This window comes from Cotesia typhae, unplaced genomic scaffold, assembly GCF_013202065.1.
Source record: "Cotesia typhae breed Kobodo isofemale line unplaced genomic scaffold, CoteBio_Ctyphae contig_22, whole genome shotgun sequence".
Classification (NCBI taxonomy): Eukaryota; Metazoa; Arthropoda; class Insecta; order Hymenoptera; family Braconidae; genus Cotesia; species Cotesia typhae.
This window is the reverse complement of record NW_027423728.1, coordinates 3,308,242-3,542,330: the sequence shown is the minus strand read 5'-3', so window position 1 is coordinate 3,542,330 and position 234,089 is coordinate 3,308,242. Positions and strand designations below refer to the sequence as shown.

General features: G+C 27.7%; 29 protein-coding genes, 1 long non-coding RNA gene and 2 other non-coding genes across 49 annotated transcripts; 15 read left to right on the top strand and 17 right to left on the bottom strand.

Annotated features, from left to right (window-relative positions):
- Window positions 1-372: 372 nt before the first annotated feature.
- LOC141524243 (muscle-specific protein 20) lies at window positions 373-27,964 on the top strand. Its single transcript, XM_074237986.1, has 5 exons — window positions 373-519; window positions 6,977-7,058; window positions 13,741-13,870; window positions 23,660-23,780; window positions 24,257-27,964. The coding sequence occupies exons 1-5, from the start codon at window positions 496-498 to the stop codon at window positions 24,446-24,448; spliced, it is 549 nt and encodes a 182-aa protein (XP_074094087.1). The 5' UTR covers window positions 373-495; the 3' UTR covers window positions 24,449-27,964.
- Window positions 2,043-4,711, bottom strand: LOC141524244 (myophilin). The gene is made up of 4 exons (XM_074237987.1): window positions 4,553-4,711; window positions 2,791-2,990; window positions 2,600-2,720; window positions 2,043-2,400 (listed from the first exon to the last, which is right to left on the bottom strand). The coding sequence occupies exons 1-4, from the start codon at window positions 4,556-4,558 to the stop codon at window positions 2,218-2,220; spliced, it is 510 nt and encodes a 169-aa protein (XP_074094088.1). The 5' UTR covers window positions 4,559-4,711; the 3' UTR covers window positions 2,043-2,217.
- Window positions 5,912-6,052, top strand: LOC141524639 (U4 spliceosomal RNA). Its single transcript, XR_012478740.1, has one exon. It is a non-coding gene; the product is annotated as a U4 spliceosomal RNA (small nuclear RNA).
- LOC141524034 (uncharacterized) lies at window positions 15,628-22,740 on the bottom strand. Its single transcript, XM_074237679.1, has 5 exons — window positions 22,629-22,740; window positions 18,743-18,809; window positions 16,727-17,028; window positions 16,514-16,647; window positions 15,628-16,450 (listed from the first exon to the last, which is right to left on the bottom strand). Exons 1-5 carry the CDS (start codon window positions 22,738-22,740, stop codon window positions 15,758-15,760), a joined length of 1,308 nt encoding a protein of 435 aa, XP_074093780.1. The 3' UTR covers window positions 15,628-15,757.
- A 2,780-nt stretch (window positions 27,965-30,744) lies between the features above and the next one.
- LOC141524240 (golgin-45) lies at window positions 30,745-34,194 on the top strand. The gene is made up of 2 exons (XM_074237980.1): window positions 30,745-31,042; window positions 32,075-34,194. The coding sequence occupies exons 1-2, from the start codon at window positions 30,955-30,957 to the stop codon at window positions 33,352-33,354; spliced, it is 1,368 nt and encodes a 455-aa protein (XP_074094081.1). The 5' UTR covers window positions 30,745-30,954; the 3' UTR covers window positions 33,355-34,194.
- A 120-nt stretch (window positions 34,195-34,314) lies between these two features.
- Window positions 34,315-44,227, bottom strand: LOC141524238 (ATP-binding cassette sub-family C member 11-like). The gene is given in 17 exon segments (XM_074237977.1): window positions 34,315-34,454; window positions 34,513-34,656; window positions 34,743-35,122; window positions 35,737-35,878; window positions 35,961-36,523; window positions 36,582-36,711; window positions 36,998-37,096; window positions 37,178-37,564; window positions 38,922-39,480; window positions 40,546-40,781; window positions 40,879-41,015; window positions 41,018-41,348; window positions 41,914-42,246; window positions 42,311-42,458; window positions 43,164-43,325; window positions 43,394-43,528; window positions 43,618-44,227. Coding segments are annotated over 17 exon segments (3,981 nt in total). The 5' UTR covers window positions 43,662-44,227; the 3' UTR covers window positions 34,315-34,403.
- Window positions 44,228-44,919: 692 nt separating this feature from the next.
- On the bottom strand, window positions 44,920-48,396 carry Stck (LIM zinc finger domain containing stck). 4 transcript variants are annotated; one of them, XM_074237983.1, is made up of 8 exons: window positions 48,255-48,357; window positions 47,746-47,791; window positions 46,838-46,951; window positions 46,337-46,449; window positions 46,070-46,262; window positions 45,831-45,972; window positions 45,509-45,767; window positions 44,920-45,418 (listed from the first exon to the last, which is right to left on the bottom strand). In XM_074237983.1, the coding sequence occupies exons 2-8, from the start codon at window positions 47,751-47,753 to the stop codon at window positions 45,216-45,218; spliced, it is 1,032 nt and encodes a 343-aa protein (XP_074094084.1). In that variant the 5' UTR covers window positions 47,754-47,791; window positions 48,255-48,357; the 3' UTR covers window positions 44,920-45,215. The 4 variants fall into 4 exon arrangements, with proteins under 4 accessions (XP_074094084.1, XP_074094085.1, XP_074094086.1 ...); XM_074237984.1 differs by lacking the exon at window positions 48,255-48,357 and adding an exon at window positions 47,997-48,138; XM_074237985.1 differs by lacking the exon at window positions 47,746-47,791 and having other exon boundaries at window positions 48,255-48,396.
- Window positions 47,802-54,063, bottom strand: LOC141524239 (uncharacterized). The gene is made up of 6 exons (XM_074237978.1): window positions 53,570-54,063; window positions 52,393-52,603; window positions 52,043-52,317; window positions 51,628-51,966; window positions 50,427-50,577; window positions 47,802-50,333 (listed from the first exon to the last, which is right to left on the bottom strand). Exons 1-6 carry the CDS (start codon window positions 53,921-53,923, stop codon window positions 49,762-49,764), a joined length of 1,902 nt encoding a protein of 633 aa, XP_074094079.1. The 5' UTR covers window positions 53,924-54,063; the 3' UTR covers window positions 47,802-49,761.
- Window positions 50,255-54,926, top strand: LOC141524246 (uncharacterized). Its single transcript, XR_012478681.1, has 2 exons — window positions 50,255-50,389; window positions 54,739-54,926. It is a non-coding gene; the product is annotated as an uncharacterized LOC141524246 (long non-coding RNA).
- Atp6ap2 (ATPase H(+)-transporting accessory protein 2) lies at window positions 54,201-58,169 on the bottom strand. Its single transcript, XM_074237981.1, is given in 9 exon segments — window positions 54,201-54,666; window positions 54,777-54,863; window positions 54,866-54,884; window positions 55,597-55,794; window positions 56,027-56,095; window positions 56,175-56,579; window positions 56,649-56,879; window positions 57,722-57,849; window positions 58,011-58,169. Coding segments are annotated over 9 exon segments (1,257 nt in total). The 5' UTR covers window positions 58,051-58,169; the 3' UTR covers window positions 54,201-54,586.
- Window positions 58,170-58,339: 170 nt separating this feature from the next.
- LOC141523912 (uncharacterized) lies at window positions 58,340-60,165 on the top strand. The gene is made up of 2 exons (XM_074237484.1): window positions 58,340-58,618; window positions 59,753-60,165. The coding sequence occupies exons 1-2, from the start codon at window positions 58,600-58,602 to the stop codon at window positions 60,163-60,165; spliced, it is 432 nt and encodes a 143-aa protein (XP_074093585.1). The 5' UTR covers window positions 58,340-58,599.
- A 55-nt stretch (window positions 60,166-60,220) lies between these two features.
- Window positions 60,221-62,266, top strand: LOC141523910 (putative methyltransferase-like protein 25). The gene is made up of 3 exons (XM_074237482.1): window positions 60,221-60,820; window positions 60,899-61,253; window positions 61,902-62,266. Exons 1-3 carry the CDS (start codon window positions 60,221-60,223, stop codon window positions 62,231-62,233), a joined length of 1,287 nt encoding a protein of 428 aa, XP_074093583.1. The 3' UTR covers window positions 62,234-62,266.
- Window positions 62,267-62,289: 23 nt separating this feature from the next.
- On the top strand, window positions 62,290-66,477 carry LOC141523909 (ornithine aminotransferase, mitochondrial-like). Its single transcript, XM_074237481.1, has 3 exons — window positions 62,290-63,258; window positions 64,092-64,422; window positions 64,591-66,477. Exons 1-3 carry the CDS (start codon window positions 62,891-62,893, stop codon window positions 65,176-65,178), a joined length of 1,287 nt encoding a protein of 428 aa, XP_074093582.1. The 5' UTR covers window positions 62,290-62,890; the 3' UTR covers window positions 65,179-66,477.
- A 147-nt stretch (window positions 66,478-66,624) lies between these two features.
- LOC141523911 (ornithine aminotransferase, mitochondrial) lies at window positions 66,625-69,150 on the top strand. Its single transcript, XM_074237483.1, has 4 exons — window positions 66,625-67,254; window positions 67,332-67,636; window positions 67,712-67,912; window positions 68,653-69,150. Exons 1-4 carry the CDS (start codon window positions 66,873-66,875, stop codon window positions 69,040-69,042), a joined length of 1,278 nt encoding a protein of 425 aa, XP_074093584.1. The 5' UTR covers window positions 66,625-66,872; the 3' UTR covers window positions 69,043-69,150.
- LOC141523908 (uncharacterized) lies at window positions 69,024-72,536 on the bottom strand. Its single transcript, XM_074237480.1, has 3 exons — window positions 71,449-72,536; window positions 71,256-71,381; window positions 69,024-70,761 (listed from the first exon to the last, which is right to left on the bottom strand). Exons 1-3 carry the CDS (start codon window positions 71,599-71,601, stop codon window positions 69,163-69,165), a joined length of 1,878 nt encoding a protein of 625 aa, XP_074093581.1. The 5' UTR covers window positions 71,602-72,536; the 3' UTR covers window positions 69,024-69,162.
- Window positions 72,537-74,359: 1,823 nt separating this feature from the next.
- Window positions 74,360-79,103, bottom strand: LOC141524410 (uncharacterized). The gene is made up of 8 exons (XM_074238278.1): window positions 78,139-79,103; window positions 77,661-77,783; window positions 77,381-77,569; window positions 76,558-76,758; window positions 76,306-76,484; window positions 75,906-76,213; window positions 75,603-75,838; window positions 74,360-74,685 (listed from the first exon to the last, which is right to left on the bottom strand). The coding sequence occupies exons 1-8, from the start codon at window positions 78,147-78,149 to the stop codon at window positions 74,511-74,513; spliced, it is 1,422 nt and encodes a 473-aa protein (XP_074094379.1). The 5' UTR covers window positions 78,150-79,103; the 3' UTR covers window positions 74,360-74,510.
- Window positions 79,104-79,800: 697 nt separating this feature from the next.
- Window positions 79,801-85,619, top strand: LOC141524411 (uncharacterized). Its single transcript, XM_074238279.1, has 4 exons — window positions 79,801-80,386; window positions 81,888-82,019; window positions 83,788-83,891; window positions 85,182-85,619. Exons 1-4 carry the CDS (start codon window positions 80,092-80,094, stop codon window positions 85,476-85,478), a joined length of 828 nt encoding a protein of 275 aa, XP_074094380.1. The 5' UTR covers window positions 79,801-80,091; the 3' UTR covers window positions 85,479-85,619.
- On the bottom strand, window positions 85,611-92,923 carry LOC141524408 (synaptic vesicle glycoprotein 2A-like). Of its 2 annotated transcripts, XM_074238274.1 has the most exons (10): window positions 92,604-92,923; window positions 92,268-92,427; window positions 91,587-91,643; window positions 91,365-91,526; window positions 91,009-91,293; window positions 89,492-89,736; window positions 87,272-87,725; window positions 86,015-86,174; window positions 85,818-85,945; window positions 85,611-85,749 (listed from the first exon to the last, which is right to left on the bottom strand). In XM_074238274.1, exons 3-10 carry the CDS (start codon window positions 91,639-91,641, stop codon window positions 85,667-85,669), a joined length of 1,572 nt encoding a protein of 523 aa, XP_074094375.1. In that variant the 5' UTR covers window positions 91,642-91,643; window positions 92,268-92,427; window positions 92,604-92,923; the 3' UTR covers window positions 85,611-85,666. The 2 variants fall into 2 exon arrangements, with proteins under 2 accessions (XP_074094375.1, XP_074094377.1); XM_074238276.1 differs by lacking the exons at window positions 92,268-92,427; window positions 92,604-92,923 and adding an exon at window positions 91,719-91,904.
- Window positions 89,672-126,186, top strand: Lovit (loss of visual transmission). 4 transcript variants are annotated; one of them, XM_074238271.1, is made up of 9 exons: window positions 89,672-89,743; window positions 118,362-118,533; window positions 118,614-118,876; window positions 119,954-120,214; window positions 121,025-121,275; window positions 121,361-121,453; window positions 123,429-123,838; window positions 123,960-124,095; window positions 125,520-126,186. In XM_074238271.1, the coding sequence occupies exons 1-9, from the start codon at window positions 89,713-89,715 to the stop codon at window positions 125,748-125,750; spliced, it is 1,848 nt and encodes a 615-aa protein (XP_074094372.1). In that variant the 5' UTR covers window positions 89,672-89,712; the 3' UTR covers window positions 125,751-126,186. The 4 variants fall into 4 exon arrangements, with proteins under 4 accessions (XP_074094372.1, XP_074094370.1, XP_074094373.1 ...); XM_074238269.1 differs by having other exon boundaries at window positions 123,921-124,095; window positions 125,520-126,185; XM_074238272.1 differs by lacking the exon at window positions 89,672-89,743 and adding an exon at window positions 111,475-111,804 and having other exon boundaries at window positions 123,921-124,095; window positions 125,520-126,185.
- LOC141524409 (synaptic vesicle glycoprotein 2B) lies at window positions 93,297-99,807 on the bottom strand. The gene is made up of 10 exons (XM_074238277.1): window positions 99,696-99,807; window positions 99,332-99,388; window positions 98,142-98,303; window positions 97,698-97,860; window positions 96,017-96,377; window positions 95,720-95,946; window positions 94,293-94,513; window positions 94,058-94,217; window positions 93,856-93,983; window positions 93,297-93,776 (listed from the first exon to the last, which is right to left on the bottom strand). The coding sequence occupies exons 1-10, from the start codon at window positions 99,697-99,699 to the stop codon at window positions 93,721-93,723; spliced, it is 1,539 nt and encodes a 512-aa protein (XP_074094378.1). The 5' UTR covers window positions 99,700-99,807; the 3' UTR covers window positions 93,297-93,720.
- Window positions 104,639-111,335, bottom strand: LOC141524407 (synaptic vesicle glycoprotein 2B-like). Its single transcript, XM_074238273.1, has 11 exons — window positions 111,151-111,335; window positions 111,014-111,070; window positions 110,184-110,345; window positions 109,781-109,943; window positions 109,596-109,717; window positions 108,355-108,593; window positions 107,969-108,286; window positions 107,619-107,763; window positions 106,568-106,727; window positions 106,354-106,481; window positions 104,639-106,249 (listed from the first exon to the last, which is right to left on the bottom strand). Exons 1-11 carry the CDS (start codon window positions 111,233-111,235, stop codon window positions 106,161-106,163), a joined length of 1,668 nt encoding a protein of 555 aa, XP_074094374.1. The 5' UTR covers window positions 111,236-111,335; the 3' UTR covers window positions 104,639-106,160.
- Window positions 126,187-127,338: 1,152 nt separating the features above from the next.
- Window positions 127,339-132,028, bottom strand: LOC141538532 (tetratricopeptide repeat protein 21B). Its single transcript, XM_074260068.1, has 3 exons — window positions 129,044-132,028; window positions 128,176-128,483; window positions 127,339-128,080 (listed from the first exon to the last, which is right to left on the bottom strand). The coding sequence occupies exons 1-3, from the start codon at window positions 132,003-132,005 to the stop codon at window positions 127,445-127,447; spliced, it is 3,906 nt and encodes a 1,301-aa protein (XP_074116169.1). The 5' UTR covers window positions 132,006-132,028; the 3' UTR covers window positions 127,339-127,444.
- LOC141538533 (protein NATD1) lies at window positions 131,966-133,340 on the bottom strand. Its single transcript, XM_074260069.1, has 3 exons — window positions 133,136-133,340; window positions 132,926-133,032; window positions 131,966-132,236 (listed from the first exon to the last, which is right to left on the bottom strand). The coding sequence occupies exons 1-3, from the start codon at window positions 133,254-133,256 to the stop codon at window positions 132,096-132,098; spliced, it is 369 nt and encodes a 122-aa protein (XP_074116170.1). The 5' UTR covers window positions 133,257-133,340; the 3' UTR covers window positions 131,966-132,095.
- A 1,598-nt stretch (window positions 133,341-134,938) lies between these two features.
- Efa6 (Exchange factor for Arf 6) lies at window positions 134,939-173,449 on the bottom strand. 5 transcript variants are annotated; one of them, XM_074238519.1, is made up of 15 exons: window positions 172,880-173,448; window positions 172,076-172,798; window positions 154,387-154,453; window positions 150,505-150,558; window positions 147,436-147,808; window positions 145,404-146,781; window positions 144,395-144,627; window positions 143,441-143,634; window positions 143,136-143,328; window positions 142,827-142,996; window positions 142,361-142,577; window positions 141,223-141,367; window positions 140,600-140,743; window positions 139,529-139,707; window positions 134,939-135,392 (listed from the first exon to the last, which is right to left on the bottom strand). In XM_074238519.1, the coding sequence occupies exons 2-15, from the start codon at window positions 172,208-172,210 to the stop codon at window positions 135,374-135,376; spliced, it is 3,501 nt and encodes a 1,166-aa protein (XP_074094620.1). In that variant the 5' UTR covers window positions 172,211-172,798; window positions 172,880-173,448; the 3' UTR covers window positions 134,939-135,373. The 5 variants fall into 5 exon arrangements, with proteins under 5 accessions (XP_074094620.1, XP_074094617.1, XP_074094616.1 ...); XM_074238516.1 differs by lacking the exon at window positions 134,939-135,392 and having other exon boundaries at window positions 138,813-139,707; window positions 172,076-172,300; window positions 172,431-172,798; window positions 172,880-173,449; XM_074238515.1 differs by lacking the exon at window positions 134,939-135,392 and having other exon boundaries at window positions 138,813-139,707; window positions 172,880-173,449.
- A 426-nt stretch (window positions 173,450-173,875) lies between these two features.
- On the top strand, window positions 173,876-176,227 carry Cisd2 (CDGSH iron sulfur domain 2). The gene is made up of 4 exons (XM_074238522.1): window positions 173,876-174,012; window positions 174,216-174,307; window positions 174,462-174,581; window positions 175,976-176,227. Exons 1-4 carry the CDS (start codon window positions 173,916-173,918, stop codon window positions 176,060-176,062), a joined length of 396 nt encoding a protein of 131 aa, XP_074094623.1. The 5' UTR covers window positions 173,876-173,915; the 3' UTR covers window positions 176,063-176,227.
- A 165-nt stretch (window positions 176,228-176,392) lies between these two features.
- LOC141524548 (uncharacterized) lies at window positions 176,393-179,094 on the bottom strand. Its single transcript, XM_074238520.1, has 5 exons — window positions 178,861-179,094; window positions 178,141-178,236; window positions 177,141-177,617; window positions 176,828-177,083; window positions 176,393-176,724 (listed from the first exon to the last, which is right to left on the bottom strand). Exons 2-5 carry the CDS (start codon window positions 178,178-178,180, stop codon window positions 176,652-176,654), a joined length of 846 nt encoding a protein of 281 aa, XP_074094621.1. The 5' UTR covers window positions 178,181-178,236; window positions 178,861-179,094; the 3' UTR covers window positions 176,393-176,651.
- An 806-nt stretch (window positions 179,095-179,900) lies between these two features.
- On the bottom strand, window positions 179,901-191,015 carry Ask1 (apoptotic signal-regulating kinase 1). Of its 6 annotated transcripts, none has more exons than XM_074238513.1 (15): window positions 190,691-191,015; window positions 190,536-190,625; window positions 190,313-190,417; window positions 188,416-189,400; window positions 186,599-187,701; window positions 186,364-186,501; window positions 185,596-185,762; window positions 185,419-185,514; window positions 185,164-185,303; window positions 184,834-185,001; window positions 184,341-184,436; window positions 183,304-183,848; window positions 181,439-181,769; window positions 181,149-181,305; window positions 179,901-180,395 (listed from the first exon to the last, which is right to left on the bottom strand). In XM_074238513.1, the coding sequence occupies exons 3-15, from the start codon at window positions 190,347-190,349 to the stop codon at window positions 180,261-180,263; spliced, it is 4,098 nt and encodes a 1,365-aa protein (XP_074094614.1). In that variant the 5' UTR covers window positions 190,350-190,417; window positions 190,536-190,625; window positions 190,691-191,015; the 3' UTR covers window positions 179,901-180,260. The 6 variants fall into 6 exon arrangements, with proteins under 6 accessions (XP_074094614.1, XP_074094609.1, XP_074094612.1 ...); XM_074238508.1 differs by having other exon boundaries at window positions 184,341-184,448; window positions 190,691-191,013; XM_074238511.1 differs by having other exon boundaries at window positions 184,341-184,448; window positions 188,416-189,397; window positions 190,691-191,013.
- Window positions 191,016-191,495: 480 nt separating this feature from the next.
- On the top strand, window positions 191,496-196,516 carry Wda (will decrease acetylation). Its single transcript, XM_074238539.1, has 9 exons — window positions 191,496-191,652; window positions 191,822-191,979; window positions 192,679-193,018; window positions 193,097-193,326; window positions 194,256-194,438; window positions 194,508-194,660; window positions 194,734-195,050; window positions 195,116-195,299; window positions 195,824-196,516. The coding sequence occupies exons 1-9, from the start codon at window positions 191,578-191,580 to the stop codon at window positions 195,951-195,953; spliced, it is 1,770 nt and encodes a 589-aa protein (XP_074094640.1). The 5' UTR covers window positions 191,496-191,577; the 3' UTR covers window positions 195,954-196,516.
- Window positions 196,517-197,173: 657 nt separating this feature from the next.
- Eloa (transcription elongation factor elongin A) lies at window positions 197,174-206,379 on the bottom strand. Of its 2 annotated transcripts, XM_074238538.1 has the most exons (9): window positions 206,076-206,379; window positions 205,847-205,913; window positions 205,201-205,484; window positions 203,953-204,905; window positions 203,200-203,366; window positions 202,912-203,120; window positions 201,985-202,282; window positions 198,187-198,466; window positions 197,174-197,715 (listed from the first exon to the last, which is right to left on the bottom strand). In XM_074238538.1, the coding sequence occupies exons 3-9, from the start codon at window positions 205,332-205,334 to the stop codon at window positions 197,636-197,638; spliced, it is 2,121 nt and encodes a 706-aa protein (XP_074094639.1). In that variant the 5' UTR covers window positions 205,335-205,484; window positions 205,847-205,913; window positions 206,076-206,379; the 3' UTR covers window positions 197,174-197,635. The 2 variants fall into 2 exon arrangements, with proteins under 2 accessions (XP_074094639.1, XP_074094638.1); XM_074238537.1 differs by lacking the exon at window positions 206,076-206,379 and having other exon boundaries at window positions 205,847-205,924.
- Window positions 206,380-208,024: 1,645 nt separating this feature from the next.
- On the top strand, window positions 208,025-214,796 carry Gdh (glutamate dehydrogenase, mitochondrial). Its single transcript, XM_074238540.1, has 7 exons — window positions 208,025-208,228; window positions 208,354-208,805; window positions 211,667-211,867; window positions 211,948-212,495; window positions 212,637-212,847; window positions 212,929-213,083; window positions 213,706-214,796. The coding sequence occupies exons 2-7, from the start codon at window positions 208,358-208,360 to the stop codon at window positions 213,820-213,822; spliced, it is 1,680 nt and encodes a 559-aa protein (XP_074094641.1). The 5' UTR covers window positions 208,025-208,228; window positions 208,354-208,357; the 3' UTR covers window positions 213,823-214,796.
- Window positions 214,797-215,031: 235 nt separating this feature from the next.
- Window positions 215,032-221,430, top strand: LOC141523944 (uncharacterized). The gene is made up of 9 exons (XM_074237530.1): window positions 215,032-215,274; window positions 216,643-216,716; window positions 216,779-218,036; window positions 218,095-218,280; window positions 219,590-219,806; window positions 219,882-220,096; window positions 220,168-220,362; window positions 220,625-220,754; window positions 221,160-221,430. The coding sequence occupies exons 1-9, from the start codon at window positions 215,080-215,082 to the stop codon at window positions 221,288-221,290; spliced, it is 2,601 nt and encodes an 866-aa protein (XP_074093631.1). The 5' UTR covers window positions 215,032-215,079; the 3' UTR covers window positions 221,291-221,430.
- A 5,083-nt stretch (window positions 221,431-226,513) lies between these two features.
- Trnap-cgg (transfer RNA proline (anticodon CGG)) lies at window positions 226,514-226,585 on the top strand. The gene has a single exon. It is a non-coding gene; the product is annotated as a tRNA-Pro (tRNA).
- Window positions 226,586-234,089: the final 7,504 nt, after the last annotated feature.

Genomic DNA, 234,089 nt, shown 5'->3' with positions numbered 1-234,089 from the left:
TAAAATTTACTCAAACCAAGAAAAATTTATTAGTTTAAGAATTTTTCTACTCAAATCAAGAAAATTATTTATTTGATTTAAGTAATTTTTTTTTTGTGTATAGAAAAATTTTTAAATAAATTTTCCAAAGTTTCATTATTTCACAATCACAATATCTAATTTCTAACATAAACAATAAATTTTCCTTGGTTATAAATCTGTAAGAAAATATTCCATATGGAATGTTCAAAATTTGTAGATATATACAATGTTTGTTTATTATAAAACGGATGAGTAAGTGATCCATGTATAGAAACGCGCCTACGCAAATTAACACAAATACCCGAGTAATCCATGAAATGGATATATATCTCGCAACGAACCACAGCAGCATCACACTTTTTCTTTGCTTGCGCTCTCAGTATAATCTCAACCTTTAAAAAATAAATTTATCAGAATAATCGAATTTTTGCACCTTTATTTTTCGTGTAAAAAGTTTAATTTTTTATTTTAAAAATGCCTGGACGTCCCTTGTGGCAAGTAAGTATTTTTTAAATTTAAATAACAAAAATTAATCACGCGTTTTTATTTTGACGTAATTTTAAACTCGCAGTTCAATCTCCGATCAGCCGCGTTTGACAATAAACATTACAGTGCGTGCGCATCTTACTATTTTATAAATATTTATAAATGAAAAATAATTGCAAAAAATTAATTGTAATAATTTTTAATTTTTAAAATTAATTTTACTAATTAATTGTAATGTTAAAAATAAATTTCATTTTTTAATTTAAAATAAAAAAATGCGCTCTTATAAATTTTGCTTGTTAATTACACGGAAAAAAGTAAACTGTAATATTCACTCGGATTCCGGTTAGTTTTTATAGTTTCAAATAGTAAAGCGGACATCGGGGTGGCAAAAATGTAAATATTACAGAACTTAATGTAGAAAGTATAAAAGCCACAATTTATAATTTAATATCCAAAATAAGTAATTAGTAGTTGTCACTATAGTTAATAACAACTCTTTTATCTTTAAAAATTACAGTTTCAAACAGTAAAAATTGCCATTTCAATATATAGTCCATATTATGAAGAGAAGGGGAACTCAGATGAAAGAGAAGGGGGTCTCACTCTGGGAGAATTTAATATTTCAAACAGTAAAAATTATACTTTTAATATATACATTTTACCAGTCTAAGCAAGTCAATAATTACAGTTTGTTTTTTAGCGTTGCGTTTAAAATTTACCATTTTACTTTGTAAATATTGACGTTGCTTGTATTAGAAATTTACTAACTTTATTCTATACTTTTTACATATCATAACATCATTTTTTAGGTACGAAATGATAAATATTAAAGTCTGAATTCTTAATTATTATACTTTAACATTTTAGACATTTACATGGCGAATATTAATGTTTGAAATAGTATTTTCTTCCATGTAAAGAGTAAATTGTAAGGTTTAAATTGTAAATATTACAATGTGAATAGTAGAATCATGATTTTACTGTTTGAAGTGGTAATTTTTAGCAGTTGATCATTACTTATTATAAATCGACTGTTATTTATTACAGTTTACTTTTTTCCGTGTAATTAATAGAAATAATTATTGTAAAAAATGATAATTAATAAATAATAAAATTGAGGTTATATAAATTTAGTATGGCCTTGATATTTTTGTTGAAATTATAACGAAGCCATGACCTGATCCAGAGCAATCGCACCGTCGACGAAAAACTGTCACGAATAAATCCAGAAATAGTTTTCTTCGTTATTAACCAATGCCAAAGCATCAACATCATCAAGGCCCTAGAGAATAAAATTACGATAAATTTTTATTTTCATTTCTATTTTTAAAGTCAATTAAAAAAAAAAAAAATAATAAAATAATTAATTTAAAATAAATATTTAGTCTCTTAAAAAAAAAAAATATTTTTCTGTAACTTGCCGAGTGACAAACGAGGATTTATTGCAGTAATTGTAAACTCTCGCCGAAAGACAAGCGTATCTAATGATATTCTATTTTTATAAATTTAAAAATAACAAAACTCATTAAAAATAGTTGTTTTTACTCTGTCGTCCAACTTTTTATTAATTATCCAAGTATTAAAAAAATAGTATACATATTTATTAGGATTTGAAGGGTTTAGTTTATTGTGTAATAGAATGCAGTGTTGACATGTGTTGTACTGAACAAAATAAAAATGTTTAAGGACATTTGGCGCGGATGTTAATTACATGTGTCTTGTATTTCCGAATCCTCCGTGACCGGATTGACTTGCACCTTTGTTGAATCCCATCTGAAGGTTCAGTTGACCTTCGCTGGCTCTCAGTTGATCTTCTGTGAATGTTCTCTCATTTTTCTCCGCCATTTTTGGTCCCAATCTTGGTCCATTGTACTCAGGGTGTTTTTGTGTCTAAAAAAAAAAAAATTTTTAATAAAAAAAAATTATTTAGTAAAAAAAAAATATTAAAAAAAAAATTTTAATAAAAAAAAATATATTTTAATAAAAAAAAAAAATATTTTAATAAAAAAATTATTTAAAAAAAAAAACTTATTTAAAAAAAATTTATTTTATTCATAAATTAACTAATAATTAAAAATAAAATAATTACCATTCTTCCAAGAGAGTAAAGACACAAAGTTACTTGAGGGATGTTACGTCTCTCAAATAAATCTGCAGTCTGGAAAATTTCTTCTTGTGGTACTCCATAATTTTTAATCGCTGCTTGAAACCTTTAAAAAATTACCAAATTAATTAAATATTGCTAAATTTAAACGCAGAATAATCATTTTTAATAAGTACCTTTGGACATTTTCCATCAATTGGAAATTAGTACCCTTAGTTTGGATTTTCTTAACAGAACCAGGTGCAAGTTTGTTTATCAATTGGCAAAGAATAACGCCGTCCTTCAAAATGTCCTCGTAGTCTCCCTTGGGTAATTTTTCGCCAAGAACAGCTTCGATCCACTCCAAAACTTCAGCTTCTTGTTCTTTATTACGTGCCTATAAATAAAAGCCGGTAATAATAGTACACATATTTATTTTTTTCTTCATCTTCAAAGTACTTAAAAAATACATAAATATCTGCGCTTAAAAATAAAGCCCGCAGCTGCTATCAAGCGTTAGAAATTTTTTCATTAATATTAAAAAAAAAAAAAAAATATAAATTATTTATTTATACTAAAACAATAAAATTTATTCGCCAATTAATCTTTTTATTGAATTATTGGATTTGATACTATTTTTTGTTCGGTTATAAATTACCGATAAAATATCCTCACGTAAGCTTATAGAAATGACGCAAACCCGTTAAGCTTGCGCGATAAATAATTATTTATAAACTGGATATATGTAATCATACACGTTATAAATATATATTTTTATAATGTACGTAATATTATGTATTAACGTTTTGTTTTGTAATTTAATATTTTTTTGTCATTTAGCAAACATTATTTTGGCATCAGAATTATTTTCGAGATAAAACGTATGAATTATCAACGTTTGCCAATAAATATTTATATTGACCATGGCCAATAATTTTACGCTTTATTATATTCAATTTATTTATTTTTGTAATAAAAAAAAAAAAAAAAAAGATTTTTAATTATTAGAATAATTTTATTTCAAATTAAAGCAATGATAATAAAGGATAAAAAAAGGAAAAAAATTACCTCCAGACTGGAATTTTAAAAGACATGTTATTTTGAGCGAAAGTACTAAAAAACGTGTTAGATGAAGTACAGATGGCTGAGCTTATTTAATATATTTTATCTATCTTTATCTCTTTATATATTTATCGTTATTCTTCCGGAAGTCTAATTTCAGCAGAAGAGTGAACTCATTTATGCAAAAATTAATTAAAATCATAAATTTATTTTTAAATCATAATTTTATCGAAATTTGTTCTTTAAAAAAATTATTATTATTTTTCTAAATTTTTAATAAAATTATTTTCAATGAAAAAAAAAAATTGTTCTTAATAAAAAAAAAAAAAAAAATTACAACTCATTAATGCAAAAACTAATTAAAATCATAAATTTATTTTTAAATCATAATTTTTTAATTAAAAAAAAATGAAATTATTTTTCTAAATTTTTAATAAAATTCTTTTCAATGAAAAAAAAAAAAAAATTACAACTCATTTATGCAAAAATTAATTGAAATCATAAATTAATTTTTAAATCAAAATTTTATAAAAATTTTTTAATTAAAAAAATGTCATTATTAATCTAAATTTTTAATAAAATTATTTTAAATGAAAAAAAAAAATTGTTCCTATTAAAAAAAAAAAAAAATTACAATTCATTTATGCAAAAATTAATTAAAATCATAAATTTATTTTTAAATCATAATTTTATCAAAATTTTTTAATTTACAAAGATTGTCATTATTTTTCTAAATTTTTAATAAAATTATTTTCAATGAAAAAAAATTTTTCTTAATAAAAAAAAAATTGCAACAAACTCTAGCGGTGATTTATCGATTAAAAATATATAAATTTAAAGGACTCTTTATAAAAATTTTAATTACTAAATTTAATGAAAAAATAAATACAAACTTACCGGCATTTTTAATTAAATGTATCAGATAAATCAGAATAAAGAAAAAAAAATAAATACGATTGGTTGACTTTTGAACTGTGGTAGTTGTCTTGAGTAGGAACTAACTCAGACGCCGGACGTCGCGACGCTATATGCCAGCATCCCCTCTACTCCAGAGCTTTCAAACTAACGAATCTTTAGCGAACCGAGTGGTGTGATGTAGTGAGCACACTTTGGCATCATTCCCACTAGGTATTCCTCCTATTCCTATTCCCACACCCTCACTCTCTCAACACACCAGCCACAAGACAAGATATACAAGCCAATCATCCTTGTTTACTCTTTTATTCTGGATAGATTACATCATTTTTATTTTTTATATCTTATAGATACATCGTCGACTAATCCAACTCAACTTATCGCTTTTAAAAATACCCACAGCTACTTTTTTTGTTTACTAAATTTTATATAGCTCACAAGTCAATGACACTGCAAGGGAATTATTAAAACCCATCAAAAATTACTGATTTATTTGTTTAAAATTCAAAATCAATTAGTAAATGATACAACAATTATTTTGTAATTCAATTTTGGGTTAATGCCATTTGATGTCATACTGACAGCATATTTATATTTAGAGAAAAAATTATTTCATACTCTAAAAATGAATTAAAAGCACTAATGACTCAAAAATAAATAAATAAAAAAATATTAAAACTGTGACGTATTTTTTTTTTTTTTCATATAAAATTTATTAAACACAATTTTTATTTTTTTCTTACATTAATTGTGTTAAATTAACACAAAAAAGTGTTAAAAATTTAACATAAAAATTTTTAACACAAAATTTTTTGTTATAATTTTTTTTTTTTTGCAGTTTTAAAAAGTATTAAATTCAGTAATAAAAAAATAAAAATCATTTAATGATCAAACAATTTTTTAAATTTATAAATTTATTATTTTTTAGTTTTGTTTTTTATTTTCCCGACGTTGAATTTAAAAAAAAAAATTAAATTTTTTAATAACAATAATTTATTTTTTTCTTTTAAATTATTTCCATAAAATAAATTTTCATTAAAATATTTTATCTTTGAAAAGTTAATAAATAAAATTCGGATTTAATTCATAATTTTTATTAAAAAACATAAAATATTTACCGTAAATATAAAAAATTTATATATTTAAAAAACTCTGACTAGAATTTTGAATAAAACTTAATCTCAAGTGAAAAAAAAAACCATAAATAGCTTTTGAAATTAAATAGAAAATAAAAGATTAGTTTACCGACTTGCCGCTAGATGTCTAGAAGTATTTAAAAACGTTCCTTTGCCAAGACTTGTGTATAAGTTGTTAAAGCCTATTATTGAAGATTATTTCGTTAGCTTTGCGCAGTGGCGATATCGTAACCAATGAGGTTCTACCGAGGTGCGATTATTGCTAGTTGAAAACTTTTACCAATACCCCGCCAAGACGATGTGAAATACCATCGGCTACGGCAATTTTTGAAAGTTTCTGCGGAAACTGATCATTAAACTAAAATTAAAATTTTAGGATATAATTTTTCAACTAAATTGAATAAACTTGTAATCCTACAAAATAAGAACTTGAAAAATTTCCACTGTGGTAAAAAGCACTCATTAATTGACACGTGTAATTTGATTATAATTAAAGAAAATAAAATGTACACAAAAGACCAATTATCCTAAAGTTTATACTTAAAAAATTTTATTTATTAATTTATTTTAAATATGTATGAATATAAGAATACATTTGATTATCACAAAATTTACTTAAAATTATATAAAATACAAAATATAGATCAGAGACTACATTAATATATTCAGTCGAATAATTAATTGTGATATTTGGGTATAAATTTTGGTTAATAATTATGAATTTTTAAACATAGATATTTTTGAAATATTTTGTATAATAAATCTTAGATTTATTAATATAATTTAGATAATAGAATTAGTTAACAAATTGTAAACATTGAGATTTAAACAACGCCAATTATAATAAGAATACGCTTTAAAGCCCTTTAGTTAGAATGATTTAAAGTAAACTGTATCGTAAATTTATAAATTAAGATTTAAAATTTCATAGATTCAATTTAACTGCATATAATGCACAGGTAAGGTAGAGACATCAAATTAACAATTATGTTAGAAATCATTAGATAATAAGTACTCAAACATATTCTTTTTAAACATCTCTAAGGAACTCGCATCTAATACTTCTAGTGGTATTAATTTATTAGAATTAATTTTTTTTTTCATTAAAATAAAATTGCACGTGTCAAGCTTATTTAAAAATTTCAATAGTTGACTGATGACACTCAATGATTAAAAATAAAAACAACTCTTCCGAAGGTTCGCAAAACATTATCCGACCTCGACTTGTTATATTTTTATATTTTTTAAATTAATATTTTTTATTTTAAAGGTAGCTGGAAAGCGCGAACCGGAACAGGAAGCCGAGGCGCAGAGGTGGATTGAGCAAGTAATCGGTGAGAGGTTTCCACCCGGTAAGTGATAACGCATAGACGTAATTATTTGAAAATTGTCTAAACATCAATTGATTGAGAAACCAGGAACTCATAAGTGAGCTGCGAGTAAAATAAGTCTGCACATTCTTTATATATCTATATCTATATATAAAGATATAGGGAGCGAAGCATAGCAGCTGCGATCAAACAATATAAACGTGACCCGATCAATATCCCATTTCAACCCCTAGCTGACAGTAGATCCACCTAGTACATGTTACCCTGATATTTAGGGGTGAAAAAATCGCTGCAAGCCCTTCAGAATCATTTAGGAGTCATCGACGCGTTGATATCCCGTGGAATACCACCAGGATAACAATTATTTAAACCCCCAGCAAACTTGCCGCGCTTCAACCCTCGTGACATATGATTTCCTGTTCAACAGAGGTGGCAAGGGTCTGCAAGTCTTTGACATCTACTTGCAATTAACCCCAAGTACAATATTTTTTTTTTTTACGCCACTCGAATCCTTTCTTCCCTACATATGTATCCCGGATCGGAATTTTGGGGTGCGTGACGTCGCAAAGGTTAAATTAGTTAGGTGGGTCAGTATTTTGACAGCGATCGATTCGCGACGAGTCAATGGACTCTCTCTGTCTATGTATAGGGGAAATAACGTAAGCACTTTCCTTAATTCTCACTTGCTGGGGGCGGAATTCCAGGGTGGCTTTTGCTTTCTGATTCTCGTGCTACCCTGGGAAAACGCGCGCTCTGTTACGTCACGACGAGGGCGTAACGTCTCTAGGCTAGACTTATAGAAACAGTGGAGATTTTAGAGGGTAGCATTCTAGAGAATAGTCGATATAATACCTACATACAATCCTAATTTTGTAAATACGCGGCGCGTCGACGCAAATAAGTGTTTTATTTAAATTTATCTTGATAAAATTTTTAATCAGTTTTATTAATATTAGATGATTTAATAAATTTTTTTTGATCGTATTTTTGTTATAAAATTTTGCGACATGATTTTTTATAAATATATTAACTAAAAAAAAATTTATTAAATGTAAATAAATGGATTTTTCTTTAAGAAAATTATTTATTAAATTTCAAAAAATCATAAACTTCTTACTTAATAAAATAATAAATTTTTTTTCAACACAAAATAAATTTATTAATTTTTAATAGATATTTTTTAGACCCTTGACCAAGAAATGGGTACAAAAATTGTATATATTTCCACTTTTTATAATTCCATAATTTAAATAAAGAATTCTATTCGATCAAATACATAAATTTATAATTTTCTATAGGAAAATTGCATAATTAATAAAATAATGTTTGCAATAAATTAAAAATTTTTTTTTTGCGGTGAAAATTATATCCTATTTTTATAAAACAAAAAATATCTACTCTAAAAAAATTGATAATCTGTTAATAAATATCCTTTTCTATCAAAAAATTTAAATTTAAATTAATTAAATTGAAACTTATCCTCAACTACTCTTTGATAAAAAAAAAAAAATTCAAAATTACCCTCTCGACGTATAAAACTAACAATAATTCAAACCTCCCAGCCTTGAATCTCCCAATTTACTCGACAATTCATCTTAACTCAACCAATAAAACTAACAATTTATTAAAAAGCGTACATTTATAATTTTGGCACCCACCCATCTATCATCGCAGTTTTAATAAAATCAAGCCTCCACCTGCGACTGTCATCCTGGTGTAAGAGAGGACGCCGTGGAGGTGGCCAAACGGGCAAACCACCCCCACTTACCCACGCGATCCCCTCTCACACTTAAAGATCTGGACCGCAGTACCATCACTATACTATCACTATCAACATCGACGAGAGCCAAGCATCTCCTGGTGGGGACTTGCAAGCTTTCACCGCCGAGTATTCGCCTGGTTCCTAGCACCGGCAGTTCCACCTGCCGAGCTTAAAAATACCGGGCCTTTTACTCCACTCCAATTCAAGATCACTGACCATCAGTAACGTCTGCCATTATACATAATATCAGTCTCCGAATCCAGCCGAACAAATAAAGACACTTGGCAGCTATTAAGGTGTCTGTTGTACTGTTGGAGAGGAGATATCGATTTGCCGTCAGTCGTTCATCAAAATGAACGTTGTAGGGACGCTAGCGTATCAGGGATATATAGTTAAAGCACAGTAAATTTATCTGCTATTTTTTTTTTTTTTACTACAGTACTTGTCTTTCCTTTTCCATTTCCATTCATCCTGCGGATGATAATAATAATAATAATAATAATAATTAGTATTATTATTATTTTTATGACCAAGACCTTTAAGCTCTAGAAAAAGCAAGTAGGCTTCGACAATAAGACACTGTCAAGACAATTAAGCTCGAAGAAAGCCAAGCAAGCTGTCATTTATCCATCGAGATGTCAGTCATCCGTCCGTCACGACGGCGCAAGGCGTCCTGCCGCACCAGGGTACTATCCGACGTTTGAGAGATTTATAGGGTTTGCTATTCCATCCGCAAATCCACCCTCTGCTCACTGACGTCGAAAACGCGCCCCTGATCGGATGGGATAACTTTTACCACGCTCGCAGCTGGTATTTCATCATTTAGTGATTTACAATGGTGGTGGTGAATACTCAGAAAGCCTTCGATCGTTGTTGGTCACCTGGCACCGGTCAAGATATTATTCCGATCAATAGTTAACGGTATTGAAGATGTAACAATACTTGAAGACACGAAATTCTCGTCACAAATTCGTCAATGACGTCACTTTGAGACAAGCCTATCAGGATTACAGCCTCGGGGACCAATTTACGAGCTTGCGCATCGTAAAACATGTCAGTCCACCAACCGGCTGCGTTTACTTCCTTACTGACGGAATATTAGGCTTGCTTTTGTATAACGCACCCACGCTCAAGATATCGTATAATATATATAGATGGATGTTTAGAGGATAGAACCTGTTGCTTCGGAAAAGTCGTAAATTCAACTCCAGGATGCTGTCCTGATGGAAATCGTGCCTTTGACGGCTTTATGACGCGAGCTTGACGTTTAATCAATACTGAGACCACGCAGGCGCAATATTTCGGTTAAATTATTTTTGATTATTTTTTTTTTACTTTGTTATTTTTTATTTGATATTCCAGGCTTGCCTCTTTTTTTGAGGAAAAAAATTATCGAGCAATTTTTTAATTATTATTTTTATACAAAAAAATTTTTTTTGACAATGAATAATTAAAAAAAAACTAAAATTATCTTGGTTAAATTAAAATAAAAATTTCTTGTAGCTTTTAAATAAATTAAGTGTTATAGACACTACAATAAAAAATTTTTTTTAAGTTTAAATATTTTTTTTCTGTGCAGGATATAGATTTTCTGTCACCTCTTTCCTTTTACGGCATTTCATAGCTCTTTGTCATTACCAGGATCACATCAATTGTTTATAATTCATCTCTAGTTGCTTTTAGCTTGTAAAATTACCAAGATACTGCTTTATTTTTAATGAATTTATTTAAATTTTTGCCGTAAAAATTATTCACTAATTTTTATTTAAAAAAAAAAATTTTATAATTATAAAATTTTTGAAAAATAATATTCAATAATTTTTTTACGCAAAATAAAACATAAAATATTTATTTTTGTTAGTTTAAATTTTATAAATTAATTTTTTTGATTTTTTTTTTAATTTATAACTTAATAAAAAAATTATTAAAATTACTATTTAATTATTTTATTTATTCAATAATTTTAAATAAATTTTTTTACGCAAAATAAAAGATAAAAAATTTATTTTTGTTCGTTTAAATTTTATAAATTAATTTTTTTAATTTTATAACTTTATAAAAAAATTATTAAAAATTACTATTTAATTATTTTATTTATTTAATAATTAAAATATAAATAAATTCAGAAATTGTTAGAGCATTTGCTGAGTAAATTTGAAGATTACAAAAAGCTTCAAGATTGCTATAAGATCCTAATAGAAAAAAAATAAATGATGAGCCTTCTGAGGTTAAATATTCATAACTACCCTAATATATAAACAATCGTCAGCACACTCATACATAAATAAAGTCCTGATACCTGAGCGTGCAACCCGGAAATAGACTTCCTGCAAGCAAATGAGTTCCTGATGTCGTATGAGCGTCATTTGGTTGCAACCCCCAACATCTTGGTAAACAAACATGAGTAGCAAAATCCGTACAAACAAACCTCACATCACCGAAATTTTCTCTTCTAAGAAATATTTTTTTGTAGTATTCGATTACATTAGATCGGCTGTCAATAACTCGTCAATTGGGAACGCCGAACTACGACCAGCTTTGTATTAGGCAAGCAGATTCGTCCGAAGGATAACGTTATTTGAGTTGAGCTTTCTCTCTTGCGCTTCTCTCTACACTCCTGCGTTGTGTGCCTACTCCCAAATTTATTTATTAAATATTCAACATCTCCTGTAATTCGGAACCACGTGCTGAAGCGTCCTTGCAGGATCAGGCTAGTAGTTTTGCGAACAGATGGCAGATTACTATCCTTCCTAGTCATACAAATTTAAATAAATATTCTTATACATATATTTAATAATGTAAAATAAATTTATCTAATTTTTTTATTGACTAAAAATTTTTTAATAAATTACTTTAATTTTTAATGGAAAAAATTCTGTAAAAATTTTGTAAATTTATAGTTTTATAGTTTTAGTCAAATTTAAATTTGATAAATATTTACGAGTGGGGTCAACGATTTTAATTTTAATTTTATTGATATTTTTTTTTTTTTTTTGAAAAATACATAAAAAAATGAACAATTTAAAAAAAAAGTTGATTGTCACAATTTTAACAAATTTCCAAGAAAAAATATATCAAAAAAAAAATAAAATAGAAATTTTATCCAAAAACATGACAAAATTTTTTCAACTTTCAAAAATGATTTTTTTTATTAAAATATTAATTTTTTGATATTTTCAATATCACCACCATAAATCCCCCGTAAAAACAAAAAAGTTAAAAAAATTATGATGATCCATCAATTTATCTATTTTTTATGGCCAAAAATAGGTTTGATTATCTTATATTATTATAAATGTAAATTTTACGATAAGAAAAATGTAAATTTAGTACTTAAAAAATATTTTTAATTTTTTATATTGAGAAAATATAAAAATGTAAATTTTTCATACTGAAAAAATATTTGAATTTGCTTGGAAAAAATTTCCAAGTAAAAAAAGTTTAATTTAGAAGGAAAAAATATTAAATTTAAAAAAAGAAAATTTTTTAATTTTACATTAAAAAAAATTATAAATAGTCAAAACTCATACATAATTTTATCTAACCATATAATGGTATATTTTCTGACTATTTGATTTTTGCAAATAAAGTCTTAAAAATTTACTTTTTTTTTTTTTTTTGTAAGTATAAAATTTAACAATTTAATATTTACCTGTACATTGTAAGTATAATATAAAGTGACCGTAAAATTTTTCCATAAAAATTGAATTAATTTTCTTCTTTGCGGGACATAATTGATTTTATTTTACATATAAAATGAAATATCCACCCAGTGTCATGCATGCTCCCTTAATATACGATGAACTTTTATATTTATAGCATCCGCATATTTTTCAGGTCAATTTTACATCATAAAACATATAGATATAGATATATCTCATCCGCATCAATCATAGCTGAACGATTATATGAGCGTATAATCGCCTGGTTCATCAGAATAGAACATTCACCGGGCAGCGTTATTTATTTTAAAAAAGCAAAGATTGAATCGAATCGGAACTTCAGATAGACAAAGACGGTAATGAAAAAGAGGGTGAAAAAAAATGTAGAAGAACCTCCAGTGGATAACTGTACTCCTGGGTGTTGGAGATGCGGTGCGTCTTTCGAATGGCGTCGAGTGACAACTAAATCCATCTCAGTGACTTTAAAAAACCTCACCGGGATTTTATATCTTCATCACTGCAGACGAATTGCCGCTTAGCTTCTGCCCGTAATTTACCCAAAAAAAAGGTCTCGCTTTCTGAGAAGCAGTAAAAGATGCGACTGGTATGATTTCTTTAAATTACGGTGATGAAAAAAATTCCATGCTCCCTTGGACTCCCTCTTGGGATAATGGGACTGCATAAACGCGTGTTGGTACTCGAGTTCCTTCGATATTATTTCGTCCTTTTTTAATGACATTCCCAACCACCCCAAGGGACTTTTACCTTCTGCGTGGATTCTCCCCCAGGATACCCGGGTTAGAAATACCAAGTCGAATCATTTAACGGAGTTTAAATACCAGCCGAGGAGCTGATGGACTATATTGACTCTCCTGCTATATATTTATGGAAAAAATAAAATAGTGAAAAAAAATTACCGTTTATACACTAGGACATATATAATAATAGAGGCGGAGTTCGATAATCGACGCCGGCGCTCTTGTATTTTATTTATCCTATCTTTGTCAGACTCGATAAATCTATACCTATCAGTCTCTTGCTCTCTTCTGCGTTAAGTATTTTATGATTTAAAAAAAAAAAAAAAAAAAAAAAAAAACTAATAAAAATTATTAACCGCGATTTATGAGTTCCTGGTTCGTTCGTGTATCGGGACATTCTTTTCAGTCGTCGAACCGCAAGTCAATTTTTTTTATCATGCTTTTTATTCCTATTCTTTTTTATCATTATTTATTTATTAAAAATAATATTAATAATAATATGTATGACGATAATTATACAGGTGTTCCTTACGAAGAAGCTTTAAGGGATGGAATAATATTCTGCAAGCTAATGAACCGCTTAAGACCCGGAATAATAACCAAAATCAACACATCCGGTGGCGATTACAAAATGATGGACAATCTTAATCAGTAAGTTGTATAAAAATTAAAATAATAATTAATAAAAATATAAAATACTGCTTAACATTTATTATCTCCCTGTAAAAAAGTTTTATTTTTTTTTTCTTCCCAATAAAAGTACATTAATAAGCGCGAACCGCCCCGCAAAATTGTATAATCATTACTGTAACTATTATCATTATCATTTGAATCCAGAGTACCAGCCGGAGTATATGCTCCCCTGATCCATATTCGACTTTACGCAATCGACAGTGTTTTGCCGGGCTAACAAACCACGTATTTCTCAATTTGATAGTAGCGATCAATCGAGCAGTCAAGTCGCTTTGCTTATAATAAATAAAACATTCGGCCTTTAAAATTCTTGTATAAAAATTTAATTTCAAATCAATCGATTTAATCGCTGGCCTAAAATGAAACTATTTTTAATTTAATAATTGTAACATAAAGTTGTAATTTTTACCGAGTTGTAATATAAATTGTAAGTAGAACAGCTCACTGAATAGAAGAATTATCGACGAGGAAGAGCTTCGAGTTCTTGATGGTTGATGAAATCCTGGTAGGGAAGCACCGACAAAGTCCGAGGTCGGGACCATCGCTTATTTATAGCGCGTTTTCACTTTCGTTCAGGTTATTGACGTTTTTTAGGCGAGTGTGTTGAGTATATCTTCATGTGTGCTACTCCTACACAAAAAGAAAGGGAAAAAAAAATAAAAAGGCTTATATTACAACTACAATTGTAGTTGCGTCTATTTGTGAGGCGGTCGTGTAAGAGGGAGCTGAAATTAAAGCTCGATAGAAGGGTTAATTGGTTACGGAATATTAATGAGATTTTCTAATGGGAAATCGCTTTTAGCGCTATGCTACCATCCTGATTAACTATCAGCGATTGAGGAGGTGGCTTAAAAGTCTTAATATCTGTTAAAATTTGTCGCTGGTATTTTGTTGTGCATCATAACGCTTCATCATTCGGTAGCTTTCTAATATTTGATGTTTTCTTGTTTATCCAAGTGTTTTTTAACGCTTTATACAAGGTTCACTTTCAGCATTTCGACATTTTATATTCAATATCGGTTTATGAAATTTTTAATTATGTTTATTATTAAAATATATGTCATTTTTAATGCTATTAATATAAGTTTTATTTAATTAGTAAGGAGATTTTTTAACAGATGTACGTCGAGACGTTTTACAGAAAAAATTTTTATGATTAAAATCATTATCGTTATTAATGTTAATTATTTTGACAAGTGTTTTAAGAATAATTCATTGAAGTCAAGTTATAAAAAAAAATTTTTCAAAGTAATTTCAGCAAAATATTATTTAATTAAAAATCAAATGTTTATTTATTTTATTTTATTTTATTTGTCGACTTAATTTCAACGAATTTTTTTATATTTTTCTTGGAAAATAAAAATTAATTATTTTTATCATTATATTTTTCAAAATATAATTTTATTCTTAATTAAGTCACTTATAAAATTTGATTTTATTATAAAGTAATGTCAAACTTTTATTTTTTAATGTATAAAATTTATTTTTGGGTAAAAAATAAATACAAATATTTTTATCAAAATTTTTTTTTGTTTTTTTTATAAATAATTGAAATTTCTGTCATACATAATTGAATTAAATTACAAATAACGCTTATTTTGTGCTGAGTAGATAAAAAAAAAAATGTATAATCACATAAAATCAAATTTTGAAAATTATAACACTTAAAAAAATTACGGCAAAGTTCCAATTAATTTAAATTCATTGCTGAAAAAAAAAAAAAAAAATAATAATAATAATAATAATAATAATGACTTTATTGATTTGAAAATTTCTTGGAGTTTTAGAAAAGTTGTAAAAATGAATTTACAGAAAACAAAAAATATTATTAATTATAATAGAAATTTAACCAGTTTCGGTAGTAGTAGTTTCAACTTTAGAAACAGTGGTCTTATCAATATGAGTTGAGTTATCAGGAGACTTGTGTTTAGAAACATGAGTAGATTTTTTAATATTATTTTGTTTAGAAATATGAGTAGAATTTTTATTATTATTTTGTTTAGGAATATGAGTAGAATTTTTAACATTATTTTGTTTAGAAATTTCAACGTTAGAAACGATGGTCTTATCAACATGAGTTGAGTTATCAGGAGACTTCTGTTTAGAAATACGAGTAGAATTTTTATTATGATTTTGTTTAGAAATTTGAGTAGAATTTTTACGATGATTTTGGTTAGAATAATGAGTAGAATTTTGAATATCTATTTGTTTAGAAATATGGGTAGAATTTTGAATATTATTGTCATTAGGAATGTGAGTAGAATTTTGAATACAATTTTGTTTAGAAATATGAGTAGAATTTTGAATAGGAGAAGGGTTACCTATCATCTGAGTAGAATTTTGAACAGGAAAAGGATCCAAATACTTATTCAATATTTGATAAATCCTTTTATGAGCAAAAGTAGTCCCCATAAAAACTTCCCGTCGTTGTTGCTTAAACGGTTTTTTAGTGTCTACAAACAAATTCAAAAATCCAACTTGTTCATATTTATTCGTTTTATTATTGTGGCACACCACTGGACTTGCTCGGTAGTTATACTAAAAATTGTAAAAAAAATAAATAATAAATTTTTATTAATATTTTTTAACATAAAAAATTACCTTGAACACAATTTCGCTTTTTTCCACCCTCAAATAAGTATCTTCAACAACTTGCGTATAATTAACACCATCACACTTGAACGGATAGGCAGAACCATTCACCATTATCGCTCTATACGGAGATACGGGTGCAACTGTAAATTTTCATCATATCATTCTCAAAATCATACAAATTAATTTTTAAAAATAAATTTGATTAGTTTTTTTCGTTACCATTTTTTTCCCGGCGATTATTTTTGTTAATTAACGATAGTGTGGTTATACCGTAGAAATAACAGCGGTCATAATTAATTGGCTTGCTCGGTAGAGTAATGACACTTATTTTGCTGCCTAAATCAAACGGAGTTTTTAGAATAATAATTGCAAAAGTATTGCAGGGCTTTGCATGTTTATTTGCATTTAGGTGTCCACTGAATATTCGCCCAAAATCACGAATTTGACAGTTTTGTAAGCTCATTAGCGGGGAACGTTGAAGATCCCAGCAACCGCCGAGGCACTTGTAGTTTCTGAATGGTCTAAAAATTTTATTAGAAATTTTTTTAAATATTTTATTTAAATAAAAATTTTACTGTATAATTAATTTTCGAATATTGAGAAAATTTTATAAAATTAAAAAAATCAGGAAAATTGAAAATAAATCTTATTAATTATTTACTAGTAACCTACAGTCACTATGCGACTGCCGAGATTTACGATTTATAAATAAGAAAACTATGGCTTAATGATTTTTTTACATTTATAATCACACTAATAGTTTGGGTAGTTTTTAAATAAATTTAAAAAATAATAATGCTGTCACAGAATCAATTACAAATAATTTAACGGACAAATGTGATCGTACATATTTCGCGTTACTAAAACCATAAGGGCGTATAAAAAATTTTTTTTTACTTCAATCAATGTAAAAATTTTGGAAACATTATTATCTATGGAAAAAACACAAAAAAAAATTTTTTTTTGTTATACGCCCTTATTTTAAGAAAAATTTTTTCTAAAACCATAAGGGTGTATCCTGTTTTTTCGATTTATTATCAATTATAGGCAAGATTAAGAAAAAAAATTGCCCAGGGTAATAAAAATTATCACTCCACAGTTTAATTAATATGAACAAATATTTATTTAAGTCAAAGACGAACAAAAAAATGAAGAAAAAATAAATCCATCAGGGTATTAGTCCTATACCATCTCCATCGTCAGGATCATCTGTACCTAAAATTATAAAAAATTTTCAGAGTTTAATATTCAGCGATGGTAACAGTTTATACATTTTTTTTATTATTGTCATGTTGTGTTAAAAAAAAAACTTAAAATTTTTTAGAATCTTAGGTACAGATGATCCTGATGATGGAGATGGCATAGGACTAATACCCTGATGGATTTATTTTTTCTTCATTTTTTTGTTCGTCTTTGACTTAAATAAATATTTGTTTATATAAATTAAACTGTGGAGTGATAATTTTTATTACCCTGGGCAATTTTTTTTCTTAATCTTGCCTATAATTGATAATAAATCGAAAAAACAGGATACGCCCTTGTGGTTTTAGAAAAATTTTTTCTTAAAACCATAAGGGCGTATAACAAAAAAAAATTTTGTTTTCGTTTTTTCCATATAGATAGTAATGTTTCCTACATTTTTACATTGATTGGAGCAATAAAAATTTTTTTAAACGCCCTTATGGTTTTAGTCACGCGATTTATAGAATGAAAAAACTATTAAAAACTACTCCAAAATCTTGACATAAAAAATTGACGACTAAAAAATTCTTATCAAGACTTTTCTGATGATACCAAATTAAAATATAAAAATTTCTTTAAAAATAATAATATGCTCGTCACAAAATTTTCCTCTCTCTCTCTCTCTCAATTATTTAAATCATAAATAACTATCGCTTAAAAACATCAAACCCAATTTATGTTAAAAATATACCTGTTAATAAATTTTTCTTAGTCTCTTAATTGTACAATTAAATTTTTGACGTAAAATCACATTCACGTGTACAAAAAAAATAAATAAATAAACAAATTTTGTTTATCGCTAAATTCGAATCTATTCATAATTACTTCAAAAACTTATCATAATAAATAAACTATTTTAGAAAAGCATGTAAAACATTGATCTTTCCAACGATACCAAATTTAATCATAAAAACCCATTTTCTCATATAAATATTCTAGCCACAAAATTTCGCTTACTCTCTCAATAATATAGATTAAAAGTAAATAAATTACTTGTAAAGTGCTGTTGAATTCAATGTAAGAACAGCCTGAGGATGAATAAGCGTCCCGTAATCGACGACTAAAAAACAACAATTATACATTTAGGGTATAATTTGATTGATTATTATTATTATTATTATTATAAAGAGTAAGCTTACATTTTTCATCCAAAGTTTTGAACGCAAAAGAATTTCTATTTATCACCACAGTCCAAGAAGATAGACGAACTTTAGTATGTCGTTTTTCTATTCTATTTGAATATAAAACTGCACAAGCTTGACACACAGAGACAATCAACGAAGCAATAAATATTTTTATTAAAATATTCATTTTTAATGTGTATAGCTGTGATGCTTAATTATCGAATACTTTTAAGCCTTTCAAACTAATAAAATAGCTTATATAGTTTATTAACTGACGGGAATATTTAATTATTATTTGTCTACGATAATCTAATAATTTCACAATATCACACGATTGATAATTTAGCACATGTTCACTAAATTAAATTATTTTATGTGTGATAATTAATCAGTAAAAATTTTTTGGTAATACTTCTTTTTCTTCTTTGGCGTGACTAACACTGTTTTAATTTTAGCTTCATTTTAAAAAGAATAAACTGCGTGTTTTTATAAACTTTTTTTTATGTGTATTTTATTGAAATTTTATATTAAGAAATACGCTCAATGGTCATAAATTAATGTATACTTTTTGATAACTTTATTTACATAATTTGTTTAATTAACTTTTTCGATGAATGCAAAATTTTTATAAAAAAAAGAATTAAATAAAAATTAATTGCTTATCACCAAAATTACAATGAATAATTTTAAAAAATAAATAAAATTTTTATTTTTATTTAAAATTTTAATTAGACTGAAAAAATATCTTAAGTATAATTATAAATTATAAATTTTTGAATTTTTTTCAAAGAAATTTTCATCGAAAATTGCGAAATTTTTATTTCGTTTAAAAATAAGAAAAAAAAAATGCTTTTTATTAACTAAAAATTTTTATTTACTATAAAAATTGAGGACTAATTTTAAAAAAAAAAAAAAAGTCAATTTTTTTATTAAAAATACTTTCTTGTGAACAATTTTTTTTTTAAATAAAATTTATTTTATTGATTTATATTAATTTATTGATTTTAAAATATATTCAATAAATTTACGGTTAAAAAATAGTCTGAAACAGGATTTATTGATCTTGATAATTATTAAGTGATTCAACAATTTCAGAAAGTTGAAAATGATCAATCAATATTCGATAAATCGATCTCCAGGCATTTGTAATATTGCGATAATAAATCGAGGGACTTTTAGATTCTCTCCAAAAATTTAAATCGATAAATCCAAGCTGTTCGTAAACATGATTATTTTTATTCTGACAAATAACTGGACTTGCTCGATAATTCTATTCAACACATAAAAATAATTATTTTTAAATAAAATAAGAGTTTAATTTAGTTTTAAAAAATTACCCCAGTAAGAATTGTACTATTCTTAATATTGACATTCTTCGCAATCACATGCGTCAAAGTGTTGTTATTTTGATAGATTCGAAAAACTCCATTAATTATTTAAGCTTTGAACGGAGCTACTAAAGAGACTGAAACAATAATTTGTATTTTATTGATTTATTTATTTTAAATGTTGGTTAAATTAAAGTGAAAATTAAGTTAGCTGACATTTAGAAAATTTTAGATTTTTTTTTTTAATTGAAAAATTATTACAAAAAAGTCAAAATTTTTTTTTTCTTGTAAAAATCTTGAAGACTTATGAGTGCAATTAAAAAAAAATTTTTTTTTTCTAATTTAATAAAAAAAAAAAATTTTTTTTCAAAACTTCTACATGTGAAATTTTATTTTTTAATTTTTTTGTAATAATTTTTTCATTAAAAAAATTGTAAAAATTTTCAAATGTCAGCTAATTTATTTTTCATCGTCTAAATTTTGAAAATTAAGTTAACCGACATCCAAACTTTTGTAAAATTTTTTTTATTAATAAAATTATTACAAAAAAATTAAAAGAAAAAATTCCACGAGTAAAAAATTTGAAAAACTATACGTGCAATTTTTAAAAAATATTTTTTTATTATTAATTCAATTAATAAAAAGAAAATAAAAATTTTTCGCTGTCGGCTAATTTTAGTTTCATTCTAACTTAAGTATTATTAAATGAAAATTCACATTTTGATGGACGTCCAATAGGATCATCGTCCATTAAATTGAGTGTCATAGCGTAGAAATAACATGGTGTATAAATTCCATTATTATAGTCCGTTAACTTTATTACACTCGTAAAATTATTTAAGACAAACGGATTTGTAAGAATAAAAATAGAATATTCTTCTTTGTTGTAAATTGTTAAAATATCTCTTCTTTGACATAAATCTTTGGGTATTATTTGTGAACCTAATAGTGGTAGACAACCCCCTAAGCAATAGTTTACATTCAATCTGAAATCAGAAGGGTACTTTTTTTTTTAATTTATAAATATTGCTTTCATGATAAATTGGGATAAAATTCTGTACTCAAGTGATTGAAATTCACTTGTTGTTAAAACAACCCTCGGATGGATTAGTGAGCCATAAATATCGTCTAAATCAAACAATTAAGTGTAGAAAAAAAAAAAAAAATAATTATATATTTTTTATATAAATAATTATATATTCTTCTTTTGTAACAAATATTTTTTACTTACACCGATCATTATCTCTTCCACCTACATAAGGCAGTATTTTCACAACCCATGAAGATAATTTGTCGTTATCTGTTCTTTCTAAATCATTTATAAGATTTGATGAACATCCTTCACTTGAAGAAATAATTAACAGTATAATCGATGTTTTAATTAAAAAATTCATTCTTAGTTTTATTTTTTTTCAAAAGTTTAAATTTTTTAGAACTATTTTTTTCAAGTGTCACAAGAATTGATGAAATATGGCTATTTAAGGCTCCAATTTAGTAGCCTTGATGACAAAATTATCTTCTTTATTGGTCAACTATAGAGTTCAAAGTAAGAAAAAAATAATAATAAATGAATAACAGAGCTATTAATAATTTTATCTATTAAATGGGTAAATTCATTTTTTTTTTTTTTTTTAAATTAATTAATTAATTAATTAAGGTCATTTCAACCATTTGGTCATTAGTGACCGCCTTATTTTTTATTGTACCGTTAGTTTTTTTAAAAAAAAAAAATTATTTGAAATTTTTTTTTTTATAACAATTTAATTTTTTAATTGAAAAAATCATTCTTTAATTTTAAATTAGTGATTTAATAAATTTCTAATTGATTATGTACAAACAAAAAATATATATTTCTTCTTAAAAAAATGTTCTTGCTTTAAAATCTTTTAAATCTACCAACTTTTAGTAAAAAAAAAAAAATCTGTTTTCTTCCCAATAATTTATTTATTCAAATAAATCACATAAAAAATAAATTTCTGACTGTAAAAAATTTTGTTAGCTTAAAAAAATTTTCTAAAAAATTCACAAAAAAAAATAATTTTCTTTCTTCTAAAAATTTTTCAGCTTAAAAAAATTTCTTCTTTCTCCAGTTTTTTTAATAACCATAACTTCGATTTGATAAATTCCACCCAAACAATTTTTAACTCAATAAATATTTTCCATAAAATATTATCGAATAAAAATACCAAAAAAAGGAGTATCATTAATCTCTTAGAAGATAAAGAAGATAAAGAGAGGGGCCGAGGATGCGCAACGCGGCCACTCCGCATGGCTCCCTTTTGACACGAGTATCATAACAGAAGAACAAGTAGGTCCCGTGTCTTAGCTGGACACCCATCGGACAACAAACGCGAACTAAAAAGTAAAAAAAGTAAAAAACTCCGCAGTACTGTAGAGCGTGAAAGAAGAAATAAAAAAAAACCAAACCGTCTGAGAAAATAACGTCCGCTTGACGTTTATGTTCCTCTGTTCCCACGGGGCTTTCTAAGTACCGTCTTTCCTCATTTACTGATCGCCCAATTCTATCATCATCATCCATGCAATGCTAGAATAAAGATAATAATAAATAAACACCGGCGTAGATAATTTAATATATTCTTCTTTATTATATTTTATATTTTATATTTCTTCCTTCATCAGAGTCTTATATTTCTGCTCGACTCTGGAAAAGTAAAGGGGGAAGAAATACTCAAGACTCACGTGTGTACAATTTAATTGCAGCAATGCTCGTCAAGTCACACTACGATACTCCTTAAGCGAGTGCTCATATGCGGTAGACGCGCTGACAACCAGGATGCCAGCTACCCGAGGAACTTCTAACAATTCGAGGAATCCCAGAAATTCAAACTAAAAGCCCCGGGTTTACTTCGAAAGCAACCACTTTCTCACATCCCCATCTCTTTCTTCTTTATAACTTCCTGTTACATTGGGATACGCGACACGTCATTTTTGTGACAGAAATCTCTTCTCACTGACCTAACTACTAATATTCCCTTTCTCGTGTATGTTGACGGCTAATATTCTATATCTAGTACTAGTACCTAGTGTCCCAATGCATTAATTAGTGTCTTCCAATTAATGTGAGACAATAGAAGCGCGTCACTAACCTAAGAATTGGCTCAGGCAAGCAGGTTCAACTAAGAGCTTACTCTCTTTGGCTTTTCTTTTCACACTTTTTTCCGCCTGCTCTTATCGCTTTTCTTAACATTTTTTTTTTTTTAAATATTTAATACAACGATACAGAAGAATTTTTTAATTATCAATAATTCTTTTTTTAATTATTTATCAACTGTTGAGATAAATTTATTTTATTAAATCTTGACAAATTATCTATTAATAATATTTTATTTAAATTTTAAAATTTTTCATTTTATATTTTATACCAACGAAATTTATATTTACTGGTGAAATTAATTATAAATACGTAATATTAAGTAAATTTTTTTTATTATCAACAGGTTTCAAAAAGCTTGCATCAAATATGGAGTTCCGGATGTTGATTTGTTCCAAGCTGTTGATTTGATGGAGCGAAAAAATATCGCACTTGTTACTAATACTATCTTCGCTATCGGGCGCACTGTAAGTTGTCAATTGATTGATTATTGTTGATTTATTTATGAAAAAAATTTTATAAAGTCAATGATACTGTGGTAATTAAGTACTTGATAAAAATTGGACATTAAAAATATTTTTAAATGTTTTTTTTTATAAAACTTAAAAAAAACAGCTTTTTTTTTTTTTTTTTTGAAAAAATTCTAAAATTTCATTTTTAGTGTTCATTAAAAATATTTAATAGTAAATTTATAAATAATTATAAAAATAGTTTTTAATAAAAATATCCAAAGTGGAGGATTAGCTAGCTTTTCAATCAGTAAAAATAAGTTTGATAGAAAAAATAATTAAGAAATGATTATTGAAAAAAATTATTTAAAGAAGATTGACGTGTAAAAAATTTTGAAAATTTTAAATGTAATTTAGAAAAAATATTTTATTTTTATTTAATCAAAAATTGTTAAATGTCTGGTAATTTTAGTGTATCATAATTTTTTTTTAAGACCTACAAACATCCAGAATGGCGCGGACCTTGGTTAGGACCAAAACCATCAGAAGAAAATAAAAGATACTTTACAGAAGATCAACTCCGAGCTGGAGAAGCTGTAATTGGCCTCCAAGCTGGTTCCAACAAAGGAGCCACTCAATCAGGCCAGAATTTCGGTGCCAGCCGAAAAATCCTTCTGGGAAAATAAATAGCCCAGGTTATTTGACATATCTCGTGTGTTTTTTACTAACAATTAACTTAAAAAGTGAATACAATTAATAAAAATATGTAAAAAAAATTATTCAAGATATTTTATAAAAAATATAAATGTTTTTTTTAAACATTTTTTTTTTTGTAAACTTTTTAGATTTTTATCAAAAATAATATAAAAAAGATCACTCGGCAGCCGAAATGGAAGTAGATTTTTCAAATAAAGAAAATTTATTTTTAATAAAACAATATCAATACTAATAATGTATAAATTAATTCATTGATGAAAAACAGATTTCAATAATAAATTTAAAACTATTCAGAACTTATTTTATTCAAAAAATTATCTTGTAAAGAAATAGTTTTTCAAATATTTGTCAAACGATTTTGAAGATTATGAGATTTGAATAATCAATGTCCAAATTTTAAATAACTGCTTAAAAACAACAATTTCCAAGTTACCCAGAATTTTGAAACCGGATAAAATTTTAGTTGAAGAAATCAATATTTAGAAATGATTTGTGACATATTTACTGATGACTTACCCGAACACATTAGACAAAAGACTGATCAATATCGGGATTATTAAATCTAAATCATGTTTATGCTATGATAGCCAATAATTCGAAAACGGCTGCAACAGTAAAACTGATTCATTAAACAAACTCTAAAAGGAGTAATATTGAGGCTATTACCACTGCTGAGTAGTGAAAATTGAAGCTTAATAAAAGAGTTTTACGATGCAATTTACCAAATTTGAATATCTTGTTTAGTTCAGTAATTACACCAAGTTGAAGTGGTAAAAACATCAATTTTTAGAATTTTTAAAATTTCAAAATCCTGTAATTTCCAAACTTCTCGCTTGATTAAGCTCATCTTCGAACTTAACCTTGGTCTTAATCGATAGATAAAGCGTGTTGAGTTTGAGAAGAATCGGTTATAAATTGAAAACGCTATCGTGCTGACAAGCCGCGTTATATCGTATATATATCCGTCCGCTTCGCTGAGCCTCAGTCAAAATGACTAAAATTTTTGCTATAATTTTTTATTTTATTATAATGATCAATTTATTCTTAAGTTCGAACAATAAGTTCAATACAATCATAATTAATCTAGAGCAATAACTAAAATTAATAAAATCATAAGTAATAAATTTTGGATTATTCATCGTCAAATAAAAGATTCCTACCAAATTTCAAATCTGTAGTAGAAGTTACAGTGTGGAAATGGAAATTTAATATTCTAACACCCATCCCCACAATCCTTATTGGGGGTGGATAGTTGTAAAATCCGCTCTTAGATCATTTCCGCATCACATATAGAAGACTCCTCTCAAATTTGCCGTCTGTAGGATCTACAATTTGAAAGTTAAAAATTTTCATTGTTAATATCCAACCCCGCAACCCCCCTGTGGAGCGAGCTATCGTAAAATTCGTTCATAGATTATTTATATATCTCTTACGGAAGATTTCTACCAAATTTGGGAGCTATAGGAGCTATAGTTTACAAACGGGAATTATTCATTGTTAACGCCCCCGCCAATCCCCTTTGAGGGAGGATTTTTTAAAAATTTTTTTACACACAAACCTTCTCCTAAAAATTCTGAAAACAACAAAAAAAAATTTAGCTCAATCAGTCCAGCCGTTCTCAAGTGATGCGTGGACATACATGCGGCATTTTACTTTTATTTATATATATATATATATATATATATATATATATATATATATATATATATATATATATATATATATTGTAACAGGGTAAAATTACCCTTAATCGATAAGTCACCGAATATCGATAATTATTCGACATAGCACTGGCGCGTCTCGATCTTCGGGCCTAAAGGGAGAATAGGAGGGGGTGAGTTTGGGTTAAAATAGGTGAGCCGTGCAGTAGAACAGGGAGAAGTAGTGTGACCGCCAGACTGAGTGCCACGGAAATCAAAAAGGACCGTTCCCGAGAGTAGTGACGAGACGAAGGAAGCCAACTACAACTAGGACTTCATCCTCAACGAGTGAGTTAGATCATCGTTTTGTTCGTCAAGGTGTCAATTATTGCTCTGTGGGAAGGAAGTGGACCGCGGTTTATCCAATACCCAGTTACTTCTCCTAATTATTTATCAATTGGATCGTTAATCGACGAAAATTTAATTCAATAAATAAATCGTAGAACATTTGCTAGTTTTTGGATTGAGTGATTTTCATGGGGGTTTATACCCGGAGATCACTCGATCGACCTTGCGGGGGAAAGTTTTAATATCTAAAAGTTTTCAATCAATTAACTAACATCTAAGAAAATTCATTAAATTAATTTTTCAATAATTAACTGAGTAAAATTGATTGATCTTTGTCATTGAGAAAAATAGACAAATTTTTATTCGTGGAATTTTCGTCAAGCGTCAGTTGTGTGTCGCATAAATTCCAATACCCAAGGTCAAGCAAAGACTTGACTAGCGAATGTTCTAGCAATTGAAATTGACTATTTCGACTCGTGTCGAATTTTTATAATTGATAAAACGATCAGAAAATTGTTGACAATATTTTATATTAAGAATTAATTACTAAGATTGTTATATTTAGAATTTATTATTGAAAATAAGATAGATCGGAAAATTATTAAGTATTAATTGATAAGAATATTATAGTAAGAATTTATTATTGAAAAACAATACCGATCGAAAAATATATTAAGAAAATTATTAATTGAGAATGTTATAGAGTAGAAAATTATTAAGAAAATTTTGTTAGGAGTTTTTATTGAAATTATTGTATTATAAATTATTTTAACAACTATAATTTAAGTAAATTTTGGGGATTAAGTCCGTAAAGTAATTAAATTAAAATAAATGACACTTGATAATTGTCAGCGTGGATATTAAGTCCAAGTAATCAATGATATTGAGTCAAGGTCAACACGAAAAAAAAGTTTAGTAAGAAATTGGTCATTATATAGGAATTTTCGTTTCACCGATAGCCAATGATTGAGTAAAATAAAAATAAATTTATAAAATTAAAAAATTAATTAAGCGAAGTGTGGGTTATGTGTGTGAAGAATTGAACGGGTTATTCGTGATAGAGAGTGTTAATAGTGTTAAGTGCGGTAGTCCTGTGGACTTAGTTTTAAGTTGTAAAGTGTGGAGTTAGTTTTGGTCGTCCGGTGGACGTTAAATTTTAAGTTTAGTTTTAGGTCAGGTGTGGGAGACCGTTCGTTAGAAAAAGCCCAGTAGTTTTAAGCAGGTGTGGGAGACCGTTCGTTCAAAAAAGCCCATTAGTTTTACGCAGGTGTGGGAGACCGTTCGTTAAGAAAAGCCCATCTAGTTTTAAGCAGGTGTGGGAGACCGTTCGTTCAAAAAAGCCCGTCTAGTCATCGTATCGTCGTTGGAAGGTTCGTTGTAAATATCGTTTATTTCGCAGTTGTTCTCCGCTTCGTTAGATTATAAGTGTGTGAGTGAGTGCTTAAATTTGTTAAGTTTGTTAAATTTTTATTGTTAATAAATATCGATATATTGTTAGTTAAGATTTTATTATTCAACAGCACCTTCCTCCACTCTCTCTACCCTAAGATAAGTTTTCTCAGCTCTGGACCGGTTCCAGGAACCGTGATTAATAATCCTGGTGGCGCCCTGATAATTTTTATTGTTGTTAGTTTTGTTTAGTTAATTATAAAATTGATTAGGGGCCAACCTGAGCAGGTAATACTGTTACAATATATATATATATATATATATATATATATATATATATATATATATATATATATATATATATATATATATAGATTAGGGTGTGCCAAAATGTAACTTTCTTGATGGACCTTTTAAAATTGGAATTTTCAGTTCCGCTTTTGAAATCAGCTGTGTTTAGGCCTTTCCTAAGATATTTTGGGGTAAGACGATAGATTTTATTTTCATAGAATTTTTTCGTAGGAGGTTTAATTGGGCACTTCCGGCGAAAATTTGAATTTTCAGCGGAAGTGCCCTAACTAAGCTCCAGTTAATTTACCATTTTATTTTTAATCATTAAAATCAGTATAATCATTTAACAATATCAACATTAACATTTATGTTATATTTATCTGTTTTATGATATAATGGAGTTCATCCTTCATGATCATTTCAATACATATTAGCTATTTCAGTTATTAATCCCAGTTAGCACAAGCGAAACGAAGTTCACGTTAACCTACGGCCGGAATTTGACGTAAAGTTTACGCTAACAGTAGAGCAACACTTATACTTATAACTGTTGACGTGAAGTTAACGTTAACTTTCTGCAACTTTGCGTTAACTTTGAGCAAGCCTTAATGAAAATTCCGGCAATAGATTTACACTAACTTGATGCGTAAGTTAAAGTCAATTTATGAGAAACTGTTGCAAATGCAGAGATTGACGCGAAGTTAACGTAAAGTTGACGTAAACCATTGAACATCAACTTAGTTGATGGTCAACCTGTGCTAACTGGGATGATTTAGCTATTCTTTCTTAAAAAAAAATATGATTATGAATTCCTACTGTCCCAACAATCAATCGATGAAAATCCATGTATTTGCCTAACATTGTGTAGAATAATACTGTTGAATAATAATTGTATAGAATATTAATATTTAGTAACTTTCTACTTTTATTCTAATCATTCCTCTGAATTTAGTTTACAACCGAATTTATTATTACAATTTATTCATTTTAACAGTTGTTTTAGCAACGGTAACCATTGCAACTGTGACCATGGCAACGGTAACCATAGCAATGGTAACCATGGCAACGGTATCCATGGCAATGGTAACCATGGCAATGGTAACCATGGCAACGGTATCCATGGCAACGGTATCCATGGCAATGGTAACCATGGCAATGGTAACCATGGCAACGGTAACCATAGCAATGGTAACCATGGCAACGGTATCCATGGCAATGGTAACCATGGCAATGGTAACCATGGCAACGGTATCCATGGCAACGGTAACCATGGCAACGGTTGATTAGCGTGGGTAGTTGTGGGGGAGGGTAAGATGGGGTTGAGTTCTATAAGTGATAGGTGCCACTGATGGTTTCTTAGATTGGAGAATCAAAATGATATCCCCCCACCCCAAAAAAAAAGAGAGAGAGATAAGGAAGCGGGAAGAAGGCACGGGTGGGGAGGGGAAGAATGAGAGGGAGGGGAGGGAGTAGCATACGTGATGGTAGACGAAAAATTCATTATAGCTAGGAATTGCGTAAAATCCGTTCTTAGTGAGCGTCTACATCACGAATGGAGTAAGTATGCTAAATTTCAAGTCAATCGGGCGAATAGTTTCGGAGATCTCGTGATGAGTGAGTGAATGGTATTTCGCTTATATATATATATATATATATATATATATATATATATATATATATATATATATATATATATATATATATATATATATAGACAGATAAACTTTTGAACGAAATGAGTCAGAAAATGGCTAAATTTTTTAAAAGTTGCGCCATGAGGACGGCTGCAATAGTTAGATTTTTATGAAATCTACTAAAAATATAATAATCAAAAATAGGATAAATTAGAGTAGTGACCAATTTTTTTCTAATAGGCAATGAAAAAACATCTCCATTATTTTTTAACTGTGTTAACAAGTACTCTCATGGTACTTTTGCAAACCTCAGTAATTAAATTTGTAAGGACCAAGTTAGAGTGTCTTGAATAATTATATAATTATATATAAAATTTTTTACCCAGATATTTACCTCTGCGACAGTAGAATAAGATGAGGTGGGTGCAACGACGTAGACAAGATCGTGGGGCAGGCCAGTTCTTGGGGACCCCCTGAAACAGGAGAGCAGCTTGAGATAAAAGTGTCTATCTCGTCGAATTACGTGATTCGATTGCATGGGTGTAGGTGAATCGCGTGTACCGCGGCATATCACTCCTTGGCTGTTCTGAGAGCCTCGTGAAAGGGGAGCGCTCCGGAGTGGCCGCACCGCGCATCATTGCGCCCCACTTTCAATCTTTAATCAAGCTAATTTTGCACTCTTCTCAGACCATAACTGGTTTAAATATATCTTATGTGTTTCTTTGTCTTCTTGTTTGAATATTAAAACTTAAAACACTAAAAATTTACACTGACAACAAACACAATCAAAATATTCAAAGAATTATCATAGCTGATTTCATCTGTCAAAATTTTCACAATTTTTTATTTTTATTTAAAAAAATAATTAAATATTTTTAATTATCACTGTATTTAATTATTTTTAATTGATTATACTCATTGAATTAATTATTATTACCGAAACAAGTAGTCTCGTTAAATTTGAATCTAATACTAAATAAAATTTGAAGCGCGCGCCTTACTTGGAACTCTCGCGCGTCCGCGCAGTTAATTTAAAAATGGCGTAGAGTTAGGAGGTAAACAACAAAACTCTTACAAAAATAAATAAATAAGCAATGTTGATAGTGATAAATATTAAATAATATATGTAAATAATTTAGTTATCAGTTTTAATACGTAATTAGTGAAATAATAATGGCGACAAATAAAGAATTCAAGTATAACGCTGATAATATTGGAATATTTTCTAGCCCTAGTTCACGTAAGAACAGCCAATCAACAGGTAAATTCCACGTCATATGTTTATAAAAAATATAAATAAGTATTTATGATATTAAAGTTAGCTGTCACTAATATAATTTTTTTATTTTTTTTAATAAATAAATTGGCTCCGAAAAATTGCATTTATTTTTAAAATTTTTCAAATGTCAATTTTTTGTTTTGCTATAATTTATTTGTTAAAAAAATTTTTTTAATTAATTATTATTTGCTAAATTGATTCTCATTAAAGTTAGCTATCGCTATACAATTTTTTAATTTTATTTAACAAAAAAATTATTTTTAAAAAATTGCATTTTTATTTTTTAAATGTCTACACGTCAATTTTTTTTATTGCCATAGTTTATTTGTTATAAAATTTTTAAAATTATCAAATGTGTGCTATATTAATTTTCATTAAGTATTTTAAAAATAAATATAACTGTAATGCTGAAGTTAGCCGTCAGCTGTCAATTTTAATAACAAATCAGTTACAAAAAAAAATTTTTCACTTGTAATTTTAATTAATTTTCACATGTGGAATTTTTTAATAAAATTTTTTTTATAATAATTGCAATGAGATTGAAGTTAGCAGACACTTGACAATTTTTTGATTTTTCTTAAAAAATAAACTAGGCATATGAAATTATTTATAAAAATCTCACTTATAATTTTTCAGATGAGGGTGAATTCAGCAGACAGCAGATTTTTGAGAATTTTTAGATTAATTTTAACTTGATGGTTGTAAAAAAAATCTAAATAATTGAATAGAAAAAATTTGTGAAAATTTCCATATGCATTTTTTTATATTATTTTTTCTGTAACAAATTAATTTTTTATAAATTATTAAAAAATTATGAGATGTCTGCTAAATTCACACTTATTTTTTAGAGCTTCTAAAGATGAAATTTTTAATTAAAATTTTTTTGTTAAAAAAATTCTTAAAATTATCAGATGTCTCTCAATTTCAGTACAATTAATTGCATTATTGTAAAATTAAAATATAATTTTTAATGTCTGCCATAATTTTTAGTGTCATATATAACTACTATTGCAGCTCCGCAAACGATACCCTGTCCTGGACGAACGCAGGGTGATGGAATGGAAAATGTGTCAAATGTTCCGTCAGACAACGACGAAAAAGTTAAAAAAAAAATAAATTTACGGGATAAATTGATCTATCACCCGTCAAATCTCAAGCAGCAGTCATCATGTCCACCCGTGACTCCAACTGGTACCATCGTGAAATTGATACCCAAAAATGTGACTCAGATAAAAAAGGAAACATTATTGAGCTCGTTAAAAAAATCAAAGGAGCCTAAATTTGTCCCTTACGAGCCCTACAAGGCTGCTGTAAATCCAATTGTTCCTACTGACCGTAAATTTATCCGCGGGTCACGGAATAATCTTGATATAAACGAGATGGTTGCTCAGATGTCACTGCACAAGTCGATAGAAATCCAGAAGAACGACCAGAGACTCGCACAGACGGTCAGTAAGGAGGACAGAGAACTTAAACAGTGGGAGGTTGATAAAAAAGCTTACGAACTGGAGCTACAAAAGCTAAGAGAAGAAAACAGCCAGCTGGAGAACCAACTGAAGTTCCAGGCGCAAGTAAATGGCGAGTTAAAAAATTTGCTTGTTGCGGCTGTCGGGGAAGATCTTGAAACCAAGGTTCATATCTTGACTGAAGACAAGCTCCAGCTGTCTCAGGCGTTGCTGAACTCTGCGAGACACCTGAACACCCATCAGGAACAAACCGAGTGGCTTGCAGGACAATGCGAAGTTTGGAGGAGCAAGTTCTTGGCCAGCAGTCTCATGGTCGAGGAATTAGCTCGCTGGAAAGCTGCGCTATGTCAAAGAACTACTGACCTTCAGGAAGGTATCAAGAGGATGCTGGAAGAGCACACCAAGGTACGTGACACTTTGACCAAAACTTACAGGACGCTCAGTGTCATCAGGGAGAACTTTGATCCAGCTGGTACGCTGACTTACAGAAAACACGAGCTCCCTAGTAGCAATATTGTTGATCTAGCTGACGGGTGCTGCCAGGTTGCTGAGATTTTAAATGTTAAACTCCTCAGTAGCATGGATCCAGTGAGGAAGCTCAAGCAAGTTGATACCACGGGTCTTGAGATGAAGACTGTCGCGGAGAAACATGTTGAGCAGCTGCTGATGAATTCTAATTTAATGATGTCTGGCAGGCAAGACGCTGCTTGCAGCGCTGTTATGGGAGCTGCCTTTGCGCTTTCGGGGAAAATTTGTCTTCCTTCTATCATGAGTGACAACAATATGGCTTGTTGTCCTCATTGTAGTGGGGAAATTCAACAGGTTTAATTAAACGCTAGATGTCAATTGCATTTAATTAGAGGTATTTAACTGCCGGTATTCGAAAAAAATAGGCACGGAAAAAATTTTTAATTTATGAAAAATCTACATTAAGAGAATTTTGTAGCCGGTGTATTTATATGATAAAATGGGTTAAATTTTGTATCGTTGGAAAAGTCTTGACCTGGAGTTAAGCCTTTTCAAGGTTTCATATCATTCTCACCAATAGTCAATTTATGATGATAACTATTTAAGGATGAGCTTATATCTTTAAAAATATCAATAATTAAGAAACGACCTTGTATCTTGTGAACTATTGTCATTTTTAAAAATATAAGCTCATCCCGATGTTACACTCATCAAGACCTTTCATTTGAGTACCCACATCAATTTTTCATATATTTATATATATTATATATATGTATATATGAAAAATATATTAAAAATGCATGTGGGTACTCAAATGAAAGCTCTTGATGAGTGTAATACCGGGATGAGCTTATATCTTTAAAAACGTCAATAATTAAGAAATAACCTTGCATCTTGTGAACTATTGTCATTTTTAAAGATATAAGCTCATCCCGATATTACACTCATCGAGACCTTTCATTTGAGTACCCACATCAATTTTTCATATATTTTATATATTTATATCTATTATATATATGTATAAAATTATTATAAAATAAAAATTATAATAATCACTCCATTGTATCACACCCACAATTTTCCTGAAAAACGAGCATCTCCAGAAAAATTGCTCCATTTTTTGTTACAAAAAAAAATAGTATTATTATAATTTTTATTTTATAATAATTTTAATGAAATAATATGAATTTTTCATAACTTTAAAATTTTTTTCGGGTCTATTTTTTCGGGATTCTTAACTGCCAGCTATTATATTATTATTTTTGTAAATGTATACAGTAAATAGGAATCGAAGGGATTTGTATAAAAAATGTATACGAATTTAAATGAAAAAATATTATATTTTATTTAATATTAATATTAATTCTAATTAGTTCAGGTAGTTGTTGATAGAATATGTAAATTTCAATTTATTTTTTTGTACAAGCCAATAAATTGTTAGACTTTAACGCTCCTGTTTCCTTTAAAAAAATATTTTCTTTTAGTTTTAGTAAATAAATTAAAAATGTAAATATTTACCTTGGAATGTTTTAACTTAATAATACGCTGAGCATTCCAATTGGGTGAACTCGATAACACAATCACTGTAAAATCTTTAAACACGTCTTGTAAAATTTTATTTATCAATTCAGCGTCTGGCTCCAAATCTTCAATAATTATTATCTGTAGTGATAATGATAAATATAAATATTATATATAATTTAATTATTTTTTTTTTGTTAAACAAATCTAAATAATTAAAAATTTACACTTCGATTGAAGACTGTGGAGTTTAAATAAATACGCGCAAGTGATAGTAATTTTTTTTCAGTCACACTGAATAAATTACTTGCATTGCTGTCCAACTTGTTGTCCAATTTAGATATTTTTTCCCAAAGAAATACTTTTTGGAGCGCATCTATTATTTCTTTGTCAGTGCGACGATTATGGGACTCTAAATTGTACTTTATGGTACCATTAAAAAGAATAGGTACTCTGGGTATGTAATCTACGTATTGTCTCAGTACGTCGATGTTTATATCAACGATATTTAAATTTCCTATTAAAATATTTCCTGAAAAAACTTCGTCAAATTGCAGCAACACTTTTACTAAGTGGCTTTTTATTTCTGTACTGCTTTCATGAATTGCTGGAAAAATAATTGATTATTCAATTTAATTAAATTAATTGATTATTATTATCTACATTATTAAGAGAATAAGAAAAATTTTGTCTGTCTGGTACAAAATATGTTAATGTCTGTAATTGAATTATTTATTTAGATTAATTTTTCTAAATTATGATACTGAAGTTAACTGACAATTATCTATTTTTTTTTTTTACAAAAAAAAAAAATTATAGTAATAAAAGACCTTTAAAAATTTTTTTTATTGATTAATGAATTTTGTTAAATTGTGCTGTACTTTCTTAATTGTGGACATTTTTAAAGATATAAACTCATCCCGACATTACACTCATCAAGAGCGTTCATTTGAGTACCCACATGTATTTTCATATATACATATATATAATATATATAAATATATGAAAAATTGATGTGGGTACTCAAATGAAAGGTCTCGATGAGTATAACATCGAGATGAGCTTATATCTTTAAAAATGTCAATATTCAAGAAAGTACAGTGCAATTTATTAAAAGTCATTATTTAATAAAGCAAAATTATATTTATTTATTTATCAAAAATTTTGATCCTTTAGATAATAATAATAAGGGCAAAAAAAAAAATTTTTTAAAATACTTACCAACTTTCTCTCCAGCATAAATTGAAAAATTCAATGGCTCATGATCTGTTGAATGAATTAATAGTACATTTTGAAAATGTATACTTGGTATCAGCGGCCACTCACGCCTATCAATATTATCTTTTATCTCCTGTGGAATATTCTAATTAAAAAAATAAAAAACATTTAGTTAAAAATTCGGAAGAAATAATTAAATGAATAATTACTAATTAATAATTTAATACCTGGATAAAATTATCAATGTAACCAACAGTCATAAGACTGCCATAGGCATCAATAATCGTCGCAGTAAGATGGACAATACTCTGCGTCAATTGAATGGTACAAATAAAAGCCAATCCTAATACTTGATAGCGATCTTTAACGCCGTTAACAACCGCGCAAATAATAATTACCACAGCCAGAGTAATTGCTGAAATAAATTTAATCCTAAACTCTATCCATAACTTAGTTGCCTTGAGCATGAAATCATAAGTAGCATTTGCGTCGCAGAATTTATTAAATTTCTTAACAAATTCTCTTTCTTTCCTGTACGCCTGAATCGTCGCTCTTTCATTAACGGTGTTGACAACGTGATTGTAAATCGGTGTGATTGAGTCGATTTTTGATTCATTTAGCGCGAGGATCAATCGACGTAAATATAGTTGATACATTATAATTACAGAAACAAATACTGCCATCGGTAATAATAACCAAGGACAAATTATCCCAAGAATTGTTATGGTGAATAAAATAATTCCGAAGTGCATCAGCATTGTTATTTTTAACTTTGGTAATGTATCGTCCACTGAAAAAATTTTTATTTAAATAAATAAATAATTATTATTGAGCGAATCATTTTTTACCTTCTTGTAAATCATGACTGCATATGTTTATCAATGCTGAAGGGAACACTGATGAAAATATTGATATGTGGGCACGGTTTATTTTTTTTAACCATCTATCATGCATTTTTTTAGCTGCATTGAATATATCCTGAAAATTTTAATAAATTTTTAATAACAATTTTTAATAAATTTTTAATAAAAATTTTTAATAATTTTTAATAAATTTTTAATAAATTGACTATCAGCGAGAATAAAAAAAAAACTTGAAAAGGAAAAAATTCAAATCAAAACCTTTGCAATTCTACTAAATTTCTCTAAACAAACCAATTTTATCACATGACTATCCAGGACACAAGATTTTTCTTATTCTCTTAATAATATAGATTATTATGCTCAATTTACTTATTTTTATTAAAATTTTAAAAAATACCTACTCTGTTGTAAATAATTGTTAAAATAATTCCTAATAAAATAATAAATCCCACAATTGATGCCAATATAATAGAAATAAGTGTGGTATCAACCAGAGTTTCCTGGAAAAAAAAAAAAAAAAAAAAAAAAAAAAAAAACTCCATAAATACCTGATTTAAAATTCTAATTAAAGTATTTCATACCTGAGATATATAAAAAAAAATTAAAGGACTAGCAGCGATTGGAATAGAATAAAGCAAAGCCATTGCACAAACAAATTCACTGAGATATTTTCCACCGACTCGATAATCGATAGCCCGCACTCCATAAACTCCTTTTGTAATGTCAAAGTCGGTTTCTTCTCTATTGGATATTAAATTAATGTTGCCTGAAGAAACGGCCGTCGAAGTGAGCCGCTTACTTTTGATTGTAGAATCAACTAGTAATTGCGAATTACCGCGAAACTTTTTGTCAAATGATTTCATCAGTTCATCGTATTCTTTGTTCCACTGACAAAGATCCTCGTGCTTGCCATGTTCGACTATTTTTCCATTTTTCATCATGTAGATCACATCGCACCTCTCTAAAAACTTTAAAAAATTGTAAAATATATATATATATATATATATAGGAAACTTTCTATAGATATAGTCAATATTTTCATCACGATATCTCTGGAATTATAAGACCTAGAAACTTTAAATTTGGCAGGAATATTCTTTTCGCCGAGTAGAAGTCAGCTAAGAAAAGATTTTACGAAATTCCACCCACAAGGGGGGTTCGCGGGAGCGTTAACAATGAAAAATTCCCGTTTTTAAACTATAGCTCCTATCGACTTCAAATTTGGTAGGAATCTTCTGTAAGAGATGTAGAAATAATCTATAAACGAATTTTACGATATCTCACCTCACAGAGGGTTGCGGGGGTGGGTATTAACAATCAAAATTTTTAATTTTCAAGCTATAACTCCTACAGACTCCAAATTTTGTAGGAATTTTTTGTAAGTGATGAAAAAATAATTTATGAACGAATTTTACGATATTCTACTCCAAAGAGGATTGCGGGGGCGTTAATAATGAAAAATTCCCGTTTTTAAACTATAGCTCCTATCGACTCCAAATTTGGTAGGGATCTTCTGTAAAAAATGTAGAAAAAGTCTATGGGCAAATTTTACGATAGCTCATCTCACAGGGGTTTGCGAAGGTGGGTGTTAACATTAAAAATTTTTAATTTCCAAGTTATAGCTCCTATAGACTCCAAATTCTCATTTCAAATTTTTTTCTCCGTGTCAATTATTATTCATTTTTGAAAAAAAGCCACGCAAACATTATAATGATTGCACATTGAAAGTTACAATGAATGTTAGCTGGAATAATTACATGGATAAAAGGTATATGCTAATTCGATGAAATTTGGAATTTGTGAAAGTCAAAACAATACTCTAATTAAATTTCAAGTTTGGATCTAAAAATACAATTCTATAAAATGCCCAGCGAAGCGGGCGGGTAATAGCTAGTAAATATATAAATTACTTGAATAAATCCAGCAATCGATGAACAAATCAAAGAATGATAGGCTCTTTTGGTATTAGAAATGTGATGTATCAAAGCTTATAACTTATTAGTGTGAGTAAAGGTATAAATACTATATGTTGAAGCAAGTTTTATTACAGTGCGAATAGCACGAGACCGGAAATATAAATATTTTAATATCAAATGTCGGCCGTATATCCTGCGAAATAAGAAAAATTTTTTTTTTTATTATTGTAAGGAATTAAATTCTATTACTATCACCTTAAATATCAAAACAGACTTTCGAATTATTCTATTCACCTGTGAGTTTAGTACTTTTCTACAAATAAACAAGATAAACTAGCAGACACATGTTAACATGCCATGAGGCGTAAACCGAATAAACAGCTAGTTAATTAATAAAATATAAACTTACTTGGACTTTATCAGTAATTATCACAACGCTCTTAAGCGTAAGAACTTGAACGACAGCTTTGTGAAAAATTTCCAGACTCTCTATTACATCCAAATCTTTCAGTGGATTGTCCAGCAGATTAATGTCGCAATTGATATAAACAGCGCGAGCCAACGCTATTTTCTGCTTCTGAACCATCGAGAGGTCTACTGTGTAAACGTCTGTATCGTCCGATCCTGGGAGCAAACTGATATCTGTAGTCAAATTGCAAGCTTGCACAGTTTTGTAGTACCATGAAGAATCAAACGGTTCATTCATTACTATGTTTTCCTTCAAAGTTCCCTCAAATAAGTGGAAATCTTCTGGGACATATGACATACTTCCGTCAATAGTCACTTGACTATTGTTGCGATTCAACTGGCCCATTATTGCGAGAAGCAAAGATGACTTTCCGCTTCCAGAGTTGCCACATACTCCTATTAATTTTCCTTTTGGAACATAGAAATTTATGTCTATCAGCTCTGGTGACAATGACGCTTTCAGTGCTGGGCCTACTTCGATATTGTCATTTTCTACGGAACTGTAAATTTAAATAGAGATGTAATAAATTTAAATAAAACTCATCCTGGTGTTACGCTCATCGAGACCTTTCATTTGAATACCCATACGAATTTTTACAGATATTTTTTATATATGTGATATTCCTCATATTTGTCAAATATACAAAATATATCAAAAATTCATGTGGGTATTCAAATGAAAGGTTTTGATGAGTGTAATGTCGGGATGAGCTTATATCTTTGAAAATGTCAATAGTTCACAAGATACGAGGTCATTTCTTAATTATTGACATTTTTAAAGATATAAGCTCATCTCGATGTTACACTTATCAAGAGCTTTTATTTGAGTACCCACACGCATTTTCATATATTTTTCATATATACAAATATATAATATATATAAATATATGAAAAATTGATGTGGGTACTCAAATGAAAGGTCTCGATGAGTGTAACATCGGGGTGAATTTATTCTCTCAAAAATATAGATTAATAACCGAGTCACTCTCTTATGAGCTTTCCAAGGAAAAATTACAATGAAATTTTGATTTATTTCATATTCGGTTTTTAGTATTTTAAGTCTTATTTTATTTTGTAATTAGTAACTAAAATTGTTTTATTTCAGAAAATTAGTTGATTCTGTGTATTTGTTAACCATTTTTACATATCTTCAAAAATGTCAATAATTAAGAAATGACGTTGTATTTTGTCCACTGATGATATTTTAACTAAAATTTTTCATAATATTGATTAATTAAATTGTCGATAATAAACATGTTGGCAAAAACATGTTTTTTTTTTTTTTATTATTATTTTTTGTTTTTATATTTTTTTTTTTTAATTTCTGCAGGCATCGCTAAATGAACCGTTATATGTATAATTTTCTAGCTACAACTCTCAGATTCAATAATTTATAATTTTATATCTCATAATTTAAAGTATGTACTAATTATTGTATAATGCCAATTGGCGTCAAATAAATAAATAAATAAATAAAAATAAATTAAAATTATTTATTTTAAAAATTCATGAACCACCTAAAAAAACTTTTTTTTCTTATTAATTAACAATAAATAATTACTTACTAAAACGTCTGACGTTTATCATTATTATAATCCCAGGAAAAGTGTCCAGAATTAATAGTAATTGCGTAATTTTTATCAATAGGCTTGTCGGTATAACGATCAGTGTCTTTTAATATCAAAACAGTTTTTAATTTATTCAATGAAGCCAATCCATGTGAAATACTGCTCATTGCTAACCAACTGCTTCTTACGCAGTGTTTCAAATTAATCAGGATCAAAATCAGACATGGAATGTACTGGAAAAAAAAAAAAAAAAAAAAAATTATTGTATTATTTTAGTAAGCTATAATTTTTAAAAAATTTTAAATAATTAAAAAAATTTTTTTTAAATACATTGGTGGAGACAATTTGCTGATGAGTAAGCAAGTAGGCCATTGTCATAGCGCTAACAGTGACAATTGGAATTATATGGACCATGCAGAGACTACAGCCCTCGCTTAGAGCTCCCATTTTTAATTCTCCCAGTTCTTTTTACGCACTCCATAGATCCGCGAGACAAAGCACCGGTCCCACTGGGTGATTTTCGATAAATAAATTTTGTTTATAAATTCTTCAAGTAATAACAACCTGCGCAGTGAATAATTCATTGCGCGTGTTGCAAAAATGTTTGTCAAATAAGCGTTGAATATCAAGCTGAGGTACAAAATAATCAGAACCGCAATTCCTATCAACGCCCAGTGGCCCATTGAGTACCAGATGTACAGAGATGATATCAATAATATCACAGGACCGGAAAATATCAGCGGTCCACTTGTTATCAATTCGTACAGAGTTTTACTGTCTGGTACAAAATATGTTAATGTCTGTAATTAAATTATTTATTTTAATTAATGTTTCTTAATTATGTTAAATTGCACTGTACTTTCTTGAATAATGACGTTTTTAAAGATATAAACTCATTTTGATGTTACACTCATCAAGAGCTTTCATTTGAGTACCCACATGGCATTTTCATATATTTTTCATATATAAATATATATAATATATATAAATATATGAAAAATTGATATGGGTACTCAAATGAAAGGTTTTGATGAGTGTAATGTCGGGATGAGCTTATATCTTTGAAAATGTCAATAGTTCACAAGATACGAGGTCATTTCTTAATTATTGATATTTTTAAAGATGTAAGCTCATTTTGATGTTACACTCATCAAGAGCTTTCATTTGAGTACCCACATGGCATTTTCATATATTTTTCATATATAAATATATATAATATATATAAATATATGAAATATATGAAAAATTGATGTGGGTACTCAAATGAAAGGTCTTGATGCGTGTAATGACGGGATGAGCTTATATCTTTAAAAATGTCAATAATTCACAAGATACAAGTTAATTTCTCATATCAATAATAATTACCTGATGAACTGGAGCATTGAATCGAATCGACGATTTTATAAGTTTTTTGTATGCTAAAGTCAAACAAGCAGATCTTAGCCGTGTTGCTGTTCTAAGATTCAATGAAGCACTCCATGCAATTAAAAAGTAAGAAATAATTTCAGCTGATATTAAAATACCAATATGACTGAAAATTATAACTTGGTCTATAATTATTTCATGTTTTAAATTTTCAGAAATGTTTCTGAAAGTATTGTTGGCGCTTGTGGAGTTTATGGTTGTATTTTTGTCTAGTGTACTAGTCATGTTCACTCGATCTTCGGTTGCAGTTATTATTTTTTGCAATACAATTATCTAAAAAAAGAGAAGTTAAAAAAAAAATTTAATTTGAACTTTAATATTCATTAAAAATACTTACCGGACTGGTGAGCGCTATTAACATTCCCAAGAAGTATATGAATGAACTGACAAGTACTCGAGTTTTTACAAAATGCCATGCAATTCTTGGTACTGATGCGCCTGCTTGTCCTCGCTCTACTACATGGTTATGCCATAATGTATCCATCCTGAAGTCATTTTAAAAAATTATTATTGCAAATTTTAAAAAATAGTTTTTTTTTATAATAATAATAATATTTTTTTTTTATTACAATTAAATTTTAATTTTAGTTTCATAAAATTTTAAACAATTATTAGTGCAACTTTTTTTATAATTCTAGATTTTTACAAGAATAAAATTCCATGTAAAGAAATTTTATAAAATTTATAAATGTGATTTTTTTTTTATATTTTTTTTTTTTGTAATAATTGACTTTTTATATTTTTATATCAAACAATTAATTTATAATTAATAAAATTCAGCAAAAAAATGAAGAAAAAAAAAAATTTTTGTTATTATTTATAATAATTTCAAGAATTATCATATTTCTGCTAATTTCAGTTATATAAAAATACTTAGCTTGTTAGTTATTGATTAAATATCAATCTAACTAAAAAAAAAAAAAAAAAAAAAAAAAAAAAATTATATGACATTAAAGTTAGCTGTCACTTGACCTTTTTTTAATTTTATTTAACAAAAAAATTTGTTCCGAAAAATTATTTAAAAAAATTGCATTTTTAATTTATTAAAATTTCATTTTAAAAAAATTTTTTTTTTGCAGTAATTTATTTATTATAAAAATTATTGAAATTATTAAATATCTGCTAAATTAATTTAAATAAAATTTATTAGTCATATAAACCGGTTGTGAATAAATTGAATTAAACAATACCTGGATCCATTAACTTGGCATGATTCTTGTGTTGATATACTAGGCAATGGTTTATTACGTAACCCATTTTTATAGCCAACCTTAATATATTCATTAATCCAACTGAAAGAAACACTTGACAGCAATCCAATTTTATCCAAAGGTATTTCTGATCCTGGAATTCTTAAAAAATAAATAAATAAATATTTAAATATTTAAATTAATTTAAATTTAAATGACAATAAACTTACTTTTTAAACCTCACAGGTACACAGTTAGCAAGTGCGGTGGTATATCTTGATAAGCGATTGTGTTGTACGTATGTTGAACTGTACTTATCATTTTTTTTTCTCGGCAAAAGTTTGCCTTGTCCGTTGTTATCAAAGCTGAGGAATAATTAAATTATCAGTGATTTAATTTAAAAATAATTAATGTCTCAATAAATAAATCTAATAAAAAATAAAAGATATTTCACCTGGTGCAGGCATCGTTGATAATACCCAAAGAAGAAGAAGACATCCCTCAATTAATCAATTCAGATTTATTATTTTAAACATTGGAATATGATTTATATTATTTAAGCAACTAAAAGTTTGGTATAGGGACACTCGATTGCTTATCATATCAAGCCACTCCTGACTATCTACCTATGTTTATCAGATAAAAAAATTTAATGTCGAAATGTACATACTGTCACTCTAAACTATCACATCCTTAGTCACTAACTATATTTTCAATTTTAATAATAATAAATTAGAAGAAATGTAAATCAGAGCTTTCAAGGCAAACTGAGTAATAACTAATGACTACTCTTACTCTCTACGTGTCTTTTGATAGATTAAAATGAAGATATGACGATTTAAAAGACTGTTATCGCGTAAAATGATCCGCATTTCTTACATATCTTTATCGACAATGCTAATAAATTAAAATTTATTAGAGTAAAGCTTATTAATTTAAAATTAAATACAAATATATTTTTGTAGTTACACAAGAAACTACCTTCTATCTTGTGAAATATTGACATTTTTAAAGATATAAGCTCATCCCGATGTTACACTCGCCAAGACCTTTCATTTGAGTACCCACATCAATTTTTCATATATTTTATATATTTATATATATGCATATATGAAAAATATATCAAAAATGTATGTGGGTACTTAAATAAAAGCTGTTGATGAGTGTAACATCGGAGTGAGCTTATATCTTTAAAAACGTCAATAGTTAAGAAAGTACAGCGCACTTCAACAAAATTTATTATTTAATAAAGCAAAATTTTATTCACATGATGACTGCAAGGTTGCTAATAAGCAATTATTTAAATCAAAATTAGATTTTCTGCCGATTACATTAAAGAGATGCGATTTCAGGCATGACTATTTGCGTTTACCAAGAAGTAATTCTGCTAATTATGAAAAATCTTTCTTGATTCATGACATAAAAATTTGGAATTAATTACCGGCTGATATTACAGTAATTGACAACTTCGAACATTTTAAACAAGCTTGTTATAACTTTCTCTTACAATTAATGTAATTACCATTAATAATCAACATAAATCTTTTTAATTATATTGTGAACACTGTATCTAATATGTACTTTTAAATTATTAATTATTAACTCTACGTATTGTTAATGGTCCTGAACGAGTTTAGAACTCCAGGATAAAATAACATTTTTTATCTATCTACAAATAATTACAAAAATTATAGTAATACAATATTTATTTATTATAAAATATGGATTAATAAAAATTAAAGGCAAAAAGGCACTTTATACGGTTAATGTGACATAATAAAATATTTTTATCAAAGAGATTCAATATTAATAATTAATAATAAAATATACTTTGGTTAATTAATTAAAGTGGCTATTTAAAAATCCTTATTAAACAAAATGATTTGATGTGATTAAAAATAATTAATTTTCTAATTATTTTCAATCATGTAAATCATATCTTTCATGGGCATTTAACATTGTGAAATAATTTTTAATAATTTTGTTTAATAAGGGAAGGCAAGATCTATTCAGTGAAATTTTAAAAACTGTTCAACTGATTGATCGATTATTTTATGAGGCAGGTATTCTTTTAGGATTAAGATCATACATGCGCCGCATTCGTTTCTTTAATTCTTGAGGAAATTTGTCGTAGCATTTTTTGCAGGCTGGACGTAGGTCAAATTCAAAGAATTTCGTCTTCTGATTCATCTTCTGGTCGCAGAATGCGCAAGCAAAGTGATGAACGCACCAGGCTTTGTTCAAAGCAGTAAACACTGTAAAAAAAAATTTTTTTTTTTAATTTCATTAATTAATTAGGTTTGTTTGTTGTTTACTGCAACAAGAAGTTGAAAATAACTTCTTACCATCACCGGCGATTACTTGATTGCAGACAAAACAGAGATTGCCGAATAATTGATGGTAGTGAGTCTCGCAATACGCTAGACCTTTCTTTTCATAATGACGATGACCTAAGAACGGTTTTTCGCATTTAGCACAAACAAAATGCTCCACGTGCCAATGTTTACCCAAAGCAGTAACTACGCGCTCTTCGATTGGTCGTCGACAAGCTCCACAAATGGGGATTCCCATTTTGTCATGGCATCTTAAGCAGTATAATTCATTCTAAAATTATTAAATTAAATTAATAAATTAAAAAAATATATTATTATAAAAAATTATAATTACCATTTCATTGGCAGCATAACCAGGTCTTGATCTTACTTCTCGAGCATCAGAATTCAATTCTACTCCACAAGCTGTACAACTGAAGTGATACGGATGATAAACTTCTCCACGGAATTTCAAGGGCTTGTCGTCAATTACTCCACTATAATTTAATTAATAGTAAATTATTTAATTAATTTAAAGGAAGTTTGATTTTTTTTTTTTTTTTTTTTTTTTTTTTTTTTGAGAAAATAACTTACTGGCATTGGTGGCAAATATGCTTTCCAAGCGCGCCAGCTTTAACTCGCGCATTGCAAGCGTGGCACAAAGCTCTTCCTTGACACTTTATGAACCCAGCATCAGCTAGTTCCCCGTTACACTCTTCGCAACGGAAGCATCCTGGATGCCAGTTGGCATTCATCGCTTTTATTACCCGACCAATTACAAATTCACCTAAACAATTATCTATTAGTAATCGGTAATTTATGGAACAATTTATTATTGATTTTTGTTGAAAATTTAAATACCGCATTTTCCGCAACATGGAGCGAACAACACATGAAAATCATGCTCGCAATATTTTCTACCTTCGAATTCATAGAAAATTCCTTCTGGAAATGGTCTGAAGCATTGAGCGCATCTGAAAAAATTTTAAAATAATATCAATAATTATAGTGAATTATATTAAATAGTCAAAATAAAAATTTTATTTAAATCAGCAGAAAACTGACAATTTTTTTTTATTTTTATTGTAAATTCATTATATATATATAAAAAAAAAAAAAAAAAAAAAAAAAAACTAATTTTTTAAAAATTACTCTCATAGTTTTTTAAATCTTCTACATGTGGAATTTTTATTTTTTCAATAAGAAAAATCCTAAAATTATCCTTTTTTAAGTATTTTTATACTTGTGATTTAATTAATTAAAATAAATCAAAAATTGTTGAACGTCGGCTAATTTTGATATCTTATTTAATTTTCATATTAATTATTCGGTATCAAAAATAAAAGAAAAAAAAATACTTACACAAAACACTGTGTGTGCCATAATTCACCGTGCGAATTGACTATTTTTTCATGAGGTTCAAATCCTTCCCGACACCGGGAACAAAACATATTATCCAAAGACATCCCTGTTACTCTGTAAATTAAATAAATAAAAATAATTAAAAAAAAATGAATCATCTATTTGCATGAAAATTAAGTTAGCCGACATTTAAAAATTTTAATAATTTATTTTATTGAAAAATTTCACATGCAATTTTTTAAAAATATTTCTTCTTCTAATTTAATAATTAAAATAAAATCAAAAAATTAAAAACGTCAGCTAACTTTAGTTTTATTCATCTATTTGCACCAAAAATAAGAAAAATAAAATAGTAATTTAAAAAAAATACCCAGAATGTTTTGGAGCAAGATAAAAATTTTTTTCACCGGAATAAGTATTACTATAATTATTTTTAGGCATCAATAAACTATCTTTTGAGTTCATTCGACGGTGATACAAATCACTACCGTCCAATGGGCCTAAAGGCAAAGATTTTGGTGACAGATCAGCCATATCAAAACAATTAATAAATAATTAGTCAAACAATTACACAATTAATTTAAAATAGCTCACAAGTTTTCAGAAAAAAAATTGATACGTTATCTTTATTATTTTTTCTCTAAATCACGATAAGATAAAAAAAACAACCAGACGCGCGAAATAATATTTAATAACTAAATCTCTTGATAAATTACAATTTTTATTATCACAAAATTAATCAAATATAATTAAAATTAATTTTAAGAATGAAAATTTTTTAAATTCTAAATTCCACTTTATCATCACATGTTTAAAAAATAATATTCAATTATTTACAATTGAATAATAAATCAATTGATTAGATGATATCACTTCTATAAATAGAATAAAAAATATTTCTTGCTTACCCTGGCATTATTTAGAGGTTAAATGTGTATTTATTAAAAAGCACCTCTGTAGATAATTGTGAAAAATAATATAAAAATTTATTTAGCAAATATTTAATTATTTTTAACAAATAAATTACAAAAAACAAATTCACGTGTAAAAATTTTAAATACAATTTTTAAAAAATAATTTATTTGTTAGATAAAATAAAAAATTATCAAGTGACAGCTTAAGTGTCATAAAATAATTAAATATGTAAAAATGAGTTTACTTTTATTTATTATTCTTTAAATAAATAAAAAACACTAAAGTGACGTGTTGCTTGTAAGATTAACAAGAAAATGGAACATCTATTTTAAAATTATATGTCAGTCCCACTACACCCTTTTTACTGCCCACGAAAACGATTTTATTTATGGTTATATTATGAATTTTTTTATCTCTTAAAAATTTATCAACTAAAAAAATTTTTTTTAAATTAATTTTAAAGATAAATATTTAATTATAAACACTGTAACGTCACTTTTACCTCAATTGTTAACTAAATGACAAAATAATTAATAATTAATCCATTGACATCATCAGAATCCAAGAATCCAGGGATTTACAGCAACGCAACGACAACCACACCCACAGACACAAAACCAAGACCTTTACTAACACACATTTAGAATTGACCAATCAGTTTCGTCTATTTTATTCAGTCCTTATAAAGACATCAAAATAAAAATAATTATTTTAATAAATTATAAAGTTAATTTTATTTAACAATCTAAAATACTGATTTTCTTAAAATATTTTAAGTCTAAATAGTTAATAAATAATCAATGAAAATTAAGTTTCAAGATGACACTGGATATCATCCCAGATTATAGTCAGTAATATCTGAGGTGAAAAAAAAAAATTAGATATTATTCAAAACAATATTTGACTATTCTAATTTCTGAAATACATAGAGATATCACTGGGTATAATTCAAGATTGTACGGAGTATAATCTGAATTATACATGGAAAAAAGTAAACAACATTAAAGTTAGCTGTCACTTGACAATTTTTTGATTTTTTTTAACAAATAAATTTGTTCCAAAAAATTATTTTTAAAAAATTGCATTTGGAGTTTTTTAAAATTTCTAAATGTCAATTTTTTTTTATAAATTTTTTTTTTCTCATAATTTATTTGTTACAAAAATTTATGACATTAAAGTTAGCTGTCACTTGACAATTTTTTAATTTTCCTTAACAAAAAAATTTTTTCTAAAAAAGAATTTTTTTAAAAATTGCTTTTTTAATTCATTAAAATTTCTACAAGTCCATTTTTTTAATGATTTTTTTTTTGCTATAATTTATTTGTTGAAAAAAATTAAAACAATTGTGAAGTGACAGCTAAATTTAATGTCATCAAAAATTTTTAAAATTATCAACTATCTGCTAAGTTAATTTTCATAAAAAGTAAACTAATAAATAATAAGTAATGATCAACTGAAAAAAATTACCATTTGAAACAGTAAAATCTATATATTGAAGCGGCAATTTTTACTGTTTAAAACTGTAATTTTTTAAAATGAGAGAGTCGTTATTTACTATAATGACAGCTATCAATCCCTTATTTTCGATATTAAATTATAAATTATGGAATTTACACTTTCTACGTTAAGTTTTATAATATTTACATTTTTGCCACCCCAAAGTCCGCTGTACTGTTTAAAATTATAAGAATTTTACAATTTACTTTTTTCAGAGTACTAGCTACTATCTTAAATTTTTTTTCACCAAAAATATCACTGAGTATAATCTGGGTTAATATCCAGTGTCATCTTGTTCTTTCCGTGTAGCCGACATTTGAAAATTTAAAGAATTTTTTTTCATTGAAAAAATTATTACAAAAAAAATTTTTTTTAAATATTTTTGTGTTATAATTCAATTATTGAAAAAAAAAATCAAAAAACTAAAAATGTCGGCTAACTCTAGTATTAAAAATAATTATTGCATTGGTAAAAACTTATAAATATTAATAATTAAAAATTTTTTTTTTTTTTTAATGATGATAATTGCCGCATCTAGGAAAATTTATCGGAGTCTTAGTCATCTGTGAATGTTCTCCGACTTTGAGAATGAAGCCCATTCCCATTTCCATGTGGTTCGCCAGGTGACAGTGCAAGAACCAGTATCCAGGATTAGAAGCTACAAACCGTATCACAGTAAATCCCTTAGCAGGGACACTGATGTTGTCCTTAACCGGAGCGCGACTGAATTTTTTTTCAACAAGTCCCAGCTCATTGAGCCTCTTTATTTCTTCAAAGGAAACATTTTTTCCCATAGACACCATTGCGACCACGTGGAAATCATGTCCATGCAAATGAACCGGATGATCTTGATCCCGGTCATCAGTAATGTCCGCAAAGACCATCTCAACTAGACTGTCTTTGTTTACGCTGTAAATAAGCGGACATTTACAAAATCCCTCGAAACATTCTTTATTTTTATAATTTTCTTCATTGCAAATTGACGAAGATGATAAATCTTCATACTGCGTTAACAATGGAACTGATGGGAATTCAAAGCTCATGTCATTTATCTGCGGATATGGCCCAGGGGCATAATGTGTCACTGTAAAATAAAATGTTAAAATATTACAGTGATAAACTACTTAAAGATTAAACAAAGTAAGTTTTTTAATTAGTAATTAATAAAAGTACTTACTGTAAGTATTAAATGAAAATTTATAATAAAATACATAATCTGGAGTCCTTGAAATGTCTTTGGACTTATCTTTAGTATTGTTTAAATCAATAACTCTAATTAATGAATTGTTTGAGTAATCTTCAGCTAGGATGGCCATGGGATTTAATAACTGCAATTTAAAATAAATAATTAATGAATTAATTAATTAACTAATTGATTAACTGGTTAGTTATGTAAATAGTTATTTAATTAGTCATATTGTGATGCATGCAAATTGTACAATGATTATGATGGAAAGTCTAGACACTAAAAGATAAAACTATGTAAAATCAATAAAACTAAATATTGTAAAAGTTCATATTACGTTGCTATAAAAAATTTTAATCTTTTGCTAACTGAATATAAAGAATTGGCGGAAATTCTTTTAAGACGAACAAGGTTAAAATGTTTTAACTAATTTTCTAAAATAAAACAATTTTAGTTACTAAATACAAAATAAAATAAGACTTAAAATACTAAAAACCAAATATGAAATAAATCAAAATTTCATTGTAATTTTTCCTTGAAAAGCTCATGAGAGAGTGACTCGGTTATTAATCTATATTTTTAAGAGAATAAATTCACTCCGATGTGACACTCATCGAGACCTTTCATTTGAGTACCCACATCAATTTTTCATATATTTTATATATTTATATATATGTATATATGAAAAATATATCAAAAATGCATGTGGGTACTCAAATGAAAGCTTGTGATAAGTGTAATATTAGGATGAGCTTATATCTTTAAAAATGCCAATAATTAAGAAAGTACAGTGCAATTTAACATAATTAAGAAACGACCTTGTAACTTGTGAAACATTGACATTTTTAAAGATATAAGCTCATCCTAATGTTACATTCATCAAGACCTTTCATTTGAGTACCCACATCAATTTTTCATATATTTTATATATTTATATATATGTATATATGAAAAATATATCAAAAATGCATGTGGGTACTCAAATGAAAGCTCGTGGTGAGTGTAACATCGAGATGAGCTTATATCTTTAAAAATGTCAATAATTAAGAAAATAGAGTGGAATTTAACAAAATTCATCATTTAATAAAGCAAAATTTTATTTATTTCTAGTTGACAAGTCACGGCAGTCACATAGTGAGTCACATTGAGAAATAAATAAATAAATAAATAAAATTAAATGAACTATACATACCACACCCGGACGATTACCATCCTCGTAATTGTTAGAACCTTTGGGTTCTTCTTCTTGAGATTGGTTGTACCTTAGAATAGCAACTTCTGATATCCGGACACCATTTTTATCACAATCTCCTCTTCCACGGTACCTGATCCAGTAATTATCTGGCCTTTGATTAGCATAAAGTACAAAGTCATAACGCTCGCCGGCATTTATAAAGAAAGAGTCAACTAATACAGGATCAAATGCACCACTCTCAGAAGCAATCACTAATAACTGGTGATTGTCCACGGATACTTGAACTGGACAATATATGGGACTATTAAACATTACGCGGAATCTGTATTTTTTTCCCTGGAGGAAAAAAAAATCTTAGTTTGCGTAGCTGACACGTGACAGTAATTTTCTTGAAAATAATTAAATAATTTACCTCGTTTACGTGAAATATTTCTTTAGGCGTTTCGTAAGACGTGTTTTGCGAAATATACTTTGCTTTGGAGGACAAACCATTGATTAAAAAACTATAGCCGTAGACTTTTGAGTATCTATGAAGCACAGTCGCTAATTTATACACTGTGGACATTTCATACCAATGCCAAATTGTCATAACGTGTTCAGCTAAGTCATTGTCGTAGTATTTTTTTAATGGATCGTTGGGTTTTCTCACAATTAAACTACCGTAAAGTCCGTCAGCTTCTTCGAATCCTTGAGGATAAATTTTTAATTATTTTATTTTAATTTTAAATTAGATGTTAATATTTTATTTTAATTATTATTTACCGATGTGTGAGTGCCAAATGTGGGTACCAGCAGGTGATGCATTAAATTTATAAACAAAGTTATTATGAGGTAATATTGGACATTGTGTAATAAATGGTACACCATCCATGAATGGTGTGTCTACTTGATGGATACCATGCCAATGTATTGTCGCCGAATCACTTGCAAAATTATTTATTACATTTACTATTACTGTGTCTCCTTCACATATCTATTGAAAAAAAAATTATTAGTTTGGTTTATTAAAAAATAATTATTTTTATTAAATTACCAGACAACTTTTAGAATTTTTTTTTATTAAAAAAATTATTTTAAATAAAATAAAAAGCTATTTTTAAAAAATTGTTTTTTTTTTTTTTTTTTTTTTTATAATTAATTTCATTAATTTAAAAAAAATTGTCTAATAATTGAAAGATTGTTAAAAAAATATTCAAATTAAATTACCAGACATCTGACAATTTAAAAAATTTTTTTTTATTAAGAAATTATTTAAAAAAAAATAAAAAATTATTTTTTTGGGTTTTATTTAATTTATAAAAAAAAAAATTAAAAAAAATTTCTAATGTTTGCTAATTCCACGATTATAAATTAAATATTTAAATTTTTGGGATTTTTTTTTATTAAAAAAATTATTTAAAAAAAAAATAAAGCTATTTTTGAAAAAATATTTTTTTTTGGTTTTATTTAATTAATAAAAATAATTTTAAAAGTCTGCTAATTTCAGGATTATAAATTAAATAGTAAATTAAATTATCAGACATCTGATAATTTTTTTTTTTATTGAAACAATTATTTAAAAAAAAATAAAAGATATTTTTTTGGGTTTTATTAAATTAATAAAAAAACATCAAAAAAATTTTAAATGTCTGTGAATTTCAGGATTATAAATAAATGACAATTTTTATGTTCCTAAAATTTAGAGACATTTGATAATTAAAAAGAATTTTTTAATCAATAAATTATAGCAAGAAAAATTCCATTTTTAGAAGCTCTAAAAATTTTTTTTAAATAATTTTCTAAACCTAATTTATTTTTCAAAAAAAATTATCTCGTGTCTGCTAATTTAAGTGTAATCAATTTTAGGATTAAAAAAATTAAAATTACACATTCAAAATATTTAAAAAGCAAAAAAAAAAATTTAATAAATTAATAATAAATCAAAAGAAGAAATACATACTTGAATACTTGGTCCGGGTAACATGTGATTAGCAACAGTAACAGGCCGAACATGTCCACCAGCAGTAATGCACCCATTTAAAAAGCAATCCTCCTTATTAAAAGGACAATCATGACACGCGTAACTCATTGAAGTGTACTGCTTGAGTACAAAAGTATATTTACAGGTGCGCTTAATTTTATCATCACAATTTCTGTAACACGGATGCCACTGCCCGCCAATAATTTCTTTTTTGGTCGGAATAGAATGATTACTAATATTTTTAACTGTCTCAAACCTTGTGGATCTGAATGAACTCGAAGATATTCCGTAAAGATATAAAAATAATATAATTTTTAATATAAGTTGCGTCATTGTTTGTTCTAGGTGGTAGGTAGTAACAAAGACTTGTTGTCATTAACAAGTTTGACGAACAACTGACTTAAATATCATCTTCGCGTTAATCTATATTATCAGCACGTGTTGCATATTTTTTTTTCCTCGTTTTTGTTATTCAACTTCAAGTGAAAGTTTAGTTAATGGTAGGGACAAACTTGTTTTAATTGATTGATTACTTGAGAATTTAAAAATGAGTTAATACACACGTATATATATTTTCGGTAATTTATGTAAAAAATAATGGACCCTGACATAAATTTTAAAATTATATATATTTAATTTTAATTCTTGGATTTCTATTACAGTTAAATCTATTTTCAATTGATAATATATTATTAAGATTATGAATACATAATCACATAATTAATATTTTATTTTTACAACTTACAACATTAAACTTTTTTTTTTTTTTTACAACTGTATGTATTTCTTGATAAATACTGGATTAGATAGAATGCTAGATCATAATCATATTATACAAGATGCTCTATTCTAGCACGCACAAGTCACTCAACATACATTGGAATAATAATTAAAAATAAGTTCAACTAATTCTTTAACACTTTAAAACGTATTTCAAATGATAACAGTTTATATTTCATTATCTTTACTTAATAGCTTTAAATATTAAACCTACATTTAGTTATCCTTCTTCATTCTGTTTGAAGTCATTCTGTAAATTATTGAATCGCGTCCCGGATCCATATCCGCGATCGCAACTTTTATGTAGAAAAAAAAAAAAAAAAAAAAAAATTATTAGATGAATAAATTTTGTTTGTGTACTTTTACAGCTAATAAATCAGTCATTGTGTAGGAAACTAATACTTACTGCAAATTGCGATGAGAGAGAAGACAAAGATGATACTGAACCACAAGAAGATATTGAAGATAACCGGATAGTTGGCTGAGTATTTTTAGCCAGATTAACGTCTTTCAACTAAAAAAAAAAAAAAAAAAAAAAAAAAAAAAAAAAATACAATATACACAGTTTTTTTTTTTATTTTTAAACAAATCAATTTTTTTTATCGAGTATTAAAAACTGCCATGTACTAATTTATAATTAATAAATATAAATATTATTTGTCAAAAAAAAATTTTTTTCATTTTGTTTAAATTATGATATTGAAATTGACAATTTAAAAAATTTTTTTAACTAATAAATTATCCACGGAAATAACAAAATTACACTGAATATTCTCCCATGTTTAACTCAGTGTTATCTGTGATGAAAAAAAAATTTCAGGTGATATCAAATATAATTCAAATTATCCGAGTTATTTTTTCGGATTATATCCTGTGTAATCTTACGCGGTATAACCAGAAAAATTACTTTGTCACAACGGAGATTACACTGAGTATAATACAAAAATAATTTAGTATAATCTGGATTATATTTGATTTTTTTTTTCACCACAGATAACACTGAGTATAACGTGGAAGGATATGCAGTGTAATTTTGTTTTTTCCGTGTACAAATTAAAAATAATTTTTAAAAATAAACTCAGGGATAAATTACGTAAATACATTCCTCATGCATGAAAAATAAAGTAAAAGTGCAGAAAGTTGACTAGTAACGCCAAGATATGTAAACAAATATTTTTTTGGTAATAAAAAAAAACGTAATGTAAGGACATTTATGACGTCAGTACCTCAACTGGTTTATCAACTTGACCAGTCATTGATTGAACCTCGTGTTGATAGTTCAATTCATCCGACGAATCATTACTGTGTTCGTTAGTGTTAGTATTTAATTCGGTTGTACTTATGGGTTGGTTAGTATTTTCACTTACACCTTTATTACTTTCAGTTTCTTCGGCATTCAATTTATCTTCCATCGTTTCCTCATTCTATAAAATGTGTTACGTGAAAGGAGTTACAAGTGTTAGTACTTAAGCTTTAGGGGTTTATAAATACGTCTATATATCTATGTTTGATGAAGCGTTACTAGATTTGTGCTCACTCATGCCGTTATTTATAACATTTAAAATGGCTATTTGTTTTATCATCATTTTTTTTACTTAATTTTTAATTTTACTTTATGCTAATTGACTTATTTAATAACTATTCAAAAATAAATACCGATGTGGTCGTAAGTGGAGCAGAAGTTGAATCTTTAGGTTTTTCTGAGCTCGCTGAGCTTTCGGAGGACTGGAAAATTTTTTTCAATCGATAAATTAAGTGATAATCGAAAAAAAATAGACGGAAAAAATTTTTTTAAAATAATTACCACAGGCTCTGCCCGACGAAGTCGTAAAGACTCAATAGATCTGGTATTTCTCACTTTGTTGGCGTCATTTGTGAAAGCAGCAATGACAACGTCACCGTTGTACACCTCAATAAAAGCGTTCGAAATATCATCGAGCACGCGGTTAAGTAAATTGAAAGCTTCTTGAACAGTTTGAGAATTTTTTCCATGCAATTCAATCAGAGGCTGCAACCCAGACACCACCAACCAGTAAATGTCAGGCTTGGAATTAGCAGTAACTGTTGAAGGAACATGTTGAGCTATTGCTCGGAGCAGTTGAATTTCTTCGATGAATTTTCGGTCTTCTTCGATCTTTGGATCTAAAAATTTAACTGATGACTCGTCAATGGCGATCGGCTTTAACTCTCCCAACGCTGACTGACCCAACTATCATTATATTAAAAGAATTAATAATTTTGCTCAATTAATATTTTAATAAAAAATAGACCAACTTACAGCATTGATACCGTCTCCTACACAAATTCTTACTAAAGTATTATTATTATCCCGTCCACCCAGCCGACGACTTACTGCTTGCCAGGTTGTTTCTTCTACTTCGTCGACGATCAGAGGGAAGCGCTGACCACGTGGAGAATCCAATGAGTCAACACCTTCAACCGCTATACTGACCACTGCTTCGGGTGGATTAAATGGGTCTGTTATATCTACTCCTTGCCACTGATGACGCTGCAATGAAAATTAAAATAATAATTTATATTATGAAGAAAATAAGGAAAATTTTATTTTCAGGATAGTCAGATGATAAAATCGGTTTTTTTAGTGTCATTGCAAAGGTCATGACTTAAATTTGTGCCTTTTCAAGGTTTCATATCATTTTCACCGATATTCAATTTAGTATGGTAGATATTTAGGCTGCATTCGAAAATTCTCTATCTCTAGACACATAATTAAGAAATAACCTTGTATCTTGTCAATTATTGACATTTTTTAAGATATAAGCTCATCCCGATGTTATACTCATCAAAACCTTTCATTTGAGTACCCACATCATTTTTTTATATATTTATATATATTATATATATGTATATATGAAAAATATATCAAAATGCATGTGGGTACTCAAATGAAAGCTCTTGAGGAGTGTAATATCGGGATGAGCTTATATCTTTAAAATCGTCAATATTCAAGAAAGTACAATGCAATTTAACATAATTAAGAAATGACCTTGTATCTTGTCAATTATTGACATTTTTAAAGATCTAAGCTCATCCTAACGTTACACTCATCAGGAGCTTTCATTTAAGTACCCACATGAATTTTTGATATATTTCATATATTTGTAATATATTATATATATGTATATATGAAAAATATATAAAACATGCATGTGGGTAATCAAATGAAAGCTCTTGATGAGTGTAACATCGGGATGAGCTTATATTTTCAAAAATATCAATAGTTAAGAAAGTACAGTGCAATTTAACAAAAGTCATTATTTAATGAAGCAAAATTTTATTTGCTAGTAATTAATAAAATGATTATTTACTTAATTAATTAATTATTAATACCTTTCTGACAGTGTATCCTAAGATACCTGTAAAGACTTCCTTCAACAGGGTCTGATTAACTGGATCGGTACCCTTGAACTTCACAGTTTCTGGACTGTGTAATATTACAAAATCTCCATCACAGTAAACTACAAATAAATAATATTTTTTGGATAATTTATGACAAGTAGTAGTGAAAATAAATAAATAAATGCCACACCCAATCAATAATCAACGTCAACTTGTGATTGTTACTCGATATAATTATCAAGTAAATAACAAATAAATTACTTAATTAATATGTACATACCAGATGCAAGTGTGCAGAGAGTTAATACTATTTTTAACATTTTACTTATTTTATAATTAATTTAATAATACGAAATTGTTAAGTTGGATAAATTTTTTATTAATTTTGGTCCTAACCCAATAATCTCGTGAAAATCCGATCATATGACAGTGTTTAGTTGAGTTTTTTTAAGTAGATGCGCTGCTGTTGCAAATACTGTCAAAATATCCGACAGATGTCACTTAATGATAATTTGAATAAATTTTAGTTTTGAAATTTTTATTTATTGTTATGACAATGTCAAAATTAACAAAATGAATTTTAAAAAATATTTTACTACTTGAATTTAAATGATATTTCATTAATTTTTTTGTAAACAAACAAAAAGTTTTATAAAAATTCAAAGAATAATTAATTTTTTTTATTTAAAATACAAAATAAATAAAAAATAAAGGACGTGGTTAAAGGTACCGCAACTGGGAGATACGGGTCCGTTGACATAACCTTTAAAAAAAAAAATACATGTTGATTTTTGTGAATCTAAATAAATAATTGTTAATTGAAAAAATAATAATTAATAATTATTGAGATCCAATTGAAAATTACATCAATGCGTTATCTTAAACAAGGTAAGAAAATTTAAAAATAACTAAAAACAAATTCTTATGTATATGACACTGAAGTTGACAAACATTAGAAATTTTTTTAGAACTTTTATGAAAATTAACTCAGCTGATAGTTGATAATTTTAAGAATTTTTGTTACAAATAAATTATGGCAAAAAAATGACATTTAGAAATTTCAAAAAACTACATATGGAATTTTTTTAAAATAATTTTTTGGAGCAAATTTATTTGTTAAAAAAAAAATTAAAAAATTGTCAAGTGACTGCTAACTTTAATGTCATGGAATCTTTTAGCAATGAAATTATTAATGACACTGAAGTTGACAATAATAATAAAGTTAGCTTAATTTTCATTTAATTTTTTTGTAATAATTTTTTAATAGAAAAAATTACAAAAATTTTTAGATGTCGGCTAACTTTATTTTCATAAATTGAGATACATTAAAAATTTTTTTAGAATTTTATGACGATTAAATTATTACGAAAAATATTTAATTAAAAAATTCTATATGTGAAAATTAATAAAAATTACAACTGAAAATTTTTAGAAGCATTTTGTTATTATGATTGATTTGTTGTAAAAATGTTTAAAATTGACATCTGACAGCTAACTTTAGTATCATAATAATTATGAAAAAAATTTAATTAAAAATTCCACGTGTGAAAATTAAATGAAAATTAATTTAGCAGATATTTAATAATTTTTAGAATTTTTTAATAGATAAATTATGGTCAAAAAAAAAGCAAAGAAAAAATTGACATGTAGAAATTAAAAAAAAAAATTAAAAAATGCAATTTTTAAAAAATAATAATTGAAAAATGACATTAAAGTTAGCAGTCACTTGATTATTTTTTATTTTTTTTAACAAATAAATTATTTTTGAAATATTGTATTTTTAATTTTTTTAAATTTCTATAAGTCAATTTTTTTTTGCCACGATTTATTTGTTAAAAAAATTCTTATAATTATCAAACATATGCTAAATTAATTTTCATAACTGAAAAAAATTGGTGAAAATTTTTAGAAGCATTTCTTTATTATTATTGATTTGTTATAAGTTCAAAAAAATGACAGTTGTCAGCTAACGTCAGTATAATTTATTTATACAAAATATTAAAAATTATTTATTTATTCTAGATGAGACAATCATGTCTGACAATGACAATGTCGATGTAAATGAGGTTTTTGAAAATTTACTACTAGCTGAGGACATTGCCGAAAAATCTGGTTTTTATGAAGGAGTTGAAGCGGGTAAAAATCAATTATTAAAAGGCTATCATCTGGGATATCACAGAGCTAGTGTTTTAGCAGCTCAATTAGGATACTACAGTGGAGTAATTGAATATTGTCTGCATGAAAAAAATTTTTCTGCCAAAGTTTTGGGACAAGCCAAGAAATTGAAAGATGAGATCAGGAAGTTTCCTAAAGACAATGATGAAACTTTTGATATTGAACAAGGCTTAGAAAATATTAAAGTTAAATTTACGAAACTTTGTTCGCTAGCGAAAATTAATTCAGCTTACCCAGAAGCTGAAAAACTCGATTTTTAATTTCAAAAAATTGTATTATATATATTTTTATAATCTTCTATCAAAACATTTTAAAATGGATTGCTACGATGAATTGTTTGTCGAAATATTATCTTTTATTGATAAGTACGAAGATTTAATCAATTGTCATTTGGTTGATTTCATTACTGACAATCTTTGGGAAAAATGTTTACCCGTCGCTTTGAAAAACGAGCTAGAAGAACTGGAAAAAATAAATTATAATTTGACTGACTACAGTCTTATAAATGAAAATTGTGAATTAAAAAATTTTATTGAGAAAATTAATTATTTAAACTTAAAAAATAATCCTCATGTTTTAAAACTTGAAGATTTATATATTTTATCTGATAATAAATTCAGCTGGAATGAATTTTGTAACAAAAATAATGACAATAATAGTAAAATAAAACAAAACTTTATGAAGGATAAAAAAAATTATGAAATTGAAGTTCTGACAAAAGTTATTGGATATTTGTCAAAAATAAATTCGAGTTTAGTAATTGACGTTGGAGCTGGTAAGGGTTACCTAGGTACAAGTTTGTATGAAAATTACAAAATCCCAGTTGTTGCTATTGATTCATGTGAATCAAGACACAAAAGTGCAATCAGTAGACAAAAATTACTATTAAAAAAAACACACAAGTCTTATCCTCTGGTAGTATTATTTTTATAAAGTCATAAGTATCAGTTATAAATAAATGCCCAATTTTTTAAACTAATTTTTCTATTTCAGGTCCAGCATTCAATCAATTACATAGATGAATCAACAGACTACTCAGAATTAATAAAGTCGTCACTTCCAGACTATAATGGTCAGGATAATTATCTTCTTGCTGGACTACATACTTGTGGATCATTGGCTGGAGCAATGATAAAAGGATTTTTAAATTCTCCGAGTCTTAATACTCTTTGCGTTGTTTCATGCTGTTATCATTTAACCGAGGAATGTTTAACTAAAAATTGTAAATTCACGAAAAATGCACGCATGCTTGCTCAACAATCAGTCGAAAGAGTGTCTAAAAAATCTGAACCGTATTCTCCTTCTTTATTTTACCGGTCATTACTTCAAGTACTTTTTCAATCTTTAGGTAAAAATGTAATATTTACTACAATCATTTATATTATTAAGAGAATAAGCAAAATTTTGTGGCCAATGTATTTATATGATAAAATCGGTTTTTATGGTTAAATTTGATATCGTTGGAAAAGTCTTGACTTGGAGTTGTGCCTTTTCAAGGTTTCATTTTATTCTCACCGATAGTCAATTTATTGTGATAAGTTTTTAGTCTGTATTCGAAAATGCTCTACCTCTAAATACATGATTAAGAAATGACCTTGTATCTTGTGAAGTATTGACATTTTTAAAGATATAAGCTCATCTCGATGTTACACTCATCAAGACCTTTCATTTGAATACCCACATCATTTTTTCATATATTTATATATATATTATATATATGTATATATGAAAAATATATCAAAATGCATGTGGGTACTCAAATGAAAGCTCTTGATGAGTGTAATATCGGAATGAGCTTATATCTTTAAAAGCGTCAATATTTAAGAAAGTACAGTGCAATTTAACAAAAGTCATTATTTAATAAAGCAAAATTTTACTTACTTATAGTTGACAAGTCACGGCAGTCACATAGTGACTGCCAGGGTATTAGTATTTATTATAATCATATTAATATTACTATAATAAATAATATTTATATTTATTATTCTTTCTCCAGGGATTCCCAACTCTAGAGTAGGCAGAGGTGCTCCTACAGAAGACTTTCCCACTTACGCAACTTGGGCTTTGAAGAAAATTGGACTTGAACAAAATCAAATTCCTTCTACTAAAGATTTAGATAAATTACATCGAGCTTATGCCGATCGAGAATGGAAAATGAATGCTTTTCAATACTTGAGAGTTTATTTAGCTTCTTTAATTGAGTCGGCTTTAGTTTTAGACCGGGTAATTTATTTACAAAAGAGTGGTAAATGCTCTAAAGCATCTGTTGTACGTCTTTTTGATCCGGTATTATCACCACGTTGCTATGCAATTATTGCTTTAAAGTAATTAAAAAAAAAATATATATATATATATATATATATATATATATATATATATATATATATATATATATATATATATATATATATATAATTACCAATCATTGAACAAAATTTTAGTCTTTAAATTTAGCGCGCCAATTTAATTTAATAGAAATTATTTTTATAAATGCGCGACGAGACTTTTAATTTTTTTGCAAAGTGAAAGGACGAAAATAGAACCGGTCCTGTGACTATTACTAGTTTAAAAATAATTTTTTGCACATTCGCTACAACTATAGAAGTTTTTCTTTAAGTTTAAATACATAATACACAAGTATGACGCAACCTTTTTCATTTTTACATTTCCTTTTTCCAGTAAATAGATAAATAGTTGCGATACGATATCTTAACGGTGAAAATACCGGCCTTTTTCAGCTGGGAATACACAAAAGAGAAATAATCAATAACCAAACAATACCACCGGGGATGCATCAGTTCTCTCGTAACCGTTGTAATAAATCTGTACTAAATTTACTCTTCAATTCACTACTTATCGTTATCCAAACTTGTTAAATAAATAAGTTAAATTTATAACTGTAAGTGAGTCATAAATTTATAAAATTATAATATGTTGAGCTGTTAATTAAACGGGATTTGCAAATTTAACGTATAAATTTTTAAAATGAAACCTATCGTAGCTGCTTTTAAATCTGGCTTACGGTACGGAAATAATTTAAAAATAGTTCAATTAAATTTAAAACGAAGTATTACATCGCAACAAGTGTTTGACCGCGAAGACAAATATGGTGCTCACAATTATCATCCGCTACCTGTTGCGCTGTGCCGAGGAGAAGGTGTTTTTATGTGGGATATGGAGGGTAAGCGCTATTATGATTTTTTGAGCGCTTATTCGGCAGTTAATCAAGGACATTGTCACCCAAGAATTTACAAAGCCATGCTAGAGCAAGGTAAAAAGTTAACTTTGACTTCACGGGCTTTTTACTCGGATGTTCTTGGCGAGTTTGAGGAATTTATAACAAAATTGTTTGGGTAAGTTTTTTTTTTTTTTTCCAAATTTTTCTACAATCAATTTAATGAAACTGAAGTTAGCAGACGTCTAAAAATTTCTTTAATTAAATTACAACTAAAAAGAAATTTATAAAAAATTGCACTTATATTTTTTCAAGTTTTTTACATGTGACAATTTTTTTTTTTTAATTTTTTAAGTGAAATTAAAAAAAAAAAAATTTCTAAAAATTTTGAAATGTCGGCTAACTTTATTTTCATTTAATTTAAAGTAAAAGTCCCAGTTTTTGATACTGGCCTAGTTTTTTGACACTTGCAATTTTATTCTAACTAAAAAAACAAAATGTTCTCAAAAAACCAATTATCTTAAAATTTATAATTCAAAAATTATATTTACTAATTTATCAGAGTTGATTTGTTTTTTTTTTTTTTTTTAATTATCATACCTGTTCCAAAATAAATCAATTAGTAATAAGATAAAAGACCCAGTTATTGACACTTGCAATTTTGTTTGAATTAAAAAAAAAAAAAAAAAAAAAAAAAAAAAAAAACAAATCAACTCTGATAAATTAGTAAATATAATTTTTGAGTTATAAATTTTTAGATAATTGGTTTTTTGAGAACATTTTTATTTATTTATTTAAAAATTTATCGAGAAAAGTCGATTTAAATAGAAAATTTCAATTTGTTATTAACAATTAAAAAAACTCAAAGCTGCTAGCGACATCAATTAGCCCTGAGAAAACTTTGATAAAGAAGGTTCAGTCGGCTTTTTATTTTTTTAATTAGAATAAAATTGGAAGTGTCAATGACTGGGTTTTTTTTACCTAATTACTAATTGATTTATTTTGTAACAGGTATGATAAATGGCTACCGATGAATACTGGAGTCGAAGGAGGTGAAACAGCTTGTAAATTAGCTCGTAAGTGGGCTTACAAAGTCAAAAAAATTCCAGACAATAGTGCTAAGATAATATTCGCTGAGAATAATTTCTGGGGAAGAACTTTGAGTGCAGTATCTTCTAGCACTGATCCGACTTGTTACTCCGGGTTTGGTCCATTTATGTCTGGATTTGAGATAGTTTCTTACAATGATTTAATTTCACTTGAGAAAAAACTCAAGGATCCTCACGTGTGTGCTTTTATGGTTGAACCAATTCAAGGTGAAGCTGGTGTCGTTGTTCCTAAAGTAAGAAATTAAATAATTATATTTTATGCAATTTAAAAATTATTTTATCTCAAAATTGATAATAATTGCACGGAATTTTAATATTCTTATCAAAAATTTCATATCTTATTAAATATTTATCTAGTAATTTATCATTTGCTTGGAATTTAATTTTTTTATTAATTGCAGGACGGTTATCTAAAAAGTGTAAGAGAGTTGTGTACAAAGTACAATGTATTGTGGATTGCTGATGAAGTACAAACAGGGCTAGGAAGAACTGGAAAACGTCTAGCTGTTGATCATGAAAATGTCAAGCCAGATATTTTAATTCTAGGAAAAGCTTTGAGCGGTGGCGTTTACCCGGTCTCCGGAGTGCTGGCCAACGACCCAGTGATGCTGAGTATTCAACCTGGAGAACACGGCTCCACTTACGGTGGAAATCCTCTGGGGTGTCGGATCGCCCTGGAAGCGGTAAAAGTACTGGAAGAAGAAAAATTAGCCGAGAATGCCCAAAAACTTGGCGTGATTCTGCGAGAGGAGTTGAATAAATTACCTAAAGATATTGTGACTTTGGTGAGGGGCAAAGGTCTCCTCAACGCAATTGTAATTGATAAAAAATTTGACGCTATGGATATTTGCCTGAAATTTAAAGAACACGGGTTACTTGCCAAGCCGACTCATGGTCATATAATTCGACTTGCACCGCCTCTTGTTATTACTGAGAGACAAATTCATGAATGCTGTGAAATTATGTCGAAAGTTATTCTTAGTCTTTAATCATTCATGCATTTACCAGTTCAGTATATTGCTCTTTATAAATTTATATTTTTTTAAAGAGAATATCTTATTAAGTATTTTCATAACAAGTTGTTAGTTGACTAGGGTACTACTATCATCTTTAAAGTATTGTTGTTTATAATTCAAGAACTGTTAAGAGTGGTCATTTATTACTATTATTTTTTTTTTTACCAGGATGATAAAATGAAGGGGGATAGCCACTGTGAAATTTAAAAAAAAAAAAAAATTTATTAAATCAAGGTTTTATACATTCAAAAATATGTATCTATATTATAATCAGTATTATCTGTGGTGAGAAAAAATTTCAGATAATATCAAATATAATCCAGATTATACTAAATTATTTTTGGATTATACTCAGTGTAATCTCCGATTTGACCAAGTAATTTTTCTAGTTATACTGCGTAAGATTACACGATATAGTCCGAAAAAAAAATCCCGTGTAATTTGAATTATACTCAGTAGAATCTTGGATTATATAATTTTTTCGAAAATTGTGATAATCAATTTTGTTTTTTAATTGTTCATTTTTTTTTTTTTTTAATATATCGAAAAAAATTAAATAGGAATTTCATTCAAAAAATTAAAATTAAAATTGTGACTAGTTGAAAATATTTACCAAAAATTTTTCAACTCCAAATTATCGCAAAAATTGTGCTTAAAATGATCCTTAATTATTTTCTATCAATGCATTGTATTGTATTTTCGAAAAATACATTAAAAAATGAACAATTTTAAAAAAATTAATTATCACAATTTTAACAAATTTTCAAAAAAATTTATAAATTAAAAAAAAAAAAAAAGTTGAGTATCATAATTTTCGAAAAAATTATAATAAATTATATAATTCAAGATTCTACTAAGAACAATTGAAAAAAAAAATATATCAAAAACATCAAAAAAAGATAAAATAAAAATTTTATGCTAAAACATGATAGCCAAAATTTATTCCAACTTTTGAAGGCAAAAAAGCTATCAAGATCTTTATTTTTTTCTTTCACGAAATTTTTTATGGTAAATGCTCCGTAAAAAATGCTTATAACTTTGTAACAATATGATATTTTTTAATCAAAATTTAAAAGAATGATCTTCAATGTATACTTTATAAAACAAAAAAAAAACCGATCCCCAAATTCCTTTATTATCTCAGTCAAAAAAATTCCCGAAAATCATTTATTTTTTCGATCCTCACAATGGCTATTCCCTTTAATGCCACAATCAAATCTATGAAATACGACGCTCAAATATATACATAAATAAATAAATATTTTTAAATGATGTAAGACTTATTTATTATTTATCCAGCAACCTAATTGTTGATAGATTGTAAAAAATCAAGCAAAAGATAAAATCTTAAATTTTCGATAAAATATATTGATCAAAGATAATTACTGTTGACAATCAGGCGCCTGGTGAAGAAATTTTTTAATCAATCGGGGTATCTTAAATATCTTAAATATCAATAATTTCGATGCGTTTAATGTGTAATCTTAATCTGTACTTTTATTATCTACGAAAATATAATTTCATATAAACAATTGAGATATACTTGGGAAATGCTATAAATAAAAGCCTTTATCAATAAGAAGCTCAGATACTCATTGAACTCGGGCCACACAATTTATTCGAATTTAAATATAATAAAATATATAATTACTAGTTTAAATAAAACAATGCAGTCTTTGAAGCGTTGCATAATTTCGGGATCTCGAGATGCAAAACAAGTAAACCGATTTATCAGCACAGCGCAACAAGAGATAATTAAACGGGATGAACAGTTTGCCGGTCCGCACTTTAAACCTTTACCGGTGGTTTTAGCTAAAGGTGAGGGTGCATTTTTGTGGGACATTGACAATAAAAGATACTATGACTTTCTCGCGGGGTTTTCGACCTGCAATCAAGGTCACTGCCATCCACGATTAGTTAAAGTAATGAGAGATCAATGTGGTAAATTACATCACGTTTCAAGAGCATTTTTTACGGAGCTGCATGGTGAGCTGGGAGAATATTTGACACGACTATTCGGATTTGATAAATTTATCCCGATGAATACTGGTAAAAAATCCAATTTTTTTTTTTTTATTAAAATTTAAAAATAAAATATTATTTCTATAAATAAATTTTATTTGCAGGAGTTGAAGCCGGAGATTTATCAATAAAATTAGCGAGGCGCTGGGGTTATCGCATTAAGAAAATACCGAAAGATAAAGCAACAGTATTGTTTGCTAAAAATAATTTTTGGGGTAGATCAATAGCAGCAGCTTCAGCCTCCACTGAGCCTTTATGTTTCACGGACTTTGGACCTTTTGTACCTAACTTTGAAAAAATTCCCTACGATGATTTGACGGCGCTGGAAGAAGCCTTGAAAAATAATCCCAATGTTTGCGCTTTTATGATGGAGCCTATTCAAGGCGAGGCTGGAGTTAAAATTCCTAAAGTAATTTTTTATAAATAATATATATCAATATTTGATATATTTATTTATTTACTTATTTTTTTGTCTTTTGAGTAGGATGGTTACTTGAAAGGTGTAAGAGATTTATGTACCAAGTACAATGTTCTCTGGATTGCTGATGAAGTCCAAACAGGACTCGGTAGAACTGGGCACCGACTAGCTGTCGATTATGAGAACCAAAAACCTGATATTTTAGTTCTGGGTAAAGCTCTTTCCGGCGGAATATACCCAGTATCTGGAGCTCTTGCATCTAATGAGGTAAATAAGTTTAGTATTATTAATTGTTAAATTAAACTAGCAAACTTGCAGTCACTATATGAAAGCTGTGACTTGGGGACTATAAATAAACAAAAATTTTGCTTTATTAAATAATGACTTTTGTTAAATTGCACTGTACTTTTTTAACTATCGACGTTTTTAAAGATACAAACTCATATCGATGTAACACTCATCAAGAGCTTTCATTTGAGTACCCACATACATTTTTCATATTTACATATATATATAATATATATAAATATATAAAAAAATGATGTGGGTATTCAAATGAAAGGTCTTCATGAGTGTAACATCGGGATGAGCTTATATCTTTAAAAATATCAATAGTTCACAAGATACAAGGTCATTTCTTAATTATGTATCTTATATCTTGTTAAATTGCGCTTTACTTTCTTAAATATTGACATTTTTAAAGATATAACCTCATCCCAATGTAACACTCGGTAAGAGCTTTCATTTGAGTACCCACATCAATTTTTCATATATTTTATATATTTATATATATATGTATATATGAAAAAATGATGTGGGTATTCAAATGAAAGGTCTCAATGAGTGTAACATCGGGATGAGCTTATGTCTTTAAAAATGTCAATATTTCACGAGAAATACTTATCATAATAAATTGACTATCAGTGAGAATGAAATGAAACCTTGAAATTCTCAATAATATAGAACATGTAATTTAATATTAAGATTTTACTTACTTTAAATAATAGATAACTTCTCACCTGGACGCTGGTTCCCATGGAAGTACATTTGGAGGAGGTCCTTTGGCTTGTGCCGTAGCTCTAGAGGCGGTTAAAATCCTTGAAGAAGAAAAACTCGCGGAAAATGCTGCAAGACTCGGAAAAATAGTTAAAGAAGAGTTGGAGAAGATTCCAAAAGACATTGCTAGTGAATTCAGAGGACGGGGATTACTTTGTGGAATCCAAATTAATAAAGAGTTTGCAAATGGGTGGGATGTTTGCTTAAGACTGAGAGACAATGGTGTACTGTCGCGACCCGCTCATGGACAATTTTTAAGAATTTCTCCGCCTTTGGTTATCAAAGAGGATCAACTTAGAGAAGGACTTGAAATTATTAAAAATACTTTGCTTAATTATTAAATACTGAAAAAAAAATTTTTCTTTGATTAGAAAAATATTTTTTTCTTCTTATAAAAATTTATATTCTGCTTAAAAATGTAGTTAAAAAATTTTTAACAATTGTATGCAATAAAAAAAAAATTAAGTAACATCATTATGCTTTTTTAAATGTCTTTTAAGACTGAAGGCCTGAGTAAACATTTGATCACACTGCATACATTTGAAGTTTTTAACTGAAGTATGTAAATTAACGTGTCTTTTCAAATGTGATGACAGTTTAAACCATTTACCGCACAATCGACACTGATAAGGTCGTTGATTGTCATGAGAAGCTTCATGATTTTTTAAGTGACTAGATTGTGAAAAAGCTTTATTGCATAATTTACACACAAATGGCTTAACTTTTGTGTGTATTCTCAAGTGTTCTTTGTAATTACCCTTTTCACTGAAAGACTTGCTGCAATACTCGCACTTGTGGATTTTTATTCGCTTGTGAATTCTCATATGAACTTTAAGATTATATTTTTGACTAAATACTTTATCACAAATTTCACAGTTAAATAAATCTTTTCCACTGTGTAGTTTCAAATGCAGCCGTAAATTTTTTTTTATACGAAATTTTTTACCACAAATTGAACACTCAAATTTTTCTGAATTCAAATCAGCATTTCCATTATTTTTAATCTCATTTTTATTATTAACATTTGAATTATTAATACTATGAGTTTTTAAATGTTCTACCAAATAAGAAGGATAAGAAAAAGTTTTTTGACAAACATCACACCGATGAACGTTAGATCCCGTGTGTAATCTCACATGAGCGTTTAATTTACTCTTTGAAGTGTAAGCTTTGTCACAATTGACACATCGAAATGGTTTCTCGCCAGTATGGGACAATTCGTGAGTTTTTAATTTCGACTTTTGCGCAAAAGTTTTATTGCATGTCAAGCATTTGTGTTTTTTATCAACCTCGTGTTCAGAATTTATTTGTACAGGCAAATTCCCATTACTTGCTAAATTTTCCTCATTGTTCAGAGCTTGATCGTTAAGTTGATCAGAAAATCTCGGGAAGGAAATTATGTGATCTGATAAATTAGAGGAAGAATTTTGTATCTCCAAATTTGTACTGACTAAATTGTTAGTTGTTGGATCAGCTGACGCAAGGTTTAAATTTTCGGAATAGTTGAAGTCAATTGATGGATTATGTCGCGGATAAGCAAGATCAATCGCTTGGAAACTCAAATTTTCCGCAATCGGATTAGAATCATCTCCAATTTCTATGCTGTCGCAAGAAGTGTCTTCGTTATTAGCACAGTGAGATAAATTGTGACTGATCAACTGATTTCTGTCAGGAAATGTGTGGTTACAGAGAGAGCAATGAAGAGCGCATGCTGGTCTGTCATTTTTTCTTGATAATTCTGCTGCTGGCAATGGGCTGGGTCTACTTAAATTTATAATTGATTCATGATTATTGTCAATTACCGACGAAGAAATTGAAGTATCTGAATTAAAGTACGGATTTTGTGCTTCAACGATATGCATGTGCGAAAGAGAACCCGCCTCTTGACCAAAAGGATTGTGTAAGCGACTGTGAGTTTGTAATTCCTGATAGTTCATAAACACAGCACCACAGTCGCTGCATTTTAGTGTTTTCTGAGAGCTTTCAATTGGAGTTAATCCGTGATTCTGCTGATACAACTTGCAACCTGATACAGTAGTATAATTTGCGAGTCCTGAAACCTGTTGATAATAATCAAAGTTAATAAACATATGTATAATATTAAAATTAAGTTAGCCGACATTTCAAAATTTTTAGAAATTTTTTATTGAAAAAATTATGAAATTTAAGTTTGCAGTCTTGGCCAATTTTTAATTTTTTTTTTAACAAAAAAATTTGTTTTGAAAAATTACTTTTAAAAAAATTGCATTTTTAATTTCTTAAAATTTTTACATGTCAATTTATTTTTTCTAATTTTCTTTTGCAATAATTTATTTGTTAAAAAAATTCTTAAAATGATTAAATGTCTGCTAAATTAATTTTCATAAAAAATTTAAATTAAATAATTAAAGAAAAAATTTCATCGGTAAAAAACTTGAAAAACTATAAGTGTAATTTTTTAGAAATATCTTTTTAGTTGTAATTTAATTAATAAAAAAATTAAAAAATTTTTAGACGTATACTAACTTCAGTGTCATTGTATAATTATTTTTTTAGAATAGATTAATAAAATTACCCGTGCTGCTGCTTGTCGCAATGCTCTGTCAGCCGCTCGACACTGCTCTCGAAATAAAAGAGCTGACTCTGCTCTTGTCACACAGCGGTCGCATAATTTTTCCGGCAATCCATCTCCCTGCCACACCTGAATCAATGTTAATAATTTATTAGCAATTTTATTAATTGCTTTTGTTATTAAAAAATTATATTACCTCTAAACAAGACAAAGATCGTAATTTCGCAGCGAGTGACGTCTCAGCTGGACCAACAAACAGACAAATCATTTTTTTTCCATCTTCTCTTAAACAAGTTCGACATAGTTTACTGATATTTTCACTATCTATTTGTTTTGTAACAATAAACATTGTTGAAATTTTACATACAATTTTTGGTTAAGATATTTTACGGAGTGAAAATTTTTTTATTAAAATTGCTGAATGGAATGTGACATTGAAGTTCACAGACATTAAAAATTTTTTTAGAATTTTATGGCAATTAATTTATTATGAAAAAAACTTAATTAAAAAATTACACATGTGAAAATTAATAAAAATTACAAGTGAAAATTTTTAGAAGCATTTTTTTATTATAATTGATTTGTTGTAAAAATTTTTTAAATTGACAGCTGACAGCTAACTTCAGTATCATTATTAAATACTGAAAACATTATCAAATACTTGTCAATATTTATTTTGTGTTTCATGTAAATTAATGTAAACAATTAAATTCGGAGTGTCACCATTGGGAAATCAGCCGGGGGCGTGGCTTCTCCTTGCGGCAGAAGCAGTTACTACTTTAAGACGCTTTTTTAAATCAGCTGCCGTGTTTTTATATTGAATCATGTATTTACAAGTTTTATTAGAATCGAGTTTTTAATAGAAATTAAATAATTAATAAAAATCTCAATTAAAGAAATTTGTGAATTTGCATGATACTGAAATCAGCAGATAACGTGTCAAATTTTTATTTTATTAAAGAATTAAATTAAGACAAAAAATATATTTTAGAAATGTTTCACTTTCAGTTCTTTAAAACTTCTATATGTTAATTTTTTTTTATTTTTTGTTTTTCTTGTAAGAATCTGTTTATTAAAAAAACCTAAAAATTGACAGATGTCTGTCCCTTTCAGCATCATGAATTTGCAAGTACTAAGCCCAGTCATAAAAATTCTTAATTATTTAAAAATTATTCATGTAACTTATTTTTATTACTGTAGTTATAACATTGCAACTATAATTACGATTCTTAATTTTACAAAAATATTTATTAAGTTATTTAAGCAATGTAAGCCTATCGTATTACATTGTATTTTAAAATTCACAGCTTATAATTACTGTTTTTGTGATTACAACAATATTTATGTTAATTGGTATAAAGTCATTTTTGATGAAATGTAATGGACACTCTCTTGGGCTGTGTAACTTCATTTCAGATTTTTAATGCATTTTCCAAGCTAATCGACGGTTTATAACTTCATCTTCACCAAATTTATTTTTATCACCACAGAACTAGAATTTGCCGGAGGAAAAGTATAAAATCAAACTGTATTGTTCTTACTAGACTTGCTAATGACATTAAAATTAGTCGACATTCAACAATTTTAGATTTTTTTATCAATTAAATTAGAATAAAAAAATATTTTTACAAAATTGCACGTATAGTTTATAAAACTTTCTACATGTGAAATTTTTTCAATTAATTTTTTAATGAAAGAAATTCTAAAAACTTTTAGATATCGGCTAACTTTATTGTCATGACTTGCTATTACACCCATATACGCAGCAGAAAGTTTTATTTTTATTTTCTCGTAGAGGAAACTCAATGATTACAAATTTTTGGTCAAGTGTTAAAGTTGATCTTATTTTCAATAGTAACTAAGCTTATAGACAATAATTAATTACTTAACATTTTAAAAAGAATTTCAACAATTTTTAATTACAGCTTCGGCATATTATATGACATTAGCTGTTTATACTCGACCTGCATAGAGTAGTTCATATTTGATTCGCCAGGTGGCGTATTCAAGTGGAGGATTTCCCAATACTCCACAATGGTAACGACAATAAAAAAAATATAGCTGACAAGTTTAATTTTACGTCGCTAGATGGCGCTGCAATATAGTTTATCATATCCAGTCTTTAGTTAAAATTTACAATACTGAAGTTAGCCGTCAGCTGTCAATTTTAGAAATTTTTGTAACAAATCAATTATAATAAAAAAATGCTTCTAAAAATTTTCACTTGTAATTTTCATTAATTTTTACATGTGAAATTTTTTTTATAATAATTTTATAACTTTTAAAATAATTTTTTGGGACAAATCTTTTATGACACTGAAGTTAGCAGACGTCTGAATATTTTTAATTAATTAAATTACAACTAAAAAGATATTTCTAAAAAATTACAATTGTAGTTTTTCAAGTTTTTTACAGGTAAAAATTTTTTTTAATTATTTAATTGAAATTTTTTCAACAAAAAATTTCTAAAAATTTTGAAATGTCGGCTAACTTTATTTTCATAATCTTTTTGTTAAATAAAATTTAAAAATTGTCAAGTGACAGATGTCATAAAAATTTAAAAAAAATTCTTTTATTTGTTAAAAACTTCGAAAACTGTAAGTGCAATTTTTTAAAAATATAGTTATAATATGATAAACTGAATGAAATATAAAAATCATAAATGTCGGCTAATTTTATTATTATTGTCAACTTCAGTGTCATTAAAATGTATTCTTCTGAGCTTACGAAAACAACTTCATGTAAAAATTATAATACTAAAGTAAGCCGACGTTTTTAATTTTTTGATTTTCTTTTAATTATTAAATTAAAACTAAAAAATATTTTTAAAAAATTTCATGCATTGTTTTTCAAGTTTTTTTGCAATTGAAAATTTTTTTTTTATTTTTTTGTAATAATTTTTTCAGTAAAAAAAAATTCGAAAAATTTTTAAATGTCGGCTAACTTAATTTACATTAAAAATTAATGTACTGAAGATATGTGACGTATGATGATTTCTAAGATTTTTTTCCAAAAAGTAAATTATTATAAAAAAAAAACCACAAGCGATAATTAAAAAAAAATTATCAGTGGAAATTTTTAAAAGCATTTTTTTTTATTGTAATTGATTTGTCATCAGAAGTCAAAAGATTTTGACAGTTGTCAGCTGATTTCAGTGTCACAAAATGACAGATGTCGGCTAACTTTAGTTGCATGAAAATTAAATTTATATAACAAGAAAATTTTTTTAATTGTTTGCAGTTATGATAAAAAAAAAACTTATTTCCTTCTTCGCCGACGACGCTTGGTTCTTTCACCGAGCAAATCACACTCCGGATAAAGTGCAGAACAGTCAGATCCACCCAGTCCAAGAATTGACGCTTTAATCGAGTCAAACATTGCAATCCATGTTTTTTGTTTCAAAATTTGACCTGATATCCAACTTGTTCCCAAACTGTAATAAAATAATTATATAATTATTAGTGTAAAAAAAATTTTGAAAAATTGATATCAAATTTAAGTTAGCCGACATCTAAAAATTTTTCGATTTTTTTTTAGTGAAAAAATCATTAAAAAAAAATAAAAAAAAGTTTCATTTGTAAAAAAGTTGAAAAACCATATGTGCAGTTTTTAAAAAATATTTTCTTGTTCTAATTTAATAGATGAAAAATTATCAAAAAATTAAAAACGTCAGCTAACTTTAGTATTGTAAAATTAATTATATCGCATTCCAGATGCCAGAAGGGCGTATAAAAAATTTTTTTTCGGGAATCGGCGTATTTTTAACCGAAATGTGCAGAAATGCAAAAGAAAATTTTCTACGCCTTTATGGCTTCTGGGAACCACCTTAGATGCCATAAGGGCGTATAATAAAAATTTTATTTTTTTTTTTAAGTCCAAAAAAATTTTTAGTTTGAAGAAAATTTTTTTTTTGCATTTCTGCACATTTCATGAAAAAATACGTCGATTTCCAAAAAAAATTTTTTTATCCGCCCTTATGGCTCCCGGGACCCACCTCTGATGCCATAAGGGCGTATAAAAAATTATTTTTTCGGGAATCAACGTATTTTTGTATGAAACGTAAAGAAATGCAAAAAAAAAATTTCTTCAAACTAAAAAATTTTTATGGACTTAGAAAAAAAAATAGGATTTTTATTATACACCCTTATGGTTCTCGGGTGCCATAAGGGCGTATGATTTTTATACGCCCTCATTAAAAAAAAAAAAATTAGAAAGAATTCAAAATGATTTGATTCAAAATGCCTTCAAAAATTTCTACTAGTTTTTTTTTTTTATAATAATTTAATTGCTATAAAATTAAAAAAAAATTTCTTATGCCTGTCAATTTCAGAAATATATTATATTTTATACCTCCAAATTGGTAGCCATAATCGTTGACTACTTGCTGTTTGTACAGAGTGTCTGTTATCTCTGCATAGAGTCCACTGAAGACAACGACCCGAGTCACTGTTAGCAACCATAATTGCTTCAATAGACTGAAGAACTCTATGAGAAAGCTCGTTCAATTCTGCATTGCTGTGATACGGTGAAGCGTTTCGTCGAAACCTTATTGGATCTTCAGTTACAACTGTTGTGGTTCCGGAATTCTTAACAAAAAATTTTACATTTTAGGTCAAATAATTAAGACAATACCTGTTAGGTATCAATAGTTACTGTAATTGCCATCAGAAGTTGGATGATGAATAATCCAAAGGCCAAAAATGCCAAGGCAGTCAGCGCTATTTCGAAAAAATCTTTTATTGATAAATCTCCCTTGGATTTGTGGTGTGGAGCTTTAGGCCAGTATTCTTCTTCATCAAAGTGGCTGGCAGCGTGATAATGATGTTCTTCGTGAATCACCGGGACAACATCCTCATGGTGAGAATGATGCGGTGGTGGAGGAGGGTGATTAGAGGAAGAATGATGCTGCGGAGGGCCATTGTGACTGTAATAATGCCCAGTTGGAGAAGAGATAACGTCATCTGGTGAATAATTAGTGAATAGTGAATAATTCACTATTAATAGAGTATATTAAATAAATAAATAAATAAATATATATTCTTCTTTTAGATACCATAATCAGAAGAATCGTAGTGTGGACCAATCTTATCAGGAAAAACTGACGCAGGCATTGCGTAGCCCGTTACTTCACCGTCAAATTCTTCGATTCCGTGGACGTAATTTTTTCCGAATTTCTTGGATATTTTATTTTTCGGAGCATAATGGCGGTAGACGTCATTCAGAGTAGTAGTTCTTTGGATTTAACATAAAAGGTTTTAAAAATCAAATATCATATTACTGATAATATAAATATAAAGTAACTTACCTTTGAAGCCATTCTTTGTATTTACTGCTACCCTCGTCAGATAACATCTTGTCATGTACCGTCACATTGTCATCGCCTAAAAAATCAGGCATTGAATTTGAAGAGGTTGAATCTTGACGTCGTTTAATGCGTATCGATCTCATGTCTTGGAATATCCCTTCAGCCATAAAACCGTGACACAAATATTCATTCATCCTTTTCCTGTTAAATTTATGAATAATTAACAGCCCTAAAAATTCGCAATTATTATCAACTAGCAACCTTGCAGTCACTATGTGACTGCCGTGACTGGTTAACTATAAATAAATAAAATTTTGCTTTATTAAGTAATAATTTTTTTTAATTTACACTGTACTTTTTTAACTATTGACATTTTTAAAGATATAAGCTCATTTCAATGTAACATTCATCAAGAGCTTTCATTTGAGTACCCACATGCATTTTCATATATTTTTCATATATACATACATATAATATATATAAATATATGAAAAATTTATGTGGGTACTCAAATGAAAGGTCTCAATGAGTGTAACATCGGGATGAGCTTATATCTTTAAAAATGTCAATAGTTCACAAGATACAAGGTCATTTCTTAATTATGTATCTAAAGATAGACCATTTTTGAATGCAGCCTAAATACTTATTATCGTAAATTTACTATTGGTGAGAATGATATGAAGCCTTGAAAAGGCACAACTCTAGGTCAAGACGATACCAAATTTAACCATAAAAACCCATTTTATCATAGAAATACATTGGCCACGAAAATTTTGCTTATGCTCTTAATAATATAGATTAAGATCATGACAGTTGATAATACCTGTGATAATTCATCTGGTTGAACGCCGCTTCATATGTCCCATTGATTGTTTCTTGAACTCCACTTTTAACATTTTTATTTCCGTTTAAACTTGACAGTAAAAAAGTTCCCGGGAGAAGATCTGCTGACAGGATGTCTTCCTGACTAACACAAAAATCGTCACCGTCGTAATAACACTCGTCCTCCAGACTGTTGGTAGTAAAAATAAACATAAAAATAAACAAAATAAGCATTTTTTAATGGAAAAAATAATTTATTATTTCAGTGCGAATTGAAGGACCTTTCTTCAGAAGAGTACTGGTAACAGTGACTACTGTTACTCCCGTTAAAGAGACATCGCTGACACGCTGGTGATTGTAATAATTGTTTTGTCCTCTGGATAATCACTGTCACCGTAACTGCACTTTGTATAAATACAAACAGTAAGATACTTTTAAAATGCCATTTTAAGTACATTAAAAATTATTTTTCGACGTTAGTTTTTTTTTTTTTTTTTTTTTTAGAATCAATAATGATGAATAATCTGAATAAGCACAGGGACAAAAAATTAATTCATAATCCCCTTACACTCTTTTCAGATCCGAGACCAATCAATTTACATTTGGGAACCCGATATCAATGATTAAATAAGAGTTTATTAAAAACCACTCAGATAGCTCTTATAAATATTTTAGACGGTGGTAAATCGTAATAGTATATATAAAAGCAAGCGCTGTGGGGGATGATAGGACCTTTTGTTCCCTTGGAAACGTGCTCACCTGTCTAACATCTCTTCTTTTCGTATATTCGTGCTGTTTGATAGCCTCGCACTTGAAAGCTTACAACATTAATCGCCCTGTTTCCACAGAGGTGTTTTATCCCATCTTTTTTCATAAATTCACTAAAAATAAATAATAGTCCGTGTTTAATGGACCTATTTAGGGGGCATTCAAACTCTAAATACAATTTTTTTTTATTGATTCATTTTTGTATTCGACAATATTATCAAAAAAATGTGATAGATTTATAATTTTCCTCAACTTCGTGTTTAGAAATATTTTCATGTTTGATTAATCACTTCTATATAATTGGAATGTCATCATTTTGATGAGTATATATATAGTTTATTTTTATTGACAAGTTTTTGTTAGTAGTTAGTATTACATCTTAGCACCCTGCAGGCTGGAAGAAAAAATTTATTTACGAGAGTGCTAAAAGTTCGAATTCTGTTTAAAGCCATTAGCTCACCTGTATAATAAATTTGTTTTGGGATTTTTCATATCTGCAAACTACCAGTTACGTTTATGGGCGTTTACATCCAAGAAAGCATGCGCAGAAATTCACCAATCCTAAAATTTTATAAAATTAGGCAAGTCTTTTTTTTATTTTTATTTTTTTTTATTTATAACATTATTATTATTATTATTAAGTTATTGAAAAAATTAAAAAAAATTTTTATACTTTGAGTTGATAATTATATTTTAAAAATATAGGAATTAAACGAAGAAAAGGAAGAATACCCAGCAAATCAGAAAAATTAATCAAGAAATACAAACAAAGATGAAGTTAAAAAGAAGAAATAAATTATAACTAGTAACCTTTATGGCGGCCGTGACTTGTGAACTATAGAAAATAAAATTTTGTTTTAATAAATAATGACTTTTGTTAAATTGCACTGTACTTTCTTGAATCTTCGCGTTTTTAGAGATATAAGTTCATTTTGAAGTTACACTCATCAAGAGCTTTCATTTGAGTACCCATATGCATTTTGATATATTTTTCATATATACATATATATAATATATATATATATAAATATATATATATATATAAAAATATATATATGAAAAATTGATGTGGGTACTCAAATAAAAAGTCTTGATGAGTTTAACATCGGGACGAGCTTATATCTTTAAAAATGTCAATAGTTCACAAGATACAAGGTCACTTTTTTAATGATGTATCTAGAAATAGAGTATTTTTGAGAGCAGCCTAAATACTTATCATAATAAATTGACTATTGGTGAGAATGATATGAAACCTTGAAAAGGCACTAATTCAAGTCAAGACCTTTGCGATGACACTGAATTTCACTAAAAAAAATCGATTTTGTCATATGACTATCCTGAACACAAAATTTTTTTTATTCTCTTAATAATCTATATTTATTACAAGAATATTTTAAAGAAAATTTACAATTTTCTTTTTTTTTAGAATCAATTAGTTGATGTAGATTACAGTTTAAATAAAAAAGTATACTTTGAATATATAAAGTAAATATAAAATCCTGGTATATTATCAAATGACAGAATACACAGAGTACACAGAGTACACAGAGTAGAGCATAAAAATTTAGAGAAGAGAATAAAAAAAGCGATGATACAGGATATGAGTGGAAGAAAAATGGTGAGACATGTAAGTGGGAGTAGAGTAGTCGGTCGCTGGGATTTCGAGGGTGAAGATTCGACCAGCCTCCTTCATCATAAAGCGGACTAAGTGGGGAAAGAACAACATAGGGTAGTTTGTTAGCTGGACTACGAACACGTGCCGCCTGTCATACCTTCGGTAAGATCTTCTCTCTGGTACCCGACAGAGAATTAGTAATAGATTAGCTGGTGACGCGATACCACTAACCAGATCAACAAATTGAGTTTTATAAATATGAGTTGTGATAAATACTAGAATTTAAGTATTTACAGTTGACATTAAATAGCTTCTTGCATAGAGAAAAAATGAAAGAAGATATTGACATGTCCAGCCAGTCCTCGGAATGTCCGGGGTACTGTGATTCCAGTGATGAAAGTGTAATTACTGACCAGAGAAGTGATCCACGCGCTGTTTCTTCGCCGATGTCCAGTGCTTTTTCTATAGACAGCATACTTGGGAAGAAAGATCACCGGATAAGTGAATCTGAAGTTAAATTTAATGATAAAAGTCATAAAAGTTACCAGGAATTTAAGGAACAAGCTCATGTTATACGACCGCTCGCAATATCTTCCAATCCTGCGAATTATTTTTATGAACATGGTAAAATATTAATGTTTTTATTTAAAAGTCGGGTCGATTCCATTTGGGCCTATTTCTAGGAAAAAAATTAAAATTTTTCAATTTTTTTTTTTGATTCTGCTTGTTTTTACGGCGCATTTATGATAGAAGGATTTTTTAACATTTAAGAAGATTTTTTTGTATTTAAGAAATCATTTCTTACACTGAAAAAAAAATTTAACTTGAATCAAGATGAAAATTCTTGAACCACGAAAATAATTTTGAAGAGTTTCACTGTCTTGAATCAAGACGAAAAATTCTTGAATCAAGTTAAATTTACTTAAGCCAAGAAAAATTTCTTAGTTTAAGAATTTTTCTATTTAAATCAAGAAGATAAAGTTCTTCAAAAATATTTACTTGATTTAAGCAAATTTTTTTTTTCTGTGTATTAGGGTAGATGTACCGTTTTTGGCCACCTTAGCACCGTTTTTGGACAGTTAAAATTTGAATTAATTTATAAAAAATTATAATATTATAACCATATTTTTATTGAGTTTTAAAAAATTTACATTAAAATAAATCGAGTTTATAATGGTTTATTAATATAAATTCATTTCTATTGTTAATTTGTGTTGATTATTTATAGGAATAATGTTATAAATAAACGTGTAAATAATTGGCAAATAGTCTCAAATACAATTTATTAATAAGAAGAAAATATTATACGTAGTAACAACTTAATGGTTCAAGAAAGACTGACTACTAACAAGTAGGCAGTAATACAATAATCCCTATTAGTATTTATGAGTAACATATAAAATCGGATAATTATAGAAATATATATAAGTATGCATGTTTGTTATAATGACTAAACTTTCAACAATTTGAACAATAAATGGCCATAAATGGTACTTCTACCCTATTTAAAAAATATTTCTTATAATGAGAAATATTTTTTAAATAATCAGAAATGACGTTTATAAAATGATGTCTTAAATATAAAGAAATCTTCTTAAATACTAAAAAATTCTTCTATCAGTGCATTTATCATAAAAAATACCATGAAAGGAAAAACTAAAGATTTTGATATTTTTTTTGCCTTTAAAAGTTGGAAAAAAAATTGGCTTTTATGTTTTTGGATAAAATTTCTATATAATTTTTTTTTTTGAAAACGAACAATTAAAAAAAAAATTGATCAATTTACGAGCCAGTCCCTATGATTGCAGCTTTTTATTTTTCTTCTAAACAAAGAAGATTTTTAAAAAAACCGCTTTGTTACGAAAAAGATTTTTTAATTATTTATTTTATATCAGAGCGTTTTTTTTTTTCTAAATTCTCATTTGTTTAAAAGAAAAACATAAAACTGCAATTAGCTTTATTATCACGAGTGCAACAGGGATAATACCATTTCTCGCTGTTAATAATAAAAAAAAAAAAATTTAACATGGCCCAGCATGAATTGACCGCCCTTGTAAATAATTAGCGAATTTAATTTTTTTTCTTGACATCATTTAAGTTTTAATTATAAATTTTTCCTTACTAGGTGCAAATGAAAGTTACCCCGCCTTTGAAGGATTAGGAGATCCTGGATATTCAGCTTCATTAGCCTCAACTTCTTTTATCTATACAAATTGGTTTAGTCAAAATAAAACAAACCCATTATTTGGGCTTCAAGGTAATTTTTCGATCTTGTTTATTTTATTTTATTTATTTTTTTTTTTTCATATACTTGACTATAGAAATAAATAAATAATTTATTATATTTGTATAAGAGATATAACTTATTGTTGACGAGGTTCACCTTTCATGAACAATAGAAAAATGAGTTAAGGGTGAAATTGAAAGGGAATTAGATCCTACAAGAACCTATTTACGCTTTTATACTCACCTCGCACGTAAAGGGATCATTAATATCTGTAAAGAATTATTTTTCTACCTTTCAGTCGCGTGTTTATTGCAACACCCAACTGAACTGCCGGATCTTCAGAGTTTATTTCTCACAAAAATTAATTTAATAGTTTTGTTACTGGCAAATGCTTAAAACTTACAATCGAAATTATCAACAGAAATATTAAATTTTTATTTATTTTTAAACCATAAAATCGCGTTACTAATGCCATAAGGGCGTATAATAAAAATCCTATTTTTTTTTCTAAGTCCAAAAAAATTTTTTAGTTTGAAGAAATTTTTTTTTTTTTCATTTCTTTATGTTTCATACAAAAATACGTTGATTCCCGAAAAAAAAATTTTTTTAGCCGAGGTGGTTCCCGGAAGTCATAAGGACGTATAAAAAATTTTTTTTTGAAAACCGACGTATTTTTTCATGAAATGTGCAGAAATCCAAAAAAAAATTTTTCTTCAAACTACAAATTTTTTGAACTTAGAAAAAAAAATACAATTTTTATTATACGCCCTTACGGCTTTTCACTGGGTGGGACCTTTTGCCGGTATACGTCCTTATGATATCTGGAACGTGAAATGTTATCGTGATTTTTTTGGATATTGTATTGGGTATTTTTACGTTTTCACTCTCCCTGCGGGATCCATCATGTTAGAATCTCATTTATCAGCGTCGTTTCTCTAACCATCTTCCATAGAAGTGCTAAATGTTTTAGCACACTCGTAAATCTTTTCTTACCTCTCGTCTTTCATAGAAACATTGATAGAATCCATCAGTTTTAGAAAAATTGTGTGACCAAGTCATACAGATTGATTTTCAGCGTCAATAAATTCAATTATTATTTGAAAAAAAAAAAAAAAAAAAATGATCATCTTTGATTTGATTCTAACGATAATAAAATACTTAATTGTCTTTTTTTTTTGAATGTTTTCTTAAAATAGAAGATAAAAAAAATTGTTGAGATGTTGGCTAAACACGCGACATCCGATTGTTTACTGATTGTTTGAACACCTTTAAGTTAATTATCGGAGAAAACTACACACACGACACAGCAATTTACGTATCTTGAGTGGCCTTTTTATGTTAATAATATAATAACGTTAAAAGAGACGCTGAAAATCCTAAATAAATATTTAATAACGATTGTTTATTTTTTTATTACATTGAAAATATCTTCAAATATAAATTTATGTACATATATCACGCTATTTTAAAGTATATTAATAATTTCTTTGTGTGACATCTTTTATTCTGATATTTATTACTATAAGTAACTAATACGGAAATAATATATTTTCACACTTTAATGATAATCATCAAGCATATAGATTTACAGATGTATTCTTCTTTCTCATAAAATGTCACACAACATCCATTAAAAGTTCTCTTCTTCAAACATTAGATTTTTATTTAAAACTTTGCGTTATATGAAATCTTATTAACATGATAATTGGTCGCTCATCAACTCTACGGTTCAATATTTACCTTGAATACAATATAAGATGTCGTAAAAATTTTTTTTTAATTTATTTTATAATTTAAGTTCCAAAACCAAGTGGAAGAAGATCGAGAAAACCTGGAATAGACCGAAAACCAAGACAAGCTTATAGTGCCAAACAATTGGAACGGCTTGAAGCAGAGTTTAAGGTATGACACTCAAATTTACAGACATTAGAAATTTTTTTATCATTTTATAGCAATGAAATTATTGGAAAACAATTTAATTGAAAAATTTCATGTGTTAAAATTGAAAAAAAAAAAATTTTTATTTTTATTAATTTTTTATAAAAAAATTCACAGCTGTCAGCAAACTTTAGTATCATGCTTAAGGGGCATAACCAGTGTGACAGCCTAAAAAAGTCGAATTTTGGGAATTAAAATAAAAAAACTCCTAAATGAATTGTTTTAAAATTTGAAGGGTATATTAATACATATTTTGAGACTATACAGTAAAATTTTTGAAGAAAAAAATTAAATATTTTTCTAGTTACACGCGATCTCCGACGGCGCTAAAAAAAAGGTCCTCCACTGGTGATTCCGGCCTTATCTATGGATGAAACCGAAAAAAAAATTCTCTTTAAACTAGAAGATATTGTCCGCACGATGATTTACGGTCGAGAAAAAAAATATCAAAAATTGACAAATTGGCGGCGTTTTAAAAAAAAAAAGTTGAATTTTACCTAAAATTTTGGTCGTCTTTAGCCTGCCAAAATTCGATTTTTGATCAGATCAAAAAACTGGAGGGTCATTGTGTGAAGAACTATTTACAGAACACGCAGAAAAAAATTTAGTATTGATCGGATCATTTGTCTTCGAGTAATCACTCTAGCAAATTCGAAAAACGCTGTTTCGAGAAAAACGCGTTTAAAGATAAAATGATCCTATTCTACCTTCCGAGCGGCTACTCTTTAAATGGCTGTAACTCAAAAACTATTTGAGATATCGATTTGAAATTTTAATATGTTATTTTTAAAAGTACAACCAATCGATATATGAAAGAAATCGATTTTTTGAAAATTTCACACTAGTTATACCGCTTAAGTATCAATTTTTTTCTCATTTTTTTTGCCATATTATTTTAAAATTGATTTTATTCTAATTTACAAGCAAGTATGGATAACATTCACATTCCATCCTTGTAAAGGTAGACCATATTAGGAACTTCGTCATCCATCTTACGGCATTAAATAAATATTTTTATTTCTAGATAGAATTTTTTTTTTTTAATTAATTGATTTGTTAAAATAATTCTAAAAAATTATCAAATATCTTTTAAATTAATTTTAATTGAGATATTGATTTGAAATTTTAATATGTTATTTTTAAAAGTACAACCTATCGATGTATAAAAAAAATCGATTTTTTGAAAATTTTCACACTGGTTGTGTCTCTTAAGGTTGAGAAAAATTTTAATTAATTGTTAAAAATTTGTTGTAGGTTGATAAGTATTTGAGCGTGAGCAAGCGAATGGAATTATCAAAAACATTGAGCCTAACAGAAGTACAAATAAAAACATGGTTTCAAAATAGGCGAACAAAGTGGAAAAAGCAGCTGACTTCTCGATTAAAAATAGCGCAAAGACAAGGTATTTTTCCACCTGCATATCTTACACCTACGCAATATCCTCTGCTACCTTACTACGCGTCACCTTTGATATTCAATTCTTCTTCATCTGACGAGATGATGTCTTCCTCAATTGTAGTCAATCAGTCAATCTCCGAGGAAAGGCTCTAATTAATATTAATTTATTTTTATGCAATAAATGGTACCGCTAGAATGAAGTAATCACATATTTATCATTATTTCTTAAAAAAATATAACAATTATATTATAAGAAAATATTTATTTATAAAATGTTCTAAAACAAGATGACATACCTTTCAATGTATTATAAATATTTACAAAAAAAATTAATTACTGAATTAAATAACTCCTGATAGTTTTTTTCCATTAGCTGGATCGCTATTTATTATATTTGGAATAAAAATACTGAGAAAGCCGGCAGCTGAAATATTTAAATAAAATAAATAATTCTATAAAATTAAAATAATATTTTTTAATTTTTTAATTTACCTAGTAGATGTCCAGCGATAATTAATATCAGCGAGTAACAATAATGATTGATTAATTGGCCTACTAAGAAGCTTCCAACCAGCGCTCCTAATCTCCCACATAAATTTATCAGGAACGTTGCGCTGATCCTTTGGCATTAAATATTTTTTTTTAATTAAAAGAATATTAAATAAATTTAACGGATTATTTTTTTATACCTCAAATTAGTTGGATACTTTTCTATAGTAACAGAAATTATAAGTATGATGCTTATTGAAGCTAGGAGTTCCGAAAAGGAAAAGACGATGAAATTCTCGGTTGAATTGTTTACCAGCAAAAAACTAGCTCCGAAAATTCCTGCGGCTATACAATAAGTAACTGCAAAGTCAACAGGATGTTATTAAAGTGTGCAAAAAAAATTCGGAAAATCCAAAAGCGCACGCCTCATAATCTCTTGTTTTGTAATAATATTGATTAAAATAAAATACAAATATCTCTAAATCTTTCGCGATATTGTTCACCTGCACAGAAAAAAAAATTAACTCGATTTAAGAGAAAAATTTTTTAATCAAAAATATAATTTTGAAAATTTCTTCAAATCAAGAAAAATTTCATTAAATCAAGAATTTTTCTACTCAAATCAAGAATATGAAGCTCTTTAAAATTATATACTTAATTCAAGAACATTTTTTTTTTCTGTGTAGAAAAGAAGAGGTACACAGAAAAAAAGGTTCACTTGAGTCAAGAAAATATTTTTCTTCCTAATTATTTTTTTGACACAAAAAATTTCACTTACTCCAACAAAATTAATTATCTTGCTTTAAGAAATACCTACCTATCTTAATCCAAGAAAATTTATTTTAGTCAATAAAATCTTCTTGTTTTCAGAAAATTTAGCCTCTTGCTCCAAAAAATTTTGTTCTTGGCAGAAGTAAATTTTCTTTCCTTGAGAAAATTTCTCTCTTGCTCCAAAAAATTAAATATCTCGATAGTAAATTTTCATTAATATTTTTATTGACTAACATGTCAAATTGGAAGATCAAATAATATTGAATCATTTTTTTTCATTCGATATGTAAAATTGCACGCTAAAATAGTATAAAATGCGTATCAAATTTTTAAGAGAAAAATTTTCTCAAGGTGAGAATTTTAGTTCAAGAAATCGCTTGATTTTTGTAAGGCGAGTGTAAAGCAAAACCTCATCCATTTCGCTTATGAGACGTGCAATAAATGTTTAAAATTTAATAAAAATAAAATATTATACTGAAGTTAGCCGACATTTTTAACTTTTTGATTTTCTTTTAATTATTAAATTAAAACTAAAAAATATTTTAAAAAAAATTCATGCATTGTTTTTCAAGTTTTTTAAAATTAAAATTTTATTTTTATTTTTTTGTAATAATTTTTTCAGTGGAAAAAAATTCTAAAAATTTTTAGATGTCGGCTAATTTAATTTTTATTAATAAAAAACATACCGAGACACCATCTTAATCCGAATTTATGAACAGAAAAAGTGGCTAGCAGTGTCAGAGGAATCAGTCCTGATGCTAGAATTATATTATGTATGTACGAAGCTGAGTGTAAATCAGACTCACAATCAGCTTTCGACTCATTGTTTAACAGCGATAGTACTTGTCTGGAAATAGTACAAATAGATGCGGTTGTATTCGGAAATTGTTCCTCGAAGGTAGCAAACCGCTCAAAAACTTCTCCGTGCCAGATTAACATCGCGTAGTACGAAAACATAACACTATAAGCTATAATAACTCCAATCAATGTCATTTTTAAAAATTGGGGCTTCAATAAACTTGCTACTTGACTCCAATACTGTTTAATCATTTTACTGAAGATAATATGTTTTGCTGTTTTATCTTCTGACCTGGTAAGTAGTTCATTAATTGTTTTGTTTTCCAGCTGCTTGAGTTTTGCCTGTAAAAAATTAGTTTTTAATTATATAAATATTTTTTCCGTCAAGTGAAAATTATGAATACTACACAGAAAAAAAAATTTCTTGAACCAAGAAAATTTTAAGGAAGACTGAAGTTATTTTGGAGCAAGAAGAAATTTTCTTGGCTTAAAAAAATTTAACTTCGTTCAAGAAATTTTCAATCTTCTTTAAGATTTTCTTGATTTAAGAAAATTTACGCTTGACTCAAGACTTTCTTTCTGTGTGGGGTGCGCCAAAATTTAACTTCCGTAACGGACTTCTTAAAATTGAAGTTTTGAATTTTTCTTATAACAGGAATTGTATTTGGGTATTTCCTGACATATTTTAAGGGATTTATTTGATTTTCAAAGAATTTTTTAACAGGAGCTTTGTTTGGGCATTTCCGCTGAAATTTCAAAATTTATGACATTAAATTTAGCTGTCATTTCACAATTTTTTTAATTTTCTTTAACAAATAAATTATAGTAAAAAAATTATTGAAAAAATGGACTTGTAGGAATTTTAATAAATTAAAAATGCAATTTTTAAAAATAATTTTTAGAACAAATTTTTTTGTTAAAGAAAATAAAAAAATTGTCAAATGACAGCTTACTTTAATGTCGTTCAAAATTTGGCCGGGAGTATTCAAACAAGGCTTCTGTATGTGGATTAATTTAATGACATTAAAGTTAGCTGTCACTTGACTGTTTTTAATTTTTTTAACAAATTAATTTTTTCCAAAAATTATTTTTAAACAATTGCATTTGTAGTTTTTTTTTTTTTTTAATTTCTAAATGTCAATTTTTTTGATAAATTTTTTTTTGCCATAATTTATTTGTTACAAACAAAATTTTCATAATTAATCTAGCAGATATTTATTACTTTTTAGAATTTTTTAACAAATATATTAAGGCAAAAATAAATAATAAAGAAAAATTGACATCTAGAAATTTCAAAAAATTATAAATGCAATTTTTATAAATATTTTTTCAGAAAAAATTTATTTGTTAAATAAAATTAAAAAATTATCAAGTGGCTGCTAACTTTAATATCATAGCTCCGGTAAAAAATTCTATAAAAATCAAATAAATCCCTTACGTTCAAAATATGTCAGAGAATTCCCAAAAATAACTTTTGTTAAAAGCATGCAAATTAATTTAGCATATATTTAATTATTTAAAAAATTTAATAACAAATAAATTGTGGCAAAAAAAATTAGAAAAAAAAATTGACATGTGGAAATTTATGACAATCAAGTTAGCCGACATCTAAAAATTTTTAGAATTTTTTTTTATTGAAAAATTATTTTAAAACAAATAAAAGAAAAAATTACACATGCAATTTTTTAAAAATATTTTTTTTTATAATTTAATTATTAAAAAAAAATTAAAAACGTCGGCTAACTTTATTATTATGGAAATTTAAATACTATATAAGATAAAATATATATAATTATGTTATAGATAAGTACTGAATGTAAAACTATGCCCTAGCCATGAAGTAAATAAGTAAAGTAATTTATGTAGAATGGTTAAAAACTGTACAACTTGAACTAATAAATATCAAAATAATTATAGAAATTTAAAAAAAATTAAAATTGCAATTTTTTTTAAATAATTTTTTTAAACAAATTTTTTTGACAAATAAAATTAAAAAATTGTTAAGTGACTGCTAACTTTAATGTCATGTTAAAAGCGGAACACAAAATTCCAATTTTAAGAGGCCCATTTCGGAAGTTAAATTTTGGTACACCCTAATAAATACATACTGTGAAATTTTGATCTAAATTTCCCGTGTTTTTGTGGTACATTTGAGTCAGTAGCGCCATCAGCCGTTTATTTTGACCAGTTTCGGCTAGATACTTTGGCGTTTCCGGAAAAAATATAAGCCACACGGCAATTATCGGTGAAAAAAGTGAACATATTAAAAGGTAAAGATTCCAGGAGTTGAAAATAAAGTATTTTGAGTCACCACTCAAGTCAATCTCTAATGGAATTACTGCCCATCCGATACCTTAAATGTAAGTAATTATTAAAATCTTTTCTTAACCTTTAGTTTTTAATGAAACTGAAGTTAGCTTACAACTGTCAATTTTTATAATTTTTATAATTGATGAAAATAAATTTAACAGATATGTAATAATTTTTATAATTTTTTTTAACAAATAAATTATGACAAAAAAAATTAGGAAAAAAAAATTGACATTTAAAAATTAAAAAAAATTAAAAATTCAATTTTTTAAAAATCATTTTTTGGAACTATTTTTTTGTTAAATAAAATTTAAAAATTCTCTAGTGACTGCTAACTTTAATGTCATTTATAATTGTAATAAATCAATTACAACAAATGCTTTGAAAAATTTTAACTGATAATTTTTTTTTTTATTTTCAGATGTGAAATTTCTTTTATTACATTTTTTTTCATTATTTATGACATTAAACTTAGCTGTCACTTGACAATTTTTTTAATTTCTTTAAAAAAAAGTTTTGTTCTAAAAAATTGCATTTTTAATTTATTATAATTTCTACAAGTCCATTTTTTTAATAATTTTTTTTTTGCCATAATTTAGTTATTAAAGAAAATTTAAAAAATTTAAAAGTGAAGTGACAGCTAAATTTAATGTCATTCATTATTTAATTGCGTTAAAATTCTAAAAAAATTTTTAATGTCAGTTATGACACTGAAGTTGACGGTCATTATCAATTTTTTTATAATTTTATAATAATTAAATTATTATAAAAAAAAATTTTTAATTAAAAAATTCCAGATGTGAAAATTAATAAAAATTACAAGTGAAAATTTTTAGAAGCATTTTTATAGTACTGAAGTTAGCAGTCAGCTGTTAACTTTAAAAATTTTTTTAACAAATCAATTACAATTAAAAAAATGCTTCTAAAAATTTTCACTTGTAATTTTTATTAATTTTCATGAGAATTAATTTAGCAAATATTTGTTAATTTTTAGAATTTTTTGACAAATAAATTATGGCAAAAATAAATGAGAAAAAAAATTTGACATGTAGAAATTTTAAAAAATTATAAATGCAATTTTTTAAAAATATTTTTTCAGAAGGGATTTATTTGTTAAATAAAATAAAAAAATTATTAATTAACTGCTAACTTTAATGTCATTAATTTTCACATGTGAAACTTTTTAATTAAATTTTTTTGATATCTGTCAACTTCAGTGGCATTTTTTTTTTTTTGTAATTGATTGATTAAAAACAGTTTTAAAATTGACAGCTGGCAGCTAACTTCAGTATCTTTAAATTGTTAGCATTATTACCTGCAGCGACAATTAAACCGACAGCCCAGGGGAGTTCCAAAGAAGTAAGAAGTTTATTTCTGTGTTTCAATGGCTGAAATTCACTGAAATATGTATACACTAAAGTTAATTGTCCACTTGACGCAATTCCCGTGAAAAATTTGCAACATAAAAATCCATAGTAATTAGATATAAGTGAAGCGGTTAAGTCTGCGAAACCTTGGAGAAAAATACTAGTTGCCAGAGGTATTTTTCTACCCTTTATTTCGGCGAATATGAACCAGAAGCACTGACCAATCAACAATCCTAAGAACAAACAGATAATTGATAAACTACACAAGAAAAATAAATTTATTTTTTTTCTACTCTTCACTTACCTAACAACTGCACAGCTGCCATGTAACTCTGGGTAACTGCTGATAATTCAAAATCACAAACTGCTGATGGAAGGATTAATCCATTGGTTCCTAATCCAATCGCAGTGTTCATTAATACTGAAGCGGTTATTATATATATCTTCCAGTTAAACCAACCGAATCCTAAAATTTTTAATTACATTCAGGATTTTATTTATTTTACCGCATTTAATAATTTAATACCTGTTTCTGTCAAAAGATTTTCCACGATTACTTCATTGATTCGTAAAATTTCCATCACTAAAAAAGTAACAAAAAAATATTTAATACAAAATTATTTTTTGTGATTAAAATTTTTTTTTAAATTATCTTTACCGTAACTTTTAAAAGTTTTTAAAATATGATTTAATTTATTAAAAAAAAAAAAAAAAATCAATATATTTATAATTTATTACAGATCTTTGATAAAAATTATTTGTCTAATTTCTTCTTCAATTATTTTTATTACTCGATAGTATTTTTTGATAATTGTATTCTGAGTTATTGTCACTTAATTACTAATCGAACGATAGGACAAATTTTGAAGAAATAAACGAGCTAGTGTAATACTATACACTCATAAAGTAACAAGTCTTTTATCATCTTCAATATAAAAGACTACTAAATAAAGTCAATAAAATATATAAAATTAGACAATTTTATAACACGTAATATTTTTTTTTTTTTTTTTTTTTATATAAAAAATTCTTAGATTTATTGTATTTGTTTTTACGTTTTATAAACAAATAGCTACTTTATCTGTTTTAAATTAATTTGATGATGGGAAGAAACAATATTTGGTTTCTCATATTTAAAAAAATACTTACATAGATAAATCACAATGTCAGATAAATATTTTTAATAAATAGTAAATAAAAAACATACCGTAAAGATTAGTATACTCCCAAATTAATGTACCAATGTCTTCGTCTGCTGGGATCTGACTTAATAAGAAGTTTGATAAAAGACAAACTGCTCTAATTGTTTTGATTGCTCAATAATTTGACTAATCGTCTTTTTATAAAACTCAACAAAGAGAATTAAACTAAATTAATATTTTATGGTAGTAGTAAAAATATTTCGTAATATTCATTTTATCGCCGCAAGCTTATATATATATATATATATATATATATATATATATATATATATATATATATATATATATATATATATATATATATATGAGTAGTGAATAGCACATAAAATAATTAATACTACTGATCGATCAGGTTCGGGAACTTTCGTCCATAGTCGTCATGAAGAATTTTTGAACGCATTCAAATGAAAGAGTCAAGATAATTAACTGCAACTAACTGATAGCGTTAAAGGCTAATACATGCGTTTTCAAGTATATACTTGTTAATTACGCCGAAAATTACATGCTATAAATAATATTTAGGTTTTATTTTGAAACAAATTTAATAGTGATTTATTTTCTATTCATTCATCAAATGTAGAAGGTTTTTTTTTAACATCTGATGTCATACAAATAATTGAAACATTCATTAAAAGATAATAAGATCTAATAAAACTTCCATTAATAATATATTTTACAGTAAAATTTATACATATATATTATACTACTAAATACAATAAAATTAAAAAAAATTTTAATTACAATTATTTAAAGTTACTTTTAAAAGCACTCGTGATATATAAATAATGCTCAATAATATTATCAAGTGTAACATAATAATTTAACTAAATATATTATAGTTGACGTAAAATACAATGAAAAACAATATACATTATTTATATTATGTACATAGAAGAGATCAAAGTTTTTTTTTTAATAATATTAATACAATTTCTATTTAATCTAATTTGACGATCAATCGAAGTAAAAACACATTGGAATGTATTATTTATACAATACATCAATAAAAAAATAAATTTTATAAATTATCAAAATAAATATTTAATATATGGACAAAATCCGATCTCCTCTATAAGTTAATTAGTATACCATAAATTAAATTTAAACATAAAATTATTAAAAGACAATTTTTACTAAATAATAATTAATTTTGTAACTATAAAGTATAACAAATAAATAATTGATTATATTTTTAATAATCATCACTCTCGCAAATTCCGTGATATTGCACATATTATTAGCTAATTACTTTCGGCTACTTATACTAATATTAACATCTATGTTTATAAAGTATATAAAACAATAATTATATATGTCGTTCGACGAACGAAAAAGATCTAGAAAAGAAAAATATACAAGTTCCCTTTGGTTAATTGAGCTTCTTCTAAATTATTGAACATTTTTCTTCAGCAGCTCTTTGCCATAATCATAATTAATCACTAATGTCGCGTAATTAAATCAATCCAACGTTTCTTTTCCAGTACGCGGTAATAAAATTGAAAGAAAACCACAAACTGAAAAAAAAAAATAAACAATTATAATATTATATCAATTAATATTTATTTAAAAATAAATTTATAATTGTTAACTTACTGAATAAAAATGCCGCGAAGAGTGCGACTGGTACAATGCACGCAAGATCAATAAGATATCCGAATACTAAATTACCAACGAGCGCTCCCAATCTTCCCATGGTAAGAGACAATGCCGCTGCCATTACCCTGATAAGAAAAAGTGAAAAATTAAATAACTTGTTATTAATTTATTTTTTCTTTGATATCTGTTAACTATGTACCTTAAATTTGTTGGAAACATGTCTACAATAACACAGTAGACAAGAGAAATTCCCAGAGAGGTAAGGGCTTCAAATAAACATGATAAAACAAGATTTTGGTCGGAATTAACTACGTAGTAAAATCCGATTGTTACAGCGCCAGAAATTATCAATGAAACGACTGAAATAATTAACATTAATCATATTAATACTGCTAAAAGTTAACTTGTTTAAGTTTATTAAATTAATTACTTACTGATGAAAAGCTTGGCACCAACTTTATGAATAAAAATTGGAAGAATAATAGATCCTGGTATGCAAGCAAGCCCGATATAGACGGTGTGAAGATATACATCAGACGTAATTACCGTTCCACAGCCATAAGCATCAAATGAAACGGTAGTATTTTGTGGAATCGATGAAACAATACAAACTGATGTTGTTTCTCCAGGATGTTCAGCTTCAAATTCTTCAAACCTTTTAAAAATAAATTAATATATTAATACACTGAGAGAAAAAGTTTCTTTTAAAAAATATGGATAAAATATTGTGACAAAAATCAATTTTTTGAAAATTCTCAACAATTTTATTTCTTAGCTGAAGAAATTAAAATTTTTCTCACAATAACTTTCTTGTCGGAAAATGTTTGCTAAATTTGAAAAAAAAAAAAAATAATAATAATAATAATAAATAAATTGTATTCGATAAGAACAAGATGACACTGGATATCATCCCAGATTATGCTGAGTGAAAAAAATTTTCAGATAGTAGCTAGTATAATCCAGATTATAATGAGTATAATCCAGATTACAATGAGTATAATCCAGATATCACCCAGTATAATCTGGATTATACTAGCTACTATCTTAAAATTGTTTTCACTATCGATACCACTGATTATAATCTGGGGTGATATCCAGTGTCATTTTGTTCTTTCCGTGTAGATAGACAACTTGAGAATTTTCGTCCAAAATGTTTTTCCCGAATCTAAAAAACTTTTTTTTGGTAAATATTTACAAGTGGAGTCAACGATTTTAATTTTCATTTTCTTGAACCAAATTTATATTTGATTTTATTGATTTTTTTTTTTTAATGCATAAAAAATGAACAATTAAAAAAAAAAGTTGATTATCACAATTTTAACAAATTTTCAAAAAAAATTAATTAATTTTTTAGAAAATTGTGATATTCAACTTTTTTTTTTTTTTTTTTAATCATTCGTTTTTTTAAATACTTTTCAAAAAAAATAAATATATCAACAAGATCAAAAAAAAAAATAAAATAAAATAAAATAGAAATTTGATCCAAAAACATGAGAGGCAAATTTTTTTCCAACTTTTGAAGGCAAAAAAGCTATTGAAGTCTTTATTTTTTTCTTTCACGACATTTTTTATTATAAATGCACCATAAAAACTAGCAGAATAAAAAAAATTAAAAAATAATAATTTTTCATCTAGATATGGCCAAAAATATGGTAAATAATTACCCTTTTTTTCACTAAGAAAATTACCAGGAGAACAATTTTGATTTTTTTAGCTAAGAAATGAAATTGTTGAAATTTTCCAGACAACTAATTTCTTTTGGCACAAAAATATTCATTTTCTTTAAAAGAAATTTTTTCTTTTCGTTTATTATTAAAAAAATATTCTTTAAATAAAATGTAAAAACAATTTGATTCATTACCTCGTAAATAACTCTGGAAACCACACCATAAGTGTATAATAACTGCTCGTAAGTCCGAATTGTATCGCACAAGCCAGAAGAGTATTACGCAAATAAGGAGGCTTGCACAGAGCTTTTGTCAACCCCCAAACCTCTGAACAAAGAACTTTTAGTTCCTTATGTTTGTGTAATCTTAAAGTTCTTGTGCTTACATCTTTAGAAGTTGCTTTTTCTTGCAATGATTTTACCTAAAAAGAGTTTGAATTAGTAAAAAAAATTTTTGAAAATAATTAGTGAACTTTTAAGTGAAAAACTTACAGGATACGACTCCATATCTTGTCCAGTATTTTGGGAATAGATCCATTTAAATACTTCTAATGCTTTGTCAGTCTCGCCGCATTCCAGAAGAAATTTGGGGCTTTCAGGAAAGGCAAACAACCAGAGCGAGAGTGTCAACGAGGGAAATGCACACAAAGCAACAAAGAGATTCCACGATTTAAAGTAAAACGAATCAGAGGTGTAATTAAAGTCTAATGGGACTATCAACCAAGCAATCAATGGTAGTACGATGACACCGATTGTCCAAAACATTTCCATCCAGCATAAAATTTTCTCTCGGTACTTTGTAGGCTGGAATTCTCCCAGATAAGGAAAGCATATTCCCATTGCTCCAGTTATACTAAAATAATTAAATTAAAATGGTGTAATTAATTGTAATTTATATTATTAAGAGAATAAGGAAAATTTTGTGTCCGAAATAGTCATATGATTAAATCAGTTTTTTTATTAGTGAAACTTAGTGCCATTGAAAAGGTCGTGACTTGAATTTGTGCCTTTTTAAAGTTTCATATCATTTTCACCGATAGTCAATTTATGATGATAAGTATTTAGGATGCAGTCGAAAATGCTCTATCTCTAGATACATAATTAAGAAATGATCTTGTATCTTGTGAACTATTGACATTTTTAAAGATATAAGCTTATCTCGATGGTACACTCATCGAGACCTTTCATTTGAGTACCCACATCAATTTTTCATATATTTTATATATTTATATATATAAATATATGAAAAATATATCAAAATGCATGTGGGTACTCAAATGAAAAGTCTCGATGAGTGTATCATCAGGGTGAGCTTAGATCTTTAAAAACATCAGTATTAAAGAAAGTACAGTGCAATTTAACAAAAGTCATTTTTTAATAAAGTAAAATTAAAATTTTTTTTTTTTATATTATTAAGAGAATGAACGAAATTTTCTAGCCAGTGTATTTATATGATAAAAATGATTTTTATGGTTAAATTTGGTATCGTTAGAAAGGTATCTACCTGAAGTTGTGCCTTTTCAATGTTTCATATTATTGTATTAGATAGTTTATTTATTATAAGTTTTTGAAGTAGTTATAAATAGATTCGAATTTAGCGATAGCCAAAATTTATTTATTTAATTTGTTTTGTACACGTGAATCTGATTATAAGTCAAAAATTAGTTTATTCAATTAAGAGATTAAAAAAAATTTAGTATCGAGTATGTATTTATCTTAAATTGGGTTTGATATTTTTTAGCGATAGTTATTTATAATTTAAATAATTGAGATAGAAAGGAAAATTTTGTGACGGACATATTATTATTTTTAAAGAAATTTTTCTAGTTTAATTTGGTATTTTTAGAAAAGTCGAGACAAAAATTAGTGTCTTTTTACAGTTTTATATATTTTTCATTGATAGTTAAATTGTTATGTTAAGTTTTTAGTAGTTTTTTGGTTCTGTAAATGTGTTCGGTCACATATGTTCATTAAATTATTTGCAATTGATCCTGTGATAGCACTATTATTGTTAAAATTTATTTAAAAAATACCCAAACTATTATTGTGATTACAAATATAAAAAAATCATTTAGCTAAAGTTTTCTTATTTATAATTCGTAAATCTCGACAGTCACATAGTGACAGCAAATTGCTAGTTTTATTTATTTTAATTTAAAGCGGTAAAACTTACGCAAATCCGTTGAAAAATCTAAAGATCAAAAAAGCCCAAAAGTGTTGAACAAAAGAAGAAACTATTCCGACAATTCCATCCATCATTAACGTTGCAATCAGCACTATTTTGCGACCTTTTGTATCAGCCAGGCATCCCCAGAAGTATGATCCTATCACCATTCCTGAATAAGAATTATAAATCATTAATCATTGAGTAATTATACTCATAACACTACATTATAAATCGAAGAAGCCTTTGAAATTATTAGTTTAGTGTGGCTTCTACAATCAATAATTCATTTTCTGGGTCGAGTTTACAGACAAAGTATATAACACGAATTATTGAAAGACATTGAATAAACAATAAGCCTATTATTTAAATATAAGAGATATTTAAATATTTAGTGGCAAGTGTTTATATTTAATGATATTAATTTTTATTAATTATAGGCTAAAATATTACCGAACATGGGGGAGGCCGTGAGCCATCCCTTGGATGTTGAGTCCATTTGAAGGTCGCATTGCGCTGCTGGTAGAACGAATGATATTATTGTTACTCCTATTGCTGTGTCCATATAAATCAAACCGCAAATTGTCAACAGCATGTAGTGGAATTTGCCAAAACCTGTTGGTTATTTAAATATTTAAATTTTATTAAATCTAATAAATAAAACATTATTGCTCAAGATAAATTTAGCTGTCAGACAAAACGTATTTACATTATTTAGTTTGTTGATAGAGAGTCAATAATTAAAGCAATAATACTAAAAATAATTATTTAAATTCCTATTCACTGTAGAAAAAACAGCTCATTGTTTGCGACTGATAAAATATTTTAAAACAGCTATTCTATCAGTCATTAATTCCTTGATAAATTAAGTAATATTTTTCTCAAATGATATATATTCCCGTGTTTTTAATAAATAATAATGAAAAACCAAGGCTTAGTTTTGCTTATCAAACAAAACAAATATTTTTAATTCATTTGACTAGTCAAAAATATTTATCAAGGTTTTTTAAGTTTCTGATGAGTAATTTATTTATTTGTAAATAAATATCTTTTTGCAGCAATTGGAAAAAATAGACCCAGAAAAAATTTTATTTTAAGTTATAAAAAATTCATATTATTTCATTAAAATTATTATTATTATTATTATTATTATTATTATTATTATTTATTTATTTTTTTTATTTTTATTTTTTAATAATTTTAATGAAATAATATGAATTTTTTAGAACTTGAAATAAAATTAAAATTATTTAAATTTAAAAGTGTGTCCGGTCTATTTTTTCCGGGATTCTCTTCGCCACTGAATTACGTTGACAATTAAAATGATATGCAATTTAAAATCATGTAAGTAAATAAAGTGTCAGAGATTTTTTAATTACGACGCCGATAAGAGACTATTTTTTAGAACTTTTGTTTGATTAGCGGCAACGCCTGACACACGTGATGACAATAAAATATAATCACTTACTAATTGCACATTCAAGGCATTTTAGCTAAAAAAAATTTTTATTTGCACTGTATTTTTTTTAAATTGCAATATCGCTATTTTTTTTTATACAAAAATTGATAAAATAATTTTTAAGAATTCTATTATCAATTTTCGGATAACAATCAGTGTTTGATTAAAATAATAAAAAATTTACCTGTGACGGTGATGGCATGTTCGAAGTCTGCACCTCCGTCGGCCAGGAAGTCGAGCCCTAAATTAAAAAATTTATTATTATTATTTTAAATAATTATCAATTTAAAAAAATTATAGAATTAAATTTCAGTAAAAATATTTCTAATTAAAAGTCTAAAAAATAAATCACTATTAATAACACTAAACATCACATATTATCGTAAAATAATTCTTTAAATATTTTTCACTTTATATTTAATTAAAATCAATTATTTCACTAGCACAAAAAAAAATTCACTTGATAAATAATTAAATAATTGTAATAATTAAAAATAATTAAATGGAAAAAATATTATAGTATAAAATAACAAAATAATTAGACTAACCCATGGCTGAATCCTGCGATTCCGTAGTGCTCCGTGATAAATAATTCGTTTGAAATTGGGGTGCGAGGTGAGAGTAATAGGCACCTTCTGATGGATGTAAAACAATATCTGATTCTGGATCGAGTTCCACAGTTTTGTCTTTGCCAACCACAACTCCCCTCACTCATTGGTGAGCAACTGATATCTGATTGTGGATTTTATCTCCGACGAAATTACTCTCTCCACAATTAAATTATATTAACCAACGGAACAATAACTCTCCGCATAGGTATGTGTAAAATGTAACAAGAGGATTTTATTAGCTAACAGCTAAGGACAGTCAACGTCTTGCTATATCTTCACACCGTATCACTGGGAACTTTCAATTTTCAACTGAAATAATAATATTTTCAAATTTATAACTTTTCTTTCTACTTCCAGGTATTAAGGGCCGGTATGTTTGCACTCACTAATCTTTGTAATAGTTATATCTATGATAACACTATTTTATTTGGGTTCTTCAATAATTACGGAAAATTACTCTATAAGAAATTTCAACAAAATACGCGCTGGATTTGAACTTTGTTTAATAATAAAAAAATAGTGATAACTCAACAAAAGACGCTGATTAATTTTTGTTACAAAATTTTATTGTTAATAATTTATTTTTTAAGAAAAAAAAAATAATTTATTACATAAAAAAAAAGAATAAAAATTAAATTAGCTGATATCTGAAAATTTTTATTGAAAAAAATTAAAATAATAAATTTATTCTGACAATTTTTTTCAATATTTTTTTTGATTAAAAAAATCTAAAATTTTTTTTTTATTTTTGATCATTTTTGATTTATATAAAAATCAAAATTAAATTAGCCGATATCTGAGAATTTTTATTGCAAAAAATTAAAATAATAAATTTATTCTGACAATTTTTTTAAATATTTTTTTTTGATTGAAAAAATCTAAAATTTTTTTTAATTTCTGATAATTTTAGTCTAAAATAAAAATAAAAATTAAATTAGCTGATATTTGAAAATTTTTAGAATATTTTTATTAAAAAAAAAATTAAAATAATAAATTTAATCTAATGATTTTTTAAAAATATTTTTTATTGATTAAAAAAATTAAAAATTCTTTCAATTTCTGATAATTTTAGTTTAAAATAAAAATCAAAATTAAATTAGCTGATATTTAAAAATTTTTATAAAAAAAATTAAAATAATAAATTTAATATGACAATTTTTTAAAAATATTTTTTAATTATAATTTTAATAAATCAATTATAAATAAAAATGTACGCAGTACTTACGTATTAATAAAACTCAAACGCCTGAGTTGAATAAAAAAATACAAATAGTATTTACTATTGATAGCCGTCACTAATTTAGAGCAATAAAATGGATTTTAATCTAGAGTATTTTAAGTGAAGAAAGGAAATAGTAATAATATCTCACTAATTGACTAAAATTTCTTGAAGCTAGAAATTTTCGCCTGAGAATAAAAAAAACTAAATTGATAAAATGACCTTAATAATTAATTTCACTGGGCTTACTTGTTAATAACTATAATTATGTGTATAAAATAGACTTGAAATCGCAAACATCAGAGTGTTAATCATGAGATGTATGACGAAACAATGTGCAAACAGTGTGTTACTGCAAATCTTGGTGATACCACGAGAACAATGATACTGATTGTTTAAATACAAATACTAATTATTATTTATATTTTCATTTATTCAAAAATTTATTATTTAATTACTATACCGAGAAATCCTATGACTGACAAAAAAACTCGGATATTTTTTTAATCAACATTATCAGGCTGCCGATGATCATTATCGGTACTTAGTTCTATAAATTTCATAAATGATCTATCTCGATGATAATCGCCGGCTGAAAATAATCAATTGATAATTTAAAAAGTTCTATACAGATAGAGGTTAATGATCGATGATTTATTGTCGAGTATTAATTTTTTTAATCCATTTCTGAAATCATTAAATTGATTTCTTCTTGATCCACTGAATAGAAGAAAAGCGATCTTTGAACTTGAATGATTTAATTACGATTAATTTTATACAATTATTAATTTTTTTATTTTTAACAAATAAATTAGCTCTAAAAAATTATTTAAAAAAAATTGCATTTATAATTTGTTGTAAAATTTTTTTAATAATTTTTTTTTTTATTTTTAACTTCATTTTCATTTTTTATTTTGCAATAAATAAATTAATTAATTGTAAAATTTTTTTTATTTTTAACTTTATTTTCATTATTTATGTTGCAATAAATAAATAAATAAATTAATTAATTAATTAAAAAAAAATCCTAAAATATATCAAATTTCCGTCAAATTTTGTGATTAATTTTTGCATAAGAAATTTGACATATATTTTATGTACTGATTAAAAACTGAAGATAAATACGGTTTCTCTAAATTGATAATAATCAAATAAAAAAAAAAAATTATTATTGAAAAACAAGTATATCTGAAAGATAATAATTTTTTTACAGCAAAAAATATTTAACACGCTAGAACAGTAAATGTTAATATCGAAAATCTTAATAGATAAATCCAATTCACAATTTTCTTATTACACGTGACGTACTTGAACTTGGAATATTTTTAAAGTAGTTAAGCTCCCACTGTAAATCCACTTTCAAAATGTCTTAATTTAAATACAAGAGCAAATAAATAAATTCCTTTAAGTAATTATGTGAATCACTTAATTAGTCACTCGGATCATCTTTGTAAATGATGTTTATTAAAATTTAACAAAACAAACACAATTTCAACATATGTCAATCTCTATATCTTGTTATTATCCTCAATATGCAATATTTACTCAGTAAATAATTAATCATTTATTTGTTTATTAGTAAATTTATTGAAAATTTAATCCCCGATTCTGAGAAGTTATAATTGTTAACACAATTGACACTACTAATTATTAGAGCAAATTTATTAATTCTAGCAATAATGGTAAATAATTAATTGACATTTTATTGCATAATATTTATTTTAAACTAAACTCTTGGTGGTTGTTACATAATTATTTTATAAAAACTATAATTATTAAAATAAAAAAATTTTACTATAAATTATATAAAAAATTACCTTTAAAATCAATTTTTATAATGATTTTTTTATAATTATTGTAAATAAATAATTTTTTAAATAAAGGGGAAGTAAATGGTGGCTTTAGAACCCACGGAGACTTTAATTAGAACTAAACCAAGGGTAAGAACAACTATAATTGTCAATTGCCAAGAGAGAAAGAGTAAACCTGATGTTTTAAGTACGTCAGCAAGTGTCGGGACGAGTTATTCTAATTTTGGCCACTTTGTCCGAATTTATATCACATCTCACCAATCAGCAGCACAAGTGTCTGCACCCAGGCATTATTATTGTTTTTATTACTGGTTACTTTATACAATATCTGCAACAACAAACTAAATCAGTTAGAGTCTTCTTAATATAATAATATTTACTTACTCGTGGTCTAGTCTAGAAGACATAAAGCCGCTACGCATTTTACATCCAATCTGTCTTTCGAAAGAAACATGTGACTATTTATTGATGCGTATTACAAATAAATCTGCAATTAGCAATAACTAAAATCAAAATAATATTAAAGTATAAATAAAATTATAAAAGAATTATTATGCTGACATTGAAATAATTTAAAGAGAGATGAAATATTAATTATCAGTGCAATTAAAAATTCGTAAACAATTTTTGACCTATTAAGAGGTTTTTTCATGTCATGGATAATAAATCTTTTACACTGAGAAGAAATTTATACTATAATTATAACGAACCTTGCATTGTGTTTTTTCAGGATCAACTGTGCATACTTTTGTGTTTTTTTTTTTTTTTTTATTTATTATTTAAATATATATATAAATATTTTTTTTTAAGCAATTTTATAAAAATTGCATGAAAAACAAATTTTAATTTTTTTTTTAAGTACATTTTCATGCAAAAAAATTTTTATTTAAATATTCTAGAAAAATAGTCTTATTGCGTTATTTGGCTTCCAAGGTTGAAGAGACAATATTTTTATCAGGCTTTATCTTGTACCAAACAGATTCTCTGAGCCTGAGTTTACTCGCGACAGAAAAAAACTGTGTGAACGTATTTATTAACACTTTAATGTAAATAAATATCACTCTTAATTAATACATTAAAAAAAGTATTAGGTTATAATTATAAATAACTGTCATTATATATGTTTGATTGATTGATGACCTATATAAGTATTTCAGTTATTTTTAACTGTCATTGTTTTACTTGGACGTTAAAAAATATTATTTGAAATAATTCCGGATTGAACTGAAAGTTTCTAGCTTTATTGCATCATCCTTAAAAAAAAAAATTTTTTGTATTTGTCTTCTACTTTTATGACTCAAATAAAATTTTGTTTTTTTTTAAAATACAGAATTTTTAATTATGAAATACTAATTCAATAGTCGCTTTATTTATAGTTTTTTACTAAACCTGCGTTTGATTTCACATCAGACAGCATATGACATCTCTGGTTAAAAATACTGATTGAAAAAAATTGAGAAGCGGTCACTTTATGCAAACTGTATGTCTAAATAATTTAAATTATTAAGATGAATTCGAATTTCATAATTTTTAATTCTTTTCAATTAATATTTTTAAACAAGAATTTTTTTTAAACAGAATCCGCGTGTTTTTTTACACTCAAGTTTTAATTGTCTTTGTATTAAAAATTTACTTTATAAAAATTTAATATTATATATTTAAATAATTATTGTAAATATAATTTTTTTGTTCGCAAAAAATAAAGATAATATAAGAAGCAAAAATAACTTTTTATCTTAAATAAAATCATAAATGCTAAAAATAATTGTCAAACTTCCGTATAGATAAGATTATTAATCAATACTTTATAAAGTATACTGTAAGCTTGTCAATTGACGTATCAATAAAGCTATAAATTATAAATTTATAATTTATTTGAAATTATTGGTGAAAATAAATACTTGTAATTTTTAACAAAATTTCCTTTCTTCTTTTAATTTTCAGGAAAACCTGCTAGTGATAATAAATCTTTACAATCCTTTCTTAAAAAGTTGATGTGACATTTTCATTTTTGTAGCTTTTCGTTGCTATGGTGACCACTATGGCAACAATTACCATAACAACGTTTACCGTAGCAACGGTTACTATGGAAAAGATTACCATAGCAACGGTTACTATGGAAACGGTTACCGTAGCAACAACTGCCGTAGCAACAATTACCATAGCAATGGTTACTATGACAACGGTTACCGTAGCAACGGTTACTGTGGAAAAATTACCATAGCAACGGTTACTATGGAAACGGTTACCACAGCAACAATTACCGTAGCAATGGTTACTATGGAAAAGTTACCATAGCAACGGTTACTATGGAAACGGTTACCATAACAACGATGGTGCCGCAACTAGATAACCGCGAACAAAATAACCGAACGACATTATAACCATATAAAAAAATAACCGAACGACAAAATATTATAATCAAAATATTTTCGCATCAACACACACACAATCCATGAAAAAAGGACACATATAAATAATAAGCTTCGTTTTCTGGCCTATTTTCAAATAAAAACACATAAAAACCATGTTAACAGGGCCCAACACGATTATCCGCGTTTGTGTTGGTCTTATATCGAATAAACACATACAAAAACATAAATTATCAATTTAATGTACTTCGTATCATTTATTATAAAATCTGCAATTGTATTATTATTTTTTTACTTATAAATTTAAAAATTATGTTTAGAGATTAATTGAGGAATTAAGTTTCAAAGGGGTATCTTTTTATTTTTGATTAATCGAGACAAAAAACTGGTTATCTCTAATTGTAAATATTTTTATTGAACTTTTTTAATTTAACTATAAAGTACTATAGGTTATGAAGCTACAATTTGATTCTCATTTAGAAATCTTTATAATTTTCAAAGTAATTAATATATAAAAGTTAAAAAAAACAGCTCTTTTAAAATATCAAAAGATACCCTCTTGAAAATCAGCTCCTTTATTATAAAATCTTATGTTCTGGATATTTTGTCGTAAGGATATTTTGTCCATGGTTATTTTATCCACGGTTATTTTGTCTAAGGTTTTTTTGTTACGGCGTCAGCAACGATTACGATAGCAACGGTTACTATGGAAAAAGTTACCATAGCAACGGGCACCATAGTAACGGTGAAATATTAATGAGTAAAATTGTAAAAAATATTGATTAGTTAAATTGTTGATAATAAACATTCTGACAGAAGCGCGCAAAGCGCGTTCGATTTTCTAGTATTCCTTTAAATAAAAGCATATAACTCAAAATTAATAAAAAAAAAACAAATAATATAATTTTTAATAGTCAAGTATCTTCATAGTTATAAATGTCAAGAAAATAAAATCACAAACTTGTCAACACTCTTCAAGCAACAAAGCAACACGCCCGTATTACGCTTGAGAGTTAACCTCGGAAATTTTTTTTTTCGTCGTGTGTTGTTTTTTTTGATTCGGTAGAAACAATGACATTATACCGCCAACTGGAAAATTAATTAAACATAACATTTGATTTTTTTTTTTATAAAATTATAATAATAATTATTATTAATTAAAATGTATTGTCTATTCGTTAAAATAAACTAACCTATCAGTTGACCAGTCAAACAAGAAATTAGTATTACACAGTAGTGGTCGATAAGATAGCTGAATGCTGTGTTACCAATCAGAGCACCGCTTCTCGCAGACAGAGAACCAAGTGCCGCTGCCGTTGCTCTGTAAGCAGTAATTATTATCTCTTCTTAGTAAAATAATCTTTTTAGCAATTGCTTTTGTTGCAAAATAAGGCAAAAAATTTTTACCTTAATTTAGTTGGAAATATTTCAACGACAACACAGCAAATAACTGTGGAACACACTGAAATAAGAGCTTCGAACAAGGAAGACAATACCAGATTTTCTAAAGAAGAACGTACAAAAAATAATCCAACCGTCGAAGCAGCACAAATTACCATACCAATGGCTGAAATAAAAAAATTATTTTACAATAATCAATATTATTAAGAGAATAAGAAAAATTTTGTGTTCAGGATAGTCATATGATAAAATCGATTTTTTTTTTTTTTTGTGAAATTTAGTTTTATTGCAAAGGTGTTGATTGGAATTTTTGCCTTTTCAAAGTTTCATATTATTTTTACCGATATAAAATTTGTTATGATAAGTATTTAGGCTGCATTCGAAAATGCTCTATCTCTAGATACATAGTTAAGAAATTACTCTGTATCTTGTGAATTATTGATATTTTTAAATATATAAGCTCATCCCGATGTTACACTCATCAAGACCTTTCATTTGAGTACCCACATTAATTTTTCATATATTTATATATATTATATATATGTATATATGAAAAATATATCAAAAATGCATGTGGGTACTCAAATAAAAGCTCTCGATTAGTGTAATCATCAGGATGAGCTTATATCTTTAAAAATGTCAATAGTTAAGAAAGTACATTGCAATTTAGTATAATTAAGAAATGACCTTGTATCTCGAGAAATATTTGCATTTTTAAAGATATAAGCTCACTTCGATATTATACTCACCAAGACCTTTCATTTGAGTACCTACATGCATTTTGATATATTTTTCATGTATACATATACATAATATATATAAATATATGAAAAATTGATGTGGGTACTCAAATGAAAGCTCTTGATGAGTATAATATCGCGATGAGCTTATATCTTTAAAAACGTCAATATTTAAAAAAGTACAGTGCAATTTAACAAAAGTAATTTTTTAATAAAGTAAAATTTTATTTATTTATAGTTCACAAGTCACGGCCGTAACATAGTGACTGCAAGGTTTCTAGTAGTTTATAAAAATAGATATTGTTGTAATAACTTACCCAGTGAAATTTTAAATCCAATCCGATTGACAAACATTGGAAACAACACTGCGATTGGAACTGAAGCTACGCCCAAGATTAACGTATGGACATAAACTTGGGTATTTATTTCTTTATGACAGTCTTGGGGATTCAAGCTTTTGATCTTAAATCAAAAAAATTATGACATTTGAATATTTATTTCAGATTATTATTAATGATAGTAAAATTGATCAAAACATCTGATTATTTTTGGATTTTTTTTTTTAATAAATATATTATACCAAGAAAAATTAATTAGCAAAACTAATTTAATAAAAATGAAAAAATTTTCAAGTGTCTAGTAATTTAGTAGACAATAGAAAACTCACTGCGGTCGAATTTGTTATTTTAAATTCAGAAACACGACAAACAGAAGCATGTTCATTCGGAAAAGCTGTTTCAAATGCTGCGAATCTGTCAAATAACTCCGGGAACCACATCATTAATGTGTACATCGATGAAAAAATGCTGAACATAATCGTACAGACGACCAATGTACGTCCCAAAAATGGTGGCTTCAAAAGAATTCCAGTTTGTTGAAAAAGCATGTTGGTCAACTGAGTAAGCTTGCTTTTATTCAACTTCTCTTCTGCTTCCATATTCAATAATTGAGAGACTGATGATATTCCGCACTTGTTGAGCTCAATCTACAATAGAACAATTATCAATTATATCCAATGAATTTTAAATGTTAATTTAATTATTGAAATTGTACAAGATACTCGTCTGGAGATTTCCCGGTGTTCTCAAAGTAAATTTTTGATAACACTCGGAATAATTCCTCTCCCATTCCGAATTCCGACAAGTACTTTGGTGTTTCGGGTAAAAAGTACAAACACACTCCGATGATCCAAGTTGGAATTGAACAAACAATCACAAATAGGTTCCACGAATGAAAAAAAAATCCACCGAAGTCAACGTCGATAGTAATTGGGATTATTATCCAACCAAAAACTGTTCTAAAAGGAAACAATGTTTTAAATATTGCACAAAAAGAAAAATTTTTTTGAGTGGAAAATAAAATTCTTGGCTCAAGAAAATTTTTGGGTGCTTGAAGGAAGATCGAAGTTGTGTTGGATAAAGTAAAAATTTTTCTTGAAATTCTATTCTTGGTGGAAGTAATTTTTACTTAATTCAAATTATCATAAATACTTCATACAATAAATTTTTGGTTCTATGATAATTAATCCCTGGACAAAATATCCCCGACAATTGATATCAAACAGACAGAATTTATTAATAAAACCATATTGTAATCGTGTTGCGCCCTTTTAACATGGTTTTTGTGTGTGTTTATTCGATATTAGACAAACACATATGCTTTTAACCATGCTGTGCCCTTGAATTTTTTTTTTTTTAACTTTCGAAAATTATGACGAATCCGAAGGATAACTTGTCGGGGATATTTTTTTTTGGGGATATTTTGTCCAGGGATATCAAATCCTGATACCAAAATTTTATATTCGATCAAGATCATTTACTTCAACTGAGAAAAAAATTTTCTCACCTTGAGAAAATTTTTCTCTTGAATATTTGATACCCATTTTAGATTATTTTAGCGCCCAATTATACATATTGAATGAAAAAAAAAAAAAAATGATTCCATATTATTTGATCTTTCCATTTGATATGTTAATCAATAAAAATATTAATGAAAATTTACTCTCAAGATATTTAATTTTTTGGAGTAAGAGAGAAATTTTCTCAAGGCAAGAAAATTTACTTCTGTCAAGGACTAAATTTTTTGGAGCAAGGACTAAATTTTCTCAAAACAAAAAAATTTTCTTGGATCAAAATACGTATTTCTTAAAGCAAGAAAATTAATTTGTTGGAATATAATTATAAGAAAATAATTTAGAAGAAAAATATTTTCTCGGCTCAAGTGAACCTTTTTTTCTGTGTGCAAGGAAATATTTAAAAATAATAATAATAATTCATTAATTAATATAAAATTACGCGAAGCGATAATTATTCCTAGAACAACAGGTATCTCCATTGTAGACAATATTTTTTTTCTGTAAATCGCTGGTTGGAATTCACCGACGTAAGTATAAAGAGTCGCCATTTGTCCGCCTAATCTGTAATATTAATAATATTAAATAATAAACCTTAATTTTTAAGATTTTATTGTAAAAACTCACGCAAATCCAACGATTGTTTTACAGACAAATACACCCCAGTAATTGGGTATCAGCGAAGCAAGACAATCAAAGCCTGCTTGAAGAAATAAGCATCTTAATAAAGTATGTCGCCGACCCATTGTATCAGCAAGACAACCCCAAATGTAAGCACCGCATAGCATACCTTAAAAATTATTTGTTTTTTTATTAATTTAATCATTATATTCATTATTATAATTACAATTACTTATATATAATATAATGAGTATTCTTAAAATTTAATTATTGCCACATCCGGGTAAACATTTATATAAATAGTTGCGTAAGATTTATTTTACTCATCAAACGTCATTGAATAGGAAAAAAAAAAAAAAAAAATAAATAAAAAGTAATTGTAATTAAAATAAATTTTATAAATAATTACCAAATATAAAACCCGTGTTCAGTCGACCTTTATCGACAGTTGACATATCGAAATCGCATGCCGCTGATGGCAGAATTAGTCCTAATATATTTATTCCAATTCCAGCGTTCATACACGTCAAACCACTCACAACAGTAACTTTGTAGTTGAATTTTCCGAAGCCTGCCAAAAATAACAATAATAATATTTTTTTGATTAAATTTTTTAGTCTGATATTTTTTAATTTTTTTTTTCTGACAATTTTTTAATTTTTTTTTCTCACAATTTTTTAATTTTTCTTAAAAAATCTACTTTTAGGAAATTATTTTTTAGATTTTCTAAAATAGATAATAAATTTAATTCATTTTTAATTTTTAATTTTAATTTTAAAATTTAAAATTTTAATTTTAATAAATTTTGTGAGACATAGATAGATAGATTTATTTATCACTGTACAACAGTAAAAACTGCTTTTTACAATTTTTCAACACAGTGTTATATATTATATTAATTTGAATCGTATTAAATAATTAAAGCTCTGGTTCTAGCACCACTTGTCACTTAATTACTTACTGTATTATTAATATCACTCTTTACAATATACAAAATTAAAAATTTTAGATTTTTAAAATATTTTAAATCAAATTAAATGACATTAAATTAAAAATTTAGGAAATTGACTTTTAAAGCACTTGTTGATAAAAATTAAAAGAATTTAATTTAGCCTCTATTAGAGATTTAAAAATAAAAAAATTGATTGCACAATTTTCTGAGATATAAATTTTTCTTGTTAAAAAATATTTTTAAATTATCAGAATTTTAAAAATTTTAGTATCATGCATGATATTTACCCGTAGCATTGACCGCCAGTTGTGTGTTTATTTCCGCCTGCGATTGATCCGAGTCTTCTAATTATTTTATCAATATTAAAATGAATATTAATATTAACATTTGTTTAAAAAAAAAAAAGCGTGTGATAACAATTTACCTTCTGCATTGATTAAATCCTGAGCAATTTTGGCAATACTGATTTCAGACGGACGAGAATTAACTTTAACATTTTCAGTTCCCATATTCAAATACGTCTCGTTAGTTTTGTTGACTCTAAGACAACTGATCTTGCATCGTATCCCGAGTGAGAGGCATCTTGATCATGAGTCGCGATAATCGTCGACTGGTCCATTAATTATCTTGTTACTTATGTCTTGTATGTACAATAAACATGTATTGTAACCAATTCATTATTCTATTATCAACGTTTTGCATCATGTCGCAATTTATAGAATTAATCAATTTTATCAATACTTTGTTTATCATTTATATTATTCATACATCTGATATTCTCAGATAGCCAATAGTTTTCATCTAAAGTAGTGATATATATATTTTACTGTATATATTATGCAAATAATTAAATAAGATAGAAAGCGTTAATTTTGTTTAGCATCTAGACTTGAAATGCGAAAGTCAGTTGGCAGATGCAAGCCAATCCGTTGGCATTGCACCGGAAAAACTATTTTCAGCTTTCAGAATATGTCAAGTGCAAATCACCAGTCACTGATCAAGTGTCTTAAATTTCTAGCGTTTTACAAGAATCAATTACAAAATTTTTTCTTGGCATAAATTTTCAATAAAATTCTTGGTAATTTTATATTTTTAAAATTATTTAAATTTTATTAATGTTAAAGACGGAATTTATTTTTATTTTATTGGATATTGAATCTTGTTTCCGAGATAGAGTAGTAAAACGACAATAGAACTGTAAACTCTATTGGTTTTGTTCCTTCCTACTGAAAATAAAGTAAATAGGAGACCATTTCCTTGCTTTCTTTACTTCTCTCATCGCCGGATAGTCATTTATTATTTTCAATTCATTTTCTTTAAGCTAAATAAATACATTTAGCTGGTGGATTAATCGAACAATTGATTTAAAGTTCATGAATAGATACGAGTGTCAACACGGTAAATTATCCTCGATAATGACTGTCGGAATTATTTTCCAGAGGGTGTAAATTGAGAGTAAGTTCACTCGATATCTTCCAATAAGAATTAACCTTGAGCCTATATTGCGCTACGATTTATAGCTTTGAGTTAAGGTTTCATCTAAGGTACTGGCGGGTAATAAGCTCTAGCTCTATAGATCTAGCTGAGGAAAATTTTAAGAAAAATCAAAAGTATTGCATTTAAGGGGATATTTTAGTCTAGAAGCATGAATTTCAGGTAATTTTTTAAAATGCCGTAAAAAAAAGGTAATTAAAATTTTTACCATCCTTTTTTTTTTTTTAAGTTATTTATTAACATTACAAGAATACAGAAAAAAATTAAAAAAGTTGAAAATTCAAAAAATTAGCAACTGATCAAGTGGGAGGGGGTTTCAAAAAATTGACACGTGACCATGCGCACGATTCCAACTCTCCTAGCAATCTGAAACAAAAAAATAAAAAAGATTATTAATCTAGAGTAATTTCGCTATGGCATGAACTAGGGAAAAGTTGAAAAAAAATTTTTCACAAAATGACGACTACCTGAAAAAAAAAAAAAATATTTTTTTTTTACTACCTTTTAGCAGATTTCATAGAAATCTAACTATTGCATTGATCCTCATGACGGAACTTTTGAAAAATTTTGCTATATTTCGACTCAGTTCGTTGAGCTGATTCAGAAAATACATATGGTTCAAAAATTTATATATGTATAGATATACGAAATAACGCGGGGCTTGTCACGACGATAGCGTTTACAATTTTAGACGCATCCTTCCCAAACTCAACATACTTAATCTATTGATAAATACCAAGGTTAAGTTCGAATTTGAGCTAAATCGGTTGAATAGTTTAGAAATTATAAGAATTTGAAATTTTCAAAATCGTAAAAATGCATATTTTTCCACTTTCTTCCTCGAATAATTTCCGAATGCTCCATTTTATCACATTTTCGACAATTGTATCTGTAAGCTCTATAAAAAAGCTACAATTTTCATATATTAACATATATTTAGATTGGAAAGTACTTACTATTAAACCATCAATTTATGAAATTTGCTGTTGCATTCATTTCAAAAATAGTCAGATTATCTGTCTATCGGATTGTATTCACAGATTTCCGCATCACCCGTGAATTACTGTGTTAAACGATGCGCTCTCAAGTAATTTTTAGATTTTAACATTAATTTTCACGGAAATCTACTTTTTTTAAATTTAAGGGGTTATATCCACTTGTGATTTTCAAAAAATCGATATTTTTTTTACATTTTTTGAATGTACATATATTCAAGAATATTCTCTGAAAATTTCAAATCGATCCGACAATTAGTTTCGGAGATATGAGCGTATTAGTAAGAACGTCTCCGAGCGTTCGAAAGTAGGCGGAGCACGAGCCGGAGTAGCAGCTGTTTCTGGTAGCTTCTATCCTTTGGTTCTCGACTTATATTGTGTTTGGGACCCTAATATAATAATATAAAAAATCTAGTTTATACCTGAAACCTATGTTGAGGAATTTTAGGTTAAAAATATGTGAACTCATCAGTTAGAAGTGATCTTTCACGTGGACAAGTTGTGTTTGTGCTCAGTTTATGTATTTCTCAGTGTGTATAGTTTAATTAATTAAAGTAAAAAATGCCTCGTAAAATTAGCAGAGAAACCAGCATAATAATTGTCCTATACGAAAAAACTCGTGGTGTTCGTGGCAAAAAGCGCGAGCCTTGGGAACTTTGCCCAGCTATAAACATGATTATGAGGCCTTACCACCTGATGTTGCAACAGCTATTTTTCCAATTTACGAAGATCTAAGTAACAAAAAATTATTGGAACGATGCGTTGGTGGTTTTACCCAGAACAATAATGAAAGTTATAATCAGCTGATATGGAAAATAACTTCAAAAATTATTCCAGCTGGCTCTAAAATTGTGGAAATAGCTGCAAACATTGCAGCCGGGGTCTTTAATGAAGGTAAAACATCTCTTCTTTATTATATGAGTGCTATGGGATTATCACTTGGACCCAATACTCATTTCTACGTGAGTAAAGAGGACGCAGAGCGCATCTCAATTTCGGACGCAAGAGCGCAAGGGTCGACGCGCAAGGGGAGAATGGCTCGTAGACAACAACAACTAAACATTTTGGAGGCAAACGACGAAGCAGAGGGTTCCTCTTATGGTGCTGGAATAGATGACACGATGTAAGTTGAAAAAAAAATTTTTAATTTAGTGTAAATCGTTCCCGAAACTTTAAACGCGTTTATCTCAAAACCGTGTTTTCAGAGTCGGTGAACAAAATTTCTCCGAAACCGCTAAACCGATCGGTTTGAAATTTTCACACAACTTACTCAGATATATTTTTCAGGTAATGATCGAAGGAATAAGGTTTTGGACAATAATTTCGATTTTTTAAGCCACTTTGAAGTGAAAAATTTTCATGAAAAACTGAATTTTTTTTTTGAACGGCCGCCATTTTGTCAAAAATCTAAATTTTGACTAGACCTTCGATCATTACCTGTACTTATTTATTACAAAACTAAATATTTTTGGTTTTTCGTTTTCAGATAATTTGGACCAGAGATATCTTGTTCACCGCCAAGCACTTTTTTTTGGAGGTCTCTCCGCAGATCATCTACAGGAGCTAGGGGATCCAATATTTTTTTTTAAATAAACCGCTGATTGTTAAAGTATATTAAATTATGTTTAAGTACATTCTTTCCATTAATGTATAAAATAAAATGCCTCTTTGGAAAAAAATTCACAAAAAAACGCGTTTTTTCTGCCTCGCAAGTGGATATAACCCCTTAATAATCAGAGCTTTCAAAGTAAATATTACATTCTAAAATGTAACTCTTATAAAATCTGTAATAATTACATTTGAAACTGTAATTTTTCCAGTTTTCATCACGAAGCGCCACGTTGCATTATATACTGTAATTTTTCGAGTTTTCTTTTTTCCGTATAGACAGTTTTATTAGGTTAGCAGCTATTTTAGAGTCGATTAAATTTCGCTTGGGTCTAGAAAAAAAAAATAAAAATGTTAACTTTAATAAAAATAATTACCGAATTAATATTATCTTGTATTTTGAGTCTATTAATAAATATTATTCTTTGTAAACATTTTGATGATTTATTTGATTTTCCAAGATGTTTTTATTGCATCAACATTTAAATTGAATAATTATTAGTCAGTTTAAATGATGTAAAGAGAAAAGTATTATCATTATAAAGATAATTACGTATAGATTGAGAAGAAGTAGATTCTGCACTGACGCAATTTGCGGAAGATGCGAACGTAATCAGTTCTTAAGGTCAGCTTGATATTGCTTCATTGGAGATGATATTTTATGAGTTCAATTTAATATACTACAATAAAATTAGTTATCGTATCTGTAAATAAGAGACAATGCGTTTTTTAACCATTATTATTTTTAGTATATTTTATTTCACCAGCACGTGTTGCTTGTACTGTATTGCATTTTTATGAAGGTCGTATCGTCGTTGTACGATTTCCTTATGCTTATTCGCAGTAGGTGAATTATTCACTGATTCTGAAAAAAATTAAAAAAAAAAATACTTACTTAGAACCACGTGTTTTATTAAAATATATCTAAATGTATAAAAACCATCGATTTAGATTGTTAAATAAAGTGTGATTGCGAAAACCATTTTGTACTTTCACTTTGCAGATAGAAAACTAGATAGAAAACTTGTCTGCAAATTGCATCGTAAAAAAGCTATAAAAGCACCTTCAAAAAAATCCATTTAAATCTTTTTATTTTATTTATTTTTCTTGTTTAAATGCTTTTAAATTTCTTCACTGTTTTTAAATTCCCCGAGTTTTATTGACAAATAACTTGATTAATAATTTATCTCTGAAAAAATAACAATAAATTGTAAAAATAAGTAATTAAGAAAAATTAACATATATTTTCAATATTATTTACATATATATTGTAATTTATAACTACTTGTCTATCTGCAATTAATTAATTAAATAAACGCTGTAGTGTTTTATTAATTAAAAGATATCTTGATTTTATGCAAAGTTTTAAATATTTATCGTTTATTAAAAAATATTATTAGTGCACGCATAAAAATGATTTTGTTGAAATAAAAAAAGACGGGATAAATGAAAAATATGTTGTGGTGAAAAATGAGTAGAGTATAGCAACAAATCTATTAGTTGATTAAACAAAATGTTTCAAGTTGTATGAAGGAAGGCAATACATGTAAACGCCTTAATTTTTACCGTTTTCTGCAGATTTTTTTAACTGGGAAAGAATTAATGAATCATTTTGAAATTTTGTAGAGTCATTTGTTATATATTGAAGTACAGAAAAAAAATTAAAAAAAATTTTTTTTTTCAAAATCGCCGCCGTAAAAATGAATCGACCCTCTCGGAAAAAAACATCAATTTGCGGGCATTCTCACTTCTCGTACGGTGATTGGAAATTAAAAAAATTAGTTTGTACGTATTCAAAAAACATATATCATCTAGTTAAACCAATAAAAAAATCAAAAAGTCAAAAAATCGTAAATTGGCACACCTCAGAAAGAAAAGTTAGATTTTTACCCTTTTTTTTCGATGGTTTTTTGGTAAAAAGGTTAATTTTTGAAAATTTTTTTGGAATGTTAGAGGTTTAACTAGAAGCTATTACTAAAAAGTAGACGGGTAAAAAATTTCATTGGAATCGATTAAGAACTTTTTGAGTTATTCCGCCCGCAAATTTCAAAAAAGTTGTTTCGAGAAAAACGTGTTTAAAGTTTTGACACTCGCTCAAGCACCGAGTTAAGGCGAAGCACTTAAATGAGTTTTTAATATGTAAATAATGATAATTTTGTTTTGAAAATTTACAGGCATATTTTTGAGATGATATTCTAACGATTTATAAAAAAAAAAAAAAATCGACTTTTTTTTTTTACATGTATCGCCTTCCTTAACAAATCAGTTTATTAAATCACAAAATCAATTTGTTTCTCTAACAAAATGACTTTGTCGCTATAACAAGGTGATTTTGTTGTAATAATAAAAGTAATTTGTAGCCAAAATATTTTCCAAATCCTCTAAAGCTTATCACAAAAATGATTGTGTATAATAAAACTCAATGGGTTATGCCAATAAATTTTCATTGTTATTCTTACAAATTCTCTTTATTACTTCAACAAAATTGTCTTTGTTACTCCAACAAATTCTCTTTGTCATTTTAATAGAATAGTTTTGCTGTTTCAAAAAAAAAAAATTTGTTATACCAACTAAAGTATTTTGTCGAATCAACTTAAAGATTTTGTTATAGTAAAAAAACTGTTTTGTCGTTATAACAAATCAATAACTTGTTACAACTTAAATTTTATTATTTAAACATATAATTTATCACCCTTATGTTAACAAATTAATTTATTACCAAAACACATCTCAGATTATCACAAAAAAATTTTTTTCTGCGTGTGTAATTAAAATTTCTAGCCACTGATCTACTTATAAAAATTTATCAACAGACATAAATCTTGACGTTCCACGTCAATATATTTATAAAATTAATTTTCTTTCCCGGAAATTAATCACCGAGAAAAAAAAATTCATCTGTCAATAAAGTCTTGAATTATTTGAAACAATAGAGTGACAATATAAGTACGAGCGGAACATGATTCCTATTCTATTTAGCATTAAAGAAGATACATTGTCGGCATTACATCCATCCCTTTTTCCCCTATTCGCGTCATCATGTTGCGCTCATTTAACGTTTATACGTTTTCATCCCCTCGCAAGGTGGTTGCTGCTGCTATCAGTTGAACGCTGGACGTTCTCCGAGTAACACAATACTTTCTCTTAAATTAAAATAATAATAATAAAATACACTATTTATTTATAACAACAACAAACTTTATATTTAATATTTCTTCTTTGTGGGAGTGAACAAAAGCAATCCCAGCTAATGTGAATCCTCGCTGAAGTTAACATCTAATTATCTGACAAACTTTGTTTTGTTTCTGGTAATCCGAGTTGGATAAATTCAGTGTAACTTAACTTGCTAATAAAAACTCTGAAATGTTTAAAATTATTATTGATGTGATGGATAATTTAAAAAAATTTTATAGTTGAAGAATATCAATTGAAATTTTAAAATAAAGGAGGTGTAAAGTAGAAAAGGGAAATTAAAAAATAATTGAGGAAGATACCTTATTTTTTTTTATTATGGTGGATAAATTGCACGACTACCAAGGCTTCACCGGACGTCTCCATGGAGCTCGTGACAAATTGAGTGAAAAGTGGTCGGGCTTCAAGCAATGGAAAGATGAAATCCCGACAAACCAAGGCATTGCGGGAGTTATTAACCACTTTCGTAATCCACCTAAATTAGAGCGAACTTTGGAAGACTATTCTCATGTTTACAGGTAAGTTTTTGTTCCATTAGTTAATTATTTATTTATTTTTTTTTTTTTTTAATTAATAAACATTTCCTGGTACTTACAAGGCAAAAGACACGTGGTGAACTGGTTCGAGTGTCAGCAGCAGTGATGGGGATTGAATTTTCCTATGCTGCAGAAACGGCCTTTGTGTCGCCAACCTTGCTAAAAATTGGCGTTGACCATCAACATATGACACTAGTCTGGGCTCTGAGTCCCCTCGTAGGATTTTTTGTGACACCCGTTTTAGGAAGTGTCAGTGATCGCTGTAAATCTCACTACGGGCGAAGACGACCCTTTATTATTATCCTGGCGATCGGAGTTTTTCTAGGTACAAATATTTTATTTATTTTTTTTTTTGTTAATAATTTTACTGAAATTAGAAAATTTTTTTAATTTTTATTACAAAATGATTGTAAAGAAAAAAGATTTAAAAAAATGTAAATATTTACAAGTGGGGTCAACCATTTTAATTTTCATTTTTTGGAACAAAATTTCTATTTGATTTTATTGATGTATTTTTTTTTTTAATACATAAAAAAATGAGCAATTAAAAAAAAAAAATGTTGATTGTCAGAATTTTAACAAATTTTTAAAAAATTTATAAATTTTTTAGAAAATTTTGATATTTAATTTTTTTTTTTTTTTTTTTTTTTTTTTTATTATTTTTTTTTTATGTACACGGAAAGAACAAGATGACACTGGATATCATCCCAGATTATACTAAGTGATATCTGTGGTGAAAAAAAATTTCAGATAATAGCTAGAAAAATCCAGATTATACTGAGTGATATCTGGATTATACTCATTATAATCTGGATTATACTCATTATAATCTAGATTATACTCATTGTAATCTGGATTATACTAGCTACTATTTAAAAATTTTTGCCCTCAGTATAATCAGAGATGATATCCAGTGTCATCTTGTTCTTTCCGTGTACTTTTCCAAAAAAAAATATATCAAAAACATCGAAGAAAAATAAATTAGAAATTTTATCCAATAATATAAGAGCCAAAATTTTTGAAGGCAAAACAGCTATCGAAATCTTTATTTTTTTCTTTCACGACATTTTTTATCATTAATGCGCCGTAAAAACAAGCAGAATAAAAAAAATTACAAAATTTTAATTTTTCATCTAGATATGGCCAAAAATAGGATTGACCCCACTTGTAAATAATTAGCCAATTTTTTTTTTTTTTTTTTTTATTACAAATTGACTTTAAAGAAAAAATAGTTGAAAAATATATATTTGTAATTTTTTTAATTTATAGATGTGGAATTTTTTTATTAAAATTTTTTCATAATAATTAAATTGTTGTAAAAATTCATAAAACTTAAAGATATCTGTACATTTCAGTAACATTATTAATACTAGATGACAGTTTAAAATATTTTTATTTTTAGGGCTTCTTCTGGTACCCAATGGCGAGAAAATGGGGTACGCATTCGGAGACCCTTTACCTTTGCCTAATCATACTAGTCCACTAGGTCATCGATTGACTGCTAAAACAAGTAAACCGCTAAATGAAAGTCAACCAGCAGTTCCAACTTCTTCACACTCGTGGGGAATTTTTTTCACCATTTTGGGAACTGTATTGCTGGATTTTGACGCTGACGCTTGTCAGAGTCCTGCGAGAGCCTATCTTCTAGATGTCACCATTCCAGGTCTGTAAATTGTCAATATTAATTTGATATTATTAATTATACTTTAAGGGAGGCGATACATGTAAAGGCCTTAATTTTTACCGTTTTCTTAGGATTTTTTTAACTGGGAAGGAATTAATGAATCATTTTGAAATTTTGTGGGGTTATTGATTATATATTGAAGTACAGAAAAAATTTTTTTTTTCAAAATAGCCGCCGGAAAAATGAATCTGCCGAGATCCTCTTGGAAAAAAACATCAATTTGGGAGCGTTCTCACTTCTCGTATGTGATCAGTACGGTGATCGGAAATTAAAAAAATTAGTTTGTACGTGTTCATAAAACATTTATCTTCTAGTTAAACCAATAAAAAAATCAAAAAAGTCAAAAAATCGTAAATTGGCACACCTCAGAAAAAAAGTTCGATTTTTACCCTTTTTTAGATGGTTTTTTGGCAAAAAGGGTTAAAATTTGTAAATTTTTTTGGAATGATAGAGGTTTAACTAGAAGCTATTACTACAAAGTAGACGTGTAAAAAGTTTCATTGGAATCGGTTGAGAACTTTTTGAGTTATTCCGCCCGCAAATTTCAAAAAAGTCGTTTCGAGAAAAACGCGTTTAAAGTTTTGACACACGCTCAAGCGCCGGGTTAAGTCGAAGCACTTAAATGAATTTTTAATAGGTAAATAATGATAATTTTCTTTTGAAAATTTACAAGCATATTTTTGAGATGATATTCTAACGATTTATGAAAAAAAAAAAAAATCGATTTTTTTTTTTTTACATGTATCGCCCCACTTCAAACCATTTATTCATAATAAAATATATCTGCAGATGATCATGCAAGAGGGTTGAGTACCTTCACGATAATGGCAGGACTTGGTGGATTCATGGGATACGGCTTAGGTGGGATAAATTGGGACGCGACAGCCATTGGAGTAGCTCTTGGTGGTCATCTTCATGCGACATTTACATTGATAACAATAATATTTATAATTTGTGTAAGCTATACAGTGACCAGTTTCAAAGAAATCCCTCTCTATATGCTCGAGCGAGACGAATTTAAGGCTATGCAAGCTCAGCTGGTTTGTAATTTGAATAATTTCGTCATTGAATATTTTTAATTTATAATTTATAATTGCTTCATTAATCACTTATTAATATCTTTAGATGGACAGCCGGAGGAAAAGTGAGCATAACAAAATAGCTGATGATGAATGCGCTTCCTATGGAACTCTTAATACTCCTGGTGAAGCTACTGAAGTAATTTATTTTTATTGTTACTTTTAATAAATTTACTGTCAATGGTATAGATTATCATGATAGTGAAATAGTGAAATAAGCAGACGTTCAAAAAATTTTATTTAGGAATTTAATTAGAACTAAAAAAAAAAAATATTTCACTTTTAGTTTTTCAAATTTTTTATAAATTGAATTTTTAATTTTATTTTTTTTAAATAATATTTTTAATAAGAAATATCCTAAAAATTTTCAGGTGATTTACCAATCATTTGATTATTTTTTAATTTTATTTAAAAAAAAAAAATTTGTTCCGAAAAATTATTAAAAAAAAATTGCATATTTAATTTTTTAAAATGTCTAAGGTAAAAGACTCAGATATTGACACTTGCAATTTTATTTTAATAAAAAAAAAAAAAAAATCAACTCTGATAAATTAATAGATATAATTTTTAAGTTATAAATTTTAAGATATGTAATAAGGATCAGGTGAAAAGACCATCAATAAATTCTAACACAATTATTTATTATACGATATTTCGTCGGTTTTATTCCGACATCCTCAGGTATCTAGTTTCACAGACAAATAATACAATGATTTAAAAAAATTAATTATAAATAAATTAATATAAAATCAATGCTATTACTGAAAAGTAAATATCAGCAAATAATAACAAAAAAATTAAATAAAATTACAAGCAATAAAAAATTACCTCGAATATTCTGTCAAAACATAGTCATACCAATAATCATTACAAAAAAATTCAGAAGTACAATAATACATGTGTACAAAATTCTCAACGTCAACCAGCTCATAAATAAATAATAGTAGATAATACAGCTCCAAATATTTATGATTTATAATACTATCAATAATTTAAAAGTTATTGACATAAATAAATAATCAAAAATATTCTGAAGTCACGAGTAATTTCTCAACTAAAGACCAATTTTAAGATTATTAATTTTTTGAGAACATTTTATTTTTTTAATTAGACTAAAATTGCAAGTGTTACAACTAGTGTGAAAGCCTAAAAAAAAGGCGATTTTTGGGAATTAAAATCAAAAAAACTCCTGTATGAATTGTTTTAAAATTTGAAGGGTATATTAATACATATTTTGAGACTATACAGTAAAATTTTTGAAGAAAAAAATTAAATATTTTTCGAGTTACACGCGATCTCCGACGGCGCTAAAAAAAAAGGTCCTCCATTGGTGATTCCGGCCTTCTCCATGGATAAAACCGAAAAAAAAAATTCTCTTTAAACTAGAAAATATTGTCCGCATGATGATTCACGGTCGAGAAAAAAAATATAAAAAATTGACAAATTGGCGGCGTTTTAAAAAAAAAAAGTGGAATTTTACCCAAAATTTTGGTCGTTTTTGGCCTGCCAAAATTCGATTTTTGATCAGACCAAAAAACTGGAGGGTCATTGTGTGAAGAATTATTTACAGAACATGCAGAAAAAAATTTGGTATTGATCGGATCATTTGTCTTCGAGTAATCACTCCAGCAAATTCAAAAAATGCTGTTTCGAGAAAAACGTGTTTAAAGATAAAATGATCCTATTCTACCTTCCGAGCGGCTACTCTTTAAATGGCTGTAATTCAAAAACTCTTTGAGATATTGATTTGAAATTTTAGTATGTTATTTTTAAAAGTACAACCTATCGATATATGAAAAAAATCTATTTTTTGAAAATTTCACACTAGTTGTGCCCCTTAAGTATCAATTTTTTCTCATTTTTTTTGCCATATTATTTTAAAATTAATTTTATTTTAATTTACAAACATGTATGGGTAACATTCACATTCCATGCTTGTAAAGGTGGACCATCTTAGGAACTCCGTCATCCATCTTACGGCATTAAATAAATATTTTTATTTCTAGATAGAATTTTTTTTTTTTTTTTTAATTAATTTATTTGTTAAAATAATTTAAAAAAATGATTAAATTAATTTTAATTCCATAAAATCCAAAACATACTGACTGTTTAAGGAATTCAACCTGAAACCCTTGAAAGTTGATTCTCCAAAGGAGTTAGGATCAGTGCCGATGGTGCCAGAAGTAACCCCTGAAATAGTTGCAAAAAATGAAGATGACATTGATGTAGATCCCAAAGCGACGCTCAGAGAATACTTAATGTCGATTGTTTACATGCCGCACAGTGTAAAAATGGTTTGTCTAACAAATTTGTTCTGCTGGATGGCTCACGTCTGCTACTCGCTCTACTTCACTGACTTTGTCGGCGAAGCTGTCTACGGTGGGGATCCAAAAGCTCCGGAGGGCTCGAAAGAACGTGAGTTGTACGAATCTGGAGTTAGATTTGGATGCTGGGGGATGTCTATGTACTCACTGTCATGTGCCTGCTATTCTTTGGTTATTGAAAAGTTGATCCAGCGATACAAGTGTGTATTATAAATTTATAATTAATTAATAAAGTTTTAATTTTTAGTATTTATAGTTTTTTATAACTAATTAATTTTTTAGGGCTCGGAGAGTTTATATTTGTGGATTATTGTTTTATAGTTTAGGAATGATGATGATGGCTGTGTTGAAACACCCAGTTGGTGTGATAATATTTTCCTGGACTGCAGGAGTTATGTATTCGACGTTATTTACAATGCCGTATTTATTAATCGCACATTATCACGCTTCATCCACGGTAATAAATTATTTTTATGTGAATAATTAAGACTACTGTAATTTGTTGTAGAAAAACAACTTTTTATTATAATGTGATAGAAATTAATATAATAATTTTAAATGATATTAAAATCAGCTGATTTCTGAAAATGTTATAATAAAAATTAGAAATTTTTTTTTAATTTCCCGAGTAAAAATGAAATTGTTATTTTATACGAAAAAATAATAAATTTCGTTCGACCGCTAAAAATTTACCAATTCTAAATCATACCTACAATTTCCCAAAAAATGTCATAATTAATTTATTACGCAATAATTAATTAAGAAAAAACCTGACTAGAAATTTTAATATAAGACCTTTTGTTCAACCTCCTTTTATTCAAATGCCTAATATTAAAAAGAAAAATTTTTTTTTTAAATCAGAGTGAAGTAGCGCGAAAATCAATAAGATTTTTTTAGTCGTATTGTTGATGTAGATCAGGCGAAAATCATCTTGGGGCTCCGGACTAATAATTATAATTGATTTAAACTAAAAATTAAAATAAATTGACAGTTATCAGCGAACTTTAGTATCATTTTGAAAGATTATAGTAGAATTAGCCGAGTGCTGTTAAATTTTAGAATTTTTTTAATAATTGAATTTTTGTAATTAAAACTTTTTTTTTTTATTTCACATTAAGAAATTTATAGAAACTATTAAGTAGTGTAATTTTTGTTGAAAATTTTTATCATAATTTATTTAGTAGAAAAAAAATTTCTAAAAATTGACAACTGTCAGCTAACTTTAGTTTTATTTGTTGAAGTTAGCTCACGTATGATATTCTCTTGAATTTTTTTTTAAAACAATTAAATAATTATAATCAACGTCTTATGAAAAATTTCACTTGTACACGGAAAGAACAAGATGACACTGAATATCATCCCAGATTATACTCAGTGATATCTGTGGCGAAAAAAAAAAATTAGATAGTAACTAGTATAATCCAGATTATACTGAGTGATATCTAGATTATACTCTTTGTAATCTTGATTATACTCATTATAATCTAGATTATACTCATTGTAATCTGAATTATACTCGTTATAATCTAGATTATACTCATTGTAATCTGGATTATACTCATCATAATCTGGATTATACTAGCTACTATCTGAAACTTTTTTTCACTCAGTATAATCTGGGATTATATCCAGTGTCATCTTGTTCTTTCCGTGTAGACGTGTCAAAAAGTTTTTTACTGTTATTTTTTTTTTAATATTTTCTTAGTAATTTATTTATTGTAAAAATCACAAAAATGACAGATGTCGGCTAATTTTAGTTTGATAAAATTTTTGGGATTTCTATAAAAAATGAATTTATTAAAAAAAATATTTTTTTTTTTTTTAAATAAAAAAAAAAGAGTTGTTAAGTTTAGTATGATAAATAAAAAAACTTGAATTTAGTTTTCAGTAACTGCAGACGGCGAAGCCGTACACAATGATAAAGTACGAGGACTAGGTACCGATGTTGCAATAGTATCATCGATGGTATTCCTCGCACAATTTTTACTCTCTTGTTGCCTTGGTACGATTGTTAGTATCTCGGGTACTACTACCGCAGTTGTCGGTGTTGCCAGTACACTTGCTGCCTGTGGAGCATTATCAGCGACCCAAATAATGTATTTAGATCTTTGAAACAATTATTGTATTACTTACTTATTCGCTTGTTTCTGCTAATTATTAACGAAATGAATACTAAAATTTAAAAAGCTGCGTTGGATTTTATCATTTTATATAAATTAAATAAAAATTACGTATATATATTTTTTTAACATCTTATCTATTAAAAAAATAAAAGTAATTATTTTTTGATTGTTTGTTATTGCTGTAATTGTTATCTAGCGTTTGAGGAGAATCAGTATTAGTTGAATTACGCGTTAATAGTTATTGCGTGTTAGTTATTTACATTAATGCACAAAAATTAATTAAATTGATCGTTAAATATATGATTAGACTTATGTTAATTGTAAATACTATAAATTATAATTATAATTGATTCATTGTATGACGTGTACATATCCAACGTTAAATAAAAATAAACATTTAAACTAATATTTTTATTTATTTAAATCTTTACTAGCAACCTTGCAGTCACTATGTGACTGCTGTGACTTGTGAACTATAAATAAATTAAATAATGACTTTTCTTAAATTGCACTGTACTTTGTTAACTATTAACGATTTTAAAGATGTAAGCTCATCCCGATGTTACACTCATCGAGAGCTTTCATTTAAGTACTCACATCAATTTTTCATATATTTATCGTATATAAATATATATAATATATATAAATATATAAAAAATTAATGTGTGTACTCAAATGAAAGGTCTTGATGAGTGTAATATCAATATGAGCCTATATCTTTAAAAATGTCAACTGTTCACAAGATACAAGTTAATTTCTTAATTATGTATCTTATATCATGTTGAATTGCTTTGTACTTTCTTAAATATTGACATTTTTAAAAATATAAGCTCATTCCGATATTATACTCATCAAGAGCTTTCATTTGAGTACCCACATGTATTTTTGATATATTTTTCATATATACATATATATATATAATATTTATAAATATATAAAATATATGAAAAATTGATGTAGGTACTCAAATAAAAGGTCTTGATGAGTGTAATGTCGGGATGAGCTTATATCTTTAAAAATGTCAATAGTTCACAAGATTTAAGGACTTTTCTTAATTCTGTTAAATTGCACTGTACTTTCTTAACTATTGACGATTTTAAAGACATAAGTTCATCCCGATGTTACACTCATCAAGAGCTTTTATTTGAATACCCACATGCATTTTTGATATATATATATATATATATATATATATATATATATATATATATATATATATATATATATATATATATATATATATATATATATATATATATTATATATACATATATATAAATATATGAGAAATTGATATGGGTACTCAAATGAAAGGTCTTGATGAGTGTAACATCGGAATGAGCTTATATCTTTAAAAATGTCAATAGTTCACGAGATACAAGGTCATTTCTTAATTATGTATCTAGAGATAGAGCAATTTCGAAATTGACTACTGGTGAGAATGATATGAAACCATAAAAATTTACAAATTCAGGTCAAGATTTTTCTGATGATACCAAATTTAACCATAAAAACCCATTTTATCATATAAATACACTGGCCACAAAATTTTGCTTATTCTCTTAATAATATAGATGTATTTTTAAAAATTTTTATTTTCAATAAAATAATTATGTAATTACAATAAGCCCAAACATTTTCAATCGTCATTGAATAATTACAATTTTTATAAAAATTTTTGTTTCAAGTCCGGATATTGCTGATTGATTTCTCTAAAATATCTTTTCGAATTCTCGGATAATTGCTATTTTGTTTCAAAACTTGATTGCACGCTTGAATAGCGTCTGCATATTTTTTACTTTTCAAACAACAATACGCTAACTTATACCCAGTTGAAAGTTTTGTGTTGCCACCAAATTTCCAGGCTTGAGCATACCTAGCCGCAGCTTCTTTGTAATTTTGTTCTTTTTCCGCAATACTTCCAGACAATTCATGAGCACGAACACACGTCGCATTGTGTTGAATCACTTTCCTCAATAATTCATTCGCCAAGTCGTATTTATTCGACTGTACATAAATTTCAGCCAATAAAAGCCAGCATCTCTCCAGATACTCAGCATCTTCGAAAGTCCAGACATTTTTAGATACCCGTTTAAGATGATTACGTGCTCGAGGAGTTTGTTTCAATAAAATATGAGCTGAAGCCAGACCCAATGCCGGGCCTACATGATCACGAAGAGTCTCTTGACTCGCTAAAGCCGTACAGTCTTGTAGCGCTTGCTCTATTTTAGTTTTTATTTTGGTTGACAGTAAAAAAAAATTACTCAAAAGCCTGTGAGTTAAAATTTCATGCGGACTTCCTTTTGGATTTAATTCCTGAAAAAAAAAGAAAAAAACATTAATAACATAATTTATAATTAATATAATTAATTTTAGATTAAATAAAAAAAAAAAAAAAAAAAAAAAAAAAACTGTAATAGTTTTTCCGCTGTTTTTAAAGCCATAGTTCTCGAGTCTTGATACTCAGCATCTTCTTCATTGAAAGCTTCACTGGACAAAGCAGAATCGTCATCAGGATCCAAGCAAATTTCAATCATATTATAAATCGCTTGCTGACCCCATTCTGGATCCCGACGGGCAAAATTAAAATTTCTCAACGCAGAATTTAACTTTCCCGTTCTCCAATTCAACAAACCAGCGCAGTAATAAAACCCAGCTTCGTGAGCTCCTTCCGTAGCGGCATCTGCTCTCGTTATCCATTCGTTCAAGTCCTCGATACTACCTGTAACCATTAATCATCCAATTAGCTCTTTTAATTGATGATTAAATAAAAAAAACTGGTAATTATTTACAAGGAGGGTTTGCCCTATTTTCGGCCATATCTAGATAGAAAATTAACATTTTTCAATTTTTTTTTATTCTGTTGGTTTTTACGGCGCATTTATGATGATAAATGTCGTGAAAGAAAAAAATAAAGATTTCAATGGCTTTTTTGCCTTCAAAAGTTGAAAAAAATTTTGGCTTTTAAGTTTTTAGATAAAATTTATATTTTATCTTTTTCTGATGTTTTTAATATATTTTTTTTTTTATAAAGTACATAAAAAAACGAACAATTTAAGAAGAAAACTTAAATATCAAAAATTTTTATAAAGTTTGTAAATTTTTAAAATTTATTAAAATTGTGATAATCAACTTTTTTTTTTTTTTAATTGTTCATTTTTTAATGTATTTTTCAAAAAAAAAAAAATATATCAATAAAATCAACTAAAAAATTCCGTTGAAAAAAATGAAAATGAAAATAAACGATTATTTACACTTGTAAATAATTACCAAAAAACTCACCAGTACGTCTAGAGACTTCAATCAACCTCGCCAAAGCCGTCCAGTAAGTCGGTTTCCTCAGCAACAACTGCCTAAAATGAAACGCAGCTGTTTCAAAGTCAACTTTTCTAAAAGCGAGGTCAGCCATCATAACAGAAGCGGCTTCATTATTCGGATCAGCATTCAACAAGGCAGTACAACTCTGTGCACACTTATCAAGATCATTAACTTGCATGTAAAGCTTAGCTAGCGACAACAAAGCTTTAATGTCCTTCGGTCGATGTTGCAACGCGTCTTTGTAATACCCTATAGCCTCATCAAAGTCTCTTATCGCAGTAGAATGTTCCGCGAGTGTCAGACAAATTTCAACAAGCAGTTGCTTCTGATCCGTAACACCTTGACCAATAGAAGCGCGCTGCATGCACCTCACCTGATTTTCTCTGGCTTCTTTCAAAGTCGAAATAGCCAGTTGAATATTCCCAGCTCTCTCCCGGACCTTAGCCAGCATCAGCAGTTGTTTCCCGCGAATTTCCAGGCTCATTAAGTCAGTAGCCGTCCTCCCGTCCTGCAACTCCTGAATAAGAACAGCTTCTGCTTTGTCAAAATGTTTCATTCTCATGAACAATTCCGCCATGTCTAATTTTAAATCCCCACATGTTTTGTGCTTAACTATTTCTTTGTAGTAATTTATTGCTTTGCCATACTGGTGAGTTTTAACCAGAGCTTTTCCCATTTTACTCGCCAGTAATTTATCATCAGGGTTGCTCTTCAATGACTCTTCGTAGGCTTCAATAGCGCGATCCGGCTCCTGGATCGCCATGTAAGCATCTCCAAGCATGCTAAATGTCCGAGGACCTGGACAATTGTCCACCAGCTCGCGAAAACACTTAGCAAATGAATGACGATCCTTCCGTTGGTGCAAATAAATATTAGCAAGCCTCGTATGAGCTTGGAGATAGTACGGATGATCTGGCTGAATGTCATTCAAGTAGCTTATCGCTTTATCAATGTCTCCAGTCATTAAACATAGCTCTGCATTGCCAATTATTACGCGACCCTCCTCGACAGTACCAATGAACATCATTTTCGCTTCAGTCATCAGCGCCGCGGCTTCATCGAATTTTTTTAATTCACAGAAAGCCGAGACTAGCTCCAAGTACAAAGTCGCTTTATCAGAAGGCGATAAAGTCATTGTAGAATCTCTGGAATCGATGAGAGTCAGCGCCATGCGTAGACTCGTGATTGATACCTCCAAGTTACCGTTTTTACGCTCGACCATTCCGGTGATTAAATGATACAGCGGGTCATCGCGGACTTTGAAGTTGTAGCTCAGTCCTACTTCAAGGCTAGCAGACGCTGATTGGTAGTCACCTTGCCGGGTGAATATCTGAGCCATCAACAGGTGAGCTGACGCGTTTGATGGGTCTACTGAATCGAGAAGCCGTTTTAAAGCAGCCAGTGCCTCTTCAAAGTCACCGCTCTGCATCGATGCCTTTGCAAGTAGCAGCAAAGCGCTTCCAAAACCCGGACAGGCTTCCACGACTTTGTTTAATAAGACAACTGTTAAGCTTTCATTGTCATCTCTTGGTCCAGTGTTGCTGGATGTTGGTGTGTGAGTCAAATGGTGATTGACTAATTCTAGACAAAAATCTGGATTTAGTTCTTGCAAATATCTGTAACCAAAAGAAAGATTTTCAATGTTTTTTAGAATTAGCTTCACGGACATGTTGAGGTAATTTAACGCTTTAGTTGAATCATTGTGACACAGTAGTGAGGACATAAAATGAAGACGTGGGTCTAGAGAGTTTGCTTGGATTTCCATCAGGAAATCAAGCTGTTGACGCGCGAGATCATTCGAGCCTGGTGTTGGGTCCAATACTTGACAGTGAGCCAGGCCCATTAATGCAGAAAATGAAGACTCGTCGATTCTTATCGCGCTGCGATACCAATGCTCAGCTTCTTTTATTTTATTTAACAGTAAAAAAATATTACCGAGCTGAATCATCGGCTCGCTGACTCCAGAGTTTAGCTGGATTAATTTCTCCATGACTTTTACTAATTCTTGAAGAATCTGTTCATCACGATTGATTATGCAAGTAAACAGTTTTGTATTATTTATAATTATTTCTGTATTTTTTGGCTCAGCTAACAACAGACTGCGAAAATATAATTGGATATCTTTGGAGCCAGAGGTGTAATCACCGTCACGAATGAAGACAACAACAGTCTTAGCTTTGATTCCGTCCAAATTATTAGAATCGATGGACAAAATTCTATTTGCAGTCTCGATAACTTGATCCCAATCTTTTAGCGCTAATTGATTGTACATTTTTTCAACTAACGGCAGACAGATTTTCGGATAACGGACAATTAATGCATTGAGAATTAAAATAGCCTGTTCGTGAGCTTGATTCAATTCGTACTGCTTCGCTGTACCCAGAAGCACAATAAGTTTTCTACTGTGCTCTTTTGAAACAGCGTTGAAGTAATTGATACTCTTGCCCTTGTCAAAATGCAAATCAATCCACCCGCTAATTATCAGCACCTCGAGCTCATTTGATCTTAATTTGTAAGCTCGGTCCGCGTAATCTTTAGCCTTGTCGAACTTTTTCAGCAGCAATAACACCAACGCAGCTCTGGTAAGACCAGCTACAGTGGCCTTACGCCGGTCATCGCGAATCTGAGCGTCGATCTGGGAAACCAAGCTCCGATCTTTGTTGTTGTTCGACCGATGAATATAACTTTGAATTAACAATGCTGGTAGTGTTGTATCTTCATGGCCAACTAAATTAGCAACTGTCTGCAAAGCTTCTTCGGGGTGGTTCGTCAGCAAATAAGAAACTGACAGTAATATTTTTATCTTTTCATTGCTCGGGTAATCTTGAGACGCTTTTTTTGCTTGCTGATACATTCCATTGTAATAAAATTCTTGACAATACCATATTATGATGGCTTGATGGTCAAACTCATCGAAATTGTCCATTTTATTATTTTTTTTGTGATTTATTTATTATTATTATTTTAGTTTATTTTTTTTTTATTTATTTATTATCATTATTTTATTTTATTATTATTAAAAAGATTTCAACAAATTTAATGGTCCAATTACACGATCTTGCAATTCAGGAGACTTTATTTTTTCATATACTCGCTGGGTGTACTTGCAAGTCAAAATTAAGTTGAAATTTTCTTTTATCGCGTAAGTAAAAGCTGCCTGTAAACAAAAAGAAATTAAATTTAAATTTTATAATTAAAAATTTTACTGATATTTCAGCAGACAATTTTTTGATTTGTTTTTAAAAATAAACTAGTTTTAGAAAATCATTTTTAAAAAATTACATTGATAACGTTTTAAAGCTTCTAAAGATAAAATTTCTTTCATTAAATTTTTCTTGCTATAATTTATTTTTGAAAACATTCTGAAAATTATTAAATGTCTTTCAATTTTATAAAAATAAAATTAGCAGACAGCTGAGAATTTTTAGAATTTTTTTTGTTAATAAAATTATTAAAAAAAATTTCATTTGTAAAAAATTTGAAAAACTGTAAGTGCAATTTTAAAAAAATATTTTTTTGTATGACACTGAAGTTGTCAAAATTTAAAAATTTTTTTAGAATTTTATGGCAATTAAATTATTATAAAAAAAATTAAATTGAAAAGCTTCACATGTGAAAATTAATAAAAATTGCAAGTGAAAATTTTTAGAAGCATTTTATTATCACAATTAATTTCTCATAAAAATTTTTAAAATTGACAACTAACAGTCAACTTCAGTTTCATTTTTTTGTTCTAATTAAATTATTAAAAAAAAAAAAAAAAAATCAAAAAATTGAAAACGTCGGCTAACTTTAATATTATTTAAATTTTAGTATCATTACTAAATAATTATAAAAATAAAATACCTCCGCTAATAATCTTGCAATTCCTCGATTTTTAAATTCTTCTGGTACATACACAGATTTTATATCCAGAATATTGTCATTTTTTTTGTACAATAAAGTTGCTCTTTCTAATAATATAAGATTATTTATGTATAATTATCAACATTTTATTTTGTATATTTAATATAAAAAATAAATTTTTTTTAATTTTAAAAATTCAGATGGTGATACCATTGTCATTTAGTTTAATATAAAAAATTTGACGATTCGGATTATGGTGAACGCCAAACAAACATCTTGTCTGTATTACTATCCTCGAAAAGAGTGAAATAAATAAAGTTGATGTGTTCATATGGATTTAAAATATATTGGTGACATAAATATATGTTGATAACAAATCCACAAGTTTTATAATGATAATAATTTAGGAGCCACTATTTTGACAGTTGTTATACATTTTGACAGATTACTTCAAAGTTGTCATTTTGGTTGCTAAGCACCAATAATAATAACAACAACAACTTTAGCATTAGTTCAATTTTAAATCACTAGAGCGCGCTAATTTTCAAAATGGCGACAGTTTCAAATTTGTTATGGAGTGTAGACTGTCATGTGATTTACTTTTATCACTGAAAATAAGAATAAAATAGTGTTTATCTTATTAATAAAAAATATAACACTGAAATTGACAGATATTAAAAATTTTTTTGGAATTTTATAGCAATTAAATTATTAAAAGAAAATTTAATTAAAAAGTTTTACACGTGAAAATTAATAAAAATTACAAGTGAAAATTTTTAAAAGCATTTTTTTATTGTAATTAATTATGAAAATAAATTTAGCAGATATTTAATAATTTTTATAATTTTTTTTAACAAATAAATTATGGCAAAAAAATTGACATTTAGAAATTTAAAAATCATTTTTTGGAACTAATTTTTTTGTTAAATAAAATTAAAAAATTCTCTAATGACTGCTAACTTTAAAGTCATAATTTATTTGTTAAAAAAATTTTTTAAATTGACAGCTGACCGCTAACCTCAGATAGCACTGAAGTTGACAGACATTAGCAATTTTTTCAGAATTTTTCAGCATAAAAATTATTATAAAAAAATTCCATATGTGAAAATTAAAAAAAAAAATTCATGGTGAAAATTTTTAGAAGCTTTTTTTCATTTTTATTGATTTGTTATAAAAATTGAAAAAATTGACAGTTGTCAGCTAACTTCAGTATTATTAAAAAATTGGTTGTCTGTAAAGTTGGTTTACGGTCTATAGTTTTACGTGATAACGTCATAAAGAAACATTGATGAAAAATTGAATATCTTTATAAACTGAATTGAATTATTATCACTGAATAATCATTGTTTTGTATTTGAAAATTAAAAAATTATTTTAATAAAGAAAAAGTACTTAATCCATGGATAATTAAAAATTGGTATAACAATTTGATAATTGATATAATTATTATTATTTATAAACAATATTAATCATTTTATTAATTATTAATATTATCAATAATAATAATTTGATAAATATATTTTTAAAACTAGTTAAAAACTTTAATTTTTAATTTTTAAATATCATTCACAGTTTTTGCAAATTTAATTGAAGTAACTTGTTTAAATATTCAGGAACAATTAAAAATCCGAGGTGGATCCCGGAAGCTATAAGGGCGTATAAAAAAAATTTTTTTTTTCAAGAATTAATGTATTTTTATATGAAACGTGCAGAAATGCAAAAAAAAATTTTTCTTCAAATTAAAAATTTTTTTGGACTTCGGAAGAAAAAGACTTTGGAAGAGAAAGAAAAACAGAATTTTTATTATACGCCCTTGTGGTTCTTGGGTGTCATAAGGGCTTCGGCTCTAGCCTCACTGATTCAGCCGATCGTGCCTCTCTATCGCTCAGACGGAACGCGACACTTTTTAATGTGTGCTGTCGGTGTTCATAAATTTATAATTCGTTATCACGTCAAAAATAAAAACAATACTGACTTGAAACATGTTTTTATTTAAATAAAAGCTCGTATTTACATCGATTAATATAATATAATAAAAAATTAAATTGTCATTATTATACTAATAAACTTAATGAAACAGAAAATTATAAAGACAATTAAGTACATACATCAGTTCATTAATTTTTTTCAATAGAAAAATACATAACTAATGTAAAAATAAAATTAATAACTGAAAACTTAATATTTAATGAGTACAAAATAAAATAATTATATAATAAATATTTAAATGCAATTTTTCTTTGGCTTTTGCAATGAGTTTAATAGTCATTGTGCTTAATTTAGTTATAATTAATGCATTAAAATACTTAAGGGGTAATATTTAATAATTTTATATTTATTTTTAATTATACTTATCATTTTTTATACTTTTTTAGGCTCAAGCCTATAATTTTTTTTTATTTGATATCTTTAAGTCGTATATAATCTCCAGTTGATTCGATGAATGATTCACGTCGTCTCATCGTCCCTGTTTGCATGCAACAAATTAATTATTATCTATTATTTTGTTTAAATTTATTATTTTTAAATTTATTTACTTTCATACTTATCGTCGTAAATTTACACAGTATTATTAATTTTTACAAATAACTTTAATTTCTTATATTTAATAAAATTATAATTTTGTATCTTATATAATATTTTTGTGTTTGTACTTAGATTTGTAATTTAACAGGTGATTATCAGTCATGCTCATACACAACCATGCAAAAAAATAATAATCTGTGCAGATGTGATAACGAAATAAAATAAAAGAAAAGAAGAAATAATTAAAAAAAAAAAAAAAAAAACAGATTCTAAATTTTCATGCAATTTAATAAAAAAAAAAAAAATAATTTACACTTGTGATAATTACACTACAGATTACACAAATAATTAATAAATAATATATACTAAAATAATTAATTTAATAATAAATTGAAAGAAGGGAAGAAATGTTAAGTTAAAATTTTTCAGACATTTATTTGCCTTCAGCTTCATAAGATTTATAATAATCATATATATATATATATATATATATCGATGTATATATACTATATATAATAATAATAATGAATTATTATATATATTATCCACATATTTTACAACTTTATATACAAGGATTTTCTATACACTAAATGTTTTATTTATTTTAATACTTGTAAATTTTTTTAATCCAATTCTATTTCTCTCTTTAATTAATTCCGTTTATTTTTTTTCTAATTAATAATTAAATACCTTAAATATATAATTTAAAAAATTGGGAGACTGCTCGAAGACTTTATTTTTAATCAATACAAAATTAACCAAGTTTTTACTTTGTTACTAAATTAATAATCAATTTTATTGACTATTATTTATCATTTATTAATTCATCAATAAAAAACATAATTATAAATAACAAAATGTTTGGACTACGACTAACAAAAACTATTATTATTATTTTATTTAAATAAATCAATAAATGAAACTGTCAATTATTTTTGATTATCATTTTTTTAATAAAATAAAAATTAATATAAATTCAGTAATTAAGCAGTTAGTTAATTATTTATTTAATATCAACTATTACTTTTTTTTTTTTATTAGGTCGTTATATATATTTTTAGCAATTAATAATTAAAGATTATAAATTTACTCAGCAATTCACTTTATAATAATTTTAGATAAATTACTAATTTATAATACTGCAACAAAGTTGTAAACAATTATTATAAAATACTACATTGCTAAATTTAATTTATAATTCTTTCATTTCTCAGTTCAAATATCCGTTTAATGCAAGAGCACTAGGATTTTATTTTATATATATTTATATCAGTACTATCACTGTTAAATAATAATAATTAAAAGTTTAACAAAATCAAGTGATGGACGTAATTCAGTAAAAAATTTTGAAAATAAATCTTAAATAGTTTTTACGTTTCTTCTATAACAATTGGTATAGTAATATGTATTTAAACTTTTCTTCTTAATTTTATAACAGTGGGTAATTTTTTACTCGTACGACTTTTTTTTATTATTCTTACCTGACAGTCGCTTATTAATTATTAGTAACTAATTATTATTTTATAATTACATTACTACTCATCAATTTTAACTAATTACTTTAAAAAAAAAAAAAAAAAAAAAAAAAAAAAAAAAAAAAAAAAAACCACCATTTGGCTACACCCGAGGTGGAAGGTAGATTTCATAGAATTAATTATCATCTTGTCTCAATAATTTTTGTTTGACATGAATTAAATTTATTTTAATATAAATTAGTAGATTGTATTACTCATTGCTTGAAAAAAATTAATTAAAAAGTTAAATTAAAAAATGTGATTTTCACTATTTTGATAATTTTGAAGAGCAACCATTTCTAAACTTATTGAATTTACAATTCGTAAAGTTTACAATCGGCTAATTTTATAAGTTTCTGTAGTAAAAATTGGCTAAATTCACATAGCCATAGATTTTTGTTTTTCGCTATTTTTATAAATGACTGAATTTATATTTGATGAAATTTACATTTCGCTAATTTCATTAATATCATTTTTTATTTTCGACTAATTTTCAAATTTATAGTTTATAAATGTTCGAGTTGACAAATGGCTATTTTCCAGTAAATTTAAAAACATACTTAAATTAATGACCACGATTGTATATAAATACATACATACGTATGTACATAAATATATACATACATTAGGGTGTGCAAAAATGTAACTTCCGTAAAGAACCTTTTAAAATTGGAATTTTGAGTTCCGCTTTTAACAGAGGCTGTTTTTGGGCATTTTCTGAGATATTTTGATGTGTCACGATTTATTGGATATTCACAGAATTTTTTAACAGGAATTTAGTTTGGTCATTTCCGCTAAAATTTAAAAATTTAGCCGGAAGAGCCCAATTAAATCTACTGTTAAAAATTCCATGAAAATCAAATAAATTCTCTCCCCTAAAAATATCTCAGAAAATGCCCCAACACAGCCCCTGTTGAAAGCGGAACTCAAAATTCCAATTTTAAAAGGTTTTTTACGGAAGTTACATTTTGGCGCACTCTAACATACACATAAATTTTTTAACTAACGTTATTTTTGAGCTTTACTCTACTGTGAAATCTACCTAAAAAAATTTTTTCACTAAGTATATTATTTAATTTATAAAATATTTATATTATTAACCATTTAATAATTTATAAAAATTTTTTTATAAATTAAATTTAACAATTTAAATAACAAAATTATTTAGATTTAATTTAAAAGTTTAACACATAATTATAGAAATAATTTTATCATAAACCAACCAAGAATAATAAAAAAAAAAGTAGATTTTTATGTAAAGTAAATTTAACAAATAATTTAATAAATTTCTCAACTTAAATTTAATTAATATATTTATGAGTAGTAATGCTTAATAAAAAAATAATATTTTGTTAAATACAATATAAACTACATACTAACTTTCGAGCTGTTTTAATTTATTCTTTGGCCTTACCACAATTAATAATTAATAATTAACAAAACAAAAAAATGTTAAACAATAAAATTATAAAATAAAAAATAATTAAACAACTCGAGAGTTATAGGATAAAGTTGATGAAAAAACAATGACAAGTACACTTATCACTTCTAATTGACACGTGGCATTACATTAGAGTAAATATTATTTAAACGATTTAGATATATTTAAACAAAGAGAGAAATATAAAAAAAGACACTAATAGTAAACGATAGTTATAGTTGTAATAATTTAATTTAATTTAATTTAATATAAAAAATAATGAATATATATATATATATATATATATATATATATATATATATATATATATATATATATATATATATATATATATATATATATATATATATATATATATATATTCAATAAGAAACATTGATCATACATCAGATCTAATAATAATAACAATAATGTATAAATACAGTTAGAGTCAAAAAAGTAATGAGAAGCATGAGTCACCTCGCACCATAAATAATTAGAAAAAATTAATGATTCATCGTACAGGGTGTTAATAAATCGTTAACAATTAAATACACAAGCCAAAGCTATTATATTAATTATAATTGTTATACTTTTATATAAATAAATAGTTCTTAGACCAGCACCATGTCGTATACCTTTTTAGAGCAATAAATTAATAATTTTTTTTAACTATTAATTTATCTAGTACGTTTAACAATTAATTAATCAATTGTTTGAATTTTTAAACTTTCGTTAGAATTTTTTAAAAACAGCTTTAGCTTTTTAATTATTATAACATTGTGGTGATGACAGTTTTCAATTTTCTACTGAGTATTTGTATTTATTTATTTATTTATTTGTTTATTTTATTTGTTAAAGTGCGACAAAACAAGAAACCAATCACCATATCTTTACAGCGTGTGTAATAATTTATCGAAAATAGAAAATAATAAATAATTAATACAATACCAATAGTATTATTGAGTTTAATTAAGTCAGACGTATTCTCATTGAAAATTTGTGCGATTTAATGAAATAAATAAAATATTTAATTATATTACACACGCTGAAAAGACACCCATGACGCGTCAACCAATATCACCGCCGTAGTCCTGACCATTCAGCAGATTACGATTGTAAATGGCAGCTCTGTAACTATACCTATTTGTTGCTGGACGATCCGGCACCGGTGGCGGTATCACACCAGCTTCTGGGTTTAACATTCCACCGCCTATGCCTTCGTCTACTTCACCGATGCTGCTTTCTACTAATGAAGACTCCACTTCTGTGAACGCCAGTCGGGATCGTAATAAATACGAATACGTCTTGTACCTTTTTAACTATAAAAAAAATTTATTGTATTAGAATTTTAATTATCTGACATTATTTAATTTTAATCAAATTAATTTTTAATATATCTAAAAATTTTTGAGTCAAGGGGCGCAACCAGTGTGAAATTTTCAAAAAATCGATTTTTTTTTCATATATCGATAGGTTGTACTTTTAAAAATAACATTTAAAAATTTCAAATCGACATCTCAAATAGTTTTTGAGTTACAGCCATTTAAAGAGTAGCCGCTTGGAAGGTAGAATAGGATCATTTTATCTTTAAACATGTTTTTCTCGAAACAGCATTTTTTGAATTTGCTAGAGTGATTACTCGAAGACAAATGATCCGATCAATACCAAATTTTTTTCTGCATGTTCTGTATATAATTCTTCACACAATGACTGTCCAGTTTTTTGATCTGATCAAAAATCGAATTTTGGCAGGCCAAAAACGACCAAAATTTTAGGTAAAATTCAACTTTTTTTTTTAAAACGCCGCCAATTTGTCAATTTTTGATATTTTTTTTCTCGACCGTGGATCATCGTGCGGACAATATCTTCTAGTTTAACGAGAATTTTTCTTTTTTCGGTTTCATCCATGGAGAAGGCCGAAATCACTAGTGGAGGACCTTTTTTTTTAGAGCCGTCGAAGATCGTATGTAACTCAAAAAATATTTAATTTTATTCTTCAAAAATTTTACTGCATATTCTCAAAATATGTATTAATTTACCCTTAAAATTTTAAAACAATTCATTTAGGAGTTTTTTTTATTTTAATTCCCAAAATTCGCCTTTTTTTAGGCTGTCATACTGGCTGTGCCCCTTGAATTTTTTCCAGAAAAGGTCAATTAATTTAATAAAACTTTGAAATAATTAAATTAAATTAAAAAAAAATTATTGAACCTCATAATGAAGATAAGCGTCTTTTTCTTTGTAATTTTGTACAGTGAGAGCTTTAGCTCCCCGTTCCGGCGGATGTCTTCGATGTTCCTCGAGCTCAGCCTCCAGTCTGCTAACTCGTTCTTCGTGGTCCCTTAATTGTTCACGCTAAAAATAAATATTAAATTAAAACATTTATACGGAGACTATTTAATGACAAACTATTTCTCACTAAAATATAATTAATTATGTTAATTATAATTATGAGCGTAGGCACTGCAATTAGGGTAATAAACCGGTGTTCAGTGTGTCGTATATCTGTGTGAAATGTATTATTAAGTGTATTTGCTTGTTATTAATAATCATAATTTATCTATTATTATTTTTATATTAATATTTCGCACTTTGTCGAACGAGTCATGCATCTCCGATACGAACTTATACGAGAGTTTGCCTCAGTGTGTGGAGGAATGCTTGAAAATAAAAGACAGAATCAAAATAGATTATTAACGACATCGTTAATTAAAAAAAAAAATTTTTTTTTTATATATATATCGATTTTTTTTAATTAAATTAAAAATATTTTAGAATATATTATGATTAAATTATATTAATAAATCGGGAGTGGATTGGTTGGCGATGCTTACAGGCGTCAATTTGGTGTGACTGCAGGGAAGCAAAGGCCGCTGAAACTTTCGTTGAGAACCTACCGCTCCGGCAAGAGGTTGACATGAAAAACTTGCACAAACAAAATTTATTGTGTCTATCCACGATTGTAGTTCCTTTGAATCACTGAAAAATGAATAAATAATATTATTTTAAAAATGCAATTCGGTCTCACCCGAAATGAAAAGTATATTTCATTTGATGTAAAATTCTCTTTGTTTTCGCTATTACAATTTGTTGAATAACAAATTTTTAAATTAATTACAATAAAGAAGTTCTGCAAAAGTTTTCTTGGTGTATTAACTATTTGGATAATTATCTTGGACTAGTTTGAAGATGAACAAAATCTATTAATAATTTTTTAATAATAAATGATCAATCGTTATGTCTGCTAGATTCATGGTGATATTAATATTATGGTAATTAATAAGTAAAAAAAATTAAGTTGATAAAAAATATTTAATTTTAGTTATAATATCGAAGGTAAAAAAGAAAAAGAAAATGTTAAATTAACACAAAAAAGTGTTAAATATTTAACATAAAAATTTTTTACTGTGCACATTTTTTTTTGTAAATATTTTTCAAGAGTAAATTTGTCTGAATTTTAAATAAAAAACATTTTTGCATAAAAAAGAAATATGTAAATTCAGTCAAAAATTTTAGTTTAAAATATTTTTTTGTGTATACGATAATTTTTCAGAAACCCCGATGGTTTTAAGGCACTGTGTCGATTAGACAAGGAAAAATTTCTGGGAACACTGTTTTTTAGGTACGAAATGATAAATATCAAAGTCAAAATTCTTAATTATTATACTTTAACATTTTCGACATTCACATAGTGAATCACGACTTTACTGTTTGAAATGGTAATTTTTAGCAGTTGATCATTACTTATTATAAATCGACTATTATTTATTACAGTTTACTTTTTTCCGAGTACCAAAAAACATTGAAATGTTAAAAAAAATGAAAATAAAAAGTGGGTCAAAGTTTGATAAATAATGAAAACAGTAATAAAACGACTGTTACTTTAATGAAATTCTTATATATGGATTAAATTTTTTTGAATATCTCAACTTATTCAAAATTAGACAGCGTAGGAGAAGAAATAAAATTTACCTTGTTTGGAAGAGATATTCCGCCTGGTCGGCAGTCTGGAGCCTGAAAACATGTTGCTTCTTCGTATAATCCGACGCTTTAGTTGCCAGTGCATGATGAATTCGAATCGCGTTATGCAAACTGTCGTTACGAAGGCCGTGCTCGTCTTTGTGTAAATAAAGTACTAGTTCTCGTAAGGTACAGTAGTACATTTTCCATCCTCGCTTACCAAATGGGGCTGCAATAAAAGTAATATATAAATCATTACTTTATCCTTAATTTATACATTTCAAGCATTTCAACATTATTAATAAACGATTTCCAAGAATAGTAAAAAAAAATATATTAAATAACTGAGTACTTTGGATCGAACGCAATTTTTTTTTCAGGGGCTATTATTTTTTATTGCTAAAGAAATGAATAATTTCAAAGTTTATTTCAAGTAAAACGCTAATAGCTTTCTGTATAAAATTCAATAAATAATTACTTTTCTTTCCATTAGCGTCGTAGCAACATTTACGCATAACATATCCTTTTTTAAATTCCGTGGCACCAGAAACATTTGGCACATCTAGGAATGGATTTCCAGAAGCTGATGTCGCAGGTCCATCGCCTAATTGAACTATTTGAGATGCTAATTCGTCACCATCATCATCCCTAATTAATAAAAAAAAATTATTAAAGAAAATAGAATATATTTTTTAATTATAATTATAATTTTAATTTTAATTATAATAATAACAAAGTAATGAATGGTTATTTATAAATTAAATATTGTGCAATCAAGAGTACTTACAAAGCCCATTCAAGTGGATACGATTTAATCGCAGTATAAAGCTGTTTAAGCACCTCTCGGGGAAAGTTATCACCGTCATTGAGCTCTGAGAGATTCTCTATGAACTGAGAGCATGACATTTTTCTACCCAAGTTTTGACCATGTAAATCTGTATTGAGCAGCATTATCGCACACGTAAGAGTGTGAACGGCGTCTAAAAAATAAATGTTTAAATATTTAGTTTTATATCTTGATAATAATTAAAATGACCATTAAAAAATAATGAATAGTGTACGCATTAATTATTACAATATTATAAAAGTCACCTTGGGAATTAAAAGAGCCAGGATTACAGTCGATATATCTCTTTGAAAAATGTACAAGTACTCGTTCTCTTTCCTGAGTTTCCCCTGTTAATGAGAATTGCGCGAGAAACTTTCTGAGCGCCACGTCCAGCGTGTCTCTTTCAAAATTAAAGTACCTCAGGTACTCTTCAGCAACAGCTCTGGAGAAGTCGTTGCTGCAAATGAAACGTATTTTCAATTTCAATTATATTTTAACATTAAAAAATAAATAATTATTCCATTTCATAATTAAAATAATAATAATAATAATAATATGTTCAATATATGACTCGAAGATCGGTCTTTTTAGTTAATAAAGAGAAATAGTTGTTGTTTTCAGCCTAGATACCCGATCCAATTCTTGAAAAATATTTAATTTTTTCGGTATGAGATTTCATCCCATCATAAAAAAATCTCAGGTTAAAATACAACAATTATTTTTTCGTTTACCGAAAAAAGTTACGCTGAGTAAAAAATTGCATTTATAATTTTTTTAAATTTCTAAATGTCAATTTTTTTTCTAATTTATTTTTGCCATAATTTATTTGTTAAAAAATTCTAAAAATTAATAAATATCTGCTAAATTAAATGACATCATTTTTTAACAAAATTTTAATTGTTGTATTTTAACCTGAGATTTTTTTCTGATGGTATGAGATCTTATACCGAAAAAATATTGTGGTGATAGAATAATAAGGGCCAGTTTTTCAATCTGAGATAAAATTTTATCCAGGATAAAATTATTATTGTCAGTATATCTATAAACATGAAGTATATAGATATACTTTAATAATGAATAAAATTTTATCTTGGATTAAAAAACTAGCCCTAATAAAAATTAAGCTTTCTTCAAGAACTGGATCGGGTGTATCTAGGCTGAAAACAACAACTATCTCTCTTTAAATAATAATAATAATATAATTATCAAATAAATACTTTTTGCTGAGATGTCTCGAAACATCAGACTTTTTGAATCCATCAAGCGAGTATAATCTCTTAGCCAGTCTAACAGCTGACGGTAGATCAACAGCTTTAGGACTATAATGGAAACTATGAAGGCTCTCAATATCACTTTCCTCGTCAGCTGACTGCGGTGGAGATTGACCACTTTGTTTTTGTTCTTCGTACAAATAATTAACGGCGTCCCCGTCTTCATTATCTTTCAATTCCTGATAAATATAAATAGTCTTTTTAATCGCAAATTTATAAAAGAGCAAACTTCAAGAGATTTACTAATTAAAGTTTCAACTCAAAGTCTTATAAATACAGAGCAAACTTCAATCTATTTGATCATAAAATTACAGGCTAATCATTTATTCCAAGGACAACTAATTTTAAATCTTTCAATTACATTTCATTAATCTTATTGTATAAAATTAAAATAGTTTCATTGAAAAATCTCTTCATAAAGCCTCGATAGTAAGCAAAAAAAAAAAAAAGATCTAGGTCAATAAATCCTAAACAATAATCTCAAATTTGTAATTTAACATATTTTATATACCCACAAAGCAACATAGTTACTTGTTTAGCTTATAAATTATTTTCTGCATTGGTATTGAATGAATTTACCTTAAAATACATGAGATAATTTCCCAAGTGCATCAATAAATACTCTGTTCCTTACTATTACAAGTAAAGTACCAACGAGGTAGTGAAATTCTTTGTATCAGTGACCGGAGACCAGCAGAATGTCTGGTTTAGAGTCATAAATAATTCCAGGTATCGAGTAGTAATCAATGTAAATTATTAACAAGTTATTTACCAACTTAAAGCTTTGTTTATCAAAACAATTGTAAAGTTTAAAAGCTTTTACCAAAATCTATTTATTTAGAGATTAAGCAAGGCATATTTTGACCTAGAACCAGTAGAGGATTATAACAATGAACAGAAAATTATTAGGATTAGAACAAAAGGTTCGTGAGGACAAAGGAGAGGAGGAAAATACCTGGTAACCAGGAAATTCAGCGTTTGTAGAACTCACGCTGGAAAGTGGGCGGTCATTGTTTCCCCCGGAGCCTCTCCGGCGGTTTTGTCTCGGGCTTCCTCCAGGATTGCTGTTACTATTATTACTATTACTATGATTATTATTATTCCTAGGATTAGAGTCCTTTTCAGGGCCCTTAACTTGTATCACTATACGATGATCACTAGTCTCTTGGCTGTAGCCGGTTTTAAGCCGCCTTTGGGGCGGTTCACTGGCGAGGATCGTCGAGTCACTGTCACTCGGATCACTCACCATCATAATATCCCGCGCACTAAGTATATCCATTGTCTCTTCGTCATTGTAATCAGGGCTGGACATATTACTGATAGCTTCCGATTGACTTAGATCCCCGTTTGTTGGGTGATATCCTCCTCCGCCAGCTCCACCCCCGCTGCCGTTTCCACCGCCGGAGATATTTGAGCAATTATTGACGTTGCTCGAGTCGGTCATCATCATCATCGGCACGCTATTAATCAATTGTCCCGAGGATATCGTTCCAGCGTTACCGGTTCCACCCAAACAATTCGGATTGACACTGTTGGTGCAGGTGGTGCCACTCGGCAGCGGAAATCTGCGAGACCCGGAGTTAGAGGACATCACGGAGGATGACACCGAGGTCGGAGAAGCTGGAGACAGAGACCGCTGGGGACTGGTGTCTTCAGTAGAGGAGGAATTGCTGCCCGTCGACGACGAGGAGGACTGAGAGCTCCCGTTTTGGCAGCATGACGTGCGCTCTGACGCCGAGGGCGAGCTCACTGGAGCGTTGTAGGTCCAGACGATGCGCTCGCTGGACACTCCTTGTCCGCTGTCTGGCCTGGTGTCCAGCAGAGTGTTCAAACTGGAAGTCACATCATCGTCGATGTCAATGTCCACCGCGCTCATCGACGGGTCCTTTTGGAACTGCAGGTGGTCCTCGGAGCGCGACGTTCTGACGAACCCGCTGGAGTATCCGAAGCTGGAAATCGCCGATTTGTCGACCATGCAGTGGGTGTGCTGAGTTCCGGCCACATCGCGTTTTATCAGACCAACTGGGGAGGTGTTGGCGGAATTCGAGCCACCGGTGTTCATCCCGACGCCTGTCGGGTTTGAAGGGGGGTTTTTGTTGTAGTTTCGGTTGTGGCCCATCATCTCGTTCGGACTGGTAGGCACCGAGTTGTGATGGTGGTGATGATGATGGTGGTTGTTGTGATGGTGGTTGTGGTGGTGATACCGGTGGATGTAGTGGTTATTGTACCTCAACGAGTCAACTTTCTTTTGGTACTTTGGCAGTAGTCCTGAGCTCTGTTGTGTGCGCGATAAATTAAGCATCAAATCCCCGGTCATCATGTATGCTTCGAACCTGAAATTTAAATATTACAGATTAATTTAATTAAACTAGCAACCTTGCAGTGACTATATGACTGCCGTGCATTGTGAACTATAAATAAATCAAATTTTGCTTTATTAAATAACGATTTTTGTTAAATTGCACTGTATTTTCTTAACTATTGACGTTTTCAAAGATATAAGCTTATCCCTATGCTACACTCATCAAGAGCTTTCATTTGAGTACCCATATGCATTTTTGATATATTTTTCATATATACATATATATATATGAAAAACTGATGTGGGTACTCAAATGAAAAGTCTTGATGAGTGTGACATTAGGATGAGCTTATATATTAAAAAATGTCAATAGTTCACAAGATACAAGGTCATTTCTTAATTATGTATCAAGAGATAGAAAATTTTCGAATGCAGCCTAAATATTTATCATAATAAATTGACTATCGGTGAGAATGATATGAAAAAAAAAGGCACAAATTCAAGTCAAGACCTTTGCAATGACACTAAATTTCACTAAAAAAATCGATTTTATCATGTGACTTAATAATATAAATTAGTTTATAAAATTGACTGATAAAAAATATATCTAAATTTTGGTTCAAGATTTTTCTATCTTTAATCAAATAATTTTTATTATCAGTACAATAATAAAATAATTAATTACCTTGGTGTGTTTTTCTGCTTAGCGAATTTCTCACCAGACAAAGGCTCCCACTGGGCACGCTCCTCTTCTTTGAAGCTGTCGGCTGGCGGAAGAAGCGCCTCAAACTCAGACGAGCCCGAGGCGTCGCTATAGGAGCCATTGGTTCGCTTAGCATACTGATTAACACTCTCCACCGATGGCAATGAGTTGTCTGATAAATTGTCGAAGATCAGGTTAGTTTTTTTGGTGGACTTGTCCTCGCAGTTTACAGCGTTAGAGTTAGAGCCGGTACTGTTATGAGAGTTTTTTCCACAACTGTTCGTCGACAGCTCCGCCTCGCAAATACCCTGGCCTGACGACAGCAGACGCTTCACGTGCGACTTTATTGCTGGATCTGCAAGTTAATTATCTGGTTAGAATGACTCTTTAAGTATGTGACCTACTTGTGCTTATATTAAAGCTTACATCAAATCAAAATATTTATTATTTCATTCTAAATATATATTTGTATCAATTACACTTGATAAATAAATAAATAAATTAATAATAAAATATAAAATTATATCGGCGAATTTTTTTTAATAAAAAATAATTATTATTTGAATAGATAAATCGAAGAGAATAAAATTACTGAGGATTTATATCTAACAGATTTATCAAAAATGAATAAAGATTTTTTTTTATCAGTGTCTGCTACCACAGGTGTCAGTTAACGGTTTGAATTTTATTATTTCAAAATAATAGAATCAATCACTTATAAAACATGACGGCGCTTGACATTTTTTAAAAACTCCTCCAGTAAAAAGTACCGACCATAAATCTGATGCTTCTCATAATATAAAATCAGTGACCTATAAAATATTTAAGAGTAATTTCAATATTTTCAAGAGTAATAAAAAAATCACTTTTACATTAATTGAAATAAAAAAAAAAAAAAAAAAAAAAAAAATTATTTATTATTTTTATTAAAAAATTCTGATAAATTTATTGTTATTCAAGAAGAAATGAACATTAGTCATTTTAAGAAGAAAAACTCTAAATATATCTCTCATTACTCATTAGTATATCGATTAACTGCATTAATAATAACAAAAAATCTGTGCAATGCATGAATCACTTGCCGAGCTAAATTGAGAAGAATGAGAGGAATTTTCAGTACTTAAGTCAGTTTTTACTGTTGGTAAAAGCTAAAACTCAATACAGCGATATCAAGCCGTCTACGTAAAGTTATCTCAACCCACGTGTCTCTTCAAACGTGTATATTTCAATAGAACAGCCAGCCTTATCATTATTCTGAATGAAAGCCTACAACAGATTCCCCTATCTGCTGATAAAATTCAAATAAATTCTCAGTGTCAACCAGACCCAGAGCTTTTAAAACAGTTTTTACTTTCAGTTTTTATTTACAGAGTCCTCTAGTGCTTTTAATTTTTTTATTTTTTTAACCCTTGAACTCTAAATTTAAAATTACTGAAGAAATAAATTTATTTGTTCTAAATTAGAATAAAAAAAATTTTTTCTACTTTTAAAGAAATAATAAAACAAAGTTTTATAAAGAAATATTTATTTTACGGTCTGTAAATTTTTATCGTTCTACTATTGTATTATAAAGATCAATATATGAAATTGCCGTCCATATAAGGAGTTTTGGCGCCCCACCCAATAGAAGAAATGTTTGAAAGCAACTTTATACATAGATCGTGTGTACAAATACAAATGTAATGTTAACTTGCTAAGTTTGGGTAACCAGGGCAAATGTGTCAGTTGCGTTACACCAGTACCAGTACCAATACATTACTATAGACACAATATTCTATGATAATATGACAATGACAATACAGCATTATCTACTATTCCGATTGTCGAGTGTAAATACTCGCTTACATACATTATGTACTATGTACTACTCATACTGTTGAATTACAGGTCAAATAAAAGTGTCAAATAAAAACCAGTCGAGTAGAAGGCAAATGGTCTGATGGTATCTAGTTTTGTGAAGAAGATACATTGTTACGCTATCGTTTTATATACATACACTGGGGAGGATTACAAAAAACTTGATTTAGAATCAATTACACTGGATAAATTCGACAGACTTGTACTTCATTTTGTTTAACTTTGAATTAGAATTTTATTTTTATTCTTTTACTTTTTTATAAAAAAAAATTTAATGATTTTTTGAGTAAATTTATAAAATTTTTAATTTATTTAATTATTAAAATTTATAAATTAGACAAACTATCAACTGATTTTTCTTATTTGTTTAAAAAAAAATTAATTAAATTTTACGTAAATATTTATTGACATTAAATTTTAAAATTAAATTTTGTTTATATTCTTTAATAAAAAAAATATTTAAAAAATTTTAGTGAAGAAATATAAAGAATTTTCGAATATCTTATAAAAAAATTAAATTATAATGTTTTATAAAACTAAAATCTCAAATGGTTAGATAAATTTAATAAAAATTTTCAAATTAATTTAATTATTAAAATTTATTAATTAAATTCTATAAATTAGACAAACTACTATCCACTGATTTTTCTTCTTATTTCTTTTTAAAAACAAAATTTAATTAAATTTTAAGTAAATATTTATTGCCATTAAATTTTAAAATTAAATATTGTTTATATTCTTTAATGAAAAAATATTTAAAAAATTTTCGACGAAGAAATATAAAGAATTTTATTTAGAATATCTTATAAAAAATTTAAACTATAAAACTAAAATCTCAATTAGTTAAATAAATTTAATAAAAATTTTCAAAATAATTTATTCATTAAAATCTATAGATTTATATATAAATTAGACAAACTATAAACTGAAGTTTAATTTTTCATCTTTTAAAAAATAAATTTAAGAAATTTTTAGGTAAATCTTTATTGCTATTGCATAAAAAAATAAACTATTATTTATATTCTTCATTAAAAAATGTTAGTGAAGAAATTTCAATAATTTTTTCAATATTTAATTAAATAATAAAATAATAAAATAAAATTATTAGATTTAATTATCAATTAAAATAAATTGATAAAAATGTGAGTAATAATTAAAAATAATTTCTTAATAAAAACTAAATAAATAACTCACCCCTTTTTAGTTTGAGGGTAACTGGATCGGAGGATAATCGAAGACATTTGAGCACTGTAATCAATAACAACACATAATTAATGACTAAATAAATAAATATGATTAAAAATAAAGAGGATGAGACATGTATGACGGTGCTGTCAGGAGAAGCGAACGACTGGGTGTGGATGCAAACGCACGACACGACGTAGATTTCTCTGAGTTGATTCTCGTTATCTTTTTTCTGTCTCGCTTTACACTCTCTTGGTTTTAATACTTTAAGTACAGCACTGTACACTCTACACTTGATACTCGTGCTCTGTCTGCTCTACTGATAATAATAATAATAACAATAATAAATAGTTTGTTGGTAGAATGTAGCCTATAGCCGGTGCGGTAACATAACGTATCTAGTCTCGGCGGTATTCGCGGTCTCGCGGTTTTTCCTCGTATCACTACTCACAACTCACTGGTACAGCCTAGACCAGCAAAGGAATAACTTAACTTTTATTTACCAAGTTCAGATGGAAAGCAGAGGAATCAAGAGCAGAGGATACGATGGGATGATGCTCGCTGATAGATGTAGTCGCGGCTACACTGGCTCAAGAGACTAGATACGTTCGAGTTCTTGCGAGCCCACCAAGTCAATGAAACTTCGCGGATCGTGGGCTACGGGTCGCGAGGTTCTGACTCGAGTGCGTTAGGTCAGGAAAGGTCGATGTGTTGCGCAAGCTTACAAGATTTACTTTTACACATTATTATTATTATTATTATTATTATTATTATTATTATTATTATTATTATTATTATTATTATTATTATTATTATTATTATTATTATTATTATTATTATTATTATTATTATTATTATTATTGTTGTTATTTTAAAAGAACATTTTTTAATTAAATGCTTATCTAGTAAATTTGTTATCTAGTCACTCTATAAATGGCTATAACTCCTGAAATATTGATTTTAGGAAAAAATTATAAGAGATCAAAATTGTAGCTTAAGAAATTTCCTACAATAAATGTTTTTATACTATAGAGCTATCTTTAATATTTTAGGAGATATAGTAGCTTCAGTAGTGCTCACTGAGTGAAAAATGAAAAATTATTATATGGTGACTCTAAAAATTACTATAACTCTTGAAATATTAATTTTTGGGAAAAATTATAAGAGATAAAAATTGTAGCTTAGGAAATTTACTATCAAAAATGTTTTTGTGCCATAGAGCTATCTTTAATATTTTAGGAGTTATAATCACTTAAGGGGGAACACCACTGTGACGGTCGAAAAAAAAGGTGTTTTTCGGGAATTTTTTTGACAGGGAAAATAAAGGAATTTGAGGATCGAATTTTTTTTATTTTATTAAGGGTACATTAAAGATAATTACCCTACATTTTTATTCAAAAACATTGAATTATTACAAAGTTATTAACAATCTCGTGGAGCGCTAAAAAAAATTTCCCCCTTCATGATCGGATCGATAACTCAAAAACGGGTCATTTGAAAATAAAAACCCAAATTGTTTTTTAATCAGTAAAGATGTAGATATTATTGCACCTACGGAATTTTGAAAATTTTGATTTTAAAGATTTTTTTTAGCCGCGTTAAAACAAAAAAAAATCAGTAAAAATAATGAGAAAATTTTCAATTAGTCGCCATTTTTAAAAAAATTAAAATTTTCAAAATTCCGTACGTGCAACGATAACTACATTCTCATTGATTAAAAAGTAATTTGGGTTTTTATTTTCAGATGATCAGTTTTTGAGTTATCGATCCGATCATGGAGGGGGAAATTTTCTCCAGTGCTCTGCGAGATTGTTAATAACTTTGTAATAATTAAATATTTTTCAATAAAAATTTATGGTAATAATATTTAATGTACCCTTAATAAAATAAAAAAAATCCGATCCCCAAAATTCTTTTTCCCTGTCAAAAAAATTCCCGAAAAACACCTTTTTTTTCCCTCTTAAATAAAGATCACAACTAAAATATTGTGTTTAGATAAAACTATTATTATGATTATTTTATTTACGGTAATTTTTATTGAGACATAAAGAAGGACATAAAAAAATAAAAGGATGAGATTTGAACTATCAGGTAACATTGAACACCTTAGGAAAAATATAAACTGATATTGTTAATATTATGAGCTTCAAAGAATTTAAGTCGGAAGATAAATAATTTATTTATTTAAATGATTTTCGAGGTGTGATGGAACATGAACTTGCTGGAATTATTTACAGTAATAGTTTTAAATTCATAGCAAGTGTCTGGGTAATAAAAATTTCCAGAATTCCCAAGATTTATAAAGATCTTCCCTGACTCGAATGAAAAAATTTGATCTCCGGGTGACCTTATAAAAAAGAATGACAAAATCCTGACAAGTTGGCTACCAATTAAAATATAAAATTGAAAATTTATTTTAATTAATGAAAAAAAGGTTCCGATTACGCGGTAACTCAGCTTCAAGATTAAAAGCACGTTTTTCATTAATTTTAACACGCTCATATGAACACGACAGTTGGAATTAAAATTTAATACTGCATATCGCGTATGGATTTTCAGATAATCGTTACTTGAGTTTAAATATAAATATCATCGCTTGATTATTATTATTTTAATTGAACAATTTAATTAAACAAATTTTATAAAAAATATTTAAAAATAGGTGTAATTATTTACAAGTGGGATCTACCCTATTTTTGGTCATATCTAGATAAAAAATTAACAATTTTTTTATTCTGCTTGTTTTTACGGATTTACGATAAAAAATATCATGAAAGAAAAAAAAATTTCGATGCCTTTTTCGCCTTCAAAAGTTGGAAAAAATTTTAGCTCTCAAGTTTTTGGATAAAATTTCTATTTTATATTTTTTTTTTTTTTTTTTTTTGATGTTTTTAGTATATTGTTTTATGAAAAAGTACATAAAAAAACGAATAATTTAAAAAAAAGTTGAATATCACAATTTTCTAAAAAATTTATAAATTTTTTTGAAAATTTGTTAAAATTGTGATAATCAACTTTTTTTTTAATTTTTCATTTTTTGTGTTTTTCAAAAAAAATAAATCAAAATTTTCAAAAATAAATTTTGTTTAAAAAAATAAAAATTAAAATGTTATGACCCCACTTGTAAATAATTACCTAAAAATATAATTGTCAAAATGCTTTACAAATCTCATCTGACTTTTTGTTGATCTTTAAAAAATTTATTGAAGTATCACATGACAGATAAATTAAAAAAGATATAAAAATTTTTACATAAGCGCGAATATAACGAAAATGACAGTTTTAAAAAGTTAAATCGCTATTATCTTTCAACCGAAAAGTGATTTAACTTTTCTGATAGCACACACGAACTCTTTGTGCAGCAATATGTTAAATTACCATAATTCTGAAAGAGACCGGTCATATTTAATTTTACTGGAAAGTAATTAACAACAGCACCGCTGAACTGTAGGCGAATTTCAAATAATTTTTATTCAAACACTCAAATAACAATTAATTGTTATTACTCTTTCTTCTTTAAAAAAAACTTTTAAACTCGGATTCATTGCAAGTATCAGTCACTTACAAGTTTAATCACTTTAATTACTTTTAAGAAGCGCTCTATTAAAGCGTCAAAGAACTTTTAATTCCCAAAAATTAAAAACGTCCCTGCGGTCAATGAACAATTGATTTTGCATGCAAGCAATTTAAAAAAAAATAAATTTGATCTTAGAAAATAATTTTGAAGAGTTTTATTGTTTTGAATTAAAACAAAAAGTCTTAAAATATTTTTCAGTTCAAGAATTTTTCTTTTGAATCAAATTTAATTTTTTTTTCAACGTAAAAAAACTAAAAAACTCCAAAAAAATTCTTATAAAAATGTGATGAGAGCTTGAAAATAATGAAACTCACCTTCTTTGGTACTAAATCGGTTAACATCAACGTCGTTTACCCTGAGAATGACATCTCCTGCCTCGACCTGGAACAAAAAATAAAATAAATAATTTAACAAGATTTATCTCTCGCCTTAAAATATATTTTCATTTGGCTTATCACTTAACCCACATCTTAATTTCTTTTATTTTTTATCCTATTTTATTTTATTATTTTGTTGTCATCCTACACGGAGTATAACTCACGTATAAAAAAGGATCTCGACTCAACTTGTTATTGTCTGATCCCCGTACCGGTAATAAGCGCACAATGTGACAGGTACAGACATTATATTACATTAGTCTGCTCTCTTTATCTCTCTCCGTTAAAGTGTTATGTTCTAGTTATACATCCGTGTCCATTAGCAAGATGCAAGAGGAACTATAGGATTAGTGTACAGAGAGTTGAATGATAAATTTGCTGAATAAGACCAAGAGTGAGAGAGTTTAGCCAAGTATTTGCGAGAAAAATTAACTACAAACTCTAGACTTGCAATGCGGAGAAAAGAGAAGTGGAAAAATTAGTTTTTAGAGTAAAAACAGGTCCCTCGTAAAATAAATGCGACTAATTCACTTGACACTGTAATAATAGACACTATATATTTTATAATAATGTAATTACAATTGAAAATACCTAATTTTACAAATTCAAATGTATTTTTAGTTGCATGAAAATTTAAACTGGAAGTTACTTATTTTTTTTCAAGTTATTTATTGAAAAATTAATAGTTAAGACTTGAAACTTTTAAAATTTTAATTTATTGGTATTTTTTCGTGTTATCAAAATAAATTCTTAATTGAAAGAATAAGACATAGTGTAAGCTACTCATTATCGTTGATAATAAATACACTGTCAATTATAACAGACGAAACTGTAATTCTCAAACTCCAAGTTCACCCAGAAAAATAAGAAAGAAAAAATAACATAATATAAGGTAACGTAGCGCTTCATAGAGAAAACTGGAAAAATTACAGTTTTAGATTGTAATTATTACAGATTTTCTAAGATTTAAATATTGTAAAATGTAAATATTACATTGAAAATTAACATTCAAAGTTTGAATTTGCAAAAATATTATTTCTAACTGCAATTTTTCTAGTTTTTTATATGAAACAACGCTTATTACTATTTACAATATAATTGTTACATTTTTCTTTTTTGCGTGCAGCTATCGAAATCTAAATAGTTTATACGAAAAATTACAGTTTGAGATATTAAATGTGAAAAAGAAATTTAAAGGTTCAAACCTTTTACTATTAAAAACTAAAAAAGGTTTTAAGTGAAACTTTAATAGTTGGTATATGTCTCAGAAATATAATTTTTACAGTTTCACACACAGAAAGAAAAATTTCTTGACTGGAGAACAAAATTTTTGGCTCAAGAAAATTTTCGGGTGCCTGAAGGAAGACCGAAGTTGTGTTGGCCGAAGTAAGAATTTTTCTTGAAATTCTATTCTAGGAGGAAGTAATTTTTTCTTAATTCAAATTATCATAAATACTTGATACAATAAATTTTTATATTCGATCAAGATTTTTAGATACCTTAGGGAAGTAGCGCCACTTACTTCAACTGAGAAAAAAATTTTCTCACCTTGAGAAAATTTTTCTCTTGAATATTTAATACCCATTTTATACTATTTTAGCGTGAAATTTTACATATTGAATGAAAAAAAATGATTCAATATTATTTGATTTTCCAATTTGACATTTTAGTCAATAAAATATTAATGAAAATTCACTAAAGAGATATTTAATTTTTTGGAGCAAAAGAGAAATTTTCTCAAGGCAAGAAAATTTAATTCTATCAAGAAAAAAATTTTTTGGAGCAAGAGGCTAAATTTTCTCAAAACAAGAAGTCTTTCTTGACTTAAATAAATTTTCTTGGATCAAAAAACGTATTTATTAAATGAAATTTCTTGTGTCAAAAAAAAATTTTTCGTTCAAGAAAATAATTAGGAAGAAAAATATTTTCTTGTCTCAAGTGAACCTTTTTTTTTGTACACTATTAGGATGACTGATATTTACAACTCTAATAAATCCTAGTAACAAATTAAATTTTTCCGTGAATTTTTGTTTTAATTTAAGACAGGATATAAAACACACATGATTTAATTGAAGAAAGAATAGAACAGAGCTTTAACCTTGGACAAGTAGAAAAAAATTCTAGTTAAAGGACAGTAAAAGGTAGAGGAAGTTAATTGCTAACAAAAATTAATTGGTCTATTATATGAGAGGTCAAATCGATTTGTTTTCATTCAATCAAGTAAGAGAAAAAATTCTACCACCTGTGACGCTGAGATCAGAATCGCGAATCGAGACCAGTTCTATCAAATCTTAGACCCTTTTATCAGAAACGAAATATTGAGACCATTTTAAGTCGCTATGACCCAAAGTAAACAAACTGAGATCATTTCATTTCAAGGAAGTTGAAAAAGTGAATTTTTGAAAAAAGAGAATCAATTGGTCACAACTGAGAAGTTGATTAAGTAAACGGAAGCATGCTGTGTAGACAATACAGCGAATTAGAGTATCAATAAATTAGGTTAAATGTATCATAAGCGCCAGGAAGTTTGTGTTGTCAAATAAAAACTGGATAAAACATTTGGTTACACGGAAGAGTATATAGTTGGATGTGTATGTGGTCACCGAGCCGCAAAATTGAGTCGTCACGCCCAGTGACAATATGCCACGCGTGATTACGACCCGTGACCCGTAATAAGCTATTGCATATAATGTATAAGCAAGATGTTGTGTATGCCTTTAATAGGACAATCCACCGTTTTGATGTTATGTTCAATCCTTAAATCAATTGATCCATCAAATTGCTTTGATTGTAAATTTTTTTTTAATAAAAGCTTATTACAAATCAAATGCTTACGTGGATATTTTATTTTTGCCAGTAAAATTTATTTTGTTTCGTATGCTAAATTTTTTTTTTATTAGTCATGCCAATAATTAATTTTATTAAGAATGTAAGAATAATTTAATTATTTATTATTTACAATAAAAAATTTACCTCAGAAAGTGGTACATACTCAACATAATTAAATTTATCATTTTTAGACGAATTATCGCAGCAACAACTTTTACATAATGAAGGAAAAAAAGACATAATATACACACGGGTGAACAATTAAAAAAATTAAATAGTAAAAAAATATTTATGATATAATGCAATAGATCTGCATATAAATAAATTGCGTCGTATAATAATGTTTATTGAATTACCAAGTTACTAGTACTGACGTGTCCTCAATGTTTTTCATCAGCTTTTTCTCTTAGTTATTTTTCTTTCTCTTTCTATACTCACTTGCCAATATTATTTATAGCCACCTAACATTGACATTGTTCGAGTAAATAAGTTATTTAATTAAATATTTTTCTACTATTAAATTAAATAGAAATTTTTCTTCCATTCCGCAAGATTGTAATTAAAAATTACGCTCATTATTCTCGCGAAATTAAATGGCTGGCAGATAATAAAAAGTCCCACGATCGAAACCACGTCTGGGTTTTAATTTTTTTATTCATATAAAATTATAATTAGAAAAATTGTTACTTACAAATTGCATAGAAATATTTTTTCGTGCTTAACAATTTTTCTAAATAGAATTATTCATATAAAATAAAATGAATTAAATTATAAATACTTAAAAGGCTTGACGTTTAATAGGTCAGTGCTTTAAGAAATCCTAAAAGCTCTACTAAATGTGCTTTTAGTCAAAAGGCAAAATAAATAAAAACACTAAGCCACATTTATATTCAAAATTGAAAGCTTTCTTGTATTAAAAATTATACTTTCGAGTGAGTAAAATCAAAAAAGCTGTCGGGGCTCTAAAAGCCGAGCGGATCAAATCAACAAAATTAAGGGCTTTTTCGAAATATCAAACTATTGGCGGGTGATGTGCTGTTAAGATAATGTTGTATTATGTCGGAGAAAAGAAAAGAATGTCAAGTATGGTGTAATACTGAGGGGAAACCAGGGCCATGTAACCAGACACCAATTCTCTTTTGCGTAACGCAAATTGCTATCGTTAACTATCGACTTCCTTACTCGATATTCTATGTCAAGTGCTGTCTACTGTATTTGCTATACTCTATCATAATATAAACTACTTCCTATTATATTATACTATATCGTATTTTCGCTGGTAATTATGTAACGATAATAATAATTATACTTTATAGCGAGGATGAAAGTTCTTGTAGAATCTATAATTAAGATTTAAACGTCAAAAATATTTCCCAAAAGTTTTAAAATGCATAGTGAAAAATTTCGGGTTGGAAAAATTTGCTTTTAATTTTTAACAAAAATTTCTTTGACGCAAAATTTTTTACTGTGCAATCACTTATGAAACTTTAATTGAAAAAATTTTTTTAAGAAATAATTATCTATGTTATTGAAAGAATGAGAAAAATTTTGTGTCCACACAGAAAAAAAAAATGTTCTTGAATCAAATATATAATTTTGAAGAATTTAATCTTCTTGATTTGAGTAAAAAAAATTCTTGATTTAAGGAAATTTTACTTGATTCAAGAATTTTTTGTTTTGATTCAAGACAATTACCCTCTTCAAAATTATTTTCTTGATTCAAGAATTTTTCTCTCGAATCAAGTTAATTTTTTTTTCAGTGCAGGATAGTCATATGATAAAATCGGTTTTTTTTTTTAGTGAAATTTAGTATCATTGCAAAGATCTTGATTTTAATTTGTGCCTTTTCAAGGTTTCATATCATTCTCACCGATAATAAATTTATTATGATAAGTTTTCAGGCTGCATTCAAAAATGCTCTATCTCTAGATACATAATGGAGAAATGACCTTGTATCTTGTGAACTATTGACATTTTTAAAGATATAAGCTCATCCTGATGTTACACTCATCAAGAGCTTTCATTTGAGTACCCACATCAATTTTTCATATATTTATATATATTATATATATATGTATATATGAAAATGCATGTGCGTACTTAAATGAAAGCTCTTGATAAGTGTAACATCAGGATGAGTTTATATCTTTAAAAACATCAATAGTTGAGAAAGTACAGTGCAATTTAACAAAAGTAATTATTTGACAAAGCAAAATTTTATTTATTTATTGTTAACAAGTCACGGCAGTCATATAATGATTGCAAGGTTGCTAGTAGCAAAAATAATTTATTTAAAAAATTACAAATTCAATTTTTAAAAAATAATTTTTTAAACCTAGTTTATTTTTCAAGTTTTTATCAATTTCAGTGTCAAAATAGCTTGCATCTAAAAATAAATTTATTTATAAAGAGTTAAAAAATTCATACAAACTCATCGATTTCTTAATAAAACTTCTAAAAGCTAGGAATAGAATTTTCAATGTCTAGAATTTAATTTTACGTAAAAGAAACTCATGAGTCAGAACTCAAGGGTCAATGCTGAAATGCCAATAAATTTAACGAGTTGAGTGAAAAAAGTGTGTGATAATAAAGACGTGGATAATGAAAAAATAAGTACTACAGCGCGAGACATCGTACATGAGTCATTGGCTCATTGACATTGGCAGCGACATGACCACGTGCCATCTAATAATGGTGTGCGTAGTTAAGTATCATATACTATATACTATACGGGTTGAAAGAACACACATCACGCAATTCCCTTTACATTTAACACTTTGTCAAAGACACACCACACGAATGCTTAGGGCGTCACTCCCTTATTATAATACACTTTATGTCACGCACATTTGCCTATTAGATACCGCCTATCGAAGTTTATTTAGAGCCCCAAGAATTCTATTTATTATCAATCATCAACCGAACTCGGTAAATTTGATTCCGAGGCTCGACAACCCTTTAATAATTGCCCAAAGCACGAGATTTTTCGATTTGCGTTCTCAAAATTTCCGATTCTCGCATGTCGCAAGCGGGGAAGCGGCCGAGCGCAATGATTGCAAATCTACTACGCAGAAGAACCCGGAATCGAATCCCAGCGTGTGTCAATTGAAAAAATTATTTCTTTTTTTCATTTATTACTAATTTTCAGGGATAATTAATCGAGAATATAGAAAGATTCATGGTCAGAGATCGATTAATAAAAATTAATTATTTAAGGCTCCGTCCCAAATATATTTAATCAATTTATATATAAATTAATGAGCGCTCTCTTTAAGTAATGAATCGAGTAATTATTTATCAACCTAATAATATTTTTTATAGTTAGAGTTATAAATAGAACACAAACAATCAGTAAGGGTGAAACCCTTGTTCTTTTAAATAAAATATTATCTTTCTACCCTCTTACTATTGATTTAAATCCCCAGAGTTATTCTTTAAATATTTTTTTAACAATTTTTTGTTATTTGCCAAATGACTAGTCAAAAGAATAATAAAATCTTGTCTAATCTGAACAAAGTTATCGAAAAAATAATATTTTAAAAAACTTTAGCATTAAAATTCATAAATACATCTCATTTATTCTGAGTGTAAATGTTTAATGTTAATGTTCCTTATCCTGGAAAGATTGCTCCAGTTTCGAGTGACTCTGTGCCAATAAAAAGAATAAAATAAAGTATAATAGAATGAATCCCAGTAAAAGGATATTTAGGTCAGCTAAATAATGTTTTTAAAGTTGCGGAAGCCTTTTCAATGCCTTTTAAAAAAACGTCCTTATTTTTTTCTCCTCATCCTTCATCTCTTTGTACCTTTGACTTTATTAGATTATTAGTCCTCTATGAAATATTTAATCGATAAATCGATCCTTGATATTTCGGATCACAACATGTCTATAGTCCATTGAAGGACGGTTAATCTTGCTTTAAACTTTCGTTCTTTGTGCTTTATCCAGTTTAATTAAATTTTTGGAGAATAATAAATATTTTCCTTCTCTTATACATATAAAATAAGAAATTTGATTTAGGGCTGGTTATGTGGAGCTGGCTGTGACTAAGTGCCACGAATTAGCTGGACACAAGGTGCTTCCTCATTTCTATTCGTCATGCATATTCATGAGGTTGCAGCACCAACCACCTATTATGCACATGGAACACTATTAAATTGGTTAAATAGAAGAATAAGCCACAAAAAAAACTGAATTACTGGCCATTTAAATTTTATTTCAAAAATGATCATTTAAATCAAGTCTTTTAGCTTTAGAAATTTTTTTCTTTCAAAAAATACATGCCGACAATATTATTAACTAGTGTCTCCATCGCGTCACTGAACTTTTGACCCGAAAAAGTGCACCGGCTCGATAAAACGCCGGGTATAACTTGCAGTTACATCCTAAGACCTGTCTCCTGCCTCTGGGTTACAAGAGACCATCACCGGCACTTTGACAGACATTAGACCCAGATGCTCTTCTCAGGTACGCTTTAGAATAACTTTTTTTTTTCATACATTAGCCGCATTTTCTAAAAATATTCAAATTGAAGCTCGACATTTTGCTTGTAAAAATAATTTTTAATCACACTTTTAGTTTTAAAGCACGTTTTTGCAGGAAGTTAATTTATTTTTTTAAAGAAAATGTCACCATTCAACTGAGACGTATCTAGAATTTAACCGACGCGAAATCTCAACGTTGTTCCTTTTGTCTTTTACAGAAATCTACATTATTAAGAGAATAAGGAAAATTATGTGTCCAGGATATTCATTTGATAAAATCGGGTTTTTTAGTGAAATTTAGTGTCATTGCAAAGGTCTTGACTTGAATTTATGCCTTTTCAAGACTTCATATCATTCTCACCGATAGTCAATTTATTATGATAAATATTTAGGCTGCATTCGAAAATTCTCTGTCTCTTGATACATAATTAAGAAATGACCTTGTATCTTGTGAACTATTGACATTTTTAAAGATATAAGCTCATCCCTAAGTTACACTCATCAAGAGCTTTCATTTGAGTACCCACATGCATGTTTTATATATTTTTCATATATACATATATATATAATATATTACAAATATATGAAATATATCAAAAATTCATGTGGGTACTTAAATGAAAGCTCCTGATAAGTGTAACATCGGAATGAACTTATATTTTAAAAATATATATTGTATATACGTATATATGAAAAATATATCAAAAATTCATGTGGGTACTCAAATGAAAGCTCTTAATGAGTGTAACATCGGAATGAGCTTCTATCTTTAAAAACGTCAATAGTTAAGAAAGTACCGTGCAATTTAACAAAAGTCGTTTTTTAGTAAAGCAAAATTTTATTTTATTATAATTCACAAGTCATGGCGGTGACATACCCAGAAAAAAAAATTTCTTGAACCAAGAAAATTATAAGGAAGTCCGAAGTTATTTTGGAGCAAGAAAAAATTTTCTTGGCTTAAAGAAATTTAACTTCGTTCAAGAAATTTTAACTTTCTTTCTTTCTGTGTCGTGACTGCAAGGTTGCTAGTAATCCAAGGAATAAAAAATAAACTTTTGCATAATTGAATTTATTTATAAAAATAATTTTGTTGTAAAATTTCAAATTTTAAGTTTAAATAGAAATTTATCGCGAATTTTATTCCCCAAGTGTGTTATTCTCTTGAAGATACTTAACATTACTGTTGTAAAAACTCCCTTCCTTCAGTTCGAATTCAAACACTCATTGCCTTTCATTACTTGATACCATCACTAGAATAAATCTAAAGTTTCTATTGCTCCCAATCGGATTAAAAAAATCGATTTGTTGGAAAAATATTTGCGGTGCTTCATTTCAGTGGATAAAATAAAAAAAAAATTAAGACTCTTGTCAAAATTTATTTCCTTGCTATCACACATGGAAAAAGTTTACTCACCGACAATAGGCAAGTTTAGTGTTGTTACATTATTCTTAGGGTTTATAGAATAAAAGATGGTATAACTTTGTTGGGGATGATTCAGAATATTCAGTTCCAAGTTATTTATTCCGGTCTTTGTTTTTGTTGGGGATCAAATTGTCGAGAAAGTACACTGTAATTTTTTTTTATTAGATTCATTTATTTATAAACTATTAAATTATTTATATTCTTGACAGTAGTTCATTCCTACGTCACAAGAGTTATTGCTACTTTTTGTATTAAAATGTAAATAAAAAATTTGTTATTGAACGGTAAAACAAATAGAGAGCTTTTAGTTTATAGTATTGTTTACCTTTTTTATTGAGATGGATAAAATATGAATTAATATAAAAAATTTTACTACTATTTAATAGAATAGTCATGTGGATTAGATTTTCTCTTTTCATTTGAATATTATATTTTTACTTGGAAAATTATGCTTTATTAAATAGGAAAGAAAAATTATTTCTGTATAATAGAGATAAAAAAAAAAATTTATTATTAAAATTATTTCCAGGATAGTTGGAGTTAAAATTAAAAAAATTAATTTTTTAATTATTTTTTTATGTAAGAAGTCTTAAATGGCTTGTATCAATTTTTTTTTTTCACTCACTTAGAAGTGTAAAAATTTTCAATTGTTAAAAAAGTCTTATAGAATGACAAAGAAAAATAATTAAAAAAAATTTTTTTTTAATAAAAATAAAATGCCGCATGTATGTCCACGCATCACTTGAGAATGGCTGGACCGATTGAGCTAAATTTTTTTTTTGTTGTTTTCAGAATTTTTAGGAGAAGGTTTGTATGTAAAAAAATTTTTAAAAAATCCTCCCTCAAAGGGGGTTGAGGGGGCGTTAACAATGAATAATTCCCGTTTGTAAACTATAGCTCCTATAGCTCCCAAATTTGGTAGAAATCTTCCGTAAGAGATATATAAATAATCTATGAACGAATTTTACGATAGCTCGCTCCACAGGGGGTTGCGGGGGTGGATATTAACAATCAAAATTTTTAACTTCCAAATTGTAGATCCTACAGACGACAAATTTAGGTGGAGTCTTCTATATGCGATGCAGAAATGATCTAAAAGCGGATTTTACAACAGCCCACCTTAAATAACGATTGCGGGGGTAGGTGTGTGAATGTTAAATTTCCATTTCCACATTGTAACTTCTAGTACAGACTTGAAATTTGGTAGGAATCTTTTATTTGACGATGAATAATGCAAAATTTATTACTTATGATTTTATTAATTTTAGTTATTGCTCTAACTTAATTATTATTGTATTGAACTTATTGTTCGAACTTAAAAATTAATTGATCATTATAATAAAATAAAAAATTATAACAAAAACTTTAGTCATTTTGACTGAGGCTCAGCGAAGCGGACCGGGTCGCTATAGTTAGATAATATTAAAATTTTTTTTTGAAAAAATTTTTTAAAAATAATAAAAATTAATTTATTGAAATGATAAGTCATTAAATATTCAAGAAAAAATATCAACTCTTAAAAAAGCCCAACATTTATCGCAAGTCTACTCGTATATTTTTTTCCTATTTACTTTTTTCTAGCGTGTCTACTTTAATAGCATTCTCACAAGTTTACCGACCTCAATTCTCACCTTATTTCTTTCTCAAATAGGTTATTTCAGCCCAGAGCATATAGAAATATATATGTACTTACACTCAAGTCTAGCAAAATTCTTGGAAGAAAAATCGTAGTTGGAAATCTAGACCAATTGAACAGAAAATTGTTCCGTATAAAAAAAATCATGCACTATAAATAACACTCGGAATAAAGAAAAATAGTCTCGTGTGCTTGTACGGAATAAAATGACAAATAAAGTGATATTATTAAGTAATAATATGAAAGTACAATTGGGAATGATTGTGAGAAAATAATCCGAGAAAATAAAAGGAGTTATTGAAAAGGAAAAGACTCGGCTTAATCCTAACAAGGAATCTTGATAAAAATATTACGAGTTATCTGTTTTTATTTATTGCTATCAGACATTGTAATTTCTAGTTTAAATTGTTGTTATTATTATATTATTATGCTGTTACTTATGATGTTGTCGTTGTTATATCACCGGTGAGGTGAAATGAAAAAGTGTTACGTGAACAAATTACGAGATTGATTCGAAGTTGCTGCAAATGTATCAAATAAGTGAGGGTGAAGTACAAGAATCATTGCTCAAGGTAACATAAGTAATGCAACCTCTTTATTTACCTTTTTTTTCGCTTCAACTTTAATTTATTGTGTCACGCGCTAATTTTTTTATTTTATCATTATTTTTATTTAAACTCAATATTTTATAAGTTATGATCTTCACTTAAGTTATCATGTTTCTTAAAAAATTAAAAATAGCGCTATAAAATAAGAACATTTTTTATAAGAAATTTTCTGAGCTAAAACTTTTGTCTCTTTTTTAAATTACTTAAGTTTTAAGTAACTATATCTCCTAGAATATTGAAGATAGCTCTATAGTATAAGAACATTTTTTTTAAGAAATTTCCCAAGCTACAACTTTGGTCTCTTATAATTTCCTAATAAAATTAATATTTCAAGAGTTATAGCTATTTTTATACTAATTAGATAATGATTAAGTATTTAATTAAAATTTTTTTCTTTAAAAATAAGAATATTAATAAAAAATAATAATTATTATTAAAAAATATATAAATATTAAAAATAATAATAAATTTGTAAGCTACTATTTTACAGGCAAGTAAATAAATCATTAGTTCTCAAAGCGCCCGCTAGATGGCGAAACATTAAATATTTTATCGTAAGCAGTAACTGAATTCTAGGTTTTAAATTCGAAAATAAAAAATATGTAATTCGATCCTTCTGAGATTCAGAACAAGAGATGATGACTCGTTTGAGCTCGTCTTTACGAGACGCCTGCATCGGACACCTTGTTACGTTTAGCAGGTCAAACCCCTCTGATCTTGTCTTTTAGGATCCAAATATTTATAAAATATAATCACTCTAAAATAGATTAATACCTAAGATTTCTCAAAGTGACTATTTATAAATTCCAAATATAAATTTGACGAAATGTTTCAAGATAATTAAGGAATAATATTGGTTTCGTTTAATATCTCAAGACGGTACGGCAAAATAATTATTTAACCAAACTCAAAACTAATTACCCCGAGTTATAACTTGAATATTTCAGTAGCAAGTACCAGGAAAATGTCTTAATTATAACTTTATCTTAATGACCAATTTTAATTAATTAGCTATTCAAAATGAAACTCCGACAAAGTAATTAATTTTCATTCTTTCATTATTTTTTCCTTATCAATAAACCAATACTCTGTCGTCGAAAATACTGAACACTGTTTTTTTTTTTTTTTTTTTTTGTCCAGATATTTACCTAAATGTAAACTCGATAATATATTGATTGATTTATCAATTTTAAAAGAGTTTGTAAATATATAAGTATGTAATTGATAATTGATAAAAACAAAATGTAGATAAAGATAACAAATTATCAGTGACACTATCAAAATATCTTGTACATTTAGTGGTATTAAAATTTATCGGTTTTCCTTACAAAACTCCAACACTACACTTAACTCTACACATAAATATATCTAGTATATTGTATAAAGCGCAATGCAACATTATGTACAGCAAAAAGGAAGCATATCTTTACTCAGGTACATCGTAATACTTGCACTTGCACGTTGCAGCGCTACAGAGGTCTTAACCGGTATTACATACATATAGATGCGAGGTAACATATTGCGAATAGAAGCAAAAGTGATTCACGCGAGTATTTGCTACATACAGCACACGCTACACACTTGTGCATTAGAGTGCAAACACACTGGTATCGAGCTCGCATTTAAATCATCTGTCTGTGTGGATAAACAAACTCTATAAGCGCTCTACTATTTGCCCATTTAATATCTAATATTTAATACGAGTTTCCAAGGGCTAGACTTAGTGATCAAAATTATTCTCGGATATTTTGTATTTTAATAATTAAAATCCATAATGCCATTAGTGCTTTACGCATGTTTATTCACGCCAAGTTAAGGTCGATGTACTTTAATTTTTATCTTAAGTATTGCTAATTAATCGTAAAAATTATATTTTTAAAATTGCCGGTAATATTTTTTATCTTTATTATTTTAGTGAAGAATAAATCTAATCAGTTTAAAATCTCTGTGATTCTTTTTCGCCTAAAATAATTCGCAGAAAAATTTATTTATTGTAAGTAATTATTTTTAAAACAAATAGATATTCTTTTTTGAAAAAAAAAAAAAAAAAAAAAAAAAAAAAATAAAAGAAATAAATTTAAAAAAAAAAAAACTAGTAACCTTGCAGTCACTGTGTGACTGCCGTGACTTACGAACTAAATAAAAAAAAAAAAAAAAAAAAAAAAAAACAAAATTTTACTTTATTCAATAATGACTTTTGTTAAATTGCACTCAGCTTTTTTAAATAATGATGTTTTTGAAGATATAAGCTCATCCTAATGTTACACTCATCGAGAGCTTTCATTTGAGTACCAACATGCATTTTGATATATTTTTCATATATACATATATATAATATATATAAATATATGAAAAATTGATGTGAGTACTCAAATGAAAGGTCTTGATGAGTGTAACATCGGGATGAGCTTATATCTTTGAAAATACGAATATTTTACAAGATAAAGATAATTTCTTAATTATGAATCTAGAGATAGAGAATTTTCGAATGCAGCCTAAATACCTATCATGATAAATTGACTAATGGTGAGATTTAAATGAAACCTTGAAAAGGCACAAATTTAAATTAAGATCTTTGCAATGACACTAAATTCCACAAAAAAAAAAACCGATTTTATCATATGACTATCCTGAAAACAAAATTTTTGTTATTCTCTTAATAATATAAATTATTTTGTTAATAAATTTTACTTAAAAATTTTCGTATATATTTTTAAAAATGATAAAAGTTATCTTAATATTTATAAACAAACATTCTTTGAAATTTCATTAAAAGTCTTCTTCAGACGATATTACATTTAAAGAGATTTGCCAACTAAACCGACGACGCCTTACTTTGCGTTCCAGACTAGACTTTATATATTGTATTTTATATATAATTCAGATACAGACGTATATATCTAAATACCTTCTCTTTTCTACCGGCACCCGGAAACGGAAAGGTACTCTACCGTCTAGTGAATGGAAACATCGTGAAACAGTTTATGTGGGTGTAAAGTGAAATGGATGATAAAGTATCAGATGTATACTTCATTTTTTAAATTTACCTATTTTTATATTCATAATTATGATTGCAAATTACTTTGAAATTTAACAAGTGTGAATTATTTTCCAGAACGGCAAGATAAAAACAATGAATAACTAAAAAAAAATATTAAATAAAAGATACTGAGTTAATTTTCTAGATCATAAAGTGCAATTTTTTAGTAATCATTCCATACAATAAAATACAAAACTTTATAACTGAAGCGAAGTAAACTTTGCACCTTCAACTTTAAGGACCCTTTTATTTAAAACTTTAATTAAATACATGTATATAAATAATTATATGTACCAGTTACAAACTCAACAATTAAATTAACTCCTCGCCAAGTTTAATATTCGATAAAATTTTCCGGAAAAGTTTTATTTATGCAAAGCATTATTTCAGATATTTATTATTCTTTTTCATTGATAAGACAGAATTTAATATAATTTCCCCGATTTGGTGGCATGACAAGGTACCGGCGCCAACAAAATGACAAAAACTATCTTTTCTACTTTTTTTACTGTCTTGTAAATTATTTCTTAGCTCTGAAGAGTCTCCAAGTCTTTATTTTTTATAACCAAGATTTGTACGAATAATAAAAATAAAAGAAGCAATTTCATTTGATTGAAACCGGGGTTCAGTTGAACTCTTTTGTTGAAAACTACAAAAGCCAGAAAATAAAATATTTTTTTTTCATTTTTAATATTAACAATCTAGTTTTAATTACCAAACATGAAAGCCAGATTTTTTTTTATTGTTTAATAGTACAATTCTTGAAATGTTAACTCATTTAAGTTTTCATGTATGCCTGCAAAAAAAGGAGTAGTAACAATAATAAAATATGCGGCGGTACTCTCAATTTTTAATCCATGCGAGAAACAACATTTAATCCGTAAGCTGACTTTACTGGAACAAAGCTCATGAAAATAACCAGAACGAAAAATAGTTTTACTCTTGTGTAGGTTGTAATTTAATTATATTATAATAATAACTTTGATGTGGAAAATTTTTTAATTATATTAGACAATTATTAATATGCAAGTACTAAAATAATTTTATTAAACTTCTTGAGAATTAATATGACTCAATTAGATTAAATTTTTAAGTATTATTATTTTAAAAATAGATAAAAATAACAAGCATACCGTAAAATCATTATCTCACTACACACTTCTATTCAATCTCATTAGAATTAGCCGATCGATTTGTAAATATACCGTAATAATATATAACATTCAGTATCATAAAGTAAATCGCCGCGATAATACTATTATAAACGATCAAATGAATCAATGGTAGATAATCTTTGCGTGTAGTACGAACTTTTAATACTCTCTTCTATTAAACTCTGTACTCGGCATAAAATCATATTTTTAGCCCATTATTACTACATTGTGATGGGAATTTTTTATATTTATTTTACCTATACTGAATTTTAAATTTTAAAGTTAAATGCCTGATTAAAATCAGTCATTAACTACTTAAATATTTCTCACTAGACTTTACCAAAACACGCGAGATAATTATAGATAACAATTCTTAGAACAAATTTCTTTACAATGAAATTTTTTAACACTGAAATAATCAAAAAAATAAAAAATAAATAATAATAGTAAAATTTTTACAATTGTTATTTTTTTTTTTTTTTTTTTTTTAATAAAATTATTAATGACGATTAAAATGAATATAATATATCATTTAATCTATTGGCTGTCATGACATAATAATTAGCAATTTATCAATGAATCAGCGTTTTAAAAATATTAATTACCTCTAAGACATAACATCAAACTATAAATACACAATAGGGGTCAGAGTGCGATAACCTTGAGCTATTAATATATTATTTCATAGTTATCAGCTTCCGTATTCTTATTTTCACGAAAAAATCTAAAAATCAACTGAAATGATTATCAAAATTTTATAAAATTATATCATTATATTTTTTTTCTGTTGAAGAACAATTATAGAAAATAGTTTCTGGTAGTAGTTAAAACTTCCTTTCTTTTATTTTAAATGGCGAGTGTATACATATGTAAAGCAAAGGGTGTGTATATATCTGTCTATCCATCGTGAAAACCAAGTACACGAGATCCCTTTTCCCCATTCCGGAGGTAATAAACCTAAAGCCAGCGTTATACCTTCGTGCAATTAAAATTCGCCGGGGTAATCTTTGAAAATTTATACCACGGATGGAAAATGAGCGGAAAAAAACATTATGAAAAGAGGAAAAAAAAAATAAACAAAGCCATTTAGAAATGAAAATAATCCGAAAAAAATAGAGCACTGCCTGTATATTTATCACTATTTTCTGGCCACTGGACTGTCATTGTTTGGTTTACATGTAATGATACGTAATAATTTAAATGAAGATGCCGTTTTATATGGAAACAAAATGAATATAAAATGTTTATTTCACCGTCTATTTATATTTATTATATAATAAAGCGTATGACGACAAGCCCATCGTTCATGTTAACAACCGATAATTTACTAAATTGCATTCTTTTTCTCTTAGTACATGTAAAATACCTCTTTGGTCTCTTTTGTGGTTTATCAACACCGGATATCAATCTGAATAATTGTTGCTACTCACTCAAGTATATTCTAATCTAACTAATCCTAAATTAAATTGAAATCTATGGGGATACTGACCTAAATATATTTCAGTCGATAGTTCTACATTATAGATACAGACTGAGATGAGATATATATAGTGTGGGGTTTGGCTATTACTCTATTCCATTCAATTAGTTAACATAAAATTCCTAAAAATGAATACTTGTCACTTTAACATAATATTGTAATTATTTAATTAATAACAGCTTAATTATTATAAAAAAAAAATTCAGCAAAAACATTCCACATGTAAAAATTTTAAAAAGTGCAATTTTTTAAAACAATTTTTTTTTTATAAATAAATTTGTTATAAAAGTTCCAAAAAATGTCAGATTCAATTAAAAAACAAACGAGTTATTTTATTCTGTCACTAATTAAACTTTAATCAGTGACCTATTGAACTTTATGTATTTATAATAATCCTTACTGTATATAAATAATAAAATAAAATGGAAAAAGTCATTTAATTAATATCTACTCCAGTTTCTAATTAAAACCTAATTTATAATTAAACACACAATTTTCGTGACAAATGCGCACCAGTTAAAACTCAAAAACAGCTTGTAATAAAAACAAATGAAAATAAAAGGTTTGGAATGCGAAGCAATTCTCTGAGTATCCAATAGGCATCATCCGGCACGCGAGACGCGAATAGTCGAGATACAAGATTGTATCCTTAGTCCTTTTAAAATAACAAAAAATCTGGAGGTATTTTACCGCTGTAAAACATACCTCACACCATTGCATGTAAAATAAGTTGGAATGGTATTACTTCTGTTACTAGTTACCGAACTGACGGAACTATTACCCTCGTAAAAACTGTAAAATAAAATGATATAAAAGAGCGAGAGAGAAGACCGAGCCAGCGGGTCGATACGCCCGTAATTCGGCCTACAGCTCCAATAAACCGTTTTACCATACCGCTAATAAAATAACAACAATTAGCTTAAATAACAGTAATAATAAATAGTTGATAACAGGTATTTTAAAACACTGACCTTTCCACTGTCAGCTGCTGGTGAATTTTCAACAATATCATAAATAACATGAGGCAGCCCGGCAGTACCAAGTAGCGAAAATCCAAATCCCGCGGTGTCGCTTCTGCAAAGCGTGACCAGCAGCTCCTCAGCCATGTTTTACACAGCACATCGATCCCCACGTAATATTTAGTTTATTTTCCGCTCTATTTTATCACTCTCAATTCAGTCATTTAATCGATCAATCTATTAAAACAAAATTACGACACAACAATAACGAAGATTATTATTAAAACAACACCGCATTATCTTAGAAAATAAAATTAAAAAAAAAAAAAAAACAAACCACCACAGTAACCACAGACAAAATTCGTACCTTGAATTAATGCATATGCGCTATGACAATTGACGTTTCGCTTTTATTAACCGATGAATTAATTTTCCCGCGTTTATGCGCACTTTGACATTTATTACAAGGCTCTCTCTTTTAACAATAATTAATAATTGTTATTATTATTATTATTGTTGTTGTTGTAATTAATAATATTTAATCACTCGTAGAATAAAACGGTCTTCTTAGCTTAACATTTGATACCGGTGTACTTATTATTGCGTATACACAATTTTATCGTTCAGTGAACACGACTGAAAGTTAATGAACAGAATATCGCTGTAAATATATGTATTCCTTTGGTAGTTATAATAAAGGGCGACGAGTAGTTTGCTACGTAGGATCTCCAGCTCCTACAAACGACAAAAATAAAATATTATAAATAAATATAATTAAAGAATAATAATAAAAAAAAATAAAATAAATGCAAGTACCTAGACGTTTTAACTTAAAAAATATTTGGATGTTGAATTGCCAAAAGACAGGAATGTCCAGGGGATACTAAAACTCCTGCGCGCCCTCGCACGTCGTCTTCGTCTTTTCCCTCCTCTTCCTCTACTACCTTCACTACTCACTACACACCTCTTTGCTCTTTGCCTCTTTTCTTTTTACTTAACGCTCTTCCTTTACCTTTTTACAGCCACCTTTTTATTTATTTACTTTACTTTTTTGACTTGTGTCTCAGTCGCGAACCCGGTTACTTTTTGCCCTGTGATTAATGACCACTCACCATTTGATTTTTTTTATTTTTAAAAATAAACGGAAGCATTATTTATTGGTTATAGATTTTATATTTTAGTATTGTTGTTACTTTTTAAAATTTGTTTTGTTGGATGGAAAGCAAATCGAGTTTAGACGCACAATGTACCGCGCAAGTGTATGCGCGAAACTCGTACTTGCACCGAGACCGCTTGTGCGAATGATGATGTGCGTTGTTGATGTTATGTACAACTGATGGATGTAATAAAGTTATTGCTGGCCATGAGAAAACATCACACACTCTTTCGAGCCGGCGTTTACCAGGTGACTGCTTGTTAACTGATGGCGCCACCTTACGAGCGTTAATTTGAGTTTCTGCGCAAGCGCTGTAGTTGTTACTGCGCGAGTCAAGTTTGCATTTGAATTTTCCCGCGTTTGTTATTATTATTATTGCGTAAAAATGGCCGAATATTTACAGTGAATAACATTTTTTGCTCAATAAACAATTTTTCTAATATTTAAAATTCATGATTATCAAAAACTTCAATTAATTAAACATTTTTTAAGTAAACAATGAAGTGTCAAAAATAAATTTTTTTAATCTAGGGTAATTTTAAAACTACAATTTATTTTATAATAATAGTTCATTTATTTAGAAAAATGAGACGTGACTTGTCAATTAAAATAAATGATAATTTAATAAACAGTAGAAAAAAAATTAACACTATAATTAAATAAAACAATAAATTGACTGTAGTAGTTTTATTAAAAATGGAGACGGTATCGCACGTCGTAAAAGTTTCTTTACCGAATTATTTATCTGGATTACCTATTCCAAATTCATTTGGAGGATGGTTTAAATTAGGATGTAAGTAAATATTATATCTACTAATTAATTTTAAAAAAAATCAAGTTATATTTTCACAACAATAAGTAAATCAATAATTTAACCCAGTTACAACCTTTTCCTTATTTTGAAATCATTAATTTATATAAATATTAATTCAATAATGATAACAGTAATGTTTTATAATTATTAAATGAAAACTAAAGCTTGATTTTTATTTACAGTTAAAGATTGGCTGGCTTTGATTCCTCCAACTGCCATAGTTGCAGGACTAGGATACATGTCCTATCAATCTTGGTGTCCAGAGGCTAAAAAGGTTGCAACTGTTTATTTTAATAATTTTTAACAGCTGTTTTATTACAATTTTTCCTTAAAAAGTTTATTGCGTTTATTTAATTAATTATAAATTTTGCAATAACTTGTAACTTTTTAATTAAATGAATATTCTAAAGCTGAAGGATTTTTTGCAGGCAATCAAGGCACGCGTCAATCATAAAATAAAGAAGGATGTAGGAAAAGTCGTAGACACTGTTGACGTTGAAGACATCACTGAAAAAGCGGTCTTCTGTCGTTGCTGGAAGAGCCAAAATGTATGTAACTTATTTTTATTGACATATTATTGTGTTTTATCCGTAGATCAGTTTATGGGTGTCAAAGGTCATATTTTTGTTTAATTTTAAGTATCTCTATAGCTCTGACGGTTGAATATTTTCTTATCAGCTGGTAGTATCGTTATGTAAGCAGGCAAATTCCACTTTCATGACTCGTATATTCAGGTCATTCATAAATACACTGTTATTACGCTTGTTTCTTTACTATTAAATGACATTATCATTTAATCTTTTAATTGACATTATCATCAACAACGTAATCGATAGAAAGTATTTATAATTAATAATTATGAATATTCAATTTACATTTTACATATGACTTTGCTAAAAATATATAAATTTAATTAAATGATTAAATGACATTAAATTTAGCTGTCACTTCACAATTTTTTTAATTTTTTTTAATAAATAAATTATAGCAAAAAAAAAATTATTGAAAAAATGGACTTAAAGAAATTTTAATAAATTAAAAATGCAATTTTTTAAAAATCATTTTTTGGAAAAAATTTTTTTGTTAAAGAAAATTAAAAAATTGTCAAGTGACAGCTAACTTTAATGTCATAATTATTAATTATTTAATTAAATTTATTAATTTATTAATTATTATTAATTACTAGCTTTTACCCGCGGCTTCACTTGCGTTTAAGCCCTTAGATAAATATCAAAAATCATTACATTCCAATAGAATTAAATCAATGTGATTCAAATTTTGTGACAAACAATTTTTTTATCTTTTGTAAAAATTAAATTTTTTTTTTAATGAAAAGTATCCTCCTATGTTATTCTAATAAGGCTGTCCAATTTCAAAACACAGTAACTGACAATTTAAAAATTTTTCTTATTAAAAAAAAGTTTGCGCGCCAAATTGATAAAAAATCTGATTTTTGAATAGAAAATACTTGAATATAAATATTTTTAAGAAAAATATTATAAATTAAGGTCTAAAAGTTATAAGAAATGCAACAATACTAAAAAAAAAATCAAGTATAAAAATTTTGCAGTTACTGTGTTTTAAAATTGGACAGCCGAATACTTTCGAGGATATGTGTACAAAGTTTTATGATGATCGGTTAAGTAGTTTTTACGAAAACGTAATAAATAAACTTACAATCACATTTATAATATTAGTAGGGATTTAATTAAATTTATCTAATTAAAACTGACGAAACGTCACATGTTAAAAAAAAAAAAAAATGAAATAAAAAACATAACATCGTTTTGGTCTACAACATCCTGATTTAAATTAATTTTAGAAGAATTTAGATTTGATTAGAGCAATAATATAAAAATATTTATTTAAGCGTTAATATTAATAATTAAATTAATAACTAAATGATTGCAATAATTAATCATAATAAATTTTTATTCCACAGTGGCCTTATTGCGATGGAGCACATGCAAAACACAATGAAGCTACTTGCGATAACGTAGGACCGCTTATCGTGACCAAGAAGAAATAAACAAAAAACGATTCTACAATACGTGTCAAGTAATTGTTGTATTTTCGACAATAATTAAAGCTCACAAACTGCAATTAAATGTAGTTACCTTTTAGTTCAATTACAAAAATAATTTTTTTGTTGGTCACGGTGTAAATACTGTAGTAAAAAATAATCAAATTGCCATTACTGCAGTATTATTTAATTATTTTTATAATTATTATAGTAAATTATTTTTTTTCGAGTTAATTTTTTTTTTATTTATCAAGAAAAAAAGCTTGTAAATAATTGTAAACCAAGGATATTAAAAAAGTATAATTGATGGTATTAAAAATAAATAAAAGTAAGTGATTAAAAAAAGAAAAGCACAAGCTAATTAATTTATTAAGTGTCTAATTTATGTACAATGTACATTTACTTATTAAATAATTAAATATTAAAAATATACTAATAGCGTGATAATCATATTGAATAGTGAGCCATCATGTATACAAGTACTTGATTAAAATAAAAAAAGTTCAATTAATTCTAAACTTCGCAAAAAATGTTGCGACACCCTGTGTCCTTTTATCACAGACTCATGTACTTATTTATGATAAATTATTTATAATCATAGCTCAAAATTACTGATGTCATTTCCATCGAAATCATTGACAAGAAGCTCTCGATTTCCGTGTCGATATCTGAAAAAAAAAAAAAAAAAAAAAAAAAAAAAAAAAAAAAAACAATATTTATAATTCTGGTGGTTTTAAAATGATAATATAAGTTTTAAGTAAATTTACTCACTCTTGATATCTTCGCCATACTATTAGCCCGACATATGCCATCACAGTAATTGTTGCTACTCCAACTGCACTGACAAATGCTATTAAACCTGAAGGCATGCTTCTGTCAGGTAATTCACCATTTTTAATACGCGCTAATAAATTTCTTTCGACTATTTCTTGTCGACTTTCAAGAGTCAGTGGTTCATTAGAACCAACCAAGAAATTTATTGGAGCTTTTGTTGAATTAAATACACTGACACTTACTTGATTTGTCTCTAAAAAAATAACTTGATTATTTATAATGTTTAAAAAATAAATAAATAAAAACATACCAGCGTAAGTCGAACTGACAATGTTTGAAGTAATTTTTTCTTCAACCGGTAAGTCCGTCGTGCCTTTAATAATCTTAAGAGGTGAATTATCTTTCTCTGGCCTGGTGTTTAATTTTTCTTTAGAAATTTTCAGGTCGGAATGCTGCTCGAAATCGCCGTCTCCAAAGGTCTCATCTTCAATAGGCACTTTGCGGTAATGATTACTGTTGTCAGTGCGGTTGTCATCATCATCTTGGTCTGTAGGATGAACAACAGACTCTTCCATGTCATTAGCTTCGAAGGCTTTAACGGTTTTTGGCATCACGGTATTCTCCTGCTCCCTCGTGATAGTAACAGTTGTTGGAGAAGAAACTACTGGAAGGTCTGTGGGATTTCTACGCAGTCTTTCTGAGTCACCAGATCTGTCTTCTACATCTTCGATGAATATTTTAGAGTAATGTGGAATATCATCTCTTTTGTTCGGCGGAATCCCGTGGACTGAAAAAATTTTTTTTTAATTAACAATAATAACTTGGTGACATTGTTAATATTATTTATTCTAGTATGTAATTTTTCAATTGAAATTTTCAAGAACAGCTGACTAATTATAATTACTATTGACTACTTTAACGACAGATGTTTGTTTGTACAGCTGTTTATTTATTATCAAATTTTATTACTTAATGATATTGAAATCAGCAGATAATTTTTTTTGCAAATAAATTATTGTAAAAAAAATTTTTAAAAATATGTTCTGAATAGTATTTTTTTTTTAATTAAAAAAAATTTTTTTAATAAAAAAAATTTTGTAGAATTAATAATTAAAAAAAATTTTTTATAGAATTTTTAATGGAAAAAAAAAATAGAATTTTTAATAAAAAAAAAATTTTATAGAATTTTTAATAAAAAAAAAAATTTTTTTAGAATTTTCAATAAAAAAAAAGAAATTATAGAATTTTTAATAAAAAAAAAAAAAATTATTTTTATGGATAAAAATAAAAAAATAATTTAAATAACTTACCAACAAGTAATGAAGATAATAAAACAATAATAAAATTCATTTTAAAAATTTTCAGGCGTTTAATAAATTACATTTAATAATAAATATTTGTAATAACTGCAACAGAAAAATAAATACAATAGTTATGGTTGTATAATCTTTAGAAACAAAAATCAGCTCATTTTTTTCAAAACAATATATTATATTCTTCAATTCTTACTGCTAAGACTCTAGTAAATATTCACCGTCTAAAATTTCAAATTCTTATCAGTATTAAATTTCAATACGTCAGTGAATAAAAATTCGCTAAACAAAACTGAGTAAAAAAAAAAAAATATTTCACTGGTAAACTTTCATATTATTATACATGCAGAAAATGAACCTGAATGAATATTTATGTAAGATATATATTTATAATAAATATATAAGTAACCCATTTGAATGCTATTGATATGAAGACACTAAAGTGCCGGTTTCGAATCACAAAACATCCCGTGACGATCATTCACTAATTATAATGCTATTACGTAAAGAACTTTTAAGTATCACATGTAACTTTTTAGATTATTTCTAAGTCTATTAAATAGCTTTCTCTGTGTAAAAAATCCTTTTTTCAGTTCAAGGCTGACTTTTTGCTCGCATTTTTTCTTTATTCTTTTCCGCGTTCTCTGTCTCTTCTTATTTTTTCCTGGAAAAAATTTCAACGAGCTGGATTTTATTTAATTTTAAATTATTACTCACCTCAATCAATAATTACTCTTTGGAAATCTTCAATAATTTTATCTTTAATAAATAATTTTTTAAAAATCACTGATATCTTAAAAGTAAACAGTATATAAATTTTTAAATAATTTTTCTTGTAAACAATTATAGAGAAGATAACACACGAGATTGTTAACACCCAAAAGATATTTTTTTTTTAATAAATAAAACTAAATAATTAAATATAAAAGTGCGGGAATAGAAGCGCGTGTTATCTGTAAGCCGGCGAACAAGATACTGAAGCATGAAGCTAACGTAACGTTAAAACGTAAGTGAACAAAACGCGAGACCTCGAGGCAAAGTTGAAATGGAATTTCGCACATGCTACTGAGAGAGTATTGCGCTGTCGTACGTCGTACGTGTAGTGTGTAGTGCATACGTGTAAGATAAATTTAAAAAAAGAATAAATCAAAAGATAAATTACTTGGATAGACATGAGACTCACGTGCTTTATCTTCACGGTGTTTTTTTTTTTTTTTTTTTTTAAATAAAATTCTTCAAACTAAAAATTTTTTTCTTCCCACCAGTTCTGTAAATTTAAATTTATTAATTAAAAAATAAATGTCTCTTGAACCCATTGATGAGTCAAGATAGTGAGTCAAGATAAACCAGGCTGGAAGATGCAAGGCAGCGTCATTGATTGATTAAAAATCCCAGGTAAAACACGGAAGTAGGAGACTACTCGTGACTCAGTGTCTTGTTTGAGTTAGTACTATCTCAACTTCTGGCATTTAGAAATAAAATATGCGAATACTATTGTAACTCTTAAATTTATACAATTGAGCTCAATACCAAGAGGTATTGTATATATTACAATAAACAAAGCTTCGAGACGAGATCAAGAGTACACGTGACTTGTTTTATAATAATAAAGTACACTCAGTAGTAAATTTTAATCAGTATTACTTTGTACCGGTACAGCGGAACCTTTTATCTTGAAATTCTCAATGAATCATCTAAAAAAAAATTTATTACACGTGGAATTTTTCTCGGCAGACTGAGTAATATTTTTAAAATATATTTTGGCTGTTAATTATAGTTTATTTTGTACATTTTAGGAAGACTATTGTTGTTACATATTTAAATATTTAATTAATAAATTCAAGTCGAAAAATACAATAACTGTTTATGTACTAAGGCACTAAAAAATTTCTCTCAATTTCACGAGGAAATTTTGTACTTTCATTTAAAATGAAATTAATGACACGTGAATAATATAACAAAAAATATATATGTATGAGATGAAAAAAAAATTAACACTATATTATTTTTAAAAATTAACTCTATAATAGTCAACACTTAGACAAAAATTCTAAATAACAACTCTATACTATACAAAATATCGCGATAAAAAAAAGTATTCAGTTTTAAAAATGTTATTAATTATTATTACGATGTGACATTATGGCTGACCAAATTTTTAATTCAATACCGCCTTTGAGTCTTATTCTTCGTAAATCGTCTCTACAAATACTATTTAAAATATCATCTAGCGTGTATTCTTCATATATTATCTGAAACAAGAAAAATAAATACTTTTATTATTTAAAAATATAAATTAAAGATGATATAGTGATTAAAACTATCAAGTATAAATTATTAATTAGTGATTACCAATTATCATTTACTAAAAATTTTTTTCTTTTTGTTTTTCTCCTCTCTCAAATCTCTTTTAAATTTATCTTCTCTTTACAGATGCTATTTCACGTTTCAGATGTCATAAGAGCGTGTATACCGACAAAAGGTCCCGGTGAAAAGCCATAAAAGCGTATAAAAAATTTTTTTTGAGAATCGACGTAGTTTCGTCCGAAATTTGCAGAAATAAAAAAAAATAATTTATATGCCTTTATGGCTCCCAGGACCTACTTTGGATGCCATTAGGGCGTATAATAAAAATTCTATTTTTTTTCAAAGTCCAAGAAAATTTTTTTTTCGGGAATCAACTTATTTTTGAATGGAACGTGCAATAATTCAAAAAAAAAATTTCTTCAAACTAAAAATTTTTCTGTGACTTAGAAAAAAAAATAAAATTTTTATTACATGCCCGTATAATTTGTATAGGTCCTTATGGCATCTGTAACGTGATTTATTGTGTATAAACATTACTAAACATTATACACATAAAAATGTAACATATTGTTGTAAATTGCCGAAGGCGTTTTTTTTACAAATAAATAAAAAATAAATAAATAAATAAAATATAATTTGTGAATAAATCAATTAATGACAGAGCAAAGTCTTTAGTAGCACAAGACGCTTATAATTACCCTTTCGATAGACATATCGTCGATGCCAAGACCTTGGAACCATTCAACGAGTTTATTGTCTGTGTTCGACGGAGTATTGTGATCTGTCACACTTATTTGAGGCACCAACACTGATGACGGTTGTGGAGATGCGGTCCCGTGTATACTCGAATTATATCTTTAATTTACAAGCAATTAATAATAATAAAAATTAATTTATTTATCTCCCAACTATCAATTAATATCTATTACACCCAATAATCCAAATAGCAAAACTTAATAGTAATAAAAATAATATTAAAAATAATTACCCGGATTCTTGTCGTGAAAATCGTCGACTTATGTCCTCACAAATATGAGTCAGGGAACTAATTTGCGCTCTCTGTTCCTCCAGGGCATTTTGCAGCAGATTATGATAAATTTTCTGATTCTCAAGTAATTCTTGGAGCAGCTTAATGCTATCTGTCTTCAAATTACCCATTTGCTCTTGATATTCACGCCAATATTTATTATTTTCTATAGAATCGACAGTCTTGTGGGATTTCAGAGAGTTTACGGTCGACGTAACAGACGTTGATCCTTCTTCGGGACCGTCTGCGCCCGCTTGAGCTCGCTCTTGATCAATTAATCCGGCGCCAAGTTCTACAAAATAAAAACAATTTAATGAATAATAGAAGGTTACACAATGGCTGAATGCTTTTTAAAATAATTCCTTGATACAGTTAACTTTGTGGTTTCTCAAAGAATTTACAGTTACTCTATTCAATTATCGATCTTTCCAACTGTTTCGGTGTGTATTTAAATTTAAATTTAAATTATGTGCAGACTTTTTGTAAACATTTTCTATAAACTATAAAAATATTTTATTAAAATTGTACCAAATATTTTGAAATCAAATAATGTAACTAAATCAAATGTATATAATGTACAAATTAATTAAGTCAATGAATAATTATTTTTAATAAAAAAAAAAAAAATTGAATAAATTTAACAAAAATTGTACTTGAATTTTTTATACAATCCAGGATAACTTCTGGATAATTTTGCTGCTTAAATATTTAATAATAATAACTAGAAACCTTGCAGTCACTATGTGACTGCCGTGACTTGTGAACTATAAAAAAATAAAATTATACTTTCTTAAATAATGACTTTTGTTAAATTGTACTTTACTTTCTTAAATATTGACGATTTTAAAGATATAAGCTCATCCCGATGTTACACTCATCAAGAGCTTTCATTTGAGTACCAACATGCATTTTGATATATTTTTCATTTATACATATATATAAATATATGAGAAATTGATGTGGGTACTCAAATGAAAGGTATTGATGAGTGCAACATCGGGATGGGCTTATATCTTTAAAAATGTCAATAGTTCACAAGATACGTCATTTCGTAATTATGTTAAATTGCACTATGCTTTCTTAAATATTGACGATTTTAAAGATATAAGCTCATCCCGATGTCACACTCATCAAGAACTTTCATTTGAGTACCCACATGCATTTTGATATATTTTTCATTTATACATATATGTCATATATATAAATATATGAAAAATTGATGTGGGTACTCAAATAAAAGGTCTTGATGAGTGTAATGTTGGAATGAGCTTGTATCTTTAAAAACGTTAGTAGTTGACAAGATACGAGGTCATTTCTTAAATATTGACATTTTTAAAGATGTAAGCTTATTCCGATATTATACTCATCAAGAGTTTTCATTTGAGTACCCACATGCATTTTTGATATATTTGTTATATATACATATATATAAATATATGAAAAATTGATGTGAGTGCTCAAATGAAAGGTCTTAATGAGTGTAACATGGGGATGAGCTTATATCTTTAAAAATGTCAGTATTTTACAAGATAAAAGGTCATTTTTTAATTATGTATCTAGAGATAGAAAATTTTCGAATGCAGCCTAAATATTTATTATAATAAATTGACTATTTGTGAGAATGATATGAAACCTTGAAAAGGCATAGCTCCAGATCAAGACCTTTCCAACGATACCAAATTCAACTATAAAAACCCATTTTATCATATATATATATATATATATATATATATATATATATATATATATATATATATATATATATATATACCTGGCCAAAAAATTTTGCTTATTCGCTAAATAATATAGATTATAAGCATAATTACCAGGCGACAAAACAGTAATAGCAGTTTGAACAGCATTTCTAACAAGATTATCTAACGCAAACATCCAATGAGGTTTAATACTGTGCATTCTGAGAACATCATTAACAGCAGTTTGAAATAAATAAATAGCCAATTGTAGTTGATTAACTGTCGTTGAGTCAAATGCCAATTCTTCTTTAAGTGTCCGCAATGCTGTGGTAATTGAATCTTGATTTCGATCAGATATATAATCACGTAAGCCCCGCAGCAATAGCTCCAGATGCGGTATATTTATTACTGTCTGCGCGCCGTCTCGGTTAATATATTCCAACCAAACTTTGCAGAGAGTAGCTCCGTCTTGGGTCAACACCCTGGTGAGAGTCATTCGCCGCTGGCTGTCTTTTTTATAGAAGTAAAATCCCTCTTGCTCATCACCGACTCCTTTTTGCTCTGGCTGTCCGGTTAATTCTACTTCCGGCGACATTAATCCTCCTGATGAACTCCGTCGAGTCATAGTGCAGCTTGCGTCTTCGCTTATATCTATTGATGGTGTGCTTCCAATTGTGCTAGAATATACAATTTTTACTTATAAACATTACTTTATTTTGTTATTATATTAATCATTAAAACTAGTGATTGATAATTAATAAAAATACTAAGACAAACTACACAATTTAAGCGTTTATCACAATCAAAGGCCAGTAACCCATCTATCTATTCTTCACACTCAATTTAAGCTTTAATTATTATTTTTACTTATTTAAGCGACAAACAGTTTTAATTTTATTATTTTAATAAATAAATTATTAAATACAATTTTTTATATTAAAATATTATTTGACATCTTTCACCTACTTTTTTATTATTAAGATTTACTAATAATTTTATCGATCAATTAACATTTAGATGTTGATTGGTGATAATTAAAATTATTATAATAATTAAAAGTAGATCTTGTAAAAAAAGTAGGAGTAAAAACGGTCTTACTACCACTTAAAAAAATATTTAAATAAACAACTAATTAAATTAGCAAGTTAATAAATTACTTATCACTGTACCTGGTGAAAGATAAAGAAGCAGTAGGAATACTGATGGGAGACAGAAGATGTGCTGGGCTGCGATCTTTCAATGGACTTGATTTGGTCATCACTCCGCTGTATATTGCACTTTTACCGTTGTTATAAATATTTATTAATTAATTAATTAATCTACTTATATATATTTTCTTTTAATTATATTATAAATAACAACCGTAAATTATTTATTAATATTATTGAATTAATCTTAATTGCTAGTAGCTATTAAAAATTTTAATCTATGGAAATATTTTATTACTAGAGTATAAAATATTTATAATTTATACCCTAGTAGTATTATTAAGCTATTAATTTATCGCATGCAAACCATCGCATTACCTAAGCCACATTGATGATTTAATGTCTGCTTTGCAAAAAAAAAAAAAAATAAAAATAAAATTCACAAACCAGTTAATAGAGACAAAACAATTTCCCATTTATGATGATGAATATAAAATTAAAACAAACAATTTACCTATCATCTGATTGTGATGCTTGAATCGGCGGCGTTGAAATAACATTATTGTTTATTTTGTCACGATTATTATTGTTATTATTATTCAATCGTTCAATTCGGTCGCCTGGCACCGAAATACTGCGACTGAAGTCTGGTGGTGCTGGTAAACGTGAACTTTTTTTCTTTCTGTAAAAAAATTGAATTTAATTAAGTTTGAAATTTATCAAATGAGGTAAAATACTCAGTAGTTGAATAGGTTTCAAAGTAAAACGTATTTGATCCTAATTTTAATGGGTACTTTTTTATCTTAAATTGAAGAGAAGAAAAAAAAATGATAAAAAAACTTACTCATATAAAAATGGATCTTCTAGAAGAACTGAGGCAGGAGCTCTAACATCAGGATTGGGTTCAAAACAACGTAATATAAAATTCTTAGCTCGCTCTGATAACTCCGACGGTATTTCCGGATGTATCTTATAATATCCCACCTAAATAACAATGATAGTAGTGGTAGTAGCAGCAGCAATGAAAGAGACTGATATTATTAAGTAAATGTAATATAAATATATAATCTAGTAAATTACTCCACACCCACAAGTTTACCTTGAATACTGCAGCCTGAGGCGATCCGAGTTCAATGAAGGGAGGCTTTCCTGTTGCCATTTCTACTACTGTACAACCTAATGACCATATATCCGCCTAAAATAATATTTCATTTAAATTTATACCTGATAAAATCTTTTAATAAATTACATATTATTTTGTATATATTTAAATTACCGGTGCACCATATCCTCGTTGTCCTTTATCAATAACTTCCGGCGCCATATACTGCAATGTACCAGTAAATGTTTCAGTACTTGGACAAAGTCCAGCTAGTCTTTTAGACATTCCAAAGTCGGATATTTTAACAACGCCACTGTACGTATTCACTAACACATTATCACCTGGAAAAATCATTATTAATAGTATATTACATACCTAGGCCAGTAAAATAAGAAAAATCTCAGATCACACGTAATTGTTGGCCGAGTCGAAGCCGAAGTTGACAAACATGTGGTCTGAGGTTTTACTTTTTACTGGCCAAGGTGTGTATACTATTTTTCTGCTCGACGTAGCCGGAATGTGGCAACTTCGTTTAGCGCAGCGGCCAGAAAGTTGCCAAAGGCATGACTTATATTTATGTAGGGTTTTTAAAAAAAATTTTTTACCTAAAAAAAATAAAACAATCACTAAAACATGTAAAAATCATATAAATTTATACTAACAAACAATATTTGATATAATTAAGCAAAATTCGCAAGAAATTGTAAACGTATTATTATATATTTAATTACAATTATGCAATTGCAAGAACTGATGTACAAATTTAAATATGTCAATAAATATCTTTAATATAATAGAAAGTTGCCACTTTCCGGCCAGAGGACAGAAAAATATTTTTCGCATTAAGACAAAATTCCCGGCCAGACATAATATTTAATTAAATGACATTTGTAACGCGATATATGTATTTATCAAACAATAAAAATGATAATAAGAAAATACCTTTAATATCACGGTGAACAATCTTTTGATCGTGCAGATATTTCAATCCTTCAAGAATTTGCTTAGTGTAATACGATATTGTCGATTCGTTCTCTTTCAGTGGTCCCCATTTAGATCTTAACAAAGCAGATAAACTACCTAGACATAACAAACGTTAATTGTTTATTCAATATAATTATATTTTTTTCCTACTTTATCATTTAAATAATCAATTAATAAAAAAAAAAAAAAATACCTCCAGGTACTTGTTCCATAAATATTTTAAAGAATCCGTCCTCACTAATCGAGCCCAAGTACTGAACAATATTCCGGTGCCTCAGTTGACTGTGTAATTTTATTTCTTCATGCAACGGTTGTACATCTCCTAAATTTTTCTCCCTTATTTCTTTAACAGCGATCCTAACTTGGGTGTTTAAATCCCTGGCTGCGTAAACAATTCCATAAGTACCTTTGCCAAGCACTGTACGTTTCCCTTGGTCATCTAATTCATACTCATACTTGATTTGTCCATCAGTCATATAAGAATCCAAATTAGTAACCATTCCCTCTTGGTCTACCGTCATCTCCAGTACAAGATCATAGAACCTCTGCCTGCAGATTTCTGAGGGAAAAAACATTTGGAAGTCGTCTGAATTTTCGTGGACGTACAAAAACAAGCACCTTTTATCACGCTTGTACAAACTGACACTGCGGATCATGTTCGCGGTGAAAAGCCAGTCGTGAACTTGCTTACAATTATTCTTCAAACAATTTAAACATATATTAACAATCTGAATAGATTTTTCTTCAGCACCCAGATTAACATTAACGTAAGAGGGCATTAAAATTTTCGACGGCTCTAGAATTAGCAACGGAAAGCGGATGCAATTGCTAACATCGTTCTCGGTAGCTACGATAAAATAATCCATCCAAAAACTAAATATCTGTTCTTCTGCCGAAGACTCACTCTCTTCGTTCTTCTTTCTGAACCTATTAATCAACGAAATATTTCCAATCGTTGACTTTAAATACCAATTGGGTGCTTTTAATTTGAACATGCATTCAGCAGCTTGCAGCGCCTTTGCATAATCCTGAGCCAGGACACTTATTTCAAAGAATGTCGCGATGTCCCAGTACTCCTTAAGGCTTGACAAGCTTCCTTTTTTTCCAATTAAATTATTCAAAACCATCCCAATGTGTTGTAGCTCTTCGCTGTTGCTAAAGTCATTGCCCGCGATGACTAGCAACGTCGCCAAATTAACACCCGCGTATTCGTTAGGCTGAACTTCAAAACCTTTGCGGTACCAGTGAATAGCATTTTTTAGACTCTCCTGATCGCTGTGGCGGCTTTCAACGAACCTATTTTGAAAAAATACAGATAAAAATACTTATAAAAAATTCTTAGCTAAATTAAAAGCAATCTTGTAGGATGTTGCCGCGATTCTGTCTACAGCTCTTGACGGATTCAGATGAAATTTTTTACACATATTCTTTGGATAATAACCTTGAATGAGTTCGAAGATGAGCAAAATCCGTCAATAAGTTTAGAAATGGTAGCTCTTCAAAATTATCAAAATAGTGAAAAACATGTTTTCGGTGATTTCATTGATGTATAACTTTTGATAGAAAAAAGACAATTAATTTTTTTATAGATTCATGTGACAGCTCACAAAATTACCTCTAATTTGACGTATATGACGTTAATTTTTTGACAATTATTAGTCAACAAAAATTTGACAATTTTGACAATTAGTTATTTTATCGAAGTTAAGAGTTCGATTAAACCATTTTCAGGCAATGTGTATTACAGCCTACTTGTGTATATTAAAATAAATTTAATTTAATGTCAGACAAAAGTTATTGAGACAAGATGATAATTCATTTTATGAAATCTACCTTCCATTTCGGGTGTAGCCAGATGGCGTTTTTGTTTTTATACTAATTTCTCTCAAAATTTTGTATTATCAATGTGTATAAAGCCGATTGGCATGTAAGTATATAAATAAATAAATAAATAAATAAATAAATAAATAAAAAATATTTATAAAATACAATTAAGTAATTTGAACAAACCTGTCTTTGTAAATCCTTCCGCAGAGACAGAGCATATCAGGAACGTGATTTTCTTTTTTCTCTAGCGCTTTTTCAACAATCCTAACAGCTCGTTCGCGATCACCTTCTTTGTTCCTCCGACTCAGAGCGAAGCTATACAGATAAGTTATCATTGGGGTGTTGATGTAGTTTTTATGATTCGGAATCGTATAAAGATCCTCGACGAGCTGTACCATAGCGTCGTAGTCCTGTATCTCGCGATATGAAATCATGATATTTAAAATAACTTCTCCAGAGAGAACATTCGGATCGTCAAGCCGCTTGCGCATATTATTTATTGCGCGTGATAATTCTGCTCCGGAGAAACTCTCGCGAGCTTTCCGCAAATCGGCGAGAAATTTTTCCTTCATGTGAGCTTTTGACTGAACCTCGACATCCTGGAGGAGTTTTTTCAGCCTCAGCGTGAGATGTTGCTTTGGATCTAGGACTTCTTCCCCAGCCCGCGCAGGTTTCATGCTCATGGTTGTGACACAGGTTCCGCATTCGAGTACTCGGTAAGGAACGAATGTGTAGTTACAGCAGGACACTTTCAGACGTACAGTCGCCTCAGACTCGATGTCGTTAAAGAGCATTATGTTCTCTTTCATTCCAAAACTCTCTCGCACTCCAAGGTGATAAAAAAGAGCCGACTGCTGGTCTCTGACACTCAGGTCGACCACCACTACGTCCGCGTTGTAGAACAAATCCAAGACATTTGTCTCTCCAAAGTCGAGTTTCTCGAACTGGACCATATTGAAACTGGTGTTTACTAAAGAACATGCTTGTTTTATCTCCTCCAATGCACGCTTGCGGTCGCTGAGATTTTCCGGTTGGGTCAAGTCAATCACACAGACAACCTGGATCTTTGGTTTTGTTGATATCGTCGTATTGCCTGAAACATCACTGTGTGTTCCTACGCTGTCTGTACTTGATTGTCCGTCGATTACTGCTGCGTGTGGTGATGCTACTGCAACATTTTTTTATAGCTGTTTTATTATTATTATTAATAATAGTGATGCTGTGAAATTTTTGGCTATTAAATAGACTTTTAAACATAGTGCCTGATGTCATGTTACCATTTTGAACTTTTTTCTCATTATTTCCTCCTTTTCTTGTTAAGTTTAACTTCAAATACATTCTGATGGTAAGAGACCAAATAATAAACATTTCTCATTTAAAAATATTTTTATATAAATGTTATATCTCATTATTTAATTATGTTATATATTATTACTTAATTTTTCACACACTGTAATACTTTATGTACCTTTTGGCTATTAGGGGACGTTGTCCTACAGCCAGTTAATAAATTACATTACATTATTATTATTAGTATTATTTATTAAAGAGATTGTTATTGTAAATTTTTTTGATATTTTTTACGACGATTATTGTTAAGATATTATTTTGATATTTTTTTACGACAATTTCAGTTTAAATATTATTAACAAAAATCGTCGTAAAAGATATCAAAAATTTTTAATCATTATATATATTCACCCAAAAATGGTATGAGTGGTGCTCATACCGACAATAATGTGGTGAAAAATAGTTAATAAATGAAAATTGAATTACTCTACCATCAATTGGATCGGGAAAGTTGGCTTAGAATAACAATCTCTTTAATAAGTAAAATCACCGATCTTAGGAATACCGTTGACAAATTATTATTATTATTGTTGTTATTTTTATTATTATTACTAATTGACACGAAAGTAATTTAATCTCAAGTAAATACGGATAATTTTGAGGAAAATTGAATTTAAATATTTAATTAACAAACCTTTAACTCCATTACGAAAATGAATAAAAATTTCACAATCTAACATATGCATTTTACAACTAACACTTGTCAAAATATAATGAAAATAACTATTACCTGAAATTTCTTGTATCTCCCCACAAGTTGATGGCATTTTTAATCTTTTAATGCTAGAAATAATCGAAAATAAAGCCCAGAATTTCTTCGAATATTCAAGGTCACCTGAAACAAAAATACTATTTACTTATTGTATGTAATATCATGTCAAATTAAAGGTTAAGATATTAAATACTTTTGATAAAATGTAAATAAATATCTTTTATGTCATTTATCAACTTACCGTTTTGAAATTTTTCCGGGATTTATGTATTTTTGAATAAGATACTGCTGAAGAATGAAAATACCTAATAAAGGTAAAATTGACGATAATCTAAAATTATAAATAAAAACTAATTAAAATTCCATTGATTAAGTGGTTTTTATAAATTAATTTACCGGTTAGGGCATATTGATAACTTTAATTTATTCTTAGATAATAATTACTGTTGTAATGATAGTATCGGTGATCGCCAGGCATAGAAAATACCAAAATAAAACACAATAAATTTAGTAGGTAATGACTTCTTGGTATCAACTGGCTATTGAAGTCTTCTACACTAGCTTTAATATAATCTAACACACATGTACTTTAAGAACATATGCACTCACTGCGTGGGTGTTGTAATATGTAAGCTGTAAGCGCGTAGCGAGTATTACATATTTATAAATGTGTGCACTTACACCCACGACATTTTTTGTGAAAGGAAAATGCTAGAAACTTTTCTCCACACTCACATGCTTTAATATGTAAATTATTTATTTCTTCTTAGATAATTTATTTTTGTAATTTTTTTATATTGAAATTTTATATAATTTTAGATGTTTAAAAATATATTTGGTTTATAAATAATTTTTTTTGTGTACTTTTGACAAATAAATTACACATGTATTGCCATCTTGTAACAAAAATTCTTATTAAAAAATTTATTATTTAACACTTAAAACTTTAGAAAAAAAATTCATTACTTTTTTTTAAAATAAATTTGTGTGAAAAAAAAGAACAGTTATATATTTTGACAGATACAGAAACTATTGTTATTATTTTTACGTGTTAATTTATTTATTTTGTTTATAATTTTAAAAATTGCGCGGGAAAAGAAACTAAAAGTAGCGCCACAAATTTAATTAAAACTGTCATCTTATGGTTAGCCAATAACAAGCTTTCTGTGAAACAATAATAAAAAAAAAAAAAAAAGAAAGACAAAAACACAATAATAAAATTTCGACCCGCTCGTCAAATGTATTGTTCAAAATTGTAAACAAAACATAAAACACGTGATCTAATGAAAATGAAACGTTCAAAAATTGACATTATTAATGCAACTGTTGAATCGTATTTAAAACGTCGTGGTTATCAGGTAATTATTTGTTTTATTTTATTTATTAAAATTTATAAACATAGTTCTTGTGAGCAACAATCAAAAGTTAACCTCCTTCGGCCTCAGTATTTTTTTTATTTATTTATTTACCGACTACTTTAATATTTTTCCAATTGATTGATTAATAATCCTTTAATTATTTTTTCAGGATATTGATATTTTCAATAAATCGGACCAAAATAAAACAATAACTAGTGAAGAATCATTGTTACGTGAAATGGCACAGTCAGCAACATCAACCAAAAATTCAATTATTTTTAGTGCGATTACCAACGACGTTACTGCTGCTGATCAGGCGTATAAAAAGTAACATTGCTTTTTAACTATATAAATTGTTTTTAGATAGATATTTATTTATCATTACAACAGTAATAACTGTTTTTTACCATTTTTTCAATGAAAATAAAGTTAGCCGACATCTAAAAACTTTTAGAATTTTTTTTATTGAAAAAATTATCACAAAAAAATTTTTTTTTTAATTTGCACGTGTAAAAAACTTAAATAACTGCAAGTACAATTTTTTAAAAATATCTTTTTGTTTTAATTAAATTATTAAAAAAAAATCAAAAAATTTAGAACGTCGGCTAACTTTAATGACATATATGTCAAAAAAGAATTAGAAAGAATTCAAAATGATTTGATTTTTAATCATTTTGAATACTTTCTAATCCTTCAAATCCTTTTTAATACTATCTCTTATGGGCATTTAACATGTGAGATCATTTTTAATTCTTTTTTTTAATAAGGGTAGTTAACTGTCACTATGACAAACTTTTTATTTTTTTTTAATAAATAAATTTTCTCCGAAAAATTATTTTTGAAAAATTGCATTTTTGACTTTTTTAATTTTCTAAATATCAATTTTTTTTCCATAATTTATTTGTTAAAAAGATTTTTAAAATTAATTATTATCTGCTAAATTGATTCTCATATTATTTTGAATTAAATTAAGTTAAGTTAAATATAAATTGTTTTTATTTAATATAATAATTATGATAATTACAGAATACGGGGATGGATAAATTTAATAAATGACGAGACAGTTAAAGAGGATCTAATGCATCTTCTGTATCCAATTTTCTGTCACTTGTACCTAGAGATGCTGCACGCGGGAAATTTGCAGGCGGCTATTGAATTCTTTAACAGCAATCGAAATGATTTTATCACGTGTACAGAGAAAAATTTTCTCGAAGAATTATCCTGTGTGTTTTCGATACAGGATGCTGAGTCCAAGCCAATTGTTAATGCGTTTAAAATCAGAAAGTATAGAGTTGACATGTCTGATGAAGCTCACAATGCATTACAGAAATATTTGGCTAAATATGGTCATGTTATTATCATGCAGGTACTGTTAATTATTATTATTATTATTATTTTTATTATCTACACTCCAAAGCAGGTTACATAATTTTGTGTGTTTTAGATAATTAATATACACGTGACAATAAATATAAGAATAGAAAACATAACGGAAGAAGAAGAAAATGACAGTGGTTCCAAGTTTGGTGATGTTACTATTAATGGTCATATGGAACAAACTGCTGGTACTGGAACTGATAGAGAGATGAGAGAATTGTTAGAAGTCATTAGAGGATTGAACAATAATCCGTATAAAGCTTTGAAAATATTCAGTATTAAAAATTCTATTGAAGAGTAAGTTTATAAATTATTTTTTTTTTAATATTGTTAATAATTTTAGATTTAGAGGTAAATGGCTGTCCAGTTTAATACACCAATGGTTTAATTTAATTTTTTTCAATATTTCGTCTGTATTTCTCTTCAGGCATCATCAGACATTTATTTACGTTTTTATACAACTCTATACAAATAAGAGTCAGTTGTAATTTTTACAATATCATGAATTTTAGTTAAATATTCCACATTTTTACATAAATCTTAATTCTAAATTTTTTACACACTAATCTTATTAATTTGAAACACTTACTTGATATGATGTTACATTAATAACGTCAATCGGCTTTGTACAGTGATTGATATGAATATACATATATATATATATATATATATATATATATATATATATATATATATATATATATATATATATATATATATATATATATATATATATATATATAAGAAAGAAATCACAAATTAGCAATGATGATAAGAATAATAAAAATAGTAAAAAATAATAATAATAATCGGGAAATTCCTGAGCACACTATAATAAGTAAAAAGTTTTAAAAAAATAGAATGATATTAGGACTGATTTAATCTGAGTTCAATGTTCAATTTCCGATGAGTTGGTCACATGATGAGGGTTCTTAGTTGCGCTTGAAAGGAGTTTAAGGGTGGTCCATTGACGAAGTCGATGTCTTGATGAAGTTTGTTGACGGCTATGGTTATTCTGTTACAAGGACTATTGATAACGTAATTTTTATTGGAGTTGGTAGATTATGTTTTTTCTTTTTCTTTTTAGTCATCTTACTAAGAAATTTTTTACTCTAATGTCTATATATTTTTAATTGAAAATTGTTTATAATGTTTACAATGTCCAAATTTATATAAATATTACAATGTCAATTCTAGATTGTTGATAATAATTAATAATTTTTCAGTGGTAGCTGCGCAGCAATACCCAATAAAATGGATAAATTTGCCGTAGGATTTAACAGAAATACTATCAGACTATGGCCAATGGGAAGTACAAGATTAATGAGACCATTGTTCAAGCCTCGAATGAAAAAAATCACTTGTGAAAGTGAAATTGATATCAATATTGACAACAGTGATGTTGAAGTGTATGCTTATTTAAAATTTTTAATTTTATTTTTAACAATAAATATTAATTATTACATTTTTTATAACAGAGAATCTTCAGGTGCAATAGTTTTGCGTGGACATACAGATGTTGTCCACGACATGAGATTTATCCATGAATCAGAAATTCTTCTCTCAGTATCAAGTGACAATAACATGAGAGCGTGGAGTATGGTTGACTACACTTGTATTGGAACTTATAAGTAATTTTTTTACTTAAAAATAACTTTAAAAATTAATTATAATTTTGGTTATTAAAAATAATTAATTTTTAAGCGGTCATAATTATCCAATCTGGTGTATGGATACGAGCTTAGACGACACGTATATTGCAACGGGCTCGCATGATCGTACGGCCAAGTTATGGACTCTCGATAGAAAATTTCCAGTTAGGATATTTGCCGGTCATTATATGGATATAAATGCAATTAAATTCCATCCAAATGGAAATTACTTGGCAACAGGTTCTGCTGACAAATCGGTTAAATTGTGGAGTAAAGAAAACGGCGAAGCGTTGAGATCTTATCCAGGTGTTCAGTCGACTATTTATTGCCTAACCTTTAGTCCAGATGGAAAATATCTCGCTGCTGCTGGTAAATATAATTTTAATTATTTAAAATTTATAATTGTATGAAAATAAATTAAGTTTGTATTTCAGGAGATGACAAAACGGTATTAATTTGGGATTTGGCGACAGATGGTCTTTTAAATGAACTGAAAGGTCATGAAGGTACGATAATGAACTTAGACTGGAGTCCTGATGGCCAGTTTATCGTCAGTGGGGACATGAACGGTATTGTTAGATTATGGTCTGCCAAAGTAGCTACTAATAATGGTATTAGGTAAGAATTTTAATGATAAAAAATAATTTATTTTGTTTAAATAAAAAAAAAAAAAACTAAATTATTGTTTACTAGCAACATTGTAATCACTATGTGACTGCCGTGACTTGTGAACTATAAATAAGTAAAATTTTGCTTTATTAAATAATGACTTCTGTAAAATTACACTGTACTTTTTTAGGTATTAATGTTTTTAAAGATATAAGCTCATCTTGATGTTACACTCATTAAGAGCTTTCATTTGAGTACCTACATGCATTTTTGATATATTTTTCATATATTATATATATGTATATATGAAAAATATATCAAAATACATGTGGGTACTCAAATGAAAGGTCTCGATGAGTGTAATGTCGGGATGATCTTATATCTTTAAAAATATCAATCGTTCACATTATAAATTGACTATTGGTGAGAATGATATGAAACCTTGAGAAGGCATAAACTCAAGTCAAGACCTTTTGTCACTCCCCACAAAATTTTGTTTATTCTCTTAATAATACAGATTAAATTTATTTCAGCATACCAATGCAATTAACGCCTGAGATAGATACTCCAGTGGTGCAAGTATTAAAGCCAAATTGTAAAGCAATTTTAACGTTACGATTTAATCCAAGAAACAATTCACCGATGTGCGTCGTAACTGCATAAGAAATTGATAAATATTTTTTTTTAATATGTCTCTTTAAAAAGTCTCGACCGGTTTTTTTTTTTATTGGATATAATTATCTATTTAATTGTCTATAACTGACCAACTTGTGAAAATTTTTTAACATCCAATAAAAAAATATGGAATTATTTTTGTATATATGAAATAGAAACAAATTTTATTATTAGTTAATAAATTAAGAAATAATGATCAAAGTCGACGATCTGAAATAATTGTAACTAATATTTTAGCTTATAATTTTATTATTTAATTAAGATACTCAATAATGAAAGGTGATCAATATAAATGTTATACTTCATATTTAGTCCTTTCAACAGTGTGCTGGCTGTGGAAAATCACAGTATTGTAAGCGAATAATTAAATTGTTTTTCTAATGGAATCATTTGGTAAACCATAAAGCTGTGTTCTGCTAACTATAATTAGTAATTATTATTTTAAATAATATACGATAGATAAGAAGTTAATATTTTTTAATAAAAAATTGTAATTAGTTTTTGGTAATCCATGTAAGCAAGTACATGTAAAATAAATTTTTCTTTCTTTATATTGTAATTATTAAAATTATTTCATAACATGTAGATATATTTGATTGGAATAAATAAGCCAATTTTTTTTTTAATTGAGTTTATTTATTTTCTGAATACAAGCAAAAATATTTTATAATAAATAAATTACATTTTTAACGTTAAGTTTTGTATATATATTTTTTGATAATTACTTATCAACACCAAATGCTACGAGTTTTATTTAAAAAACTTTACTTTACGTAACTACTGTACAATTATGTGATCAAATTACAGAAAAAAAAAAAAATTATCACATGTGATGAAATTACAGTGATAAACAGAAAAAATAATATCACATTAATTGAGGTATTCATTTTGGTAAAATTGTTAATTTTTATATTTATCAATTAATTAATATTTTTCGCTTGTTATTTTTGATTTTATTATATTAAGTAAGTAACCAATGTAGTCATGTTATTTTGCGTACATGACTTTTTTTTGAGTGAGTAAAAGATACCTCAGAAATCTCACAATTATCGAGTCGATTAAAATCTATTCATACAATTATTTCTATTATTATTATTCTATATTTATAATTATAATTTTTTTCTAAGGATCATAATGCAGTTCAATTTAATTAAAAAAATACATGGACTCTTTATGTTTCGGTGATCAAGAAAAAAAAAATTTACAATGCTTAATAAATTTATCGTAAAAGTGTAAGATGATTATTAATTTACGGTTGTTAATTTACTGTACGAATCAGTACATAATTTATCTTCATAAATTATCTAATTAATTCATTAAAAAGTCTTACTGTTATATACACTGTATTGATAAAAAAATTTTTAAGAAATTAAATTGTCACATAAAAGATATTGAGTTCAATAATAATTAAAATTATCAGTCGTAAAATAATTAAACTATTTAAAATTTGTTTCCTAATTCTTTTGTTTATGTAATGAAATTTCATGCCTTATTAATAAATAATTTTTCTTTTAAATGACAAATTGAAAAAAATAAAAATTACATTGATGTGTGATGAAACAAAATAAAATATTCAATTGCATTCATGAATTGATTTTGGTTAAAAATAACCAAGTCTATGTATATTTTTTTTTCTAGTTAATTTTGTCAAATAACTAATTATTTATAATTTATCGCTTGTATCTTCCTTTTATTAACTGCAGAGCTTTTGCCATCAAAGGAGCCTTGCTTTTTTTGACTACTCCTGATGCTGAAAAGTTAAATTAATTTAATTAATAAATTCATAAAAATACAAAAAAAAAATAATACTCAAGGTAAAAGCCCCAATTATTGACTGGGGTCTAAATATTGAAATCCTAAATTATTTTTAAATATATTTAATTATCTGTAATAAGAATAACTATCATATAAATTTTTATTAAATTTTAATTAATTAAAAGTTTGAAAAAAATTACTGTCAGTTCACAATATTAAATATTAATTATTAAAAAAAAAATAAAATTAGCACCAATTCATCAAACCAACTTCCGAGCGTCTATTTTCTTAACAACTTTGGTTTTAAAAGTATTTTTTTTTAAATGCTGAGTTTAAATTAATTTCTTCTTTTGATAAATTTAAAAATTGATGTTTGATTATTTAAAAAAAAATGACATCATAACTTTGTCTCTTATAGTGTCAATAATTAGGGCTTTTATCTTAAATCTAAGTCTATAATACTCACTGGATGATTTGGCACGAGACATTGGAGGCGGTGGAACGGCAATGTCAGTAGGAGCATTATTTCCAGTTGTTAAAATCATTTTTTTCTTCATATCTGAAGAAGAAGTTGCAGATGATGTTCCATACCTCGCTTGTTTCTTTAGTATGTTTCTCGGCGGTTTTACAAATTCGTCGACATAAGCCAGTTTTGTTGATTTTTTTTCTCTTTCTTTATCCTGAGCTCTTATTTTCACCTGTCCGGTTATCATGTTCAATCTAGCTTCTCTTTCCTCTATGCATCGCTAAAAAAATAAATAATTAATTGATTTATTTTTCAAATATACAATTATTATGTTTAATTAAAGTTTATTTTTAAAATCTTCTAAATGTCAAATTTTTATGACATTAAAGTTAGCAGTCACTTGAATATTTTTTAGTTTTTTTTTTTTAACAAACAAATTTGTTCCGAAAAATTATTTTTAAAAAATTGTATTTTTAATTTTTTATACAAGTCTATTTTTTTAATATTTTTTTTTTAGGATAATTTATTTGTTAAAGAAAATTAAAAAAATTGTGAAGTGACAGCTCAATTTAATGAAAATTAATTTAGCAAATATTTGATTATTTTAAGAATTTTTTTAATAAATAAATTATGGCAAAAAAAAAAATTGACGTAGAAATTAAAAAAAATTAAAAATACAATTTTTCGAAAAAAATTTTTTTAAGAAATTTATTTGTTAAAAAAAAAAAACTAAAAAATAATCAAATGACTGCTAACTTTAATAATGTCATCTAAATTTAGCAGACATTTAATAATTATTAAGAATTTTTTTAACAAATAAATTATTGCAAAAAAAATTAGAAAAAAAAATTAACATGTAGAAATTTCAGAAAATTAAAACTACAATTTTTTTAAAAGTAATTTTTCAAAACAAATTTTTTTTTTTTTTTAAAGTTAAAAACTGCTAACTTTAATGTCACATATTTCAAATGGGTGAAAAATTTAGCGCCACGTGGCGCTGTAACAAAAACGTAAAAAATAAGTTTTAAACCCTAACCTCAACCGTCACAAACCATAAAACAATTGTCACTATAAACCTTAGCGTAAAATTATTGACTATTTACACGAAAATACCTCAACTAATTATATAATCGCAGGTAAATAAAAAAAAAATGACAGATCAGTGACTGGAATTGAAATAAACATAAAGAGTAGTGACGAATAGTAAGCCTAAATCGACAACAAGATGCGTAACTACAAGAGAAAAACGGAGAGAGGCCTGATTCCCAAGACAGTGATGATCCAGGCTGCCAAGGAAGTGCTGCTGCTTAAAAAGTCCAACCGCAGTGTCGCTAATAATTACGGGATTCCGCGAACTACCTTGGTGAGATTCTGCTCAAAAATCGAGATCGAGGATCTGAAGAACGACGACCTGGTTAAAATAAATGTCGGGTACGAGGCGATGAAAAAAGTATTCTCATTTCAACAAGAGCATGATCTGATCAGTTTCATAAATCAGTCACGTATTGATTCTAATTCTAATTCTAATTCAGAAGGTAATTATCACGATGAGTTAACCGGGCGACAGCTGAGAAAATTCGCGTACGAATATGCTGTCAGTCTGGGAATAAAGTATCCCTCTTCGTGGTCAAATAATAAAATGGCCGGTCCAGAATGGTTGTCAGCCTTTTTACGCAGACATCAAGAGTTAAATGTTAAGCGTCGAAGTCATTGCAAGCAATTGCCGAACAATATTGTTGAATGCTCGTTTCCTACCAGTGAAACTGGAACAGAAGTGGGAGCTGGAAGTATAGAGGAGCTTAATGTCGATACATTTTTAGACAACTTCAAAACTATTTTGGATGACTTGAAATTAACCCACCATGATTTTTTGAAGATGGGAACTAACCCTGGAGTGGTTTCAATTAGCCCGGTTGAAATCACGCCTGTCATTGTTAATGTTGAGCAAGAAAGTAACAGCAACTTGGTGGAGGCCAAGCCGGGATGCAGCACCCAGGTTACAGATTTCAGTGACAGGAGAGAGGAAGTTGATCCAACAGAAGTTGAACATGTTAAAAATTTTAAAGACTCTAAAAGCAGGATGACAAAAGTTGAAAAGGTTGAAAGAAGAGGACGGAAGAAAGGCAGCACAGGAAAGAAAAAAGACACTAATGATGGTGAACAAGACAACGACAAGGATTTCGTGGCAAAGGAGGTGAAGAACACTCCCAAGAGGACGAGGCAGTCCACGAGGCTGAGAAATAAAAAGTCCGAGGAAGAACACAACGAGAAGACTTGTAAGATCTGCAAGAGTGGAGTTATGTATGTCCAGTGTAATTTGTGCGAGGTCTGGGTTCATGACAAGTACTTATCGGCTTCAACTATTGTACAAGTAAACAATAAGAAGGACATACTTTATCTCTGCGCTACCTGTCAATGATTATTTTTTTTTGTTGGAAGATTAGACGCTGGAAAGTTTAGTGACGCTAATTTTCTTATCAGAATAATTTACTTTTTATCTTAGATATAATCTTTTGGTTTGAAAAAAGTCATCATAATTACACTACTGTGACGTTCGAAAAAAAAAGGTTATTTTCGGGAATTTTTTTGACGGAAAATAAAGGAATTAGGGGATCGGGTTTTTTTTTATTTTATTAAGGGTACATTAAAGATTATTATCCTAAATTTTTATTAAAAAATATTTAATTATTACAAAGTTATTAATAATCTCGTAGAGCACTAGAAAAAATTTCTCCCTCCATAGTCGGATCGATAACTCAAAAACGAATCATCTGAAAATAAAAATCAAAATTGCTTTTTAATCAGTAAGAATGTAGTTAACGTCGCACATACGGAATTTTGAAAATTTTCATTTCATAGATTTTTTTAGCTGGGTTAAAACAAAAAATAAAAAACAGTAAAAATAATGAGAACATTTTCAATCAATCGCCATTTTTTTAAAAATTAAAATTTTCAAAATTCCGTACATGCGACGATAACTACATCCTTACTGATTAAAAAGCAATTTGGGTTTTTATTTTCAGTGGTTTAGTTTTTGAGTTATCGATTCGACCATGGAGGGGGAAATTTTCTCTAAGGCTCTACGAGATTGTTAATAACTTTTTAATAATTAAATATTTTTCAATAAAAATTTAGGGTAATAATCTTTAATGTACCTTTAATAAATAAAGAAAACCCGATCTCCAAATTCTATTATTTTCCCTGTAAAAAAAATTCAAGAAAATCACTTTTTTTAGACCGTCACAGTGGTGTTTCTTCCCCATAAAATTAAAAATTTTTACCCCATGAATTTCTGAGACTTTTACTTTATAGCGGCTATTTATAAATAATAAATTATTATTTAAGTTGACATGGTTATAAACGATTGTAGTTTTTAATATTTTAATTACTTTATCTGTTACCACGAGTGTAGGTGAGAAATTTTTGTTAAATATTTTATATAAATATTGAATGAGTTTATAATTCAAAATTTATAAACTATTATAAATGATATCATAGAAGTTTCAATAGAAAAAAATATATCATAATATAGTTGATAAATTAATCTAATATCAAACGTCTATTATATTTAATAACAGAAAAAATTAATTGTAAAAGTACTGTATTAATATATATATATATATATATATATATAATTTATATATAATTTATATATAAAACAAAACAATCTCAATGATTCCATAAAATTAATATTTATAATTTAACTTTTGTATTTTTTTACTTTGTATTACTTTGATAATGTTTTAATAAAAACTGCGTGAATTAATTTTGTGAAATAAAAAATAAATTCAAACTTACAATGTACATTTCACGCCATGACTCCATTTCTTGAGGCTGTGCCTTCCGGAATTCGCGATTGCAGTGTTCGTTCCACAGAGGCTGGGTGTCCTCAATTAAGTGGGGGTTGTAGTACTCGATGTGGTACAATTGTTCGGGAGTGGCTCGTCTCAACATGGGCTCCAAAATGTAATAAGGTACCCCGCCGGTATTTTCCACAGCATCAATGTTATCTATCAGTACGCGAATGCACAATTCATATAGAGACGGGGGGCTCTTGAGATTTGATCCTAATTTGTTACCAGAGTAGACTTTGGTCCTTTAAAAAAATTTTATATCATTAATTTCAAACAACTTGCTAATTAATATGATAATAATAATTAATAAACTGAATAGGCCATTCTATGTCAAATCGACCAATCATTGGAATCAACCCCTTTCGATTTGGTCACATTTTGGTGAGAAGTTTTCTTTTATCATATAACAAAATTTTTCCAAAGGAAAAAAAATAAAAAATTTTTTTTTTCTCATCATTATGCCACAAGATGAAATTTTAACTGTTCAAACATCAAAATTATGCGATTTGCCAAATTCAATTAAGATAAAAATAAAAAAAAAAAAATTTAAGAAAAAATTTTTTTTTAACAAATCTCAAAAATTCATACTTTTGAAAAAACAAAAAGCACAGCTCCAAAAAATTTAGAATCTTTCAAGATTGGTACAAGATAGTATACAAAAAAATTTGAGCCAAAAATTTATTGTCAACCGTTATTTTTGATGATTTTCCAAAATTCAAAATTTGACATTTTTTAAAATTTTTTTTTAATAGCTCCAAGTGTCCCCTTCGGCAGAACTTCGTTATATGATAAAAGAAAACTTCTTGGCTAAATCGAAAGGTGTCGATTCAAACTATTGGTAGATTTGACATGGAATGACCCAAATACTTACTTTGAATATGTAGCGGAAACACCCGCCTTAAATGCTCTAGCTTGCTTAACTGCTTCTTCTTCATCTCTTGCTTCATCCGTTTTTCGGTAAAGCGGGTTCATGTGATTTACTGGTAGCGGTTTGTAGTTAGGACTTATTTCTGGTAATGTTGACGCTAGATCGACACTTAATGGCTCTAATTTGATACTTGGCGATAATAACGAAAGTGACTAAAAATAAAAATTTTTAATTAATATAATTCATTAACAATGTTTCATTTTTTATTTAAAATTAATTAAAAATATTTACTTGATCTTCTTTAGGCGATAACGGTTCAGTCTTTATTTTACTAGATTTATGTGACGAAGTACTAGCTTCTGATTTTATACTTTTAGATATACTCGGCGAAATTATTTTTTTACGTGAGGATGACGTTGACGCCGTACACATACCCAGAGCTTCAGCAAAGCTCGTTCCTAAAAAGTAATGAATTAATTATTTAAATAATCAAACCACTAGGATAAAAGACCCAGTTATTGACATTGGCCTAGTTAAAATCAAAAGGCACTAATTCGTATCAAGGCCCTTCTGATGATACCAAATTCAACTATAAAAATTTCTTTAAAAATAACAGTATGCTCGTCACAAAATTTTCCTTTCTCTCTCAATTATATAAATCATAAATAACTTTCAGTAAAAAGTATCAAACCTATTTACAAAACAAAATAAACAACTTTTGTATATCACTAAATTCGAATCTATTTATAGCTACTTCGAAAACTCATCATAATAAATAAACTATTTTAGAAAAGTATATATGAAACATTGAAAAGGCACAACTTCAAGTTAAGAACTTTCCAACGATACCAAATTTAACCATAAAAACTCATTTCATCATATAAATACACTGGCCACGAAATTTTGTTTATTCTCTTAATAATATAGATTTGAGTCAATTTGTTTTATTTAATTAAAATAAAATTTCAAGTGTCAATAACTAGTTCAATGTCAATAACTGGATCTTTTATCTTATAAAAAAATTAATAAAGAAAAAAAAATTACCAGAATTACAATCAATTCCCTCTTTATCATTAATTTTAATTTTTTTCTCCTTATGTTTCTTGTCTTTGCTCTTATCTTTGTTCTTATCCGACTTTTTGTCCTTATTTTTCTCACCCTGTTTACTTTTATCAGTGTCCTTAGAACTAGAAGAGTGACTGCGAGATTTCGAGCTAGATTCATCTTTTTTTTGTTCGTGTTTACGACTTTCGGAAGACTTGCTATCACTTTTGACTTTGTGTTTGCTACTGGAACTAGAATGTTTATGTTTTTCCTCTTTAACTTTATCAATAGAGTCAGCAGTCTTGTCCTTTGAATTTTTTTTCTTCACCGTAACATCTTTGCTCGAACTTTGTCGCGGTTCAGGTGACTCTGACTTAATTTTACTCTTATCACACTCACTATCAGACATTTCATTTTTAATTTCATTGGTATCATCAACACTTTTCCCATCTTCCTCTGACTCATCCGGCACTTCTCCACTCCTTCGGCGTTTATGCTCGTGCTTGTCGTTCGCCAGCCCTTCGCGCTTACGTTTGCGATCACTGCTGCTGCCATTGTGCTTGGCATACTCAGTTGAGGAAACTTTTGACTCTTTATCTTTTTTAGTCTTACTACTGCAACTACTACTACTACTATTACTACTATAATTTACATTCTCGTCTCTCTTAGAACTATCTTTATGCCTATCACTTTTACCACCAGACTCCCGCGAGCTCTTTGATTTTTTTTCACGCGACTCCTGTCGCATGTTTGAGTCTTCTGATTTATTTTGATGATTTAATGACAATGACGACGATTTTGAGTGGTGTCTATTATCATCGCTGTTGCCATTTGATCTGCTTGTTGATTTAGATCGTGATAGTTCTGAAGAATTGTTTGACGTACTTTTGGAAGATCTTGATTCATCTTGAGAATTATTATTATAACGCTCATGTGACTCACTTAATTTATGGCTGCAATTAATTTATAAAAAATTTTTTTTTTAATTTAAAAATTTATGACACAAGTTGACAGAAATTAAAAATTTTTTTAGAATTTTATAGCAATTTAATTATTATAAAAAAAAATTTCACATGTAAAAATTAATAAAAATTACAAGTGAAAATTTTTAGAAGCATTTTTTTATTGTAATTGATTTGTTAAAAAAATTTTTAAAATCAACAACTGACGGCTAACTTCAGTGTTATAAAAATTTTCTATGAGCTTTTATAAAAAATTTACTTTAAAATTAAAAAAATTAAAAATTACCTGGATGAATTAAGGGTTAGATTTTCATCCTTGTCAACTCCTGAATCGGAGTTATCACTGTAACCTCCAGAAACATCTGGAGCGCAATGATCGTCCTCATAATCGCCTTCACTGCTGTCCTCATCGACAACCATGTTCTTCCATTTAGCAACCAAGGCCTTAGAAGCATCTCCAACACTTTTATCGTACTTCCGGAGCGCGTTAATTGTCCTTCCTACTCCCGTTTCTTGGAGATGCTGCACTGTCACTGGTAATTCGTGTAACTTCCTTATGCATCTCAAAAGCTACAAAAATATTATTATTAATTTTCATAATTTCATTAACTTTAAAAATTATAGCAATTTAGAATTTAAATGATTGAATTTTTTCCAAGACTCCAACAGATGGTAATCGATTATTATTTATTAAACAATTAATCATAAAAATCTTTAATTTTAAATGCATCAGAATAAAATAATAATATTTATTTATTATTATTTAATTTTTTATTAACAATTTATTGAAAAAATAAATTTACGGAGAAGAAAATTCCGTTCAATTAAAATTTCTGTTTTTTAGGTTATCTCTGGGAATATTTTTTTTTTTAATATTATTCCTAAATAAAAATAAAATAATGGTTGAATAAAGAATAAATAAATAAACCCACCCTCTGCTCATCATCAGGGTATTTTTCGATACTTCTTTGATAATGTTGGATTTGATTGACAACAGAACTTTCAGACATATTGTTAACTTGTAGATATATATATATATATATATATATATATATATATATATATATATATATATATATATATATATATATATATATATATATATATATATAGGTATATCTAAATATATATGTTGTATGTAGTGAATATTTAAAATAATACAATTAATAAAATGTTTGTGTGTATGATGTAAAAATATATTGTACAAACATCTGTAACTTTAAAACAGTCAATAATAAATTTAAAAGTATGATTGTGTATAAATATGTGATGCTTGCTGGAGATTATTACACAGAACTGAAGTCTGAAGTCAACAGACAACAGACAGTACATCCAGTCCAGTACTGCGAAACACGAAGGTGCTACGAAGATAATCTTCGGGTAGACTCGGGCGTTTCCGAGTCACGTTATCGGTGTCCATTTTGTCTTTGCCTGGATGGTGGGGCCGATCCGAAAATTATCGAGTGTTGTTATTTTACTGCTGTAATTATATATATTTAATACATTTTTTGTCTTGACGATTTTTTGATTTCTTTTTTTTTTTAATAATTAAAATTAGTTTTTTTTTTATTGTCTTAAAATTCTAAAAAAAATTAATGTCATTAAAGTTAGCTGATGTTCTAAATTTTTTGATTCTTTTATAATAATTAAATTAAAACAAAAAAATATTTTTAAAAAATTGCACTTACAGTTTTTAAAGTTTTTTACACGTGAAATTTCTTTTTTTATTATTTTTTAATAATTTTTTCAATATAAAAAATTATAAAAATTTTTAAATCTCAGCTAACTTTATTGTCATAAAAAATTATAATACTGAAGTGAGCCGTCAGCTGTTGATTTAAAAAATTTTTTTAATAAATAAATTAAAATAAGAAAATGTTTCTAAAAATTTTTACTTGTAATTTTTATTAATTTTTACATGTGAAACTTTTTAATTTAATTTTTTTTATAATTATTTAATGTGACACTAATGTTAGCAGACCTCTAAAAATTTTTAATTTTTTTTTTAATTAAATTACAACTAAAAAAATATTTTTAAAAAATTGCACTTGTAGTTTTTTAAGTTTTTTACATGTGAACTTTTTTTTTAAATTATTTAATTGAAATTTCTTTAATAAAAAATTTATAACAATTTTGAAATGTCAGCTAACTTCATTTTTATAATTTAATTGCTACAAAATTCTAAAAAAATTTTTAATATCCGACAACTTGAGTGTCATAAAAAATTTTCATAAAAAAGTGTGACAATTATATGTAGTGTAAAAAATGAAAATGAAATAAAATTAGAAAAATTATTAAAAAAAATTTCACACAGAAAACTTTAAAAATTATACGTGCAATTTTTTAAAAATATTTTTTCAGTTCTAATTAAATTAATAAAAAAAAATTAAAAAATTGTTGAACGTCGGTTAGTTTTAGTATCTTGTGTAAAAAATATGACACTGAAGTTAGCAGACGTCTGGAAAATTTTGATCTTTTTTATTAATTAAATTACAATTCAAAAGACATTTCTAAAAAATTACACTCATAATTTTTCAAGTATTTTACAGGTGAAATTTTTTTTTAATTATTTAATTGAAATTTTTTATGACATTAAAGTTAGCTGTCACTTGAAAATTTTTTAATTTTTTTAAACAAATAAATTTGCTCCAAAAAATTATTTTCAGAAAATTGCATTTGTAGTTTTTTAAAATTTCTGAATGTCAATGTTTTTTTGCTATAATTTATTTGTTGTAAAAATTCTTAAAATTATCAACTATCTGCTGAGTTAATTTTCACAAATTTTTTCAATAAAAAATTTCTAAAAATTTTGAAATGTCGGCCAACTTCATTTTCATTAGACAGTTCAAAACTTTTCCGGGGTTTTTTAAAATTATTAAAAGAATTTACAACGCCATCTACATTTAAATTTTGACAGCTCTGAGGATTATAAGCTATAGAAACTTTTATTACCGACGATGTCAAAGATCAGATGACAAACGAAAGAGATATAAAGTATATGTGACAGTAATGTTAGTATGTATTGGCGAATAAAAATTCAAAAAATCATCTTTTTCCAATCTCTAAAATAGTAGTTCAAGTCTAGCCTACGTGGGACGCGTGGGACTACTGAGTTAAAACGTGTGAGGCGCTAGTTGGCTTTCTTCGGTCTCAACACTGAAACCGCTGAAGCTTAAAGCGCTTTTAATAGTTACATATTAAAATATATATCTACAATTATATAAATATATATAAATACGTATACATATACCTATACAAAGTACTAAAGTTTATAGTAGTACACATTACACTCAGTACTCGGTAATCTATTGCAGGTTTAGTATCGTTTTAATTTTATTATAATTTTAAGTGCGAAAAATTAACTCGTAAAAAAATAAAATTAATTTGATAAAAAATAAACGAATAAATTTTTAAATTATTTTTTATTTTTAATTTTTAGAAAAATGTTTCACCTAAATAAGTTGGTGAGAACGAGAGCTGGGTGTCTTAAAGGGAAACAAACTCCAAAATTAAATGGTGACTTAGCCGGTGCTCTGACGCGCGCTGTCCCGGTGACAAGTGTCCAAAACCGGGGGTATGCTGAGCATAAGATTCCCGACCGACTCAAGGACATCCCGGTCGCCGAGAACCCCAAGTTCTTTAACATGGTGGAGTACTTCTTCCACCGATCATGCCAGGTTATCGAGGACAAGCTCGTGGAGGATGTGGGCCATCGATCTAAAATGACCATCGAGGAGCGCAGGAAAAAGGTCAAAGGTATCCTCATGCTAATGGAACCTTGCGATCATATTTTGGAGACTACTTTCCCCTTGAGACTTGACTCGGGAGACTACGAAATGATTACTGGGTACCGTGCTCAGCATTCTACGCATCGGACACCGTGCAAAGGAGGTTTGTTTCCTGTTTACTTTATTTACTAAATGTTGTGTTTGTTTTTATTTTTCTTATCCAGCTAGTTGGGATTTTAAATGAGATTTAACTATTTACTGAGATAAGCTGGTGATAAATAAAAATTTGAAAGAAAAAAAAAACAGAACTCACACGAAGAAAATATGATTAGTAATTTATTTTAATAAATAATAAAAATTTGTTTTAATAAATTTTTCAGGAAATTTTTTACATACGCACTCTTGATATACTTTAAGAGTTAAATATTTAAAATGATATAATTATGATTATCATAAAATAATTTTGATATCTGATGAAAAAAAAAAAAATTGATAATTGAGTTATTCATAAAAAAAAAAAAAAAAAAAATTAATCGGGGCTTTATATTCATGTTGTAATACTTTTTTTCTTGTCAACTTCTTGACACCATTAATAATAGAGATTAAATCGCTAGTAAAGTGTCAGTGATTGTTCATCAAGTTGTCTACACGCGTCGAGAGTATTGAAATAGAAGGTCAACGAAAAATTAGATAAAATACCTTTGAAAAAAATGATCGCGTAAACAATGAAGACATTGTATATAATTGATTCGTCCAACACTTTATTTATTATTTTATTATCGTAGCAGTGCTCATACCGTCAATAATAAAATTAACGTTTTTAATTCTAGTTTCTCGACATTTGCTCTTATCAAATAGACAGCCATCGGATATTGGACTTCAATTTTCATTTGCTTAATAATAATCATTATTCAATGACATTTCAATTATATGAATAATAATAAAATAATAAAACGTTTTTATTATTCAACCACATAGTTTCCGGGTAATGAATCATTTCTTAATCGCGTTCTTTTGATAAAATACTTTTATTTATTTTTTCTCTTTAAAAATATTTTCAATTTTTTTTTATGACTTTAATTTTCTCATTTGCTAATTTAGTTTCATGAACACTTAATATATTAGATTAAATTAATAAAATTAATCATTACAATTGATGAAATAAAAGATAAAAAATTTAATCGTTAATTTTAAAACTGGCCAAAATAAAATTGAACTATTTTTAGAATTATTTTTATCAAAATATCTCACGTCTCTTGTTACATATCTAATAATATAAATATAATCATACGATTAAAAAAAAAAAACAAGTGTACAGTCTTAAGTATCATATGAACAGTTGGAATTATTTAACTGTTGGCATTTTAACAAACACACGTAGCACTAATGAGTCATTTAAAAGTTTCTGTTTTAAGAGTCAATTAAATTTAATCTAAATTGAAATGTTACTGAGAAAAAAAACGTTTTATTATTTTATCCATTAATTAATTCTACTTTATTTTATTTCATCAAACGGCTTGCTTACATTGACCAGTTTCGTTGCTGTTACTTTTGATAAACAGCCGGCGTTAGACCTTGATAAGTTGATTGAAAATAATTGACTGTTATTGATTAACAATTATGGATTTGTTAAAGCAGTTTGTGAAGAATATAGTAAGTAATGAGGTCAGTCAAAAGCTTTAAGCTTCAATAGCCTTGTAACCATCTTATATGTTATAAATAAACTTAGAGGCTCGTCTTTTACTTGAGAATTATGCTCATTTAGTAAACATGTCCAGATAATTATCTATTATCATTAAATTATGTTACATAAAAATTATTCATTAGTTATTTATATTTATTCGCTGAGAAAATTGTTTTCATTATACAAATATAAATATTGTAACTATTCAATTTATAATCTATATATATTTTTGCTATCTATTTTATGACTCAAAGATAAATTTTTTATATCTATTTATAAATATTTATTTTAATTTTGTAATAATCTCTATTCTTAATTGAAAAACATAAAAATTGTAAAATAAAATAATTTGAATTTTTTTTTAATTCATAAAAAATATTTACACACAACTCGGAAGTATGACAAGTACATACTAAATATTATTCAAATAAATAAAATATAAAAAGTAAATATTTTATTTAAAAATAAAAACATTTATAAATAACTCCCAAGTAATTTTAATAAATACTTCTTCTTTAAAAAATGAACAAATTTAATAAAAAAAATGTAACATTTCATTTTAAAATAAAATTTAATTACTCCGATGCATTAAAAAAATAAATAATTACAAAAGGCAATCGGTGCCGTGCTGTCTAAGCTCATTTAGTCGAAGCATTGGTCAATTTATTGCTCATGCATTGAAGTAAAGTAAATATATAGATTATATCAGAAGAAAGATTCCAAGTTATATTTAGAGTTAACATAAATAGAAATAACTACTAAAATATATTATCTGTATTATTAAGAGAATAAGCAAAATTTTGTGGACAGTGTATTTATATGATGAAATGGGTTTTTATGATTAAATTTGGTATCGCTGGAAAAGTCTTGACTTGAGTTTATGCCTTTTCGAAGTTTCATATCATTCTTACCAATAGTCAATTTATAATGATAAGTATTGAGGCTGCAATCGAAAATGCTCTATCTCTATATATATAATAAAGAAATGACCCGGTATCTAGTGAATTATTGACATTTTTTAAGATACAAGTTCATCTCGATATTACACTCATCAAGACCTTTCATTTGAGTACCCACATCAATTTTTCATATATTTATATATATTACATATATGTATATATGAAAAATATATCAAAATGCATGTGGGTACTCAAATGAAAGCTCTTGATGAGTGTAACATCGGAATGAGCTTATATCTTTAAAAATGTCAATATTTAAAAAAATACAGTGCAATTTAACAAAAGTCATTATTTAATAAAGCAAGGTTGCTAGTATTAAACTAATAATAATCTGAATAAAATGTAATAGAAGAAATTTAATTAATAAATTATCTGTTTTAGGTATTCGATTTTCAATGGACGTCTGCCGAGATGAAGTGAAAGCTTTATCAGCATTGATGACTTTCAAGTGTGCTTGTGTCGATGTTCCTTTTGGAGGAGCTAAAGCCGGAATAAAAATCGATCCTAAAAAGTACTCAGAGCATGAATTGGAAAAAATAACCCGTAGGTTTACTTTGGAGATGGCCAAGAAAGGTTTTATTGGTGAGTAAAATAATTAAATAAATTAATTAATGCGTAAAAAAAATTATGAATTAATTATAAATGTTAAATTATTTTTACAGGACCTGGAGTCGACGTACCAGCCCCTGATATGGGAACAGGTGAACGAGAAATGTCATGGATAGCGGACACCTATGCCAAAACAATCGGTCACTTGGACATAAACGCTCACGCGTGTGTAACAGGAAAGCCCATCAATCAGGGTGGAATCCACGGTCGTATTTCAGCTACCGGTCGCGGAGTATTCCACGGTCTAGAGAACTTTATAAACGAGGCTAACTACATGTCTATGATTGGAACAACTCCCGGGTGGGGCGGTAAAACCTTTATCGTTCAAGGTTTTGGTAATGTAGGTCTTCACTCGATGCGTTATCTCCACCGAGCCGGTGCTACTTGTATCGGTGTTATTGAGCACGACGGCTCGATCGTTAACCCCGAAGGAATCGATCCAAAGCAGTTGGAAGATTATAGAATTGAAAATGGAACTATTGTTGGTTTCCCCGGCGCCCAGCCTTACACTGGTGAGAATCTTATGTACGAAGAGTGCGATATTTTCATTCCCGCAGCCATTGAGAAGGTTATCAACAAAGATAACGCATCGCGTATCAAGGTAATAATTTTATTTACAAAATTATTTAATTAATTAATTAATTAAATATTTAAATATACATCAAATATTAAATTTTCTCAAAACAAAAACCGACTAATTGTTTAATTAATTAATTAATTATCATTTTTATTTATTGTCAAGGCTAAAATAATCGCTGAAGCTGCTAACGGACCTACAACACCTGCTGCCGACAAAATTCTTATTGAAAGAAATATACTTGTTATTCCTGATTTGTATATAAACGCTGGTGGTGTTACTGTATCATTCTTTGAATGGCTTAAAAATTTGAATCATGTTTCTTACGGACGGCTCACATTTAAATATGAAAGAGAATCTAATTATCATTTATTAGGTAATTTTCTTTTTATACGTTGTATTTTTTAATTAATTTTATAAACATTATAGAATACTTATAATATATTTGGGTTTATAGAATCCGTCCAAGAGTCTTTAGAACGCAGATTTGGTCGCGTTGGAGGCCGTATTCCAGTAACTGCGTCTGAAGCTTTCCAAAAAAGAATTTCTGGTGCTTCCGAAAAAGACATAGTTCATTCTGGTCTTGACTATACTATGGAACGATCGGCTAGAGTAAGTGCACTCTTTATTTGTTGATTTATTATCATCTATATTATTAAGAGAATGGGAAAAATTTTGTGTCCATGATAGTCATATGATTAAATCGGTTTTTTTAGTGAAATTTAGTGTCTTGACTTGAATTGGTGCCTTTTTAAGCTTTAATATCATTCTTACCGATAGTTAATTTATTATGATAAGTATTTAGTCTACATTTGAAAATGCTCTATTGCCAGATACATAATTATGAAATTACCTTGTATCTCGTGAACTGTTGACATTTTTAAAGATATAAGCTCGTCCCGAAGTTACATTTGTCGAGACCTTTTATATGAGTACCCACATCAATTTTTCATATATTTATATATATTATATATGTATATATGAAAAATATATCAAAATGCATGTGGGTACTCAAATGAAAGCTCTTGACGAGTGTAACATCAGGATGAGCTTACATTTTTAAAATCATCTATATTAAAGAAAGTACAGTACAATTTAACAAAAGTCATTATTTAATAAAGCAAAATTTTATTTATTTACAATTCACAAGTCATGGCAATCACTTAGTGACTGCAAGGTTACTAGTTTTTATTATAAATAATAGTAATTAATTTTATTTTTTTTATTATTTCAGGCTATTATGAAGACTGCAATGAAATACAACCTGGGACTAGACTTGAGGACAGCAGCTTACGCGAATTCCATTGAGAAAATTTTCACGACATATTCAGAAGCCGGACTCGCTTTTTAATTCTAGTCATTAATAACGATAAATATCAAAGCAAAAATCTAAAACATTTTAGTAAATCAAATAATTAAATATTTACACATTTCATCCGTCAGTATTTTCATATCTTCAATTGGGCTTCAATATTATTTGCCGTGTATTATTTGATTACTCCATAAATTATTTTTACGGACTTGAAACAATTAAAAAAATAATTTATTTTATTTTTAAAAATTAACTTACTCAGTTTAATCCTCCAGTGTAATCAATTAATACTCAGCGAATTGTAAAACAGCCGTACTTGATAACAAAAAATCCAGTAAAATTATATCAGCAGTGAATGATCATCAAGGTGTATCATCATAGAATATTTTATTTAAAACACTTAAAAATTAATTAATAATGTACAATTATTAATTAATTTGATGGTGTCATTTAATGTTTAAACATCGTTATTTTCGCCAATGAACTTAATTATAATTAATTATAAGCTACCACTGGTTAGGAAACACAATTTTTTTATATTAAATATTACAGATAAATTTTAAAAATTTTTAAGCTGAATTTGTGTGCGATTATTGCGCTAATATGGTTTACCATTATTATATAATTAAATATTAATTAAACAAAACAAATAAGGCATTGTTGTAACTTAAGTACGGTAGATCGTAAGAATGAAAAAAAAATTGCTGCTCAAGTGACTGTAACTTTTAAAAAACGATGTACTATATACAATTACACCTAAGAATTGAAAAAAACGCAAATGTTAAAGTTAATGCCAATAATATTACTGTTAAATACACTTGATAATATCTAAGTGATTGTTATTGTTTAATTATATTTAAAATATCTTTAAAACTTCCGTGTAATTGAATTTGTTTTTAAATTTTAGGCACGAACATACTTTTTATTTTTTTTAAAGACAATCGCTCGTGTTTTACGTTTATTGTAAGCAATTGTAATAAAATAACTAAATAAAATCAATCAATGATTAAAAATTCCTTAAAATTCAATTTCCTACACAATTATCAAGTGTTTAAAGTACTTGTTTCCTTGAATAATATCTTTTTCATTATTGTCCAAAAAATTTACCAACAATTGGGAAATTTTAGCTGATAAACCAATTTACAAGACATATCACTTAATAACAAAAAATATTTACTGATTTCTTCGCGATGTGTCTTCTTATAAATAATCTGCAAGTTAATTGTGTGTTCAGTTAGTAATATTTTTTTACACAAGATTCATTTTAAATTAAGAGTGTAAATTTGTGTATTTATTATGACGCCGCTTTTAAATTTAGTTCTTGTACTTACGGGCGGGTGTAATGTGACTAATTCATCATCTTCACCATTAGGGTTGAATAATTTAGCAATTCCTTTTTCTTTACATAATGGAAATTCGTCGGCTATTTCCGTACCAAATTGTGATTGCAACTGCCATGGTATTCCAATTGTATCAAATATCTGTGAAATGGTAAATTATTAAATTCATTTTTTTATTTATTGCACGCCTCATAAGCGAAGCGTTGAGGTTGTGCTCTACTCTCGACATTTCAAAAAAATCAGTTTTCTCGAAACTGAAATTGATTTTTTGTTATTCATATCGCACTTACAGGTTTATATGTATACACTTATATCAAGTCAAATAATTTGTCAGGCACATAAAATATATTTCAATAAAAATTTTTTTGCTTAACATAGCAAATAATAACATTAAACATAATCTTTTCTGGAGGTTCGTGTAAGGATGGGTGTATGTGGCAGGGAAATTGGTCAAAAAAAAGATTGTACCGGAATAATTTTTTTTTTATTATCTAAAGTAACACACGACTGAATTTTTTAGCTAATATGAGCGTTCAATTCACTGTTGTTAAATTATTATTTATAAAAAACTAATATATGACATCTTAGAGTTATCGCGCCACTAAACCATAGCAGAGTTTTCTGTTTTTTATTATTTTCTTTTTATATTTTATTTTGAAAAATGAGATTATTAAGTCAAAACTTAAAATAATATTTTGCAATAAATGTCTGTTGAGTTTAACATTTATGTTTTAAGGAGTAACATGGGTTTCCTCCGGGAAAAAATGGTCTATCTCAACAATTTTTTTTTAATAGAAAAAATGAAATATTTTATTCAAACTTATTATTATCTTAAAGATACATGTTTAATGAGAGATTATGGAAATTTTGAAAAAAAAATATTAAAAACTCTGCTAATGTGACGTCATTTCCGGCGAGCTCTCGGAAAAAAGACGCGTCCGCGTGATCAGTAGAACTCCTAGCAGGATCATTTGAAGTGAAAAAAAGAAAATATGTACTCTAGCTAAGACTTCAAACTAGGTCTTAAACGGAAGAAAAAAAAAATGTTAAAATTGGATTTTTAGCAGAGTTTTTTTACAAAAAAATTGAAAATTTCGCGGAATTTTTTTTTTTTAAATAGTTGTAATTGAAAAAAAAAAAATCTTCCGTTCAAGACCTTGTGAATTATAACTCGAAGACCTGGCTAAAATTTCATCAAGATCGGTTGATGAGTTCTTGAGGAATCGTGGGTACCGTTTTTGAAAACATAGCTTTGAGAAAAATATATATACGTAAATGTTGCGCCCTTTTGGCATTAGTAACGCGATGTATTAAAGTATAAAATTTACATAATAACTTAAGATAAAGATTTACATAATACACAAGTGGATATATTGTTTTTAAATATTTTGAAATGATCAATTTTTACCGGCTCACTATTTTATTGTTCTTCAAGATTTTTAAGAAAATCGAATATTCTCGTTTTAAAAAATTTAAATCATATTATATTTGAGTAATATTAATAAATTTTACAAAACAGTTTAAGAAACTTGGACTTTGCGGTGCTCAAAATCCAACAGCAAATAAAGCTGAAGAAATAACTACAACTTTGAGGTAAATAAATGTTCATAATTGAAATAATTTTAAATATATATTTATTTTATTTTAATTTGCAGTTCAGATATTTCAACTGCTGTCAGTCCTGAAAAAAAAGATGTCACTGCAAAAAGTGATAGCGGCAAAACGGATGTAACTAAACCGAGTCCGAAAAAAACTGGTCCAAAATCATATGACTCTGAACCAGATGAAAAAGACTACGATGATGAAGATGACGACGTTGTTAGTCCAAAGCCTGGTAAAATGAATGCAACAAAAAGTGATATTGGTAAAATGGATGCAACTACACTGAGTCCAAAAAAAACTAGTCCAAAATCATATGAATCTAGTCCAGATGGAGACGATGAAGATGATGAAGTTTTAAGTAAGCCAACTGCTGATAAAAGTAGTACTTCTAAACCTCTTTTAAATACTACTGATGGTGTAACACCTGCTAAAGAAACTACCAAAGTACCTTCTGAAGATGATAAGAAGACTACTAAACTAAAAACTCCTGAATCTTCTACCAAAGATAGTGAAGATGATAAAAAGGATGATGGTGTAATTGCTGTTACTGAACCAAGTCGTACTACTGCTAAAAAAGTTGTTGGACCGTCTTCTGGTGAACATACTGATGATGATGATGCTTCAAAGACTAAATCAAGTGATGCAGATGCTAAGGAAGATGATAAAAATACTGCAACAACACCAATGAATCCTTATTCTAAAGCAGCGCCTAAAACAAGTCCAACTGAATTAAATGATGAACCAGTAACTGAAAAGACTAAGAGCCCTGAATCTCCTAAAGATGATGAAGATGATAAAAAGATATCTGAATCAAGTCATACCACTGCTAAAAACGATAAACCGTCCTCTGGTGGACGCACTGATGATGATCATGAATCTAGTCTACAAAAAGATGATCCTTCAAGACCAAATAAGCCAGCTACCCCGAAAAGGTTTGAAACTGAACCAAGTGACGACTATAGCGACGAAGATGATGAAAAGCCCTTTGACACTGATAGTGATGATAAAGTCTCAAAGAAACCTGAAGCGTTGAAGACAACAACTGAATCAGTACCTTCTGAAGAAACTCCGAAACCCGAAAATAAAGTTGATGATAAAAACTCCACAGGCTTACTGGTGATTGAATCAAGAGTGAAATCCAATGAAGTAGAGCCAGATTCTTCGCATAAAAGCCCAAAGTCTGATTTGGATAATTGCCTTGAAGTAGACAAAGATGTCAAATTTGAAAATATCGCACTGCAACCTTCAGAGAATGAGACGCTGAATAACATTATTAACAGCATCAATGAATTTGGTCTGGACTTGACTAAGGTAAGTAAGTTTGTTTTATTACTTAGAGCTTGTTTTAATTGGTCTATGATTTTTTCAGGCTGTTTTAAGAGACAATACCACAAATTACGCTATCTCGCCTATTAATTTTGCGCTGTTATTATTGATGGCTGAAAATGGAGCCTGCAGTGACTCTAAAAAGGAATTAGATGATACTTTACATTTGTCTAAAAAAATATCTAAGGAAGAATTACGTCCTATAAAATTTTTAGTGGATTCGCTTAAGGTTTGTTAGTTTATATATTTATTTATTTATTTATACGCCAATCGGCTTTATACATTTTGATAATACAAAATTTTAAGAGAAATTCGCATTCCTGTTTATTGGTCCATAACATACGTAGTTTCGGGATCTTTAATCTGGTCTGGAGCAGATGAAATTAAACTATTCCAAGATTTCAGGGAAATCGATTTATCCATTGAATGTTTTGTATATGGAAAGAATTAAATTGTAATAAATAGTAGTCGATTTATAATAAGTAATGATCAACTGCTAAAAATTACCATTTCAACCAGTAAAATCGTGATTTTATTAATCACTATGTAACATATTTATCATTTAAATGCTACAATTTATTTTTTACATGAAAGAAAATACTATTTCAAACAGTAATATTTGCTATATCAATGTCAAAAATGTTAAAGTATAATAATTAAGAATTTTGACTCTGATATTTATCATTTCGTACCTAAAAAATGATCGCACACGGAAAGAACAAGATGATACATTGGATATCATCCAAGATTAAATGGAGTGAAAAAAAGTTTCAGATAATAACTAGTACAATCCAGATTATAATGAGTATAATCCAGATTACAATGATTATAATCCAGATTACAGTGAGTATAATCCAGATTACAATGAGTATAATCCAGATTACAAAGAGTATAATCTAGATATCACATCTAGGTATAATCTGGATTATACTAGTTACTATCTAATCTTTTTTTTTTTTTTTTCACCACAGATATCACTGAGTATAATCTGGAATGATATTCAGTGTCATCTTGTTCTTTCCGTGCATGAAATGTAAAAAGTATAAAATACAGTTACTAAATTTTTAATATAAGCAACTTTAAAAGTAGAATTTTTACTGTTTCAAATGTTAAATTCTCCTAGAGTGAGAACCCCTTCTCCTCATCTAAGTTACCCTTCTCATAGTATGTACTATATATTGAAACGGCAATTTTTACTGTTTGAAATTGTAATTTTTTAAGATAAGAGAGTCGTTATTTACTACAGTGACAGCTACTAATCACTTATTTTCGATATTAAATTATAAATTGTGGCTTTTACACTTCCTACATTAAGTTCTGTAATATTTATATTTTTGATACCCCGATGTCCGCTTTATTGTTTGAAACTACAAAAATTAACCGTAATCCGGGTGAATTTTACAGTTTACTTTTTTTCGTGTAAAAGTGGATTAAGTTAGCACACTGTCGGATTAAATTTAGTTACTTTTAGTAGTCGATTATGCCTAAGGATAAGATTCTTAACTAGAGTTTTTAATTTATAAATTATTTATCTTCAGGATATCAACAAAACAAAATTGTTTCTGGGTGATAAAATATTCCTGCCTGAAAACGTGAAAATTCGTCCAGAATACAAGAACTTGATTCAAGCTGCTTACCAGTCAGATCCATTGAGTGTCGACTACAAAAAAGTAAATGACGTTGTTGAACAAATTAATCGCTGGGGTGCGAATAAAACCAACAATTATGTACAAAATGTCATCAGTAGCAATGAAAGTATGAAAATTTATTAACGATTACTTAGTCGAAATTTTCTTGATTAATTTTTATTACTCTCATATTGAATTTCAGGTGTGATCAGTGAAGATACATCCTTACTTCTCGCCGGCGTTGGCTACTTCCAGGCCAATTGGGTACATTCATTCGACCGGTTGTTTAATGATCACAAATTATTTTACGTTGGACAAAATACGTACAAGTCTGTATGTACAATGCTGCAAATAAATAAATTTTATTATTATCATATGGATGAATTACCTGCTGGAATTATTGAGCTTCCTTTGAGGGTAAAAATTAAACATTATAGAATTGGACTTACTTACCTGGATTTTTTGATGATACTAATTACTTTTTTCAGACGGATACAGATAAAGAGCTTAAAATGATTGTTATTTTGCCAGATGAGGAAAATGCTTTGCCTGATGTTATTGAAAATCTTCATAAATTTAATTACACTGATTTTCAAATTCACGCAAAATTAGAAATTGTTGAATTATCTTTGCCGAAATTTAAAATTCAAAGTTTTATTAACTTACAAAATTATTCAGACCAGGTAATTTGAGTTATTTATTATTTGGATTCACTAGAAAACCAATACTTCTTTCTTTGTCTCAATACTTTTTTTTAATCAGGGTAATAAAGCGATAAGTAAAAAAAAAATGTATACGCCCTTTTGGCACTGCAAAGCCAAAAGAGCATATAAATTGATATACGCACTTTTGGCATTTGGGTCGTGAAATACTTAATTGTTATATATTTAGTTTTCATTTATTTATTTATTTTATTCTCTGATAATAATAATATTTTGTTTTTAGATTAATATTAACAACACATTGGACAATCCTAATTTTTGCTGTGTGTCTGAAAAGGCAAAAATTAGTCGAATCTTACAAAAAACTGTCATAAAAGTAAATGAAGGAGAATGTGCTGGACTTTATCATCTTTGTAAGTATATTAACGGTGTACTTTTGACGTCAATTTAAAAATAAGTGCTCCAAAATATTCTGATTGCTTGAAAATTATATTTCTTCTCAAAAAAATTTTGATAAATATGTAAATTAAATTTTAATTATTAACAACAAATATAATTCAAACCGGTAAGGTTAGTTGAGTGGTCTAAGGCGCATGGCCTATAGAGCACTCGGACTGGCTCACTGGTCAAGCGTGGGTTCGAATCCCAAGCTGGTCTTAGAAACTATCTTGGTTGATATTCGACCCTTGCCGCGTAGATTAAGACTCAAAAAGACCCCGACGTACTAGTCTCAACAATTAAGGTCGGTGACATGACCACAGCAGTTAAAACCGACTCTAAATAATAATTAATTAAAAAAATATAATTTATTTTTTCAGGCGAACTTGATGATCATTCCTGCATGGCTCACAAAATCAAATTTACAGTAAATCGTCCTTTCATATTTTTTATTATAAAAGACGAAACAATAATCTTCAGTGGACAAATAATTGATCCATCTCACGATTAATTATAAATTATTCATTATTTAATATTTAATACTTAAATTTAAATTGGAGTAATTATTAAAATTTGTGAATTTAATTGTAATTTATTAATAAAATTTATTAAATTTACATGAAAATCAAATAAAATCACATTTTTAAAATTTTTCTGTTCATTTTAATGGAAAAATTCCAGAATTTTCATTAATTTTTTACTTAAAAAAACGCAGATCCAACCTCGGCTCGTTGGTTTTTTTTTTTTTTTAAAAGATAATTTTTATTAGTCACAAACGAAGATACATAATCAAACAAACTTAAAAATTACTTAAAAAAAACTCGATAAATATTACAACTAACTAATGCCATGCTACTCAAGGTAGATCTCAGCATTTACAAAATAAATAAATAACTTATTAAGTTGACGATATTTTGTAATTAACAATATTACGTTATTGTAGATTATTAATTTAGATGTAAAAAATAGTGTTTTTTAAAAATACATCTGACCTCTTTTAGGGGAAGGGAGATGGAAATTGGGAGGGTAAACGGGAGATATTTACATGAAATATTTTATTTACATATTTACAAGTATTATCTGATGATAAGCGTTGAAAATTATTAGCTTCTGGCGAAGTTGGGCGTATTCATTCAGCGGAGTTATTGCTTCCAGGTCGTTCTTTTTCTGATCTCATCAATATGTTTGGCGTCATTTTTCAGCCACCAATAGTCTTCATTCAGTCTGTGTTTGTCGATAATGTTGACTTTTGGTAGTGCTTTGGAGAATTCAAAGATTATTTCTTGCTCATTGTCATTATTTATTTTTTTGCAGGTGCAGTGACGTTTTATGTGGTAAATGATGGGCAGATTGAATTCATCCTGTAGCACTCCAATTTTTTCACAGAACGTGAACATTTCTGGTGTTAAATAACCAGTTGAGCATCTTTCAATGCAGGTTTCATCGCTTGGACAGCGTAGGTTGGTCATAATTGGGTTGCCGATATCTAGGTAGCTGGCGAAGTATTTGCGGCATAGTTTTAAATAGTAGCAGTCCAACCTGGTTATATTAGCCATATTGTAGATGTTGGCATTGCTGATTCTTTCACGATAATTGGTTTCAGCCTTTCTATATTTTCGTATGCACGATCTGAGCACGGATCTTTCTAGTCTGCGGTATTTTTCCATCACTGTGGGGCTCATATTCCACAGCATCGGGGCTGCATAAGTAAGAAGGGGTCTTATTAGCAGTTGGTAACATATAAGTTTGGCTTTGACCCTGCACCATAAGGTGCTATTGTAGAATATTCTGGTGTTGTTCTTGGTCGCAGTTCTTGCTTTTTCAAGCTGTATTTTATGGTGTTTTGTATAATGGGCCAGGTGATCGAATGTGATTCCTAGATATTTAATTGTTTTTTTTTGACTGGGATATCAGTAAGAGTTCCGTTTTGATCTCTTACGTTAAATTTAGGTACTTTTATCCGGTTATACTGAGATACTTTTAGGTGGTTACATGCTCTTCTAAAGAAAATTACTTCACTCTTGGAGCTGTTGATTTTTTAGGAAAACTATGGTATGAAAAAATACATCTGACTTATTTTTGGGAATGGGTGAGGGTAAAGGAGGTGGGACGATGGGAAAAGGTTGAGGGAAGAGATATATACATATATACATATTTACAGTATTATATCAATAATAAACACTTAATAATATAGTTTTTGCACGTGTTTTAGAATTAAAAATTCATTTTCAAATCGCTGTAATTGGCTTGCAGAGTATAATGAGCTAATGCTCCCACAGAGTTCTTATTTCATCATTGTGAGCTGGAACTTGCGATAACCACCAATAATCTTTTAATTAGTGATAATGATATTTAGCTGCTTTTTAATTAATCTTTCAAAAATTGTACTTATGCTCATGGTGAGTGAGATCGGTCGGTAGCTTTGAGGTAGTTCCAGATTTTTATCTTTCTTTGGAATCGGTAGGACTTTGGCAGCTTTCCATCGACTTGGGTAATAAGCATCGTTGACTGCATTATTGAATATAATAGTGTAATCTTTTATGACTGGTTCTGGTAGGTTCTTTAAGACGACAGTAGGAATGTTATCAAGTCCTGATGAGGGTTTGTTTTTTAATTTTTTGAGTATTAAAGAAACTTCTATGTAGCTGAATAAAAATTTAGGATCGTCATCATCAAATTTCTTGGTAGTCGGCTGGCTTACTCGGTGAGAAATCCTCGAATGACCGTTTTGTAGTTCTCATACTGTCTTTCATCATCTTGATGTTGGTTACTACCGTGTCGACACTTAATTTGGTAATGGTACCAAAATTGGTGTATCTTGGAGCGTTTATGCTTTCGAGATATTTACCTATGATATGCAAGTTTGTATCAGGATCCGTAGTTATAATTTCATTCTACTCTCAGCAGTGATTGCTGAGAGTACTGTTGTCTATTGGAATTTTTAATGCGTTGGTACTGATGTCTTTCTTCGGTCTGAGCATACGGTTAATTTTGGGGAAAAATTCTTGCGGATTTTTATAGTTAATGCTCTTTATCTGAGCCTCCCAATAAACAGTGACTATGTTTTTGAATTCCTTATGCAAAAAGTTGTGTAATATAAAAGCATCTAAATATTTAGGGGGAAGGTGTGGGATAAGGAGTAGGACGGGGAAGAGGCATGGATGATGAGAGAATAATAAATTAAACTAAACTATTTTTATACATATTTACAGGTTTGCCGAATGATAGGCGCACTGATGTTATAAAAAAAAAACTCTGAGGGTCATCTTGAGTTGTAGTCTGATTTAATGGTCCCAAACTGTTCTTCTCCTGATTTCATTTAGGTATTCAGCATCTGTCTGGAGCCACCAGTAACTTTTATTAAGACGGTGTGTGTCGCAGAGGTCCACTTTTGGCAGTGATGTCGAGAACATCATATTTGAGTCTTCAAAAAGTTCGGTTGTTAGCTTTTTATTGAAGCAATGTCGTCTCGCGTGGTAGATGATTGGAAGGTTATTTCCATCTTGTAGTCGTCCTCTGCGATCACAGAACGTGAACATCTCTGGAGTGATGTATCCAGATGTACAAGTATTAAGACAGATGTTATCGTCGGGACAGCTCAAGTTGTTCATTATTGAGTTGCCGATGTTAATGTAGCTGGCATAATAGTTCCTGCAGAGTTTGAGGACAAACTAATCGATTCTGGTGATGTTGGCTTTCTTGTAAATCTCAATATTGCTGATACGTTCACGGTAGTTGGTGTCTCCTCTGTCATTTGATGTCTCATCACCCCACGTAGTGCTCTTTGCGTTGAAATCACCTGCTATCAGGTAGTAGTTGTTGCTGGTGTCGAGCTTAAAATCTTTCATCAGTTTTGCCAGCTAATTATGCTTAATAATAATTGATGCTAATTGTTATTAAGTTAGTTTTTGGATATTTTTATTTTTATAGCTGTAAACTCTATGACTTGCCAGCTAATCAGTTTTGCCAGCTAATTATGCTTAATAATAATTGATGCTAATTGTTATTAAGTTAGTTTTTGGATATTTTTATTTTTATAGCTGTAAACTCTATGACTTTGTTGTTGAAAGAATTGGGAAAATGAATTGTCGTGAATTTAAGCTTGCTGTGGATGGCTATAGCAGTCCCATCACCTTTGGTTGAGTTGGGTCTGTCTGTTCTGACCAATTGGTGATTGGACAATTGGACTCTATGCTTGGCATTTAATTTTGTTTCGGATATAAGGCATATATCAATCTTGTTGTGATCAATGAAGGTTTGCAGATCGTATCTACGTTTGATAGTACCAATTGAATTGACATTTATGGCGGTAATTTTGATTTTTTTGTACTTGCTCCATTATTCGTCCTCGGTGAAGAAAGCGGCCATTATTTGGTCGATTCTGGAGGTATTTGCTGAAATTTTGTCGTGTATTTTCCTGAATTCGTTCGTAATATCGTTTTTGAATGATGAGTTAATTCTTCCATCCTGGAGATGTTAGGGTTTGAGGCGCTGCCCGATGTTGGCTGTATAAGTGAAAAATTGAATTTTCTTTTCCTTTAATACCTTTATGCTTAAATCGTAGGTCGCGAGGTCATTAGGATAAATCCTCATATATTCATTATGAAATTCACGAAGTATGAAACTTGATTTAGGTACATTATTTGTGGTGAGTAGAATTGTCGTTTCTTTAATACCTCTAGTTTTAGCAAAAATAGGAGGTGGTTTACCTTTCGATTTTTTATTTTGCTCCGATTGTGCAATTGTGTCTTTTTGACTGCTAGTTTGTTGATCGCTGTTGGTATTTAATTTTGGAGTTACTTTTCTCTTGCCCTTATGATTTCTTTTATTAGTTAACGATAGTTCGTTGTCAGATAAATCTGATTCCGTGGGGGGATCGAATTTATTGTTGGTACTTGTTCCAGCTGTTTGTGATGTGCGCCTTAACTTCGCGGGCTTGCGCGGTTTTAAAAATTCATCACCGTCGTGACTCATGGCGCCATCTTTCGGGTCGCTGTCGGACATTGAAGACGCTCTGCTGCGGAGTTGCTTGAGGTTGGGCACCCCGTGCTACTTGTTTGTTAGCTTTTAGGACATTTCTGGCAATCATACCCGTTTCGATAAATTCCTTAAATATTTTGTTGTCTAATAAATTAGCATTATATTTAATAGTTGATTTTATAGCCGGTGTTTGTGGTCCGGTAGAATTAGCTGGGGTCTGGGAAGCGTCGCCAGTTTCACCCATTTTGAGGATAGGTTTTTGTGTATGGTCGCGTTTACCAGAATTTATTTATAAATAAATAACTGGACACTATCAAAACACACTGAATTAGCAATATTTATTTGTTATAAACAACTTCACAATTTTATATACTGCTTGCGCATTAATAATATAAAAAAAATGTATGAAATAGAGACACGCTCTCAACGTACGATCTATCTCGTACCGTTGCCGGCTTGAGACTGATTGGCTCGTTGGTTTTTTTTTGAAAAGATCATTTTTATTTTGACATTAATACAAGTTTGGCTTATTAAGTATAAAAATTACATTAAAAACTTAGTATATATTTCTTAAAGATATTTAACAACTGGCTATAACATGATAGATCTCGTTGTATACAATAATTGTCTTAAATAAAATAAAACTTAAATATTTTGATATGTCTTAAATTTAGATTTTTAACACTTAATGGTTAGCAAGAAGATATTTGGTAGATGTTAAAATTATGTTTTTAAAAATACATCTGTAGTTATTGGCTCGTTGGTCTAGGGGTATGATTCTCGCTTCGGGTGCGAGAGGTCCCGGGTTCAAATCCCGGACGAGCCCAGAAACTTTATTTTTGAAATTTTCAACAAAAAAAAAATGATAAAATTTATTAAACAGTTCAATTTTTTAAAAATTTCACAAAAAAAAAATTTTGGAGCAAAAAAAACACTGTCACTGTCAAAAATCACCTCAATAAGTTAATTAACAATAATTTGTTAGTATAATTATCATTAATTTATTAAGCTTCCCACTAATGACATTTTTAATTAATAAAACATAAACTAATTAGCACATTCATCCTTTTGAAGTGCACTGTCATGAATTTAACAAAACTCCTCAAAAAACTCAATGCGATGTTCACTTGAGCATCAAACATAGATCACAATACATAGTTGCAATTAAATCCATAATATTCATCTTACATTTCATTAATTAAATGACACTGAAGTGGACAGACATAAAACGTTTTTTTATAATTTAATTGCAGTGAAGTAATCATAAAAAAAACATAATACTGAGGTTAGCCGTCAGCTGTTAATTTAAAAATTTTTTTTAATAAATTAATTACAATAAAAAAAAAGGTTTTTATAATAATTTAATATGACATTAAATATAGCTGTCACTTCACAATTGTTTTAATTTTATTTGACAAAAAAATTTTTTCGAAAAAAACTATTTTGAAAAAATTGCATTTTTAATTCCTTAAAATTTTTAAATGTCCATTTTTTTTTAATGCAGTAATTTATTTATTAGAAAAATTATTAAATATCTGCTAAATGAATTTTTATGTCATTAATTTAATTGCTAAAAAATTATAAAAAAAATTTTCAATATCTATCAACTTCAGTGTCATAAAAATAGTTTTAAAAAATCCACATGTGAAAATTAAATAAAATTAAAAAAGAAATTATTAGTGAAAATGTTTAAAAGTATTTTAACCCTTCAGCACTACCGCTAAACGATTCACTATCATTACTCCCGCGATGAGAAAAACTCTCACGCCTTTTGCGCATGTGCACGCATGCGCACATATGCTTTTGTAGCCCTTTCAATTTTTAAAATTTCAAACAAGATAAAATTCTTTCAAAAAAAAAAAATTGACTTATTTAAAAATAATATTTGGTTTTATTTTATTTGCGTTAAATTGCATTTTCATAAACTATACGAATTAATATTTAAACTTAAAATTAATTAAATGAACTGGACAGAAAATCTTAAAATTACTAATACTTAGACTTATTAACACATTTGAATAGTATTACAGTGTTAGTTCACTTTTAAATTAAGAAAATTATAATTTTGAATAACAAGACTAGTATTATGGAGATCAATCTTTGATTCATACTATCATCCTAACATTAAAATAATTAAAGAATATTTTTCCATAAAATTTTCAAATCATCAACCATCAATACATTTTTTAAAAATTATATATGGTTCATTGGTATAACAGACTAGTATAATTTAATAGTCAATCACTGTTCAGTCACAGTAATATAGTTTTTACAATCAGGACAAAGTAAAGTAGAGTGTTCCGGACAGATAGAAGTTGAACAAACTGAACAACTTTTTTTGTATACTTATTTGACCTCCGTGGACACCAGCCACAAATTCCCGTAGTCTGCTTTTTTTTCAATGGGTTCAGATGGAATTACTCCAACTTTTTTGATAGAATTTCTAAGTTCAACGGATAAGCCAGGTATTTTACTACGAGTAATTAGGTGTGGTCTTATCAACTGACTACCCAATTCACGTAAATAAAATCGGCGAGTCGTTTTATTCTCAGTATTCGCACTCCAAATGAGTTGTGAGTTTATGCCAGCAATATTCATAAACGAATAAAAAATGACCATAGGCCAACGATGCGTTTCTCGGGCAACAGAATATTTAGCTTTTAATTGATCGACTACGTCAACACCCGCTTTCGTTTGATTATAACATGTTAATATTTCCGGTTTTAACTTGAATCCAGAACTAGTATCAATTTTATCTGAAGAATGAAGAGTTGACAATAAAAGAACGTTCTTTTTTTCTTGGGGACATATGAAACAATCGTGCAGTAATCATTAAATAAAAACTTACTACTGCAAATGTTACGATTTTTACCCTCAACAAATTCTGAAGGCAATTCTTTCTTATTTCTTCTTATTGTCCCGACGAGAGTAGTGCGACGATTTTTCACAAAATCTTCAGCTAATGGAACCGAGGTAAAATAATTGTCACAAGTTACATTGCGACCAGTATCTAAAATTGGTGCACAAAGTCGATTCATCACATCAATAACAGCATTCGATTTTTGGAAAGGTCCAGCAGGCTGTGCACCACAATAAATTTCTAAATTAAGGGTGTAGAATGTCTTGGAGTCAGTCAATGCGTAAATTTTTATTCCATATTTTGCTGGCTTGTTGGCAATATACTGCCGGAACTTACAACGGTCTCTGAATGATTCCAACATTTCGTCTACGGTTGTATACGCACCAACCGTATAGTTTTTGTTGCATTGTTCGATAAATTGATCAGAAAAATCTCTAATGGGAGCTAAATTATCTGTCTTCTTACGATCGTCCCGAGTGGTGATGTCGTCGAATCTTAGAGCGGTGGAAAGAAGATAAAATCTTCTTAGACTCATAGTTGCCCGAAACAAATCTGGTGCAGAGCCGTCTGTGGCCCAAAATTCTTTTAAGTTTACATGTGAAGCATTATATAATCCGAGATGGTAATGTAATCCAAAAAAAGCGTACATTTCTTCCATATCAGTTGGAAGAACTTTCAAAGGATCGTTATATGATACCCTCAACTTGTCAAGTTCCACATTCGTGTATTGCACGATTTTTCTCACCATATCATCAGAAAAAAATAGCTTCCAACAGTCGACAACAGTAGTTGCATTCTTTGCACATTTTTTTACACCAGGAATTCTCAAGACGATGTTGTGTTTAGCAATCTTCTTGTTTTGAGAAGGAACATTGGAGGTCCACTTAGTGCGTTTGTCTCTTCCTAAGATATACTCAGTATTCAATTCCGGACCATTATTATTGTTATTATCACTATTATTATTGTTATCACTATTATTATTGTTCATATCACTAGTATCGCTGTCTAGATTTTCATTATCATCGTCAAATTCATATTCGGACTCTGATCTAACGTCATGAGGTTCAGATGCATCTGTGTCCGATCCATCATCATTGCATCCGTCATCTTTTTGCTCGTCCATTAACCATTCTGGCGGGGTAGCTTTTTTTCTACAAGTTCTTACTGGTCTCTCCATCTTATCATAAATTAAAGAAAAAAATTATTATTAATTTGACAAACTTATAATATAGAATATTTTCTAAGTACAGTAACATCTCAATTTTTATGAGCTATTTTTTTTTTTTTAGATCAATGATAATAACCTACCTTTTTCGAGCACTGCAATAATTAATATTATTTAGAATAAATTAATATGCACTGAACTTATATATATATATATATTTTTTTTTTTAATTTTTCATTTATTTATTTTATATATCAATTTATATTTATTAATATATTAAAGGTAAACTAAAAACGACTAGGTTGAGGCTAACTCCGCATCACTCGCTTGTTACACTCCACATACACATCCCTAATACAAACACACTCTTTACGGAAACCTCCGAACTGTACCGATCAGGCCCGACTTCTTAAATTCTGACTCCCTACTTTACTTTCGCGATGAGAAAAAATCTCACAGAGTTAATAAAATGTATTTTATTTTTTTATGGCTTATAACTATTAAAATAATAATATCACAATCTGAAATAATATTAATTTTTTGACAGATAGAAAAAAAATCACATAGTCATTCCATTTGAAATTTAAAAGAAAATTTGAATTATTGATGAGTGTGAGAGAAAATCTCATAGCGATAGTGCTGAAGGGTTAATTATTATAATTGATTTGTGTTAATAATTTAAATAACTGACAGTTGTCAGCTAACTTTAGTATAATTTAATTAAAAACTTCAGACATGTTTTATTTTATATTTATGTATTATGGATGATCTAATTCTTTTATTGCCAGCGTCAACTCTTTCATTATTTGTGACTGTGATTGTATCGAGTTACAATAACCGAAAAAAAAAATTAACCAACAAAGAAATAAATTAATATTTCCATTGCAAAATATTCTCATATTATTAAAAATGAAGATGATAATGATGTAAGCTACTTGTTGACATCTACAATTACACTTGACACTTTATTAATATTTATTAATTAATCTCAACAATTTGTTTAACAAGCATGTGCGAAGATAAAATGCTTGTGCTTATAATCCACATGTAAATAAAGGAAACAAAGCCTACTTTAACCTCATAAACCAAAACAAAAACGCATCGCGTTTAAAGTAAGTGGTACCAACATTATAAAACATAAACCGCGAATTGTTTGACCAGAGAGAGGCGAGCTCTAAATTTTGTGGCGGGAAAATTTTAAATTGTCTTGTAGTGAATTTTTTAAATTAGGAAATTTAATATATTTAAAATGAATAATTTAAAAAATTTGTTTTATTATTTTAAACAAAATAGTTTAAGTGCAATAAGCAATTATTCTGAGTTTTTTAAATTAAATTAGTTAATAAAAAAATTATTTTTCAAAGTAAAAACATGAAAAGTGTAAATTGTAACATTTTAAGGAGGAACAATAACACTGTGACGGTCGAAAAAAAAGAAGTGATTTTCGGAAATTTTTTTGACAGGGAAAAAAAAAGAATTTGGGGATCGGGTTTTTTTTTTGTTTTATTAAGAGTACATTAAATATTATTATCCTAAATTTTTATTAAAAGATATTTAATTATTACAAAGTTATTAACAATCTCGTAGAGCACTAGAAAAAATTTCTCCTTCCATAGTCGGTTCGATAACTCAAAAACGGATCATCTGAAAATAAAAATCAAAATTTCTTTTTAATCAGTAAGGATGTAGTTATCGTCGCATATACGGACTTTTGAAAATTTTCATTTTATAGATTTTTTTAGCCGGGTTAAAACAAAAAAAAAAAAACAGTAAATATAAAGAGAACATTTTCAATCAATCGCCATTTTTTAAAAAATTAAAATTTTCAAAATTCCGTACGTGCGACGATAACTACATCCTTACTGATTAAAAAACAATTTGGGTTTTTATTTTCAGTTATTTAGTTTTTGAGTTATCGATTCGACCATGGAGGGGGAAATTTTCTCTAGTGCTCTACGAGATTGTTAATAACTTTGTAATAATTAAATATTTTTCAATAAAAATTTAGGGTAATAATCTTTAATGTACCTTTAATAAATAAAGAAAACCCGATCTCCAAATTCTATTATTTTCCCTGTAAAAAAAATTCAAGAAAATCACTTTTTTTAGACCGTCACAGTGGTGTTTCTTCCCCATAAAATTAAAAATTTTTACCCCATGAATTTCTGAGACTTTTACTTTATAGCGGCTATTTATAAATAATAAATTATTATTTAAGTTGACATGGTTATAAACAATTGTAGTTTTTAATATTTTAATTACTTTATCTGTTACCACGAGTGTAGGTGAGAAATTTTTGTTAAATATTTTATAAAAATATGAAATGAGTTTATAATTCAAAATTTATAAACTATTATAAATTATATCATAGAAGTTTCAATAGAAAAAAAATATAACATAATATAGTTGATAAATTAATCTAATATCAAACGTCTTTATAATTAATAATAGAAAAACTTAATTGTAAAAGTACTGTATTAATTTATATAAAATTTTCAATTAGTCACCATTTGTTTTAAAATGAAAATTTTCACTTATATTTTAAGGCCTTTGCATTGAAGCTGATAAAGTTATTAAATTGAGTAGCAAGATGTGGTCACACTCGATTGAATAAGACAGTAATTCTGATGAATTACAATTTTAAATAAATATTACAGCTTCAAAAAATTTTTCATAATGTTTTTGAGACGCTACAGGAGATAATCGAGATTTAGATGTACAATAAATATAATGATAAATATATAATAAGTACTCGTTGATTTAATAATTATTTATATTAAAAAAATACTCATACAATAATTAAGTTAATAGGATTAGATGACAGAGATTTAGAAGAATAATAAATCCTAATTGACCCACACCAAATGTTCAATCAATCAGGCGTATAACTCTGAGTTGACGATAATAATAATAATAATAATAATAATAATAATAATAATAATAATAATAATAATAATAATAATAATAATAATAATAATAATAATAATAATAATAATAATAATAATAATAATAATAATAATAATAATAATAATAATAATAATAATAATAACAATTAATAATATTATTATTTACAAATCTCTTTTTTACAATCATCTATTAAACTTATTTCATAGTTGACAGTACTATATATATATATATATATATATATATATATATATATATATATATATATATATATATATATATATATATATGCATTTATTGGGCTACTAATGCCAAAAAAGCGCATCTCAGCATCTCTGCAGAGCCAAAAGGGCTTATAAAAAAAATTTTTTTTCCTCCAACTGCGCTAAAAATGTTTATAACATTTAGATCTGTAAGAAAAGTGAATAAAAAAATTTTTTTTGTATAAGCCCTTTTGGCTTTAAAATTTTTTTGTCTTAGAGCCAAAAGGGCGTACACAAAAAAATTTTTTTTACTCACTTTTTTGACAGGTCTGAATGTTATAAACATTTTTAGTTTAGTTGGAGTGAAAAAAAATTTTTTTATACACCCTTTTGGCTCTGCAGAACCAAAAAAGCGCAGATGTTGAGATGCGCCCTTTTAGCATTAGTAACGCGATATATTCTCTCCAAAGGAACACGTTGAAATAAAAATATTAATTTCGGAAATTAACATTCAACAAATTTACACACTTATCTACATAATGTAACAAATAATGTTATTTATTAATGTTTTTAACAATCTCAGGACATTGAAAAAAAAAAAAAAAATTTAGCTATTTTTATTTATATACATATGTCATGAAGTATCATTAATACATCCTCAACATCAATATTAATATGTTTACGATAAATAAACTTGAGCATATTATTTTTTAAAAAACATTCTTCTAAATAATATTAATAATAATGATAATAAAAGTAATAATAATAAGGAATACTGTGCCTACATTTTTTAATTTTAAAAATAAAAACTATAAAGATTGAACCGTTTTTATTTTTTTAATTTCTTTGGCAGGCATTCTGTACACTCGAACACTATTTTTAATCAATAATTAATCAATTAATTATCCTTTCTTAATTAAATAATTAACATACCCAAATTATATATTTATTTACATAATTTACTATTTACTATATCGCTTAAATATAAATTATTTTTTCTTAAAAATAATTTCATTTAAATTGAAAAATATTTTTATCATATCAAAAAAATGACATTTTTTGTGAATAATTATATTTAATTTTTTGATTAATTATAAATTTAAAGTTATTTCAAAATAAAACAGTTTTATAATATTTATCTTTGTATAAAATATAAATATATACATGTAAAAAATATATTTTAAAATTTTAATCGCGT

Bases quoted from the DNA above. Each gene is read 5' to 3' on its own strand.
- Cisd2 (XM_074238522.1), top strand. From the start codon at position 173,916: ATGGAGACGGTATCGCACGTCGTAAAAGTTTCTTTACCGAATTATTTA. The intron at 174,013-174,215 runs GTAAGTAAATAT...TTTTATTTACAG, and splicing joins AGGATGGTTTAAATTAGGAT to TTAAAGATTGGCTGGCTTTG. The intron at 174,582-175,975 runs GTATGTAACTTA...TTTATTCCACAG, and splicing joins GTTGCTGGAAGAGCCAAAAT to TGGCCTTATTGCGATGGAGC.
- Ask1 (XM_074238508.1), bottom strand. From the start codon at position 190,349: ATGCCATCAACTTGTGGGGAGATACAAGAAATTTCAG. The intron at 185,515-185,595 runs GTAATTTAAATA...ATATTATTTTAG, and splicing joins AACGAGGATATGGTGCACCG to GCGGATATATGGTCATTAGG. The intron at 180,396-181,148 runs GTAATTATAAGC...TTCTTGTTTCAG, and splicing joins ACGATATGTCTATCGAAAGG to ATAATATATGAAGAATACAC.
- LOC141524410 (XM_074238278.1), bottom strand. The intron at 76,485-76,557 runs GTAAGTTACTTT...TTAAATCCAAAG, and splicing joins TACAAAGAATGGCTTCAAAG to AACTACTACTCTGAATGACG. The intron at 76,214-76,305 runs GTATCTAAAAGA...ATTATTCACCAG, and splicing joins CTACGATTCTTCTGATTATG to ATGACGTTATCTCTTCTCCA.
- LOC141524240 (XM_074237980.1), top strand. From the start codon at position 30,955: ATGGCGACAAATAAAGAATTCAAGTATAACGCTGATAATATTGGAATA. The intron at 31,043-32,074 runs GTAAATTCCACG...CTACTATTGCAG, and splicing joins TAAGAACAGCCAATCAACAG to CTCCGCAAACGATACCCTGT.
- Eloa (XM_074238537.1), bottom strand. From the start codon at position 205,924: ATGTCTGAAAGTTCTGTTGTCAATCAAATCCAACATTATCAAAGAAGT. The intron at 203,367-203,952 runs GTAATTTTTTTT...ATTACTTTTTAG, and splicing joins GGGAATTGATTGTAATTCTG to GAACGAGCTTTGCTGAAGCT. The intron at 198,467-201,984 runs GTAAGTTTGAAT...TTATTTTTTTAG, and splicing joins CATGGCGTGAAATGTACATT to CGATGCATAGAGGAAAGAGA.
- Efa6 (XM_074238515.1), bottom strand. From the start codon at position 172,210: ATGGCTGAGGAGCTGCTGGTCACGCTTTGCAGAAGCGACACCGCGGGA. The intron at 154,454-172,075 runs GTCAGTGTTTTA...TTTTTGTTCCAG, and splicing joins CAGCAGCTGACAGTGGAAAG to GTCGAGGCAGGAGATGTCAT. The intron at 142,997-143,135 runs GTAAGTACTCTT...TTTATTAATTAG, and splicing joins TATCCACTTGAATGGGCTTT to GGATGATGATGGTGACGAAT.
- LOC141523908 (XM_074237480.1), bottom strand. From the start codon at position 71,601: ATGTTTATTGTTACAAAACAAATAGATAGTGAAAATATCAGTAAACTA. The intron at 71,382-71,448 runs GTAATATAATTT...ACATTGATTCAG, and splicing joins GATCTTTGTCTTGTTTAGAG to GTGTGGCAGGGAGATGGATT. The intron at 70,762-71,255 runs GTAATTTTATTA...TATTATCAACAG, and splicing joins TGCGACAAGCAGCAGCACGG to GTTTCAGGACTCGCAAATTA.
- Lovit (XM_074238269.1), top strand. From the start codon at position 89,713: ATGGAATTACTGCCCATCCGATACCTTAAAT. The intron at 118,534-118,613 runs GTAAGTTTTTGT...GGTACTTACAAG, and splicing joins GACTATTCTCATGTTTACAG to GCAAAAGACACGTGGTGAAC. The intron at 121,276-121,360 runs GTTTGTAATTTG...TAATATCTTTAG, and splicing joins AGGCTATGCAAGCTCAGCTG to ATGGACAGCCGGAGGAAAAG.
- LOC141538532 (XM_074260068.1), bottom strand. From the start codon at position 132,005: ATGGACAATTTCGATGAGTTTGACCATCAAGCCATCATAATATGGTAT. The intron at 128,484-129,043 runs GTGAGTTTTTTG...TAATGGTTACAG, and splicing joins TGAAGTCTCTAGACGTACTG to GTAGTATCGAGGACTTGAAC. The intron at 128,081-128,175 runs CAGTTTTTTTTT...TTCTTTTTTTTT, and splicing joins AAACAGCGGAAAAACTATTA to CAGGAATTAAATCCAAAAGG.
- LOC141524407 (XM_074238273.1), bottom strand. From the start codon at position 111,235: ATGGGAACTGAAAATGTTAAAGTTAATTCTCGTCCGTCTGAAATCAGT. The intron at 110,346-111,013 runs GTAAATATCATG...TATTTTTGGCAG, and splicing joins ACTGGCGGTCAATGCTACGG to GCTTCGGAAAATTCAACTAC. The intron at 109,718-109,780 runs GTGAGTTTTTAC...TTAATATTACAG, and splicing joins AAAACAATCGTTGGATTTGC to ATTAGGCGGACAAATGGCGA.
- LOC141523909 (XM_074237481.1), top strand. From the start codon at position 62,891: ATGAAACCTATCGTAGCTGCTTTTAAATCTGGCTTACGGTACGGAAAT. The intron at 63,259-64,091 runs GTAAGTTTTTTT...ATTTTGTAACAG, and splicing joins TTTATAACAAAATTGTTTGG to GTATGATAAATGGCTACCGA. The intron at 64,423-64,590 runs GTAAGAAATTAA...TATTAATTGCAG, and splicing joins CTGGTGTCGTTGTTCCTAAA to GACGGTTATCTAAAAAGTGT.
- LOC141524239 (XM_074237978.1), bottom strand. From the start codon at position 53,923: ATGACGCAACTTATATTAAAAATTATATTATTTTTATATCTTTACGGA. The intron at 51,967-52,042 runs GTAAATTATTTA...TTTTTCCTCCAG, and splicing joins AAATATTTCACGTAAACGAG to GGAAAAAAATACAGATTCCG. The intron at 50,334-50,426 runs GTAAGTACTTTT...TTTATTTTACAG, and splicing joins ATTTTCATTTAATACTTACA to TGACACATTATGCCCCTGGG.
- LOC141524244 (XM_074237987.1), bottom strand. The intron at 2,721-2,790 runs GTACTTATTAAA...AATTTTTTAAAG, and splicing joins TTGATGGAAAATGTCCAAAG to GTTTCAAGCAGCGATTAAAA. The intron at 2,401-2,599 runs GTAATTATTTTA...TTTTTTTTTTAG, and splicing joins TTTACTCTCTTGGAAGAATG to ACACAAAAACACCCTGAGTA.
- LOC141524409 (XM_074238277.1), bottom strand. The intron at 97,861-98,141 runs GTAATATTTTAG...ATTCTTATTCAG, and splicing joins CACGGCCTCCCCCATGTTCG to GAATGGTGATAGGATCATAC. The intron at 96,378-97,697 runs GTAAGTTTTACC...TAATTATTTTAG, and splicing joins AGATTTTTCAACGGATTTGC to TATAACTGGAGCAATGGGAA.
- LOC141524408 (XM_074238274.1), bottom strand. From the start codon at position 91,641: ATGGAAATTTTACGAATCAATGAAGTAATCGTGGAAAATCTTTTGACA. The intron at 91,294-91,364 runs GTAAGTGAAGAG...GTTTGTTCTTAG, and splicing joins GGCAGCTGTGCAGTTGTTAG to GATTGTTGATTGGTCAGTGC. The intron at 86,175-87,271 runs GTATGTTTTTTA...TTGACTTTGCAG, and splicing joins CGGATTAAGATGGTGTCTCG to TTACTTATTGTATAGCCGCA.
- LOC141523910 (XM_074237482.1), top strand. From the start codon at position 60,221: ATGGATTGCTACGATGAATTGTTTGTCGAAATATTATCTTTTATTGAT. The intron at 60,821-60,898 runs GTAGTATTATTT...TTTCTATTTCAG, and splicing joins CACACAAGTCTTATCCTCTG to GTCCAGCATTCAATCAATTA. The intron at 61,254-61,901 runs GTAAAAATGTAA...TTCTTTCTCCAG, and splicing joins AGTACTTTTTCAATCTTTAG to GGATTCCCAACTCTAGAGTA.
- Gdh (XM_074238540.1), top strand. From the start codon at position 208,358: ATGTTTCACCTAAATAAGTTGGTGAGAACGAGAGCTGGGTGTCTTAAA. The intron at 211,868-211,947 runs GTGAGTAAAATA...TTATTTTTACAG, and splicing joins GGCCAAGAAAGGTTTTATTG to GACCTGGAGTCGACGTACCA. The intron at 212,848-212,928 runs GTAATTTTCTTT...TTGGGTTTATAG, and splicing joins ATCTAATTATCATTTATTAG to AATCCGTCCAAGAGTCTTTA.
- LOC141523911 (XM_074237483.1), top strand. From the start codon at position 66,873: ATGCAGTCTTTGAAGCGTTGCATAATTTCGGGATCTCGAGATGCAAAA. The intron at 67,255-67,331 runs GTAAAAAATCCA...TTTTATTTGCAG, and splicing joins ATTTATCCCGATGAATACTG to GAGTTGAAGCCGGAGATTTA. The intron at 67,637-67,711 runs GTAATTTTTTAT...TCTTTTGAGTAG, and splicing joins CTGGAGTTAAAATTCCTAAA to GATGGTTACTTGAAAGGTGT.
- LOC141524034 (XM_074237679.1), bottom strand. From the start codon at position 22,740: ATGGATGATGATGATAGAATTGGGCGATCAGTAAATGAGGAAAGACGG. The intron at 18,810-22,628 runs GTTTGGTTTTTT...GTTGTTTTTTAG, and splicing joins GGACGTTATTTTCTCAGACG to TCGTCGATTACGGGACGCTT. The intron at 17,029-18,742 runs GTAATTTATTTA...TAAAATTTTTAG, and splicing joins AATTCAACAGCACTTTACAA to ACCATTCAGAAACTACAAGT.
- LOC141523944 (XM_074237530.1), top strand. From the start codon at position 215,080: ATGACGCCGCTTTTAAATTTAGTTCTTGTACTTACGGGCGGGTGTAAT. The intron at 218,281-219,589 runs GTTTGTTAGTTT...ATTTATCTTCAG, and splicing joins TTTTAGTGGATTCGCTTAAG to GATATCAACAAAACAAAATT. The intron at 220,363-220,624 runs GTAATTTGAGTT...TTTTGTTTTTAG, and splicing joins TACAAAATTATTCAGACCAG to ATTAATATTAACAACACATT.
- Wda (XM_074238539.1), top strand. From the start codon at position 191,578: ATGAAAATGAAACGTTCAAAAATTGACATTATTAATGCAACTGTTGAA. The intron at 193,019-193,096 runs GTACTGTTAATT...TGTGTGTTTTAG, and splicing joins GTCATGTTATTATCATGCAG to ATAATTAATATACACGTGAC. The intron at 194,439-194,507 runs GTATGCTTATTT...TTTTTATAACAG, and splicing joins GACAACAGTGATGTTGAAGT to AGAATCTTCAGGTGCAATAG.
- LOC141524548 (XM_074238520.1), bottom strand. From the start codon at position 178,180: ATGAATTTTATTATTGTTTTATTATCTTCATTACTTGTTG. The intron at 177,618-178,140 runs GTAAGTTATTTA...AAATTTTTTCAG, and splicing joins ATTATCTTCATTACTTGTTG to TCCACGGGATTCCGCCGAAC. The intron at 176,725-176,827 runs GTGAGTAAATTT...TTTTTTTTTCAG, and splicing joins GTATGGCGAAGATATCAAGA to ATATCGACACGGAAATCGAG.
- Stck (XM_074237982.1), bottom strand. From the start codon at position 47,371: ATGGCTGATCTGTCACCAAAATCTTTGCCTTTAGGCCCATTGGACGGT. The intron at 46,952-47,207 runs GTATTTTTTTTA...TTTAATTTACAG, and splicing joins CTTGCTCCAAAACATTCTGG to AGTAACAGGGATGTCTTTGG. The intron at 46,263-46,336 runs GTATTTAAATTT...ATAATTGTTTAG, and splicing joins TCCATGTTGCGGAAAATGCG to GTGAATTTGTAATTGGTCGG.
- LOC141524411 (XM_074238279.1), top strand. From the start codon at position 80,092: ATGAAAGAAGATATTGACATGTCCAGCCAGTCCTCGGAATGTCCGGGG. The intron at 80,387-81,887 runs GTAAAATATTAA...TTTCCTTACTAG, and splicing joins GAATTATTTTTATGAACATG to GTGCAAATGAAAGTTACCCC. The intron at 82,020-83,787 runs GTAATTTTTCGA...TTATAATTTAAG, and splicing joins CCCATTATTTGGGCTTCAAG to TTCCAAAACCAAGTGGAAGA.
- LOC141538533 (XM_074260069.1), bottom strand. From the start codon at position 133,256: ATGAACACATCAACTTTATTTATTTCACTCTTTTCGAGGATAGTAATA. The intron at 133,033-133,135 runs GTATCACCATCT...TTATATTATTAG, and splicing joins TATTAAACTAAATGACAATG to AAAGAGCAACTTTATTGTAC. The intron at 132,237-132,925 runs GTATTTTATTTT...TTTTGTTTACAG, and splicing joins TTGCAAGATTATTAGCGGAG to GCAGCTTTTACTTACGCGAT.
- LOC141524243 (XM_074237986.1), top strand. From the start codon at position 496: ATGCCTGGACGTCCCTTGTGGCAA. The intron at 520-6,976 runs GTAAGTATTTTT...TTTATTTTAAAG, and splicing joins CTGGACGTCCCTTGTGGCAA to GTAGCTGGAAAGCGCGAACC. The intron at 23,781-24,256 runs GTAAGTTGTCAA...TTTTTTTTTAAG, and splicing joins TCTTCGCTATCGGGCGCACT to ACCTACAAACATCCAGAATG.